Source organism: Pseudorasbora parva, chromosome 23, assembly GCF_024679245.1.
Source record: "Pseudorasbora parva isolate DD20220531a chromosome 23, ASM2467924v1, whole genome shotgun sequence".
NCBI classification, from domain to species: Eukaryota; Metazoa; Chordata; class Actinopteri; order Cypriniformes; family Gobionidae; genus Pseudorasbora; species Pseudorasbora parva.
This window is the reverse complement of record NC_090194.1, coordinates 21711554-21939215: the sequence shown is the minus strand read 5'-3', so window position 1 is coordinate 21939215 and position 227662 is coordinate 21711554. Positions and strand designations below refer to the sequence as shown.

General features: G+C 39.8%; 2 protein-coding genes and 1 long non-coding RNA gene across 3 annotated transcripts; 2 read left to right on the top strand and 1 right to left on the bottom strand.

Moving 5' to 3' along the window:
• Positions 1–7821: 7821 nt before the first annotated feature.
• Positions 7822–85497, top strand: LOC137063182 (major intrinsically disordered NOTCH2-binding receptor 1-like). Its single transcript, XM_067434251.1, has 4 exons — positions 7822–7968; positions 78558–78788; positions 80905–81007; positions 85484–85497. The coding sequence occupies exons 1-4, from the start codon at positions 7822–7824 to the stop codon at positions 85495–85497; spliced, it is 495 nt and encodes a 164-aa protein (XP_067290352.1).
• A 9871-nt stretch (positions 85498–95368) lies between these two features.
• chsy3 (chondroitin sulfate synthase 3) lies at positions 95369–173189 on the top strand. The gene is made up of 3 exons (XM_067433446.1): positions 95369–96668; positions 98030–98313; positions 170916–173189. The coding sequence occupies exons 1-3, from the start codon at positions 96059–96061 to the stop codon at positions 172476–172478; spliced, it is 2457 nt and encodes an 818-aa protein (XP_067289547.1). The 5' UTR covers positions 95369–96058; the 3' UTR covers positions 172479–173189.
• Positions 173190–191615: 18426 nt separating this feature from the next.
• On the bottom strand, positions 191616–217071 carry LOC137062887 (uncharacterized). The gene is made up of 3 exons (XR_010901305.1): positions 216844–217071; positions 216429–216506; positions 191616–192383 (listed from the first exon to the last, which is right to left on the bottom strand). It is a non-coding gene; the product is annotated as an uncharacterized lncRNA (long non-coding RNA).
• Positions 217072–227662: the final 10591 nt, after the last annotated feature.

Sequence of the window (227662 nt, the reverse complement as noted above, 5' to 3'; positions counted from 1 at the left end):
TCAGTCTATGTCTAGGCATGGTACCAAGTCAATACAAATACTTACTACAAATCTGTCTGCATTCACTATATCAGTGTTTCTCAAACTTTTTCTGCCATTCCCCACTTTGGAGGTAGGGAAGGGCTCCGAGCCCCACCTGTCCCCAATCACCCCAACAAAATGGTAATTATCTAGGCTTTTAAGTTTGCCTGTTAACATTTATTTTATTAACATCACATTTAAACCTTTCATGCGTACAGTCAAAATATTTTAGCTGACTAAAAGTGTCAGCTGACTAGAGTGTGAGTTTTATTTTAAGGCAACGTTATTTTAGAACGTTTCATTAGATGTGTTTCATTAGATGTTTCATAGTGTACTATTAGATTTACATTTTATATTATGTCCTTATGTTTGTGACTAGTCTAACAGTCAGAGCTACAATTGGGACTGTTGCTGATTGCTGGCAGCCACTGAGAGGTCGTTGTTCGTCGTTTCGCCGTTTTCAACCGCTTCTCTAATGTTTACGTTTGAATTGCTGCGGTTGGTTTCTGGTTTGGAGGACATTTGATGTTTCTCGCCGCGGGTGCTCACTGGTGGTCTCCCTTGGGCTTGGGCTGCATGGTGGCTGAAGTTTGCACCGGGCTAGCGTCATCCGGGCTCTCGTCGTCGGCGTCCGGCATGATGTTGGGATGTTCTGCTTCTCGGCTGCGCCGCTGTTCCGTCCTGCATTGCGACCGTGGATCGAGCGGCTTGGACATCTGCGCCGGCCCCGGTGTGTCCACAGAAGTGCCCGGAGAAATGTTCTGCCTCCTGCATGGTGCTGCAGCGATCCCCATCGTTTGAATCATCATGAAGAAGACCCATCATCTGGTCTTCAGCTGTCGTGCCTCGGCGATGTCATCGGGACACTGCCGCTGGGAGAAATCTGAAACATGGAGTGGACCACAGTGTGCTGCGGAGCTAACAGAGACTTCCACCATCAGCTGTTTTCTGTTCACCATCAGCTCTGTTTCTGTTCACCATCAGCTCTGTTTCTGTTCACCATCAGCTCTGTTTCTGTTCTGTTTTCTGTGTTGGTTGATTGTTTGTAGTATTCTATATTTTTACTTGTTATTCATTTTTTGTTATCCCCCCCCCCCTTTGTTGCACTTTGAGATTCTTCGGAATGAAAAGTGCATTATAAATAAAATCTATTATTATTATTATTATTATTATTATTATTTCACCTTAATGTTTCTATGGCAATGCGTCATGTTTATCACGTGACTCACCACAACCAAAAAAAAACGCTGTATAATAATAATAATAATAATAATAATAATAATAATAATACATTTTATTTATAATGCACTTTATATTAAACAAAATCTCATGTGTATGAGTGTATGACAGATGTATCGCTTTTATTACGTTATTGAACCGTTTGAACAAATGCACTGCAGTTCAGAGTCCTGTCAATTGGATTTACAGCACATATATTCATCAGCATCTCCTGAAATAAGTGACCGGTGAACTGGGAGAAGAATCGAGCAAACTTTATAGTTACTTACACTATGTGTATCTGATATGAATAAAACATGTCAGCCAATTATATTTGAATGGATTGTTATTGCTGCTTCCATAGCCACTAGTGTGTATTACAAACTCTAACATTAAATGTATTGTTTTACTTGTACTTGTGTATTTAAATGTTACCTATTAAATTAAACCTAAAATAAACAGTAAGTGGTTGAAAACTGCATGATGTATGTCAAGAGCTGAGCGCGTCCGCATTTGGCTCAGTGCCAGCCGAAGCACGTCCCACCGTTTAATTCTGGCAGTGATGTCACGTCACTGAACATTCTAAATCCCTTATGTGGGTCCGTACTCTCAGGGGCATAGACATAAAAATGCCATGTGGGACCGCTCAAAAGGTTAATAGAGATGGGCACAAAAAATTAACACATTTCCTCCTGTTTGTCGCGCCCCACTTGTCATGTCTCTATTCCCCACCAGTGGGGCGCGCCCCACACTTTGAGAAACGCTGCACTATATACACTCACCTAAAGGATTATTAGGAACACCTGTTAAAATTCTAATTAATGCAATTATCTAATCAACGAATCAAATGGCAGTTGCTTTAATGCATTTAGGGGTGTAGTCCTGGTCAAGACAATCTCCTGAACTCCAAACCGAATGTCAGAATGGAAAAGAAAGGTGATTTTAAACAATTTTGAGCGTGGCATGGTTGTTGGTGCCCGATGGGCCGGTCTGAGTATTTTTAAAATCTGCTCAGTTTACTGGGATTTTCACGCACAACCATCTCTAGGGTTTACAAAGAATGGTGTGAAAAGAGAAAAACATCCAGTATGCGGCAGTCCTGTGGGTGAAAATGCCTTGTTGATGCTAGAGCTCAGAGGAGAATGGGTCGACTGATTCAAGCTGATAGAAGAGCAACTGACTGAAATAACCACTCGTTACAACGGAGGTGTGCAGCAAAGCATTTGTGAAGCCACAACACTCACAACCTTGAGGCGAATGGGCTACAACACAGAAGACCCCACTCAGAAGTAACACTCATCTGCACTAAAAATAGGAAAAAGAGGCTACAATTTGCACTCTAAAACTGGACAATTGAAGACTGTAAAATTGTTGCCTGGTCTAATGATTACCATCTGAATGTCTCAACAGAAATTGATAGAGTCAGAATTTGGCGTAAATAGAATGAGAACATGGATCCATCATGACTTGTTACCAAGGCACAGGCTGCGTTTTCTTGGCACACTTTAGTTCCCTTAGTGCCAATTGAGCATGATTTAAATGCCACGGCCTACCTGAGCATTGATTCTGACCATGTCCATCCTTTTATGACCACCATGTACCCATTCTATCATGACTACTTCCAGCAGGATAATGCAAAATGGCCCCCACAGTCACCAGATTTCAACCCAATAGAGCATCTTTGGGATGTGGTGGAACGGGAGCTTCATGCCCTGGATGGGCATCCCACAAATCTCCATCAACTGCAAGATTCTATCCCACCGACATGGGCCAACATTTCTAAAGAATGCTTTTAGCACCTTGTTGAATCAATGCCACGTAGAATTAAGGCAGTTCTGAAGGCAAAAGGGGGTCAAACACAGTATTAGTATGGGGTTCCTAATAATCCTTTACATGAGTATATATATACAGGTCCTTCTCAAAAAATTATCATATTGTGATGAAGTTCATTATTTTCCATAATGTAATGATAAAAATTAAACTTTCATTTATTTTAGATTCATTGCACACCAACTGAAATATTTTAGGTCTTTTATTGTTTTAATACTGATGATTTTGGCATACAGCTCATGAAAAAAATTAGCATATTTAATCTGACCAATAAAAGTGTTTTTAATACAAAAAAAGTCAACCTTTAAATAATTATGTTCAATTATGCACTCAATACTTGGTCGGGAATCCTTTTGCAGAAATGACTGCTTCAATGCGGCGTGGCATGAAGGCGCTCAGCCTGTGGCACTGCTGAGGTGTTATGGAGGCCCAGGATGCTTCGATAGCGGCCTTAAGCTCATCCAGAGTGTTGGGTCTTGCGTCTCTCAACTTTCTCTTCACAATATCCCACAGATTCTCTATGGGGTTCAGGTCAGGAGAGTTGGCAGGCCAATTGAGCAAAGTAATACCATGGTCAGTAAACCATTTACCAGTGGTACCAGGTCGTGCTGAAAATCAAAATCTTCATCTCCATAAAGCTTTTCAGCAGATGGAAGCATGAAGTGCTCCAAAATCTCCTGATAGCTAGCTGCATTGACCCTGCCCTTGATAAAACACAGTGGACCAACACCAGCAGCTGACATGGCACCCCAGACCATCACTGACTGTGGGTACTTGACACTGGACTTCAGGCATTTTGGCATTTCCTTCTCCCCAGTCTTCCTCCAGACTCTGGCACCTTGATTTCCGAATGACATGCAAAATTTGCTTTCATCCAAAAAAAGTACTTTGGACCACTGACCAACAGTCCAGTGCTACTTCTCTGTAGCCCAAAAGTGGCTTGACCTGGGGAATGCGGCACCTGTAGCCGATTTCCTGCACACGCCTGTGCACGGTGGCTCTGGATGTTTCTACTCCAGACTCAGTCTACTGCTTCCGCAGGTCCCCCAATATACCATATATAAATTGTAGATTGGTGTATATCACAAAAGCTGTAATAGGAGCGGTTAGCCACATCCAGAAAAAAAAAGGATCTCTATGGGCCTCTGCTGGATATATTTGCTCATTACACTGTCAGAACTGTAATTCTACCCTAGCACCTAGATCAAGCATGAGTAAATCTCTTGGCTTAAAGGGGGGGTGAAATGCTGTTTCATGCATACTGATCTTTTTACACTGTTAAAGACTTGGAATCCCATACTAAACATAGACAAAGTTTCAAAAGTTAAGGTGGACGTTTGATGGGAGTATTTCTTTGTCAAAAATACTACTTCCGGTTAGTCATAAGTTTCGGCAAGTTTTTTGAGATCATGCGTCCCCTTTGACGTTAATGGGGGCGGAATTTCCTTGTATGGGCCTTACGGACAATTCTACCGGAAGCGCGTGAGAGAGAGAGAGGGAGAGAGCGAAAGTAACAGGCTACGCCCATCAAAGCGCTGGCTCGTAGGCTGCTGGACAGGTGATATGCACATAACAATGTCACCAAAAAAGTGTGTTTTTGGTTGCCAGACCAAGACAGTCCTGCACAGATTCCCCCAAAACCCCGCGTTAAGGCAACAGTGGATGTAATTTGCTTTTCCGGATCAGCAACTGAGTTGCGCGAATGTTTATATCTGTTCGCTGCATTTCGGTGCCGACTGTTTCATAAACAAGGCCCAGCTCGACGCCGGATTTTCCCAATCGCCTAATGCTGAAGGATGGAGCAGTCCCAACGTTAGAAGGGTGAGTGAGACTGCTTCAAATGTCTGTGTTTTTTTTAGTCCGCTTACTGTCTACACAAACCACGCGTAAACACACAAACACACGTGCACAACTGCACTTCCCACATGTACACCTTCAAAGACAAAAATACGACGATATAATTCAAGTATAAATATGTAAATAACACAAGCCGCTAAGCATATTATATAGTTAGTGTATAACTTGTACCACATAGAGACGTCCTGCTCTAGTCGTTTTTGCTGCTGCTCCTGTTCAACTGCAGCCTCTGGGTCTGATTCCGGATCATAGGTGTATGGCTGTATCTGATTAAAAGCCATATTTTTATTTTGAATAAAGTTTTTTTCCCGCTGTTAGGGATGACACAGCTTTACGACGCACTCGACTCAACATAGCAGCAGCGAGCACACGTCATTATTTAGCTCCGCTCCCACGATACGCCCCCACCCGCTCGGCTTTTTTCGGAAAGACTCGGAACAGCGCATCTTTCTTATATAATTATTAAAAAAATAAAGACTTTTCGGAGATATGCAGGATGCAATGCTACTCTATAGGTACTCAAGATTGACATGAAACTGACTGAAACTGAGTGTTTCACCCCCCCTTTAAGGACCAAAATGAACATCTGTCAGTTCCAATTGCATAAACTAATTTGTTCAAACTTGTTTTTGCTCTCTGGATACAAGAGACTCACAGTCTCTAGTACCATCTTAGAATAAATATCTGTGTGCACGGACTGTTTGGCAAAAGGTCGTGGTAGTGTTTGAAGTGTGCCATCTAGTGGAATCAACTGAAAAGCAGGGTATTGCAGGAAAAAGGTGAAATGAATGCGGTCTTTAGGACAATTTTCAGGGCGAATTAAACAGCCTAACAGCCGAATATATTTGCTCTTTAAACGTTTGGGGTCAAAATGACTTGATGCTGCTCTGTTGCACTCCATTACACACAACTCTTTTTGTTGTTAGGATCACAAAAAGTTTTAAAAGTAAAATTTTAAGGCTGGTCTGCCTTAGCTGTCATATCAATGTCAAAATCACTGAGATGGCTGATCAAATTCAAAGAATATGGGCTCTACCGTTCACAGAAGAAAGCAAATTCAAAAGCATATAATATGTAAACGACCCACAGTAAAATCCAGTGATGCAAACTATTGAATTTTATGAAGTTTTGCCCCCTTGAACTGAAAATACAGGTCCTTTTAAAAAAAATAGCATATTGTGATAAAGTTCATTATTTTCCATAATGTAATGATAAAAATTTAACTTTCTTATATTTTAGATTCATTGCACACCAACTGAAATATTTCAGGTCTTTTATTGTTTTAATACTGATGATTTTGGCATACAGCTCATGAAAACCCAAGATTTTTTTTCTAAAAAAATTAGCATATCATGAAAAGATAAACGAGCTATTAACTTAATCATCTGATTATCTGATTACCTAATCGTTTGTAGAAGTTCCTAAAGCGGTCATGGCCTTCTGGGCATTTTTGGAAAGCAAGTGTTTTTTCTGCGAAATTCACAGCAAATCATACCACTCAAGTCAAGTCACCTTCATTTATAGTGCTTTTTACAATATAGATTGTTTCAAAGCAGTTTTACAGTGATAATAAGAAAATTAATGGAACAGAGATTGTTTGGGCAGTACATCAGCTTTAGAAAAAAGTTATTGTCCAGCTAAAGTAAGTTTGTGATTGATTCATTTCCGTTGCAAAAAATCATTAGTTATTTACTTTGGGGCCACTTACACAACACCATTTTAAACCAAAATAGAGAACTCTCAATGCATTCTGGCGGCTAGAGAATGCAACCCTTGAAACGGGTTTCTGAAACGATACTGTTATCATCTTTGTGTTAAAAAAAAAAAAAAAAAAAGAACGGTGACGGCATGCACATAAGCATTGTGTTTAGTGTAATGCGTTTGAATACATATGCGCATAGGTACATTGTTTTTCTTTACAAATTGACTGCCAAATTACTTGTCTGGCAAGCAAAATTCAGCATTTACAGCTTGGAGGAGCAACAACAGTTTCAGAAAGGAGGTTAAGTGAAAACTCAGAGTATGTGAACCCTGAAATAAGGCAAATTGAGTTTTGTTTCAGAATGGTAGGTATGTTAAACCCAAAAAAGCAGGGTGAGTCAAGCCCATTTCTGAAAGAAAGTTACCAGGGTAACTTACTCTGTGTGAACCTAACCTGGGGCCTGTACCTGTGGTGGTAGTTTAACAAACTCAGGGTTACAGGATTTGAGTTGACAAAACCAAACCAATCTATTCAGGCTCTGTTAGTCCGCTGATCATCAATTTTCTCTGTAAACCCAGGCTTTGATCCTGAGTTTCGGAGTTTAACTGTGACATCAGTAGTGAACAGCCAATCACATGCTGTGACATCCAGCATATCCGACAACATATTTTATTTGTTATTGAGTTGTAAGTGGTTTCTATGGATAAGGTTGTTGTCATTTTTGTTATATTTTTTAACTGTTCTCTCCCCCCCACCCCCCGCAAATATTTTAATATTAATTTGTCTGAATGATGAGAATGCTGTATGTTTTATTTGTTGTCTCCCCTCTTTCCACCCTTTTCCAAAGCTTTACGGGTCTTTTTTAAATCTGAAATGTTTCATGTAATTTTCAATCTATAAACTGGCTCTACTCATGAATACAGTGAAGTGACTCTTAACAATGGTAATTAGGACAGTTTTGTACAATTCTGTGTTATTCCACACAACTAAAAGTGCATATAACTAATATCCCTCAGTGCTGAAGATGAGGTAATTGTGTAACATGTCAGTAGTCAGTAGGTGTGGAACTAGCCCTTCACTAGCAGGACAGTGGTAATCACATGGGCTCAGATAGAGTTACATCATGAATAATTACACACTCACACTGAGATCAAACTCAGTAAGGCTCATTTCAGCCTTACACAAGTCACAAAATGGATATAGCCGTCCTGCCGAACAACAATCATCCAGAGAAATTTCTGCAGCTAGATGTGGGAATGCTGCCAGCTACACATGGAATGTTCCAGATTGGTGCTGCGTTGTCTCGTCAAAGGCAATGGCACAACAGGATGTACTCACAGGTAAACTCAGTTTTTACAGCAGCTTGAATCTGTATGCTACCAGTCTGACTAAGGGACACTATTTGTTATCGGAACACAATTGATTTAGTCTTTAGTGTTTACTTGCTTATTAAACACAATATAATGTAATACAAAATAAAAAGCAACAACCCTAAGCATAAAATTCAATAAAAGGTAATGCTAAAATGTTTTATTATGGATTTTATTTTACCTTATTTAATTCAATTTAACTCATTGGACTTAACACAATAATTTTAAATTGTAGTACCTTGATACACACTTCATGAGTATTTCTTGTGACTTTATGTGCTTTAAGTAATAAGTAATGTTTTCAGTTTGTTTTTTATCAGGGCAGTGAGATGACTTAACATATTATACAAATACAATGCATCCGGAAAGTATTCATAGCGCTTCACTTTTTCCACATTTTGTTGAAAAAAAAAAACATTCACATGTACCTTTGCTCCTTTGTTGAAGCACCTTTGGCACCAATTGCAGCCTCAAGTCATTTTGACCTCTCAAGCTCCATCAGGTTGAATGGGGAGTTTCGGTGCGCAGTCATTTTCCGATCTCTCCAAAGATGTTAAATCAGGTTTAAGTCTGGGCTTTGGTTGGGACACTCAAGGACATTCACAGAGTTGTCCCATAGACACTCCTTTGTTATCTTGGTTGTGTGCTTAGGGTTGTTGTTCTGTTAGAAGATTAACCTTCACCTCGTCTGAGGTCCAGAGCGCTCTGGAGCAGGTTTTCATGTTTAATGTTCAAGGACGTCTCTGTACATTGCTGCATTCATCTGTGATCCTGACTAGTTGCCCAGTTCCTTCCGCTGAAAAACATCCCCACAGCATGATGCTGCCATCACCATGCTTCACTGTACGAATAATATTGGCCCGGTGATGAGCGGTGCCTGGTTTCCTCCAGACATGATGTTTGCTATTCAGGCCAAAGGGTTCAATCTTTTTTTCATCAGACCAGATAATTTTGTTTCTCATGGTGGGAGAGTCCTTCAGGTGATTTTGGCAAATTCCAGACGGGCTGTTATGTGGCGTCTGGCCACACTACCATAGAGACCTGATTGGTGGAGTGCTGCAGAGATGGTTGTTCTTCTGGAATGTTCTCTTATTTTTTATTTTATTTTACAAACAAAACAAAAACTAACAAAAAGATACAAAAGGAAGACATTGATAGTGATGATTACAGTACAAATAACAATAAACAGAAAAACAAAACAAAATATAGTTGCAAGCAGCCATTATCGGAGCCAAAATAAGAAGACAAGACATGCCAGCATAGCTGGAAGTCTCAAACCAACTGCAACAATGAGCCATTAAAGACCTATTAAGTTGATTTTAGAAAAATAGCAGTACAATTTTTAATACAGTCAATAATAATGATTTAATGGTTTATCACTTTCGACCGATAGGTGGCACCATTACGAAACTGGTGTGGTGTAGTCAGATTGATGTGACAATGACACATGCAAAGTTTGGTGTCAATATGTCAAAGCATTGCAGAGATACAGCATCAAGAGTCATTTTTGCATCATGGCTCAACTCTGTTGCAGTGCTATATGAAAACTGTTTTGTCTACCAACACGAAATCCATAACTATTTGTCGGCATGGTCTGAAGACGATACGGTTCAATTTTGGTGAAAATCGTACAAACAGTCTAGGACAGCGTTTCTCAAAGTGTGGGGCGCGCCCCACTGGTGGGGAATAGAGACATGACAAGTGGGGCGCGACAAACAGGAGGAAATGTGTTAATTTTTTGTGCCCATCTCTATTAACCTTTTGAGCGGTCCCACATGGCATTTTTATGTCTATGCCCCTGAGAGTACGGACCCACATAAGGGATTTAGAATGTTCAGTGACGTGACATCACTGCCAGAATTAAACGGTGGGACGTGCTTCGGCTGGCACTGAGCCAAATGCGGACGCGCTCAGCTCTTGACATACATCATGCAGTTTTCAACCACTTACTGTTTATTTTAGGTTTAATTTAATAGGTAACATTTAAATACACAAGTACAAGTAAAACAATACATTTAATGTTAGAGTTTGTAATACACACTAGTGGCTATGGAAGCAGCAATAACAATCCATTCAAATATAATTGGCTGACATGTTTTATTCATATCAGATACACATAGTGTAAGTAACTATAAAGTTTGCTCGATTCTTCTCCCAGTTCACCGGTCACTTATTTCAGGAGATGCTGATGAATATATGTGCTGTAAATCCAATTGACAGGACTCTGAACTGCAGTGCATTTGTTCAAACGGTTCAATAACGTAATAAAAGCGATACATCTGTCATACACTCATACACATGAGATTTTGTTTAATATAAAGTGCATTATAAATAAAATGTATTATTATTATTATTATTATTATTATTATTATTATTATACAGCGTTTTTTTTTGGTTGTGGTGAGTCACGTGATAAACATGACGCATTGCCATAGAAACATTAAGGTGAAATAATAATAATAATAATAATAATAATAATAGATTTTATTTATAATGCACTTTTCATTCCGAAGAATCTCAAAGTGCAACAAAGGGGGGGGGGGATAACAAAAAATGAATAACAAGTAAAAATATAGAATACTACAAACAATCAACCAACACAGAAAACAGAACAGAAACAGAGCTGATGGTGAACAGAAACAGAGCTGATGGTGAACAGAAACAGAGCTGATGGTGAACAGAAAACAGCTGATGGTGGAAGTCTCTGTTAGCTCCGCAGCACACTGTGGTCCACTCCATGTTTCAGATTTCTCCCAGCGGCAGTGTCCCGATGACATCGCCGAGGCACGACAGCTGAAGACCAGATGATGGGTCTTCTTCATGATGATTCAAACGATGGGGATCGCTGCAGCACCATGCAGGAGGCAGAACATTTCTCCGGGCACTTCTGTGGACACACCGGGGCCGGCGCAGATGTCCAAGCCGCTCGATCCACGGTCGCAATGCAGGACGGAACAGCGGCGCAGCCGAGAAGCAGAACATCCCAACATCATGCCGGACGCCGACGACGAGAGCCCGGATGACGCTAGCCCGGTGCAAACTTCAGCCACCATGCAGCCCAAGCCCAAGGGAGACCACCAGTGAGCACCCGCGGCGAGAAACATCAAATGTCCTCCAAACCAGAAACCAACCGCAGCAATTCAAACGTAAACATTAGAGAAGCGGTTGAAAACGGCGAAACGACGAACAACGACCTCTCAGTGGCTGCCAGCAATCAGCAACAGTCCCAATTGTAGCTCTGACTGTTAGACTAGTCACAAACATAAGGACATAATATAAAATGTAAATCTAATAGTACACTATGAAACATCTAATGAAACACATCTAATGAAACGTTCTAAAATAACGTTGCCTTAAAATAAAACTCACACTCTAGTCAGCTGACACTTTTAGTCAGCTAAAATATTTTGACTGTACGCATGAAAGGTTTAAATGTGATGTTAATAAAATAAATGTTAACAGGCAAACTTAAAAGCCTAGATAATTACCATTTTGTTGGGGTGATTGGGGACAGGTGGGGCTCGGAGCCCTTCCCTACCTCCAAAGTGGGGAATGGCAGAAAAAGTTTGAGAAACACTGGTCTAGGATGAGTTTGAAAAAGTAGGTTTTTAACATATAACAAGATGGAGGACAGAGAGGTCTGCAAAAAACGGCAAAATTGGTATCCATGTTCTCAGCATGAGCCAATGAATGAATTATGACCAAATTCATTACAATGGGTTAATATAATGAAAAGTTACTTGCATTTCTGTACATTTTATTACAACTTTTGACCACAAACTGGCGCAGCCCCGAAACTTTTTGAGTACCTTCGGAATATAGAGCGGAAGACACAAACTGAGTTTTGTAATTATACACTAATGCATTCGTAAATTATAGCATTAGCATTTTAAACCATATACTGCATTGAAGTCAATGGGAATTTCATGTTTTTTTTTAATTTTTATTATTGCGCCACCAAGAGGCAAAATCCCACCAGTTTTTTTATGTGTCCTCATAGTGAGACCATACATATGTGTGTCAGGTTTGGTGAAAATATCTCATTTTGTTTTGGAGTTATAGACATTTATATGAAAAAACACATAAAAAATTACTGAAACCTGACTTTGATTGGATTTTACTACCCCTTACTATCAATATTTTGAGATTTGGGCATTAGCGTGTAGCTATCGACCTATGTTTTCGAACTTCTGAGGCTGGTTTCGTCTCGATCGTACTAGCGGTTTCAAAGATATTAGCAAATGTTTTTTAAGTTTGGTTTTTATCAGGGCAGTGAGATGACCTAACATATTCTTGTACAAATACAGTGCATCCGGAAAGTATTCATAGCGCTTCACTTTTTCCACATTTTGTTGAAAAAAAAACAAAAACATTCACATTTACCTTTGTTCAATACTTTGTTGAAGCACTTTTGGCACCAATTGCAGCCTCTCAAGCTCCATCAGGTTGAATGGGGAGTTTCGGTGCGCAGTCATTTTCCGATCTCTCCAAAGATGTTAAATCAGGTTCAAGTCTGGGCTCTGGTTGGGACACTCAAGGACATTCAGAGAGTTGTCCCATAGACACTCCTTTGTTATCTTGGTTGTGTGTTTAGGGTTGTTGTCCTGTTAGAAGATTAACCTTCACCTCGTCTGAGGTCCAGAGCGCTCTGGAGCAGGTTTTCATCAAGGACGTCTCTGTACATTGCTGCATTCATCTGTGATCCTGACTAGTTGCCCAGTTCCTTCCACTGAAAAACATCCCCACAGCATGATGCTGCCATCACCATGCTTCACTGTACGAATAATATTGGCCAGGTGATGAGCGGTGCCTGGTTTCCTCCAGACATGATGTTTGCTATTCAGGCCAAAGGGTTCAATGTTTGTTGAATTTTGATCATTTTGTTTTGGAGTTATAGACATTTATATGAAAAAACACGTAAAAAATGACTGACACCTGACTTTGATTGGATTTTACTACCCCTTACTATCAATATTTTGAGATTTGGGCATTAGCGTGTAGCTATCGACCTATGTTTTTGAACTTCTGAGGCTGGTTTCGTCTCGATCAGACTAGCGGTTTCGAAGACATCAGCAAATGTTTTTTAAGCGCAAAATTACAACGCTGCGCAAACCATATGCCGAAACCTGGCAAGTCTGGTATCGTTGGACTCGGCAAGGATTCAGGAGACCAAAAAACATACTCCCATCAAAATATGTCAACCACACTCAAAGTTATAAGTGTTTGGGGAAAAAAAATCTCCACTAGGTGGCGCTGTTTCGAAACTTCTCAGGCTACTTCAGGGCATCGTGGTGATGACCCATACCAAGTTTCGTAACAATCTGTTCATGCGTTCATAAAATACAGCATTTTAGCACATAATTCAAAATGGCCAACACCCAAATTGACCGACATGGTAAAATTGGATATCATTCGACTCGCCATGATGCCTGGAATCGAAAGAGACCAATTATTATGATTTTTGGATAAACGGTTCAGAAGTTATAAGCAAAAATAGGCATTTTTCTTATCTCCAGACCAGTAGGTGCCGCTGCGCCAAAATGTTGCATGTTGCTTCAGGTCATGCTTGTGATGACATGTACCAAGTTTGGTTTGAATACAATAAAGCGTTGCAGAGATATTGCTTAAGTGTGTTTTCACAAACGTTATGTAAAATGTTTTTGCATACCGGAAAATAACGAATTTTGCAATCGAATCGGCTTGAGCCAAGGAATCAGAGGAAAAAAGAATTTTGTTTCTAGCCCTTAGGAGTCAAAAGTTATTAGCATAAACATGAGTGAAACTTTGGACAGGTTATGGCGCTAGAGGGATTGAGTCACCAAATTTGCTATAGTGACAGCTCAGACTTGACTTTATGAGTGTGCCAAATTTCACAACTTTTTACCATACGGTTCTATGGGCTGCCATAGACTCCCATAGCGGAAGAAGAAGAAGAAGAAGAAGAAGAAGAAGAAGAAGAAGAAGAAGAAGAAGAAGAAGAAGAAGAAGAAGGAGAAGAAGAAGAGTAGGAACACTAACGGTTTCAAAATCCCCTAAATATCAACTCTAGTTTCATGAAGTACAGGGCATCCTTCATCCAATATGTATTTAGATGGAGGCTAAGGTATTTTCCAGTTTAATAAAATGACATGTCTAGCAAGCAGTGGGAAGCAAAGTAGACAACACCCCAAAAATGCCAATGATAGGTGATGGTGCTATGTCTATACATGTAATGGCTGAGAGATAATTGAATACTGACCCCCAAAATGAAGAAAGAGCTAAACAGGTCCAAAACTTGTGTGTTGGGCCTAGGTGACATCTTTCACACTGTAGGTCAATGGTTGGATTAATCCGTGCGAGCTTACATTTTGACGAATGAACTCTATTAACCACCTTACATTGAATAAGGCAATGGCATGCACAGATAGACGAGGAGTGGACCGGACACAGCACTGCCTCCCATGTTCCCTGGTCTATTTCAATATTAAGACCAACTGGTACGCAAACTGTCAACAGGGAAAGACTGTTAAGTGGCAAAATTACTGATTAACTTAAATATTCAGTATCTGCGTTTCCATTACCCTTGAAATTGTGCAAATTGAAATTGCAAATTGACAATAAGCCCAATGGAAATGCGCCAATTTTGCAAAACTATATATCCCCAAAAAAATGTTTTAATTACACTTGCATGAAGTGTTTTTTCAGGCAATTAGAAAAAGCTAATTTTCGCAAAACTGCAATTGGAAACTGTTTTTCAGCATTTACACGTCACCTGGTACGGTGATGCATTGCTACCATATTTTTCCACTCAATTATGTCACAATAACGAGATGTTATGTGTTTTAACAACACCTTTTCTCATAATAACAATATCTTACGTCATTAAAATAACATATATTCTCTCCTAATAAAGACAGTGGCAATAACGTTAACCAAGCCGGTGCAGCCACAAATATCATAATATAATAGGCCTACTGTAATTATGACATATATTCAAGAAATGTATTAAAACAGAAAACTCAAAGGCCATGGAAACAGGCCAGTTAAGCACGTCAATCAATTCCCAACGATCTTGGTTAGCTTCTTATTTATTAAATATACAGGAAATTAGTAGATGAAACATTGATCAAAATTAAAATACAATTTATACAAAACGAAATAAATTGCAAAGACAGATTTTCTAGAAAATAAAAATCAATGAAGAGTTCTGCTCTGATTGGCTGTTTCACTGCGCTGCTCAATACAATGACAGCTAACACATCTATACTATCCATCATTAGCTTAGAAATCTGTACGCACCATAGCGGCAGCTAATTTAATCTGCCCGCGAGTGTCGTCTAGCAACTCTCAATAACCTTCTGAGCTGTATTCGCCTAACTCTTGCCGGGCCAATCACATCGTGTATAGAGTCGGTGGGCGGGGCCATAATGACGACAGCAGAGTTGCGTTTGCGTGCTTCTAGTAAACACAGAAACTGGCGAACGGCGGTCTTTTGAATCAGCTTTGACCACGACTCTGAAAGACTTGGAGCTAAGCTTTTCTCTGAGAAAAGAATAAAGAACGGCACTGAAGTCATTCTTAAAAAGGGAAGATGTGTTCGGAGTTTTGCCAACCGGATACAGCGAATGTTTAATCTATCAACAAGCTCTGTTTTACCTTTGTTGCTCTGGTTGGTGGTTGTCCTATCCTATCGTGTGCAGAGGGAGTTTGAAAGACAACCGTTTATCCCGCCCCTCGGATTGAGCCCTGTCAATGGTGAGTTTCCAGACCAAACATCTTGATATCGGTCTGACTTGTCAGGCTAATCCATCATGACAATGATTTTACAATGATAGCTTCTTAACTTTGAATCATGAACTGAATTGGGTACCGCGTATATATGTTGTTTGTACAGTAACGTTACAGTTTGACAGTAGAGTAATGATTTAAAGGTTGATTTATTTAGCCAAACAAAGTAATGTAGAAGCCACTAAAAAAAGTCAGTGTCATGTTTACTACTCTCCCACTGAAAAATAATCATACTTCAGTTCACAAAAATGTATATTTATTTAATAAATTGACTAGAAGCCTTGTCAAATGACTATCGTTTCAACAAAGATGGTGGAGAAGGTGACGTTAGCTTCAAGGATCGAGTGAGTGATCTGTAAGCAACTAAACAGTAGTAGTAAACATAAGTCAGTTAGCTTCTGAGTTGTGTTGATGATGAAATTTAGGCTAATTTAGATTTCAATCTGTCAAAAGAGATCGACATGCGTACCTACTGTTGTATTTTATGACAAAACTGGCAGGAAATAATATTAATCTTTGACAAACTGTTATGTGTACTTCTTGGAGTTTCCAATTGTTACTAGCATCTTGCGTTGGATCTAGACAACACGGGGAATATTATTGTTAATGTTGTCTTACTAAAAAACTTTCATTTTAATCAGAAATGGTTTTGACAGTCAAGAAGCAGATAAAATTACTACTTACTGTTTGCAGGAATATGGTTGGAATCGGCCCTTTCTTCAGTTTTAAACGCTGAGCAAATCCTGCTTGATATTGTCCCAGGTTAGAAAAACTGTCCGTGGTAAAATGGGCCGAGCAAACAAACAACTTTGAATTAAATTGTTGTAGTATCCGATTGTAAATAAACATCAACCATGAATGTTGACATTTTTTTATCTGTGGGAAGGCTAAGAAAAGTCCTCACATCCCCTGCACAGCCTGGAACATGACATTTATTTCCACATTTATTTTCGCTATCCTCGCATGTCACTTGTTTATCTGATGAACTCCCTGTGAGGGCCTGAGTGGTGGCCACAAAAGAGTGGTAACTCACACACACACAACCTCACAAACACACACAATACAAAGCCTATTTATTCATTTAAGTTTAAGCTTTTGCAATAATTTATTTCAGTATAAAAAATAATCACACAGGACAGACAACAGTCATTAATCTGTTTATTAAGTTTGCATTTGTTTACATTTTACAGCACATTGACATACATTGTTACTGATTTGTAGTGCACACAAATTAGTTATGTTGTATTTGTTATTTACATTTATTTCTATTTTGAGTTTAAGTTTACCCGTGATGTGGCAATTTCCAAGCATGGTCCGCTCCAGCAGCATCCTGGCGCAACAGAAATTAGAGGTCTGGTTGAAACTGAATTTAAGCCGTTGGTTCTGCCCAGATCTACCATTTTGCTGGCGTTGCCCGGGGGAGAAAGAAAAGTTGATTTCTTTATGTATTGATTTATTTAGTTGTATATTTATGATATTTGATTGACTTTTGCTTTCCTTAATCTTGATTTAATATGTTTCTTTCTTTGAGTTCAATTTTGATGCATTTGATGTTTAATGTTAAATGCAAATGTGAGGGACCGAACAGTCCAAGAGAGGCAAATCATAAAAAATAGTTTCCAAAAGAATATTTAATCAATCCAAGCTGTTACACAAAGATTCAAAACAAAAAAACTAAAGTCAAAATAATCAAATCAAATATTTCGGCCTATAAAGGAGGTCAACAGAACAAAACTAAACTCAAATAACTTAATATATTTGAAACCAACCTGAACTGACCTCCAAAGAGAACATTTGGGCCACATTTATACCAGTGGACTAATCCATATTAAACACACAGGGGGGAGGGGAGACAAAACACAAACTTAAATCTAAATACAATCACAATTCACAGGCCAGGCCAATGATCAAAATAAACCTAAACTCCTCTTACATCAATATAGAACCAAAGGAAAGAAACAAGACATTAACTTAATAAACCTAATATCAAAACATCCCATTCCCCCCCACAGTCTATCCGTTGATTGGTAGTGGCAAGCGGAACCAAAATGGCAGACGAAGCAGCAGGCCGGTCCTTTGCCTGCACGGACAGCGTACCGGAAGTCCCCGCTCACCACCAGCAGCGCCGACTCACCGCAGCTCAATGGTAACTTAAACTCAAAGAAATCAATATTAATGCGTGTACAATCCCCAAATGATGTACTACAACCGCAAATAAATATCTAACTGAAGCATTAAGTGTCCTTGTTTTATTATCGAGCTGAAAATTATACATACTGAATCATTATTGAGAGAACAGAAATACTACCCTATAAACTAACTAAACAGTGTGAGTGTGAGTGCGACACATTACCGCTCATTGATGTGTGGCTGCATCGTGGGCCATCACATACTCCCTCCCTTTACCAATGTCACTGGCACAGCGGGAAAGATAATCCGCAGTCAGGTTCTCTTTGCCAGGGACATGCTGAATGGTAAAGCGAAAGGGCTGCAGGGCCAGACTCCAACGAGTTATTCGGCTGTTGGTGTCTTTCATTTCATGAAGCCACTTCAAAGCCTTGTGGTCAGTCTCCAGGACAAATTCCCACCCCAAGTACTTTAAAGAGTCCAAAGCCCACTTTATCGCCAAACATTCCTTCTCCACAATGGAATAACGGGTTTCTCTGGGGAAGAGCTTGCGGCTAAGAAAGGCAATGGGTCGGCGAGCACCAGAATGACCCTGCAATAATACAGCTCCCAGTCCTCTATCTGAAGCATCTGTCTGAAGAATGAAAGTTTGATTAAAATCCGGATTATGCAATTCAGAATTCCTGCTCAAGGCCGTACGAATGTCCTGGAATGCTGCCTCTGCTTGTTTCGTCCATCGGACCTGGTTGGGACACCTTGAACCCACCATATCAGTCAAAACTGCCGCTCTGTTAGAGAAGTCAGGGATAAATTTGTTATAAAACCCAGCCATGCCCAGGAAGGATCGCAGCTCCTTGCGAGTCTGTGGCTGAGGGCACCTCTCGATAGCCTGGACCTTGTCCACCTGAGGCCTTATCACCCCCCCACCAATGACAAAGCCCAGGTATTCTGTCTCGGCCTTTGCAATGGCACATTTTTGCGGATTAACTGTCAACCCCGCCCTCTGAAGACGGTGAAGCACCTCCTGGATGTGTTGCAGATGTTGCTCCCACGTGTTGCTGTAGATCACCACGTCATCCAGATATGCAGCGGAAAAGGTCAACCCTCGTAACACATGGTCCATGAGTCTTTGGAAACTAGCAGGGGCCCCGTGCAATCCAAAAGGAAGGACCCTGAAATGGAATAACCCCCATGGGGTCTTGAAGGCAGTCAGCTCTCGGGACTGGGAAGTCAAAGGTATCTGCCAGTACCCCTTGGCAAGGTCAATGGTTGTCAACAATTGAGAATTACCCAGGCGATCAGTGAGGTCACCTATACGAGGAGTTGGGTAGGCATCAAATTTGGTCACAGAGTTAAGGTAACGGAAGTCTATACAAAACCTTATGGAGCCATCCTTTTTTGGAACAAGAACCACCGGGTGGCACCATTCACTTCTGGAGGGCTCTATGACCTTCAACCTCAACATCAAATCCACTTCCTTCCTTAGTGACTCTTGCAAACGCTCAGGAACCCGATAACTCCTCCTCCTCACAACAGCATCCGGCTTCAAAACAATGTCATGTTCTACTAGCGTGGTGTACCCCGGATATTCCGAGAAGACCCCTGGCGGACAGAGGGCCCTCACCTCAAGCTGGTGCTGTGCTGACAAATGATCCAGCCTCACATTCCCTAGAGCCGGCTGGGGTAGGTATTGATCATCGGAGTCTTCCTCTTCCTCCACTTGCCTTATCATCAAACTCTGTGACGGCAGGTCAGGACGAGAAACCCATTGCTTAAGAAGGTTAATATGCAGCCTTCGCGTAGGACCATCTGAGCCGGACAGGGAAACTTCATAAGTGGTAGGGCCCAATTTCCTCCTGATCTCAAACGGGCCCTGCCATTTAGCCAGCAATTTACTTTCCTTGCTGGGCAGCATCACCAACACCTTCTGACCAGGCTCAAAACTTCGCTCACGGGCGGACTGATCATACCAGGTTCTCTGTCTGGTTTGTGCTTCAGCCAGATGAGATTGGGCCAAAGCGGTCATCCGCTCCAAGCGTTCTCGCATCTGCACCACATAGGACACCACATTCATCGGCTCATTCTTTCTCTGGCCTCCCTCCCACATTTCTCGAAGCAGAGCAAGGGGGCCTCTCACCTCATGTCCATATAGAAGTTCAAATGGAGAAAACCCTGTCGATGATTGGGGCACCTCTCTATAGGCGAACAGGAGATAGGGGAGCCATTGGTCCCAATCTTTGCCGGATTCACAAACAAACTTGCGTAACATCTGTTTGAGGGTCTGGTTGAACCTCTCGGTGAGCCCATCTGTCTGGGGGTGGTAAGGAGTTGTTCTCAGACTCTTGATGCCCAGCAATGTGTACACCTGCTTCAAAAGGGTAGACATAAAGTTAGTCCCTTGATCTGTCAACATCTCACAAGGAAATCCAACTCTAGAGAACAGTTGCACCAGACAGGTTGCTACATACTTTGCTTTGATGGACCGCAAAGGAAACACCTCTGGATACCTGGTAGCATAGTCAGTTACAACAAGCATAAACCGGTTACCTGAGCTACTTTTCTCAACCGGCCCGACCACATCCATTCCCAGCCTTTCAAACGGCGTACCTATGATGGGAAGTGGTTGGAGAGGAACCCGACACGGGCCTTGTGCAGAAACCTTTTGACACACTGGGCAACTCCTACAATATTGGGTTACCTCTGCCTTCAAGCCGGGCCAGAAAAAATGCCTTCTAATCCTTGAAAGAGTTTTAGATTTCCCCAGGTGTCCAGCCCAGGGAATGGAATGGCCCAGGGCAAGGATAGCATTGCGGACACCGTGTGGTACCATCAGCTGTGTCCCAGTCCTAAATTGACGGTAAAGGATTCCATGTTCAATGAAGAAACTTCCCCTGTTGCAGTCAGTGTCAATAGTTCCTGCCTCCTCTTGCTTTGCCCTCTCCCAAAATGGGACGAGGCTGGCATCCTCCTGTTGCAACTGAACAATGTTAGTCGGCAGCTTAAATTCTAGGGGACAGTCAGAGACAGAATCAACTGGCATTTTAGAAGCATTATACTTAATTTTTTCCAACCTTTTCTGTCGACAGGTTTTCCTGGGTTTTGCAGACTTGACAGTTTCTATCTCATTGTCAAAGAAAGGTAAGGCTCTAAGCGACTGCTCTCCTTCTTCCCCTTGACTTGCTCTTGACCGAGTGATGACCATATTACAGGAGAGTACTGGCTGTAACAAGTCCCAGAGCACTGGCAAGTCATGTCCCAAAACCACCGGATATGGTAGGTTGTCGGCCACACCCACATTTAGGAGATATGTTTGTTCTTTTACCTTTAAATACACCTCTGCCGTAGGCAGCAGCTTTTCATCACCATGAACACAGCGGATTGATTTTTCCCTACTGAAGTTGAGTAAATTAGATGGGATATGCTTGTGATGTACAAGGGTCTGATCACTTCCAGTGTCAACCAGGGCCTGCAGCTCTCTTCCATTTACCTCCACGGTGGTCGTCGGTGGCAACCAGTCGCCAGTCACTGGTGGACTCGTGCGACCCCTGGGCACATAACACAGATGAGTTGTCTTCGCAGAATTTTTAGGGCACATAGGTTTTGTATGGCCTTCCTGACCACACAAATAACAGATGGGCACTTTCCTCTGGGGTTTAAACGGAGTCGAAAAAACCAGTCCTCCTCCCGGAGGCTTACCAGCACTGGGGAAACTTCTCTGGGTTTGCTGATGGAGGCTTTGTCTATGATCATCCTTGCTCGTTTCCCACACCCATGGCTGGTTCCTCTTACGTGCGGCCACGAACACGTCAGCCAGCGTTGCCGCTTGGGCAGCAGTCTTAGGGTCATGCTCCCGGATCCACACCTGGAGCTCAGAGGAAAGCATTCTCAGAAATTGTTCAAGAATTATTATTTCACCAACCTCCTCCACTGTTTTACCCCGTGGCTGGACCCACTTCCCATAGAGTTCTTTCAATCGCACATATAATTCTTTAGGACTCTCCAGAGGTTCAACCTCCAGTGCACGGAACTGTTGTCTATAGGTTTCTTGATTTATGTCATATTTTCTTAAGATTGCTGATTTCACCTCCTCATAGTCAAGTGCCTCCTCGCTATCCATATGGACATACGCAGCTCTGGCCTTCCCCGTCAAGAGTGGAATTAAACGGAAGGCCCAATCCTCCTTTGGCCACCGACAAACGGCTGCAATCCTCTCAAAAGTAATTAGAAAGTGTTCAATATCGTCAGAATCAGCCAATTTCTCAAGTCGGGGCTCTTTAAACTGACACTGACCTGCATCACGGGTTTCCGACAGATCCTTCCGACCCGTAGTAGACTGAGACAGCAGGCGGCCAGAGACTGCGTCCTCCCCTTCCAAAGGGTCCCCATCAGTCAGCAATGCATTAGACATTGGAGTTGTGCGAGCCTGCACCTCCAGTTGTAACAAATTAAACTGATGCTGCAGAGATTTAAAACGACGCTCTTGCTGGGCATATTCTTGAATCCGGTGAGTTTCTCGGCTATCCACCTTTGCCATGTGGGCTCTAAACAGGCCAGTCAGGTCGGCTATGGTGGGCTCTCTGCTTTCAGACTCAAGCTCAGCCACGGCCCCATCTCGTGACTCTCCATCCTCCCCCAGATTCTGCCACACTTCTTCAGATGGCTCTACTGGAGCAGATCTTAGAGTGGCTTTCCTTTCGCCTCGATTCATTGCTCATGGAATACAAAGTTCAAGTTTTTTTTTTTTTTTTTTTTTTGGGAAACTATGCCTCCTACTGGATGATCCCACCGCTGCCACCACTTGTGAGGGACCGAACAGTCCAAGAGAGGCAAATCATAAAAAATAGTTTCCAAAAGAATATTTAATCAATCCAAGCTGTTACACAAAGATTCAAAACAAAAAAACTAAAGTCAAAATAATCAAATCAAATATTTCGGCCTATAAAGGAGGTCAACAGAACAAAACTAAACTCAAATAACTTAATATATTTGAAACCAACCTGAACTGACCTCCAAAGAGAACATTTGGGCCACATTTATACCAGTGGACTAATCCATATTAAACACACAGGGGGGAGGGGAGACAAAACACAAACTTAAATCTAAATACAATCACAATTCACAGGCCAGGCCAATGATCAAAATAAACCTAAACTCCTCTTACATCAATATAGAACCAAAGGAAAGAAACAAGACATTAACTTAATAAACCTAATATCAAAACATCCCATTCCCCCCCACAGTCTATCCGTTGATTGGTAGTGGCAAGCGGAACCAAAATGGCAGACGAAGCAGCAGGCCGGTCCTTTGCCTGCACGGACAGCGTACCGGAAGTCCCCGCTCACCACCAGCAGCGCCGACTCACCGCAGCTCAATGGTAACTTAAACTCAAAGAAATCAATATTAATGCGTGTACAATCCCCAAATGATGTACTACAACCGCAAATAAATATCTAACTGAAGCATTAAGTGTCCTTGTTTTATTATCGAGCTGAAAATTATACATACTGAATCATTATTGAGAGAACAGAAATACTACCCTATAAACTAACTAAACAGTGTGAGTGTGAGTGCGACACATTACCGCTCATTGATGTGTGGCTGCATCGTGGGCCATCACAGCAAAGTTTATTGGTTTTCCTCTTAATTTGTAATGGGCCCATCCTTTCCTTTATAAGCAGTGTCTTTGTTCAGTTGAGTGGTTGTTTTTAGTTTGTTTCTTTCTCATCTGTATGGTTTGATTTTGATTTGTCTTTTCTTTTTGTTTGTTGTTTTGTTTTGTTATATGGAAATGATGAGTTTATAAGGTTATTCTTTTTGGGTTAAAATAAAGACCTGCTTTTTCATCCAATGCTGGTGTTCCTTGTGCTTGGCTTGCTTGGTCCCTTACATATGGTGGCAGCGGTGGGATGTTTCCAGTCAGTCAAGGACACTAAGCTGGTTTGTTTTCTTTTTGCCCCTCGTGGCTGTTTTTTTTCTCCTGTTATTATGAGTCGTGCCTTAAAGAAAAGTGTGCCCAAAGCTCCACCCTTTCAGCAAGAGGAAGAAAGAGGTGAGGAGGACCAGGATGTGGCAGAAGGAGCCGAAGGAGGCAAGGCAACAGGAGAAGTTTCAGTGACTGAGTTAGCCAGTCTGCTTCGAGCCCATATGGCCAGGACGGAAGGCCGGGAGACTGCAAGACAGCAGGAGCAGGTGGATCAAGAACGACGTTTTAAGGCTCTCCAGCACCAGTTCAGTCTTTTGCAAATGGAGGTTCAAGCACGCACCTCTCCTAATATTCGCCTATCTGATGGTGGCCAGGAGGCCCAGGAAAGGCCTGACCGGAATCCTTCAGATTCTGATGGACACTCCGTGGCTTCAGCTCATCAGCAAAGTTTTAATCAGGACAATAGAGGCCCACCATTATCTCAGGTACCTCGATTGGAGAAGTTGAGTGACACTGATGATATAGAGCACTTCATTGTTACTTTTGAAAGGATTGCTGTGGCTTGTAGGTGGACTAAAACTGATTGGGTTTGGCATTTAATCCCTTTGCTGACTGGTAAAGCAAGAGCAGCTTATGTCAATATGGAGCTGAACGAGTCTACTGATTATGACCAAGTGAAGTATTACATTTTAAAGAAATATGATGTGAATGCTGAAACTTATCGACAAGTTCTGTTCCTCAACAGTAGATCCAACTGAGAGTCCAAAGGAGCTCTACAGCCGTCTCAAAGAACTCTTTGGCAAGTGGATCTAGCTTAAGATGAAAACAGTCGAGGAGGTGAGTGAAATCATCATTTTGCAGCAATATCTTAAAATGTTGTCCCTGAACTCCAGGTGTGGATTCGAGAAACGGATCCCAAAACAGCAGCAGAAGCAGCGAATTTGGCGGATGTGTTTGTTGCAGGCGGAGGAAAGAATAAGCCGTGGGCTTGGAAACCTGTTAAAGACTTCCGTTCTCCTGACGTGTTGCACTTTCAACAAAGGAAGGTGGAGGGGTCTGATAAGCCCTTCATGGGAAAATCCAAATTCAATTTTGCTCCTAAACAACCTCCCATATGTTATCTGTGTGGTCAAGAAGGACACACTAAACCGAATTGTCCAAAGATGTCCACGCAGCTTACACAGCTATGCTTTGTACCTAGTGGGCATGTAACAAAAATCACCAAGCTCTTTGAGAACTGCAAATGTGGAGATAAATGGTGAGAAACTGACTGCTTTGATTGACACTGGAAGTGACCAGACTCTGGTAAGAAGAGAGTTTATATCAACCTCTTTGTGTATGTTAAAATAGAAGATTGTGTATGTTAAAATAGAAGATCAGACTTACCTGGTGGATGTGGGTAACCTGAGGGTAAAGACAGATAACCTGTCTTTTCCTGTGATTCTGGGTCGCGATATACCAGTGCTGCTGGAGTTGTTGCACCCAACGCGACCATGTCACATGGTGACAACCAGAGCAAAGGCAAATCAGTCAAAGGAGATTGAACACACATTAAGTACTTTACCTTTCTTCGAAGCAGAGATGGAGGCCGGGGTGCCGAAGAGGAAAAAGTCTAGAAGAGAAAAGAGACAAGAGAGGGTAAAGTATGCTTCTCATACGGTGTCTGAAAATATGACTTCTAACTTACCTGTGAACTTGCAGATGCCCACCAACATTAGGCAGAGGCAGCAGGAAGATTCCCGTCTCGCAGAGTGCTTTGCTAAAGCTGCAGAGGTGAAAGAAGCCTCAAGATGACAATACAGCCAGATATGTGATTACGAATGGTCTACTCTATTGAGAAATTGGGGCCCAGAAACAACTGGTGGTTCCGCAGTGTGTTCCGCAGATGGTGTTACATCTGAGTCACTCAATTCCTTGGGCTGGCCACCTAGGGAAAAACAAGACCACTGCAAGAATCAAAAAGTATTTTTTTCTGGCCTGGTTTGAAAGTAGATGTGGCCCAATTTTGTAAAAGCTGTCCTGTTTGTCAAAAAGTTTCCCTGCAGCGTCCATTAAAAGAACCGCTACAACCACTTCCTATTATTGGTACTCCATTTGAGAGGCTTGGAATGGACGTCGTTGGTCCTGTGTAGAGGAGTCGCTCTGGGAACCGCTTCATGCTGGTGATAACAGACTATGCCACCAGATACCCAGAGGTATTTCCATTACGATCTGTAAAGGCGAAACCTGTAGCCACTTCCTTGATTCAGTTATTCTCCAGGGTTGGGTTTCCTGCAGAAATTCTTACCGACCAGGGCACCAACTTCATGTCTACCTTGTTGAAACAGGTCTACCAGCTCTTAGGAATTAAGAGTCTCTGTACTACCCCCTACCATCCTCAAACGGATGGCCTGACTGAGCGATTCAACCAGACTTTGAAGCAGATGTTAAGAAAGTTTGTAGCTGAGACGGGTCAAGACTGGGATCAGTGGTTGCCCTATCTCCTGTTTGCGTATCTGGAGGTCCCTCAGGCTTCCACAGGTTTCTCACCTTTCGAGCTATTATATGGCCGTGATGCCAGGGGCCCATTGGGTCTGTTCTGGGAGATCTGGGAAGGAAGTCCTGAGAGGAAAGAGCCTACAAGTGTTGTCTCCTATGTTCTAGAAATGAGGGAGCGGTGGCAGAAGATGACCACATTTGCTCAGAATCATTTGGCAGAAGCCAGGGAACAGCAGAAGAACTGGTATGACCCTCGGGCTCGAGAGAGAAATCTAGAGGTTGGAAAAAAGGTACTTGTCATGTTGCCCAGTCAGGAGAGTAAACTGCTAGCTAAATGGCAGGGTCCTTATGAAATGAAGAAATGCCTGGGTCCTACAACCTATGAAGTCTGTATGCCTGGTCAAGATCGTGCAAGTCGAGTCTTGCATGTTAACCTATTGAAGGAGTGGGTACCCCGTCCTGAAAAGGCACAAACACTGAAACGCTGTGTTGAAGAGGATGAATCGGATGAGCAGTATCTGCCACAGCCAGTTCCGGGAAACATCGGGCTTGACCATCTAACGGAGTCCCAGCGGTCACAGGTACAAGCTCTTTACATCAAAAGTGTTTTCTGAATATCCTGGATTTACCAACTTGATTGAGCATGATGTAATCCTGAAACTAGATGCTGTTGTGAAAAGACAGAGTTATAGGATACCTGAGCGATTCCAGGTGATTTTGCAGGAAGAGGCAGACCTTATGCTCCGTTTGGGCATTATTGAGCCTTCAAATAGTGAGTGGTGTCATCCCATAGTCCTTGTGCCAAAGAAAGATGGGAGTATTAGGTTCTGCATTGATTTTTCGATACCTGAACTCAGTATCTCAATTTGACTCCTACCCAACTCCTCGCAAAAGTGACTTAATTGATTGGTTGGGCCAATCCAAATACCTGACAACAATGGACCTATCTAAAGGGTACTGGCAAATTCCGTTGACTCAATCCTAACGAACCTTGACTGCATTCAGAACTCCCAAGAGGGCTGTTCCATTTTAAGGTGTTACCGTTTGGCCTGCATGGGGCCGTGGCAACTTTCCAGAGGTTAATAGACCAAGTATTACGTGGTTTTCCCTTTGCTGCTGCCTATCTTGACGATATTGTTGTTTACAGTAATACCTGGCAGGAACATGTCCCGCATCTTCAGGAAGTCTTGCAGCGTCTTCAGAAGGCTGGCCTCACCATCAACCCCAAAAAGTGTGCCGTGGCAAAACAAGAGACTGACAACCTGGGTTATGTCATTGGCCAGGGTGTTGTGCGACCACAGGTGAAGAAAGTTCAAGCTTTGGAAAACTGTTTGTTGCCTCAGACACGTAAGGACTTGCGATCTTTTTTGGGTATGGCTGGATTTTACCATCGGTTTGTCCCTAACTTTTCCAGCAGGGCTGCGCCACTAACTGACATGGTGGGGGCACGTTGTCCAAATAAACTGCAGTGGACTGAGGAGAGACTGAGAGCCTTCAAAGATATCCAGGGAGCTTTGACAGCTGACAATGTGCTTCACAATCCTGACTTCAGTAGACCTTTCATTGTACAGACTGATGCCTCTGAGAGGGGACTAGGAGCTGTCCTATTGCAAGGACCATCAGAGAACAGAAGACCAGTTGCTTACATCAGCCGTAAACTGTTTCCGAGAGAGGTACGCTATTCAACAGTAGAAAAGGAGTATCTAGCCATAAAGTGGACCTTGGATTCCTTACGATATTATCTACTGGACCGTGAGTTTACTTTGGAGACTGACCATAAAGCATTGCAGTGGTTGGAGAGGATGAAGGATTCTAATGGAAGAATTACGAGATGGTATCTTGCCATGCAGCCATTCCAATTCAAGATTCGACACGTGCCTGGTAAAGTCAACGTTACTGCTGACTATCTATCTCGCTCTACGGGCGAGATTCCTGAAGAGGGGGGAAATGTGAGGGCCTGAGTGGTGGCCACAAAAGAGTGGTAACTCACACGCACACAACCTCACAAATACACACAATACAAAGCCTATTTATTCATTTAAGATTAAGCTTTTGCAATAATTTCAGTATAAAAATAATCACACAAGACAGACAACAGTCATTAATCTTTTTATTAAGTTTGCATTAATTTAAGTTTAACCGTGATGTGGCAATTTCCAAGCATGGTCCGCTCCAGCAGCAACCTGGCTGAAACATCCTGGTTGAAACTGAATTTAAGCCGTTGGTTCCGCCCGGATCTACCATTTTGCCGGGGTTGCCCGGGGGAGAAAGAAAAGTTGATTTCTTTATGTATTGATTTATTTAGTTGTATATTTATTATATTTGATTGACTTTTGCTTTCCTTAATCTTGATTTAATATGTTTCTTTCTTTGAGTTCAATTTTGATGCATTTGATGTTTAATGTTAAATGTAAAGTTTATTGGTTTTCCTCTTAATTTGTAATGGGCCCATCCTTTCCTTTATAAGCAGTTTCTTTGTTCAGTTGAGTGGTTGTTTTTGGTTTGTTTTTTTCTCATCTGTATGGTTTGACTTTGATTTGTCTTTTCTTTTTGTTTGTCTTGTTTTGTTATATGGAAATGATGAGTTTATAAGGTTATTCTTTTTGGGTTAAAATAAAGACCCGCTTTTTCATCCAATGCTGGTGTTCTTTGTGCTTGGCTTGCTTGGTCCCTTACACTCCCGATGATTCTGAGTTCCGCCTGACATTGAACATGCTGACAAGCAAATGTTGGGGGCGTACATATTAATTATCCCAGCAATTGCATCACAGTTGGCATTATGTTGAAAATAGCCTGTTTTTCCGTGTTGTTTTTCACAAACAAGATTTACATATGATGGAGGAGGCAATAGTGTTAGAGAGTATGTGATGTCCATGTATTGAACTCTTGTTATTTCACTATGGCAAGGTTAATTCAATTTTTCATTCTAGGGCACCTTTAAAATACTCCGTCATTTTTAGCCATACAGTTCAAGTTCAAGACATAATTATAAACTATAAATTATCTACTTTTATTTGTGTACACTCACAATAACAACAAAGCCTGTGGATTCATTAGCCCATGGCTGATGGAACTGCTGTAATTTCGCAATAGGTTTGATCAACATTTAGAAAATATCGCAAAAGTTTTGCACAAATCTGTAATGTAAACGTGGCTTGTGGCAGATGGCAGACACGTTGGAAAAATTGTTTGAATCAATGCAGTGTAGCAAGGGACTATTTGCAGCCCAATAATAGAACAGAAAATGAACTATTTCTACAAAACTCTTTGTCACCTGTAAACCTAAATATTTGAAGTTATGCAAAGAAAAAGGAAATTCGGAGGCAGCGTTATTAATAGGCATTAGTTTGCTTTTAGTCAGATTTAACTTATAGCTTGCCTAGAAATCTAGACGCACACTAGCGGCAGCAAATCTAATCTGCCCTGAGTATTGTCTTAACAACTCTCAATACACATCTGAGCTGTAAAAAACAAACTCTGGCCAGGCCAATCACATTGGCCCTCATTTATCAATCTTGCGTAGAAACGGGCGTATATGTTGGCGTAAGATTATGCTTACACTCCTCTCACCGCCTGATTTATGAAATTGTGTGCACCTCTGCAATCCAGGTGTATGCAATACTTGCCCTTGATAAATGCCGTGGCTGAAAACGATCGTCATTAGAATAACACGTCCCTATATATTCAAGTCTCCGCCTCCCCCACGCCCTCATTTTACGCCATGGACACACGGAAGACGGCAAAGAAGTGAAACTTCTCCGACGTGGACATCGGGCGCATCTCAATCATCTCACTAGTCTACTAGTCAGGGCACTGATTAGGACATAAGTCAATGGGCTGACTCCCTGATCAGTGCCCTGACTACTGAACTAGTGAGATGATTGAGACGTGCCCATCGAGACCATCACCAGGGAAGTGGAAAAAAGCGAAATTGTTTTATTTGAGAGTTTAAAGAGTGGGATTAAAAGCACCCAAAAAACAAACAAATATGGACCCAAATTACTAGTACTGTTAATAGTGTGGAGGTTGAGAAGCGCACTCCAGCAGTTTAAAGCTGTTTGGATGAGAAATTACCTATCACAGTGCATTATTTTACAGCACATGTTAAATAATTAGCATTTAATTTCGTATCACGGCACATGTATTGGGGTGTACGATATGATGATGTGATGTGGAGTAGCCTACCATTCATTCACATTAATAATTGCATGACAATTTGTAAGATTCTTTTTATTATATTATTATGATTTTTATTATTAACACGCTTATTGTTATTTAGAAGAAGAATGTTATTATTTATTTTATTAATATTTAAAAGAAGAAAAATGTAATTTTTATTATTTTGTCAGTCTGAATTATTCAGTCCCAGTCCGTGTGCAGCTGCCACACAGGCTCGCAACTGGAGGAACATGCCTCAAATGCTTTGGTAGCCTATAGTCACACAAATTAAACATTGAAGTCTACATTGCACAAAAATAAACACTGAAATGTTTATCAACATTATAATTACAATGTTGTTGTTGTTGTTGTTGTTTTACAGTGGGTCATAATATGGCATATCTTTGTCAGTGCGTTTTGTGGTGTTAGGAATAGTTTTTCTGCGCATTTTCGCACTAACTCAAAACGTGTGTACACCACCTCCTGAGCTCGCGTAGGATTTGAGCGTGCCTTATGCCAACGTCCATATTGATAAATCTCAAAGTCACTGTGGTTTTGGGTGTACGCAATGTGTACGCTGGAAATTTGGTGTACGCACTTTTGATAAATGAGGGCCATTGTGAGTCAATGAGCGGGGCTTAACATAATGACAGCAGAGTTGTGCTTGCGTGCTACTAGCAAACACAGAAGCTGGCGAACAGCGGTCTCTCATAGAAAAGAATGAAGTCATTCTTAAAGGTCCCATGGCATGGGTTGTTTTATTGTTTTATAATGTTTCCTGGGGTGTACATATATTGATAGTATGGTTTTTACATCAAAACATGACATAATTTAGAAATAAAAGGCATTTTTTCTATACTGATATTAGCCCTCTGTTTAGAATGCTCTGTTTCAAGGGGCGTGTCTGCTGTGAGTCTTCAGTGAAAACACCCACTGTTGTGATTGGCTGACATCTTTGCATTTAAAATTAGATAACATGCGGATGGGGGCCTGGTTTAGTTAGGGGCGAGCAGAGCAGCTGCAGCGCTGCCAGTCGAGAGAGAGCAAGAGAGAGACTGAGCTGGGGAGAGATTGCTGAGGAAGTGTTATTGTTCCGAGTTTTTGAGAGCGCAAGTTTATTTTGTTTGTATCTGAGAGCTCTGAATAAACACGAGTGAACTTTGCAATGTTATTTCTCTCACAAAATGCTTTCACCACAGCTAACAATAAATACAACATCGACATGAATACAGTAAGAGCTTCTGTTGAGCATAATGAGCAGCGTCATTCAAATGGGTGATTGACCGATCCGAACATTATAAAGAGTGATGTTTACTCTTATAAAGATCTCTTATAGAGATATTCATCAGCATTGTTTTCTTGCCAAGTTAGTCTTGATTATTCGGAGGAGATTGGTACTGATTCTGAAGCACTTGAGTAGATGCATAAGTATGAGATGGTGGAGACATGTGGTGATGTGCTTGTCTAGGTGTGTATGCTTGTAGAGGGGCTGGCTGTGAGGGGGGCATCTGTACTGAGAGGGGTGGAGGATATATAATTGGCATCTGGTATTGGGTAGATGGCAAAACATTAGGCTGATCAAACTCCTGAGCCTCATATAAATCATTCATAATTTTTCTCTTAACTCAAGTTTTTATCAGAGTATTTCTTATTAACCTCAATGCCTCTGTAACTTGTGCCCCAAAGGTGCTGTCACTATCAGCAGCTGGCCTGCTTCTACCCGCCTGAAAAACAGTAGACATTTCCTGCAATACTTTGAGTTTCTCCAATTCAATAGAATCAGTAGACTGGCTTTCCTTTCGCTTTTGTGTAAAGTTGGGTAGTGTAGGAGTAGAAACTTCATCACAAGTCTGCAAAGTAGATGGCTGAGACACAGTTGCTGACAGCTCCACAGTCATGTCCTCAGACATCTGAGATGTGTCTTCATCAGGATCACTTGTGGGGTCATTCACTGCAGCTAGGGCAACTTTATTTGACTGATGAAGCTGTAAAAAAACCAAAAAAAACATATGTGATTTATTCATTTACCTGTATATGTTTATGCGATTAATAGATTTAAAAAAATGCAGGAAAACAAAACTACAGTAATAGCACTTACACTGCTTTCAGAGGCACGTTGGATGACATGTTTTCTCAAAAACATCAGTGACTGCAGCAGCCACTTTTGCTTGCTTGTGAGTGGCTTTTCCCCACTCCCACTGGGTTTGGCTTTAAGAAGTTTGGAGTACTGGTTTCTTAAAGTTGTGGCCCTCGTCTTTACTTCTTCCTCTGCAATTTTTCACCAGCAAATTTTGTGAACTTGTCAGATAAAGGTTGAGGCAATGCACACACGCTGACCCTGTCACTAAAATGTACCATGGTTTTACAACAAAAATGAAACATGGATATTGTAGTTAAACCATGATAACCACAAACTGACTATATGGTTTTGCTAAAAAAGTGTTTGTTTGTTTTTTTAGCATTTTTACATTTCAATAAATATGGGTCCTCGTAATGTAGGTCAAACCAGTACCCACCCACACACACAAAATCTACTCTATAGCTACCTGGTACATCCATTGCAGACGCTATTTCTGACCAACTCTTCTCCTAGTTTACTCTATTGTGATAGTTTTTACACGACACGTTGTATAAACATTCGTGCTGTTGCCACAAATCAAATAGATGATCCTCCATCTCTGCTGTCCACATCACTTTGTGCTGCACCATGACTGTGTTTGTTATGCTTCCGTGTTCTCTCAGCGTGCTTTCTGATTGGATACTATTTCGTTTCACGTGAGTATGCGCACGTTTGTCCTCAGGGTTCCCCCCACATATCAGGATATCTGAACATATGAATATTTACGATTTGCTGATCGGGACGGCTCCGACGTTCTTCCGAGCAGGTTCGGACATTCTTAACACACTTCACACTACAGGAAAATCTGATAAGATAATCTCTAGAACCATCAAAATAATCGGGACCGAGCTAGGATTGTTGGAAGGAGGGAAATCGGCGCAAAATCAGCCCGATTATCTTTTGGTGTGTAGCCAGCATTAGGGAAGGTGTAGATACAGGGAACACACGGTTCTTACCGTAGATACGAGCATCCACTCCACCGACAGCACGACAGCACTTTATTAGTTAGCACTGGGTGAAGTATCTTTATGCAAAATACCTTTTCTACCTTTTCTAAACATGTTGAATATTTACGATTCGCTGATCGGGACGGCTCCGACGTTCTTCCGAGCAGGTTCGGACACTCTTAACACACTTCACACCACAGGAAAATCTGATAAGATAATCTCTAGAACCATCAAAATAATCGGGACCGAGCTAGGATTGTTGGAAGGGGGGAAATCGGCGCAAAATCAGCCTGATTATCTTTTGGTGTGTAGCCAGCATTAGGGAAGGTGTGGATACAGGGAAAACACGGTTCTTACCGTAGATACGAGCACCCACTAAACCGACAGCACGACAGCACTTTATTAGTTAGCACTGGGTGAAGTATCTTTATGCAAAATACCTTTTCTACCTTTATAATAAACAAGAATACCACCCAAAGAGAGCATATGCCTGGACTAAGGATCGTTTTGCTATGCGTTGAGAACACCTTGTCATCCATGCTGAGGCTTATAGAATAACGTCCACAGTGATTTACCAAAAGACTGTTGAGCTATATAACGATGATCAGTTTTATGTCAATAAATGTATCCAAAACAGCTGCTCACCTATCTAATAAAGCACATCATATAAAATAATCTTTGGTGTTTTCCTGGTTTCTACAAAGTAAACTGGAACTCGAGGGTACGCGGGCATGATGTCATTGATAGGGGATGCATCCGTATCAGGTTTGATATAAGGTCTTTCTCTGGATTTAAACCTTTTTGGAACATTTAGAAAAGCCTAATTACACAAGTCACACAATTTAAAAAAAAATCTAGTAGTTTTGGATATTTTTAAGTCCAAATGTAAGTTCTGTTCTTTTAATGATGTTTCTTAAAAAACTAAGTTCGGGAGAAGCACGTTCAAATGATCTACCTAATCATGATGTCATTCCAACCAGCTGTCAACAATCAGTAATCAACATGTCTACCAATCAGCTCAAGTGGAGGATCACATAAATACCCAGTCAACTCACCAACGTTCCTTGACAAAGTTTGCAGCATTCTGGCAGGTCACTTTTTCTACCCACGCTGTCAACATGGCTCCACACGCTGCTTGAAGCTATGCTACAATGCTACAAAACTTTCCTTACAAATTCCTAAGCTACCTAAAGCCCCTTTTGGCCGCTTTTCATCAGCATTATTTCAAACCAATGGCTCCTCAACATCACGGTAAAAGAATTCCTGTTTTTTCCAAAGTGTAATGTGGTCTTTGCCACAATTCAATCAATGAGGAGTCAATTGTTTGAGCAGCGCTCAGACACTGTAAAGAGTGCACACTGCACAGACTTACAGCAGGACAGCTACAACAGCTCCTGTCCCAAGAAATAGAAATGTATCTTAAATAACATAGTTCCGGCACGCATCAAGCTTTGTTGTGATCTTGCTGCCTCTGTGTACAACAGACAGAAACTTGTCACACACAAAGTGCATTTGCCGTGGTGATGAACAATAAATTTACTCGCAAAGCGAATGAATGTATCGTGAGGCTAAGTAACTTAAATGTTGACAATACAGCATAATGATTATTTAAGCCATCTTATATTTTGGAGACAGAAACATACATCACATCTTCCTAATTGTGATTAAACTTTTGAATGTGGCGCCGTGTTGCGTTCAGAATATTACAGTTTCAGAGCATTTACAATCAATGTATGGCGCCAAGTTCTTATGAACCAGGACTGTTTTCTTTAATGTGATTATATTGTAATGTTGTATGCTAAATTTAATAAGAGTTGGACCCAAATGGGTCTCTTTCAAAATAAGAGTCCCATTATGGTTTTACAAACATGCTTTTCCATTTTGTTCCATCTAACTTTTTCTCCACCACAGAAGCAGTGATGTTCCATCTTCTCCCACAGGAGCTCAGTTTCTCTGGCTAATTTCTCCTCTGCCATAACAGTGCTATTCTCTCTGCTCCCGCAGGAGCTCAGTTTCTCTGGCTATTTTTCTCCTGTGCCACAGCAGTGCTGTTCTTTCTGCTCCCACAGGAGCCCAGTTTCTCTGGCTAATTTCTCCAGTATCCATAACAGTGTGTTTCCTTTTGCTCCCACAGGAGCCCAGTTTCTCTGGCTAATTTCTCCATTATCCATAACAGTGTGTTTCCTTTTGCTCCCACAGGAGCCCAGTTTCTCTGGCTAATTTCTCCATTATCCATAACAGTGTGTTTCCTTTTGCTCCCACAGGAGCTCAGTTTCTCTGGCTAATTCCTCCAGTGTCCATAACAGTGTGTTTCCTTCTGCTCCCACAGGAGCTCAGTTTTTCGGGCTAATCTCTTCTCCACTGTTGTAGCAGTCCACTGCTGCAGCAGTGCTGTTCCCTCTGCTCCCACAGGAGCTCAGTTTTTTCTGGCTAACCGTTTCTCCACTGCTGCAGCAGTGCTGTTCCCTCTGCTCCCACAGGAGCTCAGTTTCTCTGGCTAACTGTTTCTCCACTGCCAAAGCAGTGTTGTTCTTTATGCTTCCGCAGGAGCTAAAGAAAATCAGCATTTGGTCCTACCCATTGCAATGTTTGAGAATGAAATTTATCCATCTGACGAAGATCCTCTACAGCATCCCACAGCTGCAAGGAGCACCACAACCCAACAAGACACCGTGATTGAATCTCCAGCAACACAGCGTGGCCGTCGGCCCAGCCGAGCCACATCCCGTACACCGAGACGCAGAGGCTTGCCATCGCCTCCACCTTCAAGACATCCACCATCTCCAGCTTCCTCCTACTCCTCAGTACAACCTACGATTCCAGCAACAGAGAAATGGACCGTACTAGGGTTAAGACAAGTGCTAATCAGTGTCGATGATAATTTTTCCAGAAGAATTAATAAAGCCAAATTATACAACCTGTACGTGTCACTTCAAGCAGCTTCTCCATCTCCAAAATCCACTCCAGAACCCTCCAATCCTACCTAACTGCATGGAAGTGTTTCAAGTCTTTTCACTCCATATACAAGCTGAATTTTCCAGATTATTCTTTGCTTACCATCACTTCATTCATATCTTATTTCAACAGCATCAAGAACCTCCAAGTCAGCTCCATCAAGGGTCATCTAAGCTGAATTCAACAAACTTGTGTTTGGTCTGCCCTCTCCAGAAATAACCAATTCACAAACATCCATGCTCATCAAAGGCATCCAAAAAACTCAACCCACCCACGCAGACAACCAATAACTCTAGACATACTTACCAAATGTATCTCCACCCTCCGCCAAGGCTACCACTCCACCAATACTGCCCGCACTCTGGATGCAATGTTTATATTGGCTTGCTCCGGTTTTCTCAGAAGCTCAGAAATTACCATCACGTCCACCTTCAACCCAAAGCTTCATCCTATAATTTCAGACCTAGCAGTGCTAGATGACGAAACAATCTCTTACTTAATCAAACAAAGCAAGACGGATCAAATGGAAAAAAGGGCAATCCATTTACATTTTCAACCTTCCATCACCAATCCAGCCGTATCAATCCATTTTAGCCAACCTACATTTCAGAAGTTTGCAGACTAAACTTTTATCTGAACCACTCTTCACAGACGATGCTAACCGCCCTGTCACACGTTTCTGGTTCCAAAAACACCTCAAGTCTATACTGATTCTATCCGGCATCTCGGCAGACAACTTTTCTAGCCATTCATTCCGCATAGGTGCAGCAACCACAACTGCTCAAAAAGGTCTCTCCCAGCACCAGATCCAAAAACTTGGTCGCTGGTCGTCAGAGGCTTTCAAGAGCTACATCCGCTCCAATCGCTCCCACATCAAAGAAGCCCAACAGACCCTCATCAGCTAAAATTGTTTCAGCTTCAGCTTGTTTCCATACACTCAATCCTACAGGATCACCACATCCACTCCAATTCAACATCACCAAATTCACTAAATGAATCAATAATATTCACTGCCGTAGCAGCATCTCTCCAGTCACTCCCGCAGGAACCCACCTCAAATTTTTCACTGCAGCAGTGTTATCTCCTCCGCTCTAATAGAAGCTCAGGATTCTCCATCCAGCTGGCTCTCACTGCCGCAGCAGTGTTATCTCCTCCGCTCTAACAGAAGCTCAGGATTCTCCATCCAGCTGGCTGTCACTGCCGCAGCAGTGTTATCTCCTCCGCTCTAACAGAAGCTCAAGATTCTCCATCCAGCTGGCTCTCACTGCCACAGCAGTGTTATCTCCTCCGCTCTAACAGAAGCTCAGGATTCTCCATCCAGCTGGCTGTCACTGCCGCAGCAGTGTTATCTCCTCTGCTCTAACAGGAGCTCAGGATTCTCCATCCAGCTGGCTCTCACTGCCGCAGCAGTGTTATCTCCTCCGCTCTAACAGAAGCTCAAGATCCTCCATCCAGCTGGCTGTCACTGCCGCAGCAGTATCTCCCCCGCTCTAACAGAAGCTCAGGATTCTCCATCCAGCTGGCTCTCACTGCCGCAGCAGTGTTATCTCCTCCGCTCTAACAGAAGCTCAGGATTCTCCATCCAGCTGGCTCTCACTGCCGCAGCAGTTATCTCCTCTGTTCTAACAGAAGCTCAGTATTCCCCATCCAGCTGGCTTTCACTGCCACAGCAGTGTTATCTTCTCCGCTCTAACAAAAGTTCAGGATTCTCCATCCAGCCGGCTCTCACTGCCGCAGCAGTGTTATCTCCTCCGCTCTAACAAAAGTTCAGGATTCTCCATCCAGCCGGCTCTCACTGCCGCAGCAGTGTAATCTCCTCCGCTCTAACAGAAGCTCAGGATTCTCCATCCAGCTGGCTCTCACTGCCGCAGCAGTGTTATCTCCTCCGCTCTAACAGAAGCTCAAGATCCTCCATCCAGCTGGCTGTCACTGCCGCAGCAGTATCTCCCCCGCTCTAACAGAAGCTCAGGATTCTCCATCCAGCTGGCTCTCACTGCCGCAGCAGTGTTATCTCCTCCGCTCTAACAGAAGCTCAGGATTCTCCATCCAGCTGGCTCTCACTGCCGCAGCAGTTATCTCCTCTGTTCTAACAGAAGCTCAGTATTCCCCATCCAGCTGGCTTTCACTGCCACAGCAGTGTTATCTTCTCCGCTCTAACAAAAGTTCAGGATTCTCCATCCAGCCGGCTCTCACTGCCGCAGCAGTGTTATCTCCTCCGCTCTAACAAAAGTTCAGGATTCTCCATCCAGCTGGCTCTCACTGCCGCAGCAGTGTTATCTCCTCCGCTCTAACAAAAGTTCAGGATTCTCCATCCAGCCGGCTCTCACTGCCGCAGCAGTGTTATCTCCTCCACTCTAACAAAAGTTCAGGATTCTCAATCCAGCTGGCTCTCACTGCCGCAGCAGTGTTATCTCCTCCGCTCTAACAGAAGCTCAGGATTCTCCATCCAGCTGGCTCTCACTGCCGCAGCAGTATCTCCTCTGCTCTAACAGAAGTTCAGGATTCTCCATCCAGCTGGCTCTCACTGCCGCAGCAGTGTTATCTCCTCCGCTCTAACAAAAGTTCAGGATTCTCCATCCAGCTGGCTCTCACTTCCGCAGCAGTGTTATCTCCTCCGCTCGAACAGAAGCTCAGGATTCTCCATCCAGCTGGCTCTCACTGCCGCAGCAGTATCTCCTCTGCTCTAACAAAAGTTCAGGATTCTCCATCCAGCTGGCTCTCACTGCCGCAGCAGTGTTATCTCCTCCGCTCTAACAGAAGCTCAGAATTCTCCATCCAGCTGGCTCTCACTGCCGCAGCAGTGTTATCTCCTCCGCTCTAACAGAAGCTCAGGATTCTCCATCCAGCTGGCTCTCACTTCCGCAGCAGTGTTATCTCCTCCGCTCTAACAGAAGCTCAGGATTCTCCATCCAGCTGGCTCTCACTGCCGCAGCAGTGTTATCTCCTCCGCTCCAATAGAAGCTCATTATTCCCCATCCAGCTGGCTCTCACTGCCGCAGCAGTGTTATCTCCTTCGCTCCAATAGAAGCTCAGTATTCCCCATCCAGCTGGATCTCACTGCCACAGCAGTGTTATCTCCTTCGCTCCAATAGAAGCTCAGCATTCCCCATCCAGCTGGCTCTCACTGCCGCAGCAGTATCTCCTCCGTTCTTACAGAAGCTAAGCTTTTCCATCCAGCTGGTTTTCACTGCCGCAGCAGTGTTATCTCCTCCACTCCAATAGAAGCTCAGCATTCCCCATCCAGCTGGCTCTCACTGCCGCAGCAGTATCTCCTCCGTTCTAACAGAAGCTAAGCTTTTCCATCCAGCTAGTTCTCACTGCCGCAGCAGTGTTATCTCATTCGCTCCAGCAGAAGCTCAGTTTCTCCAACCGACTTTACTGCAAAACAGTGTCATCTCCTCCGCTCCAACAGAAGCCAGTTCCTCCACCCAAAGGCCTCCACTGCCACAGCAGTGCTACCGCCTCAGCTCCCGCAAGAGTTCCGTTTTTTCCATTCAACTTGCTTGTACTGCCGCAGCAGTGATTTCTCCATATTTCCGCAGGAGTGTCAGTTCTACGTCCAACCCAGCTCACTGGTTTCGAAAAACAAGTTAAAATGGCTCGTCTCCACGGCTGCAGCAGTATCGACAACTCGGCTCTCGCAAAGCCCGATACTCCATTAAAACTCGTTTCAATACCACAGCAATGTCGTCATCTCCATTCCCACAGGAGCCCAATCATCCGTGCAAATTGTTCGTTTGGATAGTTGGAAAGCAAGTTGAAACGTCTCGTATCCTCTGCCGCAGCAGTTATAGTCAATTTCGCTCCCGCAGGAGCTCTGATACGTCTTTTCAAAACCTGTTTCACTGTCTCAGCAGTCTCACCTTCTCCACCCCACAGGAGCCCAATTCTCTGTACAACTGGGTCTTCGGATAGTTTGGAAAGCAGATTTAAAAGGGCTCATCTCCACTGCCACAGCAGTATCACCAACCTCACTCCCGCAGGAGTTCTGTTCCTCCATCCAAACTTGTCCCACCCCCACAGCAGTGTCATCTTCTCAACTCCTACAGGAGCCTAATTCTTTGTACAGCCAGCTCATTGGATACGTTTGAAAGTATGCTGAAACAGCTCGTCTCCACTGCCACAGCACTATCTCCTCTCGCCTACACGCAACCACCCCAGCTGACTACCAACGAGGTTCACCTTTCTGATATCACGACCATACAAACCTCAGACAATAATGAACAAAATCTCCCGATCCAGTGACTATCCCCCCCTTCGATTGGCACAGCACCAGTTCATGCTCTGCAACTTTTGGGGGGCATCAACATCATTTACTGGCTGCTGTCCTATGCTAGTAGCAATTTTTTGGGGGAGTACTCTGGGTTCGGGCCAAATACCGAGCTCGGAGCCCTCTCCTCGGACAGCACGCCAAATACGCATACCATTTATTCTATCTGAATTATTTGTAAGTGTGAACTCGTGAAATGATGTTTCTTAAAAAACTAAGTTCGGGAGAAGCACGTTCAAATGATCTACCTAATCATGATGTCATTCCAACCAGCTGTCAACAATCAGTAATCAACATGTCTACCAATCAGCTCAAGTGGAGGATCACATAAATACCCAGTCAACTCACCAACGTTCCTTGACAAAGTTTGCAGCATCCCTCCACCACCCCTTCTACCTCACACGCACCTGGTTAACTTTCCTAACCAGAAATACGGGGGGAGTACTCTGGGTTCGGGCCAAATACCGAGCTCGGAGCCCTCTCCTCGGACAGCACGCCAAATACGCATACCATTTATTCTATCTGAATTATTTGTAAGTGTGAACTCGTGAAATGCAAATAGATCAATTCACTGGTGTCATATGTCAAATGTAATTTATATTTAGCAATTTCAACACTTAAGCAAATTGCAATTCAAACAGTGAAGCATATCGCATTTCCAGCCTAACTTCTGTTAATCGTGAAGCCCCGATTAATAGTGGTCTGGGTGTATGTTGCTTTTTAAACCCACAAGGTTTCCTTGCATTTGTGGGAAGAATGATAGAGGCTAAAATGGCATTCTGTTCTGCTTTAAGCTTTCTAAAACAAAACAAGATCATTACAATAGCTAAGCCGTGTCAAGAATAACGAGGCATTAGCCTATGATTAGATAAAGACGAACAAGCAACACAAACGAGCGATCACGTCACACAGCCAAGTGTCTGCTGCTCTGTACAGACCTTACGACATTAACTTGCCATTGACAGAAAAAAAAGAGCAGAGGAAAAAATTCTACACCCAATCAACATTAGAAGTGCATAAACATATACGTATCAATGAGATGAATGCTGATGTAGTGATGATGAGGCCAGTACGATGGTGATGAAGATTGCAGTCGTGCCATTGATAACAGGCCCAGAATCATAATTAAAGGGATCACTAAAATAAACCGAACGAAAGAAATCCACGAGGAGAGAACTGCATGCTTCTGAATCTGAAACGCAAGATTTTGCTCTCATTAGTGACAAAAGCAAACTTGTGTCTGTTGCCGCATTCAGAATGATAGGCTGACACGGATTTGAAACACCACTGTAGATTTTGACATTATACGTTTTAACTTTAAGTATACCATCAAGCGACTGCTAGGGAACTGTGAACGGCGAACGTAGTGATCGGTTGGAACAGAACTTATATACTACAGATGATGAATAATGATTGGCTAGATAGATAATTAATGAATGACGTGACATAGGAGTCTTCCAGGTAGAACAACGCTTCCATTTCATAACCAAATGCATGCTATATGAAATAAATCAGATATAGATAGGCCTGCCCTACACAATATAAACACAATATTATAACTTGCAAAAACTTGCATTTGCACAAAATAAAAGGCTTCGGATGCACACACAAACTTATAGTCATGATGAATGTGTAACTCAATGTGACAAATGTGTAAGGTGTAAATCACACAGAACGGGTTTTTGCAGCGAGAGGCGCCTTTTTTGAATGGATTTCGGTTGGTAGAGAGCGTTATGCACGCTGCTTATGCGCCCTGGGTGCCTCGCGTTTTAACCGCTTGCTGCGCCTCGCGTTTTTGAAGGAGCGCTCTGAGCACGTGAAGCTGAAAAAAAGTCAACTTGAGCGGAAAGGCGCCCGACGACATCACGTTTATTTTCTTTTGTCCATTCGAATGAATGGAGAGGTGTTTCGTTGTGTTGACCGTTACATTAATTTGACTGACAGTACAGGTGATTCGGGGGTTGCCTAAACATTAAAAAAAACTGCGCCTTGCGTTTTCGAACCTTAAAAACGCGTTCTGTGTGATCGGGGCCTAACAGCTGTAAAATGTTTTTTTTTTTTTTTTTAACAGATTTTTAAGTACGTTATCGATTAAACTTATCTGTAATTAATCAATCATCGATTAATTATTAATGTCCACTATATATATATATATATATATATATATATATATATATATATATTAGGGATGGGCATTTTCCCAAAATATTGTATTCGAATATTTGGGCTCATAAAAATATTCCTTTATTTAAATATTCGAATATTCCTTTATTTAAATTAGGTATTTTGAGAAAATGAGAGAGATGTTTCTTTCTTTTTTCTCTAAACATGTCGTCACCATTTCTGAACAAGCTTATGATTAGGCAATGTACACAACACGCTTACGTTATATCTTAAGGTTTTTAAAACATTAAACAGTGTGTAAAAAAATGCCTAAAGAACAAAAGCATTATAAGCTCAAGGAGCACGAGCGCAGAGCGTGTCAGTTAGCGTGACATACACACACACACACACACGTCGATAGGCTATAGCCTACCGACCTGTGTGTGTGTGTTTGATATGGCTGATGTGTTTACTTTGTATTGTTTCACATTTTCATGTAGAGAGAAACTATAATATTATTGGATTATGATATTATTCTCAGGTGAGAAAATGCGCCACTGACAGGCGTTGCGGAGACAAAGATAACGGTTAAGTGAAGTTTGAGTGAAGAACTTTGTGTTTTCTGTTCATAAACCCTCAAAGAACTTTAAAGGAAGCATTTGTCTCGAGATCATTTTGCTATCATAAGTTAACTCACTCTCACTCGGGGTACAGATGATCTTACCTGCACTCCTGAGCAGTGATCGCTCATTCCACTGGTGTTTGGATTGTGATTCTCGTTTGTGGTGATGATATCATTATAACTCAGTTTCAGTAATTGATTTCATCAAAAGTAACTCCATTTTGTAACAGCATTTTCAATTTTCATCGAAGTAATTCAAAACATTGCGAGGCAGACGACGACATTGTGATCAAATGCACTTAACTTATTAACCTGCTCCACAACGCCACCCAGTGGATTGAGTTATAACTGCGAGATTTAGAGGGATTTCTCACGGATTCACACTGTGTAGCCAGTTGCTTGTGACTTTTTAATTTATGTCATCCTACTTTTATTATTTTATTTTACCTTACCTTATTTGCGTTGAAAGAAATATTTTTATAAATGTGTTAACTTCATCAAAACAATAGGTTACTTGCGTAACCCCGGTTCTCTGATAGCATTAAGTGAGGTGTCTCACTATGGGATACGCCCCTTTCGCGTATTCCTCAGAAGCCCTATTACATTACGCCAGCCCCAATTGGCTGGCAGACGTGACGTTGTGTCTGGGAGTGACCTCCCCTCCCTCAGTATAAAAGGGGCGACACAACGTCACTACGACATTCAAAACAAGCACACCTCTTCCTCGCTTCACACAGCAAGGAGGGTGATCTGGTGAGACACCTCACTTAATGCTATCAGAGAACCGGGGTTACGCAAGTAACCTATTGTTCTCTTTCAAGCATACGTTTCGGTGTCTCACTATGGGATATCCTAAGTCCCGTATTGCCAGATAGCCTGCATTCGAAGTCTCCTGCCAACCAATCACTGTCCCCAGGGCTGAACGAGTCATGAGTGATGACTCACGGATCACGTTCCTACGCTCAATACCGCATGTGCTAAAGTCTGAGCGGTAACATCCAGTTTATAGAATCTTGCAAATGTATGCGGTGAAGACCAACTCGCCGCTTCACAAATATCCTGTATCGTGACTCCCTTAAATAGAGCCCACGACGTTGACATTCCCCTCGTTGAGTGTGCACATAAACCAGATGGGGGTACAAGACCCTTACTGGAATATGCCAACGAAATCGCCTCCACTATCCAGTGCGATAAACGCTGTTTAGTAATCGGCTTCCCCGTACGTGGTTTTGCCCAAGACACGAACAGCTGATCATTTTCCCTGAACCCTTTGGTTCTTTCTACGTAAATGCGTAAAGCGCGCACTGGGCACAGCGCATTTAACTTTTGCTGTTCCAATGAAGCAAAAGGCGGTGGGGAGAAAGCTCTCAACTCAAGAGGGATAATAGCATTCATTATTTTGGGCATAAATGCAGGATTAGGTTTCAGAATTACCCCTGCATCCCCAGGCATGAATTGCATACATGCTGAATGCACCGAAAGTGCATGAATCTCGCTTACGCGCTTTGCTGAAGCCAAAGCTAACAGCAGCGCTGTCTTGAACGACAATATTTTAAAATCAATCTTGTCCAATGGTTCAAATGGGGACACTGAAATAGCATCAAGCACTAATCCCAAGTCCCATGAAGGGGAAAGCGGTTTTGAAACTAGCAAGACGCGGCGCACGCCCTTCATGAATCTGCATACTAGAGGATGCTGCCCAACAGTTTTGTTATCAAAACCTATGTGACAAGCGGATATAGCAGCCAGAAACACTTTTATGGTTGAAAACGCTTTCCCTTGGTCTATCAAATCCTGCAGAAATAACAGAACGACTGCCACTGAGCACTGAAAGGGAATTTCGAGTTTGGCCGCGCACCAGCGTTCAAACACGCCCCACTTGCACTCATAAAGAGACCTAGTAGACGAGGCTCTGGCATTTTGTATGGTCCTGATAACACTGTCAGGCAGGCCGGTTGTGCTCAAATTGAGCCACTCACTGGCCAAGCCCATAGCGCCAGGCGTTCTGGATGAGGATGAAATATCTCCCCCTCTGCCTGAGACAGTAGATCTCTGCGCAACGGGAGAGGCCACGGATCTTCGTATAGCATACGTATGATCTCCGCCAGCCAATGTTTCCCTTGCCACCTTGGAGCTATTAATATAAGCTTCAATCCCTCCTCCCTCACTCTGTAGAGTGTTGGGGATATTAACGCTATTGGTGGGAAAGCGTAAAGGAGAGTGCGAGGCCATTCATGCGCTAACGCATCTATCCCCAGGGGCGCGCTCTGGTCTTTCAGAGAGAAAAACAGAGGACACTGAGCATTGTCGTGAGACGCGAACAGATCCACTGTCGCTCTGCCGTATATGCTCCAAATCTGTTCGACCACTTCCTTGTTCAATTTCCACTCCCCGTATAGAGGATTGCCCCTGGACAGCAGGGATAGAAGATTGGCATTGCCCCATAAAATCAGTTTGCGTGCTAACATGTGCAAGGGAAGCGATCTGAGACCCCCCTGCCGATTTATGTAAGCCACAACTGTAGTGTTTTCTGTTTTCACGAGGACATGATGTCCCCTCAGAAGAGGAAGAAAATGCTTCAGCGTTTTAGACATATATGAGTGTTACACTTCTCATTTGAGAAGTGTAACCTCATTTGTGTATAGCTTGCCTTCCATTTAAGCTGCTATTTTCCATTGGACCATAGCTTTGACTGACGTGGGTCATTAGCCAATCAAAATTTGATGTGAAGTGATAGAACGGCCCAGAGGTCCAGCGATATGTCGGTGTGCTACCCCCTGCTGATGTCATCAGCCGTCTGAACTTTTCGCGGGTTGTGATAATTCTGTGTGAAATAAACTATGGCCGCCGCGGGTGACAGGCTGCGTGCGAATGATCAATCCTGATGTCAAGCCAGTAATGTTAGCTAACAAGCAGTGTTTTTTCTGTTTCTTTGGATGTTCTGTTGGTCCGTTTTTTTGTTTGTTTAAGAGTATTTGTGCCAGCTGATTTTGATTCTTCTCACCATTTGCCTAAACGGTGATACGTGAGTGCAGTATCATCAATAAATAGTCAAATTGCCTTTTTGTCTCGCGTGTATTTTTTGCTTGCCCCCTTCCCAACGAACACAATGAAAGCAAAGTTCGTAGTAGTATTGCGTACAGTTCATTATTGTATTGTGTGTGTGTGTGTGTGTGTGTGTGTGTGGACACAAATGTGTATTATGACACAGGTACCTATTACCTAACTAATATGTATTACAAGGAGAGGGTGTAATATGAGGACATTGGCAATGTCCCCACTTTTCAAAATACTTATAAATCATACAGGTTGAGCTTTTTTTTAGAAAGTAAAAATGCAGAATGTTTCCTGTGATGGGTAGGTTTAGGGGCAGGGGCAGTGTAGGGGGATAGAAAATACAGTTTGTACAGTATAAAAACCATTGCGCCTATGGGATGTTCCTATATGTCACGAAAACAAACGTGTGCGTGTGTGTGTGTGTGTGTGTGTGTTGTTATGGCGTGGGGCGTGTTGATCGTTAGTGAAGGCCCTGACTGAAACCCCACGGTACGCTACTGTATGTATATATATATATATATATATACACAGTAGCGTATCACGTTTGTTTTCGTGACATATAGGAACATCCCATAGGCGCAATGGTTTTTATACTGTACAAACTGTATTTTCTATCCCCCTACACTGCCCCTGCCCATTATATATCATTATATATATATATATATCATTATATATATATAGGTAACATAAACGTAAAAACCTTGTACCGTAATCACAAATAACCAGACAAGTCATGTTAATTAATCATTGAAAATGTAATTCTTTTAATCTTATGATAATTTTTTTATTATGAGGTCTTAAGTCTTGTTGTCTTTACTCCTGGAGAAGATGCACCAGTTGAATGGGTGCATCACCTCTGAAAGTATGAGGCCTTGAGTCTTGTTGTCTTTACTCCTGGAGAAGATGCACCAGTTGAATGGGTGCATCACCTCTGAAAGTATGAGGCCTTGAGTCTTGTTGTCTTTACTCCTGGAGAAGATGCACCAGTTGAATGGGTGCATCATCTCTGAAAGTATGAGGCCTTAAGTCTGGTTGTCTTTACTCTCGGGTAAGATGCACCAGTTGTAGGCATGTGCCGATATAAATTTTTCATGTTGCGATTAATTGATGAAGCTTTTATCACGATATTGAAATAAGTTGCAAAAAAAGGTTGTCATAGCATAACAGCTTTAAGAACTATTTTTGTAATAACAAAAATAACTGAATGTTGAAATACAATTATACGATGCACCAAAATTATATACAGCTCTGGAAAAAATTAAGAGAAATCAATGTTAAGTTGATCTCTTAATTTTTTACAGAGCTGTAAAAGTACATTTTTCAAACAGATTAAAGTGCAAAAGAATTAGGCTATAAAGAACAACAGGTAACAAATTAATATGGTCTTATTATTTAATGCTTTAACTAAGATTGAACAATAGCTACATTTGTAACAGAAAGTATTATGTTTTTGTTAATGTTAGTTAAAGGTGGGGTAAGTGCTATCTGTTAACCGTTGGTTATATTTCAAATCACCAAAACAAACACGCCCCTACCCCCAAAAGGGTCTCGCCCCTATTTGTATAGTGCCGCCCCCCAGAGGCATCAACGGCAGAATCTCTGTGTATCTAATCCAGGTCAAATATTTAATGATAAAGTCATCCCTTCTATCACAAAAAAACAAACCGTTCTTTTAAACAACTCGATAGTACACGAGCAAGACAGTCCAACTAACGAACATATTACAAGATTAGAGTTACAGCAATCACAAAAACACACCCAAACCGTTCTCATGAACAACTCGATAGTACACAAGCACACAGTCCAGCTAACAACATATTACAATTATGACAAGATTAGAGTCATAGCGATCACAAAATTACAAACTGTTCTCATGAACAACTCTATAGCACGAGCACGACAGTACAGCTAATGACATATTACAATTATGACAAGTTTAGAGATAGCGATCAAACTGTTCTCATAAACAACTCTATAGAACACAAGCACGAAAGTCCAGCTAACGACATATTACAGTTATGACTGGATAAGGGTTATATAGATCATGAAAAGAGTAAACAAACATATATTAGGAGTATAGTATATTACTTGTCGGAGACATTGTGTGAGCTGATGCTTGAAGCACACAGTGAGGAGATTTAGATGCTCCATACGGTGTGGAAATGAACAGGTCTTTATCATCGCTGAAGTGAGACACTAAACGATCGCAAATGGACTAACAAGCGAACATGACACACGAGCATAGTCAAGCAGCATATATTAGGCTAGTTCTCGGCTAATGTCCGTCATGTGTGACTCGTGTGTTTTGAATAATGATGTGCACAGAGCGAGAGCGAGCGCTCTTCTCACCATCAGTAGTAGACACGCCCCTTACCTGCTGATTGGCTACAAGTTTGTTATTCCACTCGGCCTGTCCTTTTTCTAAAACGGTTTTGAAATAACACTTACCACACCTTTATGAAATACTGATCATTAAAAAGTTAGTTTTATTTTAGGTCGATTAAAAAGGTTATTTTGTTATTAAACAGTATCTAAGAAATTAACATTACTTAGAATAATTAATTCTTTATAAGTATTTTTCATTGTCAGTTTGGTAATAATAAATTAACATGTTAACTAATTAAGTCATAGGCCTATGTCTTTTATATATAATAATCCAAAAAATAATAATCCAAAAAAATTCAAATCATTAGGGCATGTTGTAGTCCAGATTAAAACATAATGTTTAAGTGAGGCCTTGAGGCTTGTTGTCTTTACTCTCTGGAAAGATGCACCAGTTGAATGGGTGCATCACCTCTGAAAGTATGAGGTCTTGCTGTCTTTACTCTCGGGGAAGATGCACCTGTTGAATGGGTGCATCACCTCTGAAAGTATGATGCCTTGAGTCTTGTTGTCTTTACTCTCGGGGAAGATGCACCAGTTGAATGGGTGCATCACCTCTGAAAGTATGAGGCCTTGAGTCTTGTTGTCTTTACTCTCGGGGAAGATGCACCAGTTGAATGGGTGCATCACCTCTGAAAGTATGAGGCCTTGAGTCTTGTTGTCTTTACTCTCAGGGAAGATGCACCAGTTGAATGGGTGCATCACCTCTGAAAGTATGAGGCCTTGAGTCTTGTTGTCTTTACTCTCGGGGAAGATGCACCAGTTGAATGGGTGCATCACCTCTGAAAGTATGAGGCCTTGAGTCTTGCTGTCTTTACTCTCGGGGAAGATGCACCAGTTGAATGGGTGCATCACCTCTGAAAGTATGAGGCCTTGAGTCCTGCTGTCTTTACTCTCGGGGAAGATGCACCAGTTGAATGGGTGCATCCTCTCTGAAAGTATGAGGTCTTGAGTCTAGCTGTCTTTACTCTCGGGGAAGATGCACCAGTTGAGTGGGTGCATCACCTCTGAAAGTATGAGGCCTTGAGTCTTGTTGTCTTTACTCTCAGGAAAGATGCACCAGTTGAATGGGTGCATCACCTCTAAAGACAACAAGACTCAAGGCCTCATACTTTCACTCTCGGGGAAGATGCACCAGTTGAATGGGTGCATCACCTCTGAAAGTATGAGGTCTTGAGTCTTGTTGTCTTTACTCTCGGGGAAGATGCACCTGTTGAATGGGTGCATCACCTCTGAAAGTATGAGGCCTTGAGCCTTGTTGTCTTTACTCTCAGGGAAGATGAACAAGGTGAATGGGTGCATCATCTCTGAAAGTATGAGGCCTTGAGTCTTGTTGTCTTTACTCTCAGGGAAGATGAACAAGGTGAATAGGTGTGCATCATCTCTGAAAGTATGAGGTCTTGAGTCTTGTCTTCTCATCTTCTTTATGGCTGTGATATGTGGTGCTGTCTTCTGATTGCTTTAATTCATTATGCTCTAAAAGTGGATGTAATGTAGTTCCCTATTTCTCATTTAACTGATGCACGGGAGCATCTACCTTCTTATGTTCTAGGATTTTCATCCACTGGTTCTCTTCCATCTGCTCTAGCGTTGGCCGGCGATCAGGATTACGGTCCAAGCACTGGAAAATCAGGTCATGGCAAGCTGTAAAGTGTTCAGAAAGAGTGCAGGTTAGGTTTAGGTTGCTAAATTTGACAGATCCTCTGAAAACTGTTTGTGTCGGTGTGTTGTGTTTTCACCTGTGGATTTGGCCGGATTCACGTCGACACATTTGCGCAGTATTGCGTTGAAGCTTTCAAAGGGCAAATATCCATGTGTGATTTCAAAGAGCAAAACTCCCAGTGCCCAGACATTTGCTGGCCCTGCATGGAATATGGTGTACCCTATGACCTCGGGTGGGGTGTACAAGTCTGATCCTTTAAGAGAGACTGACAGTTTTAGTGTCCAGCAATTTTTGTAATCAAGAAAACAATATCATGTGATCCGTAAGATTCCAAACATGGCCAAAACAAAACAGGCCAACTCACCTTCATATTCACTGCTGTTAAAGCCTTCAGAACTGATAAGACGAGCACAGCGGAAATCAATTAAAATGAGCTCCAGACTGTAGGGAGTCACCAGGAAGTTCCTCGAGTTTATATCGCCATGGTAAACTCCATTTTCATGGCAGTGTTTGATTGCTTGAACAGCCTGAAGCATTAAATAGCATGCTTGTCTTTCAGTCATGTCATCTGCCATCAAGATGTAATCATCCAAGTTCTTGCATTCAGGTTTCTCCATAATGAGCATGAAGCTGCTCTCATTCTCAATCCATTGGTTTAATTTGATGATGTTGGGGCATGAGGGAGCTTGTCCCAAACGAAGCATCAGTGCCAATTCTTCAAGCACAGGTTTGGAATAATCAGGCTAGAGAGAGTAAAACAACAAAGGTTAGTTAGGTATAAGTAACTCTTAAATTAGAAGATGTGTATTTCAAGAAGACGTGTTTATGTTTGCTTTTTTATTTGTTACTTTTTGCCAACTTACAACATCGAGATAACGGTTCGTTCTGCTCTTGGGGATGCACTTGATGGCAACCTTAATTCTACTACTGAATACATGGGTTCCCTCATACACCTTGCTGAATCTTCCCGATTTGATCAAACTACCCACTTCAAACAAAGACAAGACAGATCCTGAAAGATGCACAAAGAAACAGAATATGAGTCTGCAAGTTCCTTTGATGGTCTGATCTTAACTGCAGTATCTTTAAGTGATGTCAAAATATAATTTTATAAAGTCACAATAAATAAACAATAAAACAGGGCAGAAATAACGTGAACCTTGAAGCAGCTCGATTTCTGGATCTGACGACTCTTCTTCAGACGTTTCAGGCGACTCTTGAGAAGAGTCATCTACTGCTTGCTCGATCTCACAGTGATTTTTCACAGTTGATGACTTGAGATCTGTACTGTCCTGATCCCACAGACACACCGGCTCAGAATCATCTAGATCCGGCTCTGGTGTAGGAGACTGGACTCTGTCAGAGTCGCGGCATTGAAAGAGGTGCTTTACAGCCTTAACTAGCCTCTGGAAGGTGGCACGGACTGCTTTCCCCCTTGTTTTTTTATCTTTTACTAAAATGAAGAACATCGAAGAGCAAACTATTAGAAACTTCTCTGACCAGATTAAAATGTGAGCAACAACCAATTAAAAAATGAAAATATGACAACGTATATGTCATTGTATAAATGTTACTTTAAATGATGTTTCATGAGAATTACAGCAGAAAGTAATTATGAATAGAAAATAACATAGCATAAATAACATGAAGCAAAGTGATAAGGACTTACCTTTAAGCAGATCAGAACTGGAGGAATTCGGCATTTGCTCAATAACGGAGGAACCCGGCACACACAACGGCAATGACTTGAGATCCTCACAGACCTGGCCTGGAAGACACACCAGCTCAGGAACGATAGGATCTCTGTCAGCCGTCTGCTTGATCCTGGTGGGACCTGGGACAGACTTTACCTCTTGATCAACTGGATGAGTGTCTGGCTGTGGTGAAAGATGCTGGACAGTGTCTGGGTCACAGCAAAGGAGGGGAATCTTCACAGTTTCACATAATCTCCGGAAGAAGGCACAGAGTTTTTTCTTCCCTCTCCCTTTTTTAGGCTTTTCTATAATTAAGAACAATGAATAGCAAACTATTAGAAACATACAGATCATAAACAGATTCCGTTTTCAACAAATTCCTGAAAATTACACTTATTTTCTCTGATTAGCAGATTCAAGGAAAACATACTTCTGCAGGGCTCCAGACTAACATTTGAAAGCAGTAGCACCAATGCCACTAAGTTCTACAGTGGCATTGGTGCTACTGCTAGAGTGGCTCATGAGTCATCATGCAGCATATTTAGCAGAATCTGCACATTTCTGGTAGCCTGACAAGCCAGACCCACATCAAGATGTTTGGTCTGGAAGCTCACCATTGACAGGGCTCAATCCGAGGGACGGGATAAACAGCTGTCTTTCAAACTCCCTCTGCACAGCGTGCACGCAATTGGAAAGCGCTACAACCAACCAGAGCAACGAAGGTGAAGCAGAGCTAGTTGAAAGATTAAACTTTCGCTGTATCTGGTCGGCAAAACTCAGAACACATCTTCCCTTCTTAAGAATGACTTCAGTGCCGTTCTTTGTTCTTTTCTCAGAGAAAAGCTTAACTCCAAGTCTTCCAAGTCACGGTCAAAGCTGATTCGAAAGACCGTTTGCCAGTTTCTGTGTTTACTAGAAGCATGCAAGCGCAACTCGGCCGTCATTATGTTAAGCCCTGCCCACCGACTCTATACACGATGTGATTTGCCTGACCCGAGCTTGGCGTTTACAGCTCAGAAGTGTATTGAGAGTTGCTAGATGACACTCGCGGGCAGATTAGATTTGCTGCCGCTAGGGTGCGTCTAGATTTTTAGGCTACATTTCTTGCTTACTTGAACATACATGTCACTACGCAAATAATAACTATATGCTTTTTAATTTGCATTAGTGTTGTCAAAAATATCGATACTTCGATAAATATCGTTACTGAAATATCTCAAACGATACGATACTCATTTCCCGAAGTATCGATACCAGCTGAGCTTTCACTTTCTCTCCTTCTCTCTTGACACACACCACACACGTGACCGCAGCGCCTCTCGCCTCACGAGCTCCGGTTAAGCGTTGGTGAATAGAAGGATGGCGTGTGCGGAGCCTCCCCGACCAGCGTTGGTTGAGAAGGAACACAGCAGAAGCCCTATCTGGAAATATTTTGGATTTGAGGCAAATGAACACGGAAAGGCGAAGGACATAAACAAGCCTATATGCAAGCGTTGCTACAGAACAGTTCAAACTAAATGTGCTAACACCACTAATTTAGCAACACACCTGAGAGACAGACACGCGGACCTATATAAAGTATTTCGAGAGGTTGGTAATTTAACTGCTCTCATTTTAACATCACTAAAAAAGTTAGCAAAATTGCCCAGTATTGTAGCTGATGTGAATGTGTTGTTTTTGCATGTGATGTAGTAGGCTACACACGTTTGCCCTTCCGAGTGCCACTGCACTCTATGTATGTATGTGCATTGCGTTCATCCATGATTATATGTGAATCATAAATTAAAATCTGTTCATCATATAAGTGTTAATGTATTAACCAACATTAATGAACAACGAGCAATACATTTGTTAGCATCTTTGATAGCATTAGTTAATAAAAATACAACGATTCAAGTTAGCTCTAGCCCAATGAAAAATATAAACAGATTTTAATTAGTAAGAACTTTTAACTAAGAAATAACAGATGTTTTAGAAGTGTTTGATAACACTTTACAATAAGGTTGTATTAGTTAAAGCATTAGTTAACATGAACTAATAATGAACTGCACTTTAATAAGCATTTATTTATCTTTGTTAATGTTAATTTCAGTACTAATGCATGAATAAAATCTTGTTAACATTAATTAATACACTGTGAACTAACATGAACAGCTGTATTTTTATTAACTAACATTAACAAAGATTAATTAATGTTAACAGAGATGTTGTTCATGGTTAGTTCGTGTTAAATAATGTGTTAACTAATGTTAACTACAACCTTATTGTAAAGTGTTACCAAGTATTTTTCATAGTTCATTAATGACTGATGTTAACAAACGGATGTTAACAAATAACTATTACTTACCAGCAGCTTAAATTATAAGAGTTAGTTAGATAGTTCAGTTAATTTTAAAGACGTGATCTAATTTAGTCTGACATTTCTCTTATAGTACCAGAAAGAGGCTGAAGAGACTCGACCTGCAACAAAAAAAACACGCTCACAACCTACCCTACCAGCTGTATTTGAGCAACAAAGAAAGTATGAAGCAAACTCGAATGAAGCTAAGAAACTGAACAGGGCTGTAGCAGAGTACATATGCATGGATCAGGTTCCTGTGTATACTGTTGAGAAACCTGGGTTCAGACAACTTCTTGAACATTTAAACAACAGGTATGCCCTTCCTTCACGGAATTTTTTCATGCACACCGAAGTCCCAGCTCTATACAATGAAACAAAAGAGATACTAATGAACAATCTTGGGAGGACAACCTTTTTTTCATGCACCACGGATCTATGGACGAGCAGGGCCACTTCTACATTCATGGCAGTAACTGTGCAATTTTTCACTGAATCCTGGAACATGCAGAGCTGGTGTTTAGGATGTGTTGGGCTGAACTCTGAGCACACAGCAGAATGCTTGAGGGAAGCATTAGATGAAATCATAAAAGAAGCATGGAAGCTGGACATGTCATACTTGGCTGGTATCACCACTGATAATGCTTCAGCAAACAAGAAGGCATTTCAGCAAGACTTCACATGGGTCCCCTGCTTTGGACATAACCTGCACTTAGCCATTAACAAGGGGCTGGATATAGACCGTGTGTCTGCTGCACTGTCGAGGTTGAGAAAGACAGTGTCTGCCTTTAGCAGGTCACCGAAGATGTTGCGACAGCTGAAGAAAAAGCAAATAGATTTGCAACTGCCCGAACACAGAATGATCCACGATGAGCCCACACGCTGGGACTCCGCTTATGAAATGGTGGAAAGATTTCTAGAACAGCAGCAGGCGGTCTGTTCAGTTCTAGCTGATGATCGAAAGAAATGGCACCTCATGCCAAAAGATTCAGATATTACAGTTCTTGAGGCTGTAAAAGAGGTATTGAGCCCTGTCAGCTCTTTCACGGATGCCCTTAGTGGTGAAAAACACACCACTCTCTCTGCAGTCCTGCCTCTGTGTTGGAAGATCTTTTCTACTTTGACAGTTGAGGAAGGTGACAGCAACCTAAAATGTCAACTTAAAAACAATATTAGAGAAGATCTCAGACAGAGATATGAGGATACACGTCTGCAGCTGATACTAAACACAGCCACATTTCTTGACCCGAGGTTCAAGGACAGTTTTGTAACCTTAAAAGAGCAGGTTAAACAGAAGCTTGTGGCGAATCATGTCAATTTGCCTGAAGTAGGGGGCCAAAGTCTGCAAACCTTGTCTCCAGGTGACAAGCAGCAACCAGCAAAGAAAACTAAAACCGATCTGAAGGGACTGTTAACAAGCATACAGGGAGAAAAAAAGAGTGAACTTGGAGAGGGTGCATCATCCAGAGAAGAGGGTGAGGGTGCTGAAACAGACCTCAAAAATGAGTTCTCAGTATATGAAAAGATGCCTGAAATCAGTGCAGAAGAGGAATCACTCTCATGGTGGAGGACACATGAGACAACTTTACCTTATCTTGCCAAGTTTGCGAAGAAGTTTTTGTGCATCTCTGCTTCCAGTTCTGCTTCAGAGCGTGTATTTAGTACATCGGGGCTCATTTGCAGTCCAAGAAGGGCACGACTTACAGAGGAGCACATTGACATGCTGGTGTTCCTAGCTCAAAATCTAAAAGTTGCAAAACAACTTTAGGCTACAGTAATGGGTGTCACTCTCTCTCACCTCTGTAGAGAAAATCTGCATATAATTGCACAGTAATTGCTTCCATTTAATTTTTTGTTTACTTATTTGTTACTTGATGCATAAGAATGCACTGATTTTGTTTTACTTGCAGTTTAGTGCCTATTGTTGACCTTGTGATTGGACTTTTGGATTTTACTTGAAAATAAAAGAGTTTTTTTTTTTTGTTACTTGTTGGTTTCTGACAATCTAAAAGGCCTATGAACAAGTGCACTACCTCAAGACATTTTTGTTAATGTAAAATATACCTCATTGTCATGTTATATCTAGACATTTTATATTTATCTTTAAATAAAAAAAATAATAATAATAATATTGTGACAGTTGTTTTCCCTTCATTATCGAAAATGGTATCGAATATCGATATTTTTTAAGATATTGTATCGAAGTTAGAAATTCCAGTATCGTGACAACACTAATTTGCATTAAAGCAATAGCAACGGTTTTAATAATGTGGCGATACCTAGGGTAACTAACACCAGTGAAAAAGCCTAGCAACGAAGCAGAACCTGATTTATCCTGAGACCAAAGTTGTGTTTTGTTCCGTGTGGTGTTTGTTGTTCTTTGTACAGTATTGACCTGTCTACCTAAAATTCATTTTGGTGATGAGGATGAAAGAGGTAGGGAGATGTCTAAATGACATGACAGGATTTTGTTTGAATAAGAAATGAATATATGAAATCCAAATTTTAAAATAAATATATTATTAACTAACATGAACTAACCATGAGCAATACATTTGCTATTGCATTTTTTAATCTTTGTTAATGTTTAAAAATGACCTTTTTGGCTAGTAGAACTTCCGAAGAGCCAGTAACTTAACTAAATTACTAACTAAATTTAGTAGCCAAATTGGCCGGTGAGTGAACAAAAATAATAGGGCTGTGCAATATATCGAAATTATTGAAATATTGTACATGTTCATATTGCAATTTGTATATGGCATGCAAAATCGGAATGCTTTTAATAGGCTATTTCAACAATGCATATTACAGAGAATAGACTGGGCACACGACTGTTACTAATGTGACTTGCATGATGTTAAAAAGAGTTATTAAACACAATGGCCCTCATTTATCAGTCTTGCGTAGAAACATGGCCCTCATTTATCAGTCTTGCGTAGAAACAGTCGTATATGTTGGCATAAGATTATGCTTACACTCCTCTCACCGCCTGATTTATGAAACTGTGCGCACCTCTGCAATCCAGGTGTATGCAATACTTGCCCTTGATAAATGCCGTGGCTGAAAACGATCAACATTAGAATAACACGCCCCTATATATTCAAGTCTCCGCCTCCCCCATGCCCTCATTTTACGCCATGGACACACTGAAGACGGCAAAGAAGCGAAACTTCTCCGACGTGGACATCGGGCGCGTCTCAATCATCTCAATAGTCCACTAGTCAGGGCACTGATTAGGACAGAAATCAATGGGCTGACTCCCTGATCAGTGCCCTGACTACTGAACTAGTGAGATAATTGAGATGCGCCCATCGAGACAATTAGCCTACCAGGGAAGTGGAAAAAAGCAAAATTGGCACCAAAAAAACAAACAAATATGGACCCAAATTACGAGTACTGTTAATAGTGTGGAGGTTGAGAAGCGCAATCTAGCAGTTTAAAGCTGTTTGGATGAGAAATTACCTATGTTTTGAAACAATTAGCATTTAATTTCGTATCACGGCACATGTATTGGGGTGTACGATATGATGATGTGATGTGGAGTAGCCTACCATTCATTCACATTAATAATTGCATGACAATTTGTAAGATTCTTTTTATTATATTATTATGATTTTTATTATTAATGACGCGTATTGTTATTTAAAAGAAGAATGTCGTTATTATTTATTTTATTAATATTTAAAAGAAGAAGTAGGCTATGTAATTTTTATTATTTTGTCAGTCTGAATTATTCAGTCCCAGTCCGTGCGCAGCTGCCACACAGGCTCGCAACTGGAGGAACACATGCCTCAAATGCTTTGGTAGCCTATAGTCACACAAATTAAACATTAAAGTCTATGTTGCACAAAAATAAACACTGAAGTTTATAATTACAATGTTGTTGTTGTTTTTTACAGTGGGTCATAATAGAGCATATATTTGTCAGTGCGATTTGTGGTGTTAGGAAATGTTTTTCTGCGCTTTTTCGCACTAACTCAAAACGTGCGTACACCACCTCCTGAGCTGGCGTAGGATTTGAGCATGCCGTACGCCAACGTCCATATTGATAAATCTCAAAGTCACCGTGGGTTTGGGTGTACGCAAGGTGTATGCTGGAAATTTGGTGCATGCACTTTTGATAAATGAGGGCTAGCAACTTGTGAAAACAACTGCTTGCAGTCTCACGCTGTCTGAAACACACCAAAATGGGCGCACAAGCGTGTGATCATTTCAGTTCTGTTTCATGTCTTGTTACCAGATAACACTATAACACGTCAGCAGTGTCACTGCGCAGTTACGAACGCAGATTGTGAGAAAAAAAAACACGTTAGAGAAGACAATGCTGAATAAAGTCGTAGTTTTTGTTATTTTGGGACCAAAATGTATTTTTGATGAAAGAGATTCTAACTAACCCACAGACATCACATATGGACTACTTTGATGATGTTTTTATTACCTTTCTGGTCCTTCTGGAAAGGGACAGTATACTGTGCATACGTTTTCAATGGAGAGACAGAAAGCTCTAAAACTAAATGTAAAATATCTTAAAATGTGTTCCGAAGATGAACTGAGGTCTTACAGGTGTGGAATGACATTAGGGTGAGTCATTAATTACATAATTCTAATTTTTTTAGTCAACTAACCCTTTAAAGTAACACCAGCCCAATACAGTAAACCTACCGCTGTCTGTCAAACAACAAAAGAACAAGAGAAAATATCTCATCTCAAATATCTATTTTGGCTGAATAATCTTTGTAGCTTTATTATGTATCAGTGTATATTTAATTCATGTGAAGACTACTCTTTTTAGTTCTTACGTTTAATAAACAAAGATAAATTAAAATAACAAAAATAATTGTCCACCACTAGTTCAGGTGTCTTTGTTTTTCTGGATGCTCTTGATGTTAAGTTTCAGGTTGATATAACTATTACCAAGTCAAGCAAATTGGTTTTGGTATTTAAATATTTGTATTACATTTTATTTGTTTCTTTTAATTGATGTTAAAACAAAATTGTCAGATTTGAGACACATTTTTGCAAAAACACTTCTTTCCCCAGAGAGAATGTGAAACACAAAAACGGTATCATTCTCAGTTTTTAAATATTTAAAAAAAAAAATTTAAATCGATTTTACACACTAACAGCAATATCGTATCTCATATCGAATATCGCATTATTGACCAAGGTATTGCATATGGCATTTTTCTTCATTAGGCCTATTGCACAGTACAAAATAATTTCAAACCGTTTATAACATCATAATTCTATGCTGAATTTAAATACATCCCAGTAGCGTTACACTAACTAAGTCAGGAAGAGGAGCCAAGCTCATCAAACGAAGGAAGAGAGCAAAAGACGTTAAAGACGATCACTGTGCGAGATTAAAACTTAAAATCAGCCGTTGTTCAATCTCACCGGTTGGGCTGTTCTCCACGATGTCCTTAATTTCGCTCTGATGCTCAGTGCTGATCCTCCCTGAAGCCCACGCCGTTACCACGACAGGCTTCTTCTCATCGGTCAACTCCATGCTGACTGAGTCAGAGGACATCATTTCTGAGGTGAAGCTGATGATCTTCTGCTGATCGATAGAGACTTTCAACTTCACTGAACAGTTGCTGCTATATATATGCTGCTAGATTATACAATAAACTTGTGTAAACTCTCGAGTTTGCTCTAAAAAGGGTTTAAGTCAATAGAATCACTCTGATAAGTTGCACTGATCTCGCTATTTCGAAGCTTGAGTGCGCGCTTTATAGCTCTGTGACGTCACACTAGAGACTCACCTGTTTATTTTCGAAGTTTACAGTTGAGTGGAATAAAGCAGTGGTTCTCATGAGCTTGAGTTTATGGATGCTCTGAGGTAAATTATGGTTTCGAAAACCTTTTTCATAGGTATGGTTTTCATTTTTCAGTCTCTACTGGGCTTGATAAGCCTACAAAAATAACTCAGTAAAAAGGTGTTCAAACTACTTTATTAATTAAATAAAAATCTCTCCCAACCAGTCACCATTAACAGTAGCTGCTGCACTACCACATCTGCTTTTCTTCCACTCTTGATGAACTCAACTCTTTCCCTCATATGAAAGCATGCATATATATATATATATATATATATATATATATATATATATATATATATATATATATATATATATATATATATATATATGCTTTCATGTGAGGGAAAGAGTTGAGTATATATATATATATATATATATATATATATATATATATATATATATATATATATATATATATTTAAATTTACTTAATTATATACATGCCTCATATTTGTGTTAATTTCATGAATTTAATTAAATTAAATTATAATAAGAAGACACAATAGGGCTGTTACCAATCAAATTAAATAAGTATCAACAAAATTCATCTTCGCATTGGAGAGGAAACAGAAGCTGCATTTGAAGTGGCATTTACACAGACTGTTTAATGAGCTTAGAGGTGACAACCTGCAGTTATGCAAAAATAATGTTTTGATGTTTTAAACACATGACGTTGAATAACGCTTGAAATTATTTAAAATATGAAAATATTCTTTAAATGTGAAATTAAAACCGCCACCAGGCGGCAGCAAGTCACTGTTAATGAGTAAGTCATTGAGATTCAACCGATTCATTCAAACGACTGATTAATTCAGAAACAAATCATTTGACTATCTTAAAGGGTTGGTTCACCCAAAAATTATTTCATTAATTACTCACCCTCATGCATAGGCGTAATTTGTGGGTGGGACGGGTGGGACATGTCCCCACCACTTTTTTAAAACATCTTGCTTCATGGATGAACCTGGCGCTTGTTGCCACTGTTATCAGTGGTGCAGATTTCTCTCGCGGCTCATGCAGTCTTCACACAAACGAGCACTTCAATATAACGCTTAACGTCGTTGCAGAGACTTTCTATTTTTTTCCAGTCAGATCACGAAACAAAATGCACAAAAACTGTCCCTGCTCTTGATGTACAGCCACTGATGGTATTCGGTTTGATGTGAGAAAAAATAGGCTATGAGGGCTGATTAGAAACAAGAACTTCTGACAAGTTTAACAGACCAGGGATTATAAGCAAAGTGTGCAAATATATATGCCTGTATTCACATGAAAAATCTTGACACAACATTATATTGTGTTTAGTTGCAATAATTAAACGAGATCTATATCAATATATGAACTATTTAATTGATTTCCGGACATCTTAATACACATTTTTCTGCAATTGTTATTGTACATATTTTACATCTGATATAACATTGTATCAGCAATGCTACCCCCCCCCCCCCCTTAATAGCTACGCCATATAGTGCATATCATATGCACGCGAAAAACTGCGTACCATATATGCAACCAAAGCTCATTTTGACAAATGAGCCCCCCTTATACATCAAAATGAGCTTTGCCGTGCATATTGTACCAAGGGGGTAATCTAGCACTCGGAAAGCGTTCCATAGGGGTGGCCATTGCTAACCAAGCCATCACCTGCTGTTAGCATCCCATTGACTCCCATTCATTTTTGAGTCACTTTGACAGTGAATAACTTTACATCCGAGGCGTTTAAAGACTCCATTTTTTCATTGTTTATTTCTAAAGAAACATGACAATGCATAAAAGGCTCCATTACCTTGTATCTTACACTATCGCCCCATAGAAGCTGTTTTTGTAAAATAGGCTAACGATTGCGTCATAACCAACGCGACTCTGTCGCACAGTTGAGAAATTACCGCATAGACAGGAGGAGACGCTCAGAAGCAATCTTTTACTGTCTATGAGGCAGTCGGGGGGACATGGAAACATAAAGTCCGATAAAGTCAAGGGAGAAGAATGGGGAGAAGCCGATAGTGAGCCAAAAGCAACGGGAGAAAATATTTAAACAACATGATTCAGATTTCACTTTCCACAACTACTAGAAGACCTACAACTGTCAGACAGGTTGCTTACGGCACATCTACGTCGTCAAGCTCAGTCTGAGCCTGCGCAGTTCACTCAGCCATCAGGAAGTGAGTGCCTCTGATTGACCTCATTACATGCATATCATGCATATGATACGTAATTTATGTCCCACCCACTTTTTAAAACAAAGTTATGCCACTGCCCTCATGTCATTGGACACCCGTAAGACCTTTGTTTATCTTCAGAACACAAATGAAGATATTTTTGTTGAAAGCTGATGGCTGAGAAAGGCTTCAGACCACCATTGGCATTCAGTACATTCCCACTCACAAGACCCATAAAGGCACTAAAGACATCAAAGTCATTACAAAGTCCATCTCACTACAGTGGCTGTACAATAATTTTACGAAGCGACGAGAATAGTTTTTGTGCACAAAAATATCAAAATAATGACTTTATATGCCAAGATATTGTCTTCCGTGCAGGTCTCGGACGTGAACTCATGCGATAGCGGCGCTCCTCTTCCGGGTCATGTATTCAAATAGTGGAGCTGTGTCCTACTCTCGTGCATGCGTTGAGTTCACGTCAATAACTTGGTGGATAAAGTTGTTTTTTTGATTTTTGTGCACACAATAACTATTTTAGTCGCATTGTAAAATTATTGTACAGCCACTGTAGTGAGATGGACTTTGTATCAATGTTTTTAGTGCCTTTATGGGTCTTGTGAGTGGGTCAGTGGAAATGTACTGAATGCCAATGGAGGCCTTTCTGAAGCCTTTCTCAGCCATCAGCTTTCAACAAAAATATCTTTATTTGTGTTCCAAGATGAACGAAGGTCTTACAGGTGTCCAACGACCTGAAGGTGAGTAATTAATTAAATAATTTTCATTTTTGGGGGAACTAACCCTTTAATCTATATTAGTCACCAAATAATTGATTCAAATGAATCGTTCAAAAAGCCGATTCGTTCATTAAGGAAAAAACGTGTGTGCTGCTCAGAGATGCAATTACAGTGCTGTGACTGTTTTGAACTACTCTCGTTGGCGAAATTGAGTAAAAATGGGCAATATTGTGTCTAAAATGTAAGTCACATTGTGCCATTGTGCCAAATGTAAATGAAAGAGAGAGAAAGACAGGTAAGTCACGTATAAGTCGCATTTGATTGCATTCATAATACCAGTAGGCTAAATAAAGCGAAATATTGTACTACAAACAGGTATTTTAGTTCCCCTCACTCCACAACAAATCCTTCAAATTTAATGGTATTCAGAACAGAAGGCTATATAACTATATAAAGTTAAAACGAAATAATTTAATGAGGAACTGAAAGTAACTCGCGTTAGACTCACGCAACTCCTTCATTCGAGTCCAAATGTTTCCATATTGGTGATAAATTTAGATGCTAAACCATTATTTATTATAGGCTTTGGCTACTTAACTCGCATCCCAATATTGATGGGAAAAAAATCATCCTCTTCACATGCGCAAAAATGTGCTTGAGAATTGCAATCCCGCGGGACTTGCGGAACCCAACGCATGTAGAGTGTGGCGCGGGACTAGATTTGATGGCTGAGTGTAGGCGGTACTCGTGTGTGGGCGGATTACGGGAGAATAAAACTATTTGCATGACTACAGCAAAATAAAAAAATCTAAAAAGAAAACATCTAGAAACAAATAAAATGTTATAAAATAAAATAAAAACAAATTACAGGTGGAAGCATGTAGGCTATAACACGTTTTTGCCGCCTTATGCAATGTAACCAATATATTGAACAAAGCCGATACAACACATGTTTATTTCTAGAACGTAATGGCCAAACAGATTAATTTAAGAGAAAAATCCCCTCACCGCTCAAAAGAGTTTTTGTGCAGTGCTGAATTCTGTATGCTGAAATATCCTTTGATTATAACAAAGGAGGTTTAGACATTATAAAAAAAAGATTCATTGTGCAGTCATTTTTATTGAGATGATAGCTTTTTTGGAATTACGAGCGCACTTTGCGTGTATTCTGCCACACCAAACCATGCAAAAAAAAAAAAAAAAACTATTTATACTTGCATGCGGACAGGAGCGGGACAAAACTTGCATGTTGCGAGCGGGTCTCTGCTTGGAAACACCTCAGGAGCGGTGCTCATGCTGAATGGCACGAAGTGTTGGCTACTAGGGTACTGGCTATTTAAACTGAGCTATGTAACTTTTTATATATTAGGTTGGCCATTTTATTTTGATAATGAACTGGCTGCGATGTCAAGTTTGCAATGGCATCACAGTTCGCATGTTGTGTGCGCATGATCGAGGCGCCAGTGCAAAAGAGCAGAGGAAACAAATCAAATCTTTAATAGTCATACATAAGAGAAGGACATTATTTAAAATAGCAAAAGTCTTTACTTACATTTTGCTTTAAAATAGCCTAAAGAAAACAAGATTTGCTTTCTGTCTTCGGGGTTTCCGTTCCGTGAACTTGTTTGGAGGAGCATCGCGCCTCACGATAATGAACAGTCAGCAGCTACTGTCACACATTTCTTTTCCTTTTTTTGTTTGTTAATCTGTTAATTATTTAAGTCAATATATATTTCATGTATTTATTACTTTTATATAGGCCTATAGAATGATTTTATGAAAAAATATATATTTTAAAATTTTTAATGTAAGCTAACTCCATTTTTCTTAATTGTCCTGGCGACCCATTTTTTAAGTCTCCACTGAAAACCACTGGTCTAAAGCCCCGTTTCCACCAAAATTACCTGGAACAATTTGTACCAGGAACTTTTTTTACAGGAACTTTTCTCCCCCAGACCTGCAACTGTCTGCGTTTCCACCGTGATCTAAAGTTCCGTGAAGATTAGGCAAATTAGTCCGGTGATGTAGGACTGCGCTCGACTGCTCCTCCAAGTCAGTGACGGACAGTAATCAATTTTGCGCGGCACTAGCCACGTTTACAAGCACACTTTTTTTGTCATTCCGATTGAAAGATTTAGTGGACTGTTTACATGAGAGAGATCATACTGGCTCGCTAATGTCTTATAGATATTTCGCATGGTCGTCTTGCTTGGGGCAACCGGGTGATGCCTGTAATGGAATGTGTCCTCCATGAAGTGCCAACTGAGTCCTGGAGTCATCTCTTGAGCTTCACCATGCATCTGAGAAACCCATCTCTTGCTGCTGTCAGACTTGGCCTCCTTAGGATGGTTGTGAATCACCTCTGGCTGGTTACTGGCCCACTGACGAATATCGAATATGCCACCTGCAGAAGGGTTCTAAGTCTCGTCACAAGGTTCCTGGCTTCTACTATGGTGGGTAGACTCTGCAGGCAATTATCGACATAGAAACACTGTTCTGCACTGTGATGGACATTTCCCCTGGTTGACTTGTCTCATTGACGTGTTTCTGAAGAGCAAAGATCGCGCAGCAGGGACTGCACGTCGTCCCGAATGGCAGGACCTCCCACTGGTAAACTGATGGTCGTTCGTCAGTCTTTAGATCTCTCCAAAGGAACCTCAACAAGGGCTTGTCTCTATCCAGCAGGCGGACCTGGTGAAACATCCCTTTAATGTCTCCACTTACTGTGACTCGATGCTCTCTGAAGCTTAGGAGGACTCCAAGGAGTGAGGGACCTAAGGCTGGACCAGGAAGTAGGTAATCATTTAGACTTTGTCTGCCAAGCTGGAAGCTGCAGTTGAAGACAATCCGTTCCTTCCCATTATGTCTGACCATGAGGTGAGGCAGAAACCACGACTCCTCTGATGAGTCACAATCTTGGTGACGTACCTAGCAATCTCCAGTTTCTTGATCTCCTCCTGGTAGGTAGATACACACAGTGGGTCTTGTACTAACCTCTTCTCTGTTCTTCTCTGACTCGCAGGTTCTTCATCACAACTTCCTTTGAAACTTGCAGCTTGGGCATGTTTCGGACTCGTAGAAGGGGTGTAGCATACCGGTGCACTCCGTTTACCTCTACACGGATGGTCTCAGACTCTAAAAGGTCCACTGAGTACTTGTCCTGCCTGGATCTAGTCACTAATCTCTCACTTTTGAAAGGCAGTGTATCTAACGGCCACAACTGTTAGGCCACAAATTGCCAGACCTCGTAGATGTCGATATATTCTCTGGAGCTGGGTAACTTGGTAGCAGTACTGTGAGAGGCCTAGGTGTTCACCTGTGAATGCGCCTTTGAATGATCCCGGGACCCGGATCATCGTCCCAAACTCCATCACCGGACACCTGTCCACAAAATGATCCGGGTCCCCGCAAGGCCAGCAGGCCAACCCAGACCTACCCGCCACTCCAGTGGCAGGGAGTGGGTTGGAGAATGGGCGCGGAGAGAACGAAGCCCTGGAAGCAATATCCCCCCTGCCCTCATAAGCCCCACCCCCCTGGGCGGAGCCCTCGAACCCCCGAACTGGCCTTGGCCCATTCCACCCCGGCCTCTGGGGGGAACACGAGGAGGGCCCGGTGGACGGGACCTAGGAAGAGGGACAGGGCGAGAGAGAGAAAGAGAGGGGGAAGAGAGAGAGGTAGAAGCTAATGGTTCGCCGACCCCTGGGCACGCCACCATGTGGTCCTCCGCCAGGTCGATGGCCGCGTCCAGCGACGTGGGGCGGTGGCACTGGACCCACTCGGCCGTTTTCTTGGGGAGCGAAGCGTTAAACTGCTCCAGTACCACCAGATCGACCACCTGGTCCACGTCGCTTTTCCCGGCCAATAGCCACTTGCGGCATGAGTCCCGGAGCTGCTGGGCCATCGTGAAGGGCCGACCGGCACCGCCCCAGTCCAAGGACCGGAAGCGCTGCCGATGTTGTTCAGGCGACCGGCCAACCCGCTGGATGATGGCCCTCTTCAGGTCGTCGAAGACCAGGAGGTTCGCCACCGGTAGGTGTTGTGCGGCCGCCTGGGCCTCGCCGGAAAGCAGGGGGATCAGGCGCATTGTTCGCGGGGCCAACCGCAGGCCTCCGCTGATTTTTGAAAAAGCTCCAGGAAAGCCTCCGGATCGTCCTGAGGCCCCATCTTGTGCAGCAGCACGTGCACTGGCACGGTGGACTGCCAGGTGGCCTCGGTGTTAGCCTCCCGACCGACCCAGCTCCGGAACCTCTCGCGGTCCTCCTGCTGGGCCTGGACGATGGCCTGGAAGCGCCTCTCCTAGTCGGTTCGGAGGTCCAGCAGGGCTTGGTGTTGTTCGCGATGTAGGGCCGCGAGGGATAGATGATATCCGCAAGTGGCGTGGAGGACGAGCTCTGCATGGCGGCGGTGCGGGTCCTTCTTCCCTCCCGGGTTTCGGCACCAGTGTAGTGATTCGTTAGGAAAGGAAGGAAGAGGACACGGGGGTCGGCGAGACTGCTGACGACTTTATTTCTTAAACTCAAAACACAGCGTGCGCACTCAAGCGTGTGACTTCTCATAAACACTCTTGTACAGATTCACTTCCGGGTTGTGGTCTTTCTGACTTCCGGGTCAAAACTCAGTCTCTTGGGGTGCGCGTCTGTGGTCCATCTCTCTCTCCCCTGCTTCCGTTAATCCTGGCGTTTTATACTCTCTCCGCGCCCTTTACTGAAACGAAAGACAGGTGTTATTAATCTGCGTCCAACCCACTCACTTACTGCTCGTCCCGCGGCTCTCTCTCCCGCTGCAGAACTCGCTGAGCCACGCCCCCCCTGCCACAGTCCACATCTCCAGCACCTTCTCTTGACTTTAATCCAGTCCACCATCTCTGCTTTAGTAAGCTTAGCGAATCTCTCACATTGGCTGAGGTAGTGTTCTGCCTCGCAGTAAGGGCAGTATATATTACCCTTCCCTTGGATTCGGTTAGAATGAGCTGCTTGGGAGGGTGTGTCGAATGGATGGTTACTGGAATTACCTGTCCCATGCAGAACAGTAGTAATCTTAACCTTGGATTTCTGCTGCTTGAATTCTCTCTTATCCTTCTCACTGTGAGTTTGAAGTGAAGGCTCAATGTCCAGGCATCTGACCTCTGCCTTCAGCCAATCTGAAAAGTCAGTTAGCATTAGCTTCAGTTTATCCGGGTCCTTCCTATACTGTTAACGATGAAATCTGTCTTGCTGGCGCTTGGGGCGCCTGCTCAGAAGGCGCTTCACATTGGATCCGCAGTGGAGTTCCTCATGGCCTTCGCCTCTGAGAGCTTTCAGCATCCCAACAAGCGACTGCACTCTGATGGAGAACTCATCAAGAGCTCTATCATCACGGATGGGGGGTAGGCGTTCTTCTCTCCTTCAGCACAAACTGATATGGTTGTCCATAGCGTTCATCCAATGATTTCAGAGCTTCAGAGTAGGGCATATTAGATTCTGCATGAGCTAGCACAAGGTGATGTGCAGGTGACACCTTCACATGCTTCAGCAAGATAGCATACTTGCAGTGCTCGGACTGAGAAGGATGAAGGAGTGTGCTAAGGGAAAGGCGTAGCTCCACATATTGAGCTCTATCCTCTTTGGTGAAGTCAGGAAATGTTGGGCCTTCTATATTGGGGGGTGCATGCTGATACCCGTAGGAGGGATAATGGGCCAACATGGCTGGGTTCCCTTGGTAGAAGGATTGGGGTACATAAGGAGGTTGATGTATTGACTGGTGCACAGGTGAAGGCCTAATCTGATCGAGAGCTGGATTTACATGCAGCGATCTGGGAGGGGCAACATGTGGAAGATAGATTTGAGGCTCAGGTGGCACCAGATGTGGATTTCCCAGCTGAGATTCCCTAACTTTCTCATGTTGGCTGCCGAGTGTGGCTGCGTTGGGCTTACAATTACCTGATATGGGGTAGGATGAGAGTAAGCCATGTGATGAGGCACCTGGTGACTGCTGTAGGCCCTGGGATGGCCTTTTGGGTGGTTCATGTTCAGTATCTTGCTTGATAGCTTGAACGTCATAGCGTGGATCGAGCGTGGGCGGAGGGGGTTGAATGACTCGGCTGAGAGGTGGAGGAAGTGTCATTTGTTCTAGCTGGTGGGTTAACTCTGTAGCTAGACTTGGGTGATCCTCAGTTCTATGGTGGTGAGGAGGAGGAAGGACTGGGAAAAGCTGTGGTTCACCTCCCCTGTCTGTATGGAGTTGGCGTACTGGGGTCTGATGCCGTGATGACCTCCTTGACCACTGAGCTGAGGTCTGAGGGGAATGGTGCTGCAGGAAAAGCTCCAAAAGCTTTGTTTGTTTCTTGGCCATTTGACTCTGTTGCCACGCTGTCTCCAAAACCTGATGAACAATGGCTTCATTTGCATTCTGCATTGGTGGCATTGAGAATATGCTTTTAGCAGGACTGAGTAGCTCCCTCTCCTCTTCGTGCCTGTGCATCTGTGCTAAGCTATTCTGATCTGTATATTCAACTAAAAAATCATCCAGATATCTTGTGCGTTGCACTGAGCATTTGGGGCGCACAGGTGAAACAGGTAGGCTGATTCCTTCTTTTCTGGTTGCCATATCATTGACTTTACTCTGGCTTGAAGGACCATAAATTGTACTGGGGCTCCAATATGGGGTGTCTAGTCAGGACACGGAAGGCAGGGATATTCATTGAAGGGTTTAATATATATCATTTAACATACAGATGCACAGGCACTATTCTCTTTGATGCTTTACAGTGTAAGTATGGTTCTAAAGGAAAGGAATAAAAATAGATATTTACTATCATAAGCACAATTGAGGCTAATAACTCTCCCTAGCTACTTAAAAAAACAGTGCTAAACATGTCCTGAAATGTAAACTACAATACGAATAGCATACAAGCTACACATACAGTACAACAGAGATAAAGGCACAATAAAACAGTCCACATTCTGGACAATGGTCTTCTATCTAGTCCATACCAGAGCATTGTGTTACATGAATTTATGGTAGGTATTGAACTTTAGTGATGTTAAACTGTCCCTCTATGTAAAGGAGCTGTGTAAAAAATCTTTATTTATTTACTATTTGCCATGCCAAAGACAAACTAGAATGTAAATAAGTATGCTATTTATTCATTAATGTTGAAAAAATTGAACTAAAGTGTTACTGTGTGGTAAATAAGGACACCAGTAGCTCCTGTCCAAGCCTTAATATATGACGAGTTGGGAGTGAACATCTGTTGTTATTTCAACTTGGTAGGGTTTAATGTTGGGTAGGGGTGTCCAATCCTGCTCCTGGAAGGCTACTTTTTTGCAGACCTACTCCAACACACCTGCAATGCATGTATTAACTAGTCCAGGTGTTTAATTAGTGTTAAGCTAGGAACACACCAAGCCGACGCCGATCAACTAGTGGCGACGAAAGCAAACTGCTGAGTCGGCTCACGTTGGCAGCGTCTTGGGTCCAAAGCGGTCCAAAGTTGCCCTGACACACCAAGCCGACGCTCGACATCAGACGGCCAATAGCGCGTCCGTTCTGCGCCTGCGTTAGAGGAAATACCTTTCCGTCCCAGCTGGTGGCAGTAGTCTGTTTTCGTTATTCGAAGCGGGAAACCGGAAGAGCTATAAAGAGATCAGCTGTCTTTTTCGTTTCCCCACACAGACGGATTCGTGCATTTCAGAACGTTGCAAATGGCATTGCCATTGTCAGCCCTTGGTCTTTTACTTGTGGAAGAGGAAAGGTAGAAGCGGACGCGAAAAATACAAAGAAACGCTCACTAAATGGGTGAAACCATACCCGAAGTCAAAATGTGAAACCATAGATTATTACACTTGTTCACCTATCAATGAACCATAACAATAACAGGGCATAGCTCAAACAATACCCTGCAAATTGGCTCATTCAGATGCATTGTGGAAGTTAATGTGACACAATCTGAACAATGGCCACTTACCCAAAGGATTGTTAAAATAAATATATGTGTATGACGCATTCTGATTTACAGCAAATTATGTTTGTGACAATGCTTGGTGCTAGTTCAATGAATTATGACAGAATTTGTATATATTTTTTTCATTGGAAACATGCCTATGGTGACATTTCTTCAAAATGATATCATGCTGCTTCTTGCACATCACATAACAGCAGTTTGGAAATGAAATCTCCAGTGGCACAGAAATGTTAATGAAAATAATGTAACACTAAACCATACACTGAACTTAACTGACAGTAACCATGCTAACTATTAGTTTACAGATATTGCACTTTGATAACATTGTATTGTGGAAGTAACACATTATGAAAATATGTCTCTATTAATTGAAAATCTATTTATTCTTAAATTAAAACATCAATAAAGATGTGTTTATTTACTCTGCTAGTTAGATGTCAAATAGCAAAATAAGGGTTAGAATTCTGCATCATCTTGTGTTTTGTGATCCTTTTTTACATAAAGAACTGTGAATGCAAGTACCCAAAGTCAAAGTTTTTTATTTTCCAATGTTCAGTACAATGGGCACAAATAGCTATATAGAGAATAGCTATAAACAGGGTATATGCAGGAATCCTGAAGTTAATTTCAAGACCTTTTTAAGACTTTTTAAAGACCTTCTCAAAATATTTTAAGACCCCATCTCACTTCAAGTTCTAATCGGCAACAAACCTTTAATAAACAGTTGTAGTCGAATGTAGACTTACAATCTCTATCATAGGCCAATTTTGTATTGTTTATATTGCATATCTGTTTTACAGCGTATGGAGGGCGACACATCACCTAACTGCGCATTTCACAAAATACATGACGTCACCCGTAGACAGCGCTCGCCAGGGATGGAAATTAACTTTTTTCAAAGTCTACCACTCAATGTTTTTACCAGCCACTTTTTTGGTTTTAACAAATTAATACTACAAGCTCTACAAATCTCAAGTCTCAATGAAATACTGACATTTTCACAATGATTTGTGGTCTTTTATGGCTTCCAGTTTTATGGTTTTTAGTCCCCAGAATGAAACTATTCGTTCTGGCATCTTTGAAGCGTGTTGACAACATACCGAGCAGAACATTTTTATAATGGGATGCACCGAAATCATAATTCTTGGCCGAAACCAAAAAAGAAGAAACCAAAGGCGAAAACCGAAAAATAAAATTCAAACTAAAATGTTTAACTCGACCTCACTCATGTGTACATTAAATAATAATGTACATGCCTACTGGCCTGCAGAAAGGTACAGAAATTGAATAAAGTAATCAAATGTAAAATAACTGCATATTTAACTGTTTAAATGAAAGTTTAATCCTGATTAAACTTACAAAAGCTATTCAATCAAGAGCATTGTTTAATGTCAAACTAAATATAAGGACATCACTCAGACAGCAGTAAAGGCTACTGCGCCTTTAAGACCTGAGGCAGGGATATGCTCGTCTTCTCGACTGTGCACACTATACAGTTCACTTAAGGCATATTCAGACTATGTCTGCTTGGATACTCAAGATGGACATGTTGACATACTTCTTGTGTGAGTTTGTCCGTTTAAGCGCAAGACTTGAAAGAGAAATCATTATTTGCGCGCTGTGAGACTCGCGCGCGCTCTCGGATGATGCACAGAATTTCAAAATGTAAGACTTTATATAGCCGTGATAAGACTTTTTAATACTTTATAAGGGTCTTAATTTTCCCAAAATTGATTTATCACCTTTTAAGACTTTTCAAGACCCCGCGGATACCCTGTATAAAAGTAGCTATATGTGTAGATTCAGCCAAGGGTGTACTGGGCCGTAGCTCCGCCGTAATGAAGCTGGGCTCCTCACGGGTGCCAATCCAGGTGTCACTGTTGGTACCATCTGAGGGTAAACAGGATTCACTTTCAGACAAAGGTTCCTTAAAGAAACAATCAAAATGTGAACAATGTGATACAATAGATTCTTACACTTAATCACCAATAACCCATAACAATAACAGGGCATAGCTAAAACAATACCCTGCAAATTGGCTAAATGGATCTATTCAGATGCACATTGTGGAAGTTGATTTGTTGAATTACTTGTAAATAGACCCATCTGAACATTCATTGGCCACTTTACCAAAAGCAAAATGTTCATTTGTCCAAATGGAAAGAAAAAATAAATAAAATAAATTATACACACACACACATATATATATATATATATATACATATATATATATATATATATATATATATATATATATATATATATGTGTGTGTGTGTGTGTGTGTGTGTGTGTGTGTGTGTGTGTGTGTGTGTGTGTGTACCCTGATAGTTAGATTTGAGGTGCACTCCTTCCTTTTTGTGTGAGGTTCTAGAAACTGCAGGTGGGTCTTCTGAGCTCCAGAACTTCCTGAGGGTCCATGTTTCTTGTAACACATGTACTGGGTTCGCAATGAATCCCACCGCTTCTTGAGCTCTTTCTCTGAGGGACAAAAAAAAAACATTACGCTGAGTTATGTCAATTTCATGGCTATTGTAATGTTCATTTTTGTTCTACTTTTAACTGGATGTATTCTGGATGACAGCTTTTTTTTTTTACAGTCGCTAGAACACATTTCTCAATACATTTAGGTCACTTTTGCAAAACTCTCCACACAGTTAGTACAACCGAAATATATGAGGGCTAAACTGTGGATTTATCATTGCTTTTGGACATAAAGACATGCATTAAGTGTTTTGATATCTTTAGTGCGTTTTGAATGTGAAATTAACTGCTGTGCAAAGATGAAAGTTGCACACAACAATCTAACATGCAGGGTTTTTTTAAATATGGACTACTGAAGAAGAAAAAACTATTGCAAAAAAGGAAATCTTACCTGACATGACAAGTTTATTTGCGATCTCACGCCACGGTTCTGCTTTCGCCACACAGTTGACATAACGTTAACATTTTCCCGTAGTGTGATACTAAGCTGGCCTTTGCTGGATCATGCTGATCAGTTTGTCTTCACTTGCCTCGGTCTACACAGCCATATATATTAACATGTGTTAACATGTATCGGAATGAGGAATATAATCAAATGAGACGACACCTTTCTTTTACTGTCTATGGAGGAGACAGGCGTTCTGTGTTCCCTCTTGACTCTGTCGTTTACTTGCTTCGTCACTTCCGTTTTATTTTCTCGTGCACTGGTTCGCTAGCTGAACAGCAAATCAGAACGATCATATGTCCCGACTGACCGACATGCGGCGACGCCGATTTAACATGTCGAATCGGCTGAAAAACAGCCGACGAGGACCAACGCCAGCCGACGGCGTGGAACTGTGTGGAACACACCGAGGAAACTTAGTTGGCCGACGCACAAAAACTGCCCGACGGCCGACCGTCGGCTTGGTGTGTTCCGGCCTTTAAAGATACAGTCCAGAGATTGTCTTACTACTGGGAGATGAGAGGGTCTGTAGCTCTTACCATTGGAAAAAAACATAATATTAAATAGGATGCTAAAGCATTATCATTATAAGGCATACATAGTAGTCATAATTAATCATTATAATTCAAGTCTATTCTTAAGTTCATTTGTTGAAACCTGGAAGCCATTAAGAGAATACATCGGTGTTATTTGTTTACATTAATCAACAATATAATACAATTATTATAATTAATTGATCAATTTGCTTTTTATTCATTAAAATGCATTATATAAGCATCATAGTGCATGGTGGTCATAGTCTTTCAAGTCTTATTAAAATTGGTATCTACATGACAATATCAATCAATAATTCACAAAGCCTATTATTAAATAAAGGGAGTGCAGAATTATTAGGCAAATGAGTATTTTGACCACATCATCCTCGTTATGCATGTTGTCTTACTCCAAGCTGTATAGGCTGGAAAGCCTACTACCATTTAAGCATATTAGGTGATGTGCATCTCTGTAATGAGAAGGGGTGTGGTCTAATGACATCAACACCCTATATCAGGTGTGCATAATTATTAGGCAACTTCTTTTCCTTTGGCAAAATGGGTCAAAAGAAGGACTTGACAGGCTCAGAAAAGTCAAAAATAGTGAGATATATTGCAGAGGGATGCAGCAGTCTTAAAATAGCCAAGCTTCTGATGCGTGATCATCGAACAATCAAGCGTTTCATTCAAAATAGTCAACAGGGTCGCAAGAAGCGTGTGGAAAAACCAAGGCGCAAAATAACTGCCCGTGAACTGAGAAAAGTCAAGCGTGCAGCTGCCAAGATGCCACTTGCCACCAGTTCGGCCATATTTCAGAGCTGCAACATCACTGGAGTGCCCAAAAGCACAAGGTGTGCAATACTCAGAGACATGGCCAAGGTAAGAAAGGCAGAAAGTCAACCACCACTGAACAAGACACACAAGCTGAAACGTCAAGACTGGGCCAAGAAATATCTCAAGACTGATTTTTCTAAGGTTTTATGGACTGATAAAATGAGAGTGAGTCTTGATGGGCCAGATGGATGGGCTCGTGGCTGGATTGGTAAAGGGCAGAGAGCTCCAGTCCGACTCAGACGCCAGCAAGGTGGAGGTGGAGTACTGGTTTGGGCTAGTATCATCAAAGATGAGTTTGTGGGGCCTTTTCGGGTTGAGGATGGAGTCAAGCTCAACTCCCAGTCCTACTGCCAGTTTCTGGAAGACACCTTCTTCAAGCAGTCGTACAGGAAGAAGTCTGCATCCTTCAAGAAAAACATGATTTTCATGCAGGACAATGCTCCATCACACGCGTCCAAGTACTCCACAGCGTGGCTGGCAAGAAAGGGTATAAAAGAAGAAAATCTAATGATATGGCCTCCTTGTTCCCCTGATCTGAACCCCATTGAGAACCTGTGGTCCATCATCAAATGTGCGATTTACAAGGAGGGAAAACAGTACACCTCTCTGAAGTGTCTGGGAGGCTGTGGTTGCTGCTGCACGCAATGTTGATGGTGAACAGATCAAAACACTGACAGAATCCATGGATGGCAGGCTTTTGAGTGTCCTTGCAAAGAAAGGTGGCTATATTGGTCACTGATTTGTTTTTGTTTGGTTTTTGAATGTCAGAAATGTATATTTGTGAATGTTGAGATGTTTTATTGGTTTCACTGGTAAAAATAAATAATTGAAATGGGTATAAATTTGTTTTTTGTTAAGTTGCCTAATAATTATGCACAGTAATAGTCACCTGCACACACAGATATCCCCCTAAAATAGCTAAAACTAAAACTTCCAAAAATATGATAAAAATATATATATACAGTATTGTTCAAAATAATACACTCTAAAAAATGCTGGGTTAAAAACAACCCAAGTTGGGTTGAAAATGCACCAACCCAACAATTGAGTTGTTTTAACCCAGTGGTTGGGTTAAATGTTGCTTAAGACAACCCAATTGCTGGGTAAGAACAACTCAACCATTGGGTTAAAACAACCCAATTGTTGGGTCGGTGCATTTTCAACCCAACTTGGGTTGTTTTTAACCCAGCATTTTTTAGAGTGTAGCAGTACAATGTGACTAACCAGAATAATCAAGGTTTATCGTATATTTTTTTATTGCTACGTGGCAAACAAGTTACCAGTAGGTTCAGTAGATTCTCAGAAAACAAATGAGACCCAGCATTCATGATATGCACGCTCTTAAGGCTGTGCAATTGGGCAATTAGTTGAATTAGTTGAAAGGGGTGTGTTCAAAAAAATAGCAGTGTGACATTCAATCACTGAGGTCATCAATTTTGTGAAGAAACAGGTGTGAATCAGGTGGCCCCTATTTAAGGATGAAGCCAACACTTGTTGAACATGCATTTGAAAGCTGAGGAAAATGGGTCGTTCAAGACATTGTTCAGAAGAACAGCGTACTTTGATTAAAAAGTTGATTAGAAAGGGGAAAACCTATAAAGAGGTGCAAAAAATGATAGGCTGTTCAGCTAAAATGATCTCCAATGCCTTAAAATGGAGAGCAAAACCAGAGAGACGTGGAAGAAAACGGAAGACAACCATCAAAATGGATAGAAGAATAACCAGAATGGCAAAGGCTCAGCCAATGATCACCTCCAGGATGATCAAAGACAGTCTGGAGTTACCTGTAAGTACTGTGACAGTTAGAAGACGTCTGTGTGAAGCTAATCTATTTTCAAGAATCCCCCGCAAAGTCCCTCTGTTAAAAAAAAGGCATGTGCAGAAGAGGTTACAATTCGCCAAAGAACACATCAACTGGCCTAAAGAGAAATGGAGGAACATTTTGTGGACTGATGAGAGTAAAATTGTTCTTTTTGAAAACTTCAGTCAACATAACCAACGTGACAACCTGCTTGGACAGAGAGCGTGCTAGGGACTATTTTTAGGTGCTGCATAATTATGCGCCTGCTGAATCCATGGTACGGCAGCAAAGTTCCCTGATTATTATACAGGAATGAGAGGGTAGTTCCTAGCCATATCGGTCTAGAAAATAGCAACTTTTAATTTTCCGTCGGTCTTAGTACACAATGTAACTATACACATCACAACATGTTAATAGCATGGCATTATTTTGTCACTTATTAAGCAGTAGGTTCATCTATATGCTAAGCTAGGCTAGCGATGGGTCCGTCGGAAAGAGTTATGGCACGCACAGAGATAAAAAAAGGTATGTATGGACTTATCTAACTCTGGGGGATATGGTGAATTAGCTAGTCAAAAAAAAATGCTGTTACACATTGGTCTGGGGAGTTTGCTATGTATTTTATACTGCACAAGATGCATGATAAACAGGCAAAATTCAAATAACTGTACACAGTTGGATAGTCCTTCAACCAATCAGACCACAAGAGGTGTGATCAATGGGCAACGACACATCGCTTCTCTATCCGTCATCATGTTAAACCCACCAAAAGCACACCAGGTGAAGCCAGTCTATGATTGGTTCCTGAAAAAGTGTAACAGAAGCAGTAGAAATGAATGTACAGGTTTCCAGACTGAGCTGCAGGGCGAAATCAAACTGACAGCAGCTCAGCCTGGGTTTCCCCAATCTAGGAACTCACTGGAGGAGATTTAATTTCCAAACTACTTCAATAACTGCAAAAAGCAATATCACTTTGCGAAAGTGTGAATTCAGGCTGGATAAATAAGAAATAACTGACATGAGAGAGCTTCAGACAATAATCACACAGAGCAGTTGTATGACTATTTTGATGCTCCTGTTGACAGGCATGGGCCAACATGGGAATCCACTCTAGTAAAAAAAAAAAAAAAAAGTTTTTTACAACAATGAACATTTTATTGAAATTTTAACTCTTCATAAATTTCACTGTTTTGTGTAGGAGATGGAGAGAGTAAAGGAAGGAAAGGCACCAGCAAGCAGGTACGAATTTGAAGACAGAGAGCTGGAGAAACACATCACTCCTCAAACTCTAAAACCAAAAATCAAGCAGAACCCTCTCTATTCTCACATCAACATCATCCACACGGAGGAGAATAAGTCCAAACCATCCTGGACCATTCAGGACTATGATAGACAAACTGCACATGGACAGCTGGGAGACTATATTAAGGTACTATTATCATCAAATGCACACTGGATATTGCAATCTAATAACATCAGATTATGAGAATGTGATATGGTCAGGGTTAGGATAGTTACTTTTAAATTGTATTCCATGTTACAGAATACATGCTGTAAAATATAATTTGTAACATTAGATTACTCAAGGTAAGTAATCTCATTCTTTAGATTAATTTTCCAACGCTGGCAGATTTTTTTAATCAGATATTTTAAGTATAACAACAACAACAAAAAAAGATAAAATATTCACTGTGTATAAAACAACTTTTCTGAATGCACATGCATTATTATTTTTATAGAACAAGTTAAAAAGTATATTTTATTTTAGTTTTATACATTGCTTAAGTCTAATGCATTTCTAATATAAACATTATTTAATTCAAGACTGCAACATAGACAAAGTGAACGGATTTATGTTTAATCTATCAAAGCATTTTAAACTGTTTTATGTTAAGCTATAATAATAGAAACATATTGCAGATATTTACTTAATGACATCTTATACACCTTTTACTCTACTCCCTGGGAACGTAATTACAGTATATTGTAAGAGAGTGTTTTTTGCTGTTCAATCACTCAGAATTCACAATCAATACATTTGTCACTAAATATTAAACAAATGACAAAAAAATTTAATCCCTTAAGTATTCCCTTAATACTTTTAAATATAATTTATCAGTCATTTCAATTGTAACTGTAACTGAATACAGTTAATCATATTTTCTATTTTAAATATAAAACTCTAATACAAAATGTATTCTGTTACTCTAAAACTCTGCATATTATTTCTGTGGTGTATAATAATTAGGCTATTGGATTTAAAGGCGCAGTAAGCTATTTCTTAGAAACACTTTTGAAAGTGGATCAGACTGAGCATGACAACACACTTGTTGCCAATCAGCATTTAGGGATGTGTCCACTCACGTGATCTCCCCTTCTCAGGGAACCATGGTTATGGTACTGAAACCGTTTGTGCATTTTAGGGGCAAAGCAAGGAAAGGAGGGGTCTGTTTGTTTGGGTTGATTTCAAACATCAACATGGTTTCTTTTTTAAGTGCTATTGTGATTATGATTCTAATCACTTAAGCCTGTGGAAAATAACTTCAGTTTAGTTTAGGTCATGGACTTTTATTTTGCATTTCTTCAGTTCCTGACAAACAGTGTTAAATACCAACACTATTAAAATGTTTGTAAAAAGTTTGTACAGTATAAAAATCACCTTTGGAGAGTAGTAGCAGTAGCAGTAATCTGGTGGATTTTGTATGCAGGTTAAGACTGGATTTACATTTTTTAAATGTACTATAAAGGAATCATCATACAAATAAAGTAATAATAATAATAATAATAATAATAATAATAATAATAATAATAATAATAACAACAACAAAAATAAATGTATGCATATTTAATATTCATGACCCATCAAATAAGGCAAAAAACAGAGCATTACATTCTAGGGACAATTTCTAGGGTTGTAAATGGACCTGTAAAACTGTATTTGGACAATTTTTGCCCTTAGGGCACCTTTAAATGTTGCATTTCAAAAGTAGTTTAAGATTCAAATTATTTAGATTTTGAAAATACTGGAAATACATTTTTTTTCTTTTAAAAGATATCACAATAATGAAAATATTACATGTTTTTGATGAGTTTATAATGTAATAAATTTCTCATTATGTAACATTTCATTACATTATAAGCTCAGTATTTTATGTTTTGATATTTACGTTTTTATTACAATTATAATCTAATACTTATTACATTGTGTGTAGCTATTACATTATAAGTTGCTACAATCTACCTGCTACTTCAGTCTGTCTACACATCACCATGACAATAATCTTGACAAGCTGTAAACAATTAACAATCATGAATAATGTTGCTGTGTGTAAACAATAAAAAGCAACATTGAGGTGAAATTCTAATTAACATATTCTACTTATCCTGTATTGCAGTTTGATCAGCCAATTTAATGGTTAACATCCCATAAATTATTTAGTTATCATGTATAGCTAAATATAACAGTCTGAAATTCATAGAGTTTACTTTTAAAATGCAGTAAACTCAGAAAGAATAATGTTCTAAATGTTTTTTGTGTGTTTCAGCAAGACCCAAAAGAGCTGAGCTTCTGGCTGGAAGATCTCTACACCCCCGGCTATGATTCTCTGCTCAAGAAGAAAGCAGCTGAAATGAAGAGGAACAAAATTTGTAAAACATTTGCATTCATCATTCTGTTAGTTTGTGCAGTAGTGATCATTATTACTGTGCCAATAGTGGTAACACAATCAAGAAACTGATGGAGCCATGCCTGCCATTCACTCTAGTCTGCATCAAGTCCTAGAACAATCTGACAGTTCAGCTAAACAAAAGAAAACACTTCACATCATTTCATATAGTATAAAGGGTTGGGTCAATATGATCATTGGTATATTTTAAAAAAAATCTAAATTGCATTTAGTCTTTTATTACACCACAAGCCTTGTCATGTAATAAAAAAACAATAATAATAATAAAAAAAATTGCTGGGTTATTATTAATGTTTGTCATATTACTATAACAACAAAAGAAGTGCAATCTTCACAGGTGTGAGTTGGAAATGCACACTTCAAGTTACGCCTCACATAACAGAAAATATCAACCTATGAATGTCTTAAGTGGATTTCACTGATAGCCATTGATCAGTTTTGAAAGGCAAAATTATATTGCTCTATAATCAGGTACAAAAATATTTACAAAACATACAATTAATTATACAATGAAATAATGGCCTATTGTATGGGAATTAATTACAGCAGCTACAAAACCTACCCTAAACATAGCCATTCCACTTTAATAAAAATGTAATAGTAAAAGGTAAAAATGTAATAATAATTTTTTTTATATACGTAATAGTACTGCACTGTTATAGATCGTTTTGCTTATATGTATGCTGGACTCAGACACGTGTGGGCCATCGCTTGCAAATCTCATTATATTCCGTTCTTGTTCTGCTACTCCTCCCTCTCTCTCTCTCTCTCTCTCTCTCTCTCTCTCTCTCTCTCTCTCTCTCTCTCTCTCTCTCTCTCTCTCTCTCTCTCTCTCTCTCTCTCTCTCTCTCTCTCTCTCTCTCTCTCTCTCTCTCTCTCTCTCTCTCTCTCTCTCTCTCTCTCTCTCTCTCTCAGCATTTTGACATGCAATCCAAATCATGAATCAATAAGCTGATTCATGACCGTTTGAATCTTTATTTGAGGTTTGAAAACAAACGTGGAAGAGAAGACAATGCTGCAATATATAATAAAATAAAATAAAATAAACACTATATATAATTATTATTCATTATTTTTTAATAATGTCCTGATATATATATATATATATATATATATATATATATATATATATATATATATATATATATATATATATATATATATATATATATATATATATATATAGGAACAAAGGGCATATGGCATTAGAACAGTAAATGATAACTTTTTAATTTTAATTTTAATGTGAACTATCCCTTTAAAGGTGGGGTAAGTGCTTTCTGGTAACCGTTGTTGATTTTTCAAATCCCCAAAACAAACACGTCCCTACCCCCAAAAGGGTCTCGCCCCTATATTGATAGCTCGGCCCCGCACACATGTAAACCAGGCAACAACTATGGCAGAATCTATGTGTTACTAATCTAGGTCGAATATTCAATGAAAAAGTCGTCCCTTTTATCACAAAAACACAAACAGTTCTCATGAACAACTCTATAGTATCGTACTTGTCGGAAACATTTTGTGAGCTGACGCTTGTAACAGACAGTGAGGAGATTTAGATGCTCTATATGGTGTGGAAATGAACGGGTCTTTATCATCGCTGAAGTGAGCGACAATACGATCGCAAATGGACAAAAAAGCGAACATGACACACAAGCATATTCAAGCAAATCAGCATATATTAGTTCTCAGCTTTTGTCCATCGTGTGTCGAGTGTTTTGAATAATGACATGCACTGAGCGATCTCTTTTCCCCATCATTATTAGAGACGCCCCTTACCTGCTGATTGGCTATACAGGTCCTTCTTAAAAAATTAGCATATTGTGATAAAGTTCATTATTTTCCATAATGTAGTAATAAAAAATAAACTTTCATATATTTTAGATTCATTGCACACCAACTGAAATATTTCAGGTCTTTTATTGTTTTAATACTGATGATTTTGGCATACAGCTCATGAAAACCCAAAATTCCTATCTCAAAAAATGTGCATATTTCATCCGACCAATAAAAGAAAAGCGTTTTTAATATATAAAAAAGTCAACCTTCAAATAATTATGTTCAGTTATGCACTCAATACTTGGTCGGGAATCCTTTTGCAGAAATGACTGCTTCAATGCGGCGTGGCATGGAGGCAATCAGCCTGTGGCACTGCTGAGGTGTTATGGAGGCCCAGGATGCTTCGATAGCGGCCTTAAGCTCATCCAGAGTGTTGGGTCTTGCATCTCTCAACTTTCTCTTCACAATATCCCACAGATTCTCTATGGGGTTCAGGTCAGGAGAGTTGGCAGGCCAATTGAGCACAGTAATACCATGGTCAGTAAACCATTTACCAGTGGTTTTGGCACTGTGAGCGGGTGCCAGATTGTGCTGAAAAATGAAATCATCTCCATAAAGCTTTTCAGCAGATAGAAGCATGAAGTGCTCCAAAATCTCCTGATAGCTAGCTGCATTGACCCTGCCCTTGATAAAACACAGTGGACCAACACCAGCAGCTGACATGGAACCCCAGACCATCACTGACTGTGGGTACTTGACACTGGACTTCAGGCATTTTGGCATTTCCTTCTCCCCAGTCTTCCTCCAGACTCTGCCACCTTGATTTCCGAATGACATGCAAAATTTGCTTTCATTCGAAAAAAGTACTTTGGACCACTGAGCAACAGTCCAGTGCTGCTTCTCTGTAGCCTAAAAGTGTCTTGACCTGGGGAATGCGGCACCTGTAGCCCATTTCCTGCAAACGCCTGTGCACGGTGGCTCTGGATGTTTCTACTCCAGACTCAGTCCACTGCTTCCGCACATCCCCCAAGGTCTGGAATCGGTCCTTCTCCACAATCTTCCTCAGGGTCAGGTCACCTCTTCTCGTTGTGCAGCGTTTTTTGCCACACTTTTTCCTTCCCACGGACTTCCCTCTGAGGTGCCTTGATAAAGCACTCTAGGAACAGCCTATTCGTTCAGAAATTTCTTTCTGTGTCTTACCCTCTTGCTTTAGGGTGTCAATGATGGCCTTCTGGACAGGGTCGGGGCAGCAGTCTTACCCATGATTGCGGTTTTGAGTAATGATCCAGGCTGGGAGTTTTTAAAAGCCTCAGGAATCTTTTGCAGGTGTTTAGAGTTAATTAGTTGATTTAGATGATGAGGTTAATAGCTCATTTAGAGAACCTTTTCATGATATGCTAATTTTTTGAGATAGGAATTTTGGGTTTTCATGAGCTGTATGCCAAAATCATCAGTATTAAAACAATAAAAGACCTGAAATATTTCAGTTGGAGTGCAATGAATCTAAAATATATGAAAGTTTAATTTTATCATTACATTATTGAAGATAATGAACTTTATCACAATATGCACAATTTTTGAGAAGGACCTGTAGAGGACCAAATAACTCAAAATAAAATAATTAAATAAATAATGAGTTCAATAAAACAACAATTAAATGTACAAGTTTATTCTGAAATTAATAAATATTAATTAAAATAAATTAAATGTATGTATATTTATTTTGTAAAATTACATGAAAACACAACATTTATTGTTTAATATATTTCACGATTACCTCTTCCACACACACTATTGTTATATTTAAAAATATATTTTTTTCATTATTAAAAGTGCTTTTTCAAAAAGCCGTTTTCATAATAATATGCTGCATTTGCGAACTTGACACCTAAGCGCGATTTTCCCAAATATTTTTTTCATAATAATAGAGGACATTTCACAAAAGCCAATCAACAGGCAGTGGGCGATGCTTGGCGCTGATTGGTTTGAAGTTGAATAGTCGACAGAGATGACAGATCGATCTGTGTGTGGTGTTGTGACATCACGGAACACCAAGGGTGCTTCTCATTTTTTATTTGTGACTGAAAATGTATTTTGACTTTATTGAATTTTCTAAAAACCTGAAAACTATGAGAACTGTGGCTTTTTATTTTTAAACATAACAATAGTGTTTGGAAGAGGTAATTGTGAAATATATTGAACAATAAATGTTGTGGTTTCATGTAATTTTACACAATAAATAGATACATTTATTTAATTCATATTTATTTATTTATTTCAGAATAAACGGGTACATTTAAATTGTTGTTTTATTGAATTGTTTATTTATTGAATTATTTCATTTTGAGTAATTTGGTCCTCCATAATTGGATACAAGTTTGTTATTGGACTCGGCCAGAGTTCGTTTTGTAAAACAGTTTTGAAATAACACTTACTCCACCTTTAAGTGCAAGCCACCTGATAACACAAAAACACAGTTAAGCTGTAACACAGACAAAAGGTGGCAAACCGTTTTGGTTGAAAAGAGGCAGTTGGCACTGTGAAAATCAACAGCTAAAGATAAAGATATTCTTTCATGTGAAAAACTAGGTTTTTCTAAGACTCACACTTTATATAGTACTATGCTTTGGTGGAGGTTTTTCACTGTGTCTTTCTGCAGGTGACAGTAGATGATGACAAGACACAAATACATTTCATTCAGCTCTCTACTTCAGTAGCCAGGGCATTGATCAGGGAGCAATGTTAAGGGCTGTCTCAATAATAAAAGCCCTCCAGTGCACTGAAAAATGTGCTTCATAAAAAAAGCCCCGAGAATGCTCAGCTTCTCAACCTTGTGATATAAGAATTAATGGCATGAAACATAAAGAGCACAAACCATATCAAACATCATGACAAGTGACACACATTGAAAAGACAAACCATTATTTAATCATATTTCAACATAACCATAAACATACGTCTACACTGACTTTTCTTGGAAAATAATTTGTATATTTTGCTTGTCCACATTACCTGCTACTTGGAGGCTCTGCACAAGATTGCATATCATGCAGTGTGCAAATAATGAATTTAGTTCTCTTTAATAGCCTATTGCACTTTTTTTAATATTAAGCATGTAATTATAGATTAAGATATACATTATTAAAATGTAGCCCTTTTAATAGATCGGTAATTTTAGAATACGTTTTATGTATGATCTTGTCTGGCACCTGATTACATGCATCTGTCCATCATCAACACTCCATTCACCACACTATGGCCGTTTCTCAATATGCGTTCTAGTCTGTACTTGTGTTCTTGTGGACTTGTGAAACTGCCCAAGTACTGTTCCAATTCAAAGTTCTCAGCTAATACAGTTAAAATCCCCAGATGTGTTCTTGCTCCACCCTGTTTATCAAGGATGCTTTGAGACGTGACTTGTGCAGACTTGAGACAGTATAGGTATCCCAAAATGCATCTTGCATGCAATTGTCAATGGCGAACGAGAAATTTACCTGCATAATTTAAAAAATATTAGTAATTGTGTCACAAAGTTTATACTACATTTATACTACAAGAATTTAGTCCTCTCAAAGTTGATGTAGGCTACCCCGCCAAGAACAGCCCTGTATCGTTTTAGCTGAGGGCAAAGGAACGTTTCATAACTGTATTTATTTACTGTTGTATTAGTGCTGAATTTGTACGTTTGACTGAATTGTTTGCTTGTCTTTATTTCCTTTTGCATCGCTTCTTATACGTTTATAATGCCTATTATTGATTATTAAAAATGACATTTAAAAAACACAAGGCTGTTTTATGTCATATTTCATTTTATTATACATGTAGCGTGGAGATAATCGGAGTATATGTAGGCTACATATTGCCTGAACTGGATATCAATGTTTCATATTTATAAAATTAAAGCAAAAAGAGGCAGGGTTGTGTTTTAATTTGTTTTACTTTAAATATGCATGCAGTGAAGATGCACGCCTTGTTTGGCTGAACCATTTATGTGGCTATATTGTTTATGATTTTTAAAATAAAAAAGCAAATAGGCATATTTCAGTTTTATTGTAAATACAAATACATATAATTGAGTAGCCAGAGCAAGCTGAGTGATGTTATCAAGAGTAATTTATTAATTAATTTATAAATTAATATTATAAATATATATATATATATATATATATATATATATATATATATTATTTATATATATATATATATATATATATATATATATATATATATATATATATATATATATATATATATATATATATACTTTTAACTGGGTTTGATTTGTCATCATGTCTGTATTTTGTCTCACAAATATGTTTCTTTTTAACCTATTTGCAAACTGCTTCAGACTAAATAAACTTTATCAGGCTATAAATGGCTAAAAATCACCACTAGGAGGTGTCATAATACAAAAGACAACATATCAAAACTTCTGTTCATCATGAACTTTTCTGTTGTCATTAAAAGCCAATTGCAAAGCAAATAAAACAAACGACAAAAACAACAACTTTGGAACTGGTTTAAACATTCACATTACTATTATGTTTCCATAGAAACTTTTTTTTCATGTACACCGAATGACCTGCAGGCAGAATTCCTTTTGGTGTGTGTAACTTACGTCTGTGTGAGTTCTGTGAGTTGTTTTTTGACAGACTTCAAGTCTTGACTCCACCCTGTAAAGCAGCAACGCTATGAATGGCTGAGCTGTCAGGTTAACTGCAGAGTGCTGTGAATGATTCTCTTGAGCAAACTACTGCTCTGCTATTTCTGACAGCTATAACTAGCAGCTTGACCTCTAGTTGCCTTTGTGGATGTAATTTTACATCTTAAAAAAAGCATGATCTCATTTTGAAGCTGTTCGGCTGATGCCATGAGCACTCCAGGGTTTAAGGGTCTTTTTTTCATTCTGAAATATGGTGAAAAGCTTTGCATCTTCCTATTTAGTTAGATGAAAATAGGTGGAACATGCACATATTTAGATTTTTTTTAAAATGAAAGATTAGAAAGAAAGCTGATAAAATATTATAGCTGAAAAAAGTTAATGAAAAGAGCATTTTTATTTATTTGTCCAGTAATATTTTACAATGTTAAATATATTAACTTCATTGATCAAATGGTAGTGTAGAAATATATGCTACTTCCAATATTTCAATTTTAAAATGTTTCTTTGAATGGAAGTGGTGCTGCCAATGCCAAGATTGTCGGTTTTATTTCAGGGAATGTGCAAACTCATAAATTGTATAGTTTGAATGCATCCTTTTAAGTTCTATTGGATAAAACGTACTCGGTTACTTTCGTAACCTCGGTTCCCTGAGAGAGAGGAACGAGTATTACGTATGGGAAAAACTCCTTTTCTCGAGAATGTGAAGCAAAACTTTTAATAAAGGTATCTATGTAAAGCGCAGTGAGCTGCACGGCCATAGCCCAGCGCGAGGAGCGCTGATTGGCCGGGCTGCGGCAACTGCAGGAACCTATGGTGAGGCGGCTGAGAGGAACGAACCAATGGGGGGCGTTCCAGAAGCCCGCCGAAAAAGGTGCTTATATTTGCATACAGGAGGCTATATAAGACCCTAATTCGCCATAGGTGTCAGGTTTTAAGATCGACTGAAGCGATACCTGAGAAGCAAAAACACGGCACGGAACGTAATACTCGTTCCTCTCTCTCAGGGAACCGAGGTTACGAAAGTAACCGAGTACGTTCCCTTTCGAGAGAGGTTCCTCGTATTACGTATGGGAACACAATGTAAAGCGCCGTGTGTGCTGACTGACCCAGTATACCCAAAGCACATGTTATAAACCCCCGAGACACCGACAGAGGCGGCTTATAAGGGGAATGAAGAACCGGAAGAGTCGGTTCGTTTGAACAGCTGATCGGACATAGTCGGATCTTATGATGAATGAATAGTGCTTAAGGACTAATGTGTACAGGCCAAAATGTAAGGCAATCTGTTTGCCAGGGTCAAGATAGAGCCTAGATGGAGAGAAGCCCTGCTTGTAGAGCTGGAACCTCCAACTTGTAGAATCTGATAAAAGTGGACGGAGAGGCCCAGCCTGCCGCCGCACAGATATCTTCCAAAGAAATGTCACACGACCAAGCCCAAGATGAGGCCATGCCTCTAGAGGAGTGGGCTTAAATGCCTGTAGGACAGGTTAGGTCCTGGACCTATATGCTAGTGGGACTGCATCCACTATCCAGTGTGAGAGACTGTTTCATGACAGCACAAACTTTAGTGCGGCCAACGAAGCAATGAAGAGCTGATCCGACTGCCTGAAGGGGGCGGAGCGCTCTAGATACAATCTCAATGCTCTGACTGGGCAGAATAGGTTTGCGTCTTATTCTCTCTGAGACGCGGGTTAAGCAGTGCAAAGACCTGCATACTGAAGGGGTTGATAGCACTTTCAGCATAAAACCATGCCTCGGTTTGAGCACAACCTTGAAGTTGCTGGACCCAAACTCAAGACAGGAAGGGCTCACGGAGAGTGCAGGTAAGCCACCCACTCGGTTAACCGAGGCCACAGCCAGCAGAAAAACGGTTTTGAGTGATATGTGCTTCAAGCTCGTGTTCTGAAGTGGTTAGGAGGGGGAACCCTTCACGGCCTCCAAAACCATGGCGAGGTCCCAAATAGGGACCGAGGTAGGGGCAAGGCGAGCTGAATCTCCTGGCCCCTTTAAGAAAACACACAATAAGATCACTTTTCCCTAGTGAATGTGCCGCGATAGGAGCGTGGCTAGCTGCTATGGCGGAGACACACACCCCGAGTATGGAGGGGGGACGACCCGCATCCATTAGCTCTTAGAGAAAGCGAGCGGTTCCGCCAGTTCGCATGAGTGTGCGTCGATGTTTCGCGTAGCACATTGGTTAGAAAACCACTGACCACTTCAAGCAGAGCTGCCAGATAGCAGGGGCTCTAGCTTCCGAAATAGTGTTCATAACTTGTCAGAGAGGTTCCGGGATACCGTTGATGGGCCATACGTGGAGGGCCCACAGCTCGGGATTGGGATGCCAGACCTTCCCTTTCATTGGCAGAATAGGCATGGGGCTGTGTCTGACAGCTGAAACAGTATGGAGAACCATGTGCGGTTCTTCCAAAGTGGGGCTATTAAAAAGCACAGGCTGCAGCTGGATCGCGATCGGAGGGAACATATAGAGGGAGTCTGGGCCAACATGGGCCAGGGCATCCCTGCGTTTGCAGAAAAAATATTGGGCAGCGTGTGCTGTGCAAGCTGAATTGTTTGCGGGTAAAGGGACCATCCCCCTGGGGACATGGGTCCTCTGGATAACATGTCCGGACCCTGATTCAGAATACTTGGCACGTAAGCCGCCCTTAGGGAGCTCAGATTGTGCTCTGCCCATAAAAGGAGATGCTTAGCCATGCAGTGAACAGAGTCTGATCTCGGCTGCCCTAGCGATTTTATGTACATTATCAAGACGTGGTGGTTCTTATGCCGTAAGTCTTGAGTCTATGACAATGACTGTACTGATAAGCCTGCCCCTCGAAGGCGAATCTCAAGAATGGCCTGTAGTGGGGGTGGGGGGTTATCGTAACGTGAAGTATGCGTTTTTCAGATCTATTGAGAAAACCCAATCCCCGGGGCGAATGTGCGCGAGGATTTGTTTCACCGTCAGCACCTTGAAACGAGCGTGTCATAAGTGCTTTGTTCAGATGCCTGGAAAATGGGCCTGAGACCGCCACCCATTTTCGGCATGAGGAATTAGCGACAGTAAAAACCTGACTCGCTAGCGTCGGGTGTACTGTTTTCGCCGCTCTCTCCTTTAACAGTCTCAATGCCTCAGCGAGAAGCACGTGACTGACACTGCTTCTTACAGAGGGCTCGACCACGGCTTGAATCGCGGGGTCTGCGAGCAAAACTGTAGCGAGAACCTCATTTTATATGTTCAACACCCAATATTATATACCAGGAATGGCCTGCCAGGCCTGGGCTCGTAAAGCCAGGGGTTGAATTAGATTCGGGGGCTGGCCGCTTAGTAATAGGGGCCTGTTAGCCGGGTTGCTTGTGCTGTAACACTGCTTGTAACACTGTGGGGATAGTGTTAGTTTTGGCGGTGCAGGCTTTGCAGTGGGCGCACGCCTCACATTTATATTGTGTGTGCGAGAGTGAACTTTGTGAAAAGTGCTTGGGTGCAGGAGTGCAGACTGTAAAGTGGGCACATTTCCTACATAGAAAGCTCTTTTGTGTGTAGTGTAAACAATGTGCAGTGGCGCACAACCTACGTAGAATACCCACGGTGCAAACCAGTGAGCAAATCCACAGGGGTAAACGCACACAGCATTAGTGTGCAGACGAGCGTGTTTAACACAGGCTAGTTGACTGCAATATTTCATCTCCAGTCACTTAACTTAAGGGAACTGGGAGAATGTAAGGAAGTGCGGGTGGTATGTGAGCCATTCCACAATGCCGTTATGCTCTAGTCTAGACTGAAAGCGCGCATGCAGACAAGCGTGTTTGACCACAGGCTAGTTGACTGCAATAAGGCTAGTTGACTTTATATGGTGTAATCCGGCCGCGGCGGGATTTATTTGTGATTTTGTGAGGCTGAATTAACAGTGCTTATGTAGGGGTGCACACTGTGTAGTGGACACTTTGTCTACAGTGTAAAAACCTTTCCAGCCGCCTGAATAAAGGGGACTGGAAGTGATAGAGTGAAAAAAGGGCTTAGCTTGGCAGCCATTTTCCGACGCCCTTATGCTCTGACAGTGAGCGCGTGCTATGACGTAAGCCGCGCTCTAGTCAGCAACGCGCTGTGGAAGGGGCGCGCGCTATCATGACAAGGCAGCCATTACAACTTCCTTGGCAGTAAGCGCGCGCTGCAGCGACATTGTTCTTGACATACCCAACAGCCCGAGCTCGCTCGTCTAACTTACTCTAGTATTCTCTGTCCGCAGCGCTTCAGCACGGCGGCGGTAGAATGAGCACGGCGAGAGCTTCGGCTCGAGTTTGTTTATTCACTCTATTATTCTCTGTCCGCGGCGATAGAGCGACAGGACGAGAGAATTGGAAGCGTGAGGAAAAACTCTGTCCGCGGCGCTTCTAGCACGGCGAGAGCTTCGGCTCGAGTTAGTTTATTCACTCTATTATTCTCTGTCCGCGGCGATAGAGCGACAGGACGAGAGAATTGGAAGCGTGAGGAAAAACTCTGTCCGCGGCGCTTCTAGCACGGCGAGAGCTTCAGCTCGAGTTTGTTTATTCACTCTAGTATTCTCTGTCCGCGGCGATAGAGCGACAGGACGAGAGAATTGGAAGCGTGAGGTAAAACTGTCCGCGGCGCTTCTAGCACGGCGAGAGCTTCGGCTCGAGTTTGTTTATTCACTCTAGTATTCTCTGTCCGCGGCGATAGAGCGACAGGACGAGAGAATTGGAAGCGTGAGGTAAAACTGTCCGCGGCGCTTCTAGCACGGCGAGAGCTTCGGCTCGAGTTTGTTTATTCACTCTAGTATTCTCTGTCCGCGGCGATAGAGCGACAGGACGAGAGAATTGGAAGCGTGAGGTAAAACTCTGTCCGCGGCGCTTCTAGCACGGCGAGAGCTTCGGCTCGAGTTTGTTTATTCACTCTAGTATTCTCTGTCCGCGGCGATAGAGCGACAGGACGAGAGAATTGGAAGCGTGAGGTAAAACTCTGTCCGCGGCGCTTCTAGCACGGCGAGAGCTTCGGCTCGAGTTTGTTTATTCACTCTAGTATTCTCTGTCCGCGGCGATAGAGCGACAGGACGAGAGAATTGGAAGCGTGAGGTAAAACTCTGTCCGCGGCGCTTCTAGCACGGCGAGAGCTTCGGCTCGAGTTTGTTTATTCACTCTAGTATTCTCTGTCCGCGGCGATAGAGCGACAGGACGAGAGAATTGGAAGCGTGAGGTAAAACTCTGTCCGCGGCGCTTCTAGCACGGCGAGAGCTTCGGCTCGAGTTTGTTTATTCACTCTATTATTCTCTGTCCGCGGCGATAGAGCGACAGGACGAGAGAATTGGAAGCGTGAGGTAAAACTCTGTCCGCGGCGCTTCTAGCACGGCGAGAGCTTCGGCTCGAGTTTGTTTATTCACTCTATTATTCTCTGTCCGCGGCGATAGAGCGACAGGACGAGAGAATTGGAAGCGTGAGGTAAAACTCTGTCCGCGGCGCTTCTAGCACGGCGAGAGCTTCGGCTCGAGTTTGTTTATTCACTCTAGTATTCTCTGTCCGCGGCGATAGAGCGACAGGACGAGAGAATTGGAAGCGTGAGGTAAAACTCTGTCCGCGGCGCTTCTAGCACGGCGAGAGCTTCGGCTCGAGTTCGCCTATTCACTCTAGTATTCTCTGTCCGCGGCTGTAGCGCGACGGAATGAGAGAAGAGTGGGAACAACTCTGTGGCAGCGGCGGAAGAAGAGCCGCGGCGGCGGCAGAGTGAAGAGAGCTTCGGCTTGAGTGTGCTCATGTCCTCTAACATTCTCTCTTTCCGCGGCGCTATTCAGCGCGACGGGACGAGAGCAGAGGGAGAGTGAGAAGAGCTCCGTCTTTCCGCGGCGCTTAACGACGCGGCGGAACGAGAGAGTCCTCGAGTAGAACAAGCCTGTAAGCTCTAGAAGTGGCGTTGCAGCGGCAACACAAACACATATAACACTCAACATAGACACAGTTTAAAGGATATATAACGCCGGATGGCGTAGCTGGAACGGCAGAGAAGGCGGAGAGGGAGTCCGTCGTCCTCAGCTGCAGGTTCCGCTGGTGCCTTTTCAACGGCGGTGCTTCTTCCGGAGACCAGCGAAGGTATCGCTGAAGGAGATAAAATCTGACACCTATGGCGAATTAGGGTCTTATATAGCCTCCTGTATGCAAATATAAGCACCTTTTTCGGCGGGCTTCTGGAACGCCCCCCATTGGTTCGTTCCTCTCAGCCGCCTCACCATAGGTTCCTGCAGTTGCCGCAGCCCGGCCAATCAGCGCTCCTCGCGCTGGGCTATGGCCGTGCAGCTCACTGCGCTTTACATAGATACCTTTATTAAAAGTTTTGCTTCACATTCTCGAGAAAAGGAGTTTTTCCCATACGTAATACGAGGAACCTCTCTCGAAAGGGAAAGGGGGTTATTTTATATTATATTGCTTGATGCATATGGTCTGAAACAGAGCCAAGTGGGCATGCATTATTAGGTATTAATAATTATAATCCATATATTGTTATGACGTTGTAGCACTGAGATAACCCTAAAAAGTAATAAACAATTTAAAAATTCCACATGCATGTCTAAAAAATGCATGTCTAAAGTTATCACCAGATGATGACAAGAGAAATCTAAATCTATTAAAAAAAGTTCTACGAGGACATAAAGGCTTTTTACATGTAAAAATCTCATAATTAAAAAAATTCAAATGAATGCAATAGAAGTTGGACAAAAACTGATGGTTTATGTATCCCTACCTGCAGCTGTCTATTCTGGGCCAAATGTGGCAAAATTCTTGGGTACACATGCAGTATGCAAAAAAGAATAACATCATATAAGTAGAATATTTGACAACTCAGTATTTGAGATACCAGGAGTGCAATTCTGATTTGATAAGTGGTTAGTAATATCTAGAAAACACATTTTGATGCAAAACTAACATTCCAAATGTTATTTTTATTCACCAAAATTTTAACAGGTCAGGAATTGAATAAATATGGAAAATTATGTCAATAAAAAACAGATTTTGAACAGAGTAAGTGAGTGGCTAAAAAAAGAACCATTTCAATGGTTTAAAGAATACCTTTATACATTAAAGAAATGGTACAGGTATTTTGTTTCAAAAACGCTTCTATATTCACTGCAAATTTGGGTAATGAAGATTTTCATTGCTGGAAAATGGCAGAATGGATTTCAGTTTTATCTTTATTTTTTTTATTTATTTTTTACTTTAGAATACACATATGTACCTTAAGGTACTAAATCTTTTTTGTGCCAAAACACACACACACACACACACACACACACACACACACACACACACACACACACACACACACACACACACACACACACACACACACATTATAAAGTCAAAATGACATGGTATAAAGTTGCAATTGTGAGTTATAAAGTCAGAATTGTGAGATTTCAACAAATCTTTTTTTTTTTTTTTTTAAGTTGTGAGATAAAAAGTCACAATTACTTATTCCATTTTTTAGTCTGTGTCAGAAACAAGGTTCCATAAATTTCTGTATGTACAATGATGAAAATATGTCAGTTCGAACACAGCTAATGACTATTTCCAAACAGGTTTCCCAAATGTCTTCAATGTTTTAGGTAGGCCCAGCCAAAAACACCATTGCCTCAGGCTATTTCCAAGTTGTTGTTTTTTTCTTCTTTTCTGGCAGGCCACTCAAGTCAGGTGTAATTTGTCATTAGGCCTATATATGTCAAGTAGAAGCTAAATGTTATTTTAGTAATTATTATAGTAAAACATCACTTACACCTTTAATTAAATTTATTTTTATTTTTTTGTGTGTGTACACTTAGTCTTGTGGTTTTTATTCGCCGTGTAAGTAGTCTATGTTTTCACTACACTGATGAAGCTGAGCTCAGTGAAATTCCTGCCTTCTTTGGATTTCCCTGCAAACGTCAGCCAGGGAAGAGAAAGCGCAGCTGTTTTGCTCCGCCCCATGACTGAGGACAAGCAAAGAGCGTTTGTCCCGTTACATCAGTGCGCCTAGAGACTTAAACCGGGAGAAATGCTTGAGAGACGTGGAAGAAAAGTTCCGTTTCCTCGCGTCAAACTGTGAGGAAAATGGCGAGGAGACTGAATCGGCAGAATGAGGAGAATAGGGTTACGTGCATGCAGTATATTTTTATAGTGAGGTGAGGAAGCAGTGTCTTCAGTGGAGAACGACACAGCGCGAGCCTTCATTGCTTGGAAAAGGAAGCGTCAACTTTACAAACGTTACAGTGTGACATGTTTTCACTTCAGTAATGTGGATTGTAGCTACTACCGAAAGAATTATAAGAAACTCTCCTCACCGAGCAAGAAAGAATTGACCAGAGAGCTGCGATATCAACACTTGGATGGATTTTAACCGATAAATATTTAGATCGACACATTTGAAAGATGTTTACCACACGTGTAACGGGACAACACTCACCTTCGGTCGCGCGAAGCGAACGTGCTTTGCAGACGTTAATTAATCACAGCCGTCAGTCATTTGACTCCAAAATGCACATATCAGTTTGAGGAGACTGTTGTATGTGAGTAATCTGCTGTATTGACTGTGCGATGGCCCTCAGGTCTAGAAGACCGTTGGTGAGCGTCATCGTGGGGGTTTTTCTGGGTTTCACAGCCGCTTCGTGGCTTGTTGTGCCCAGAGTTGTAGAGATCAGTGCGAAGAACAGAAGGTCTTCAGTGTGTACGTACTACAGTAACGCCAAGGCTCAGGCTAAAGTTTCAGACACCGCCCACACTACCTCAACAACCAGTGGCAGACACAAGCAGCTGCAACCAGTCTTCTCCAGCCAGGAAGGCAGTGATGAAGGTGAAGAGGAGTTTTATAGGACAGGGAACAGCAGTGGCAGAGTGGGACCTGTACCTCCAGCTAATAGATTCTTGTACGTGGGGGTCATGACAGCAAAGAAGTATCTGGCTTCCAGGGCTGTGGCTGCCTACAGGACATGGACCCCCAGCATCCCTGGGCGGGTAGAATTCTTCTCCAGTGATGGCTCTGAGAAGGTGCCCCTTCCAATTCCAGTGCCCGTAATCTCGCTGACAGGGGTGGACGATTCATACCCTCCCCAGAAGAAGTCTTTCATGATGCTGAAGTACATGCATGACCATTATTTGGATAAATATGAGTGGTTTATGAGGGCCGATGATGATGTCTACATCAGAGGTGAATAATACCTGAAGAACAAGAGTGAATCATTTTGATGCATGCACATAGCTTTGGAAATATTTCTACAACCAACAACTTTGAAATAATTACAATGAGTTAAAGGGATAATAAATATAAAGTATAGTTTTTGGAAGCTTATTGTAGGACCACTGAGATCTTTTGCATTGTGACATTATTTTAATGACAGTTTTAACGACTTTTCCCAAATACGTATCCCTGTAATGCTTCCACACATTTTAGTTTTTTTTTAATTTGATTAGATTTGTTTTTGCAGCAAAATAAATGTCTCTAAATGCATAACAATTTAAATAATATAACATTATTTTATATTACAGTAATCAGAATTTAAGGGTAAAATTAAAATGATGCTATGAAAATAATAAGTGCTGGGTATATTACGTGCAAATTGTAATCGGTCACTTATTTCAAATTGCATGACAAATTGTAGTTATTAACGTAATCCGTTACATCACATTTTTCAGGTAATATCATTTGACTAATTTTGGATTACTTTTAGATTACTTTTGACCTAACTTATCACATTGATTTGATTAAAATTAGATTACTTTTGACCTAACTTATCACATTGATTTGATTAAAATGGTCTTGTACCATATTTAAATAAAAATACAAAGAGAAAGTAAATAAAACATTTAGTTAGAAACAACATGAAGTGCATTAAATATTACATTATGTCAGGGTTTCAGGAGTTCATGACGGGACTGCAGGGGTTCATGAAATTTTAGTATTCATGAAAAAAAAACTATTTAGTATTTAAATCGTAAACATTTCAAATTAAAATAAATAATTTGAAAATAAAATCTATCACAATTAAAAAAAATATATAATTATTTGAAAATATATTTGTTTGCCTGTATGTCATAGACAATTAACTGACATCAGACAACCGCAAACCTATTTTGATTATCTGTTATTATTATTTCTGGGGTGAAATGTGACCCGAATATGCTCTTGGCAGGTTTTTGTGAAATTAACCCAGATTTTCCAATACATATCAATTTAGGTGGCTATATCCATTGGGCATAAGCATATATTTGGCGCAGACATAGTTTTTTCTCTTTAAAAAGGCTTGACACATAAAGATATCTTGTAAATCACATCAGTAACTGAATAACAGCTATTTTACATCATCTTTTTATTTCACAGGTCATCTAATGTGACTTTATAATGTATATATTACACTTGATGAGAAATGTTAAGTACATTGATTAATGTTAATATTAATATGTGTAAGAATATTAGTCATTGATAACTTGCCATACAGAATTTTTATAAATGGCTATGTAAGATTTTTCCCTTAACCTCATGGTTTTCTCCTGTGATTCTGCCTCCTTTAGGTGAGAAGCTGGAGTTGTTTCTTCGCTCTCTTAACAGCAGTAAACCACTGTATCTGGGTCAGACAGGTCTTGGTACCACAGAGGAGCTGGGTAAACTGGCCCTAGAGCCTGGAGAAAACTTCTGCATGGGTGGTCCAGGGATGATCTTCAGCCGTGAGGTTCTCCGCAGGATGGCGCCTCACATCGGGTCTTGTCTCAGGGAGATGTACACTACTCATGAAGATGTAGAGATAGGGCGCTGCGTCAGACGTTTTGGAGGGACCCAGTGCGTCTGGTCATATGAGGTAACTCCGGTTAACATCCTTCTGTGGAATTTGGTTTGAATGGGGTGAATTGTGCTGACTGTAGGAGCTCAATCTTAGAGTTTCTAGAGTTTGAGTCTATATTAACCTCCTATTATTCCATATTTACATTTTGCTTTTCTGTTTCAAATTATAGGATTTTTAATTTACAATTATTTCTTCCACTATTCAATTTAAGACACAAATATGTGGTGCACAGGGTTATTTGACAGTTCAGATTTGTTTTTGCATTGTAATGTGCATCTGCCTTTCGATGTCTCTTCTTTTCAGCTCTCTGGTAGGTAACTTAAAGTTTGATTTAAAGATGTGGTACACTACACACATCTGCAATTCAGATAGTAGGGCACAAATAACCTTGTGTGTATGTCTTGAAATGCAAGAAAAGTTGGAATGTGCATGTTTTCTCAAGGATAGTCCCTGAAGCCAGCACTTTCATATTATTACAACATCGGTTGCAAATTATTCATATTCAAGCAGACCTGTTTTCATTTCATCAGGCTGATTATTTGCTGTTTATTTGTACGGATATTTTATTCCGAGGTACCAGAGACTCTAAAGTGTTTACCCGTTGTTGCTAGAAACATAAACCCTTACCAGTTCTTTTTAAAATCATTTGGGTTTCATATGAGTAGGTTTGTTGAGGTTTCTGCATGTCATTAACACTTTTATATATATATACATACGCTATTGTATATATTATATAAGGACAAATTATATATGCCAGACCTTTAATATGTCAGAAATATTGACACAGGTATTACGCCCAGCTTGAGAAGTTGTTGTGAAACCAGTTATACTGCATGTAAAAACATAGTGCTGTGTTTTTCTGGGATACTAGTGGTTGCCACAGGACAGAGACTTACGTCTGCATAAAATAGTTATCATACAGTATCTCAGCAGAACTGAGGGAACAGATCTGGCATCCATCGTGTGTGTATTGCAGCTACTAGCTTTATATATGTGGTTCCCTTTTTGGCAAGTGTGCACTTGTCTTTTTTTATTTCTGCTTGTTACTGGATGATATTGTAGAAGGTGAATTATTAGTAAACTATTGGGAGAAGAAGGGAACCTCTATTCCCCACGTTAAAGTTAATTCATCAAAAAATTAAGATTCTGTAATTAACAACTCACCCTCATGTCGTTCCAAACCCGTAATACCTTTGTTCATCTTTGGAACACAATTTAAGATATTTTTGATATTAGCTCTCAGGTCCCCCCATAGACAGCAATTTACTGAACACTTTCAAGATCCAGAAAGGTATGAAAGACATGAATAAAATAGTCCATGTGACTCCAGTGGTTCAACCTTTATTATATGAAGCGTCAAATACTTTTTGTGTGCAAAAAACAAACAAATATAATGACTTTATACAACAATTTCATTTTCAGAGTAGGTTTAGAGTTGACAAATCCAACCTGGTTTAGACCAAGTTCAACTGTTTCTCAAAGCTTGGTATAAACCTACTCTGTCAACTCAGGTTTAATCCAGAATTTGTGATCAACTCTGAAGTGCGTGCACCTAAAAGTGTGACACGTGTGGCAAACAGCTAATCACAGTGTCCGTTTGATTCACTTCTCTTCTGAAGATTGAGAGATCGTTTTGAAAGTGATTACGAAATTAAATGGTTTACAAGGCAGGAAGAAACACTGCTGCTGCAGTGAACGTTTGAGAAGGCAGCTGAAAGAATATCTGACTATATCTGCATGATGTGAATCAAAGAAATATGCCTAATAATTAGCTTAACAAAGAGTTGTATTATATTTATATTACTATTTGGCTACTTGTCAATCAATATAATCATATATTAATTCAAAGTGATTATAATTCATATAATATAAATATAATAAAAAATTAGCACCAAAAGATGCACAATTTTATTTCTTAAAGATGCACAAAGTTTTTTCATTATTAACTGCTTTAATTTGTAACGAGGGATACAGTGGGTGTGGCTTTATTGCATCTTTACTGGCAGCTGATCCAGGGTATTCTCACAAAAATGCGTATAAATAGTACGAGTGTGCAATGTCGTGGAATGTATACGCCAAAACTCATTTTGCCGTGTCTATGGCACGCTGTTTTTGGCGTGCATATGATACGCATTTTATGGCGTATTATACATACGAACCCCCCACCCCACCACCCTAAACCTACCCAAGCGCGTGTCATATATACGCCCCACTACCCTAAACCTACCCAAGCGCGTGTCATATATACGCCATAAAGTGCGTATCATATGCACACGAAAAACAGCGTATCATATCCACGCCAAAATGAGTTTTGGCGTATACATTCCACGACATTGCACACTTGTACTATTTATACGCATTTATGTGTGATCCGGTTGGCTGACCTCTAACCCAAAAGTCTCTAACCCAAAATAAAAACCTCCAGAGCAGGTTAGGCATGTAGTGTAAGTTACCATGGTGATGAACACTGATAAAAACCAATCCACCTTCTTCAGGCCACTGAGGTGGTAATGCGGATTTTGTTACACCCCTAGTATACTCACATAAAGTAAAATTGTCGCAAAATGCAAACTATATTATCGCCCAGCTCTAATCTAATCTTTTCTACAAAACTGCTTTAAAACACTCTATACAAATACATTTCACTTAGTTTTCAAATCAAAATTGGTTTCTCTCCAGTCTAAAGTACCGCTGGAAACAGACCGTTTTCACCTGCAGCTCTCGTACCAGCCATCAGTGCCCACTATGAATGGTCCTGTAGGCTCAAATAGGAAGGGGTTTGTAGCCAACTTATAAACTGCAAACAAGACTGGCCAAACAATAAGATTCTAAATCTGGGCCACATTCCAGGAGCTGTTGTTGCTCTAGGCCGGTACTGATATAAGGCTTGATGATCACTGTGGTATCAGTGCTAGAGCCTGACGGGCCCATCTGAGAGATGATTTATCATGCAGCTCAGGACAGGAACTGACACAGCATTATGTCACTGATTCATTCAGTCACAAATGTATTCCGCACCTCAGAGACGCAAACACTGACACAGCGTTTACTGACAAATTTTGCATCATTACTTTGATATCTCAATGACATGCTTTACAGAGATTACTGTGCTGTACCAGATGGTAATACCGTTGCACAAAATGATGACAATATTCATGTGGCATGGTATTTCTGACCGCATGCTTTGCGCTTAAGTGCAGATTTTAGTTTCTTCTGAAGAATAAAAATGAAAGTGATGTTTAAGTCAGCTGTCTGTGTTATTGGCTTTATTTGGTGGTTGTTAGCATGAATAAACGTCTTTAATTTTACATCGAATGACAGGAATATTGACCAGTGTTCCTGCTTCGAGATTACTGAACTCACATTTGATTGTGAGTCTTGACTTGACTCATTTCATGTGGTGGAGTATGATTGATTATAGGCTCTGAGAGAGTGAGCTGTGTTTCTGTCCCATAAATGCCTCGGCACAGATTTCCTCCCTGCAGACTTAAAGGCTTGACGTTCCTCCCTCACTCTAAAGGCTTGATGTTGTGTGGGTTGAACTGTATCTTCAAAATGTTTCCACTGACCAAAGCAAAAGTAAGCACATATTTACATCACACACACACACACACACACACACACACACACACACTGGTCTATGTGAGCCAATCTGAGCTCTGTAACTAGCCTCGCGATAACTGCAATTACAGTAGCCTATTACAGTACTGTAGGTGGCCGTTGTCGCAAGGTTAGTGTGTGAGGTCAGATAACGAGTGACAACGTGGGGGAAAAACAAAAGCAAAACAGACGGATGATGGATGATGGATGTAAGACGGAAGGCACTCCTGCCAAAAAAACTAAACGGTATTTACATGATGGTTTTGTAAGTTTTGTAACTGCGACTTCAGCATCTCACATTCGCATCATGTGCGACAGTGGAAGATCTTTTAAAGTGACAGTAGCCACTTATAATGACAATGTAAATAACTAAAGTAATTGCTCACTAAATATGCTCTGCTCTTGACTAAATAACTTTAGTACCTTTAATAAGGATTAATCTATATATAATTCATAACTTATGCAGTGCAAACTGATAACAATTTATGTATATTTCCTACTTGTTAAGTTGTTATAAAAGTAGGAAGAGCACAGACTAAAAGTATTATTATTATGGGTCTATGTGAGGATTTATTGCCCCCCAAAAGAAAGAATCGTCTTTGAACCGCCTTAAGTTGTTTTTTAACCATTTAAAAGGTTAACTCATGTTATAACTGTCTTGCAAATCAGCTGTGGGCCAACTATTGTCTAAAATTGTGTTGTTCTTGCAGATTGTCATTCCAATTACTGTGTGTAAAGATAAATGGATGGAAAAATATTTGTTTTGCAAATTTTAATGTTGCATCAGTCATTCACGTTAGTGATGTGCAAATGTATACACCATTATTGATGTAGTTAATACAGTCCCGCACGTGGATCGCAATAAATTAGAAATGTTTGCATGGGTTTGTTGATGCACATATTCTTGTTAATGCTGATGGGGAGGAATTTATGATTTATGTACCTCAAACAGCTGATTTATGTACCTCAAAATGAGTAGTATCACTGATGAACATTCTACTCGAGAGAGAGAGAGAGAGAGAGAGAGAGAGAGAGAGAGAGAGAGAGAGAGAGAGAGAGAGAGAGAGAGAGAGAGAGAGAGAGAGAGAGAGAGAGAGAGAGAGAGAGAGAGAGAGAGAGAGAGAGAGAGAGAGAGAGCGAGCGAGAGAATAACTTGCACTGATGAATATATATGTAAATTCTTCTGCTAATCAAGCCTGCATTTATTTGATCAAAAATACAGAAAAAAAAAATATTGTGATATATTACAATTTAAAATAATTGGTTTTCAATGTATTACTTTAAATGATACTTTAAATAATCATTTATTTCTGTAATGCAAATCATTCCTCCAGTCTTCAGTGTCACATGATCCTTCAGAAATCATTCTAATATGATTAATTTTCAAAGTTGGAAACAGTTCTGCTACTTAATATTTTTTCATAACCTGTGTTACTTTTATATTATATTTTGATGAAAAAAAGTAAAAATAATAAAAATTAAAAAAAGAAGCAAATGTTTTAAAAATAGAAATCTTTTGTAACAACAATATACACTACTGGTCAGAAATTTGGGGTCAGTCTTTTTTTTTTAATAAATCAATAATTTTAGTAAAGGAGATTTATATTATTTGAAAAGGTTTTATTTTAAATAAATGCAGTTCTTTTGAACCTTTTTATTCATCAAATATATTAGGCAGCAGAACTGTTTCCAACATTCATAATAAATCAGAATATCAGAATGATTTCTAATAGATGATGATAGACTGGCTGTCACGTGTGACACTGAAGACTGGAGTAATGATACTGAAAATTCAGCTTTGCATCACAGAAATAAATTATAATTTAAAATATAATAAATTGAAAACCAAATATTTTAAATTGTAATACTATATCACAATATAAAAAAAATCTGTATTTTTGATCAAATAAATGCAGGGTTGATGAGCAGAAGAAACTTCTTTCAAAAACATTGCAAATAGTAAAATTTTTGGCCTGTACTGTGTGTGTGTGTGTGTGTGTGTGTGTGTGTGTGTGTGTGTGTGTGTGTGTGTGTGTGTGTGTAATATAATCTATAATGATTTACAGAACATAGAAAAACAGACCTTCATGGGTATTTGCATAGAAATTCTTTCAAAATGTAACATTTTAAAAATATTTTCATAATCAGTTAGTACTAGTCCTTGAGTAAGATCCTCCAGATCCTGCACTCGTTCTGCATTTCTGATTCCCTTTATAGAGCCGGTCTCTCAAAATTGCTTTACCACTCTATTGGGTTATTCTCTTCCTTTCACAAACACTGAAGTCTGATTACATCGCATGCAATGCAATAAAATGGAGCCTTCCATCTTCCACTATATAGCTGAGAGCTCACTGTCATCAAGTCAGAATCTTTTCCTTCATGAATAAGGCTGCAACTAATTATTATTTTAATAATCGATTAGTTGTCCGATTATTATTTATTTTATTATTAATCGATTAATCGAATAAGAGCCTTTTTTTTTAGCTGACAAAACACACTATTCCCCATCCTGCCCAGTGCTGTCTTTTAAACAAACATGTCAATCAATCAACTTTATTTATATAGCGCTTTTACAATCACGATTGTGTCAAAGCAGCTTCACAGTGTCAAACAGGATAATATTGCATCAAACATGTCTGCTGAGTGCAATGAAACATACATAGTGAATATACTTTACAAAAAAATTACCCATAGTTTTACAACGATCGGGTAACTAGTTGTGTCAGGAGTCTGAGGCCTGAGAGTTCTCAAAAAAAGACGGCTGCAGTGGATGAGGAGCTGCGCATGTGGGAGGAAGTCGAGAAGGCTTGTATGGCAGCTGGCCAAGCAGCATCTGCCATCCACACGATGGTAGTGCTTCAAGTCTCCTAGGTGAAGTTGCTGCAGGCCCTGGATGAGACAGGCCTGGACCCGAGTCCTTTAGGAAGTTGCGCTCAGCCACGGACTTGGTGCTCCGCGCAACCAAGAATACTCCGCAGGGCATAGGACCTAAAGTGAAACAGTTTAAGTATCCCAAGGACAGGGACAGGGGTCAGCATGGGCCCCCTGACTGATCTGCGGCTATGCAGCACCAAACGCAACAAACTGCGGTGCATTCTGACACCTTTCCATCAGAACCAGCATTAAGCATTAGGAATTTTGGGTTTTCATGAGCTGTATGCCAAAATCATCAGTATTAAAACAATAAAAGACCTGAAATATTTCAGTTGGTGTGCAATGCATCTAAAATACATGAAAGTTTAATTTGTATCATTACATTATGGAAAATAATGAACTTTATCACAATATGCTAATTTTTTGAGAAGGACCTGTATAACTGACTGCTTGTATTTATCGACAAAGTTGTTTACATGAGGATGCATCGCCGAATCGATTGAACCGAATCGATGGCTTGATAATCGTAATCGAACTGAACCAAACCTTGAGACCAGTGTAGGTTCACACCCTCATTGTGAGCTTGTGCATCATTAGCCAGTTTATTTATTTTTTCTGACTGAATTACTTTTTTTCTTTAGGTAAAAACATTACATGATTTTGTTCACAAGTTGTTGTATATGTATTTTAGCTCAATACAGTATGAATGTTTAATAGAAAGCACATCAAGGATTAATGGACAGGCTGCTAATTCAGAAAGTGATCTGAGTTTGAAATCAGGTGTTTAAAGTGGGGGTGAAACACTCAGTTTCAGTCAATCTCATGTCAATCTTGAGTACCTATAGAGTAGTATTGCATCCTTCATATCTCCGAAAAGTCTTTCGTTTTATCATATTTATGAAAGAAATATGGGCTGGACCGAGTCTTTCCGGAAAAAACCGAGCGCCTGGAGGCGTATCGTGTGGGCGGAGCTAAAGAATGACGAATGTGCACAAAGCGGTGATGTCCTCAAGCGTGGAGAAACCCATCTATCTCAGCTAATACAGATAATGATCCACAATCAAATCTGAGGCTGAAATAAATTGAACAGGAGAAACGGCAACATCAGGACGTCCGTCTCTGTGGTATGTACTTTATTTAGGGGCCTTTGTGTGTCTTTACGCGCAGTTTATGAGGACATGATTCTTTTTATGGACTATTGTATGTGACTAACGTTAACGTTAGACCTTAGAAGTAGCAAGCAAAACGGTTTTGAACGTCAGAGTCAGACTAGTGTTATACAGAACAACAATGGAGTAACCGTTAGCGCATTTGAATGACGAAGCACGCGATCGTATCGTTTACTGATGTTTACTCATGTTTACTCATGCGACGGTAGCCAACAGCATAGACATTTGAAGTTGATTTACTCACCGGCTGCTTCCAAAGCAGGACCGAACTTTATCGCTGGGACCGCTCTGTCAAAAACACACTTCTTTGGTATGATTTGGTGAAGTCCTGTGACAGCAGTGACCGTGGAAATCCACTTTGCGAGGCGACTGAAGCGATGCCTTGAAGCTTCCCGTCATTTCTGCGTTCAAATCGGTTCAAATGCAGCGCTGCCTTCCAGGAATGCTGTGCTGAAGCGTTGAAGTCGCTCGACGTCACCCATAGGAATAAAGTGGAGCGCGGCGCGTCATAAGTGTTCACGGACGACTGGATCTGCACCTGAGAGACTGTTTACAGCGTGCATTTCCTCTCTCGCCCTCTAGTTACGCACGCGCGCACCCTACCGGGAGAAGAGCCCGTACAGCCCATATAAGGACCTTCCGCTCTTATTAACGTCAAGTCGAGCCATACTCGAAAAAAACTTGCCGAAACTTGTGAGAAACCGGAAGGAGTATTTTTAACACAGAAATACTCCATCAAACGTCCAACATTAGTTTTTGAAACTTTGTCTATGTTTAGGATGGGAATCCAAGTCTTTAACAGTGTAAAAAGCTCAGTATGCATGAAACCGCATTTCACCCCCCCTTTAAAAAAAAGAAAATCTTTATTAGATTTTATATGAAGCATAGACTTTAAGCATAGACAAAAAAAAAAAAAAACTTGATACTTATTACAGTACTGGGGATTTGAGCTGACATGAAAGGCAATTGTATGGGTTATTTAAGCAGTATTTCACAGTTAGGAACTATTAAGAACTCATAATTAAGTACTGAGTAGTTCACAAAGTCTGGTTTTGCCATATGTAAATAACTGCAAATTCTTGTCAGAAATTGTCATTTAAATTAAAACATATATACATGTAATGTATGTTCAGTGTGTGTATATATAGTAAACAAACGAACAGAAATCGACAAGCCACTTATATCCCTACAAAGTCATGTTGTGCCAGTGTGAAGATGACTCTTCTGGTAAATGTATTGTCCTAGAACATTTGGATTCCTGCCGCCAGTTAAATGGGTGTATCCAATTGAATTACTTTCTTTTTTCTACTTCACTCTATGTGTAATGTTAGACTCAATCACCAGGAATACTAGATTCTGGCATGCTGAACTTCTCTCCATCACATGTGCTTTGGTATCAAATTGGTCAATATAAGTAAATTAGCAGGAAGCAAGTCGAAGTTATGGTAATGGTAAATTACTGCATTCCCATAATGTTATAAAGCTTGAAATGGAGACATGCAAATACAGAGATATGTTATTTTCACTCAGTTTACCATTTATTTTTGAGGGCACTGAAAGAAGTCTGAGTTTGGTCCCTCTAAGTGTGAACTTTAAGGTTTTACTGCTTCTTTTGACCGCAGAGAATGGGCAGCTCCACATCCCTATAAATGCTGGTTTCTGATTTTTCATTGCTGGAAACCGTTAAGGACACATGAACCAAAACTCCAATCATATTGGTCAGGCCTATCTAGAGACAGTGAAAAGATCCATAGGTATTTGCAGTGAAAATTTACAATAAATATTCTTGTTTGTTGTGAATAGGCCTTGATGATAGAAAAATATGGGAGTTTTGAATGAATGGATCTCAGAAGTAGATGTGAGGGAAGAATCAAACGGCATCAATGAAACATGAGGATCTGTGAGCAGCTTATTATGTGTTTTATCTTTGATGAGCATGCTCTCTTTGAAGTATGCCACCTGTGAAGTATTCTCGGAGGATCTACTTATGAAGTTGAGTAGCACAGACGGGCAGCACTCGCTACTTTCAGTCATATCCATTCCAGTGTCCTCAACCATTCCCACAAGAGCTAGGAAATAGGCCTGAGCTTTTGCCACATGAAATGAATGTCCTTCCGAAGGCATTACGGTAACACTTTACAATAAGGTTGTATTAGTTAACATATACGGTTAACATGAACTAGTGAACAACACTTCTATTCAGCATTAGTTCATCTTTGTTAATGTTATTTAATAAAAATACATGGTTTGTTCATGTTGGCATCAGCGCATTAACTAATGTTAACAAGATATTAATAAAGTATTAGTAAATGTTGAAATTATCATTAACAAAGATACATAAATGCTTTATAAGTGCAGTTAATTATTAGTTCATATTAAGTAATGTTAACTAATGAACTTTATTTTAAAGTGTTCATCACTAAATGATGGAAACATCAAAGCCTTTCTTATTATATCTCCTGCTGGCCAGAGCAAACTGTGATGTGAAAGCTAATGAAGTTACATCTGCAGGCAAGGTTAAACTAATGGAGTGGACAAGTAGAACCCACCAATGCCCTTGCAAGCTTTTTCTTCTTCTGGAATTATCAGGAGACCTTTCACACATACGAGACCTGGCATGGATACTATTATGCACATTTCGTGTTTTTAAGAGCAAAAACGCATTCTATTTGATCATTCCTTAGGCCTCAAAAATGTAGTCAAATTGAACAGGTAGTGAAACTAAAGCTCTTCTCTTCATTCGTGGAGATAAAGGCAATAGCGCAGCGTTTTCCGATGTGAATTTACATAAAAATACCACAGAATTTACCGGTATTTTGCTGCTGATGTATGAATGGCCTCTTACCGGTAAAAAGCCAGAACACAGTTGCTTGTGTGAACAGCAGATTTGTGTATTTATCGATAAAATCATTCTGGTAATTTAACGGAAAATAGCTATTGTCCATGATTCATGCTGTGTACAGTCATCGCTCTGGAGCAGGGTGTTTTTTTGTTGTTGTTTTTTTGGTGCATATACACACTCAGAAATAGAATGAGAGAGATCACATTCATAATGCAGTAAATAAAACTGCATTATCCTACCTGTTGTTGAACTTTAGAAAATAACAATGCCATTCAACCCCCCCCCCCCCCCCTGAAAAAAAATCAATAATATATAAACCTGTCAAGACAGACCTACAGTAGCTTTATAATTAGTTCATCAATGTGATTTTTAACTCAAATGATCATTTCTCCACTATTAATTATCTTGTACATTTGTCTGTTTGCCAATTTCAAACATGTTTTTGCTTTAAATCAAATGCTGTAATGTGGTGATTCATTTCAGAGCTGTTTGGTTTGTTCAAGGCTTAGAAGTCTTCACTGAAGATTTATTACTGCCATGTATTACCAGCCAGAAGAGCAGGATCTCTATTATAAGATTGAAATGTTCAGATGAAATGTTTACTAGATCTTTGCTTGCTTATCCATTTATACACTGAGAGATGAGTTTAAATTGTCTGTGATGATTGACAGTGTGCTGTCGATGAGGTCAACAGGGAGTGTATTAAACATTTGACTCTTGTCTTATTAGAGATAATATTGCTGGACATCCTTTGAATGAACGGTCACATAGTGATTTTGGTCTAGTTAATAGAAATTAAGACCCCTTGTTTTTAAAACATGCTCAGTCCCTAAAACACTCAGTTCCATATATCGTTGCAGGTCATTGTGTCACTCATAGCATCACAATGAAATCAGTTTGACCCATCTTGATTTTGTTCCTCATTTTAGTTTTAGTGGTTTAACAGCAGGAATATGTCGCCACATGAGGTTTTGTAATTACAACAATAACTGAAAAAAACCCTGTTCTCTTTATATTAGCTCAAGTTACATTCTTTAAATTAAAAGAAAAGAAAAAAAACTGCCCTTATTGCATTTCCTAAAAAAGTTACCTTCCACACTAGTCAAAGGCAATTTGTAGTGATGTTTGATGATTAGTTGACAAGCATTTGTTTTTCACTGTCCGTATAGATTAATTAAATATGACAATGCTGACAGACAATTTTCTAATGAATGCTCCAGGTTTGCTTTAACAACTGTTTGTCACAACATTTATCTTTTGACCCATACAATAATAGTCGTCAGCTGCTTCTGATAATCTAGTAGTTCAGGCTAAAAACAGTGTTCTGAATCAGATTCATTGTTGGTGCTCTCTACATTCAAAGCTATCAAGCATTAATTGCATAGGTTAATGGGATAACTTATTTCCATGTCCATTGTTTGCTGTGTCTGAACTTGCACCAAGAATTGTTTTGTTACTTCTGTGAGTTAAGCCTTCATTGCATCACCGGCTTCATCTCAATAATTTAAACAGATTTTTGATGGGGTTGTCCTGTCAGTGTCAATAATGATCTGCTCCTCTAGATGAGGCCACACCAGAAGTGTGATAAATGTTGGTCACTTCCTGTGTCATTGCAAGAACAGTCATCCATCAAGAAGTGTCATTAAATGCATCTCTTATGTCACACAGAGCAGAAAATTCTGCCTGTGTTAGATTGATTTTACAGTGTGCATTTACTAATAATATTACATAATTTGCATCATGGAAATTAGACAGTAAGGCACTGAGTTTGTGCTGGTATGCATATGTAAAGGTATTGATATTAACAACATCAGTGCTCGAAGTGGGTCAGTACGCAGTACTTCTATCTTTTAAGCTATATCGTACCTTGGCAATATGACCTCAATCTAATATCATGAATCAGTAATTTTATTTTATGATATAGATGTATATCACAATTAGGGCTAGTTGATAAAATCGATCGTTATCGATAATAAATTATCGACAACAATTCTCATTATCGATTAGTCGGGTCTGCTCTCTGTGAACTGTAAGCTCGCACCTGTAGTGCCAGATGACATTACTGACTGAATAACGCATTTATATGGAAAAAAATTGAGATGCACCGATTGATCGGCCAGGGATTGGAATTGGCCGATTTTCTGCATGATCGGCCCTGATCGGTGATCGGCCGATCAGTCACACGTGTCTCTGATTTTAAGCCCCTCTGTCTACATGCGGCTGAGAGCGCTAGCGTGACGTTGACGTCACAGCCACACTCACGCTCACAGCCGAATACAAACATGTCGTTGGCATGGAAGTTTTTTACTGTGAGCGAAGAAGACACTAATTATGCCATTTTTGAAACTTGACAAACCTACAAACCTAATTAGACACTTAACTCCATCACCACATGGAACATGCCCAGTTTGAAGAATGTAGTAAAAGTAAAACCGCTAAAGCTGGCCAGAGCTCAGAGCCAGCCACAGGTCAGCAGCCTCTCCTATCTTTCCTTGGTATAAGGAGCGAATAGACCAAAGCATTTACGAAGAAAATTATGTGATTCATGGCACTGGATGACTAGCCGAACGCATAAACCGTTACTTCATGAGAATTTACCGTCTCATTTGTGAGAACTGTTATATCATGAACACAGACACTCAAAGGTCTTCACGGCAACCCGTCAAAATAAAAGTTTGCTTAAAAAATAAATTAATTAACAGAATATATTAGGATAGATTACCCTAGCTACGTTGCTATGTAATAATAATATATCACTACCACTACTAATAATAAATATGCCTAGATGGTTCATTTTTTTTCACTTGTTTTTTTTTTTGAAAATTGGTATTGAAATTGGTACAGAGTACCGTAAAAATGTTATGGTATTGGTAACGAATACTGGAATTTTGGTACCGTGACATCCCTAGCTGGCAACATTTATTACCCAATTACTATTATTTAACTCTTTACTGAACTGAGTGCCATTGTACACTTCAGGTTTTTTTCATTCATAGGATCTTTTGACTTTTGTGAGACAATTAAAAAAGAAAAAAAGGTCAATTTATAATATTTTGTTTCATAAAGCAACTGATTTTTAATTATTCTTTTCTGTCACAGAACACTTTTTTTTGAGAGTTGTTTAATGAGAGAAGATCCTATTGTAAAATTTACTAATTTATTTTATAATAAAAATACAATTTTGCTTTGAAGAAAAAGTGGGTTTTTGTTTCTATATGCTGTCAATTATAGTTCTTAGAAAGTCAGAAAATCGGAATCTGCAAAAATCTCTACCGGCCTCACTCACAAAAAACTGGAATCGGCCAAGAAAATTGCAATTGGTGCATCTCTAGACAAGTCTAGAAATAGTGGAGTGGAAACAGAGCAGCTGATGTAGGAAAGGTACATGATCCAAATGCCTAAAATAATTATTTATTTTAAGCTTCAAGTGAATATGTTAGTGTTAAACATACTTTGACATAAACATGTGCTTTGACAGATGTGTGTGTGTCTGGGTCCTCAGTGCAAAACGTTCATTTTACAGGTTATATCCACTGATCTATATAGAGAACAGTAGTTATATCCTCATCTGTAAATGCTACTAATTAATGCAAGTATTTCCATTTTGCATGAAAGCGCATCATAACAGTCTGTGTTAATTTTAACTCTTTACTGAACGAGTGCCAGTACTTTCATCAAACAGACAGAACGCAGAGAGGGAGACTATTAATATTCAGCGCAAAAACGTTAATTTAGATGAAATATCGCTAAATTTAGGTTTAATAGTCCTGTTATTTAAGTATTTTATGAGAGTAAAGGGATTTACAAAGTATAATTGAATATAAATTTAAGAAATTTCTTATAGCCCAGAGGTTCTTAACCTTTTTGATGTTGGGACCCAAATTTTACAGTACAAAGTGGCCGAGGGTCCATTCAAATATCATACTGTATTGGTTTATTGTATTGTAATTGTAATACTGTATTGGTTTATTGATTTCACCCTTGAGTTGATGTGTATTATTATTCATATGTTTGTAAACCCTGCACATACAACAAGATGCCAAAAAAAAAAAAATTAATCTGCAACATGAGCAAATTCAAAGGCTCAAGTCAGGCTTATTAGTACAAACATCAGTTAGATTTTTATGGAGGTAATTGAGTATCAATAAAGATAAATACACAAACTACATTCACATATGCACACACAGGATTCATAAATGCACACATCATCTAGGTCGTCCTCAGACGAGTCTTCCATCGTTGCCTCCAGTCATCCCGATTCTCCATGCATCTGGCCAGTTCATTGGTGCTCTGGGCTCCTGCATCCCTCTTGAGTATGTCCACGTACATTAGCGTGGGACGTCCTCTTGACCCATGGCCATGTGTTGGTTCCCATAGCACCAGCTTGCTGGCTGGCAGCTCTCGATGCCTTCGGCAATGTACTGCAAGTCTCATTCTCCTGAGCAATCTTATTGCTCACTCTTAGTACTCCCTCATACAGCATTTTATGGGTTACATGCTCACTCTTGCTGATGTTAAGCACTGCACGCAGCATCCTGGTGTAGCACCCGTCCAGGAACTTCTCTAAGGTTGGATTCAGGGTCCAGCATTCACTGCCATAGAGGAGAACGGACTCTACCATTGCGTAGAAGAAGCTGAGCTTGATTTGGCGGGAAAGGTTGGAGTTCCATAAACTGTTCATGCCGTTCAGGGCCCTCCATGCAAGTGCCTTCCTCACTTTTAGATCTTGCTCAGTTGAGTTGACCTATGCACCCAGGTATTTGAAATCCTCAACTTCTTTCAGCACAGTGTCTCCTGCTGTTATCAGAGGTTGATGTTCTGGTGGAACATTGTAGGTCATGACCTCAGTTTTCTTAGCATTTATGCTAAGGCCAACCTTGGTGCACACTAGCTCTACCGTGTGCAGTAGTTCCTGTGCTTGTTCCTAGGCCTGTCGCGATAGCTGATAAATCAATTAATCGCACAAACAATCGCACGATTATAAAAAATGAGCTTGATCATTTTTCCTGCCGCGATAATTGCCATTTGCATGCTATTGTGTTTTCCTCGTCTCTCGTTGACTGCGCGCGCCTCGTCCGTTTAAGGAGGTGTTTATACTCGACGCACAGACCGGGTGCGGCGCGATGAGACGTCATTCTCTTTGTCAGGCTCTTTGGTTGCGGAGCCGCACGCAATGTTACGAAATTTGATGTGCACAACGCCAAGCGAAATGGGGTCTCGCGCACTCGACGTCATTTTTGCCGCGCGCACTCGAGCACTCGAGCGTACGCGTCATGCATAAACAAGGCTGAAAGCTACACTGAATTTTGATAAACACAAGTTAATTCTTCAGTTCAATCTTTGTGTGCTAAAAAGGCACATAAGTTCCTGTAGAGATAGCAATACACATTCTCTTTTTTTGCCAAATAAATGAAAAGTATGTCAATGTCTTCTCTCTTGCTGTATCAAAATATACATTTCCTCAGAGATGGTCAAGTTCAGTTTGTGCATGATTAGGCTATGATATAACAACAACAAAAATTAAACTGTTTCCTAAATTGTGGATAATTAATATATCAAATGCTGAAGTACATTTCTGGATTAAAAGAAAAAAATTACAAGAACCATACAGAACGGAAAACCGTGACCCTAAAAGCGTGATACGAACCGAACCGTGGGTTTTGTGAACCGTGCCACCCCTAATATGCTCCTAAAACACAGTCATCCGTTGCAGTTTTCATGCATTTTATTTGTTGTTTTTGGTACTTATTATAATATAAAAAAAAAGTAATGCATTTTAAACATACTGAGAGTTTTTGAGAGTCCATGCTTTTATTGTTTTTGGTTGTTTTGTTCATTTATTGTGGTTATTTAAAATGTTTTCCATTTTTAGTGTTAAACAGTCTTTAGAAATTAAAGTTTATTGATCTTTGAAAAGGTGTACCTGCATTTGTATGCCCTTATCATTATTTTAGATGAAAATGGTCTCAGAATGACTATATTATCGTTTATCGCAATAAATTCTTGGCCAATTTATCGTCCAGCAAAATTTGTTATCGTGACAGGCCTACTTGTTCCATGTTGTCGGAGAGCTGACTGATGTCATCTGCATAGTCAAGGTCTGTCAAGACTACTGCCGGGTGTCGACTTGACTTTCTTGGTGTCGGCATGAAGCCAAGTTCCTGCTCTCGCCCACTGATTGCGCGCATAATCAAGGACTATGATGAAGACACACATGATTCATAAATGCATACACATGATTCATAAATGCATACAAAGGATACACAAATACACAAAAAAATCACAAATGCGCACACAAAATTCATAAATACACACAAAATTCAGAAATGCAAAGAAAATTTAAAAATGCACTCAAAATTCAGAAATGCACAGGGCAAGATTCAGAAATGTATTTCTGATGCACACACAAATATACCTTGATTTAAAAACTGCTTGCGGCCTGTGAACTTCACTGCATTTGTGTGTGAATTTTGAGACTCCCCTGACTTGGCTCGACACATAAATGCCCTTTTTAAACAGGGAATGTTCAGCAACCAATCAGATATCGCCCTTGTTTTAGCCAATCACAAGAACGCACCCCACGTGGGGGATTGTTAACTTATAAGCCAATCACATGAACGCGTTCACACATTGCGATATACAGGTGGTGTGAGCGAGTGCGAACACAAGCGCGGAGCTAGCGCGGTGGAGGACTTCTTCTGTTAATAAGGCGTTATGTGCTATAAGAGTTCTAATAAACAGCTAATATAGTGATATACAAGCAAATAGTTCTTAACTGTATTTTGCGCGTGTTACTATTGCCATTGGCAGCTGACAAACAGCGACAAACTCCGAGAAAGAAAATACAGGCATCTGGCTGTATACAGGCATCTTTACAGTGTGCAATATAACATGAGTTCATGTTTCGCGTGTAAAAAAACACAGTATTTTTCACACTATTTACTTATCTGTACAGCGCTGTTTCCTCTGTCCTAAAAACGGCCTGATGATTTCCTTGTTCTATGAAGTCCCTCCTTCAGAAACACGTAACGAGTTCTGATTAGGCCAGCGCTTCCCGTGTTGTGATTGGACAGCAGCTTAGCGCACTTTGCCCGGAAAGGTCCCACCTCTTACCATAACGGGGAGATGCAAGTACTGAATGCGCACTCTTCTCCACGTGGGAGAGCAATAAGACCACGCCCCCTATTTTGCGTGTTCTTGTGGGCGGAGGATTAGTCAACAAACGGTTCTAGTGACGTCATTCCTGAAGGAAGTGCAGGGGTGTAGTCAAAACCAGCCATTCGCTGTAGGCTTTGAAAGGGAACTTTAAATAACTGTTAAATAAAACAGTTATTTAATCTCGCATCTCGCTTGGCATTGAACTTTGAGCTTTATAATCTTACAGGTATTATTTATGCTCTGACAGCAACATTACACACTAACTAAAGTTTGAAAGATGGAATCGCGAAGAACGGGACCTTTAACAATCTCCCACGTGGGGTACGTTCTTGTGATTGGCTAAAACAAGGGCGATATCTGATTGGTTGCTGATCGTTCCCTGTTTAAAAAGGGCATTTGTGTGTCGAGCCGAATGCAGTGAAGTTCACAGGCCGCAAGCAGTTTGTAAATCAAGATATATTTGTGTGTGCATCAGAAATACATTTCTGAATCTTGCCCTGTGCATTCCTGAATCTTGAGCGCATTTGTAAATTTTCTTTGCATTTCTGATTTTTTTTTTTGTGTATATCTGAATTTTGTGCATTTATGAATTTTTTATACATTTGTGAATCTTCTGTGCTTTTTAAATTTTGTGTGTGCATTTGTGTATCCTGTGTGTGCATTTATGAATTGTGTGTGCATTTATGAATTGTGTGTGCATTTATGAATTGTGTGTGCATTTATGAATTGTGTGTGCATTTATGAATCCTGTGTGTGCATATGTTAATGTAGTGTGTGTATTTATCTTTATTGATACTCAATTTGCTCCATAGGTTTTACTTACAAAAAATAGATAATTTATATAAATAAATATAAATAAAATTTAAACACTATAAAAATAATAGATTTCAAATTAAATAGATAAGTTGTAAATAAAAATTGAAATAAAGCGCAAATTTTTTATTTAGCTTTATAATTAGATGATAGCTTTATAATCTGCAAAATAATTTGATAATTGTTTCAGCAGTCTACATTTTTGCATGAACCTGAAGTTGCTCTTTATATCTGTGGCAAATTAACAATAACAGTCACAATAGTCCAATCTGAACAAGCTACAACTCCCCATTTATGTTCCCTTCTTAATGAGACCCTTTGGCCTGCTTCACAGACGTTGTCAGATCCATTTTGGTTGAAATGGGAGAGAGCCTCTATCTGAGTAGCCTCTAGTTTTGCTTTGAAGGCGGGCGTACACGATGCGATTTTTGCTGTCGTACAAGCTCGCAGACGTTTTTTACTCTCTGGAAAAAATCAGTGTGAGCATCGTGGATGCTCGTGGTCGTGGCTCGCAGCATGTGAGAGGAATTACGAGGCGAGCGAGCCCGTTACGAGCACCTCCCGACCTCCAGATAATTTTTACACATGTTAAAAGAATTGGAAGATGTGTTCTGAGTTTTGCTGACCGGATACGGCGAAAGTTTAATCTGTCTCTGCTTCACCTTCATTGCTCTGGCTGGTTTTAGCACTATCCAATTGTGTTCACGCCGTGCAGAGGGAGTTTGAAAGACAACCGTTTATCCCGCCCCTCGGATTGAGCCCTGTCAATGGTGAGTTTCCAGACCAAACATCTTGATGTGGGTCTGGCTTGTCAGGCTAGCTGTTCTCTGATTTTCAAAAAAATCATTTGCACACAAATAACTTTCTTTTTCCTATCTGAAGATCATTGAAATCATTGAAAGCTCCAGTCTCTATGTTTAGCGTGAAAGCTTGTGTGATTGCCGCCGACTTGCAGGCTATACAGTCCTGTCACGTACCAGCTACTTTGATGAGATTAGCGAGTTAACAGCCTTGTAGCATGTGCAATATCTTGAGTGTCCGAATTCGCACAGTGTACGCCCGCCTTTAATCTGTTTAGGGCCTTGGTCTTAGTTGTGGCCACAATGGACAATCCTGATAGTGCTAGACATGGGTTATATTGGGAAAGAGCAATCCAGAAAGAGCCCATTCAGTTTGCCCCACTGCAAGTTTAAAGTACTGTCAGTGACTACTTTCAGAAGCTGGGAATTCTAGATGTGAGGGCAAAACAACATAATTTTTAGTGGTATACATAGGAAATGTGTCCACAATCCACATGTGTCCCTCTCTGGGATCTTCGGGAACATATTCATCAAATTTCATTGCCAGTTGTGAGAGGTCTTCATCTTGGGGGAGTTTTCCAAAATGTCAGAAAAAAGGGGAAACATGTCCATCCTCTTTTCTTGAGCCCTCTTAATCCACAAAGCTAGTTTCCTCTTAAAAGCCTGAACTTTATCTGCAACAAAAAATGTTATTATATAAAAAGTGCTATTTCTTCATTCAGCAGTGAAAAATGTTTTAGCTGTGAACTGTGCATTTGCATACTAATGTGCAAAAGGTGAATTTCTCTCAGTGAGAAAAGATAGGACCTCATTCCTCAGTTCAAACAAATGCTTGAGGACCTGTCCTCTTGAGGGCCATCTCACCTCACTGTGATAGAGCAGCTGGAATGATCTGCTTCCAAGCCTTTATTAAGTTTTGCAAAACATCTGGGGTCTCATTTATGAAGCGTGCGTATGCACAAATCAGGGCTGGAAGCGTACGTACGGCAGTTCCCACACAAAGGTTTTGATTTATAAAAAACAAACTTGACGGGAGAATGTGCGCACCCTTAAGCAAACTTTGAGCTGTGCGTACGCACATTCTGAAGACAAAGGGAATTGGCGACACAGATGGTGAGGCCGTGAACTTAAGTTAGATTGTAAAAAAATTAATTTGAGAATATAAGAATTAATTAATGACATTTCATTTTCACTCCATTTCATACGTTATATCTACATTGTCATGAAGATTAAATCCAATAGTGTTATTTGTGCTGATTGTTTTAGGCTATATGCATGCATATAGCCTAAAACAATCAGCACAATACAAATGTAATTCAAAATGTATTAAAATAATATATCGCTTCCTAAGAGTAACATCGTCTACAACGGGAGCGCAGGAGGAGATGGCGTGTCTACATGCGAGACAAAATAGCATGAAATACCCTTTTATTAGAGAACTGCCCAACACAGTGTAAAAACTAAATATTTTCCTTAATGTAGGCTACATATATCATAAAATGTCAAAGTCTGCAAATACAGTCATGAAGCACAATCGCAAAAAGGATTACGGCAATGGTAGAATAAAGAGAGAACGAGTTTTCATCTAGGGACATTATCAGCAAAATTGCATGAATTTTATTTGATTTGAAGTGTTTAAAATGAACGAAAATAACGAAATATTTTTAATTAGCCTAAAATAACACTTTATTTATTTGTTTTTATTGATATTTTGTTATATTTATTCTAAAACATAAAAATTATATTGAATGATATTCAGCAACGTGTAAGGCACAAATAGTATTTATAGCATGTATCTAATATTTTTCAATGTCTTTTACCTTTGACAGTGTTAAACATGGTGACACGTGGATGGGAATATGCATGCAAATGATATGCAGATGAGGTCATGCATAGTAAAACTAGGCGTTGTAAGCTCCATATATGGTGATTTCGGGGAGGAGACAGGGTGGAGAAGCACGTACGCACAATCTGCTGCTGGCTGTGATTTATAAAGGGATTTTAGCACAGTTTCTGGCGTAGCTTTTTTACGTACGTACACTTATGGATGAAGGATGGATGAAGGAAGGATGAAATGTACGCAAAATTATATAAATGAGACCCCTGGAGTTCATTGCATTATTTTAAATGAAGTTATGGTTTTCACGCTTACATCCATCACCTCATGTAACTCAGATAAAAATGATCAAGTATCTGCCTGACAACACCGTGATGGCTGCCTGTCATTGACACTGCACCGTCGCTGCACACCCAAACACAGTAGTGCCAGTCTGGGCCCTTCTCTGTGAAATAGTTATCCATGCAGTGGAAGCATTCCTGAGCCCTGGTCCGTGTGGGCAGCTCTTCACAAAACAGTATGACTGTCCCAGCGATAGTGAAAAAAAACCAGTAGCAGTGCAGCATTTGTGACATCAGTAGACTCGTCTACTTGCAAAGAGAAAAATGGGCTGCTTTTTGTTCTTTCTTGCAACTGATGCTGTAGGTCTGTATCCATGTTAGCAATACAGTGACTAACAGTGTCATTTGAGAGTGGGATGGTTAGCAGATTTTTTGTAGCAACCTCTCCGATCATATCACGGCACATATCCACAGTGGCAGATAAAGTGAGTGTGTGTGTGTTCCTGCAGAACATTCCTCTTATCTGGTAACACTGAATATGTTTTTTTTGTGTGTTTTTGTTTTTCTTTAATATTTTAATGTGAGGAATAAGCTCCATAATGGCTCCATAATCTATACAAAAAATGTGTGATCGCCTCAGTTTTCTGATCAATCAATACATTTTCTTGGTGGAGCCCCGAACTAGCTCTTATTTGGAACCTTTGTGATCATGAAACGCTGCCTACGGCCTTGGTAATGTTGAGTAAGTGCATGTCTAAGCTCATGATGTCTATTAGCCAGAGCTGATAAATGGTCTGTGTACAGTGTTCAAACTGTTTCACTTTTTCGTTCTGCTTTTGGAGCATTTGGTCTATACAAGCATAAGGCGTAGTTTGTATGTGGGGGACCTGCATGAGAAGCAGGAGTGCTACAACCCGCTCAGTCTTGCTTGTGAACAGCATGACTAAGCTGATTCTCCAGATAGACTAGCATAAAACCAGATCTAACCGGCCTGGAATAAATAAATAAATAAATAAATAAATAAATAAATAAATATATATATATATATATATATATATATATATATATATATATATATATATATATATATATATATATATATATTAGGGCCGGGACTTTAACGCGTTAATTAAGATTAATTAATTACAGGACTTTAACGTGTTAATTAATTACGCAAAAAAAAACAACAACATAATTTTAACCACACTTATTTTTGAACCGCGGAACGTTTTTCAATGAATGAGTTTCGACGGACCGATTATACTGGAACACCAAATGCCGCTCACGAGTCATGACAACAACAAACCATAGTGAACATGAACGAAGGAGCTGATGAGACCGCTTTGCTTGGCCCCGTGGATGGGAAATTTTGTTTTACAAAACGAAAGGATGGAAGCGTCGACAAGAGCATGTTTGTATGCACGCTATACAACAAGGAATTTGCTTATCACCGCAGCACATCGAGCCTCAAATATCACAAAGATGCTTTTGCTATACTTAATGGCAAACATTGCACTGGTCTGCTGGACTGAAATAAATAAACAATATTTATATTTTATATTTTTATTTATACTTAATATTTTGTTGATTAAGCGTATGTATTCAGTCATTATTCAATGGTATACTAAAAATCCATGTGAAATATTACTTCTCATTGTTTTTCAGGTCAAATATTTATATGCAATTAAAATGTGATTAATTTCGATTAATTAATTGCAAAGCTTCTAATTCATTAGATTAATTTTTTTAATCGCATCCCGGCCCTATATATAATATACACACTCCCATTATCTAATCAACCAATCACATGGCAGTTGCTTTAATGCATTTAGGGGTGTGATCCTTGTAGTCCTGGTCAAGACAATCTCTTGAACTTCAAACTGAATTTCAGAATGGGAAAGAAAGGTGATTTAAGCAATTTTGAGCGTGGCATGGTTGTCGATGCCAGACAGGCCGGTCTGAGTATTTCACAATCTGTTCAGTTACTGGGATTTTCACGCACAAACATTTCTAGTGTTTACAAAGAATGGTGTGAAAAGGGAAAAACATCCAGTATGCGGCAGTCCTGTGGGCGAAAATGTCTTGTTGATGCTAGAGCTCAGAGGAGAATGGGTCGACTTCAAGCTGATAGAAGAGCAACTTTGACTGAAAAAATCACTCCTAAAAATTGAGGTATGCAGCAAAGCATTTGAGAAGCCACAACCTTGAGGCTGATAGGCTACAACAGCAGAAGACCCCACCAGGTACCACTCATCGCCACTACAAATAGGAAAAAGAGGCCACAAGCTCACCAAAATTGGACAATTGAAGACTGGAAAAATGCTGCCTGGTCTGATGAGTCTCTATTTCTGTTGAGACGTTCAGGTGGTAGAGTCAGAATTTGGCGTAAAACAGAATGAGAGCATGGATCCATTATGCCTTGTTACCACTGTGCAGGCTGGTGGTGGTGTAATGGTGTGGGGGATGTTTGTCTGGCACACTATAGGCCCCTTCGTGCCAATTGGACATTGTTTTAATGCCACAGCCTAGCTGTGCACTGTTTCTGACCATGTCCATCTCTTTATGACCACCATGTACCCATCCTCTGATGACTACTTCCAGCAGGATAATGCACCATGTCACAAAGCTCAAATAATTTCAAATTGGTTTCTTGAAGATGACAATACTACACCACTGTACTACAATGGCCCTCAGAGTGACCAGATCTCAACCCAATAGAGCATCTTTGGGATGTGGTGGAATGGGAGCTTCGTGACCTGGATGTGCATTCCACAAATTTCCATCAACTGCAAGATGCTATCCTATCAATATGGGCCAAAATTTCTAAAGAATGCTTTCAGCACCTTGTTGAATGAATGCCACGTAGAATTAAGGCAGTTCTGAAGGCAAAAGGTCAAACACAGTATTATTATGGTGTTCCTAATAATTCTTTAGGTGCGTGCGCGCGCGCGTGTGTGTGTGTGTTTTTTAATTCAGTAATGTGAAGCTCTTCCTTCCTCACGGGAAAAAAACCCAGACAGGACAGACAGATGACAGACAAAAGACAGAATGACTTTGTGTCCTGTACTACAGCACTGTAGAAAAATCAGGTCTCCAATTATACATTTTCTAGTGAATGATCACATCTAAATTTATAGATTTAATATAAATCGTATCTTTATCTTATGCACTTTAATTCACAGAAATTCAAATTGGCCAACTAAAAAATGTAGATGTGATCAGTAACAAAATTTTCAGTTGGAGACCTGCATTTTTTTACTGTGCTGTAGTACAGGACACAGTCATTCTGTCTTTTGTCTGTCATCTGTCTGACTGTCCTGTTTTTTTCCCCCCTCTGTAATCTGCTCGCCATGTGTGTACAGTATGCTATACTGTAGAACTAAATGTTACAGATTATTGTCATGACATAATCTGCAGAAGTACTCATCAGTTTAACTGACGTTCGGTCAGGCCAGAATATCCAGATGTTTAAAGTCAAATAATGTCCTGTTTGTCTGTAGAACATCCATTTGACATGTCAGTTCGACATCCCAGATGCACAAAGATGTGGAAGATTAATTTCAGGCTGTTCCTGAATGTTTAAATCAAATAGTATGAGTGATTTGTAACACTGATACTGGGCCAGAACGCCATAAACCATGTTATTTATTTATCAGCCCCATTTACACTGACAGCAGTTTCATCTTTTTTTGTTAAGACCCAACCCCAACCCCAGCACATTATCCATGAGGGAATTTTTAAGGGCAGCGATCATTTGCGTTAAGTGAAAATAGCAGCATTTCCGTAGCCTAGAAAGCTAGATGCACCCTAGCGGCAGCAAATCTATTTTCTACTTTGAGTGTAGTCTAGCATCTCTCAATAGACTTCTGAGGTGGAAAAACCAAACTTTGGTCGGGCCAGTCACATCATGTATAGAGTTGGTGGGCGGGGCTTAACATAATGACGACAGAGTTGCGGAGGTTCTGCGTGCTACTTGTAAACAAAGAAGCTGGCGACCGGCGGCCTTTTGAATCGGCTTTGGCCATAAATGGAAGATTTGGAGTTAAGCTTTTCCTTGAGAAAAGAACAAAGAGGGGTTAGGTGTCTTGCACACTTCGACACTTGGTCAGGTGGAACCCGGGGATTGAACCACCAACCTTTTGGTTTGTAGTCAACCTACATGAACCACTGAGCCACTGCCGCCTGGAACAAGAATAAATGTTGCAAGTTGCCCCTCCTTCTTGGAGAGATGTCACTGCAATCGGCAGTGGTAACCCTAACCAATAAACACTTTATAACACACGTCAGACACTTTACATCCATTTTTATATATATATATATATATATATATATATATATATATATATATATATATATATATATATATATATATATATATATATATAATATTTTTTTTTTTTTTTTTTTTTAGGGCTGGGCAAGTTAACGCGTTATCGCGTTAACGCATTAATTAATTAACGCAGACAATTATTTTATCGCGCATTAACGTAGTTATTTATTATTATATTGAAAGGCCGTTGCTCACTGCCTCTGAATACACGTACAGACAAACCATTGGTCAGGAGAATACAGGGCTGTCTGTAGCCTAAGCCAAGCTTGACATTCTTTGTCTGGGACAAATAAAATATTAAAACAACCAGAAACGTGAGAATGATTCAGATTTTTGTTTTGTTTTTATTATATTCAATATTAACAGCGATTGATGAGTGTATCTCTGCCTCCGGTACGTTAACAAGTCGCGTTGAGGCTCGCGCTGCCTGTCTCTTTGTGAGAGACATTCCTGGAGAAATCAAAACAATTGAGCATCAATATAAACTCACAGAAGAAAGTAGTTGTTGATATTTATGATTTATGATATATTGCACATGAGATGGCTGAGACTAACGCGCACCATCAGACAGAGAGCAAGACTGATATTTACTGAACGTAGACCGAACCTCGCAAAATTCTTTTAAAAATGTCGGTTGAAATAAAATGCTGCGTGAGCTAAACCAATCAGCATGTTCAGCGCCCAAGTCCCGCCCTCTGAACTGAAGTTTCTGAACTTTGAAAAAGTACTACCTCGCGAGCTGGGCCGTTTGGAGGGGGAAATATTTACCCGGAACTTCATTTAGACCCTGGTTCCTGCGGTCTAAACACACAAAGTACCACCCAAAGTTCCTGGTTCCTGGGTAAAGTGGAAACGGGACTAATGACTCACTTATGAAGACGATCACTTGCTGCCCCCTATTGGGGTTATGTTTAAAAGTATGATTGCATGTTTTATTTAGGACATAAATCTTATAACATTATTTATTGCAGCTGTATTTTTTGCAGTTTAATTTATTTAATTTGATTGGTAACAGCCTATAGTGTTTTTACTATTATAACTGAATTTATTAATCAAATGTAAGAATTTAACATGAAAGATGATGCATACATTTAATGCGAAAATTAAATAATGCCCTGGGGTGAATATCACAAATACTTACAAGAAATATTGTAACTGTCACTAACTTTTAACTGCTGTAAAAAGCACCTTATTTGTTTAAGGTGTTTGCAAACCATATATTATTGCACTTTTGTTCATTTAGCAGCACTTTTGTATTCATTATTGAATTTTGTGCATATTGCGATTAATCGCGATTAATCACAGAAAAATCATGTGATTAATCGTGATTAAACATTTTAATCACGATTAATTACAGAAAAATCATGTGATTAATCGTGATTAAACATTTTAATCGTTGCCCAGCACTATTTTTTTGGTTTTGTTTTTATTGAAAATAAATGCTTTTCCGATCTGATATGTGATAAAAGGGAGTTTGCAAAAGGAGGATTCGAACCTTGGATCGATTCGCATCAAAATGTGCCAAACACCTCACCAGTACACCATTGCTACTGTAAACAGTCTGGCCCAACCAGACATCAGTGGGCGAAGATTGTTTAAAAAGCATTTGCCAGTAAGGCAAGCTACTTGCACTAGCTTATTTGCTATTGTCTGGAACTTGCTTACCCATTGTTTTTGCAGTATTCTTCAATGGCAGTTGCATGCTTTTCATTGTACTATCGAGTGTATTGTTCAATGGAACATCATTTTCATCTTTTAAATTCGTCTTCCTGTATCGCATGTGCATTACTATGGATGTTACCGAAGATGTCCCACGGCTGCAATTAACATTCATGCATTTCTGTGGGTCGCTCCTTTGAAGTGTTCCTCCTCATCACAGAAGCAGCTAAAAATAATTTTAACTATAATTGTGCAGTTTCTCCCTCCATAAAAACAACAAAAGGCCCGATGAAAGTCATGCATTCACCATATGTGATATTTAATCATCTCTGTACATACTTTTAGTTTTGAATACATTTAATTATCATAATTTGAACGAAGCCCTTGGATGTATTTAACACCACCAGACTGAAGTAGCTGCTGTAATACATGAAGTCAGTGTAACTGTTTATACTGCAGATGACACAATAACTGTCTACATACAAAGATATAAATAAAACATGGCTATTACAGCCCTAATGTTCTGTTAAATATCATATAGAAACAGTAATATGAGATGTGATGTACCACTAGTTATACATTATATATCTAAATATGTTTTAGAAAACGCCAAGTCCGCGTTTTTCCCCCGCGGGTTGTTTTCTATGTCCGCAGGTTGAAGCGACTATTATGATATATAGACCCATGAGTGCGAATTTTAGCAGACAACCTTGCCAAAATAACACACATTTTACCCCCCTAACAGCATCATCTGTAAAGAATGATCGACTTTTACGCGCGGCAGGTTGATGCATATAGAGTAGAGCGAAATGTTTGAATTTGCATGTTAACTCAAATGTTTTTTTTATTTTTTATTTTTACCAGTTTCGTTATTTTGGCTAGATATTTCGTTTGATGGGCATATGAACTGAATTTATATGTCCTTTTAACTACATGATCTTGTTATTACGACACAACTAAGTGGAAAATATAGTATATAGGCCCTATGTTGCAGCAATGCGTCACCGCAACAGGTGACATGTAAATGCGAGAAAAACGTTTCCATTGAAGTTTTGCGAAAATGTCCTTTTTCGAATTGCCTGAAAAACCACCTCATGAGAGCGTAAAAACTTTTTTGCGATATATGGGAGTTTTTGCGAAATTGCCACGTTTCCATTGGGCGTATTTTCAAATCGCAATTTCAATTTGCGCATTTTGAAGGGTAATGGAAACGCGGCTATTGACACCCTCAAGCGAGAGGGTAAGACACAGAAAAATTTCTGAACGAATAGGCTGTTCCCAGATTGCTGTATCAAGGCACCTCAGTGGGAAGTCTGTGGGAAGGAAAAAGTGTGGCAAAAAACACTGTACTACGAGAAGAGGTGACCGGACCCTGAGGAAGATTATCGAGAAGGACCGATTCCAGACCTTGGGGGATCTGCAGAAGCAGTGGACTGAGTCTGGAGTAGAAACATCCATAGCCACTGTGCACAGGCGTGTGCGGTAAATGGGCTACAGGTGCCGCATTCCCCAGGTCAAGCCACTTTTGGGCTCCAGAGAAGCAGCACTGGACTATTGCTCAGTGGTCCAAAGTACTTTTTTCGGATGAAAGCAAATTTTGCATGTCATTCGGAAATCAAGGTGCCAGAGTCTGGAGGAAGACTGGGGAGAAGGAAATGCCAAAAATGCCTGAAGTCCAGTGTCAAGTACCCACAGTCAGTGATGGTCTGGGGTTCCATGTCAGCTGCTGGTGTTGGTCCACTGTGCTTTATCAAGGGCAGGGTCAATGCAGCTAGCTATCAGGAGATTTTGGAGAACTTCATACTTCCATCTGCTGAAAAGCTTTATGGAGATGAAGATTTTGTTTTTCAGCACGACCTGGCACCTGCTCACAGTGCCAAAACCACTGGTAAATGGTTTACTGACCATGGTATTACTGTGCTCAATTGGCCTGCCAACTCTCCTGACCTGAACCCCATAGAGAATCTGTGGGATATTGTGAAGAGAAAAATGAGAGACGCAAGACCCAACACCCTGGATGATTTTTTTGTATTAAAAACACTTTTCTTTTATTTGGTCGGATGGAATATGCTAATTTTTTGAGATAGGAATTTTGGGTTTTCATGAGCTGAATGCCAAAATCATCAGTATTAAAACAATAAAAGACCTGAAATATTTCAGTTGGTGTGCAATAATTCTAAAATATATGAAAGTTTAATTTTTAGCATTACATTATGGAAAATAATGAACTTCATCACAATATGCTAATTTTTTGAGAAGGACCTGTATACATGACAATGTAATTCCTGTACAGAGGGTCCTTGGAGTTTAAGAAGCCATGTCTGTGAAACCGGGGGATTATGTTTTATTTAGCAAGCATGTTACTACTTAGATCAAGTCAAGTCAACTTTATTTATATAGCGTTTTTACAATTACGATTGTTTCAAAGCAGCTTCACAGTGTTAATCATAGATGTAAAAGACCATTTACAGGCAATTTACTATAAGGAAAAGGTTTATGTTTTTTTGACAGATAGCACACCACTGGCCCGATCTCTACCATTTTTAGGTGCCCCCAAGTGTACCCATATATGTGTAACAAATTTGTTTTGAGGTGATAGACACTTGTATTTATGAGAGTATACAAATGGCTCATGGGCAACACTAATTAGATTTTTTTTTTTTTGACTTCCTATAAAAATCTACATTTGGGTATATATTGACCTATGTTTTCGAATTTCCTGGGTCGTTTCGTGATTGGACTCAAACCATTGCACAAACCATAAGGCAAAACCTGGCATGTTTGATATTGTTGGACTCAGCAAGGATTCAGGAGTCCAAGGAGGTGACTCCCATTAAAAGCGCTGGCTCAATTTCTCAGGCTGCTTCAATGCTTTGTGCCGATGATGCATACTGAGTTATGATTGGACTCTGTAAACCTTGTCTTTATGGATGCTCAAATTTCATTGGGCGATGGCGTTTCTCAAAAAACATGGCTGCCAATGTCCTCATAGACTATCATGGACAAAGACACTGCATGCCAGTTTTCATATCAATTGAACTACGGTTGGGTTATAGACATTTTCATGTTGTTTTTTTCCTGTTATAGTGCCACCAAGTTGCCGTCATTGTCATCACAATTTTTCCCATGTAACCTCAGAATGAGCTAAACATGTGTCCCGAGTTTTAAAATATTATTCCGTTCATGAGTTATAGCTATTTTTGTAAAAGTGGCCTGTTCACATTAAACATTTTGGCTCCCCTTAGCGACTCACTTATTGGTCTCGCATGCCCTAGATGCTGAAATGGGGGCGAAGGGCTTTTTTTTTCTAACGGAAGTGCTGATGATGCTCCAGATACAGTCTTGTGTGACATACACACTACTCAAATTTACAAAGCTCCCATTGTTGAGCAATCTAGCAAGTTGCGTATACATGCTTCATGTGCATAATGCGGGTGGCTTATTAAGAATACTTGCAAAAACAGCCCTACATGCAAATAGTTTGGATACTGTTCTGATGCCAGACAGTTGATGACTTTTACTTGGTTTTATGTGCAGATATGGATCAAAAGGTCAGTGTGAAAATGCCAGTTGGCTAATTGTAGAAGATTTGGTAACACTTTATTATGGAGAACACGCATTCACTTGCGCTTTATAAGTAGGCTACTAATAAACAAGAATATCCAACTGTGAGATTTGAACTTTATTTTAATAAGGCTGTGTTCAAGGAAACCTGTTGTAATGCAAGCCATTGACGAAAATAAGTAGAATGCCCTCTTGATGAAATTAATCCGAGCTATTAATGATGCATTTCATTTGAATATTAAATTTGAGCACTTCTGCAGTTAGTCAAGCATAATCACATTATTTACAGTAAATTTGATATTGTGCCTGCAGGAGGATCAACACTGAAAGAATCAAACTTCAAAGTGTAATTCTTTAGTCTGATAACATGACATATCTAGAGCACAACACTTTTGTAGCATGAACAAATATATTGTGTGTCTGTGTCAGTTTACACTGTTCAGGCATAACATTATGACATAATATTGTGTTTGTCCCCCTTTTGCTGCTAAAACAGCCCTGACCCGTCGAGGCATGGACTCCACTAGACCCCTGAAGGTGTGCTATGGTATCTGGCACCAAAATGTTAGCAGCAGATCCTTTAAGTCCTGTAAGTTGTGAGGTGGGGCTTCCATGGATCTGACTTTTTGTTCAGCACATCCCACAGAAGCTCGATTGGATATAGATCTACCAGCAGCCATATCACCCTGAAGCCCAAGACTGGTTTCCCACTGAAGCTAAGCAGGGCTGAGCCTGGCCAGTATCTGGATTGGAGATCAACTGGGAAAACCAGGTAGCTGCTGGTAGAGGTGTTAGTGAGGCCAGCAGGGGGTGCTCACCCTGTGGTCTGTGTGGGTCCTGACACCCCAGTATAGTGATGGGGACACTGTACTGTCAAAGAGCACCGTCTATCGGATGAGATGTTAAACCGAGGTCCCGACTCTCTGTGGTCTTTAAAAATCCCAGGATGTCCTTCGATATAGAGTAGGGGTGTAATTTGGCCCGGCATCCTGGCCAAATTTGCCCATTGGCCTCTGTCCATCATGGCCTCCTAATCTTCCCCCTATCCTGATTGGCTTCATCACTCGGTCTCTTCTCCAACATAAGCTGGTGTGTGGTGAGCGTTCTGGCGCAATATGGCTGCTGTCGCATCATCCAGGTGGGTGCTAAACATTGGTGGTGGTCGAGGAGATTCCCCCTTCTATGTAAAACGCTTTGAGTGCCTAGAAAAGCGCTATATAAATGTAACAAATTATTATTATTATTATTATTATTATTATTATTATTATTATTATTATTATTATTATTATTATTATTATTATTATTATTATTATTATCTAGGGAATTTAGAGGCCAAGTCAACACCTCAAACCTGTTGTGCTCCTCAAACCATTCCTGCACCATTTTTGCTTTGTGGCAAGGCACATTATCCTGCTGAAAGAGACCACAGCCACCAGGAAATACCTTTTCCATGAAATTGTGTACATGGTCTGCAACAATGCTTAGGTATGTGGTCCGTGTCAGAGTAGCATCCATGGATTCAGGACCCAAGTTTCAGGGGTCAGCATGGGTGCTCTGAATGGTCTGGGGCTATGCAGCCCCATACGCAACAAATTGCAATGCACTGTTTTTTCGGACACCTTTCTATCAGAACAAGCTTTAACTGCTTGAGCAATCTGAGTAGCCTACAGTAGCTTGTCTGATTAATCTGACCACACAGGCTAGCCTTTGCTCCTCACGTCCATCACTGAGCCATGACCCTTTCACTAGTTTAGCAATGTTCCTTCTTTGGACCACTTTTTATAGATATGGACCAATGCAGACCAGGAACATTCCTCAAGTTTTATATGCTGTGACCCAGTTGTCTAGCCATTACAATTTGGCCCTTGCCAAACTCGCTTAAATTTGTACACTTTCCCATTTTTCCTGCTTCATGTTCAATTGCTGCCTAATATATCCCACCCACTAACAAGTGCCATGATGAAGAGGTAATCAGTGTTATTCACTTAACCTCATAATGTTATGCCTGATCGAAATATATTGAACTGAAGCAGATGTGCCTGTGTGTGGACATGAAGTGAACCTTATGTGGAATATAAGGGTTTTTAATTTTGTTTAAAACTTTATTTGTATCTGTGAAAGCACTTAGAAGATGTCTGTGTATAACATTTTTTGATCATTTTAGCCAGTCACAGACATATCTGTTGGCACAATGACCAATTTGAGGTGTTTAAGAATCCGCACAACAGTGCTCAAAATGATAGGGAGAAAAATGCTGGTATCATCAAATTTTTTTAAAAATTTAATTACCGACTTGATAAACATGGTTTATGAGGACACTTCCGGTGTTCGTACACTTCGCTTTTAAAAACATACTTAATGTTTTTTGGAAGTTCATAGCTGGCAAATGTTTTGTGTGATGGGTAGGTTTAGGGGTTAGTGTAGGGGATATAATTGTAAAAAAAACATTACACCTTTTGTATGTATATGTTTCTTTGCCGTTTAATTGTGTAAAGTGTTTAATTTACTTTGTTAACAGTTAAATAATTTATTTATTTATTAAAATAAGTATCTAATATATAATTACATCATCAGTTATTAAACATTTAGCTTCATCTGCTTTCAACTATGAATTTAGCATTAACTTATAATTTATTTACAGTTTCCTTGAAATATTTTCGGCAAAAGGAAACAAAGTCAAGTCAACTTTATTTATATAGCGCTTTTACAATGACGATTGTTTCAAAGCAGATTCACAGTGTTAAACAGGAAAATATTGCAACAAAATTTTATTTGGCTTTACAGTCGTTGTATGCAGCACACGAGTTGTGTGAAGTTTGTGAGTTGTTTGTCAGCAAGACAGTATTTATGAGGGCCACTACCTGCAGAAAAAAATGCAGTTTTGTACCTGAAAGTTTCATATTTGATGGTTCTGCAGCACTTCTTAAAAGGCAGCTGCTGAAAGACGTGCTGAGCATGTGTGACAGACTATAACATTTTGACTGTAACATTTTTTTTCCCTGCCGGTGTTGCTGAATTTTACACTACAAAGCTACCCAACTCTTTTTGATTATGCAGTACAACCTGTTAGGACTGTGCTGCACAGATCATTTATCAGCTCGGACCAATGGATAAGTGCCCAGGAGCTCAAGTAGGTGAGCTTTTGGACAGATTTCCATCGAGTGACACTGTTATTAATCAGAGGTGCGAGATTCAGTGAGAAGGTTGAATTTTCAGCAGAGGTGGAAACGGTAACAAAATATTCAACTCAAGTAAAAGTACTATTACTTAAATTAAATTTTACTTAAGTACAAGTAAAATTACCAGTCTAAAAATCTACTCAAATAAAAGTAAAAAGTAGTTAAAGGGTTAGTTCACCCAAAAATCCAAAGCCCATCTCACTACAGTGTCTCTACAATAATTTTATGAAGCGACATGAATAGTTTTTGTGCGCAAAAAAACTAAATAATGACTTGTGTATTGATGGGCTGATTTCACAATAAAGTTTCAGACAGTTATGAATCAGTGTATCGAGTCATGATTCAGATCGCCAATGTCACGTGATTTCAGCAGTTTGGTAGTTTGACACACGATCCGAATCATGAATCGATACACTGATTCATAACTGTCTGAAACTTTGTTTTGAAATCGGCCCATCACTCTAAAAGTGTCAATGAAAGCCTGTCTGAGCCATCGGATTTCAACTTGTGTTCTGAAGATGAATGGAGGTCTTATCGGTGTCGAACGATATTAGCGTTAAAGTAATTAATGACAGAATTTTCATTTGAGTGAACCAACCCTTTAATTTAAAATGTACTCATTAAAAGTTACTGAGTTACTTTTTTTAACAGCGAGGGAACTCTCCCATAGGGTTGTAATAGAGTGAGCTGTGCTAAGTGAGCTGGTCGATAGGAATTAAGGTTGTGAAACCTATTTACATGGACATTTTTATTTATTTATTTTATTGCATTCATTGCATTCTTCCGGAAACAACTGACCATGTGAGATTCCAAGTCACAGTTCATCACTTAGCAAAGCGTTCATCGCTCGACTAGTCGAGACTGTTTTACAAGATGGCTGCTGTCCGTAAATGCATAATGTACTGTTTATAAAGTATCTTCTTATTAAACTGTTTGTACATTTACACAGTTCTCAATGATTTGGTTTGCATGTAGGGACCCTCATTATGCTACCGTGTTAGTGTGACGCTATTTGGAGCCGTGTTAGTGGTATTAACTAGCGATTTAATTTCACTTACCGTGTGCCCCGTAAACTAGCGTTATAAGCTAATCTGTTTTAGAGATAAAACTCTTTAGATTCGATTTTCATGAAATCGCATCTGTGAGAACGATCTAGTCGCTAACCATCTGTTAATTACCCCTAGGGTCATTTCTCACCGGAGTTGTCCTTTAATGTCATCCTTGCAATGCTCAATTATGTATTCAATCTCCTATCAAATGAAGACAGCTCAGCTATGTGATGTTGGTAGTGTAAATGGGCTGCGTCCAACACAGTAGAAGACAAAAGACTTCTGCATAAACCTCAAACCAGCCACTTTTTTTGTCTATCACTTGGTTTTTATATCTGTGGTTTGGTACTAGAGAGCCCAGCCTAGAGCTACATTTTGTTAGACTGATGTACCTCTCCTCATGCATATGAAAATGTGGTTGAGGATAGACTGATTTTGGAATGTTAAAATCAGATATTATATAACATTATGGCCTGGTTTCAAAGACAGGGCTTAGAATAAGGCAGACCTTAGTTTAATGAGGGCATTAACTTAGCTTTTATAAACATGGTGTGCATCTTGAGACAAAACAATGGCAGTGACATATTTTAAGATATCTCAGTGCAAGTTGCTTTCACTTAAAACCGCTCAAACGGACATTTTAGTCTGGGACTAGACTTAAGCCTTGTAATAATATTTTTTGTATTATCAATGTATTTCTGAATAGAGGCAGTGTTTGTAGTGGTAGAGTGCTTTTTATTCAGCTTTGCTTTCCTTTTCGTATGTAGCCCAGTGCAGAGCAGTATCGGTGTGAAGCCTCATGAGCATTGATGCGTTAACACTTCAGGCTGTTTACTGCTCAGGTCAGTTATGCAGATGTAATATTTGATATTCCTGGAGCACTTCGGTATGAAACACCCACACAACTTGCAGCCATTACCCAAAACACCACATACCAGACCATCACAAAGGAATAAAGCTGATCATACTCAGTGTGTGCATTAGCTCAGTAATATGCTGATGAAGACTGACGATACACTATCCATTCTTGCCATGATCGCAGTATGTAAAAAATAATAGTGTGATGAGCGTTAGTGTGACCCATTCACACTTCCAAGGCTTTGACTAAAAACAAACAAAAAGATGCTTGTAGAAAAGAACCTTCATGATGCTGTCTGCAATGAAGGCTGATATATTTCTCACGTTCCCTTATTTTTATTACTGTTGTACTGTTATTCTTATTACTTTATATTTTTACACCCCCAATGCAAATACTATGTCCTGTATGTTTCCACTGACATGATTATGAGAGGTGTATTGAGCTGTCATTAAATATTTAATGTTAATGCAGATATTCAGTGGCTCTCATTTTGGGATGATTTTAATTAGTATTCTAACCTAAAAAGATAATTACTCATCTTTAAATGGTTTACTGGCAAGAAAGCGCCAAGAGAAAAAAATATCAGGCCATCATCAATCATATGTTTTGTGAGAACCTTTGAGATTTATTCAATGTCTTACTATTCTAAATTATGAGTTTATCTTTGAGCACTGATCTGTTTAAGACTGTGTGATTGTTCTTTTATCTTTCATATCCGTGTTCCATCCTCCTTCTCCTTCATTTCATCAGAACCTACAGCCGCAGGATATAAGCAGTTTAAATACTGCACTTGAGACACTTTCACGCTTTTACCTGCCATTATTTGGGAAATAATGGCCACACTTTGACTGTTTGCTGTAATCTTGGGTATCGTGAAGGGCCCTTTTTCCTAGTAAACAGAGAACATTCAGCACTCTTATGCTCTCTGTATTTGACTAATGTGTTCCTCTCATGAATTTCTAACAGCATATTATGATTCATTTGGTGATTATTTCTATAGACAGCCTAATATTATGAGCTGTGGGAGATATTAGTGCTTGTGAAAAAAATAATTGATGATGCTGCACTGCAGCCATTAGTATTATTGCATAAACAGAATGCTGGTTCTTTGTAATTCGACATTATTCATTTTACACATTTATTATCCAAAACTGCCAAAGGGTTTCTTTATTATATGTCCTGTGGTGGATTTAGCTATATTCATGTATGAATTTGTCTTATAGTTTTATCTGGTCTTGATCTGTGTTGGTATGTGTGTAAAGGTGAATGATACACAGAGCAACTTTTTTAAGGTGCCCTAGAATGAAAAATTGATTTAACCATGGCAAAGTGCAGTACATGGACATCACATACAGTGCGTCTCAAACACCATTATTTCCTCCTTCATTTGTGAAAAACACCACGAAAAAACAGGCGATTCTCAACATAACACCATCTGTGACGCAATCGCTGGGGATCATTAATATGTACGCCCCCAACATTTGTATACGGCAGCGCATGCATCACGCGAGGATAGCGAAAAGGGCTGATCATGGAAATAGATGTTATGTTCCAGGCTGTGTATGGGGACGTGGAAACTTTTCATACCCTTCCCACTGAACATATAATATTGTATAATTGATAATATTGAATCCATTGATAATATTGAATCCAGTACAACAAAAGAGCTCATGACTCTTCTTAACACTTTTGATTTGACACATCATGTAAATGGACCCACACACAATCGTGGACACACTCTAGACTTACTTATCAGTAAGGGTCTAAACATTTCATCGATTGTTATTAAGGATGTGGCACTGTCTGATCATTTCTGTATTTTCTTTGACATATCAATCTCTCCTGCCATTGAAGCTAGATCTGTCTCTGTCAAAAAGAGATGCTTAAATGAGAACACTATTGTGCTGTTTATGAAGGCTTTATCTCTAAAACCAAGCATATCTGCAGACTCTGTTGATTTTCTCCTTGACTCCTTTAACTCAAAAGTTAAGAGTGTAATTGATGATATTGCTCCTCTGAAAGTCAGGAAAAAGAGTGGCAAACAAAAGGCACCATGGAGAAACTCAACAGCAGTTCAAATAATGAAAAGACAATGCAGAAAATCTGAACGAAAGTGGCGGAAGACAAAACTTGTAGTCCATTATAACATCTATAAAGACACCCTTCATGATTTCAATGTTGAACTAGGCAAAGCTAGACAGGCCTTCTTCTCAAATATTATAAACAAACACATAAACAACACGCGCACTCTTTTTGCTACTGTAGACAGACTAACAAACCCCCCGAGTCACATTCCCAGAGAAATGCTCTCAGACAGCAAATGCAGCGAGTTTGCTTCCTTCTTCTCAGAGAAAATCAAAAATATCAGAAAGGCGATCAGCACATCCTTGCTCTGGGGTCAGACAGACCAGACCAAAACCTCAGAAAATTACTATGTCTGATTTCGAAACAATTGATGGTAAAATTTTAGAAGACACAGTACAGCATCTTAAAACATCAACCTGCGCCCTTGACGCACTCCCCACTTATTTTTTCAAAAGTGTGTTTAACTGTTTAGAAGCAGATCTCCTAGAAGTGGTGAACTCCTCACTTCTCTATGGGACTTTTCCAACCGCCCTTAAAACTGCAATAGTTAAGCCTTTTCTGAAAAAGAGAAATCTGGATAACTCCATACTGAGCAACTACAGACCAATCTCAAATCTCCCCTTCATAGGCAAAATCATTAAAAAAGTTGTTTTCAATCAACTAAACAAATTCTTAAACTCAAATGGATTCTTTGACAATTTTCAATCTGGTTTCCGACCGCATCACAGCACAGAGACAGCGCTCATAAAGATTATAAATGGTATTCGCTTAAATACTGATACAGGCAAAACATCAATTCTGGTTCTACTCGATCTCAGTGCTGCATTCGACACTGTTGACCACACCATACTTCTAGACAGGCTAGAAAACTGGGTCGGGATTTCTGGGAGGTCCTCAGATGGTTCAGATCATACTTAGAAGGGAGAGGTTATTATGTGAGTATAGGTGACCATAAGTCTGAGTGGACGTCCATGACATGCGGAGTCCCACAAGGGTCAATTCTAGCACCTCTCCTGTTTAACCTGTATATGCTGCCACTGAGCCAAATAATGAAAAAGAACAATATTCCTTACCACAGCTATGCTGACGATACCCAGCTCTACTTAGCACTGTCACCTAATGACTACAGCCCCATTGACTCGCTGTGCAAATGCATTGATGAAGTTAACGACTGGATGTGCCAAAACTATCTTCAGTTAAACAAAGACAAAACTGAAATCACTACATTTGGAAACAAAGATGAAATTCTCAAGGTGAACGCATATCTTGAGGCTAAAGGTCTGATAACAAAAAATCAAGTCAGGAATCTTGGAGTGATTTTGGAGTCAGACCTGAGTTTCAGTAGTCATGTCAAAGCAATAACTAAATCAGCTTACTATCATCTGAAAAATATTGCAAGGATTAGTTGTTTTGTCTCCAGGCAAGACTTAGAGAAACTCGTTCATGCTTTCATCACCAGTAGGGTGGACTATTGTAATGGCCTTCTCACTGGCCTTCACAAAAAGACCATTAGACAGCTTCAGCTCATACAGAACGCTGCTGCCAGGATTCTGAGCAGAACCAGAAAATATGACCATATCACACCAGTCCTCAGGTCTTTACACCGGCTTCCAGTTACATCTAGGATCGATTTTAAAGTTCTACTACTTGTTTATAAATCTCTCAATGACCTAGGACCTGAATACATTGCAGATATGTTGATTAAATACAAACCCAACAGATCACTTAGATCAGCAGGATCAAGTCAGTTAGAAATACCAAGAGTTCACTCAAAGCAAGGAGAGTCTGCTTTTAGCTATTATGCCAGCTGCAGTTGAAACCAGCTTCCTGAACAGATCAGATGTGCTCCAACAGTAGCCACATTCAAATCCAGACTCAAAACACATCTGTTCAGCTGTGCATTTACTGAATGAGCTCTGAGCACTGTACGTCCGACTGATTGCACCTTATCTATGCATCATTTTTTAAATTATTTTTTATAACTGTTTTAGTTTACCTGTTCTTTTATCATCATTTTATTATTTTTAATTCTCTTTACATTGTATTCTTTTTCTTATGCATTTTTTTAGCCCTATTTTAATTCCTTTCTATGTAAAGCACTTTGAATTGCCATTGTGTATGAAATGTGCTATATTAATAAACTTGCCTTGCCTTGCCTTGAACAAAACTGTCAACAGGCATGTTTATCTATAGCCAGATACCGCAACAATTTAATCTAAAGTTGTTCTTTGCTCGGCCCATTTCACCACGGACAGTTTTTCTAACCAGGATAATAGCAGGCTTCACTCAGCGTCTGATATTGGAGAAGCAGCAATTTAAACTATATCCCCGCGAGCAGTAAGTAGTGATTTCATCCACTTATTGACTGTCATTTGAAGAGCGATTCTAAAATGGAACCGGTTCTCAATACCTATTCCTATCTAGGAGCATTTATGTTTTTTTTATTCATTTTTATTTTGATCTAATACAGCGTCCGTACTGCTCTGACAGATGCCAGACCATGTCGAACACTCAGAGTGCATGTTAGAAATATGGAATGAACCAACATGAACTAATTCCAACAATTGTAATAATATTAATGCAGTAGGTCAGTAGGTGGAGAGTATGCGTCTTTTGTGACTGTTTGAACACATGGGCGTTTACACTACGAAAGTACCGAAGGCGTTTTCTCTGAGGAGGCAAGGGAGGCAGTGTCTTCTCAAAAACACTAGATGAGGAAATAATCAATATTAAAAAATGTGACATTAAAACATATAGAAGTCACTCATTTTTTTAAAGTAACACTGTCCAACAGCGACATCCGCAGGTGAAGTTACAGCGGGACCGCCTCTGTCCCCAAAATGTCACCACACATCACTGGTTAACAGATGCATTTAGCATTGTCCACTTTTGATCGGATTGACAAAAACGCTTCTTAATACCAGGTGTAAACAGGGCCATAATGACAACCTTTGCAAATGTATTAAGCAAAAGCTTTGTCAGAAATTACAGCCACAAGTTTTATTGTGTATGATGCAGCAAGATTTGTGGGTATGATGCACACATGACTGTCCTCTCACAATGGCCCTTCTCCTCAGTTTGACCAGGCATGCAACTCTAGAAAGAGTCCTGGTTGCCCCAAACTTCTTCCATTTAAGAATTATGAGGGCCACTGAGCTGTGAAAATGGTTGTGCCTGCTACAGTGCTGTTCACTTTCAAAGTGTTGCTGAAGATAAATGTTACTTTTTTAAATCTTCCCATTAAATTCCTACAAGGACGACATACTTTAAATTGCAATCCTGTGTGGAAAAACATGGGCAATTGAATTTTAGGCCAAAGATTTGAATGACCATTGAGTGTGACCATAGTCATGCTATTCTCAAGCAAAACTGAGCTGGTTGTAGCTGGTCCACTAGATCTCCTGCATCCCATGCTGGTGACCAGCAACCATCATCCATGCAGGTCTCAGAATAAAAAAACATACCTTGTGCTGGTGTGACAAGAAATGCTGGATTTTTCATCCAGGATAGCCTTAGTTTTTGCTCTGAAATGCATTTCAGCTGTTAAATGGGTGTTTGCCTATCCAAATTGATTTTGGACCATTGGATTTGCCACAGGCAAAGGGGGTGAACCTGAACTGTGTAATAGCAAAGGGTCTGAATGCTTATGGCAGTGTGGTACTTCAGGATACATTCTGCCATCATTTATTCACCTACACGTCATTTCATTCAACCCCTATATCAGGACAAGAAGAAGAAACTGCATAAACATTATTGCTTCTTGTGCATCAAGAAGCAAGACTTTGAATGTAGATTTGATGCAGTTTTAATGTAATGACGTGAATGAAATTTGACAACCCACACATGGAGGACCAGTGTTATATGATGAAAGCAAGATCAAGAAACACTTCACCACACAAACCACATTATGAACACCATTATGCGTCCCACTTTCACTGCCCACCACGCCGGCATGATAAACAGCCTGCCCAAAGGCATCGTAGGCCTCTGCCTCTCTGAAAATTTTACTGTGACCAGAGACAACAGAAAGCAGTATGCAGCCCTGCACTATGTTACACTGTCTGCCTTTTTGGACAGAATGTCAAAGGTCAGTGTCAGGACTAATTTCATTAGCCCCATTAGGAAATTCGCTCTGAATATTTTATCATAATACAGCTGTAGAACAGCAGGGGATGTCATTGCTGTAACCTTGAGCTGCTGGAGGAAGTGCTCATTTATATTCCTGCTCAAACACTGTTCTGAGTGAAGCGAGGCATGCAAAAACATGCCTGAGAAGAACTAAATATTTACAAAAAACCCTACAGGGTTTGATTGAGCGTATACCATGTTCTGCATTACTGAGTATTAAAGGTGCCCTAGAATGATTATGATATCTACATAGAGGGTATTTGTCTTATTTAAGGGCAAAAATTGTCCAGATACAGTTTTACAGGTCCATTTACAACCCTATAAATTGTCCCTAGGATGTAATGATCCGTTTTTGCCTCATTTGGAAGAGTCATGAATATTAATGTTGAGCTCTGCTCTGATTGGCTTATTTCAGCAGCTCACAGCTGTTCAGCTCATGAGTCTTGACAGAACACAGACCGACTGAATGACACTTTAAACAGAACATCTCAAATGAAGATTGATAAAATGCAGCCTACTTGTTTATTGGTGTTTTCAGATCATCCGCGTGTGATTGGATGTATTGGAGATGAGTGGTACCTGGTGGGGTCTTCTGCTGTTGTAGCCCATCCGCCTCAAGGTTGTACATGTTGTGGCTTCACAAATGCTTTGCTGCACCTTGGGTGTAACAAGTGGTTATTTCAGTCAAAGTTGCTTTGTTGCTCTTCTATCAGCTTGAATCAAGTCAAGCCCATTCTCCTCTGACCTCTAGCATTAACAAGGCATTTTCGCCCACATGTTTTTCCCTTTTCACATCATTCTTTGTAAACCCTAGAAATGGTTGTGTGTGAAAATCCCAGTAACTGAGCAGATTGTGAAATACTCAGACCAGCCCTTCTGGCACCAACAACCGTACCACGCTCAAAATTGCTTAAATGACCAGGACCACACCCCTAAATGCATTGAAGCAACTGCCATGTGATTGGTTGATTAGATAATTGCATTAATTAGAAATTGAACAGGTGTTCCTAATAATCCTTTAGGTGAGTGCATTTGCCTATAGGTGGGTACACAACACGCGTGCACTCTGCTTATTACACGCAGCTGCACAAAAACATTTTTAAATATTAATAAAATGATTCCTCTCTGCAGAAGCAATCAGTCTTTCCGTTGGCCAATTCCACCATATAAATAGCAAATCCACCATAGTGCAAACGCAACTGGCTTTTAAAGGGAATGGTAGATGGTTTATTGCACGTTACACCCAGAACACACCCATGATTCATTAAGATGCTAGGTACAACCCTTTTGGACATGCGCATTGTATTGCATCTGGTTAAGACATGTTGTCAATGCTTTATCTTTGAGGAATTGGCCAAGCGGTTCTTGTGTTTCTGAGCTACTAATTTCCACCTCAGTATGAACCCAGAGTTGTTACCGTTATGTGCACGAATAAAGCACTTCTTCAAGTACATACAGAGACATTGATGAAATGGAAACCGGCATTGTACAGTTTCGTATAATTCTTATTCTACACATGCAGTTGTCTCCAGTCCTGACAGTCCTCTCTTTACATAGAATTTCCTTTGGGTCTACAGTGATTCACAGTTATGTACACTGCAGAAGTGCATAACCTACAGAAAACTTAAATATGTCATACAAGTCTCTGTTCTCCATGTCCCTGTACTCATATACCAACAATTGGCTGGTGAATGAGCTCTATATGGGAGGAGAATGTGAGATAAACTTTGGCAAACAGAAGCTATAGTCAGTTTGCTCCTGTTGACTGAAGATATGAAGTTTAGAAGAGCAAGGAACATTAATACATTTAAAATAAGTGTTTGTTGATCAAAACATGGAAGCTGGAGTGTGTAATTCTAGCTCCACTAGCATCACCAGAGGAAACTGCACAAATAAAGACTTTCAAACAAGCTTCCTGAACACTCCCTCCATCTGCCACTTCTCTGAGTATGTCTCGTGGAATTATTTTCTGCCAGCTAATGTGTTTAGAGTGCCACAGATGAAATAAAAAAACGATATAAGGACTTCTGATGAATGCATAATGTGTTTCAGTTTTAGGGGATTGACTTTGTTTGATGAAGTAAATGTGCATCCAGTCTACTTTTGACAAATTAGTTGTAAATTTCAGGCCATGTGTTCTTTGGATGGGTAGATCCATGCTGGGTGTTTATGAGAAGTTACAAATGAAGTGTAAAAAGAAAAATACAGGCATCATCAGAACATCTTATGAGGAAGGTTTATTGCTTATCAGTAAATGAAACAGTCTAACATCTTATTGAATATATCTGAAACAGGAAATGAAGAGATCGTATAATAGTGTATAAATTAGTTTGACAGCACACATGGCAGCATCTCTGCTGGAGATCTTTACCCAGCATTCTCTGAGGAGCGACACCCACTCACAGATGGAGTGTTGACTGCAGTCCTCTTCATCTCTCAGTCGCATAGATGTTTTCTGTCTCTGCTATTATCTGTTGTCAAACACTGTTGTTTATTGTGGACCTATGAACCACATTTGATGCTCTTAATATAAATGTTCAAATAACAATGATAAATTCAATATTACTAGACACGTCATTCTGAATCTAGAAGACTATCATAACGACACTAATGAACACTCGTTTAAATTAGGCTTTTATTCTCATTTAAACATTGATCAACACAGACATAGAGCACAACAAAAAGAAGTGCAGAAGTCCATTACAAGTAATGTGCATTAAATAATCAGATTTCTTTTCGATTTAACGGATGAAGTAATGCATTACAAGTAATGTGCGTTATGTAATCAGATTACTTTTTGATGTAATGAGTAAAGTAAAGCATTACAAGTCATATACATTATGTAATCAATTACTTGTTTACTTTTAATAACATAAACACATTTATTTACAATAAAAAAGTTACTGCAGATTAAGTATTTTCAAAAACAACAGAATGGGGATGGATACTTGGTGGCAATGTATAGGATGCACAAGGGTCTACTGTAGAGTTTGATGTGCAACTAGGTCATCAAAACCCATGCATATGCAAAAAAAAAAAAAACTCTTTTTGAATAGCTGCCCACTATAGTAACCTTCAGCATGAAAGGGTTAAGGGGCGGTGTTAAAAGTTTTTCATTGAACAGCCAACATCATTGTACAGGGGAACATATCAATGGCCCCTCTGAATTGCACACAAGTAAGTGTTTTGAAAACTGTTGTCATTTACAGATAGCCTAGAAATCTAGACGCACCCTAGCGGCAGCAAATCTAATCTGCCGCGAGTGTCGTCTAGCAACTCTCAATACACTTCTGAGCTGTAAACAGCAAACTCTGGTCGGGCCAATCACATCGTGTATAGAGTCGGTGGGCGGGGCTTAACATATACTGATGGCCGAGTTGCGCTTGCGTGCTTCTAGTAAACACAGAAACTGGTGAACGGCAGTCTTTCGAATCAGCTTTGACCATGACTCTGGAAGACTTGGAGTTAAGCTTTTCTCAGAGAAAAGAAAAAAGAACGGCACTGAAGTCATTCTTAAAAAGGGAAGCTGTGTTCTGAGTTTTTGCCGACCGGATACGGCAAAAGTTTAATCTGTCAACTAGCTCTGCTTTACCTTCGTTGCTCTGGTTGGTTGTAGCGCTATCCAATTGCGTGCATGCCGTGCAAAGGGAGTTTGAAAGACAGCCGTTTATCCCGCGCCTCGGACTGAGCCCTGTCAATGGTGAGTTTCCAGACCAAACATCTTGATGTTGATCTGGCTTGTCAGGCTAATTTACAGACAAAGCATTATGAAATTGTTTACTGCCAGTAAGAGATGTTGCTGTCAGATCCAATACAGTTAGCTGCTTTATATTTGCAAACTCTCCATTACACTGTTCCTTGATTATAAACCAAATGCTCTGAACAAACACAGTGTATCCGGAAAGTATTCACAGCGCTACACTTTTTCCACATTTTATTTTACAGCCTTATTCCAAAATTGATTATTTTATTCAAAATGGTCATTGTCCTGTTGGAAGATGAACCTCCGCCCAAGTCTGAGGTCCAAAGCACTCTGGAGCAGGTTTTCATCAAGGATGTCTCTGTACATTGCTGCATTCATCTTTCCCTTGATCCTGACTTACAGTTCCTGCCGCTAAAAAACATCCCCACAGCATGATGCTGCCATCACCATGCTTCACTGTAAGGATGGTATTGACCAGGTGATGAGCCTGGTTTCCTCCAGACATGATGCTTGCTCTCAGTAAATGAGTTCAATCTTTGTTTCATCAGAAAAGAGAATTTAGTTTCTTATGGTCTTGAGAGTCCTTCAGGTGCATTTTACTGACTCAGGCCTCATTGGTAGAGTGCTGCAGAAATGGTTGTTCTTTTGGAAGGTTCTCCTCTGTCCACAGAGAAATGCTGGAGCTCTGTCAGAGTGACCATCAGGTTCTTGGTCACCTCCATGACTAAGGCCCATCTCCCCCGATCGCTCAGTTTGGCCGAGCTGCCAGCTCCTGGTGGTTCCAAACTTCTTCCATTTATGGATGATGGAGGTCAATGTGCTCATTGGGACATTTACATTTATGCATTTGGCAGACGCTTTTATTCAAAGCTACTTGCATTGCATTCAAGGTAAAAAAAATTACATTATTGTCAGTTCTTGCTTTCCCTGGGAATCAAACCCATGACCTTGGCGTTGCTAGCACCACGCTCTACTGGTTGAGCCTGTACCTTCAATGCTGCAAAAATGTTTCTGTACTCCCCCAGATCTGTGCCTCAATTAGACATGTGCCGATTTTCGGTACTGTGATATATCATGGTAATGAATATGCGCAGCATTCTTATCGTGGGCACATTAAAATACCATGAATAATAATTTATTACCAATTATTCAAAATGTTATCATGCACTTAAGAATACTCTGCCCATCAACCGTATAAAAGGCTCAACACTGCTGTATTCTGCATCAAAGGGACACATGCTCAGATGTAAACAAGCCCAACCTGCATGAGAAGCATATGGCTGAACGAGTGAAGAAGACACGCTGACAGCAGAGGGCACTGATGGAACTGCAGAATGCAGCGATTACCCTGGAAACTCCGCAAGCAAAGCAACCTCTAGGGATGTTTTTTAAAAATGCTCGAACAGCCATTCATTTCATCATCATCTCAGCATCAAATACTTAATACTTAAAAACTTTGAGACGTAGCCTACTGCTTCATTAGTTAACATGTTAATTCATTTTTACCAAACTGACAATGAAAAGTACTTTAAAAAAATACTCGGACCTAAAATAAAACGAACAATAATCATTTGCATTTCTTAAATAACATTAACAAAAAATAACACTTTCTGTAACAAATGTAACTATTACTCAATCTTAGATAATGCATTAAATAATGAGACCACATTAAGTAATGTGTTTGTTACTGGCTGTTCTTTATAGCCTAATTCTTTTGCACTTTAATCTGTTTGAAAATGTTACTTATATATTTTTGGTGCATTGTATTTAAACATTCAGAGTTATTTTTTATTACAAAAAAGAGTTCTTAAAGCTGTTATACTATGACCCCTTTTTGTGCAACTTATTTTAAAGGAACTGTATGTAAGAAATGTATTTCAATTGATCATAAAATGACCCTGGTATATGTCACTAGACATTAAGAAATCATGTTAATTTCAAATACTTATATCACTGACAACAGTAGTCTGGCCAGGATATTGTCATTTAAGACAATTCCTTTGACTTCATGGCTTGGTTTATTCTCTGAAATGCACTGTTAACCGTGGGACTAAATTTACCACATGTGGACTCCAATCAAGAATCATTGTAGAAGCAGTGGAAATGGATGATTTTTTTTATATATATTGAATACATTTGCAAAGATTTCAAACACACTTCTTTCATGGTGTCATTATGGTGTATTGTTTGTAGAATTTTGAGGAAAATAATTAATTGAATACATTTTAATAAGGCTGGAAAAAAATTGGAAAAAGTGAAGTGAACTTTCCAGAAGCACTGTATAATCCTCCGACATGATTCAGGATGCCATTAAAAATAAACCTCCACTTGTTCCTGATGCTGGGATCCTTCTGCAGTCTGAGACGCAAACCAGCTGTTTAAACTGGATGCGTCAAATAGAACATTCATGCACTCTTCAATTTGTCCTTTTATCAGTCGCTCAAGCGCGTTAGTCCGTCAGAAACTGAACACATATCTGTATACTGTATCCAGTGTAGACCACATCAGTCATTATAATGGGTCACAGTAATTACTAATATTCACATCAGTTGTAGACAGGAATCAGCCATTAGAACAAGTCGGTTTTGGAACTTGATTGCACAAATGCATATTTTTTCATAATGACGGCATTTTATGTTATGAAACTTGCACGGTGTTTAATGGTACAAAAGACTCTTATATGTCAAAAGATCAAGGAAAATTTGATATCTCATGTCTTGACCACTTTAATATAATGAGTTCATTCAAGTTAAATTGACTGGACCATAAGCTTCACATTGCTCTCCTTTTTTTCTACTACCATCACAAATTCTTGATTTTCCATAGCATAAGGAGGTTGTGGGGAGTAGCCTTAAAGCATGCAAAGATGCACATTTCAGAATGTGTGGAAGGCTGGCCAAGGCCATGGATTTGAGACTAGCCTGGAAATTGCTCTCTCAAACCACTGACTGCTGCTGCTTCTGATTGCTTTTAGTAGGAAAAGCTGTATATAACTGCTGGTCTAGGATCAGTTATGTCCATAATAAAAGCACATTGACAAAACAGATTTGATGTTTGCGTTCTTGAGAGCACCAAATGATTCTATTTACAATATGTTTTTGCAGCTTTGAGCAATGTAGCCATTCAGAAACGTATCTGTTGACTTCCTGAATGCAGTGATCAATCAGCTGTGTTTAAGTCAGAATCCACTCACCTCTCAAAAAGTCAGGAGTGATTGTCCAGTACTTGTGAGCGTTTATGCAGGGATGTGTAGGTTGTTGCCAGACGACATGCAACTATTTCATGACATTCTATTTAATTTTTGTATCTTTTTTTTGGTAAAATTTTGTAAATTCTTTGTATTTGGGAAGTGTATCTCCTTAGCCCACTGAGTTTATATTGTTACCAACCTGAAAATCTGCCTTTATTCCCACCTAAATGACTCCCAACCCACTAATATAATCTCTCACATAAACGGCTAAGAGCAGTCACATGAGTAGACGAGTTCACTGCAGAAACGCTGATGAAACTCGCATTTGATCACTTGATTTATTTGCCGATCCTGATCTCTGACTGCAGGCATCAATCCAAAGACCATTAGATTCACAAACAGTCGGATGCATGTTGCCAAAATGTTAAGAGCTTTCGGGAAACAGAAGGCTGATTGGCTGACTTTTACTTATACATTTTTCAACCTCCACAGATTTATATCGGTCCACCTTGATAGAACACGGTGTTTACAAGTTACCAGAATAACACCTTTGATCAAGAACTTCTTACTACATGTCAAAAAATGCACTCATCCTCATGTCCTTCGAACCTGTATTTTTTTCTCTTCATTGGAACACGAGAAGTTTAGTAAAGTGTTCACTGTATTCTTTTCCATGACTAAACTTATCAAGATTCAAAATTTACCAAATTAAATAAGTAATCAAATAAAATATGCAGTATGTTTGTCCAAACAAATATTTGTGATACGTTTTTCCATTTACCTTTATCAATTTTGTGCAGATATGATGCATGCAAGATTTGATGGCAGCTTAGTGATAAGATTTGGAGAGCTACAGCGAGTGTAAGATTATCAGTCAGTAAAATTATCATAAGACCAATGTCAGGATGAAGGGAGCTTTTCCTGAAACACAAATTTTTATATTATTTTACAAACACAGATATATATGCAGTGTGATGCACAGAATATTATTTCCCCATGCAAGTTGTGTATGTACTGCTGTCTACTTGCTTTAATGATAGTTGATGCTTTCCACAGTCACACTCATGCTCGCTAGGAAACATCTCATTTCATTTTGTGAATCGATAAACATACATTTCTGCTCTTTTCATGTTCACTGCACTTGAGGATCGAGTACTCTTCTGCATCAGCTACTCATACGTTCTACAGACACTGGCTGGAGGAATAATTAGCTTTATATGTGCTGTAATATGGGCTGAGAATTGGACTCAATTCTCAATATAATACCTTTTTATTTATATTCAACAGACCCTATGGCCATCCAAAGCGCTTTACATTTTTGCCTCACATTCACCCATTCATACACCAGCGAAGATGTTAGCCATCTAAGGTGCCATTCAGCTCGTCGGGAGCAGCTAGGTGCTGAAAATAGACATACATATACAATATAGAACATAAACATACAAATATACAGAAGAGAAAAACAACTCTAAGCAGCGGAGGATTGGAAATACTGTAAGAAAAGATATGTTTTTAGTTTTTATATGATTTGAATAAGGATAATAGTAACAGTGTCGCACAGAGAAAGAGGGAGGGAATTCCAGAGTTTCGGGGCCACAGGACTGAATGATCTACCAGAAGCTTATTAGAAAGACGGAAACGAGGTACAGTGAGAAGTCTACCGATGACCGGAGAGTACGGGGAGAAGAATACCAGTGCAGAAGTTCAGATAAATAATAGGGAGCAAGTCCATGCAGACATTTAAAAGTTAACAGTAGAATTTTATATTGGATATGGACAGAAACAGGTAGCTAATGAAGAATATAGAGCAAAGGGATAATGTTGTCAGATTTTTTTTTTTTTTTTTTTTTTACTTGATAGATGACTCTGGCAGCATTTATTGTAGTCTAGCAATTATTCTGGCAGGGAGAGCAGTGATTTACAGTATATTAGACGTGAGGTTATTAAAGGGGTGGTTCCATGTTTTTTTTCTAGGCTTGGTTGTGTTTGTGGGGCGCAGCATGTCTTTTTTTATCTCTTTTTTTGTACATATTTTTCTTATATTTACCTTTATTCCACACTGCTGTCTCCACTGTTCTTTGAAAAGCTTGTTTGCTTCCTGCTTTTATGAAGCCCATACCTCTGAAAAACGCAATAGTCTTAGATTGGTTAGATGGCTAAAGGTAGTTTCATGTATTTTTATTGGCTGAAGTGTCAAGCGCAGGTTGTTATGCCCAGATTTTTAAGAGTGTGAGATGGAATTAACATGGCTCCATCAATAGGTAGACTCAGTTTAGACTTTTTCAGAAGGGAGGGTGAACCAAAAACAGTGATCTCAGTTTTATTGTTATTAAATTTAAGGAAGTTTCTATGTAGCCAGGTTTTAATGTCAGTAATACAGTTATTCAAAGAGTCCAGTGGGAGAAGGGCGACCAAGCGGGCTGAAATATAAATTTGCAAGTCATCAGTGATAGCTGAGACCATGACTACGGATAATGTGACCTAATGGTAGAGATAACGCACTACCCGTGATGCCGATAGCAGATAGACGAGAGGTGAGTACATGATGGGATAGTTTCAAATGCAGCAGTTATGTCAAGTATGATGAGAATAGTAAGGCAACCAGAATCAGCAGACATTAGCAGGTCATTAGTAATTTTTACCAACGCTGTTTCAGTGCTGTGGCCCGACCAAAAGTCCCCAAAATGAAGATAACTTACAGGGATAGAACATTTTAGTAACACTTTATATTACAGCCTGGAAAGTACTGCGTAAGTAAAACTAATTTAAAGTAACTTTCGGTAATTAAAGTGTGACTAAATTATGTATGTGTAGGTATAAGAGAACAATATATAATATTTGGGGAATAAAAGGGTAACTACCACAGGGAAATTAACACTATTTATACTGTATTTTTACTGTAAGTATTTATACTGTAAGTATTTATTTTTTTTATTAAAGGGTAATTATCTGTGTTGTTACAGGGTAAGTGGTGCTTATTATTCAACATAGTTACAGGGTAAGTATAAATCTATGGGCTGTAAATTAAAGTGGTGTTTGTTCCCCTTTTGTTTATTTTAGTTACAGGGTAAATACAATAAAAACACATACGCAATCTGTTATCACTTGGAAACATTTATTTGAAAAACAACTTTCAAAACAGCGCTTCTTATTCATTTATCTTGCTTTGCTTCATCCTCCTCTTGTTCCTCTTCTTTTTCATTCTTGCCACAAATTTAAGTGTTACCAAATGTTTGAAAAACAAATGGAGATATTTTTAAAGGTGGGGTAAGCTATATTTGAAAAAATGCTGTTTGTAGAGGGAGATTTGTAGAAAGACTGTTGAAAGAGACATTACAAAAGAGGGTTATGTTCAGGAAAGATCTTTAGGACTAGCGTTAATATAAGAACAGCTTTCCAGCGCTGAGCTTAGCGGGAAGGCTTCAACACAGACACGGAGGCTGCCTTGATTCCACTCCATACGTGAGTGGTTTTGAGTATCATTGTTTGTCTGGAGCTGTTGGCAACTAACAACCATCTCTTGTGTACTGTATGTAGATTTTTTGGGCTTTCTTGTCATTTGTTCATTATCTTTATTTTTCATGACGGAGGTAATGGAGGTCAGCTAGTGAGAGTTGCCAGCGATTGGGGTTCAAAACCGACTCTAAGCAGGGCTGTTAGGATTGGAGAGTGAACTTTGGAGCAAGAGCAATGAAGAAAAAGGGGTCTGTTTGTATGGGTTGATTTCAAATATCAACAATGTTCAGCAACGACTTAGAAATATCACTTATTCCAGCATTAATGAAACCTGAGAGATTTCTGTCCCTTCATTAAAAGTCTGCTCAACCAAAACTTTCAGGCTTCAAAAAATTAATAAAGGCATTGTAAAATGAATCATTATAAATACATAGACATGGTCGCTTTATACTAGGGATGCACCGATACCATTTTTTCAGAACTGATCCAATATTAAAAATGTTATGCCGATACTAAACCGATAACAATCCAAAACCAATGCAGTTTTGTTAAAAATGTATTAAACAAACTGATAATCACTCTTTTGTGAGTTAAAGCTACACTGTGTAACTTTTTTAGTTTATTCTTAGCTAAAAACACTTAGTTCTTTCAAAAATATATGTGCTCATTAATGTATATTTACTTCTTTCAAGTAATAAAGTATTTTCATAAGTTTATAATATGCAATTTAAAATACATACGGGTGAGGGTTCGAATGCTGGTCGCCATGTTGCCCCTCCATCTTGAAAGTACATTAGCCAAAGAGGGACATACCCGTAAATTCATGCTTTGCTTTTCGCGTTTTAACACTGGATGGCAGTCATGAACGAGGTCAAACTGTAAGCCATGTTAATCTTGGACTAAATCAGCCACCGTAGGAGTTAAAACGAAATCGGAATTGAGGGGAGCAGAAACTAATATTCAGTGGATGGTCATATACCTTTACACCGCTAGATGGGGGAAAATATCACACAATGTAGCTTTAAGCACAATCTACTAACTACAGACAACTTTAATATATATATATATATATATATATATATATATATATATACAGTCTTGTTCAAAATAATAGCAGTACAATGTGACTAACCAGAATAATCAAGGTTTTTAGTATATTTTTTATTGCTACGTGGCAAACAAGTTACCAGTAGGTTCCGTAGATTGTCAGAAAACAAATGAGACCCAGCATTCATGATATGCACGCTCTTAAGGCTGTGCAATTGGGCAATTAGTTGAAAGGGGTGTGTTAAAAAAAATAGCAGTGTCTACCTTTGACTGTACAAACTCAAAACTATTTTGTACAAACATTTTTTTTTTCTAGGATTTAGCAATCCTGTGAATCACTAAACTAATATTTAGTTGTATGACCACAGTTTTTAACAACTGCTTGACATCTGTAGAACCAACTTGTGGCACCTCTCAGCTGTTATTCCACTCCATGATTCTTTAACAACATTCCACAATTCATTCACATTTCTTGGTTTTGCTTCAGAAACATCATTTTTGATATCACCCCACAAGTTCTCAATTGGATTAAGGTCTGGAGATTGGGCTGGCCACTCCATAACATTAATTTTGTTGGTTTGGAACCAAGACTTTGCCCGTTTACTAGTGTGTTTTGGGTCATTGTCTTGTTGAAACAACCATTTCAAGGGCATGTCCTCTTCAGCATAGGGCAACATGACCTCTTCAAGTATTTTAACATATGCAAACTGATCCATGATCCCTGGTAAGCGATAAAAAGGCCCAACACCATAGTAGGAGAAACATGCCCATATCATGATGCTTGCACCTCCATGCTTCACTGTCTTCACTGTGTACTGTGGCTTGAATTCAGAGTTTGGGGGTCGTCTCACAAACTGCCTGTGGCCCTTGGACCCAAAAAGAACAATTTTACTCTCATCAGTCCACAAAATGTTCCTCCATTTCTCTTTAGGCCAGTTGATGTGTTCTTTGGCAAATTGTAACCTCTTCTGCACATGCCTTTTTTTTAACAGAGGGACTTTGCGGGGGATTCTTGAAAATAGATTAGCTTCACACAGACGTCTTCTAACTGTCACAGTACTTACAGGTAACTCCAGACTGTCTTTGATCATCCTGGAGGTGATCATTGGCTGAGCCTTTGCCATTCTGGTTATTCTTCTATCCATTTTGATGGTTGTCTTCCGTTTTCTTCCACGTCTCTCTGGTTTTGCTCTCCATTTTAAGGCATTGGAGACCATTTTAGCTGAACAGCCTATCATTTTTTGCACCTCTTTATAGGTTTTCCCCTCTCTAATCAACTTTTTAATCAAAGTACGCTGTTCTTCTGAACAATGTCTTGAACGACCCATTTTCCTCAGCTTTCAAATGCATGTTCAACAAGTGTTGGCTTCATGCCACACTGCTATTTTTTTTAACACACCCCTTTCAACTAATTCAACTAATTGCCCAATTGCACAGCCTTAAGAGCGTGCATATCATGAATGCTGGGTCTCATTTGTTTTCTGAGAATCTACTGAACCTACTGGTAACTTGTTTGCCACGTAGCAATAAAAAAATATATGAAAAACCTTGATTATTCTGGTTAGTCACATTGTACTGCTATTATTTTGAACAATACTGTATATAAAATCACACAATCTATGACAAATACTACTATAAACTAGATGGTGAATACATTAGATTAGTAAATAATTCAGCAGCAAAAGTTACACAATCATGAGTGAAAAATCATTGAAAAGATTCTATAGAAATGTTGGCCCATATTGATAGGATGGCATCTTGCAGTTGATGGAGATTTGTGGGATGCACATCCAGGGCATGAAGCTCCCGTTCCACCACATCCCAAAGATGCTCTATTGGGTTGAGATCTGGTGACTGTGGGGGCCATTTTAGTACAGTGAACTCATTGTCATGTTCAAGAAACCAATTGGAAATGATTCGAGCTTTGTGAAATGGCGCATTATCCTGCTGGAAGTAGCCATCAGAGGATGGGTACATAGTGGTCATAAAGGGATGGACATGGTCAGAAACAATGCTCAGGTAGGCTGTGGCATTTAAACGATGCCCAATCGGCATTAAGGGGCCTAAAGTGTGCTAAAAAAAAACATCCCCCACGCCATTACACCACCACCACCAGCCTGCACAGTGGAAACAAGGCATGTTGGGTCCATGTTCTCATTGGAAGAGATTAAACAGAAGAGATTAAAGTTGTTGATGAAGTTCACTTCCTTCATGATGCAGGTTTTTTGCAGCCATGTATTAAGCCCAAGCAACAATGATAACCTATTTGTTCCTCTTACTTGAACTTTCAGTTTTCTAAGTGTTTCAAAAAGTTCATGGAAATCCCTCTTAATGAGTTCTGAGTTCTGTTCTTCCCCACATGAATGATAAGTCGACTGGCAGTCTTATGTTTCATCAAAATGTTCTGAATTTCATTGTTTGCATCAGAAACTATTGCTTGTGGAAGGCAGCATGTAGTTGCATCCCTGCTGCTAACTTACTGTGGAATCACCCACTATCAGAGTCCTGGACAGAGTCTTGCTGTCTGCTCGACCTTGAGCGCCTGTTACCATCAGTGTTAGCTGCGGGCTGATTCAATCTTTGTTCGATCACATTCATCACATTTGGGGATTCCTCACCAACATTCATCAATACTTTAATTCTGATAACTTTTCTTTTAAGAACTGCAATCCTTTAAAAAGTCTGTCACAGTTTGTGCAGCAAGAAGATTATTGAACTAGAAGAGGCATTTTCGTATCCTTTTGAAAGTTGGCGGCTGTGTTTTCCCTTTTGGAATGTAAGCTGATGGCAGTGGGAGGCTGGTCGGATGAAATATACCGCTTTTTTGTAGTAATCCAGTCTCCAGTTTCTAGTTTTATCATTGAAGTCAAGCTTTGTTGTTTGTGCACTGTGTTGATTTGCTGAAGTTGAAATTAGGAGATAAAATATAGAAGCGATAGAGCAAAGCGTGGAGCAGTCAGCAAGAGCATCCGAACAGTAGCTAAGCAGGAAGTAAAGCAGCCTGGGAGCTTTACCTCTCTGGCCAAGGCTTTTCTCCACCGATATCTCAGTTTGACCGGACAGCCAGCTCTAGGAAGGGTTCTGGTCATCCCAAATGTCTTTCATTTAAGGATTATGTGCTCCACTGTGCTCTTAGCGACCTTAAGTGCAGCATACATTTTTTTTTGTAACCATAGCCAGATTTGTGTCTTGCCAAACATTTGACCGTATCAATCTTTTTATGGACCCTGAAATTTTGCATACAGGACAAATGAGCTGCCCTGTGTCCAAACCCATAGGGATCATGTTTCGTCACATAAAAGCATTACATACAGTCCTGTCAGACATGCTGTCCTATTTTACCGTGATCTTCTGAATAATATTTTCTAATTTAGTTGTACACCTTTTATTTGTGAAAATAGTAAGCTATAAACAAATTTCAATTGTCTAATTGCTCTCTGCATTTTAAAAATGTTTGGAATGCGAATGAAAGAATATAATTTGCAATATGTGTGAAATTATATATGATAACGATGTGCAAATTATTATTATTATTTTTTTATAGAGATGGTGTAGTTATGCACACAATTTTATCAGTACAAGACCAATTGGATGGAAACAGGCTGGAGACAGCTAATTTTTCAATCTTTTTTAACGCATATTCACTTTGTTTATAATAAAAAGGCACAAAAGTGGATGGAAACTTGGCTACAGTTAACCAACTTTTCTAAAGTGTGTGAATGTTCCATTATCTGGCTCATAATTACTCGGCTTGAGACCAGCTCTACATTACAAGAGAGAGATGTCTCTGAACAGCTCCTCTCTGAGGAGATGACGTCCACGTTTATCCATCTCTCCAGTACGGAGTGCTTAATATCATGGCCTACAGTCTGAAGTTCACACTGAAGTTCAAAAGCAAATCAATGTCTGTGTAGTGTCAAGATCTTCACAAAACTCTTGACTGATGCCTCTTGATTATGTAGTTGATTTTTCCATTCTTGCTCAGAGCATATTTGAACTTCAGTGATTTGCAGTTCAAAGTCAGCCTAACATGAAAATGAAGCATGATACTCTGTGAAATGAGCACTAGAGATAAGTAGTTATGATGCTTTTCTCCACTAGAGCTCTCAGATCTATTATTTGCATTTCTCATGATCAATAGTGATGTGACATGCTTAAATATGCTGAAAGATTTGAGAGCTATACTTTTGAGTTCTTAACAAAGGTTAGGTAGAAGCATGTTCATGTACTCCAACCAATCATAATGCTAGAGGAAGCATGTTATTGGGTGAATTTTATTTGGAAGTGAACAAACCTATGCCATACTCACTCCAAAGTGGAAACTAATAATGTGGCCATTTGGAACACACTTGAAGGAAGTAATGAAGGACGATGTCATCAGATTGTTGCCATGACTACTATTAAACATTTACTATTAAACTACATTCTTACCTATGAATCTTATTTACATTAAAAAAAATTGAAAGTGATCATGATCATAAATAGTAAAATTAACTCTATAGTAAGATAATAGTAAAATTGAAATGATCATAGCAGTCTTGTTGGGAGAGTGAAGGGTGAAGTTGTTCACTTTAATTTAGAATGACTTCCCACAGATCATTTAAAAGCCCTATTTGCACAGGCTTAGTTTTACCTGGTGACCTTTAGTGATTTGTAATAATTGTGGAGGTTGTCTGTGATCTCAATCTAGTGCGAATCAACCATTTGCGTCTGTAATTTGTAAAAATAAAAATTCCCCCGCAAATGGCCAACCATATTTTGCTGCAGGGCCGTGCACAGACATTTTGAGGGGCAGTGGCCCAAACCAAAAAAAGGGCATTAAGGGGATTGAGTATCATCTTAATGTAGAGAATGAATAACAAACCTTTTACAATCATACTGTAAATACATTTGTTAGGCTTTAGAGCTAATTAAATTTGTTTTTCTAATTATTCTTCCAAAAAAATGATTCTAGGCTAATTTGATCTCTTTTCTATTTTACATTTTTGTTGGAGATTTAAGTAGCAAATGAGAATCACTAAATTTATTGAATATATTTTGAGACAAAGGTATTGTTTATGGTATTTGGGGTAAAAAGGCATATTTAACATGATGATAAACAGCTGACTGACTTCCATTTGTTGACATGACATGGTTAAGATTCAGCTGGTAAATATCTTAAGTTGGGTGTCCATCTTAGAGGTAACATCCTATTTATTATAAAAATATGATAATAATCATATAGTACAAATATATTTAGTTGTTACACCGATAAGACTTTATTAAATTATTATGGGATCTCAGTGTTTTCAGATTATTTACTTAAAAATTAGTTTCTGTATTTTAAAAATATTTTTGTATTAACATTTTAATATTTACTGAACAATGGTTGATTATTTTATTAATCAAAATAAACAGAAAATACTGCAAACGTTGCTAGAGATTTTTTGAAAGCATTAACGTTTTTGAAAAATGAGCACATTTTTCTTAGGGTGTGCTTGTACCCTGATACAACTTATTTATATTTATAATAGCCTTTATTACCTTTTTTTAAATTGTGTATATGATTAATATGGTTTAAATAAAATATCATAAATATGACATGTTATAGATAATAGTATTAACTCGTAAAATTGATTATAATCAGAAATCTATTTTACAGGAGTTAAAGAGTGACAAACTGTCAGCAATATTCAGTATAGCCAACACTATGGCGATTTACCCGCTGGCATGCTGGAGCTTTGAATCCATGTTTGCACTGTTGAAACAAACAAACTAGCTACTAATTTGCGGATCACCCACTGTCTGTATGTGGATTGTAGTTTGTAGCTAATATTCTTCGACATTCTTTAACTGCCGTCTCCACAGAGAGCGAACACCGCCGCAGACTTTGAGCGATGCTGCGGAGCGAGCAGGAAAACACGGAACGGACTAGCGGAATTAGTGGATTTTTAGCGTAACAGAATGCTTTTATGGGAATCCTCTGAGGGTGAGGGAGGGAAGAGGGCAAGAGGGGCACCTTAGCCGATGAGGGCAAAGGGGCAGTGGCTCTAGCCACCGGGCCACCCCCCTGTGCACGGCCCTGTTTTGCTGAACACCGAGGTCCTGTGAAAATATTAGTCCTGTGAGAATCAGCATCTCCGTGATTTGGCCAGGATTTAAATTTTATCTGATTGTAGTCTTTTGTTTCCTGCTCCCCCTTTTATCCATCTTTCAAGTAGATGGAGGCTGCATTAGAATGCTTTGATAGTATTTTGTGTGCTGGGTCATATCACTATACACCATAAAACTACAATTTGCAGAAAGAGAAAGCTGAAAACCATTAGAAGAGCGAAAACAAAAAGAATGATTAGATGGAGATAGATGACATTAGCAGCATGAGGTTTATGATATATCATACAGTTAGACCTATAACAACAAGACATGTCCAAGCAATAGCCTATCCATAATAGTCCATAATCAAGCCGGGAGATAAGTCTGTAAATTAGAGTAAAATCACAGGCTTCACTTATCCCATGCCAATGCGGCACACGAAATTCAGATGTGGGGGGTGATTTCTAGATCACACAAGGTCCACAGATAATACCAGTCCCATGCAAATAGGGCTAAGTGTTTCTGGATTTCACTCATAAACTCATAAACTGCTGCCTACCTCAGTCCTCCAACAACCTGAGTAAGTCCAGGGGGTGCTGGATCAATCTCTAATTACAGACAACATGTGAGCTTCTGCATTTCATAATGTAATAAACGTTTCACTTTTTGAATTTGAAACTAGCATTTTCCCACAAAGGCTGATCTCACATGGAGGGCACAGTCAGATTTTGTTCTGAACTGGCTGTGCAGGAAACTGTGCTGACAAATTGAATAAGAAGTTGTCCCTCTGAAGACTTAAAATCTCTGTTCATTCTCCGCTCACATTCTCATCTCCCCATGCAAACGAATAACAGCGGCTAAACACAGAACATCCCGACTGTGAGGGAAATTGCAGAGGTCTTAATAGTGTTATTGCCGTGTAGCTCAAGGGAGAATCAAATGAGACTCCTCAGATTAGAGTTAATGTGGTGAAAATAAGCCTGTGCTTTTGTTGCACCAACAGCCATGAAACACTTCAGAGATGCAACAACAGACGCGTATGACTGCTCATCCCTCACTCATTACCTTCAATAAATCACTGTTCCCACTACAGTCTCCAGTAGTAGGTGTAGGCGAAGAATGTAGGAAACCCTGAGGAAGAGCGGTTGATCTGAAAGAAAAGCTTCTGGAGTCTGTGATCTCTGAACTGGCCCACAGTACACCTGTCCAGAGAGCTGGAAGATGATCAAAAGTTTGGAATAATTAAGTTTTTTTGGTTTTGAAAGAAGTCTCTTAGGGTTTTCAAGGCTGCATTTATCTAATCAAAAATACTATAAATCTGAAATATTGTGGAAATATTATTTAAAATACCTGTAAATGTAATTTATTCCAATGATCAAAGTTGAATTTTCAGCATCATTACTTCAGTCTTCAGTGTCACATGTTCCTTCAGAAATCATGTTAATATGTTGATTTGATGTGCAATTATTAACAATAGTTAAAGGGGTCATATAATGGTACATACACTTTTGTATGGAAGTGTGTGTTGGCAGTGCCTGTACAAAACCATCCTATAATGATAAAAATCCATCCAGTGTTTTTTTTTTTTTTTTTTAAATCTCCTTATATGTTTTCTCCTGTCTCACATCAAGTCGCTCCTCCCAGGACTGTTGATTGATAGCAGCGTTTACACAGACCTGCCATGAGCGAGCTGTCATCACGGTCCGTCATTGTTGATACGCTGAAGCAGACTGGTGTCTAAGCGATTGCGGGTTTCTGTTCTTGGGTGTAAAGGTCGTTTCTAGGACTTTCATTTTAGGGGGCTCAGCCCCCAGTGAGGGTAGGCCCACGGAATAAATAACACTTTAGCTTAGGGTCCAAATTGCACTATTAACTAGTAGCTTACAAACATGCAGACCCATAGGATATTGGCTGTTTATTATTACTTATAAAGCAAATATTAACACCTTACTGCATGGCCATACTGTACATGCATTAATCGTACCCAAAAATGTAGTCAGATTTATAATCACAGAAATGTTAGGGGGTTGCTCATGGTCCCCCAAGAAAATTTAGATTTCTATGATCTACATATGTCCATTTTAAGATGTTCTGAAGGCCAAAAAATTGGATAATAATAGCTTGAAAACCATGTCACTGGGCAGTAGATTATTTGTCTCTTTTATGTTTTTATCTTGCCCTGTTTCTTCCCCTGAGATTAGACTGATATAGTTTTTTCCATTTTCGTCAGTAAATAAAGTAAACATATGGTTTACATATTAACATACTGATATTTATGTTTTATGAATAATTTTCTTAGACACGTTAATTTACAGTTTATTAAAGTTTTAAGTTTATTAAACACATTTATTACTAATCTTATGCCCAATACAGGCTGAATTTTTTATTTTATTTATTTACTGAAGGTTACAAATGGAATTATATTAATTTACAATATATAAACATTCATTATTAATTTTATTCCTAATCTGATGAATATGGCTTTGTTAATATTTCTTGTTCATTAATTAGGCCTACATTATAAATCACATAGACATATTTTCAGTTAAAAATGGCAAAATTAGACAAGTTTATTAATTTACCTGAATATTTTTGTCTTTTGTTTAACATTTCTAACTTACAGCAGCTGTCAAACATGAATGTTTAGTTTAGCTGCTTACATTTACATTTACTGCTAAAATTCGCACTCAGCCTCAGCAGTTTCTGTGTGACCATAAAGCCCGCCTACTCTGATTTGATTGGTTTTATCAAATATTTTGACATTGACGAGTGGTGACAGACCAATGAGGCTCAGATTTACACACACACACACACACACACACCTCTGCTTCTAACGTGCGCTCTGCTCAGCACCGCTGCGGATTGAAGAACACACAGCCTAAAAAACGGGACGAAGCCGAAGCTTTCCGCCAGTTTCATATGTTTTTAAAGGTTAATTGTCTTCTCTTGTGTTTGTTTTCAACCTCAAATAAAGATTCAAACGGTCATGAATCCGCTTATTGATTCATGATTCAGATCACTAATGTCACGTGATTTCAGCAGTTTGGCAGTTTGACACGCGATCCAAATCATGAATCAGTCCGCTGATGCATAACCGGTTGAATCTTTATTTGAGGTTTAACAACAAACACGGAAGAGAAGACAATCCTGAATAAAGTCATAGTTTTTGTTATTTTTGGACCAAAATTCATTTTCGATGCTTCAAGAGATTCTAATTAACTAACTGATGTCACATATGGACTACTTTGATGATGTTTTTATTCCCTAACTGGACATGGACAGTATAATGTGCCTACACTTAGATGACGCTGTTGGACTAAATATAAAATATCTTAAACTGTGTTCCAAAGATGAACGGAGGTCTTAAAGGGATACTTCACTGCCTTTTCATATTAAACTATGTTATTCCCTTAACTAAAACGAGTTGATGCATACCTCTCTCGTCTCAGTGTGTGCACTTAATCTCTCTGACGTGCGGTGACGATCTGATAGCATTTAGCTTAGCTCCCTAAGCCCAGTTCATTCACTATGGAACCAAACAGAGATCAAGTTAGAAGTACCAAACACCTCCACGTTTCCCCTATTTAAATACAGTTACACGAGTAGTTGAACGATCAAGTATGGTGACAAAATAAAACGTGGCGCGTTTCTAATCGGATTAAAAAGGAGAACTATAATCTATGGCGGAATAGCACTTCTGAGAGTACTTCGGCTCGGCGCAGTAAAAAGTCCCGGCCTAAACATCTTTCCTCACATCTCCCTATTGACAGAAATGAGAGAGTGAGGGGGAGGTGTGAGGAAAGATGTTTCGGCCGGGACTTTTTACTGCGCCGAGCCGAAGTACTCTCAGAAGTGCTAATCCGCCATACATTATAGTTCTCCTTTTTAATCCGATTAGAGAAGTACCACGTTTTATTTTGTCACCATACTTGATCGTTCAACTTTTCGTGTAACTGTATTTAAATAGGGAAAAGATGGAGGTGTTTGGTACTTCTAACTTGATCTCTGTTTGGTTCCATAGTGAATGAACTGGGCTTAGTGAGCTAAGCTAAATGCTATCAGATCGTCACTGCGTGTCAGAGAGATTAAGTGCACACACTGAGACGAGAGAGGTATGTATCAACTCGTTTCAGTTAAGGGAATAACATAGTTTAATATGAAAAAGCGGTGAAGTAACCCTTTAAGGGTGTGGAACAGTCATTAATGACATAAATTTCATTTTGGGGTGAACTAACCCTTTAAAATAGTAAGAAGCTATTTTTAATTATAGTCATTTTTAACAATATTACTTTTTTACTGTTTTTTTATCAAATAGATTTTACAAAGCTCACCTGCTTGGTGAGTAGAAGGGACTTTTTTCAAAAACATAAAAAAAAAAAATCTTAATTCTAAAATTCCTAGCAGTAAATACCCACTTGATATCTGTAAAGATAAAGCATCACCTCACTGGACGTTGAAGCAGTCTAATGTTTTGCAATCTTGTTTTGTTTGTGCCAGACTCTGTTGTCATTCTGAAAACTTATCTTTAGATACATACCAGTGGACATCATCTCACCCATGACCCTGACATTCACTCATCCTTAAGGAAAGGGCATGAACCTTACATTGGTTGTAAATAAGTAAACTAACGTTTATGGCACTGTTTAACAATGACTTGAGTGATTATACAATTTACTCTTTGAGACATCAATGCACAGATGTTTTAATGCTGCACATGGGTTTAAACCAAGTCACAATTGCAGATAATCCACATGAATCATAGACTTGAAAGTTATTGATTTTTGTGTGTGGAGCTATTGCTAGTTCCAATGCTTTAATGTGTTGTGAAGCAGAACATTAATAACAGAGCTGCATTCTAGAGTCGCTTTCCTCTCATTTATACCAGAGTTTTTGTGAAAATTGCCTTGGGATTGAAATTGAGCTGTGAAATCTGTTCTGCTTTACTGCAAGTCTAACATGCTTTAATACAGACATCAGGTGATTTGTAAAGTCAGCATATATTTATTTGCACAAGTCAAAAATTAACAGTCACCTGTTAAAGTTATTGAAAATAAAAAAAACTTGGAACTTTCATTATACACTGCTCAAAAAAATTAAAGGAACACTCAATAGGGAAAAATATCATGCTGGATATTTATACTAATATGGACTTGGGTAATGTGTTATGAACGAAAGGATGCCTTATCGTTTGATGGAAAATAATTAACCTACAAATCATTGAATTCAAAGACACCCCGAAAATCAAAGTGAAAAAATTATGCAGCAGGCTTGTCAATTTTGCTGAAATTTCATTGCAGCAACTCAAAATGGTGCTCAGTAGTTTGTACGGCCCCCACATGCCTGTATGCATGCCTGACAACATCAGCGCACGCTCCTAATGAGAGAACTGATGGTGTTCTAGGGCATTTTCTCCCAGCTCTGCACCATGGTATCACTAAGCTCCTGGACAGACTGAGGTGCAACCAGGTGATGTCAGATGGACTGAAACACAATATCCCAGAGGTTTTCTATTGGATGTAGTTCAGGTGAGCGTGGTGGCCCTTCAATGGTATTAATTATTATTTCCTCCTCCAGGAACTACTTGCATACTCTTGCCACATGAGGCTGGGCATTGTCATGTGCCAAGAGGAACCCAGGACCCACTGCCCCAGCATAGGGTCTGACAATGGGTACAAGGATTCCATCCCGATACCTAATGGGAGTCAGGGTGCCATTGTCTAGCCTGTAGAGGTCTGTGCGTCCCTCTATGGATATGCCTCCCCAGACCATCACTGACCCACCACCAAAGCAATGATGCTGAACGATGTTACAGGCAGCATAACATTCTCCACGGCTTCTCCGGCCCCTTACATGTGTGTCACATGTTCTCAGGGAGAACCTGCTCTCATTTGTGAAAACCACAGGGCACCAGTGAAGGACCTGCCAATTCTGGTGTTCAATGGGAAATGCCAATTGAGCTCCACGGTGCCGGACAGTGAGCACAGGGCCCACTAGAGGACGTCAGGCCCTCAGGCCACCCTCATGAAGTCTGTTTCTGATTGTTTGATCAGAAATATTCACACCAGCCTGCTGGAGGCCATTTTGTAGGGCTCTGGCAGTGCTCAAGATGTTCCTTGTTGCACAAAGGAGCAGATAATGTCCTGCTGATGGGCTAAGGACCTTCTACGTCCCTGTCCAGCTCTCCTAGAGTAACTGTCTGTGTCCTGGAATCTCCTCCATGCTCTTGAGGCTGTGCTGGGTGACAGCAAACCTTCTGGCAATGGCACATACTGATGTGCCATCCTGGAGGATTTGGACTGTCTGCGCAACCTCTATAGGGTCCAGGTATCACCTCATGCTACCAGTAGTGACACTGACCCTAGCCAAATGCAAAACTGGTGAAAACCAGTCAGAAATGATTAGTAGGGGGGGAAATGTCAGTGGCCTCCACCTGTAAAACCATTCCTGTTTCTGTTTCATCCAAATTTCATTAAAACTAAAGCAGCTGAAACTGATTGCCAATCTCCTCTGTTACTTAACTGACCAGATCAATATCCCAGGAGTTTAACTGACTTGATGTTATTCTCTGATTAAAGAGTTGCTTAATTTTTTTTTTTGAGCAGTGCATTTCTTTCTTGACATTTATATTCTGAGTTTTAGAGCTGCTTCATATTTAATACGTAAATATACATATACACCGATCAGGCATAACATTGAACTTTTCAGGTGAAGTAAATAAAACTGATTGTCTCATCACAGCACCTGTTAATGGGTGGGATATATTAGGCTGCAAGTGAACATTTTGTCCTCAAAGTTGATGTGTTAGAAGCAGGAAAAATGGGCAAGCAAGGATTAGTGTCGAAGGTAGGAATAGTGGTGAACCGACGACAAGGTCATGGGCAGCCAAGGCTCAGTGATGCACATGGGGAGTTTGATGCTTTGGGCAATGTTCTGCTTGGAAACCTTGGGTGCTGCCATCCGTGTGGGTGTTAATTTGAAGTACCACCTACCTAAGCATTGTTACAGACCATGCACACATGCATATGGAAACGGTATTCCCTGGTGGGTGTGGCCTCTTTCAGTAGGATAATGAGCCCTGCCACAAACCAAAAATGTTTCAGGAATGGTTTGAGGAGCATGAGTTGACTTCACAGATCAGTCCAAAACAAGTCCACGAAGGCCCCACCTGACACCTTACAAGTTTTAAAGGAAATCCTAGAGAAATCCATGCCATGCCTCATAATATTATGCCTGATCGTGTAAAATTCAAGTTGTAGTTATAATCTTAATGACTGATTTCTGAAATTCAAAAATGTTGCAATATTGACACTGTTTTTCCTGTTTAATACTGTAAAGCTGCTCTGAAAGCGTCTGTGTTATATAAAGCGCTGTATAAATAAACGTGACTAGACTTGACTTGACTTTGACTTGACATTTTCTCTTACTCTTCCACATTGCAGAGGCTTATATATTTCCTCCTGTCTCTGCTTGATACATCACATTACTAGACTTATACATGTTTCATGGCAGGTTTAATGCGGAAGAGAGGGTTTACTGTCCCATCACTGATCCAGCATCGCTTTTATTTTTTTGCTTTCACTTATTTAAATATATTAATTACAAACTTATGCATCTCAGAGCTCAGTCTGAATTAGAGTTTTGCTGGAGACACTAGCTGCTTTATACTGGATGCAAAACATCCTGGACCGGCCGACCGCCGACGACTGTATGACTGCAGCGTTTATAAACAGACCACTAGATCCCAGAGCCAACTTTCCATTTATGTCCTGTCAGCAGACAAATGACCAGAAAGGCTCATGGATTAAGTTGCAGACATCAGCATTTATCTCATTATGAAACTGATATTAGCTGCTAGAAATTAGTCACACAGCTTTCGCTTTCCTTAGTTAACAAGATCACCCTCTGAGCATTGTTGCAAGCAATTTAATGTAGTTCACTCTTGATAATCAAAACATCATAGGATCTTAGGGGGCTAAGGGTCATTAGGTGATCCCGATTATCTCTGTACGTGATGTGGGACTTAAGAGTCTGAACACTGCAGGGAACTCTGCAGTGATTGCTCACGTCTGGAGTTCTGCTGTGAAGCGTGAGATAGGAATTACTCCACAGTCCAGTGTTTAGTCAGTCACTCAAATTGCAACACAACATCATTAGTGATGTGCTGGAAGAAGCTTTCAGAGTAAAATGCATAAGTACAGGACAGGTCCCTGAGTGTCAAGAAGCACTGTTTGAGACACCACATGGTGAGTCATCGAGTCTAGCGCATGGGATAAAACTAATAATCATAATGCATGCTAGAGGCAAAGAAGAATCATTTTCCCATAACTTGTAATCATTAAATGAAAGACATCTTGAGGAGTTACGTCATCAGCTGTTCACATCTAAGGGTGACTCAACTGTTCTGTTGCAAGGTTTGAGTTTGTTCACTGTGAGAGAAAGAAGATGAAAGAAAATGACAGCCTATAGGGGATTATATCAACCATCCCAACCTGCAAAAAGTTATTTCAGGGAGGTATCCTGAACGCTTATAAGACAGGGGTACACTTTTGTGTAGTCTGGCGTAAAATGTGTCTTTTATACTTGAGTTTTTTGGGCACTCTCCCTCTGCCATGGCTTTTCTATTTCTAGATCCAATGAACTGATTAATTCGGTTCGGGAGAAAAAAATAGAACCCCCCCCCCCCACACACACACACACACACACACACACACACACCACACACACACACACACACACACTGACAATTGATTGGTTGACTTACCGAAACAGGCCAATCAGGATGGTCTCTGCCTTACTGTGTGTTCACACCACTGGTGACGAGAGCATCAAGTCATTAATTTTTAATGGGAGCCCTGTGCATCGTGGACATTTTGGGCATCAAGGAGAGTTGAAATCTGTTCATCTTTATGGTAATGAGCTATGATGTGGTTCGGCGGCAACTGGCTGCAACCAATTGGAAAGCAGAAATGCTCCACTTGAGAGAAATCCAGAGAACGCAATCCTATAAACTTTGGTTCTGACCACATTAGTTACCAAGGAAAATGGAGAAGTGGATCATTGCTGTGTGGATTTCCCTATCATTTTATGTGTTAAGAAGGCAACACTATTTTATAGGCGCTAGAATGCTTGTTTTTCAGCGGAAATGCAGTTCTTACTTTCAGATTTAAACTATTCCATGAGGTTAACTTACACCCTACTTGTGGTCAGTCTGCCAATCAAAATGCTTGTTTAATTTAGGGCCCCTTTAATACAGTTTAAAAAAAGATCAAGAATTTGCTCTATGTCAAAACGTCAGCGCGTCCACCAATCTTTCTACAACGTCGTTGGCAGGGCAGCCAGAGCGAAGTTTGATGCTCTCGCCGGTGGCGGTGTGACGCAGAGTCACATGCACCTTATGTGGCGCACACTAGCACACACGCCCATCCCTCTATGCACAGTTTGGAGCAGTCTCTGTCTCACATATGCACTCTTGCTGGCTCACTTTAGATTCCGGGAGATTTTAACTAATTTGCAGGCAACAGGAAGCTATCAACATGCGGGAGACTCCGGGATCTTCCGGGATACTTGGGATGTCTGTTATATTGAGACAAAAGTTTTAAAGAGGCTAGGCCCTTGGAACAAAGTGCACTTAAGCTTAGTTTAAATGTACAATATAGAGGATTTATTACCATTTTTTCTCGAAATAAATTTAGCCATTAAAAAAAATTTTGTTATAGGTAAGCTTGCAATAAAGAGTTACGTCATGTCTATAAAACGAGTTTCACCTACTATGCCGACAGACATGCTACTTTTTAAAAAATATGCCTTGTAGGACTATTTTAACATATCCTTTTTACATGCATTTAAGAAAATGATTGATTGCAGGATTTTGCTGAAAGCAGCATTCTGAAACAGCATGTCAACACTAATGCCATCCTTACCCATTTGAAGGATGTTAGTAGTGTTTAACACACCTCGATTCTACTAGAGAACAAGGCTTATGTGGTCATGTAAACGCACAAGTGGTATTCTTACATGTTTTTTAAGGGTACGCAATCTGTGTGGAAAAAAAACGAAGGGCAACTAATGTAGCAGACAGGTGTGGAGAAAACTGCTTACTGCCCTTGCTGCATCTATATGCGTGTTAACAGATCTCTCAAATACAAAATATAGCACTCTTGGAGGGATCTCTTGCAGGTTTGCGTGTGTGAAGATGAGAGCATCAATGCTGCAGAACTGAATTTTTTTTTATCTGGCACAGATGCCTTACAGATGTTCGGTTTGCACAGCTGTGCTCCGTTTTGATAGCCTCTATTTTAGGCCTCACCCTTTCAAGTAATATCCGGAGTTAACATGGTCTCTTTGTCTAGCCGATAATATTTCAAATTAGGCTAAATGGGGCTAGTCAAAATTTCCATTCGCTGAACTTGGCTAGAACACAGTCATTTCCTGCTTTCCAGTACATATCTCATACCAGTGGTGGTTCTGACTCACATAGAGCCTTAGGTGAGATCAGACATGAGCAGTAGAAGTGAGAGATGGCAGGGCAGAAAAGCACAGGGAGCTCTTCTGCTCTAGGCTCCATATATAACCTATGCAAGGATAAACCGCTGTCTTATAATAATCTTAAACACAAAGCTGACCTAGTGGGAGCAAGCATTAAGTTTGAGATGCACAGTATGGACATAAATATGTGGACACCCTAGAATTCTACTGAACATAATTGTTTTTTCCAATTATTTCTTGATGCTCTTTCTGGCACTCCAATGATGATTGATAGACTTTATTACACAAGACAAATGCATAGAATGCCATTAGAATTGCCTTAATGTTATTTATTGCGTCTGAATATTGTTTTAGAATATTACAACACACACAAATTTTTTATTCTTCTTCAGTGGTTCTTTGGGGGGGTTAAGGTGCTATATAGCATGCTTTATGCTGCTGTTTCCACAGTAAAATAAAAAAAGTATTTTTAACATGTCACAGATATTCGTCAATTGTATTTTTATTTAATGCCAATTAAATATTATAATATTATAATTATTATCAGTTAATGGTTAATAATCGATTAATGAGCAGCGGTTGTTGGTCGGGAAAATTAACCGAAATGAGCTTCCCTAGTCTGGAGGTAGGTTTATGTAAGGTAACATGAAAATAAGCACGGCAGTCTGAAATCAGCCCCAATGACTCTCAATTAGAACACGCTGCAGTTCCATTTTTCACCACATATTAACCAAGCCTGCAGCACTCCTCTCAGAAACTGAAGCGTCCACGCCTCGATCGCCCCCAGGTGACCGGTCCCAGTATATCCTCTCCTCTGTGTTTTCTAATGGACGCGAGGCAAACGAAACAATCACATTACACTTCATTGTAGTGACACTTCATGTCATTGTAGACGGTTATCATCACAATGATTTCATTTCAAGTGTTCGTTTTTTTAAATACGTTTAATTTTAGTTAGTTATTTGATGCTATAAAACCGGGGGGTGTGACGTCATGATTGACAGCTGAGATCGATGTCTTCTCTGAGTGAAGTTTTCACTGAGGCACTAACATACTTTTTTCAGGATTTTTGGGAGCAGATTGGAGCTTTAGCTTTAATTTCTACATTTCCATAACTGTTTATTTCACACCAACATAATTAATTGTTCTGCATCTGTGAGAGTGTGGGCGGGCTTTTGATATCGCGGCTGTACTTCCTGCTCTATGTCCTACACTCCGGTCCTGAAATCACTACTGCGCAGACTGCAGTCCCAAAATGTCAGCGCTGTGCGGGGCATATGAAAGCTTCAACTCTGGTCAGCGGAAACGGATGAAATCGCGTCTTCCTTTTTTTTTTTTTTTTTACATTCTATGAGATTAACACTGGAAAACTGTGGGGTACTGTTGAGGTGGGGAGGGCTCAGAGACAGACTGACCGATTAGTGTCATGACATGCCTGCCGAATCCATGTGCTTCATTTTAATATAGCTCCCTGCTCCCTTTACAACTTAAAATAGTCTAGAAAATATTTAACAAATATAGATAATATTTGTTACAGAATGCTGAACATGTTTAATATATGATTAATTCAGTGTGCAGATATACAGTGCCTTGCGAAAGTATTCGGCCCCCTTGAACTTTGCGACCTTTTGCCACATTTCAGGCTTCAAGCATAATGATATGAAACTGTAATTTTTTGTGAAGAATCAACAACAAGTGGGACACAATCATGAAGTGGAACGACATTTATTGGATATTTCAAACTTTTTTAACAAATCAAAGTTGTTTCAAATAAAAGTGTAAACATGCTCATGTAGTCAAATCAACAGTACAGTTTTAAACTCTTTGTAATCTATTTCTAATTTGTTTGAAAATAATGATGTATAAAGAAAACATATGTTCCTCATTTTAAATATCACAATATCTAATTAATTGTGTATGGGGGTGTAAATAGGAATATACTTTAAATCTACTTTAAGTACAGTTGAAGGTATATGTCAAGTATTGAATAGTACTTCACTAGATGGGAACATATTATCTGACTAGCAGTAGTATAAGTTCACCTGTAGTATAGTTGTAATACAATTGAAAAACATAGTTGTGTAATAAAAGTTTACTACTTGGGCCAATTTAGTCCCTAGTAGTATTGAAACACAACACAATACTATACTATACTTCTAGTACATTGATTTTAGTATCCTTACTACATAAAGTAGTGTAATATACTTGAACTTTACTTAAGTATACTTAATAACATTAACTTAAAGTATACTTATTCTTTGTAAGGGTCTGCGAAAAAGGTAGCCCTCCAAGGCTGGATTTGAGGATCTAGTGAAAGCTGTTGTACGGACGGATTCACGCTTTTTATGATAAACAACTGTAAGGGTTTGGGTGTCACTAAAAGTCAGTAAAATACTCAAGTTGACTGTTGTTGTTTTCTTCTTCTTTCTCTCTGCAGATGCAGCAGTTGTTCTATGAGAACTATGAACACAACAAGAAAGGTTTCATCCAGGACCTTCACAGTAGCAAGATCCACAATGCTATCACGTTGCACCCCAACAAGCGTCCAGCTTATCAGTACCGGCTACACAGCTACTTGCTCGGTCGTAAAATCTCTCAGCTGCGGTACCGCACTATTCAGATGCACCGTGAAGTTGTCACCATGAGCCGCCTCAGCAATGCTGCAGTGCAGTGGGAGGACCAGCTACTGGGGGCACCACCTTCATACACACGCTACCGGCCCACAGAGCGGGACGATGTCATTGAGTGGGAGTTTGTGACCGGTAGGCACATATACTCCACCGGTAAGAAGCTGATGCCCCGTCAGGGCCTTGGAAACCTGGTTCGCTCAGCACTCGAAGACACTGTGCTTCAAGTGATGGAAATGATCAATAAGAACTCTAAAACTCGAGGCCGTGTCATAGACTTCAAAGAGATCCAATATGGATATAGAAGGGTGGATCCACTTCACGGTGCCGAATACATCTTGGACCTTCTGCTGCTCTACAAGAAGCACAAAGGCAGGAAAGTGACAGTGCCAGTACGGAGACACGCTTACCTTCAGCAGTCCTTTAGCCAACCTTTCTTCAGTGAGGCAGAAGAACTGGATGTTGCCCAACTAGAAAACACTATCAACGGTGACTCTCATTCGCTCTCGTTCCTTTCCAGCTCGCTCAAGATCTTCTCTTCCTTCCAGGTCTCAGAGTCCACAAAAGTCCAGAGTCAGACAAAAGTCCACTTCCTCGTACCACTCACCGGTCGCTATGAAATCTTTGTACGTTACATGGAAAACTTTGAGAGAATCTGTCTGATCCCTAACCAGAACGTGAAACTAACCATAATCCTGGTTGACAATGATACAAACCAGGATAAGGAGAGACACCTAGAGCTGATAAAAGTATATCACAACCGATATCCAAAAGCAGACCTGTCTATTATACCTATGACGGGAGACTTTTCTCGAGGCCTGGCCCTTGAGATGGGCTCTTCTCAGCTGAGGAACAACTCGTTGCTGTTTTTCTGTGATGTGGACCTTGTCTTCAACACTGAAACCCTCCAGAGGTGTCGAGACAACACCATTGAAGGAAGTCAGGTGTATTTCCCTGTCGTCTTCAGTCAGTATGATCCCAAAATTGTCTATGCTGGGGACCCTCCTGAAGACAGCAACTTTGTCTTCACTAAGAAGAGTGGATTCTGGCGAGATTATGGATTTGGTGTCACCTGCATATTCAAAAGTGACTTGCTTAGAGCTGGGGGGTTTGACACCTCAATACAAGGCTGGGGTTTAGAGGATGTTGATTTGTTCACTAAAGTCATCAATTCTGGCTTGACAGTGTTTCGCTCTCAAGAAGCAGGTATTGTACATATTTTTCATACTGTCTTCTGTGATACGCATTTAGAGCCCAAGCAATACAAAATGTGCACCGGATCCAAAGCAAGTACTTACGCATCCACACTGCAGTTGGCACAGTTGTGGCTGTCCAAACATTTAGGCGTTGGTTATAACAAGACTTCCTCCTGATGTCCCAACCAGTCCCCAGCAATCACTGGAGTTTACCTCAGATCTGCATTCACTGTATGAGTGAATATTTGTAGTGGTTCTGGGTGAATCAAATCAGTACAATCCAACTCCTTTAGTGCAACTTTCAAAGGTTCGTCTTTGCCATCTAATATGTTGCATCATCTTCCAATGGATATTTATTGCACAAGTCTAAAAAAGAGAGTCTTATGCGGTCATTTGTTTTCCATCTTTTGATCGGCTCATATCCTATGGAGCATGCTCTGCCACATGTTTAATGAGGCCCTAAAGACTAAGGAAAAAGGTCTCTGTATGTCATTTAAAGAGTAACAAGCTAGTTCACAGTGCAGTGGTTATAATAATAGTAAACAATACAATAATAATAATGTACAGAATGTGCCACCTATGTGCTTTAAATTTCCTCACTGGGGAAAGAGCAAGACAAATCGAGTTCTCTGATTTATACAAGGAGAAATATTATACCTTAATTCAGTATTTTTGAGTGAACTGTTTAATGATGTTGTTTTCTACCGAAAGTTGCTCTATGATATTACGGTACTGGTTACCATGTGACATCTATGTCTTTGTTCTTATTTCTTGTGTGCTGCAATGAACAACTTACATTTTGTTTTTGCTTTGTGGCTTTCATCATTTTTCCATTTGCTGGCAGGAAAAATTCAGTGGCATTTGAAATTATTTATAATAAAAACATTGACATGCATACTTGAAATGATAACACAATTTCCTTTTTTCTTGCTTTTATGTCAGATGTGTGTATGATTTAGACATCCATTCCATCTTATACAAGGAATGATGCAATTTTCAGAAACTCCTTGGGTGAAAACCAGTAATCTGAAATGAATTAAAATGATTTAAGTTTTTATGATCAAAGATTATGGATGGACATAAAAGAGCATAACTCATTAGCATATCAACAGAAAATATACATAAAAAGATGTAAGAACTTTTCAGATACTGTGTCAGACAAGTTACAACTGAGCTAATTCTGTTGTTTTTATTTAAAACTCAGATCGTTCAGAACATCCGCTTTGTGTTCGTTTCTCAGCCAGTTTATCTCCCATGGTTCCTCTGTGCTGCTGTTGCGGAGTTAAGCTGTTTCACATCATTGTCCACACTATAAAGCTCATTATGCAAAATAAGAAAAGGAACTGAACAAGAACTTTGCTGGAGAGCTGCTTCTTTACTGTGCACCCTTAATGTTATGCTACATTAGCATAATGCATTATCATATTTTGTTTCTGAGAATTAGTGTGCTGTTCTTTCATAAACAAGACTGTCGTGATAAAGATGGGTTGGGACCATTTGCAAAAGTTCTTCATGGATGTGCAAACCTTTTTCACCCGCTGATTTACTTCACACTCTGTAAAAGCTATTATCAACGAGTGACACAGGTGAGTAAAAAATAAGTTTGTGTATGTTGTGTTTACATGAAATTGTGATGATTTAATTTGAGTTTAAATCAGTCTGGACTAAAAGCAGTGCTATGACTGTTTTGTTATATAGAAATTGCTCCTAAAGGGTTTCCACAGACTTTTTGCTTTTGTTTCTCATACAGTTTGTACACTCAAGTAATTTATTATTTTTAGAACAGACATAAAATCTTGAATGTTATTTTGTTATGGGTGTTGTCAGACAATTTTTGTAAATGAGCCTCTTGACCTTTTGGAGTGAGTATGTGAGTATAGTGGGCGAAAGCACTTATCAATCTGACAGGCGTAAAAGATTGTTGTGTCCATCCTGCTTTAAAGGTTAATGTCTGGATTCATGAGGCATGAATACTTGATGAAACACAAGAGCTAGCTGGTAAACCCTCCAGTGTGCTGTTTGTTCTGCTGTTTGTTTATGCTGAATAGAAGTTCTTGTCACAGTGCTTCACTTTTTCCACATTTTTGTTATGTTTACAGCCTTATTCCAAAATTGATTAAACTCCTTATTTTCCTCAAAATTCTACAAACAATATCAAATCACCTTTTATTTATATAGCGCTGTTTACAAGTCCAATTGTTTTAAAGCAGCTTCTCAGTGTTAACAGGAAGATAATGCAACAGAATTTAATTCAGCTGTAGGCTACAGCTAGCCTGACAAGCCAGACCCACATCAAGATGTTTGGTCTGGAAACTCACCATAGACGGGGCTCAATCCGAGGGGCGGGATAAACGGTTGTCTTTCAAACTCCCTCTGCACGGGATAGGATAGCGCTACACCAACCAGAGCAACGAAGGTGAAGCAGAGCTCGCTGACTGATTAAACATTCGCCGTATCCGGTCGGCTAAACTACAAAAACATCTTCCCGCTCTTTGTTCTTTTCTCAGAGAAAAGCTTAACTCCAAGTCTTCCAGAGTCGCGGTCAGAGCTGATTCGAAAGACCGCCGTTCGCCAGTTTCTGTGTTAACTAGAAGCACGCAAACGCAACTCAGCCGTTGTCATTATGGCCCCGCCCGCCGACTCTATACATGATGTGATTGGGCCGTCCAGATTTTGAGGAACACAGCTCAGAATGGTATTGAGAGTGCCTAGACGACACTTGCGGGCAAATTAAATTTGCTGCCGCTAGGGTGCGTCTAGTTTTCTAGGCTAGGCTACAGCCGCATTGGTGAAAATGGTGATGTTATCCAGCCAATGTCAATTATCATATAGTGTCAATGCAGGCAGATCAGTAATATAGCTGCAATTTAGTTGTCCCCAATAGAGCAAGCCAAAAGCCAAAGGCAACAGTGGCAAGGAACCAAAACTCCTTTAGGGCCAGAAACCAGGCTCAGTCGGGGTGCCAGTTTTCCTCTGGCTGACGAACAATGTATGATTATAATTCTGGCAACATTGCAGGTATTAAGTCATACTAGGTAAATATATTTTCGAAAGATTAGAGTATAGATTAGATTAGATGCAGCATTTACAAGGGGGAGTTTAATTGGCACGCTCTCTGCAGACTTTTTAGGAATGCGTTGGTCATATCTATCATATCATAGCTGAACGACCAAGTATGGTGACACAAAATAAAACGTGGCGCTTTTCTAAGTGGGTTTAAAAGGATAACTATAATGCATGGCCGAATAGCACTTTTGAGAGTTCTTCAACTCGGCGCAATAAAAAGTCAAGCCTGAAAAATCCACCCGCACAACTCCCCCTCCCCCCTATTGATGGAAATGAGAGAGGGAGGGGGAGATGTGAGGGAGGATTTTTCAGCCAGGACTTTTTACTGCGCCATGTCGAAGTACTCTCAAAAGTGCTATTCCACCATACAGCTATCCTTTTTAACCCACTTAGAAAAGCGGAACGTTTTATTTTGTGTCACCATACTTGGTTGTTCAGCTATTTGTGTAACTGTATTTAAGTAGGGGAAACGTGGAGGTGTTTGGTCGCTTTTAACTCTTAAACGCATAACGACCCAAGACGTCATTCACTACCCTGCTTCTCATTCATTTTTTAAAGTTAGACATCAACCTTCTTAGTATTCCTCAATCAATCCATTTTAAACAATATAACAAGAAAAAAAATAGAATTATAATTGAATGCCTGTTTTTTCACTAGTTTTTTGTCAAAACTGTATAGGGTCGCTAACGACCCGAGGTGTGTACGTAGATTTTTTTTGCACAATAATAAATTAATCTATAATGACGAAATAGTGCAATTCACCTTTATGCCACAAGGTGGCAATGTCTGATACGCAATGATGAAGTGACGGTTCACTCAGTTACCTCTGACAGAAAACGAAACAATAATAATTATAATCTGCAAAACTTGAAATGGCTCAGTGATTTACAGCAGAGAGGAAGAACTAAACATTATCAAATATTAGTGTCACTGACTTTTGATGATGGATGTGGTCAAGAAGCTGTCAATGCTCAAAATATTGATTTTGAAGACGTTGAAAATGAGTTTGGAGAATATGCTGGAGATCGCGAATATGAGGCAGATGCTGAATGGACTGGTAAACGAACTCTGACGAGGACAGATGAGGATGGTATTAAACATCTGCTCAAACTAAACCCTTCCAAGCTTCAAAAGGTAACGAAATATGCTTTATTTTATTCTTCTGTAAGTGTTACTCTAACATCAGGAGTTTTATATTTTATCACGACAGGCAGAGGTCCATTCATGTTAAATATAGATCCGGGTCGCTAACGACCCGAATATGTAAGAATGTTTGACGAAACAGTCATGCATTTAAGGGTTAACTGGATCTCGGTACCTAATGAATACACTGGGCTTAGTGGGCTAAGCTAAATGCTATCAGAATGTCACCGCACATCAGAACGATTAAGTGCATGCACTGAGACGAGAGAGGTATTGTTAGGGGTTAACAGCTTATGACCCAGGACCAGTAGTGAAGAAATGAATACCAAGAGTCAGGATAGTAATTCATTAAAGGAAAAATGTACTTAAGAATAGTTTGTAGCTTCAAAAGGAGAAGCCAGCTTCAAGTCTCACAAGGTGTTTGTAGGCCTCGCTCCCTCTCTCACCGTCTCGTTGCCTCGCCCTAACGTACATACAATTGTCCCAACAGTTATACCGTTTTCAAGGTCTATCCATGTCATTACTGCAATGTGGATGGTTCTGATTGGCTCAGAGACAATGCACAGTCATGGTAAATTTCCACTCATGTCAGTTAATCTGATGTACGTTTTCATAGATGTGTCACATGTTGACGCTTTTACCCCAGAATTAGGCCCGTAGTGACCTTCCAGGTCTGGAGCAGGCGCCAGCTTGCCCAAAACAACCCATCTCTTAGGGTGCCCTTTGTACACCATTCTCAACACTGATCTGTAACATAGAATATTGCGGACATACACAGATACACAGTCTCTCCAAGGTTGGAGCTGATTAAGCTCCAGTTCTAACCAAAACATACTGATAACATTTGCTTTCTTTCAGTGAGAGGTACACACAATAGTTCAGGCAATATTCATATTGACTCTTTAGTGTTTCAGTAAAAGGAAATATGAAAGGAATAAAATATAATAAATGAAAGACACTTTAGAAAACAAGAAACATTAAACAAAATCATAACTGGAAAGAATCATTATAATAATATAGGAAGATAAATATTGATTAAGGTTTTGATTATGAATTTAATTAGGATATATATAAAATTATTGAAATATATAAAAAATATATATTTATAATGCCATGCCATGGTATCGTATCACCCTGCCATGACACTAATGTAATTTCCTCTCTCAAGACCTATAAAAGGTACTAAAGACGTCGTTACAAAACCCATCTCACTAAAGGGGTTCTACAATAATTTTATGAAGTGATGAGAATAGATTTTGTGCTATTCAAAAAAAAAAAGAAGGACTTGTATAGCGATGGGCCGATTTCAAAACAAAGATTCAAACGGTTATGATTCAGCGTGTCGATTCAGGATTCGGATTGCCAATGTCATGTGATTTCATCAGTTTGTCACACGAATCACAAATCAATGCGCTGATTCATAACGTTTCGAAACTTGTCATCACTATATAAGTCGTTATTTAGGTTTTTTTTTGTTGCACAAAAACTATTCTCGTCGCTTCATAAAATTATTGTAGAGCCACTGTGGTGAGATGGGCTTTGTAACGTTGTCTTTAGTGCCTTTTATGGGTCTAGAGAGAGGAAATGACATTGGTGTCAAAGAAGGCCTGTCTGAGCCATTGGAGTTCAACAAAATCTTAATTTGTGTTCCGAAGATGAACGGAGGTCTTACGGATGTCGAACAACATTAGGGTAAGTAATTAATGACATAATTTTCATTTTTGGGTGAACTAACCCTTTAAGAGTTTTGAGTAAATATATCTGTGCATTGTTGCTCAGATAAGATGGTGTAAAATTATAACAGCCTTCTGTCTGTTCAGTTTCGTTTGCTTTCATCACTTTTGCTCTTATTCTCCTGTAATGACTCGTTCTCCAACAGCCAGTCAGAGTTTTCTCTCACCAACGACCCGCCGCTGATTCTGGAATGCCGATTCTATGTTGAATCGGCCATAAAAACCTTGATGGCATACGATTAGAGCCAACGGTGCAGAGCACTGGCTGGCGCTCAAAAACGGCCCAACAGTGCCAGCTTAGTGTGTCCTTATGCATGAGTTCAATATAATGATAATTTTGCCCAAATTAACGGTTTACTTTAACTTTAGCCATAACTGATAGTGTTTACGTGAATACTCACCAAGGCAGGCATTTTGACACACAAATGAGTCTATTTGACCAAGCGCAATAAGCTGTGAAAGAGAACTAAATTCACTTTGCATCACAGAAAGCTGCATATCAGTACTGAATTCAGTTCTTTCTTCTAGCTCATCCAGGTTTCTTTGCTGCTCTAATCATGTTTAAGCAGTCCTGTACTACACAGATATATTTACATTCAGATAAACTATATAGCAAAAATCTCTATCAATCAGCATGGTCATATAGCCCATGTGTTTGCCCAGCCTCCCTTGACAAGCACTCACACCCCACACTTTGAAAACCCGTCTTTAAAAGTAATTACCTTTCCAGTTCACATATATAACATCCACATAACTGTCAAATAATAAGGTAAAGGGTAACTAACATTTAAATCTAAATGACATGCATTGATGCATTTCCACTGATGCAAATGCCACTTCGTTGCTACATAAACAGAGAGACAGCACACCGGTAACAAATATTTAACATTAAAAGTGCACCATGCAACTTTCCGTCCACTGGAGGGCGCCTATTCAAAACAAATGCGTAGTTTGATGATGCAAAGTTAGAGCGAAGTATCTTGGGACATGTGGTCTTCACCTCACAGCCGGTGGAAAATAGGACTCGGGCAGAAATCACGTTCATGCATGCGGTTATTAACGTTACTGTAGTGTGAAGCAGAGCAGGACCGAGTGTTGTGGAGCTGAGAATGGTCGCTTGAGCGATTGTTATACAAACGCACGGCTCGCAAACACCGGGACTTTTATTATGACGGGACGGGACACAGTCGGCGAGCGCCTGCACTGATCCGCTCTTCCGGTTATGATTATGAGGTAATGCAGCTCCGTTTATCATATTAGATACATTTAAGTGTGTTGAAAATTATATTATGACGATACTCCGTGCGTTCACTTGTTCACACTGCTAAGAGTAAAGCGCTCCTGCCAAATAAAACCCAAAACCGAGGGTAGCGCAGATATGATGCAATTGACAGGCGACTTCCTCAAATGCAATGCTGAAACGTCCCGGTCCTTAGTTAAAATAGCAATTTTCTCACAATTTACAAATAGTTGAAAACATTTGGGATATTGTAGGTACTCAACTGAACAAAATATATAACACCGGCCTAGTGGTTTTTGGATATTTTACTGCAAAAATACTACATAGTGCACCTTTAAAATGTACCTAAAAGCCTGTGTGTTTTGCAGGAAGTTGCTGCACCTGAAGCTTCCAGTCACAGAACTTATCCACAGCTCGCCTGCTGTTACACTGAGAAATGTCACTATACAGAGTGTGCTTGTGTAAATTACAGTAAGTCTGTGTGAGCCTGTGGCCCATGTTGTTTATCTAGTGGTTTAACAGCTCCACCAACTGTGGATGTTGGAGGCGCTTCAACAAGTTGTCTATTATAGCTTGATGAAAGTGCAGTCTGTTAATCTTTCCATCACTGCGGCTGGCCAATATCAGCTGAGATGCATTCAACTCTTCCTGGAGAGTATAATAACACACATACAAATCTTCACTGAAGGGGCATTTAAAGAAAATAGTCAAGCCATCAGCACACTAGAATGATATGATATAGTTAGTGTGGCCATCAGTACAATAAATTAGGTGTCTCCTAAATAATTAATAAATCAATATATTACAATACATCAATATAATATATTACATATGTTCTTGTTACACTTAATTATTCCCATAATAATAAATGGGTTACTGTATAACTGGGATTTGTTTCCCCCAATAAGGTAATCCATGTCACGTTATTGACTTTTCCTGTCACTATTATGACTGGCTTATTTCATTTAAATTTGATATAAATCTTTACTATCAGTCATGAATTTGTTAACCTGTGGAAATAACATTTAAAGTACACTTCAAGGCATAGTCTGATAGAAAAGTATTGCTTTTGTGTGAGTAAGTTCTTCTTTGTACTACTAAATAGACCAGGGTTTTCTGGCCTTGCATAATAAACAGAAGTTTTACACCTTTTTGTGAGACGACGTAAGACACTGTGGCTGTTGCACTTCTGCTTGGATACATATTAAGCATTTATTTTACAACAGAAAACATTGCATTTTTATTGTCCCCATAAGTTTGTTTGTGGGTGTGCGTGCGTGTGCGTGTGTGTGTTTTCTATCCGGGACATCAACCTGAATGCACACTGACTCATGGGGACCTGTGTCTCTGTGGGGACTCTGAAATGAGCTTATAAATCATACAAAATCATTTTTATTTAACTTGTTTTTGTTTTGTTTTTAATGTAGAAAGTATTGTGTTTAGGTGTAGGGGAAGGATAATTGTAAGGGTATAGAATACACAGTTTGTACAGTATAAAAAACAAATATGTCTATGGAGAGTCCGCACAAAGATGCCAAACCAGTTGTGTGCACGTGTCCCGGTAAACCCTACATATGAGGACAAAATATCCCACAAAGAAGGCAATATCCAAAATCCTTGTCAGGACATAGTAAGTCCTTTTAAGGAATCACAGTAAGTGATGTTTTTTTATTGTTTATTTTTTTGAAAAGAAAAATACAAAAAGTTTTGTGTGATGGGTAGGGTTAGTTTAAGGGGATAGAATACAGTTTGTACAGTGTAAAAAAAAAACATTTTGTTTATGAATAGTCATGTGCGTGCATGTGTAAAGTGATGAACGACTGATTGCTGTATTATCATCTGAATGAAAGGAAAACGAATGAAATGTCACACTCATCAGCTCTCATAAAACGCTGCTGCTAAAGTGAAGAAATTGATTAACCTGCTCGGTGTGCATAAAATGCAGAATTTACCTATTACCTATCTGCTATTACAGATTCAGAATTTAACACAGTATAAGAGTGAATCAGAGTGACTCTTAAATGTCACATGGCTCTGGAAATGATAAAGAAAGCAATATATATATATATATATATATATATATATATATATATAATGCGCTCTCAAGTAGCGTTTCTGCTTCAACAATATTGTATATTATAGTTTTATTAATATTTTCATATACTACTGTACAATTAATTGTCTTTTCAAGAACTGCAGAGAAAATCTTCTGAGGAAGATTGAAAAGCACGGGTGTCATTTGGTTACATCTCAAGTGTCTATTCATCCCTCTAAAAGCATCCCTTCAAAGCTCAGCAACATCACCCACAGAAAACCTTCGGTTTTCAGATGAAGAGTATCAAACTGATGCATGCAGCGCCCCCTGATGGTAGCCTACATCTCCTTCTGGAAATATAAATTACTAAGAAATATGAAAACATTACTGGGATCTTATGGATTACGCCAATAAAGGTACTTGAATTCTTGACAGTGAGTCTTCTGAAGTGCTGTTTTACAAATAACCTATGTGTGCAATATTACCTAGCCTATTTATTTTTGTGTGATTTTTGTATTTGTCATTCCAGTTCAGTTTAGCATTGTAGTTTCTGTTCTGTGTGGTTAAACATGGCGAAATATGAGGGGGGGAAAACTGCAAGAAACACATGCAGAAATTGTCCAAAATGCACATATTGATAAATTACAACACCACAAAACACTAAAGGCAAACAGACATATAAGGGGAGAAGACAGAAGAAAAAAGTAGTGAAAAGAAATACTTTATAATTATAAATAGGCCTATAAGTCAAGTCACCTATATTTATATATAAACTTTATTGCAGACACAGGTCCATATACCACATCAAACAGTATAATAAAATACAAAGAGGATACAACTTATACATAAAATATACAGGATATACCAGCTACACAGGCAATAGAATATACAGGCTATTGCACCAATGTCGTCTTAACCTGGAAGTGTATCTATAACAACTTTTCAAGGGACTGATTAGGGCTTCAATTATATGGTTCACTGACTTGTCCAGGCGATACATTAAACTAAACATCAATTGTCTTAACAGTGCCTCCCAAGTTGGCACTCCAATAGACAAACAAACGGCTAGCACTATGCCACCTAGGGACACAAAGCAGCAACCTCATTGCATCATTGTATGCTACCTTTAGCCTCTGCATACTCTTTTTCTTATAGTTAGACCACAATTGAGCAGTATACAGTGGTGTGATATATGATCTAAACAGAGAGCACTTCACAGAATCAGAGCACATTGAAAACCTCCTAATAAGCATATTAGCTTGAGAATAAATTTTATAGCGCTGACGATACAGATCTTTGTCATCTGTCTAATCATCAGATATGACATGACCTAAATATTTAACTTCCTTACACATGTCAATAGGGCTATCTGATCGGAATAGTTTCCTGTCCTCATCACTTCTAACTCTCATTATGTGACTTTTCTTAGCGTTATACTTTATATCATAGTCAATGCCATACTGAGAGCACACCTTCAGCAGCTGCTGCATCCCAGCACTATATGCGCAGGACCAGGTCGTCCGCATACATAAGATGATTAACAATAGAATTGCCCACAAGACAACCAGTATTTAACCTATTTATCTGGTTTGATAATTCATCCATATAAACACTGAATGAAATAGGAGACATAATTCCTCCTTGTCGCACACTATTGCTAACATGAAATGGAGCAGATGGGCAATTCTTAGACTACGGGCACTTTCATGTCCTTTGATCATATTTTATTAAAACCATTTAATTTTTAAAAATTCTCACTTTCATAGTTAAATTTACAATGAAAGTACTTTAGGAACTTTTTACCAGTAGTCTATAATGATTTTTTCACCTTTTTACACATCATTATATATGCAAACATTGCTGTTTTGTGCTTGTCCCACACCCAGACTTCTGATCTTCAATAATAAAAAAGAAGTGTAAAAAAAGGATTTATCTTTTTATATATATATATATATATATATATATATATATATATATATATATATATATATATATATATATATATATATATATATATATATATATATGACTGAATAAAGTATCAGTTAAAGAATCAAAACATAATTGAGGTTTTTAAGGTCAGAAAACTATTAATGAGATTTTATATACAAAATGTAGTTGTCCCACAGTATTGCCGTCATTTCCACCACAACGCTGTAATATGCCTTTAAAAAGTTTTTTTGAAAGATTGTTTGGGTAGTTTCTATGGAGATGAACAATGACAGCACATGTATGACATGGAGGAGATTTAAAATTTCTTCAGCAACTTGGACAAGAAAACTCAAGGTAAATATTGCTTGAAATGAAAATATTTTTATTGTATGTCATTTCCAAACATGGCGTAACATCAAATGACTTTGTAAATAAATTGATTTTTTTAACACAAATAGATGTATTTTGCATGCATGCAAGGCTTGCTACCAATTCATAGCTAATCTGTATTACTAGCTTGGATTTTTTTTACAAAATACTGTAGAATTATCATTTCCACCACCGTCATTTCCACCACATTAACTTCTTGGGTGGAAATGACAACGGTGTGGTGGAAATGACAATTATGCTTACAAGGTGCAATTCATAGATTAAGTGGCTACATATGAATATTTGATTTTTTTTAAATGTACAACGCTTTTGTATTTATTAAAAATATATATTTGTCGGAATGCCTTTTTGTCTATTTTTAAGATGCTGCGGAAGTCAACAAGAGAAAGGTCTCTGTGAGAACGCCACTGCGTTAATGCGCCGTGAAGCGCCTGTAGAACCATTCCATCGGAAAATCGATCGATCGTCGGCGTGATGACGTCATCGACCGGAAGCTATAAAGCATCCGTGAACACAAACAGGAACTAGCTTCTGATAAAGCCTGAAGTAAGTGATCACGGACACGCCGGGAGTATGGCAGAGCGACGCAGCGTCTCGTTCCCTCAGGGAACTAGGGTTACATACGTAACCGAGACGTTCCCTTTCGGGGAACTCGAGCTGCGTCGAAACGCTGTGAGAACGCTTATACCCACATTGCCATAGGACCAAGTGTCTCGTATGTGTGAAGCCGAAGCGCACACGATTACGAGAGTACCTGCGCCCCAACAGTAGATGCCAGATCTAGCTCGTAGAATCTGACAAAAGTCAGCGGAGACGACCAGCGTGCCGCGTTACAAATATCATGGAGGGAAGCCCCCGACAAAAGTGCTTTAGAAGAAGCCATACCCCTCGTAGAGTGCGCCCGGACAGCCAGTGGAGATGGCTGCCCGGCTGCCTCATAAGCAAGTGAGATGGCCTTGACCACCCACTTGCTCATTCTCTGCTTAGATACCGGAGCCCCCTTCTTAGGGGCTCCGAAACAGACGAACAATTGATCGGTCTTTCTCCACAAGGCAGCTCTGTGGACATACATATCTAACGCCCTAACAGGGCACAGCAGATTTAGTCTTTCCTGGTCTGACGTCATGAAAGGAGGAGGACAGAAGGCTTGGGGAGTAATGGGGCCCCGTGGGCTCGTAGGCTTTATGTTTGTGCTGTTCTGTATATCATTTGGTATTGTAGATCCACACACACACACACACACACACACACACACACACACACACACACAGACTTATACTCACACAGCATAATTATGAGGTACACACTATAGGGCCATGCAATTAAATTTTTTAACTTGGAATATTCGTGGAGTTGCCTCACAAGCAAAAAAAAACAAAGTCCTAAATTACCTAAAAAATATGCAAGCTGATATATGTTTATTACAGGAAACTCACTTCTCACAATCAACACAAAACTGCTTAAAAACTACATACTTTAACCACTGTTTTTCCTCCTACTATAACTCAAAACAAAGAGGAGTATGCATCTTAATTAACAAAAAAATACAATTTAACCACCATACAACCATTTCAGATCCTGAAGGCCGTTTTATCATTATTAACATTTCAATCGACAATAATCCAATCACAATTGGCAACATTTATGGACCAAATTCTGATGACCCCTCCTTCTTTTCAAATTTCTTTTCCTCTCTTTCAAACCTTTCCAGCTGCCCAATAATTATAGGGGGAGACTATAACACTGTAATCAATCCACCATTGGACAGGTCAAAACATACAGGAAAATCCTGGCAATCCTCCAAAACAATAAAACAGTTCATGAGTGATTTTGGTCTTGGCGATGGTTGGAGGCTACAACACCCACTCGCCAGAGAATATACTTTTTATTCCAATGTCCACCAAACTTACTCCCGCATTGATCTATTTCTAATCAGTAATTCAATCATACCAAATATTGTAGAAACTAAAATTCATCCCATCAGTATCAGTGACCATGCTCCGGTAACTCTCACATGGAACCCATCTGCAATACAGAAGCACCCCACCAGATGGCGTTTTAATACATCACTCTTGAAAGATCCAAAATTTGACAGCTACTTCAAGAAAGAGTGGACATCCTTCCTTGAAATAAATGACTCTCCAAAGTCATCAGCATCACTTCTCTGGGAAACATGGAAAGTAGTATTACGGGGGAAAATTATATCATATTCAGTCCATAAAAAAAAGAAGGAAAAAGAAAAAGAAGTCCAACTAGAAGAAAAAATTAAAAAATTAGAAATTTTACATGCAAACAACCCATCAGAAACCATCCATAAAGAATTAAGAGAAAATAAATATTTGCTTAATGAAATAATAAACAAAAGAAACCAGTTTCTTATTCACAGACTTCGTCATGAGACTTTTCACCATGGCAACAAATCCGGTAAATATCTAGCCAGTCAAATCAAAAGAAATAAAGAAAAAACAGCTATAACCTCTATTAGAAACTCAGCAGGGAAGCTAACCAACTCACCAGTTGAGATAAACAAAATATTTGAAGAATACTACACACAATTATACTCATCGGATCTGGACCCAAACCAAGAAGACATAAACCAATTCCTTGATAACACCCTTCTACCAAAACTCAACCCGGAACAAATGAACTCTCTCGAATTACCAATCACTGAAAAAGAACTCCACTCTGCGCTCAATCACATGCAAAATAATAAAGCACCAGGACCGGATGGCTTCCCTGCTGAGTTCTACATTCATTTTTGGTCAACCTTATTCCCACTATTCAGTAGAACAATAACAGAAATAAAACAAAATGCTAAATTCCCATCCCACATGAACACAGCGCTTATATCACTCATCCCTAAACCTAACAAAGACCACACCCTCACATCTAACTACCGTCCTATATCACTTATAAATGTTGACATAAAAATTATCAGCAAAGCATTATCCTATAGAATTGAAAAAATAATACCACATATCATCCATCCTGATCAGACCGGCTTTATAAAGGGTAGACACGCATCCAACAATACTCGCAGATTATACAATTTAATGCATTACTCATCAGTACAACAGAAAGATACTCTCATTGCCACCTTAGATGCAGAAAAAGCTTTTGATAGGGTCAACTGGAAATTTTTATTCACCACACTACAAAAATTTGGCTTTGGAGAGTCATTTATTAACTGGATCAAGATTTTATACACATCACCGTCTGCCACAGTCACAACCAATGGACTAACATCACAAAGCTTTGCACTGCACAGGGGGACGAGGCAAGGATGTCCACTCTCTCCATCTCTATTCACCATTTTTATTGAACCTCTAGCAGCAGCCATCCGCCAAAACCCATCAATCAAAGGCATTGAAACACCACAACAAACACATAAAATCTCACTTTATGCAGATGATATTCTACTATTTATACAAGAACCTCTAGTGTCTTCACAAGAAATAATTAAAACAATCCAGTCTTTTTCAAAAATCTCAGATTACGCAATAAATTGGAACAAATCATCCATCCTCCCTTTACATAAAACCAAATGGGATGTGGCACCCCACCAATCACCCATACCTATATGTCATGATCACATCACTTACTTAGGCATCAAGATTTCCTCCAGACTGTCAGAGTTGGTAACACTTAACTTCACACCACTACTAAAAAAAATAGAAGATGACTTGCTTCGATGGCTCAACCTTCCAATCTCCATAATTGGCAGAATAGCAGCAATTAAGATGACAATTTTACCAAAAATCAACTATCTATTCTCAATGATTCCAAGCCACCCCACACTCACCTGGTTTAAATCATTAGACTCCATTATCACTCGCTTTTACTGGAAAAATAAAACACCAAGGATAAAACTCACCACACTACAAAAAAACAAGGCTCAAGGAGGACTAGAAGCACCAAATTTTTATTATTACTCGATAGCTAACCAACTGCAATACATATACAAATGGACCCACCCCACCCAATCCGATATTATATGGCTAGATATAGAACAATCACTCTGCAAAGAATTAAATATAGCTGACATACCATTCCTCACAAAAACAATCAAACAACACACATGTTTTAAGGCTGTAACTATAGCCTCCACTCTGACAGCCTGGTGGAAATTTCACCAAATCACAAATTCTTTACTAGCTCCATCTATCCGCACCCCATTGTGGAACAACCGTGACTTCATTAGCAATAAAAAAATACTGAACTTTCACACATGGGCTGAAAAGGGTATCACTCATATTAACCATATTTTCAAATCCAACACATTAACAACATTTCCGCATTTGGCCCAGGAGTTTGGCATCAGGAGCAATGAATTTTTAAAATACCTGCAACTCAAATCTTCTGTTCTGGCAAAAATAAACATCCGAGCCACAAATTTAGAACTTCCACCAGCAATATCAGACTTGGTTAACATTTCATCTCCAAAGAAACTTCTCTCCAAAATATACAAAATCATTTCAAATCAATTTCAGACCATATACTTACCAACAATAAAATGGGAAAACGATCTCTCAATAGCTCCTGATGCCAACTTCTGGACCCAAATCTGTAAAAACATCTATTTCATGTCCAAAAATGCTAATCTTCAATTGATACAATACAAAACACTTCACAGAACACACTACACGGCCAATAGATTAGCTAAAATGGGTTTCACATCAGAAATTTGCACACATTGCAGTCAGAAATCTACAGATACATACATCCATGCAACCTGGCACTGCACTCCAATCAAACACTTCTGGGAAGAGGTCACACAGTCATTATCCACTATAGTGGGCTGCCACATCCCACTATCGCCCTCTCTTTGCTTGCTTGGGGACCTCACAATAATTACAGATAAAACTATAAACTTTAAAACTCTCCTCATAGCCCTAACCATTGCCAAGAAAACTATCCTCATGAACTGGAAAACTCGTAACAAAATACACATTAACCACTGGAAAAATCTTCTCACCGACTTAATTACAATGGAATACACATCTCTCCCCTATAATCCCTCATCTGAAAGCGACCTCTGCCATCCAACACTTTCTGACCTCTTACAACTCTGAATCCTCTCTCTCTCCGTAACTCCGTCTCCTCCAATCTCTTAATCAATCCACAGGCATTACTGCATAATTCCAATTATTGTCAATATTGTTTCATTGTTTCATTATTGTTATTGTTATGATTGCTATTATTTATTATTATTTTTATTATTGTTGCTGTTTCCATTGTTGTCTTTGCTTTCATCATTGTCGTCATCATCATCATCATCATTATCATCAACTATTATTATTGCTGTTTTGGAATTTCAAACCTGGTTTTCATTGTCACCACTACTACTATAGTAAAATCGATTGATTATTTCTAATTTTCCCCCTAATCTTTTCATGTGTTTTTAATGCACCACAATGTAGAAGAGAAATGTGTGTTTGTATGTATATTTAAATTGGAAAACCTCATAAACACTAAGGCAGGTAGGACAGGCGAGAAATGGTTTCTCTAGGACAGCATCTCTGTCCTAAGTTGAGACACTCGCACAATGTCCCCCTTCTTTTAATGCACCTTAGACACTACACACAACATAAAAATAAAATAAAAAATTAAAATAAAAAGTATAGGGACTGAAAAGATGTGGGGGGAGGATTATCTTATATTATTATTATATTATGTGAAACTTATTGACCCATTGAAAGTGGTGACAATGATAAATATTACATAGGAAAATAAAAAATAAAATAAAAAAAGGGACACTGATTATTACAATGATGATGATGATGATGGTATGATGATGATAAGTGGTAGTGATAATATAATAAATAATAAATGTGTAATTTTGCTTTTGAATACACACCCACACCTACACTCACCCACACACACCTTATACATTAACACACTTTTATTTCACTTCTAGAACTATGTAATTACTCGATTGTCAATTACTGCACTATTGTGGTTTGTATGTCTGTATGTCAATAAAAAAAAAAAAAAAAAAAAAAAAAAAAAAAATGTTTTATATGTTTAATATTTTTCTAACATTTGGAACGATGCATGATTTTTTTGTATTATTTGATGAATTCTAACAGCATTTATTTGAAAGAAAAAATATTTTGTAACATTATGAATTGAATATATTGATTATATTGAACATTATGAATATCTTTACTGTGACTTTTGATCACTTAAATACATCCTTGCTGAAAAAAAAAAAAAAAAAAAAAAAAAAAAAAAAAAAAAAAAATAGGAACCTTGGGGACGTAACCCGGCCTGGGATGCAGAAAAGCCTTTACCATCCCAGGCGCAAACTCTAGGCATGAGGGCCCAACCGACAGGGACTGAATATCTCCTATTCTTTTGAGAGATGAGATGGCCAAAAGAAAAATAGTTTTGAGGGTGAGGAACTTGTCCGAAACCTTCTCTAAGGGTTCAAACGGAGGCTCAGACAAGCCCCGCAAGACAATGGCCAAGTCCCATGCCGGGACCCTCGAGTGCATAACCGGCCTCAACCTTAAGGTACCACGGAGGAAACGTGTAATAAGAGGGTGTCTTCCCAAAGACACTCCACCCAAAGGGACGTGGAAGGCACCCAAGGCCGCCACGTACACCTTTATTGTGGAGGGGGTCAACCCTGCCGAGAACCTTGCCTGCAGGAACTCCAGCACTGTACCGACCGGTCAGTTAACTGGGTCCAACTGGCGTTCTCTGCACCATGCTGAGAAAAGTTTCCATTTCAAAGCGTACAGCTTCCTCGTGGACGGAGCTCTGGAGTGAAGGATGGTCTCAACGACCTCGGCCTGAGAGACCCTCCTCTATGAGCCTGGCCCCCTCAGAGGCCAAGCCCATAGTTTCCACATCTCTGGGCGTGGGTGCAGGAATCTCCCGCCCGGCTGAGAGAGTAGATCCCTCCTGGTCGGAATCTCCATCGGAGAGCCTTCCAGGAGAGAAAACAGATCAGGTCCGAAAACCAGATTCTGGTCGGCCAGTACGGAGCCACTAGCAGTACTTGGGCCTTGTCCCGGCGTACCCTCTGACTGTTTGTGGTTAAAGTTGTTTACAGTAAGACTGTAACTGTTCATCTGGTTATGGAACCAAACAGACTAATGACTAATGCTTTGTTAAATGGGTTTCAAATAAATGTTTTCTGTTTATCTACATGGACGTCCATTCATTGTCATTTCCACAACACCCAGTCATTTCCGCCACTTCATAACTTTTGTTAAAAATATGTACAAAATTGTAATCACTCATTAAAAATTCCTGCATAGTTTATGGGATAATTTTCCACTTAATGTAATAATACAAGAAGTTGTTTTTCTGAAATGTATCTAATCAATGCAATATTATATTTCAGGTTGTAGTGGATGTAAGCTTTGTGTTTAGGCCTTGTGACAATTAATTTACTTAATCCACAAATCTATGGTAATTGCAATATAGGTATAAATTGGTAAAACTATGTGTGAAAGTGGTCTTACACTGTTAAGAAATTATATATATCATAATAATTTTAAATAATAATCAAATATGTACATGTGATGGAAATGACATTTGTTCAGTGCGGATCGGAAAATATGTAAAAAAACAAAACAATTTGTGTTATAGTGTAAGTGCATTCTTTTATGGATCATTAAACTAGACTAGTTATATTTAACTGTTAGACTGTGACAATTTTGATTTGAACACTTTTATTCCCCTCAAGTTCACAAGGCCAAAAGTGCCTGTAGTTGAAGAACCACCCAGATACAACATTATCCCATTTAACCATAAACGTTTGATGGGCATATCAAAACACAAAAATTCTCACTAAAAATTTAGGGGCACCTCTATCTAATAACTTCACAAACAATCGTTCATGGTTTATTCTATCAAATGCCTTTGACGCATCAATGAAACAAGAATATAGAAGTATTCAGGCTTGTGTACCTAGAAACAATCCCTTTAAGAGCATAGATACACACAGTTTTATGCTTTCTTTTGAAACCAAATTGATTGTCAGTAGTAAGGACATACATTTCAAGCTTTTATATAGCGCTTTTAACAAAGGGATTGTTTCAAAGCAGCTTCTCAGTGTTAACAGGAAGATAATGCAACAGAATTTAAATCAGCTGTAGGTTACAGCCACTCTGGTGAAAACGGTGATGTCATCCAGCCAATGTCAATGATCATATAGTGTCAATGCGGGCAGATCAGTAATACAGTTGAATATTTAGTGTCCCCAACTGGGCAAGCCAAAAGCCAAAGTTGGCAGAGGAGACAGTGGCAAGGAACCAAAACTCTCAGGTGGTATAATGGAGAAAGAAACCTTGGGACCAGGCTCAGTCGGGTGCCATGTTCTCCTCTGGCCAACGAACAAACAGTATATGACTGATTGTGATTCTGGCAACATTACAGGTCATGATGAGTCATATTAGATAGGAATATTCGAAAGATCGGAGTCATCACACCAGAGATAGGTTTATTAAGGATGCCGTAACGAGGAGGCATTTACAGGGGGGAGTTTATCTGATCTGGATACGGCCCGGATCCGGCTGACTGCAGCAAACCTTGGGATAAACAGAGAGACTAACATTAGCGTAGATGCCATTGTTCTTTTAATGTAAGGAGTAAATCAGGTGTTATGGGAAGTGTTCCGGATTCCAGCCAACCTAGTAATGTACCCTATCTCAGGGGTTCTCAAACCTGGTCCTCGAGGGCCACTGTCCTGCAGAGTTCAGCTCCAACCCTGGTCAAACTCACCTGCCTGTAGCGGTCTAGTAATCCTGAAGAGCTTAATTAGTTGGTTCAGGTGTTTGATTAGAGTTGGGGCTAAACTTTGAAGGACAGTCACCCTCAGGGACCAAGGTTGAGAATGTGTGATTTAACTGATTAGAATAATATAAATTGATAATTTTATGTGTATGCCATAGTAAAGAGATGCGTTTTTAATCTAGATTCAGTGTTTCTGCTTCCCGAACAATGCTAGGAAGACTAATTTCTAATTTTTTAAAATAGAAAAAAACTGTCCTTTGGGAGTTGTTAAATAACAATTACAATATTAATGTGATTTCCTGATTGATATGTCTATCTGTGCACAGAACAGTGCACCACACACAGCCCCGTAGACAAGGGGCCCACACCAACCAAACCCCTGCCCAGCATACCTGCTATTATATACATAATATATTTTTTTCTCCCCCATTGTAAGCCAGTGAGTGTTTTTTTCCTCACAGTCTTCCAGCTATCCCTACACACCGTCATCCAGTGGTGGCGAGAAGATAAGATGATGTCTTGGACTTTGAAACTGCAAAAAACTTGAATGTTTCTGATTTTTAATTATGGGACCCAGTTCAGAGTTTTTAAAAAGTGCTTCAGGGCTCTTCAACTTCAGTCCTGTATGGACGTGTTAGTGCCAATCCTAATTAAGCTCACCGGTCTGTAATTTGCAAGTAATTCTTAACATTGTGAATAGCTTGTGCATTGGGGAGGGTTGGAAGTCTGCAAGACAACTTTGGCTGAAATATTGGAGAATAGTTTGATTCACTGATGTACTGTATATATAGCTTTGGAAAAACAACAACAACAACACTGCAAATAGTTTGAGTTTTAGTAATAGTAATAGTTTTTGTTTTATTTAAGGAAAATTATCAATTTTGTTTAATTCTATAAACTACTGACAATAGCATTTGCAGAAAAAAATCTATGTTTTCAGACCTCGAATAATACAAAGAAAACACATTTTATAAAGCACAAGGTTTCAACAAAGGTAGAGTTACTTATTTGATGAAATAACCCTGATTTTTAATCACAGCTTTCATGCATCTTGGCATTAGTCCCTTTTACACAGACTGGCTTCAACTACTGTTAAGAGATTGAAACAGAACCTTAAAAAAAATATAAAGGTATTGGTTCTGACAATTGTGAAGATGTAACAGAAATAAATTACCGGTATGATGCTGTGTGTGAACAAAGGATGAAGATGATCATACCATCCTGGTGTGGTCACGTATGAGGTCTTTTTACATTATATAGTCAAATTGTTTCAAAGCAGCTTCACAGTGTTAAAAGGAAGATAATGCAACAGAATTTGATTCAGCTGTACAGCCGCTCTGGTGAAAACGGTGATGTTATCAGCTCATTTCAATTATCATATAGTGTCAATGTGGGCAGAACGGTAATATAATTAAAATTTAGGTTTCAAAAAGTCAAAGGCAACAGTGCCAAGGAACCAAAACTCCTTTAGGGCCAAAATGGAGAAAAAAAACCTTGGGAGAAACCAGGCTCAGTCGGGATGCCAGTTCTCCTCTGGCCAACAAACAAACAGTGTATGATTATTATTCTGGGAACATTGCAGGTCTTAAGTCATATTAGGTAAATAGATATTCGTAAGATGATTCAAAAGATTGTCATCATGCCGGAGGCGGGTTTATTTATTTATCTGATATGAATACGGCCTGGATCCGGCTGACTGCAGTAAACCTCGGGATAAACAGAAAGGCTAACATTAGTGTAGATGCCATTCTTCTTATGATGTAACGAGTACATCAGGTGTTATGCACTCAAAATAAATGATTCAGGCCCTTCATAGATAAGACACATTTAAATTATGTCTACTTTACCTAATTAAATTAAGTTCTGTCGAAATGTGTTCAATCAGCCTAATATATTTAAAACAGAAGTTTATTTAATTAATTTGCATTAGAACTACATAAACTATTTGTGCTGACATATCTAACTGGGCACTGGATAGTTCCCAGCATACTTTGCAATGGACTGCGCTAGCAGAGAAAATGTATGGATTACAAGATTACATGGGTTAATGAAGTTATTTTATGTGTGTAACCCTGGGCAAATTTGGGTTAATAATACCTGTTGATTATTGACAATGGTACAGGAACATTTTAATTGTTCCTATTCAAGGTTAATTTGTTAATGTTTATGTTTAGAAAAAATGTTAACCTGTATTTATAACCTCGGTATGCAAATATGGTTTAGCAGAGTCATTCTCCCTGATTGGATTATAAAGTAATGGTCCCACCTCCTTTGGCGGCAGGTGTATTCTTATTGGTGGGTTACGACTGACGCTGGGAGAGAACGAGAGAGAGAGAGAGAGAGTGAGGTGACGCAAGTTTTTTTCTCCGGTAGGCGCAGAGTTTGAAAAAAGTGATTATTTGAAGTGTAAAGGGGTGTTTTCACAACGAATTCACTCTGTCATTGTTTTAAAGAGTCTAGATATCATTTGCGGTCTCCTTGGAGTATTATATATGAGTTTTATGGACTAAGTATCACGTAAGCAGCACTGTTTACGTTTGGACAGAGACAGTTATTTCTAGTGACAGTTGATGAATCATCGAGAGACTGGGAGTAACGTTAATTCGAGAAGGACACCGTTGGAGGACAGACGCGGTCGCTGATCGGATCGCGTTGTTTATCACCGAAGGACCACCCCAGATAGCGCTCGTGAGTCAACGCGTGATTCGGAGTTCCCCTGGCAGCGCTGGACAGTAACGTCACACTGCGTTGCTGAAGTTTCCAGCCGGCATAGAAGCAATTGAGAACCGGAGCGGGCCGTTGGACCTACGTGTTTGATTTAACGGATCGAGGTACTGTCCATTGTTTCTATTGCTCATTGGAGTGAAGAGGCCATTTGTGTTTTACGGGCCACAACGCACCCTAGCAACGACTCAGGCCTGCAGCGGTGGGGTTGGTGAATGTGTGTTTGTGCGCGCGCGCGCGCGTGTGTGTGTGTGGGCCCACATTTATTTAAGTTTGATGTCTATATGTTTACTGTTGTTATTGTTACGTTATGGTTACAACAAACCTTAACATTACATAGACTGAGGGTCTAATTTCCCTGCCTTTATGAGAATATAGGGTTGCTGTTGACATAATCTACTCAGTAGAGAATTTAAAGTTTACAGTCCCTTTATTTGGGGTGCGTATATTAATTGTTCTATTACTATTTATTGTATTGGTTTATTTATTGACATATTTATCTATTTATTCCTATTTTTAAGTATTTTATATCTACGCTCTGTGATAATAAAACCTTGTAGTGTGATATTTAACTATACTTACCTGTATTGTGACGTCTTTTAACGTTTTTACCACACATCTCATTACAACAAAAAAGTTAAGGATCAGTTTATAACTAATTTAATACCAGAGGTAGGAAATAAGTAATAATAACTTGTCGAGAGACATATTTTCTGAACCCGCTGCTCCCCCCTAATAGAACTTAGGAGTGGTGACATCCTAAGAGGGGAGGGGGCGCTACACATTTTGGGGGCTCGTCCGGGATCCCTCTGGTATTGTTTTAGAGTCAAGCAGAATAACCATTTTCTGTCATTTTAACCTCCAGGGTATTGTATCTGAACATGGCTTTTCACAGTAACCCATTCATCCAAGAAGAACTCTCTCACTGGTGCGAAGAGGCTGTTGTCGACGAGAGGCATGCTTTACTACTGCTGGGTATACCTGCAAAAACAGAAGTGTCACATATTGAGGAAACTGTACAGACAGTTAAAGCCCTTGGACGCGTGCGTGTCAGGGACACAAAGGTAGGCCCAAGCCCCACCAGTCTCATAGTCTTATGTGAGTGTAGAGAAGTAACCCCATGTGACCCCATTCGCATACCTATGGAGCTGCCAGTTGCTGGTGGAGAAGAAACATGGAAAATTGTTCTTTCTAAGAAGTGTGAAGATGGCCGCAGGGGCTTTGCTGAGAAGTTTTCAAGCTTCCTGATTAGAGAGGAAAAAACTATTGAAGATGTTAAAGAGTTGTTCTCTCCTGTCGGTTCAAGTGCCAGCACCCCTGAATCCATTATCCGTGCAGTTGGTGAACTTTTAGGTAAAATGTCGCACAGTGAAAGCACTGCTTACAGAAGATTGCGCATGTTTTCAGCCACTGTTCCCACTCCACCTGGGGAAGAACCCATGGAAAACTGGATTGAACAAGCCCGCCTTATGATTTCAGAATGTGACTGTTCCGACAAAGAAAAGAGGAGGAGAATTGTGGAAAGTTTAAAGGGTCCTGCTTTAGAAATAGTAAAAGCAGTTCGATTTTCCAGTCCCGATGCCAGTGCTCTTCAGTACATTGAAGCTTTGGAAAGTACCTTTGGAACTTCAGAGTCTGGAGAAGATTTGTACTTTGCTTTTCGACTCCTTCGTCAAAATCAGGGTGAAACCCTGTCAGAATTCCTGCGCAGACTAGAGAAGTCCCTCACAAAAATAGTGCAGAGAGGTGGACTCTCTCCAGGGGCGATGGACCGAGCCAGAGTAGAACAGCTGATACGAGGTGCTGTCGAGTCAGATATGTTACTTCTGCAGCTGAGGTTGAGGGAGAAGAAAGAGCAACCACCCACCTTCCTAACCCTTTTGAATGAAATACGTGAAGCTGAAGAGAATGAAGCTGCCAGACATAGAATTAACACCACTGTAAAGACTGTACATTTGCAAGAGGATGAAAAACTCACGTTATCTATTGTTAAAGAGTTGAAAGCTGACATCCAAGAACTGCGTGTGCGTCTAAATGAAGGTCAAGCTTCTGTGTCTGTTTCTTCAGTGAATTCTGATCTAAAGACAAAAATTGATAAGAGAAGTGTCGAGCCACATCATCAGTCAGAAGTACACATGCTCCAGAACCAAGTGATAGAGTTACAGCAGCAGTTAGCTGTCATGAGTGTGAGCCAGAGTCAGCCAAGTCGATATGTTCAGCCCCAACCCAAGTCTACTTTTTCTAATACAAGAAGACCTAGCAAGAACAAAGATAATTACTTTTGCTACCGCTGTGGAGAAGATGGACATATCGCCACAAGGTGTCAAGCTCCCGAGAACTCTACTCAAGTTATTCAGAAGCTGGTACGGTCCCTACGAAAAGTTACAAGTGAGAGAGAAAATGCTAATACAAATAGTAGCGACGATAACCATGCCTGTTTTTCAAAAACAAGCCAAACTGGAATCACTGGGTCAGGCAGTATACCCAAAGGATTAGTGGGCCCTGCATCAACCGTTTCCGTAAAAATTAATGGATTTCCCTGCCAAGCACTACTAGACAGTGGGTCCCAGGTCACCATTGTGTTCGATACATGGTATAACAGATTCCTATCTAATGTGCAACTCCACCCTCTCACTGGCCTGGCCATTTGGGGGCTCAGTTCGTCCAGTTATCCATACAAGGGGTACATAATGGTGGATGTGTCTTTCCCTGCTTCCCTCACAGGCACTGATGAGACCCTATCAATACTTGCTCTAGTCTGCCCTGAACCACAAGGCCCACAACAGGTTCCTGTGATAATTGGAACAAATGCCAGTTTCTTCCAGCGTCTTGCTGCTCTTAGTCAAGATTCAGGGTCCTATAATGAAGCACACACTTTCCGAATTCAGACACAAAACGACAAAATCTGTTTCCATCCGCAGTCATGTAAAGGGTTCACTACTGATATGCCTGACGGGAAAATCAAGTGGACGGGCCCTGGAACTTTTACGGTCCCATCCAGAGGCGAGCAGTATGCTGTTTGTAAAGTGGAATCTGAGAAGCCACTGCGGGATGATATATATGTTGTGGAAGTCTCATCAGCTGATCTGCTTCCAGCGGGACTGTTCATTCCCACCATAGTACTCCCCTCTTCTGCTGTGGAAGTGAATAATTTCAGAGTTTTGATTCACAACGAGACGTGCAAAGATATCTCCATTCCTGCGGGGACAGTCATTGCTCATGTGTTCCCTACCGACACTGTTACTGTGACACAGAATGTCCAGACATGCACAAAGCCAATTAATCCTGAGTTGTTTGATTTCAATGAGTCACCAATACCTGATGAGTGGGAAAAGAGGTTACGCCAGAAACTGTCAGAACGAAGTAAAGTATTCTCTCTTGAGGAATGGGATGTAGGCCTAGCAAAAGGTGTTCAGCATCACATCCGACTTAGTGATTCCAGACCCTTCAGGGAGCGCTCTCGACGCATTGCACCTGCTGACATTGATGATGTACGGCGGCACCTAAAAGACCTTCTAGCAGCAGGCATCATTAAAGAATCCAGAAGCCCTTACGCATCACCCATAGTGATAGCTCGGAAAAAGAGTGGAGCTGTGCGAATGTGCATTGATTACCGTACCTTAAACAGCCGCACGATCCCTGATCAGTACACCACCCCTCGGATTGATGATGCCTTGGACTGCTTGTCGGGCAGCAATTGGTTCTCAGTTTTGGATCTCCGGAGCGGTTACTATCAGATAGCTATGTCAGAGGAAGACAAAGAAAAAACTGCTTTTATCTGTCCTCTTGGATTTTACCAATTCGAGCGAATGCCACAAGGGATCACTGGGGCCCCTGCAACCTTTCAGAGACTTATGGAGAGGGTAGTCGGTGATATGCATCTCCTACAAGTAGTCGTTTATCTTGATGACATCATTGTGTTCGGGCGGACTCTTGAAGAACATGAGGAACGACTGATGAAAGTTCTTGACCGACTAGAGGAATGTGGATTAAAAGTATCCATTGACAAATGCCAGTTCTGTCAGCCACAAGTTAAATATGTCGGTCACATTGTTTCCTCAGCGGGTGTTGCACCAGACCCAGACAAAGTTGCGGCTGTAACTAACTGGAAGATGCCTACAGACTTGAAATCACTGCGGTCCTTTCTTGGATTTTGTGGATTTTATCGCCGTTTCATTAAAAATTACTCCAGCATTGTAAGACCACTGACTGAGCTCACGAAAGGCTATCCACCTGTAAAAGGACGAGGCAAGATTGATGGAAAGAACTACTAGAAAGAGACTGAACCATTTGGTGCCAGATGGGACCAAGCCTGCACAGAAGCTTTTAAGAAAATCATTTACTGCCTAACTAATGCACCAGTGCTTGCGTTTGCTGACCCAACCAAGCCTTATGTTCTCCATGTGGATGCCAGTTTGAGTGGCCTGGGTGCTGTCCTAAATCAAGAATACTCGGATGGACTTCGGCCTGTTGCATTTGCAAGTAGAAAGCTGAGTGTCTCTGAACAACACTACCCTGTGCACCAACTAGAGTTCCTGGCACTGAAGTGGGCTGTGGTGGACAAATTTCATGATTACCTTTATGGTGCCCAGTTTGTAGTGAGGACTGACAATAACCCTCTTACGTACGTACTGACGAGTGCGAAGCTGAATGCGACTGGTCATCGATGGCTAGCAGCCTTAGCTACTTACAACTTCAGTCTGCAGTATAAGCCTGGTAAACACAATATTGATGCTGATGTGTTATCACGTTATCACCCTAACACCGATACTCCTACTCCCTGGACAGAGATTCCTCAGTCTGGTGTGAAAGCAATTTGTCAGTTAGCTAGCTCTCCCCAGAGTAATGAGCCTGCAAGGCTAGTGGATCAGTTAGGTGTTTTGCCACAGAGCATCCCTACTGCATACTCCTGCCCTACTCTGCTTGGTATGGATAATATGGGACGACTGACGAATGCAGACCTAAAGCTAGCACAAGAGCAAGATATCGTTATCAGGACAGTGAAGCGAGATATTGAGCTGGGTAAAATACCCACCCCTTTAAAAGATGCAGACCCAATGCTTGTGTTTTTACAACGCCAAAGTCCAAAGCTGATTATACATGACAACCTTCTCCACAGAGTCATTAAAAGCCAATGTGGAAAAGAAAAACTACAACTTGTCTTACCTGAGAAGTACCGTTTGCAAGTCCTGCAGTCTCTACATGATGATGTAGGCCATCTTGGAATAGAGCGGACAACTGAGCTCATAAGAGACCGTTTCTACTGGCCTCGAATGACTATCGACATAGAGCAGTATGTCAAAGATTGTGGTCACTGCATTACCAGAAAGACACTACCTACTAGGTCTGCTACCTTGAATCACATCACCAGCAGTGGCCCATTAGACCTGGTCTGCATCGATTTCTTATCACTAGAACCTGATTCAAAGGGCATCGCCAATGTCTTAGTAATAACTGACCACTTCACTCGTTATGCTCAGGCTTTCCCTACCAAAGACCAACGAGCAGTGACTATAGCTAAAGTCCTTGTGGAAAAATTCTTTGTTCACTACGGATTGCCCTCTCGCATTCACTCTGATCAGGGAAGAGACTTTGAAAGTCGTCTAATAAAGGAACTACTAGGAATGCTGGGAATCCGCAAATCAAGGACTTCCCCTTACCACCCACAGGGTGACCCACAGCCAGAACGCTTTAACAGAACCCTTCTGTCCATGCTCGGAACCCTAGATCCATCTAAGAAGAATAAATGGAGTCAACACATAAGCCATCTTACACATGCTTATAACTGTACTAAGAATGAGGCGACCGGTTACTCACCTTATTATCTCCTGTTCGGACGAGAGGCTCGTCTGCCAGTGGATGTTTGTTTTGGTACTTCTGCGGATGGTGAGGGAGAGGTTAAGCACCAACAATATGTCGAGAAAATGAAGTCTGAACTTCAAAGGGCTTACCAGCTAGCTTCTGAAACTGCACTGAAGAATCACCAAAGAAACAAGAAGCGGTATGATAAACGGGTGAAATCACAGGCCTTGAATTCAGGAGACCGAGTACTCATCAGAAACCTGGCTAATATAGGCAAGTGCAAGCTCCAAAATCGTTGGAATTCCTTACCATACATTGTGGTGGAACAGCTCCAAAACGTACCTGTGTACAGACTGAAGCCTGAGGCTGGCATGGGAGGAATTAGGACTTTACATCGAGACAATCTGTTGCCAATCGGTGATAATGTGCGACTGTTGGGGTTAGATGAGAGAGAGGAAGTTCCAAGACTACCTGTGACCCGTGCCCAAGCTCTGAACAGAAAGAAGAAGAATCAGTCAAGGAAAGAGGGAGCAAATTCAAAAGAGAGTGACAGCACTGATGACTCATCAGACAGTGCTGCTAGTAACAGTCAATACTACAACCCAGACAGAGTAAAGAGTAAAATTAACCGACAGATTACTACCGGGTCATCTCAACCAGAAAGAACCGTAAAAAAAACAGTGGAAAGACGAGACATTTCTCAACCTGTTTCCGAACGGGCAGAGATCCATGAGTCGGACAGGGAAGACTGTCAATCCAGCCATAACTCAGACGAGGATACAGAAGAGGTGTACCATCGACCGAAGAGGAGAATAAAGCCTCTAGTCAAGTTAAGCTATAGTGATTTCGGCCAGCCCAAGGATCAACAATTAACCCTTGTGCATCGAGGGATGGTGATCCATATTGAAGATTCACCTGAGTGGAAGAATCAGCAGCAGTGCCAAACTTTATGGTGTCACCAGATGGCTATGTGTTCCAGCTGTGCCCGTTCCAGTCCCACTGCTACCTGTAAAGCCACTGTTCAGATATAATCCCTCCTCTCATGAGGACATGAGAATTTAAGCAGGGGGAGAGTGTAACCCTGGGCAAATTTGGGTTAATAATACCTGTTGATTATTGACAATGGTACAGGAACATTTTAATTGTTCCTATTCAAGGTTAATTTGTTAATGTTTATGTTTAGAAAAAATGTTAACCTGTATTTATAACCTCGGTATGCAAATATGGTTTAGCAGAGTCATTCTCCCTGATTGGCTTATAAAGTAATGGTCCCACCTCCTTTGGCGGCAGGTGTATTCTTATTGGTGGGTTACGACTGACGCTGGGAGAGAACGAGAGAGAGAGAGAGAGAGTGAGGTGACGCAAGTTTTTTTCTCCGGTAGGCGCAGAGTTTGAAAAAAGTGATTATTTGAAGTGTAAAGGGGTGTTTTCACAACGAATTCACTCTGTCATTGTTTTAAAGAGTCTAGATATCATTTGCGGTCTCCTTGGAGTATTATATATGAGTTTTATGGACTAAGTATCACGTAAGCAGCACTGTTTACGTTTGGACAGAGACAGTTATTTCTAGTGACAGTTGATGAATCATCGAGAGACTGGGAGTAACGTTAATTCGAGAAGGACACCGTTGGAGGACAGACGCGGTCGCTGATCGGATCGCGTTGTTTATCACCGAAGGACCACCCCAGATAGCGCTCGTGAGTCAACGCGTGATTCGGAGTTCCCCTGGCACCGCTGGACAGTAACGTCACACTGCGTTGCTGAAGTTTCCAGCCGGCATAGAAGCAATTGAGAACCGGAGCGGGCCGTTGGACCTACGTGTTTGATTTAACGGATCGAGGTACTGTCCATTGTTTCTATTGCTCATTGGAGTGAAGAGGCCATTTGTGTTTTACGGGCCACAACGCACCCTAGCAACGACTCAGGCCTGCAGCGGTGGGGTTGGTGAATGTGTGTTTGTGCGCGCGCGTGTGTGTGTGTGGGCCCACATTTATTTAAGTTTGATGTCTATATGTTTACTGTTGTTATTGTTTCGTTATGGTTACAACAAACCTTAACATTACATAGACTGAGGGTCTAATTTCCCTGCCTTTATGAGAATATAGGGTTGCTGTTGACATAATCTACTCAGTAGAGAATTTAAAGTTTACAGTCCCTTTATTTGGGGTGCGTATATTAATTGTTCTATTACTATTTATTGTATTGGTTTATTTATTGACATATTTATCTATTTATTCCTATTTTTAAGTATTTTATATCTACGCTCTGTGATAATAAAACCTTGTAGTGTGATATTTAACTATACTTACCTGTATTGTGACGTCTTTTAACGTTTTTACCACACATCTCATTACAACAAAAAAGTTAAGGATCAGTTTATAACTAATTTAATACCAGAGGTAGGAAATAAGTAATAATAACTTGTCGAGAGACATATTTTCTGAACCCGCTGCTCCCCCCTAATAGAACTTAGGAGTGGTGACATCCTAAGAGGGGAGGGGGCGCTACATGTGTTTTTCAGTAAAGGGAAAGATGTTATTAGTTTATGTTAGTGTTTAATGTGCAGTTATATGTTGGACATTGAGGAGTTGCTGTAATTTTGTGGTTACCATATGCAGAAGAGTGGTGCCTGTGTTTAGGCTGTGGGCACTATATATACAAATTCATTGGCTGGAATTCCTGCACTCAATTAAATATTTTTTTTTGTCCAATGAGTTTATTTTGCATTTTATTTTTAAAAATATGCTTGTTGTTATTTAATTTTTAAAGGCAAATTAAATTGATAACAGTGTTTACCTTACAAAATAAACTTTTATAAATTTGACACAACACAATACAATTTTACTTAACATTATGGGGGGGGTGGGGGGGGGGTATTGAAATGCTGTTTCATGCATACTGAGCTTTTTACACTGTTAAAGACTTGGATTCCCATCCCAGACTTGGACTTGGATTCCCCTTGGATTCCCATCCCATCATAGACAAAGTTTCAAAAACTAATGTTGGACGTTTGATGGAGTATTTCTGTGTCAAAAATACTCCTTCCGGTTTCTGACATGTTTCGGAGAGTTTGAGTATGGGTCGGCTTGACGTTAATAGAGCGGAAGGTCTTTGTATGGGCCGTACGGCCTCTTCTCCCGGTAGGGTGCGCCCGCGTGACTAGAGCAAGAGAGGAAATGCACGCCCATAAACACTCTCAGTCCGTGCCGCGCTTCTCTTCATTCCTATGGGTGACGTCAAGCGACTTCAACGCTTCAGCACAGCATTCCGGGAAAGCAGCGCTGCATTTGAACCGATTTGAATGCAGAAATGACGGGAAGCTTCACAACATCGCTTCAGTCGCGTCGCAAAGTGGATTTCCACGGTCACTGCTGTCACAGGACTTCACCAAATCATACCAAAGAAGTGTGTTTTTGACAGAGCGATCCCAGCGATAAAGGTTCGGTCCTGCTTTGGAAGCAGCCGGTGAGTAAAACTGCTTCAAATCAGTGGCGGAGCCAGAGGGCTAGTTGGGGTGGCAATTGCCCCCCCAGACGAAGTCCTTGCCACCCCTGTTGCCACCCCGCTGAAAACATTACACTGTTTGAATTTTACTAACATTTCCCAAATCTCCCAGCGGACGTGAATACATCCTGGCAGCGCGCATAAGCGTGCAGCTGCAGCGTGGTGTTGCTGCTACACTTTTCATTGGTTAAGCTGATACGCAGCTCCTTCATGACGTGCCCCAAACGACTCCAAAACAACACGGGAAGCAGCACACACATAGTTGCCAGGGACGCGGTTTTCTCGCACAATTGGGCTATTTTAAAAAAGGAGTTGCGGGAAAAATTACGGAGCCGCTAAAACTGGGGTTGCGGTTTTTTGGGCTACAATTAAAAAGTACCGCGGCCGCGAAACAATATAAAAGAGCCAAAGAAAAAATTAAATGGAACGGTTTATTAGTGGGTATTGATCCCCGGGAACGAATTCACTTGGCAACAACCGCTGCACGTGAGTAGACACGTCACTTGAGCATTTCACAAATCAAGCATCATCCCGTCACATGAGTTATGCCTTTGGTGGTTTGAAGCATCGGTTCAGTTGTCCGTGGATGAACAAGCAGCACTATAAAATGTCAGGTAAAAGGAGAAAACCATCACCACAGATGCTTTCTCTCTTTACTGCTGAAATCTATTCAGCACCACATGAGAAGGGTGGGGAAGAGAGCATATGTCTAAATGAAGACAGCCCTGAGATTGTAAACTGTACACACACACACACACACACACACACACACACACACAATTTTGGAATCGACTATTTTGATTGTTTTTGAAATAAGTATCTTCAACAAAGCTGCATTTATTTTTTTAAAAATAAAAAAGTAATGTTGACTGTAATATTGTGAAATATTATTAAAATATAAAGAAACTGTTTTCTATTTGAATATAGTAAAGTGTAATTTATTCTGTGATTTAAAGCTGTGTTTTCAGCATCATTACTCCAGTCTTCAGTGTCACATGATCCTTCAGAATTCCTTATAATATGATTATTTCCTCCTCAACAAACATATGGTTATTATCAATGTTAAAACACTTTTAGGATTATTTAATTAATAGAAAGTAAAAAACAAATACAAAACAGTATTCATCTGAAATAGAAAACTTTAGTAACATTGTACTACCGGGGGTAGGGGGTGGGTAAACAAAGAAAGGAATACATTTATTCAGCAAGGATGCCTTTAAAATTAATCAAGTGACAGTATAGACATTTATAAAGTTGAAAAAGCTTTACATTTCAGATAAATGCTGTTCTTTTGAACTTTCTATTAATTAAATAATCCTGAAAAAAAAACTGTTTTCAACATTGATAATAATAAATAATTCTTGAGGAGCAAATCATCATATTACAATGATTTCTGAAGGATCATGTGACACTGAAGACTGGAATAATTCAGCTGAAAATTCAGTTTTGAATCACATAAATAAATTGCATTTTAGATTATATTAAAAAAAGTTATTTTTAATAGTTATTTATTTTTTGTACAAATATTTCACAATAATACTGTTTAGCTGTATTTTTGATCCAATAAATGCAGCCTTGGTGAGCAGAAGAGACTTTTTTTTTAAAAAACAATAAATTTTATATCAATTTTATATATGAGTTTATTTGTGGGCCCTTTATGGGAATCCAGTGGTTGTCTAATCTGATTGGACACTGAAAAATTGGGCTAGTTTTCATTCCATTTGGGTGGGTTTTGAGGTGTCATTGGGTTAGAAATATTTCTGGGACCTGGCAACCCTGAGCACACAGGATCGATGAAGAGCATTTTGCTGGTATGTACGGCTTTTATTGGAATTGAATTAAACAAAGTACTGTTTTAACGGGAAGTAAGGGAGACGTTGCACTTTAATGCTTAGCATTAATACTTCAATGAGCAGTACTAGTCGTGAAACTGACTGACTAATACAGTCGCGCCTGCGTAAATATGCTTAAAACATGTCGTTAATGTTCAAATGTTCAGCAACAATCACAAACATTAGGGTGGCTTAAAACTTAATAAAGCTTAAGACTAAAAAACGAATTGCTACACTAGACTGTTCAAGCTACAAACTCGGCTCAGACTCGGGTTGCCTTATCTTTTCAGACTGATCCGACTTAGGGTTTTCCTAAAAATGCTGATTAAAACTCGAAAAAGTCCCTTTGACTTTTATTGACGGAATGTTCAAATGAGCCAAGACTGTTCAAACTGACCAACTGACAAAATTCAAATCTAAACACTGAACCTCAGACACACTCAAACTGACATTCTATGAGACTCATTTTATCTATCTATCTATCTATCTATCTATCTATCTATCTATCTATCTATCTATCTATCTATCTATCTATCTATCTATCTATCTATCTATCTATCTATCTATCTATCTATCTATCTATCTATCTATCTATCTATCTAAAACTTGAAACTTATCGAACTATTTAAAACTTTAAGCGTATCAAACTATTTAAAACTTTAAACTTATCAAACTGTTTAAAACTTTAAACTTATCAAACTATTTAAAACTTTAAACTTATCAAACTATTTATTTACTGTGTGTGTGTGTGTGTGTGTGTGTGTGTGTGTGTGTGTGTGTGTGTGTGTGTGTGTGTGTGTGTGTGTGTGTGTGTGTGTGAAATATGAGGACATTACCCATGTCCCCACTTTTCACAAAAACAAATGTGTGTGAGAGAAATAGAGAGAGAGAGAGAGAGAGAGAGAGAGAGAGAGAGAGAGAGAGAGAGAGAGAGAGAGAGAGAGAGAGAGAGAGAGAGAGAGAGAGAGAGAGAGTGTGTGTGTGTGTGTGTGTTGGGGGGAAATGTCCCCACATTTCACAAAAACAAACGTGTGTCTGTCATAATATTTTGAATCTCTTCTGTTTATCTATCTATCTATCTATCTATCTATCTATCTATCTATCTATCTATCTATCTATCTATCTATCTATCTATCTATCTATCTATCTATCTATCTATCTATCTATCTATCTATCTATCTATCTATCTATCTATCTATCTATCTATCTATCTATTTAAAACTTTAAACTTATCAAACTATTTACAGCTTTAAACTTATTAAACTATTTCAAACTTTAAACTATTTCAAACCTTTTCAAACTTTCTGATCAACTCTCTTCCAAGCCAACTTAAAGTTTGTCTTCAAACTTTTTAATCTAGTTCATATTGGCATGTGTAATGCAGCACTAATCTTAGGATAACAGACCGTTGTCATGAAAAACAGAGCGTTGCCATGGACGTAGGATTCTAACCTTAGAGACCGAACAGATTATTTTCTTTAGCGGAAGCAATAGTTTTTAAATCAATAAACTCCCTTTTAAATCAATATGTTGTGTCAAATTATTTATTTATTTGGTAGGTAGTAGCCATGTAATAAGCGGAATAATGTATAGCGAGGCGGTTGTTATAGCGAATACAACCCCTTTCAGGCTGATTTAAGATTCCTCCGCTTCACGCCAGGCTCCTAAACAACCTGTCGGTGTTGTATTCGCTATAACAACTGCCTCGCTATACATTATCCCTTACTTAACATAACATACATGTCTAGATGTCTTTAAGCAATTTCCTTGTGTTGTCAAATAGGCTAGACCTCAATATACTCAGATTTTGTCGTAATGTATTACTTTAATATTTGTATTATTATTAGTAACGGTGTACACATGGTAAATAATAATAATAAGCAAATTGTTCCAAATTATGGTTTCTTCGTGAGGTGTGTAACCAAGCTTTTCTTTGAATAGGGACAGCAGAATGAAGAGAAAAAGCGCTGTCACCAACTTCTTTCTAAAGAAGCAAAAGTCAGGTGCAGATCAGGGCCAAACAGATCCCAGTCCCAGTGTCAGCTGTTGTAGTGAACCATATGTAGGTGGTGGACAGGGAAGTCAAGAAGAGAAAGATAATGACACACAAGAACCCAGTGTATCACCAGCAGGTCAGAGCAGTGAGCGGAGGCAGTAAATTGTGTCTTAAATTCAGATTTAAGTTTCAGGTGCATTATATAAGTGAGTCATCTCCCATTCCCTTTAAAAGCCAGTTGCGCTTGCACCCTGGCGGATTCGCTACATTTTGTGGGAAATAATTTATTTTTAGTGTAATTGAACACTTTGTATATTGACCCCCCAAAATAACACCTTGCCACCCCTTTGCCACCCCTGTTTTTAAAGTCTAGCTCCGCCACTGCTTCAAATGTCTCTGCTATTGGCTATCGTCGCGTGAGTAAACATCAGTAAACGACACGATTGCGTGCTTCGTCATTCAAATGCGCTAACGGACTCCATTGTTGTTCTATGTATAACGTTACACTAGTCTGACGTGTTGGCACCCCGACTGAGTCTGGTTTCTCCCAAGGTTTATTTTTCTCCATCATGCCCGATGGAGTTTTGGTTCCTTGCCACTGTCGCCTTTGGCTTGGCTTGCTCAGTTGGGGACACTAAAAATATGATTAAAGTTATTCAACTTATTATACAAATAAAATATATGAATTAGGTCTTATTTAATTCTATAAACTATAATACTGATCTGCCAACATTGTCGCTATATGATAAATTAAAATAAGCTGATAACATTACTGTTTTCTCCAGTACGACTGTACAGACCAATCTAATTTTGTCGCAATATTACCCTGTTTGACACTGTGAAGCTGCTTTGACACAATCGTGATTGTAAAAGCGCTATATAAATAAAGTTGATTGATTGATTGATTGAAAACCGTAGGGGGGTGGGGGGTGGGTAAACAAAGAAAGGAATACATTTATTCAGCAAGGATGCCTTTAAAATTAATCAAGTGACAGTATAGACATTTATAAAGTTGAAAAAGCTTTACATTTCAGATAAATGCTGTTCTTTTGAACTTTCTATTAATTAAATAATCCTGAAAAAAAACTGTTTTCAACATTGATAATAATAAATAATTCTTGAGGAGCAAATCATCATATTACAATGATTTCTGAAGGATCATGTGACACTGAAGACTGGAATAATTCAGCTGAAAATTCAGTTTTGAATCACATAAATAAATTGCATTTTAGATTATATTAAAAAAAGTTATTTTTAATAGTTATTTATTTTTTGTACAAATATTTCACAATAATACTGTTTAGCTGTATTTTTGATCCAATAAATGCAGCCTTGGTGAGCAGAAGAGACTTTTTTTTTAAAAAACAATAAATTTTATATCAATTTTATATATGAGTTTATTTGTGGGCCCTTTATGGGAATCCAGTGGTTGTCTAATCTGATTGGACACTGAAAAATTGGGCTAGTTTTCATTCCATTTGGGTGGGTTTTGAGGTGTCATTGGGTTAGAAATATTTCTGGGACCTGGCAACCCTGAGCACACAGGATCGATGAAGAGCATTTTGCTGGTATGTACGGCTTTTATTGGAATTGAATTAAACAAAGTACTGTTTTAACGGGAAGTAAGGGAGACGTTGCACTTTAATGCTTAGCATTAATACTTCAATGAGCAGTACTAGTCGTGAAACTGACTGACTAATACAGTCGCGCCTGCGTAAATATGCTTAAAACATGTCGTTAATGTTCAAATGTTCAGCAACAATCACAAACATTAGGGTGGCTTAAAACTTAATAAAGCTTAAGACTAAAAAACGAATTGCTACACTAGACTGTTCAAGCTACAAACTCGGCTCAGACTTTCAAACTGTTCTGACTCGGGTTGCCTTATCTTTTCAGACTGATCCGACTTAGGGTTTTCCTAAAAATGCTGATTAAAACTCAAAAAAGTCCCTTTGACTTTTATTGACGGAATGTTCAAATGAGCCAAGACTGTTCAAACTGACCAACTGACAAAATTCAAATCTAAACACTGAACCTCAGACACACTCAAACTGACATTCTATGAGACTCATTTTATCTATCTATCTATCTATCTATCTATCTATCTATCTATCTATCTATCTATCTATCTATCTATCTATCTATCTATCTATCTATCTATCTATCTATCTATCTATCTATCTATCTATCTATCTATCTATCTATCTATCTATCTATCTATCTATCTAAAACTTGAAACTTATCGAACTATTTAAAACTTTAAGCGTATCAAACTATTTAAAACTTTAAACTTATCAAACTGTTTAAAACTTTAAACTTATCAAACTATTTAAAACTTTAAACTTATCAAACTATTTATTTACTGTGTGTGTGTGTGTGTGTGTGTGTGTGTGTGTGTGTGTGTGTGTGTGAAATATGAGGACATTACCCATGTCCCCACTTTTCACAAAAACAAATGTGTGTGAGAGAAATAGAGAGAGAGAGAGAGAGAGAGAGAGAGAGAGAGAGAGAGAGAGAGAGAGAGAGAGAGAGAGAGAGAGAGAGAGAGAGAGAGAGAGAGTGAGTGTGTGTGTGTGTGTGTGTTGGGGGGAAATGTCCCCACATTTCACAAAAACAAACGTGTGTCTGTCATAATATTTTGAATCTCTTCTGTTTATCTATCTATCTATCTATCTATCTATCTATCTATCTATCTATCTATCTATCTATCTATCTATCTATCTATCCATCCATCCATCCATCCATCCATCCATCCATCCATCCATCCATCCATCCATCCATCCATCCATCCATCCATCCATCCATCCATCCATCCATCCATCCATCCATCCATCCATCCATCTATCTATCTATCTATCTATCTATCTATCTATCTATCTATCTATCTATCTATCTATCTATCTATCTATCTATCTATCTATCTATCTATTTAAAACTTTAAACTTATCAAACTATTTACAGCTTTAAACTTATTAAACTATTTCAAACTTTAAACTATTTCAAACCTTTTCAAACTTTCTGATCAACTCTCTTCCAAGCCAACTTAAAGTTTGTCTTCAAACTTTTTAATCTAGTTCATATTGGCATGTGTAATGCAGCACTAATCTTAGGATAACAGACCGTTGTCATGAAAAACAGAGCGTTGCCATGGACGTAGGATTCTAACCTTAGAGACCGAACAGATTATTTTCTTTAGCGGAAGCAATAGTTTTTAAATCAATAAACTCCCTTTTAAATCAATATGTTGTGTCAAATTATTTATTTATTTGGTAGGTAGTAGCCATGTAATAAGCGGAATAATGTATAGCGAGGCGGTTGTTATAGCGAATACAACCCCTTTCAGGCTGATTTAAGATTCCTCCGCTTCACGCCAGGCTCCTAAACAACCTGTCGGTGTTGTATTCGCTATAACAACTGCCTCGCTATACATTATCCCTTACTTAACATAACATACATGTCTAGATGTCTTTAAGCAATTTCCTTGTGTTGTCAAATAGGCTAGACCTCAATATACTCAGATTTTGTCGTAATGTATTACTTTAATATTTGTATTATTATTAGTAACGGTGTACACATGGTAAATAATAATAATAAGCAAATTGTTCCAAATTATGGTTTCTTCGTGAGGTGTGTAACCAAGCTTTTCTTTGAATAGGGACAGCAGAATGAAGAGAAAAAGCGCTGTCACCAACTTCTTTCTAAAGAAGCAAAAGTCAGGTGCAGATCAGGGCCAAACAGATCCCAGTCCCAGTGTCAGCTGTTGTAGTGAACCATATGTAGGTGGTGGACAGGGAAGTCAAGAAGAGAAAGATAATGACACACAAGAACCCAGTGTATCACCAGCAGGTCAGAGCAGTGAGCGGAGGCAGTAAATTGTGTCTTAAATTCAGATTTAAGTTTCAGGTGCATTATATAAGTGAGTCATCTCCCATTCCCTTTAAAAGCCAGTTGCGCTTGCACCCTGGCGGATTCGCTACATTTTGTGGGAAATAATTTATTTTTAGTGTAATTGAACACTTTGTATATTGACCCCCCAAAATAACACCTTGCCACCCCTTTGCCACCCCTGTTTTTAAAGTCTAGCTCCGCCACTGCTTCAAATGTCTCTGCTATTGGCTATCGTCGCGTGAGTAAACATCAGTAAACGATACGATTGCGTGCTTCGTCATTCAAATGCGCTAACGGACTCCATTGTTGTTCTATGTATAACGTTACACTAGTCTGACGTGCAAAACCGTTTTGCTTGCTACTGCTAAGGTTTAGTTGCATACAATAGTCCATAAACCGAATCATGTCCTCATAAACTGCGAGTAAACACACACAAATGTTGACAGGCCACTAAATACAATACATACCACAGAGACAGACGTCCTGCTGTTGCTGTTTCACCTGTTCAATTTATTTCAGCCTCAGATTTGATTCTGGATCATATATCTATTAGCTGAGATCGATAGCCATGGGTTTCTCCACGCTTGAGGACGTCACCGCGTTGTGCACTCGTCATTCTTTAGCTCCGCCCACACGATACGCCTCCAGGCGCTCGTTTTTTCCGGAAAGACTCGGCACAGCCTATATTTCTTTTATAAATATAATAAAACTAAAGACTTTTCGGAGATATGAAGGATGCAATACTACTCTATAGGTAGTCAAGATTGACATGAGATTGACTGAAACTGAGTGTTTCACCCCCACTTTAAGTTAACAGCACATATAAATATTATGTAACATTGACAAATTCAAATGGTTTGTATTTACTCAAAGAAATTGTGCCAGCTTTACTTGCATTTATTTGTTCATATAACTAAATTGTTATTTGTAAAAAAAAAAAAAAAAAAAAAAATCCCAATATAGTGTGCAACCACTTACCACATATTTTTGAAGTAAATTCAACAAGTCATTTTTTTGAGTGTGGGAACTGTTCCCGCTTTTGGCTGACCTAGTTAATGCAGCCTAAAACAATAATTTAACTGATTTGAATAATATAAATGGAAAATATTCTATGTGGCATAGTAAAGAGATGCGTTTTTAGTCTAGATTTAAACTGACAGAGTGTGTCTGCTTCCCGACCAATGCTAGGAAGACTGTTCCAGAGTTTAGGTGCTAAATAGGAAAAGGGAAAGTGTTATTGTAAAGTGTTATCTCTTTTCTGTATGAATTCTAGATCATTTTTATGCCTTATGTTACATGAATAATCTTTTACATATTATTGATTGTTTTAATACTCTGACATGTTTGATTATTTCCAAATGTAAGATCTTTGGTGTCTCTTCTGTGCTGTAAGATCGAGTGGGTGTATTTTCTGAAGAAACTAGAATTATCTTATCTTGAAACTTATTTGCTGCATTTTAGTCAAATTTGTTATCCCTTTTTCAAATTTGATTTCTGACATAATCATTGCTTGCCCCCTCGTCAGTGGACAGTGGTTTTCTCCCTCTGTCACTGACCCACATGTCTGCTGCTTGACCTTGTTCCTCATCATCAGTCACCCTGCTGTTAACTGTATCCCTCAGCCAGTAAAACAAGCATTTGAATCCTCCTCTTCCTCACTTACAACTTTTATAAGTTGGCTTATTTTTTGATTCCAGTTTTGAGCTAGCCTACTACTACCACAGCCATCAAGCTGCTAAGAAGATAATAATGACCACTTTTTTTTTTTTTAAATAAAAAGTGTTTATACTTTCCCTTGTTTAATATGGTTTAGTTCAGGTGATCACTTTGCATAGCTCATTATGATTTGCTTTGCTGAATTCATCAGAGCTGTTTTCATTATTTATATGAACTGCCTCAGTAAAACACTGTTGTAGTATGATCTATGCCTAGCCAGACGTGGTCATACTCAATTCTAGTCAGAATATGAGTCTGAAACTGCTCCATTGGGCTGTGATTATGGGGCGTGTTTCAACCGAACCAGGAAAGACCTCAATTGGATAGACCTACAACCAATCAGAGCAACGAAGCGACGCATTGTCAAATGTCAACATAGTTCAACTGCACTGTGTTGCCAAGGCCGCGTTTTTTTCCCTGCGGGTTGTTTTCTATGTCCGTGGGTTGAAGAGACTATTATGTGATATATAGACCCATAAGTGCGAAATTTAGCAGGCAACCCCTAAGAAGCTATTGTTTAGGGCTAGTAGTTGGCGGGTTTTGTTGTAAAAACTTGGCAACCCTGTCTGCACGCGTGCTGGAATCAGGCTGGAATACAAGATCTTTGCCGGTGTTATAAAAAAATATAATAATTTAATGATACACGGAGTACTTACCCAACATTATCATCATTTCTGAGAGAAATTGTGAAGGTGAATGCATATACAAACAAGCTCTCTCTTTAGGATTCATACAAATATAATCCAAGCCTCATTGATGACGTGCATGATTACATTAATGTTGATCATCTGTCCATCATCATCTAAAGCCCGCCCTGATGATTTCAGTGGTCCGAACCAAGCCTGCAGTCTCCCTCTCATTTACTGAAGCTTTCGCGCCTCGATCGCCCCCCGGAGACCGGTCCCAGTATAGCCGCCCCTCTTTTCTAATGGACGCGAGGCAAACTAAATAATAAAATTACACTTCAAATATTTTTTCCCCAAAGTTAGTTTATGTCACTGAAGGCAGTTATCATCACGATGATTTCATTTCAAGTGTTCGTTTTTAAAATAAGTTTAGTTTTAGTTAGTTATTTGATGCTATAAAAACGGGGGGTGTGACGTCATGATTGACAGCTGAGACTGACGGCTTCTCTGAGTGAAGTTTTCACTGAAGCACTAACTGACTTTTTTCGAAATTTTTGGGAGCAGATTGGAGCTTTAGCTTTAATTTCTACATTTCCATAACTGTTTATTTCACACCAACATAATTAATTGTTCTGCATCTGCGAGAGTGTGGGCGGGCTTTTGATATCGCGACTGTACTTCCTGCTCTACTTCCTGCACTCTACTGCGCAACTCCGGTCCCGAAATCGCTACTGCGCAGACTGATGATGTCGGATGATGTCGGATGATGTCGAGTCGTCCATATTTTTTTACGGTCTGTTTATCCCCGAACAGTTTCTGTTCGGGGATAATTACTCCTCTATGGAGCAAGGCCAGACCGAACTGCCCGACCTTAAAAAAAATTATGGGCGGGGCTAAGTTCGGCTGGCAACCAGGCTAGACTATGCCTTGACTTAAAGACAAATGTTCTTTGGCAGGATGTTGTTGAAGCGCCGTCTGTGTGTATAATGCACGTTTAGGGCTTGCTCATCACACTCTCAGAAAAAAAGGTACAGTGCTGTCACTGGGGCGGTACCCTAAGGCAGTGGTTCTCAAACCTGTCCTAGGGACCCCTCACCATTGCACATTTTGCATGTTCCCTCATCAAACAAACCCAATTCAAGTCTTGCAGTCTCTACTAATGAGCTGATGATTTGAATCAGGTGTGTTAGATGAGGGAGACATGCAAAATGTGTACTGGTTGGGGGTCCCCAGGACAGGTTTGAGAACCATTGCCCTAAGGTACAAAAGTGAAAAGGTACATCTTTGTACCTTACTCACCCTTAAATGGTACATATAAGTACCTTAAAAGGTACATATCAGTACTTTAAGAGTGCAAATTAGTACCTTAAAGGTACATAGTAGTAGTTTAAAGGTACATATTCGTACCTTTTCAGTTTTGTACCTTAGGGTACTGCCCCAGTGACAGGAGTGTACCTTTTTTTCTGACAGTGCACAGATCCACAGTGCCTGCATGGCACAAGGAAGAAATTTCTTTTTTTCTGACTATTAAAATAGTTTGAAATTAAATGAGGGTAGGTAACTAGGAGATTCTTAAAAAAAAAAAAAAAAAAAAAAAAAAAAAAAAAAAAACACAAACATGACAAATCATGTTTTCTTTCTACAAAGTGAATGTTCCTTTTAAGCCAGAAATCTCACTCATCATGCTGACACCAGGGGCTTAACAGTCATTTTAACTTGGGCTGTATGAAATTATGATTTTACCACACTTGCCTTGTTTTTATTTGTATTAAAATGGTTCCTGGTCCATTTCAGCAAACTGCATTCACCCACACAAGCCTAATGAGAGAGCTGTAATGCAAGAAGCATCCATTTCACTGGTTTCACATGTACAGGTTTTATGCTGGCTAATGAACCACAGTTGTTTCACGAGTTCACATATAATTTACAGAGTATATTTAAATGCATATTTGGCGTGCTGTTCGTCAATTATTTGAACATGCTCCTCCCGAACATATCATAGCAGTCAGATCAGATGCCTGTTATTAACATTAATTTAATGAAGCCGTTTGAATTTTACAATCATGATCCATATTCAATATAAAAGAAGTTGAGCTGATTGAATAACTTTGACTAGATTGCACACTATAAAGCTGACGTTTTTCATATATCAGCTCAGCTCACTTACCTTTGCTGTTGTTCGGAGTTAACTTATGTCCATATTGGGTATTCAAACGCAGCCTTTATTTATAAGTCTACTGCTTTCTCACTACGGAAGCCCTGAATAGACATAGATAATATTAGTCTTACTATTCTTGTTACGTTATGATCACGACTCGTGATCGCAAAATAACAAAAGTTGTTTTTTCCTAATCATGATTTAATCTTCTCTAAGTTACACAACTGCGCCCATAGGTGACAGTATAGAACCAACTAACTGATGGGTGCGGCGGATGGTATATAGCCTAACCACTATTGTCAGATTGGTCCAGATTAAACGCTTAGAAGACCTTTCGTGTTCGCTTAAAATTGAGCATAAAATTAAATTATTAATTTAACTAATGTTAAATGGTTTAATGTGATTAGTCTGCTATACCAATAGTGTTCGGTGTGATACTAAACTTACTGTTTAACTCATTTTGATGTCACTGTATTCTGTTTGCACCTTATTGTGCAGCTTTAAGATGCCAGTTTAATCAGCAGCCTAAATAACTGTTAGTTTACCACATTGTGTCACTCATTGTATATAGCCTATTGATAAGAAATGTGATTTATAGCATGTGTAAAGATGTGCAGCAGCATATAATTTTTCAGTGATACTGTGTAATTAAAACTATGGCATTTCTTTGTAGCAAACCACACACATAAACACTCATTTGTTTTTTTATAAATATGGAGTACTGCACCTCTTTTTGATGGAATAGCATGGCTATAAGGAACGCACATGAATAATACCAGTCACAGTCTCCTACAGCATAGTAGGATACTATAATAAACCAATGATGTAATGTAATTTTGTTTCAAACGAATGAGAAAATTAAATGGGCTGAATCAAAACTCTTAACGATTTTTAGAATAGTTACAGAATAATCTGCAACGAGTCACGTGATGGCAAGCTGGGAAATGGCAGCACGCTAGAGCAGCGCTCGGATACCCACCATTAATTACATCACTTAGTATATATTTGCTTCGCAAATTTAATCAAACCTCGATAGATAACTTTGCTTTTCAATTGAAGCATCCAACAAACAACAATGACATCGTCCAAGTGTGGTGGTTACAAAAATAAATGCATAATAAATGTGGAAAAAAATGTATTTTACATTGTGGATTAAGTTCTATGACGATTGATGTTCCCTGCTCAGCCTTGAATGAATGATAGATCGATTATTTGATTGTTTTTCCCTTGGGAGTGTTCACCTGCAGGGGGAGGGGGCGCGCTGCTCAGACAATACACAGACTCTGATGGTGAAGCAGCTGCAGCTCCGTGTCCTGTGTTTTGTTAATAATTATATCTCCCCTCATCAGGTAGTACTACGCATCAGCTGCGTAGTTATCTGGAGGGAAAACCAAATTTAACCCTTCCTGTGCTGAGACGTATACTGAGAGCGCATTATCAAGAAAGAGGTGCGACCGAATTGTACAAACAGCTCACATCCGAGGCACAAAGTAGTAAAGAGACCCCACAAAGTTTCCTCGTTCGGTGTCTTGATCTGAGGCAAAAGATCCTGTTCGCATCTCAGGAAGCGGAATCCAGCTTGAAGTATGATCCAAAACTAGTGCAGAGCATGTTTCTTCACACTGTCCTCACTGGCCTACAAAATGACAGTATCAGAAGTGACCTGCAACCTTACTTGACTGCAATTGATGTGAGTGATGAAATCCTCTTTGACAAACTTAATATTGCTTGTTCCAATGAAACAGAGCGTCAAAGCAAGAAGAAGCTTCTAGTTCAACAGCAACACCCCAAGCTGCATTCAGTACAGGTCAGTGAAGTCACTGTCGAAAAGAAAGAAAAGAAGCCATGTCTGAAAAGCACAGAGAAACAAGAGTCTGACATTTTGAGTGAGTTGAGGGAAATGCGATCAGAAATGGCGCTGCTGAAGGATCTCAGTGTTGAAGTTTCTCAAATTAAAGAGTCCATTAGACAACCACAAGTCACACCCACACAGTGCTCTACCCTTGTGAGAGAACAAACCATCATGCCATTGTCCCAATCTGCATACCCACCTCAAAGTTATGTGCAGCCGTACGGCAGGAGAGGGGATGCTTTCCAACGGCAACAGTGGTTCCCTGCGCAGCGTTACCATCCACCATCGACTCGTGTGAGAAAATGTATGGCATGTCAGCAGAGTGGACTGGATGTGTACTGTACTCACTGCTATAGGTGTGGCAGTAGTGATCATTTTCTGGCTGGTTGTAGAGCACAAGGACCAACAATGTACAGAGACCAGTCGTTAAACGGGACGGGGTCACGACTGCGGGACGAGGAGTGACCAGTTATGCAATAATGTCCCCACAAAGCTGTGCACAGTGCGGCGGTTCTGCCCTTAGACTGCGACAATGTGCTGCCTGTAAGCAAACATTATATTGTTCTAAAGCATGTCAAGCGAATCACTGGACAGCCCATATGAAACAATGTAACCAGACAGCAAGAGTACACACGAATTCTTCAGTTCACCAAAAGGAAATCGACAAGTCCACACGTGCCACCTTTGTAGGAAAGCAGTGTCTAGTGCCATGTTACATTCAAGGGCTCCTTGTCGATGCATTATGGGATACAGGATCTCAAGTTTGTATAGTGGATGAGCAGTGGAAGAATGAGTACTTACCAAATATCAGACTGAGAAATGTAGCCGAGGTGATTGACGCACCTGATGGACTCCGTTTAGTGGCAGCAAACGGACAGGACATACCTTATGTGGGGTGGATGGAAGTGACTTTTGGTTTGGCATCAAATGAAGTGGAGACTGATGAACTTGTTATACCTGTGTTAGTGATGAGGGGTAGTCAGCTCGGTCATCCTATCATCGGGTATAATGTGATCGAGCAAATGGTGAACAACAAGGAAATAACGCAGCCAATCACAAGTGGGTACAAGAGAACAGTCTGCCATAATATCACAACAGAAACAGTCCAAGCTTTCATCAGACAAGTCCATGCCGAGACACCATGTGAGTATATAGTCAAAACAACAAAGGAAAATGTGTATGTGCCAAAACACACATCGGTACAAATTGAATGCAGAGTGCAGTCACAGCGATCAAAGGAAAAGGAGATATTGCTTCTTTTTGAGCCTGATGTTAACCCACAATGGGTAGAGGGGTTGGAGTTCTGTGAGACGATCGTGACACTGCAGCAACATACTTCTCCACACATCATCGTCAGTGTACAGAACCCTACAGATCATGACCTCATGTTAGCGGGCAAGACGGTCATAGGAACAGTGCAACCAGTGCAGGCTGTGTACCCAACTGCAGCTTGTGAAAGACCTGGTTTAACTTCTGTGATTGTCAACCAAATAAAGACTGAAACCAGCCATACCGCCGACATCACATGGGTTCCGCCAGTTGACTTGAGCCATCTCAGCGAGCCTGAAAAACAGATTGTCCAACAAATGTTAAAAGAGGAAGCAGCTTCATTCTCAAAATCTGAGAATGACATAGGTTGCATCGAAAAGCTGCATCTAGCCATTTCACTTAAAGACACCACTCCTGTTGCACGCACTTACCAGTCAGTGCCAAAACCTCTCTACCAAGAAATGAAAAACTACCTGCATGATCTCATTGCACAAGGATGGGTGCAGAAATCAAACTCACCCTATGCCTCACCTGTTGTATGTGTCCGAAAAAAAGACGGCAGCTTACGGTTGTGCATTGATTACAGACAGCTAAACCGTAAAACTCATCCTGATCGACAACCCATTCCCCGTGTGCAAGACATAATGGACAGTTTGGGGGGAAACTCCTGGTTTTCGCTTCTTGACCAAGGAAAAGCGTATCATCAGGGCTTCATGGCTAAGGAGAGTCGACCATTAACAGCCTTTGTAACACCGTGGGGCTTGTATGAGTGGATCAGGATACCTTTTGGCCTGATGAATGCTCCTTCGGCTTTTCAGCGCTGCATGGAGGAGTGCCTGGATGAGCTAAGGGATAACATCTGCGTTCCCTATCTGGATGACACGTTAGTTTTCAGTAACACCTTTGAACATCACGTCGAGGATGTGAGAAAAGTCTTGCAAAGATTGAGGCAGTATGGAATAAAGTTAAAGCCTAGTAAATGTCATGTCAGGCAGTCATGGGCCTGTTGAGTTACTATCGACAGTATATAAAAGATTTCTCCCGGATTGCGGGACCCTTGTACGACTTGCTGAAACAAACTGAGACAAACAAAGAGAAGTGGAAAGGAAAGAAAAGGGGAGTACCTTCTCAGACACCAATTGTATGGACGGACAAGCACCAAGAGATACTGGAGGGACTGATAGACTGTCTGGTTGAGCCACCTGTTCTTGCATTTCCTGATTTCTCACAGCCGTTCGTACTTCATACCGACGCTTCAAATCAGGGACTTGGAGCTGTGTTGTATCAAAAACAAGACGGAAAGCTTAGAGTCATCGCGTATGGGTCCCGAACGTTGACAGCTGCAGAAAAGAAGTACCACCTTCACTCAGGCAAATTGGAGTTCTTGGCCTTAAAGTGGGCTGTCACCGAAAAATTTAAGGATTATTTGTACTATGCCCCCACATTCACGGTGTATAGTGATAATAATCCGCTCACCTATGTTTTGACCAGTGCAAAGCTAAATGCAACGGGATGTAGATGGGTGGCAGAACTGGCAGATTTTCATTTTAACATCAAATACAGGCCAGGTAAAGAAAATGTGGATGCAGACAGCCTATCCAGAATGCCCCTGGAGAACATGGAGACTATAATGGAAGTGTGTACAGAGGAATTACCATCTGACAGTGTTGAAGCGACCATCCAAGCAGTAGAGGCACCGCATTCCAACCTCTTCTGGACTGCCATGATTTCTTTTGATGAGGCCCAAACATCCGAACAGCCATTGCCCGTGGATGAGATCAGACAAGCACAAAGAAATGATGACCACATTGGACCCGTTTTACAGTTTAAGTTGTCTGACAAAAAGCCAACAGGACATCTGTTTAAGACCTTGAGTGCACAAAGTAAATGTTTACTGCGAAGTTGGGACAAACTTTTCTTGGGAGACGATGGCATCTTTCGTAGAAAGACGAATACTCGAACACAGCTGCTCCTACCTGCGAAGTATAAGCAACATGTGCTGAGAGAATTACATGACAACATGGGTCATCAAGGCCTAGATCGGACAATGTCATTAATCAGAGAAAGGTTCTATTGGCCACAAATGAGTTATGATGTTGATCATTATGTGACCAAAAGTTGTGCTTGCCTGAAACAAAAGAAACCATGTAAAGAGACAAGAGCACCTCTCCAAAACATTGTCACTACTCACCCATTTGAACTTGTTTCCGTTGACTTCTTACACCTGGATAAATCTAAAGGAGGGTATGAGTACATCTTAATCGTAGTTGATCACTTCACACGATTCGCACAAGCCTACGCAACTACCTCAAAATCGGCTAAAACTGTTGTTGACAAGTTGTTTAATGACTATGCTCTGAAGTTTGGGTTCCCACAAAGAATTCACCATGACCAAGGAGCAGAGTTTGAAAACCAGCTGGTTGCACAGTTGAAGAAGAGTTGTGGAGTTGCGGGATCAAGGACCACACCGTATCACCCCCAAGGAAATGGTCAGGTTGAACGTTTCAACCGAACGTTACTCCAGATGTTGAAAACGTTGACAGAAAAACAGAAAACCAATTGGAAAGAGTGTCTAAACAAACTCACCTTTGCATATAACAGCACTCGATGTGAAGTAACAGGATTTTCCCCATTTTACTTGCTGTTCGGAAGGTCCCCAAGGTTACCAGTGGATCTGCTGTTTGGCTTGACCTCTGAAACAGGAACTACAGACTATAAAGAGTATGTAAAGAGATGGAGGCAAGAAATGCAAGATGCTTTTGAGATTACCAGACAGACAACGAAGAAGTCAGCAGAGAGAAACAAGAAGAATTATGATGGGAAGGTGAGGAGTTCCATATTGTGCCCTGGAGATCGTGTCCTAGTGCGAAATTTGACACCAAGAGGGGGGACTGGGAAGCTTCGCAATCATTGGGAGGATGTTGTGCATACAGTAGTGCGTCAAGTGGGAGAAGGGAGTCCGATTTATGAAGTGAAACCGGAACAAGGAAAGGGAAGATCTCGTGTTCTTCACCGTAATCTCTTACTGTCTTGTGATTACTTACCATTGGAGGTTGAACTCAGGAGGGAGTCAAAGACAAAGAAGACAGTGACTGAACAAAGGCCAGTTGAGGGAAATGAGTCTAATTCAGAAGAAGAGGATGATGAAGACCATTACTATTACTTACCTCCTACTCGGCATCAGCAACCTGTGGAAGAAAAAGGTGAATCAGATAACCTATACTTACCTGTTGTCCAGCCAAACGAACCTAAAAGGGAAAGAAGAGAAGTTAACCAACAGATAACGAGTACTGATGAAACAGCAGCCCAAACAGAGAGTGATGGCTTACCTCAACAGGAGGGAGATGCGATGAATGAGGAACAATCTGTAGGACAACCTGATGATGAAGCAGATACTCATGCAGTCCCAGGTGAATGCAGTGAAGGAGAACAGGGGTACAGATGGCCTAGGAGAGAGAGGAGACCTCCGAAAACATTCACTTACGATTACTTTGGTACCCCTGCATGCTATAACATACAGCATCCAAACGCAATATCATTTCACCCCACACCATATGACATGCAGAACCCTACATCATGGACTTTCCCAGTGCCGCAGTATCAGCCAGTGTATTTATATGCATACTAAACAGATTTGAAATCGAGTGAAGAAAAGAGGTCACAGTTGAAGAAGTCAAACGACTATGTTAATGTCCAGTATATTCCTTTATTGAAGAATAGCAAGTACAGTTAATCTGCAGTGCATACATAAATTAAAAGTTTCACTCTAAAGAAAGAAAAATTAAGAAACACTAAACAGAGTAATGTCGGGACGACATTTATTTTCGAAGGGGAGAGTGTGGTGGTTACAAAAATAAATGCATAATAAATGTGGAAAAAAATGTATTTTACATTGTGGATTAAGTTCTATGACGATTGATGTTCCCTGCTCAGCCTTGAATGAATGATAGATCGATTATTTGATTGTTTTTCCCTTGGGAGTGTTCACCTGCAGGGGGAGGGGGCGCGCTGCTCAGACAATACACAGACTCTGATGGTGAAGCAGCTGCAGCTCCGTGTCCTGTGTTTTGTTAATAATTATATCTCCCCTCATCAGGTATGAAACACAAATTCAATAAGAGTATGTTCTTTACATGTCAGAATTACGATAAATGTAAAGTATGTTGTTTAAAGTGTAAAAATGAGTTACTGTTAAAGAGGGTGTAAAAGTTTGCGTCGAGTTACGTCTGTATTGCATGTGCTAGTTATGCATTTCATGCTAATGATGGAGAACATGTGGCCTCAGAAAGAGCATGTTTTTCGAGTGAAATGACAAATGTAATGTGTTTTGGATAAATAAGGCAACAGTTATGAGTTATGAGTTGCAGTTTACTGTGATTTAAGAGGAAATCCAATTTTTATTCAAGTGTAAAACACAAGAAAACGTTTGTGATGCTATGTATAACTTTATATATGAGTAATATTGTTATAAATGTATATTATATTATATATGTTAATTTGTGGACTCAATGGTCAAGGTAAACTGAGTATAAGTGATTGTATTCTTATATTGTGACTTGATGCTCTGTAATTCATTGACATAATAATATTTGAACTCTTTTAAAATGTTTATAAAGACAATACACAGACTCTGATGGTGAAGCAGCTGCAGCTCCGTGTCCTGTGTTTTGTTAATAATTATATCTCCCCTCATCAGGCGGTGAGGGTACTACACAAGCAACAAATTCGAGGAGTGCAAATGCGTCTGAAAACAACGACCCCAGAAGCTAATGATTCTCCGTCACTAGAGTCAAGCAATCAAACCCCGAACTTGAAAGATCTTTTCGCTGAAATTAGTCAAATGAACGCTACTTTGTTGGGGGTAGCAAGTGATGTGATAACTATTAAAGTGACTACTACAGAACTTAAAGAGGCGATTAACTCTGTACAGGCCAGACTCGATGAAGCCGAGAATCGCATCTCGCACGTGGAAGATTCAACGAATCGCCTGACTGGTGATACTGAGAGGATGGCGAAACTTGTGGACGAGCTCTGGAACAAAGCTGAGGATTTGGAAAATCGCAGCAGGCGGAATAACATCAAAATAATCGGCCTTAAAGAGGGGAAAGAAGTAGGTTACAAAATGAACGATTATGTTCAGAAGATCCTGTCAGAGGGACTCGGCTTGACCGGGTCGGAGTTCGAGATTGAGCGGAGTCATCGGAGTTTCGGGCCAAAACCTAATGATGATCAGCGTCCCCGTGTCGTGTTGGTAAAATTTCTACGTTATACCGCGAGGGAGAAAATCCTGACAGCAGCGAAAAAGAACAGGGGATTTGAATGGGAGGACTGCAGGCTTTCCATTTTCGAGGATATGTCGAGAGAGAGAGCAATGATGAGGAAAAAATTCTCCGCAGCGAAGAAGTTACTCTGGGATCGTGACGTTCGACATACCCTGGTTCATCCAGCCACTCTGAAGTTTACGTGGAAAGGAAAAAAGCAGAGTTTTACTGACCACATGGAGGCAGAAAGATATATAAAGGAGCACATCCAACTACAAGGAGGTGATGAGTAAACTATAAGTGACTGAAATATGTAAGTCGAGGTATTATGATACGTGGTTAAAATGGTGGGTCGGGAAAAGCTTTGGGGTCTGTCTTCCCGAGTCAGCGAGTGTGCTCTGACTGCGAGCATCACGGACCAAATGTGTGACCCAGAAGTGGGCTCACTGCCTCTTAAGGGCGGTGTTTTGAGTTTCGTTTTTTCTCTCTTATTTGTTTTGTTTTTTGTTTGTTTTTCAAGGTTTCATTGTTCACAAAAATGTTGGAAGTTAAATAATTGGTTTTCTATCAGAAAGGATTGTAGGTATAATACCAGTTTACATGTTAAAGGTTCATTTGTTATTTATTTTTGGAACTTGATAAGTAAGTTGCATCGCAGCACAACAGGTGCACAGTTTTACACAGCGTGTGATGGATAAACAATGTATAAATATAATATCTTGGAATATAAATGGCTGTGGGTCACCTGTTAAAAGGAAAAAAATACTTGCATATCTTAAGATCAGGAAAACAGATGTTGCCTTTTTACAGGAAACTCATTTTAAAGATGAAAGGGAAGCTTTGAAACTTAGACATGACTGGGTCGGACATGTGTTTCATAATTCTGTGTCAAGCAGTAGGAGTGGAGTAGCCATACTAGTGAGGAAGAAAATACACTTTCTATTGTTGAATCAACACAAAGACAAGGATGGTCGTATACTCTGTATCGAAGCAAAGATCAATGATGTTAAAGTAGTATTCTGTAACATATATGCACCAAATAAGGAAGAGCCAGAATTCTTTCATGAGGTAAACAAAATATTAGCCAATCTTGAGGGACATATTATAATTGGAGGTGACTTTAATCAAACTATGGATGGCATCCTGGATAGAAGTCAAAACAACATCAGATCAACCCCCAGAGATAGGGCTGCCATTCATACTCTTAAAGATGACAACGGATTAACAGATATTTGGAGACTGGTTAACCCACGAGAACGGGAATACACATTCTTCTCAAACTGTCACAAGACCTTTTCAAGAATTGATTATTTTCTGATCTCCAATTCTCTAATTGACTCTGTTGCTGATTGTATAATAGGAGTAATAGGTCTGACAGATCATGCACATGTTGAATTAAAATTAGAAGTGAATGTAGATTTTAAGAAACGGGGGCGGTGGAGACTAAATACCTTTATGCTGGAGGATAAGGTCTTTGTAGATTCATTGCAGGATGATATAAAGATGTTTTTTGAACTTAATATTGGGTCAACTCAGAGATTAGCAACAGTATGGGATGCCTGTAAAGCATTTATCAGGGGAAAATGTATTGCTTATGCAAGTAGAAAAAAAAAGAAAGTGTAGGAAAAGTAAAACTCTTAGAAAAACAAATCAGTGATCTAGAGAAGGATTTGGTGCAACATTTTACAGATTTGAAATTTAAACGGCTTTGTCAATTAAAATTTGATCTTCATGAATTCTTTAATAAAAAAGCAGAATATGCATTATTTAGATTGAAGACCAAGTATTATGAGAGTGGGGAAAAAGCTGGGAAACTCCTTGCTAGACAGATTAAGCAACATGATGCATGTCATGTCATACCAGCAATTAAGGAGAGAAATAAGGTGCTCACCTCCAACAAAGAAATTAATAGGGTGTTCAACCAGTACTATTCAAAACTGTACACATCAGAATCCATTTATAGTCAGGAGGAGTTAAAAGACTTTCTAGCTAATGTTACATTGCCCACTTTAACCCCTGAAGAACAAGCCTCAATTGATGGACCAATAACACAAGAGGAGGTCAGAACTGTTATAATGTCTTTAAAACCAGGAAAATCACCAGGCTCTGACGGATTCCCAGCAGAGTATTATAAGAAGTTTGCTGATGAGTTGACCCCAATATTGACTGAGGTATATGCAGAGGTTCTTGAGAATGATATGTTGCCTGACAGTTTTAATGAAGCCTTAATATCACTCATACCAAAACCGGATAGAGATAGGTTGGACCCTGCTAACTACCGTCCCATAAGTTTATTAAATGTAGATTGTAAAGTATTAACAAAATTATTAGCCTCACGATTAGAAAGTATTTTACCTAAAATTATACACAGAGATCAGGTGGGCTTTATTAAAAATAGATCCTCATCTGACAATATGAGAAGGCTATTACATCTCATGTGGATGAA

Bases quoted from the DNA above. Each gene is read 5' to 3' on its own strand.
- chsy3 (XM_067433446.1), top strand. From the start codon at position 96,059: ATGGCCCTCAGGTCTAGAAGACCGTTGGTGAGCGTCATCGTGGGGGTT. The intron at 96,669-98,029 runs GTGAATAATACC...TGCCTCCTTTAG, and splicing joins TGATGATGTCTACATCAGAG to GTGAGAAGCTGGAGTTGTTT. The intron at 98,314-170,915 runs GTAACTCCGGTT...TTCTCTCTGCAG, and splicing joins AGTGCGTCTGGTCATATGAG to ATGCAGCAGTTGTTCTATGA.
- LOC137063182 (XM_067434251.1), top strand. From the start codon at position 7,822: ATGGATATAGCCGTCCTGCCGAACAACAATCATCCAGAGAAATTTCTG. The intron at 7,969-78,557 runs GTAAACTCAGTT...TGTTTTGTGTAG, and splicing joins ACAACAGGATGTACTCACAG to GAGATGGAGAGAGTAAAGGA. The intron at 78,789-80,904 runs GTACTATTATCA...TGTGTGTTTCAG, and splicing joins AGCTGGGAGACTATATTAAG to CAAGACCCAAAAGAGCTGAG.